Source organism: Solanum verrucosum, unplaced genomic scaffold (genome assembly GCF_900185275.1).
Source record: "Solanum verrucosum unplaced genomic scaffold, falcon-dt-bn FXZP01000210.1, whole genome shotgun sequence".
Lineage (NCBI taxonomy): Eukaryota > Viridiplantae > Streptophyta > Magnoliopsida > Solanales > Solanaceae > Solanum > Solanum verrucosum.
Window position 1 is genome coordinate 3,414,677 of NW_026020045.1, and position 288,358 is coordinate 3,703,034.

The 288,358-nt window shown below is 36.7% G+C and overlaps 1 pseudogene; it reads left to right on the plus strand.

The window, feature by feature from the left end:
- The first annotated feature begins 7,630 nt into the window (after nt 1–7,630).
- Nucleotides 7,631–11,266, plus strand: LOC125821727 (uncharacterized; annotated as a pseudogene).
- Nucleotides 11,267–288,358: the final 277,092 nt, after the last annotated feature.

Sequence of the window (288,358 nt, forward strand, 5' to 3'; positions counted from 1 at the left end):
TACCTCAGGGGAAGAACAAGGCCAATGCCTTTAGACCGGTGGAGTCTGTGAAGGTCCGAGGGAGGAAAGTGAGATGTAACACCGATGATATCAACACTATATTTGAGAGGGCTATAGACTTTTAGCATGAGTAAAAGAGTATGATCACTACAAGGACTCTGGATAACGTGAAGGTTTGGCTACATCCCTTGATTTCTGACACCACTATGAGGTGAATTGAGGTCGGAGCGCCAATAGAGAAGAAAGACCTAAACATAGAAGCTCGGTACTGGTTTAGCTTAATCAGAAACATAGTCATTCCTTCACAGAATGAGTCCATTCTCCTCCACCCAAAGGAGTCCTGCCTTGGGTTTATCATAGCTAGGAAATGGCTAAATTTGGGGTTGGTCCTTGAGCAAGAGAAGGCCATGAGGGCCAACAGAGACATACATCATTGCCAAAGAAGAAAGAAAGAAAGTCAAGAAGTTTAAGAAACCCCCCTTCAGGGATGGTTTTGAAAAAAAAGAGATGGAACCTCTACATATAAAAAAAAAAGAGAAAAGAGAAACAGAAATGAAAAAGAAGAAAGAAAAGAAAAGGACCGAAAAAGTTGTGAAATAAAGTAGTGAAAATTACAAAAGAAATAGGGAATCCAGTAGATCATATGAAGTTGAATAATGGGGTGGAATTTTGAGCATGTTTGAAATGTTAAAGAAAAGGAGGAAAGTAATGTTCAGACCATACTTCATGAAAGTAGAAGCCACTAAGCCTAAATGACCATACCTTTAGACTTAGCCCAGTTACAAGCCTTGAAAAGACCTTTGTGATCTTGAGTGAGATGAAACGAAAGTTGATTGGAAAAATAAGGGCAAACATATGGGTGGAGTCATTCATATGTTCATCTTTGTGAGTGTGAGAGTTGTATGTGATTTTGGAACTTTAAATTATTGAAGAATTTTTTGGTGGAATCATATTTGTTGTAAGGGTATTTGAGTACCTTTGTTGAGCGTGGACTTGCATTTGAAGCAAGTATTGTGAACTTGAGCATATTTGATAATGGTGAGTCACAATTTGAATCTTTGAGTGCACAACTGATCATTGTATGAGTAATTTGAACCTTGTTGTGTGCATTCAGGTTGAATCTTATGTAACACTATTTGAGACATCCTTATTGAAGTAATGATATTGAGTTTTACTAAAGGACAAACAAAAGTTTAAGTTAGGGGGTGTTGTTGAGTCCGATATTTGGACTCATTTGGGGATTTGTTTTGATAGTTTTAGTGTCCTCAAATGCCTAATTTATTCTATAACTGATGTTAAATCCTTGATTTCCAGATGTGTGGATTAAGGATCAAAGCAATGACACTAATAGGCAAAAAGGAACAAAACAAGCTGAAGAAGTGGAGAAAGGCGAGCCAGGTGATCGCCAAGACCACTTGGCGACTCGCTGAGTGGCTCTTCAGTCCACCTAAAGTTCCAGTGTGCCAGCCCTGAGGGAAGAAACCAAGTCGACCACAGGAAAGGGGTAGTCGGCGAATCGTTGATCAGTTCCACAATGACAAGATGGATCGCCCAAAGTTACAAGACTTGAGGATGTTGAGAACCAAGGAATAACGGTGATAGAAGAAAGCAAAGGGATGTTCACCGAACCACTCAGCGAACACGACTTACCGCGCCTAATGTCCTTTCGTGGCTAATTTTTTGCAACTATAAATTAAATTATGAACTATATATTGAGGAGCTTGCTACCGTTTAAAAGAGTTTTCTTTGAAGTTTTAGAGTTTCCTAGTAGACTTGAATGCTTTTTGAGACTCAATTCGAAGATTTTGCAAGTGGGTTACTAATTTTCTTAAATTTGGAACATTGTAAAGGCTTGAATACTCTTACCCAGTTGAGGGCTAATCAATTTGGTAATTGTTTCTACCTTTTTATGATGTTTGGCTGAAACCCCAATTCTTGGGGTGTGATAATTTGATTATGGGTTGAATTAGCTTATGGGTATTGTAAATTACTAGTTTAAATGCTATATTGAAGTGGGTTTAATAAGTGCTGAGGTTTAATTTATGAATTGTAGTTGCAAATGCAGTTCTAATTTTGTGTACTTAGCTTGCTCGAGAGAGAAGTTTAGGAACCAAGGTTTTTGATTAATGGTTTGTATGTATTGGGTTGATATGGGTTTAGCTCGAGAGAGTGAATCCTAAACCCAATTCTACCCATCTTGCTTGAGAAAGTGGACGAATTAAGGTGTGGGTTGTTCTTAATTCCCATGCTTGTTGATAGTCAAAAGAAATCGCTTGAAGCAGGATAGTTGTTCGAGAGAAAGCTATTTTAGTCATTGTCCAGCCTACCCACTGATATTTAGCTATATATTAGTAGTTACAACTACCTATATAGTGAAATTTGCCTATAATCGATCACATCCCAAGAATTCCTCTTCGTATTGTTAGTTCAGTTTTGTGTGACTGCTTTGTAGCTAATTATATCGAACAAAAACCCCCCATCTGACATTCGTGTCAGCCCTTTTTACTTGTTTCGTGTCTTTTTCAAAAATTTCTATTCCTATAGCTAGTTAGATCACATTTGTACTTCTCAATAGAATTTGAAAATATACCGTTCCTTGTAAGTTCTACCCCAACTCATTTGTTGGGTTTTACACTGCTTAATGATCGTTTTCACCTAGAATTGGATAAGATGTGTTTGAAATTTATAGCAACGTTTCAAAAGGGAGATTGTCCTATGGTCATGGCCAAAGTTTGTACTTTCTTTTAATCTGAACGAGAGCCTCCACTATTGCTTAAATCTATTTATTCACATCTTACTAATTTGTTTTCATTTTTTTTAATCTGACATGGCTTATTTATGATTTCAGTAAAAATAACTTAAAACCTGCCAATATCATGTCATGTCATAAGCTGAGTGAGAAAAATGAGATAGATGATGACGAGTTCGAGGAATATGATGAAGAGACCATGGTTTCGGAACACCTCGCCGAAGAATTGAAATAGTTTGAGAAACAAGGGAAGCCAAATTTAGAGGAGACTGAGACCGTGAACTTGGGAGATGAATAAAGTGTTAAAGAAACCAGGATAGTGTCCATCTCACAGAAACTCAGAAAGAAGAACTCATTAGTTTACTTAAGCAATACACCGACGTATTTGCTTTGTCCTATGATGATATGCCCGGATTGACCACATATATTGTTTCTCAGAAGTTGTCGATCAATCCAGATTCTGGTAAAACAGAAAATTCAGAAGTTCAAGCCAGATTTGAGTTTGAGAATCAAAGAAAAAGTTACCAAACAGATTCAAGCCAAAGTTGTGGAGGTTAGACAATATTGTTTCGGTGGCTAAGAAAGATGGTAAAATTAGAATCTGTGTTGATTACAGAGATCTCCCATTATCGAATATCCACATTCTCATCGACAACTGTGCTAAGAATGAAACGTAATCATTTGTTGATTTCTTTGCGGGTTATTATCTAATTTTGATGGATAAAAAAGATGTTGAAAAGACAGCTTTCATTACACCTTGGGGTGTGTATCATTACTGGGTAATGTCATGTGGTCTCAAAAATGTCGGGGCCACATACATGAGAGCCATGACGATTTTCTATGATATGATCCATAAGGAGATTGAAGTGTATGTGAATGACGTAATCATAAACTCCCGCGAGAGTTCAGATCACTTGACCCATTTGAGAAAATTCTTTGATCGGTTGCGTCAATACAAATTGAAGTTGAATCCTGCTAAATGTGCTTTTGGAGTACTAGCTGGTAAGTTACTGGGTTTCATAGTCAGTAGAAGAGGCATTTAGCTTGATCCTACCAAAGTCAAGGTGATTCAGGATTTACCACCTCCGAAGACTAAGAAAGAAGTTCTGAGTTTCCTTGAAATATTGAACTATATCAGTCTATTCATAGCTCAATCCGTAGTGGTTTGCGAGCCTATCTTTAAGTTGTTGAAAAAAGATGCACTGATGGTGTGGACCGAAGAGGGTCAAAAAGCTTTCGTTACTATCAAAGATTATTTGAAAAATCCACTAGTATAGGTACCTCCGCGAGAACGAAGTCCATTGTTGTCACACTCCTTTATTGCGCACGGCGGAAGGGTTTTTCCGATTTAAGTGATGTTATTGATTTAGGGATTATATTTATTTTTATAGAGTCACCACTTGAAATTGAGTTATGGTGTTCCAAGTCACCCTTTTTTTAATCCCTAATCAAGAGAAAATAACTCTTTATTTTGGTCTGCGAACTAGAAATTCAGGTAAGGAATTCTATTGACCGAGGGGAAGGTATAAGGCATCCGTCGAGTCCCGTGGTTCTAGTACGATCGCTTTTATTGACTTATACTTATTTTAAAATATTTTTAGATATATTATTTTAGGCCATGACTTGTTCGCATTTATATTTTTTGTTGAACTTTTATTTGGTCTCAACCTAGATGCGTAACCGCATTCTTGGTCTTGACATCTAGAGGCATAATTGTCTTTCTTCGCATCGCACGTAATCATTTTATCTATAAGTCTTATGTTATATTAATGAATAAAAATTATATTTTTTTGGATAAGGTGCGTCACCGCATCCTTGAGTTTTTTTTAAGGTCTTAAGAAAGATGTGTAACCACATTCATAATTGAAACCGACTTTTGAAACGGCTCATATATTTTACTAATTTACCTATTACTAAAAAGTTTAAGCGTATTATTAGTGATTAAACTACCTCTACTATTATATTTATAAACACTAATTACATAATAAAAGTCTAAAATCTTTAACAAATATAAAGTTATTTTATATTAAAATTCGACATATATGCATTTATATTTTTATTGTATTTACAAGTCATTACAAAAAACATCAAAAAATAAAATAAAATTGTGTAACATTTCATATCTTCATCTTTCTAGGATAAACATTTTTAATTTTAGATGAAGTTGACTAAACAAACTATTAGAATAGTTTCTGTCAAGTATTTGGTAAATTTTGGTTGGATGCAAGAGATAATTAATAATAGCATATGGTACAAGATGAAAAGAACTGAGATTAAACACACATAAAATTCGAGCAACTTCATAACATTGAAATCAAGTATTATATAATCATGAAAATCAAACTATACAATAAAAATTGAATGGTACCTCCTGCGAAAATCCAATTCACTCAAAGGACACAATCCTAATAAGAAACCACGATCTCGAAACCACAAAAGTGAACCTCGACCTCAACTTTTGTTTGTGAGTGAAAGAAAAAATATAAATAAAATGTGAGTTGTTTTTTTCCTTTTTCCGTGGGTTTGTGAGTATGTTTGCTGATTTTTTCCTTCTTTTTGGAGTGTCAGTAGGTGATGGATCTTTCTTTTTTTCTTGGATGCAGATTGTGTGCGTGTTTTCTTTTTTTTTTGGTTGTTCATCTTTTTTTTCTTTGTGTACGTGTGTTGTTTCTTTTCTTTTCTTTTTCTTCATTTATTGTCCCTTTTTCGTGTGTGTTTGTGTGGGTGTTAATATAGTAGTTTATGTGTGTATTGTGTTATAGAAAAATGGGGAGGGAAGTGGGGTTATGGTGAGTGGAGTGGGGGTAATATGGTGAAGTGGCGGTGAGGGTAATGGAGGTGGATTGGGGTAGTAGGAAGATGTGACTGAGCGTTAAGTTATTATTATTATTATTTTTTACTAATATAAGATAATATAATATTTATATATATTTCGATTCGGATTTGAAACTGGATGTTAGCAAGCTAGATTAAAGATGACCGCGCGGACTGCCGCCTGTCTTCTGAGATCCTGCAAGTTGGTATCAGAGCCTAGGAATTTCATGGTAAATATGAAATTGATGTGAATTTTCTTCTTGGATCTTGGAGAAATGAGTACTAAAAGTACTAGATTGGAAGAGGTAGATATACCTCAAAACCTTGATTTGTTAAATAAATGGACTATTCCAAAAATTGATATTATGATTACAGTTGGTTTGATAAAATTTCTCATAAACAGTTGATTAAAACTACTGAGCAATCTTTGGCGTTAAATTCGTCTGAACAGACTATTCATTTGTTAAATAAACGAGACATTGAATTATATAAATCCAGTATAACTTCTTGCATATTGGCATGGTTCAGATTGCTTTTAATCCTTTAACTCTTAAAGGGTTACCGGAGACTTTTTTAGCTGCTCTGCGTGATGCTAGATATAAATTTTAGACAATCTTTGATGGGTTCGATTGAATCTACTGTGGTATATGGTCCAGTGTATTTTAATACTCAGCCGAATTTGCAGTTATCTTTAACTGATGCTAATATTCTTGATGCTTTAAATTTAAATGTTAAAACGCATGGTTATAATTCTGCACCTGGATCTGAATTGATTTGTTTATCTTATAGAATTTATTTTAAATTATTGTCTACGTTAAATCCCAGATGTAAATTATATGATACATCTGATCAAACTATTTTAGTAGAAACTAATTTTGCTAAATCTAAGGTCACTACTAGAAGACCTATAAAACGACAAACTATTTTAGTAGAAACTAATTTTGCTAAATCTAAGGTCACTACTAGAAGACCTATAAAACGAGAAGAAATTAATTTTCCTACAACTTGGACTTTGGATTCAGTTATACCTCCTAGCCAGATGGCTCATGCGGTTACTTATTCTGAATATTCTCATATTACTCAGAATTCTAATGGTAAGATTTGTATTCAGTTTGATGATAAGAGTGTTCCTTATAATAGACATTCATTTTATGATAGAAGAGTTCTTGTTATTCAACATATTTCGCCGATTGAACCAATGTATGGTCCAGCTTGTAATCGTGTTGCTTCGTTACATACCATACCTTCTATTATATACGCTGTTTAGAATAAAAGAAAAATTGATCCTCGTTTGAATACTGTTCAAGCTCGTGGTAATTCTTCTGATATTTTTGACAAGGATATTCCTTCTGCATCCGAAATGGATTTTAACACTAACGATACTTGATGATGAATGTACACCAAATAGATTTTAGTCCAGGTTCACTAGCAAGAAAGTACATTCAAAATGAATTTCTCAGTTATAAATGGACCCAGTTTAAGACATGGGTTTTTGACTCTTATAGTGGTGATGATTTAAATAATATCTCTCAAGAGTTTTATGAAACTTGTGTTTTACATAATCAAATTATGTATTTTGTACCTTGGTTTATAACCACATATCTTCCTTTATTCATCAACGTTCTTGAACAATCTTATAAAGATGAAATTGCTAATATTATCAAGGTTGTTTATCCACCTCGGTCATCTTTTATTTTTCCAAATAATAATTGAATCACTTTTACTGCCTTTCAAAAATTTGTTGAAGAAGATGCTGCGGCAGTCAGCATCAATGAAATTAATAACTTGATTTCTCAAAATAATTATTTGGGACTTTATGTTAAAGTTTTGGGTAAACATATTGGTTCGCTCGATAAAAAAATTAGATGAATTAACTGCTTTGATAATTCAAATAAAAAATGATTTAAAGGCTTATGATAAAGCTTCGACTTCTAAACCTAATTCTGAAGCTCTTACTATGTCTACCCTTATGGAGAGGCCCCTTGAAATTAAGGATTTAAATTCAAATCCATTTATGATTTCGAAGAACTTCTTGAGAAAAAGTTTTCGTATTTTAGCGCAAAACCTATGGATTTGTCTGAAAATTTTGCAGATGAAATGGAAAACACTTTTGATTTTAAAAGTCATGTTTCTTTAGAATTTAATAAACTTCACGGTTATCCCAAGAAGAATAGTGGTAATCCTAAGGTTGCTAATAAACCTAGCATGCAAACTTATTATTATTCCAGGCAAACTCCTCAGGATGTGCTTATAGAGGAACACGACTAGTATCAAACCAATACCTCTTATAGTGGTTCTAAAATCTATGAATGAAATCTCGATGGGTTGACTGATAGACAGTTAACTATTCTCGTTCATCGAATGCTTATGTATGCAACTATCTGTAAAAATGTTAAAATCACAGATAGAAATATTTGCAAAATGACTATTGCAGGTTTTACTGGCCAACTCAGAGGTTGGTGGGATAATTATATAAACCTTGAGCAAAAGGCTCCTGTGATTAATGTTACTTCGAGTGGTGAAGGTGTTGATAACTTGGGCATTGCTCTAGTTGCAAATAGAGAAGACGTTATTTATACTCTAGTATTAACCATCCTACAACATTTTAATGGTAGATTTACCAATCACGATGAGACTGTTCATACCCTGTTAAATGGTCTACGATGTAGAACCTTGGGAGAATTTAGATGGTATAAAGATACTTATATGAGTAGGGTGATGGAACTACCCGTAAACAGTTATGAGCATTCGAAAGGTAAGTTTCTAGATGGCCTTCCCCCTTTATTTGCCAAGCGTGTTAAAAGGATTCTGAGAAATGCACTTGGAGAAATCCCGTATAAACATTATACTTATGGTAAGCTGATAGGAGTTTGTACTCAGGAAGGTATATACTTGTGCAATGAATTGAAGCTCTCTAGACAACTTAAGATTGACAAGCTCAAGGAAAGTTCTCAGATAAGAGACTTTTGTACCCAGTTCGGTTTACCTGATGCTCCGGCTAATAGCAGGAAGAAGCACAGGGATTCTAGCGATTCTAGAAATCCTGATAAACATTATAAGAAGAATAGGTCTAGATAAAGATCTAAGGAGGAGTGAGACACTAGAAGAGCCTCTCGTAAGTCTAATAGGTTTACCAAGAATAGGTCTAAACGTGAGCTCGTCAAGATTAAGTGTTATAAATTTGGTAATTTCGGGCATATAGCACCCAATTGTAAGCTTGAAAAGCTAAAGACTTTAGAATTAGATGAAGAAATTCATGATAAGCTTTATGATTTCTTATACACTTCTAGTTTTGAGTCTGCTTATGATTCTGATTCAGGTTCTGAAGAAGGGATTGATTTGCCTAATTTATCTGATAATAATCAACAGCAAGTTAATATGAATTCTTGCAATAATTGTCATGTTGGTATTTGCTCTTGTGAAAATGATGAGTTTTATAAATTATAATCTCAATTTGAAGATTTGAATTTGAATACTATTACTTTTGATAATGTGATAGAACTTTTGAAAGAAGTTACTGATAACAATCTTCATGAAAAATTTATTCAATTAGTTGTTAGTAATACTGCTAGTTCTAGCTTTGCAAAAAATTCAGAAAAACAAAAGAATGATTTTGAATTTGAATATACTGCACCTTACTTAATAAACAAACTATTTCTATGGAAGATTCTTCTTTTGATGATTTGAATAATGAAATTAAAAATTTTAAAAATGACATTAATTCTATTAAGCAAAATCAAATGATTTGAGATCATCGTCTTACTCAGATAGAAACTATTAATAACAGAGGTAAAAATGTTGCTGAAGAAAATACTCTTGCAAAACCTTTTAATCTTGATCCCAGACAAGGTATGTTTCTTGGGATGATGCAAATTGTTACTGCTCATAAATGGTATGTTAAATGCACCATATTGATTGATAATAGCTTTTCGGTAACCAATATTGCTATGATTGATAGCGTAGCTGATGTTAGTTGCATTTAGGAAGGTTTTGTACCTACGAAATATTTTGAAAAAATAATTCACATGGTTAAATCTTCTTCTAGACATATTTTAGATATAAAGTATAAATTACCTAATACTCGCATTTACCAAAATAAAGTTTGCATTCCACATTTCTTTTTCTTGGTTAAAAATCAGTCATACCCTCCTATTATACTTGGAACACCTTTTATAAATGGTATTTATCATTTTACTAGCATAAATGCTAAAGGTTTTTCTGCTACGTATGAAGACAGGAATATTAGTTATACTTTTGTCACTGACCCGATATCTCGTGATATTAATGCTTTAATTAATATGAAGCAAAAGCATTTGATTCTCTGCAGCTAGAATTGTTTAGTATGAATATATTTGATACTTTGAAATCCACCAAAGTACAAGAAAAAATTAAATTAATTTCTGAACAAATTGTTGTGGATATTTGTGCTGATCATCCCAGTGCTTTTCGGAATCACAAAAAGCATATTGTTACTCTTCCTTATGAAGATGATTTTTCTGAGAATGATATTCCTACTAAATGTCTTCCTTGTCAAATGAATGCCGAATTGGTTGAATTCTGCAAAAAGGAAATTGATAATTTACTGCAAAAGGGTTTGATAAAGCCTTCAAAGTCAACTCGGTCTTGTACTGCATTTTATGTCAACAATGCTACTGAAAGGGAATGTGGTGTCCCTAGATTGGTTATCAATTATAAACCTTTAAATAAATATTTAAAGTGGATTAGGTATCCTATTCCTAACAAAAAAGATTTGTTGTCCAGATTATATGATGCCAATATTTTTTCAAAATTTAATTTAAAATTAGGATATTGGCAGATCAAAATATTTAAAGAGCATGCGTATAGAACTGCTTTTAATGTCCCTTTTGGACAATATGAATGGAACGTTATGCCGTTCGGTTTAAAAAATGCTCCATCTGAATTTCAGAGAATTATGAATGATATTTTCAACCCATATTTCGATTTTATCATTGTTTATATTGATGCTATTTTGGTTTATTCAAAAAATCTTGAAATGCATATCAAGCATCTAGACATCTTATTTGTCAGGGAAAAGTCACCCCGATACAAAGATCAATTGACTTTGCATCAAAATTTCCTTATGTTATCACCAACAGGACTTAATTGCAACAATTTTTGGGAAGTTTAAATTAAATCTCCCCATTTTATAAAAGTTTATCTCGTGATTTGGTCCCTCTATACGACAGGCTAAAAAAGGATCATAGATCACCTTGGACTGATAGTCACACCACCTTGGTAAAAAATATTAAACTTCGTGTTCAATCTTTACCTTGTTTAACTCTTGCTAACCCTGCTTGGCAAAAGAATATTGAGACAGATGCGTCTAACATTGGTTATGGAGGGATCTTGATTCAGATTAATCCCAATGACAAAATAGAATATTTTATCAGATTTCATTATGGGAAATGGAGCGAAGCCCAGAAGAAATATGCTACGGTGGCTCATGAAATGCTAACCATCGTCAAATGCGTGCTAAAATGTCAGGACGATTTACACAATCAAAAGTTTTTAATAAAAACTGATGCTCAATCTGTGAAGTATATGTTCGATAAAGATTTTAAACATGATGCTTCTAAGTTGATATTCGCTAGATGGCAAGCCCAGCTAGCCCCTTTTGACTTTGAAATTCAATATAAAAAAGGAGTTGATAACTCATTACCGGATTTCTTATCTCGTGAATAGATTCAATAAAATGTTTTTTCAAACGTTCTTGGATGATGAAACCCTCATTACCATTCTAAGGGCTCTTCCCTTACGTAGAGTTCTGAAAGATCTTATCCTTAAAAGAATTATTGATGATATATTAAGAGAGGATTTCTCTCCTATTCTTCTAGAATATTACTCCGATGATTATGAGACTGATTATGGAGAATATCACTCGGAATAAAACAAAGTGTTTTGTTTGAAGGATGGACCCTCCTTAGGTAACCAAGGGTCGAGGCAGGGGTAATAACCCCCGAGGAAGGGGAAGATCTTCTCCAAGATGATCATCAAGGTCGTCATACGGATCCTCTTCTAACTCCCCAATTCTGCAAAGAGGAGGAATGAGTTTGATAAACGCCAAAGTCACTCAAAGTGCGGCATCATCATCAATACATCTGGACGATATTCCAGAAAATAACCCGCTATACGCACAACTACATGCATATTTGTCTGAGAAGAAAAGTGATACTTTTGCCTCTATCGCCAAAGAAAATGTTGATCATATCAAATCTTTTGAAAAGGTATCAAAGAAAGAAATGATATTTCTTTTAGAAAACTCTGAAATTCAGAGAAAAGAAGAACCCTGGAAGATATTCTAGCGATGCTTGATTAACGGATTATATTTTCCGGGTGAGTCATACAAAACTCGATGTTACTGTGAGACTATTTTGATGAATACTGGTAGTGTCGCATTTCAACACTTCTTAGGGTACAACACCAGCGAGATTGGGGTATTTCCACAATGAAGGAAAGGCAGATCAACCTAATTAATGTCCCTATGAATTTCACCTATTGGGTCTATATTAATGTTTTTGATAAAGTCCTCTACTATAACAATGAGCGGCATAAGCATACTTGGTTTATTAAAATTTGCGCAAAGATATATGCGGAATCTATCCCTAATTGGTTCTTGAACTGGTGGTCATACCACGGTCCAACAACAAAGATTCTGCCTGATCCATTTCTTCAATTATATAAAGAATGGGTTAAGGTTTCACCAGATCTTAACGAATTATACCACACAGCTAATATTTGCTATATTGAAAAAATTGAACAAATTTATTTTTTCATTGAAATCTCTATTCCATGGATTCATAAGTGGACCCCAAAAGTGGGATTCATCGAGGAGTAAATTCCTTGTTTATATAGAACCTTTCATAATAATTTTTGGGACAAATTGATGAAAAAACATCCCAAGACGAAGTCTCTATATGGACAAGAACTGTTGGATCTAATTGCAAGAAAGATCCAAGAATATTATAGTTCTCCTTACAAGGGGATCATTGCCGACAACTCAGTTAGGCATATTGCAAGAAAAATTTCCATTCAAGATGGAGATAAAGAAGAAATGATTAATAATTATTTGGACGAAGTCAGAAGGAATCTACTCCTCAATATTAATCAATACGAAAAATCGGACACTTCTATGAGAAGTGAGACGAGCGATGATAGCGCAGAAGATACTAAAGAAGCTCAGCCTTGTGAATCAGCTAAACCCATTTCAGAAGATACGCTGAAAAAGGTGAAAGATTTCCTCCGAGAACTAAAGAAAAAAGACAAGTTGTGAAACTTATCTCCAACAGTAAAACTCACTATCAACAATAAATACATTGTTACTATACATAAGGGACCCACCATTATTGTACAATATTTCTTTTCTTTCTATAAATAAGTTTAGTTTTAGTCTGACAAAGCAGGTTGAAAAACCCTCTCTCTCTTTAGCACTCTCTCTTGTGAAGCTCTCTTTTGTAAAGTTTGAAGTTCGCCGGAATACTTACCGGAGTTAATTAAGTATATAGTTCTCTTATAGGCCTTGAAGTTGGCCACCCTTTTCAAGGTACTATTTTATTTCTGTTTTAATCTTTTGGTATTATTTCTCAGATCTAACTTGTGACCATGTCCGGCTAAAACTTCATATCTATGTCGGATAACTAACTTCACCTTTATATCTACCATGAAAGATCTAGACTTTATTGAAATATATATAAATTTTTATATAATTTGATGACTGTATGGAAGGATCTTATTCCTTTTTACCCGAGCAAAGGTCCTGTCACGATTCAAATACGTATTGTTATTGACCCCATGTGTCTAGTAGTTCTAAATGGGTATAGGCGCCCTTTTTCAACTAATGAACGGGCTAAGAACCACGACTGGCTAGACAGAGTCACAAAGACAAAGCTAATAACATGTTGAATTAAATCAAACTGTACCACCATCTCAGAACCAAGTCAAGAAACCATATAAATAATAATAAAATATAATATAATATAATATAATATAATATAATATAATATAGTATGAAATAATATAATATAATATAAAGTCCTCTATTGAAATAATGATAGACATAAACATACGAGGTTTATAAAAATATGTGCAAAGATATTTGCAGTACCAATTCCTAATTGGTTTTTGAATTGGTGGTCATACCACGGCCCAACTACAAAAAAAATTCCTGATCCATTTTTTAAATTATTTAAAGAATGGGTTAAAGTCTCACTGGACCTTAATGAGTTATACCATATAGATCATATTTTTTATATAGAAAAAATAGACCAAATTAATTTTTTCATTGAATTCTCTATCCCTTGGATTCACAAATGGACCCCGGAAGTGGGATTCACCGAGGAACATATTCCTTGTTTATATAGAACTTTTTATAATAATTTTTGGGACAAATTAATGAAAAAAGATCAAAAAACAAAAACATTATATGGACAAGAACTACTGATCTTTTTCCAAAAAAGATCCAAGAATATTATATTACTCCTCAAAAAGGAATATTTGTTGATAGCTCGGTCAGGCATATTGCCAGAAAAATATCCTTTCAAGATGGAGATAAAGAAGAAATGATCAATAACTATTTGGAAGAGGTTAAGAGGAGTCGACTTCTCAATATCACTCAATATAAAAAATTGGACACTTCTATGAGAAGTGAGACAAGAAATGACGTTACAGATGATATTCAAGAAGCTCAACATTGTGAGTCAGAAAAAACTACGTCAGAAGATTCTCTGAGAAAAATGGAAGATTTCCTCTGAAAATTAAAAGAAAAGGACAAACTGTGAAGTCATCTGTATAGTAAGAGCCATCATCAACAATAGATACATTGTTGATCAACAATAGATACACTGTTAATGGAACCTATGGGACCCAATATTACTGTACAAAGATTCGGAATGTTTTTTTTTTCTTTCTATATTTAGGTTTGTTTTTCAATTTATTGGAGGTAAGTTCAGGAATCCCTCTCTCTACTTTCTCTCTCTAATTGTAAATCTCTCAACTTGTAAAGTTTTCAATTCATCGGATACTGGCAGGAGGTTAATAAAACGTGTATAGTTTGTTCACAGGCCTTGCAGTTGGCCATCTATACAAAGTATTATATTTTTCTTTTTGATTTCTTCTTTTAGTATTTCTCTGATCTAAGCTGTGACTATGTCCGGCTAAATGATTCATATCTTTGTCGGATAACTAATTTCTCTTTTATATCTACTATGAAACATCTAGACTTTATCAAACTATAAATAAATTTATTTATGGTTACTTGATTTGGTTCTAAGATGGTGGTACAGTTAGATTCAATACTATTTTTATTGGCTTTGTCTTTGTGACTTCGTCTAGCAAGTCGTGGTTCTAAGCCCGTTAAGGAGTTGAAAATGGGCATCTATATCCGGTCAGAACTACTATAGACATGAGCTCAATAAAAATACATATTAAATCTTGACAGACCCCTTGCTTGGGTAAAAGGATAGATCTTTCGATACAATCATCAAACTATATAAAAGAATTTTGTATATATTTCAATTTGAATTTATTCCTTATATTCGGATGCAAAATTAGATTGAAGTTTACCACGCGGATTACCGCCAGTCTTCAGAGATCCCGTAAATGGTATCAGAGCCTAGAAACTTTCATGGTAAATATGAGATTGATGTGAAGTATACGACATAGATATATGTTTTAACATGGATCTAGGAGAAGTAAGTACTAAAAGTACTAGATTGGAAGAGGTAGATATACCTCAGAACCTTGATTTGTTAAACAAATGGACTATTCCTAAAGTTGATATTAAAACTATTTACAATTAAGGTTGGTTTGATAGAATATCTCATAAACAGTTAATAAAAACTACTGAACAATCTTTGGCGTTAAATTCATCTGAACATACTATTCGTTTATTAAATAAACGAGATATCGAATTGTATAAAAATCAGTATAATTTCTTGCATATTGGTATAGTTCAAATTTCTCTTCAGCCATTAACTCTTAAAGGGTTATGAGAGACATTTTTACCGGCTCTTCGTGATGCTAGAAATTTAAATTTTAGACAATCTTTGATGGGTTCGATTTAGTCCACTGTGGCATATGGTCATGTATATTTTAATACTCAGTCTAATTTGGAATTATCTTTAACTGATGTTAATATTCTTGATGATTTAACTTTAAATGTTAAAATGCATGGTTATAATTATGCACCTGGATCTGAATGAATATGTTTATCATATAGAATTTATTTTAAATTGCTATCTATGTTAAACCTGAGATGCAAGTTTTATGATACATCTGATTAAACTATTTTAGTAGAAACTAATTTCATAAAATCTAAGGTCATTACTAAATGAACTATAAAATGGAAAGAAATTAATTTTCCAACAACTTGGACACTGGATTCAGTTATATCCCCTAGTCAAATAACAAATGTTGTCACTAATTATGAGTATTCTCATATTACACAAAATTCTGATGGTAGGATTTGCATTCAGTGTGATGATAAAAGTGTTAAATATAGTAGACATCCATCTTCTGATAGATGATTGTCTGCTATTCATTATATTTCCCCAATTGCATTTGTGTATGGACCAGCTCGTAATCGTGCTGCTTCTTTACATACCATACCTTCTACAGTTTCTTTTCCTATTATATCTGCTGATCAAAATAATAAACTTGTTAATAAAATAAAAATTGATCCTCGAACAAATATTGTTCATGCTAATGATAATTCTTCTGATATTTCTGATAAGGATATTCCTTTTGTATCCGAAATGGATTTCGACCCTAACAAAACTTAATGATGAATGTACACCAAAAAGATTTTAGTCTAGGTTCACTATCAACAAAGTACATTCAGAAAGAATTTTCGAGTAACAAATGGAACCAGTTTAAAACATAGTTTTTTGACACTTATATTTCTAATGATTTGAATAATATTTCTCAAAATTTTATGAAACTTGTACTCTACATAATCAAATTATGTATTTTGTACCCTAGGTTGTAACCACTTATTTACCTTTATACACAACATTCTTGAACGATCTTATAAAGATAGTTCTGTTAATATTATTAAGGTTGTCTATCCACCTCAGTCGTCTTTTATTTTACCAAATAATACAGGTATCACCTTTACTGCCTTTCAAAAATTTGTTGAAGAAGATGTTGCGGCAGTCAACATTAATGAAATAAATAATTTAGTTTCCCAAAATAATTATTTGGCTCTTTATGTTGAAGTTGTGGGTGAACATATTAGTTCTCTTGATAAAAAATTAAATGAATTAACCGCGTTGGAAATTCGAATAAAAAAATGATATAAAGATTTGTGCTACGACTTCTACTTTTAAAAGTATTTCAGTAACTCAAATTGTTTCTACCCTTGTGCAAATCCCCACTGAGATTCGGGATTTTAAATTTAAATCATTAAATGATTCAGAAGATCTTCTTGATAAAAAATTGCCAGTATTAAGTGCAAAGCCTATTGATTTATCAGACAATTTTGCGGATGAAATGGAAAGAACTTTTGATTTTAAAAATCATGTTTCTTTAGAATTTAATTAGCTTCGTGGTTATCCCAAAAAGAATAGTAATACTAAGTATGCCCATAAACCAAGCATGCATACCTATTATTATTCCAGACCAACTCCTGAAGATGTGTTAATAGAGGAACGAGACTGGAATCAGACTAATACCTCTTATAGTGGGACTGAAATTTACGAATGGAATATTGATGGTTTGACTGATAGAAAATTAACTATTCATGTTCATAGAATGCTTATGTATGCAACTATTTTTAAAAGTTTTAAAAACACAGATAGAAATGTTTGCGAAATGATTATTACAAGTTTTACTAGCCAACTCAGAGGTTGGTGGGATAATCATATGAGTATTTAGCAAAAAACAGTAGTGATAAATGATACTCCTGATAATGAAGGTGTTGATAACTTAGGCATGGCTCTAGTAAAAAATAAAGAAGACTTTGTTTATACTTTAGTCTGAACAATTTTAGAACATTTTAAGGGTAGATTTACAAATCAGTATGAGACTATTCGTACCTTATTAAATGGTCTACACTGTAGAACCTTAGATGAATTTAGGTGGTACAAAGATACTTACAGGAGTAGGGTGATGGAATTTTCTGAAAATAGTTATGAGCATTGGAAAGCGAAGTTTATAGATGGCCTTCCCCCTTTATTTGTCGAAAGAGTTAAAAAAGCTCTGACAATTAATCATGGTGAAATTCCATATAAGGATTATACTTATGGTAAGCTAATAGGAGTCTGCACACAAGAATGAATAAATTTGTGTAATGAATTAAAATTATCGAGACAACTTAAGATGGATAACCTTAAAGAAAGATCTTAGTTAGGAGACTTTTGTGCCCAGTGCGATTTACGTGATACTTCTGCTCATAGCAAGAAGAAGAAATATAGGAATTCTAAATACTCTAACCCTGATAAACCTTATAGGAAAAAGAGGTCTAGATATAGATCTAAGGAAGAGCGCGACGCTAGAAAAGCCTTTCGTAAGTCTAATAGATTTACCAAAAATAGGTCTAAGCGTGATCTCACTAAAATGAAGTGATATAAATGTTGAAATTTCGGTCAAATATTAGCAAATTGTAAGCTTGGAAAGTTAAAATCCTTAGAACTTATTGAAGGGGTTCATGATAAGATTTATAGTTTGTTACATAATTCTGGTTTTGAGTCTGATTGTGATTCTGATTCTAAAGAAGAGGTTGATTTGCTTGATATATCTGATAGTAATCAGCATGATAAAACGAATACTTGCAATACCTGTCATGGTGATATTTGTTCTTGAGTAAATGGTAAATTTTATAAATTGCAATCTCAATTTCAAGATTTAAATATAAATACTATTACATCTGATAATGTGATAGAGCTTTCGAAAGAAGACACTGATAATGATCTTCGAGAAAAAATATTCATTTAGCTGCAAATAATAATGCTAGTTCAAGTTCCTCAAAAAACTCGAAAAACTAAAAGAATAATTTTGAATTTGAATGTGCTGCACCTTATTCATTGTCTGAAATTAATAACAGAATTAATAAACAGACTACTCATACTACTAATTCTTCCTTTGATGATTTGAAAAATGAAATTGAAAATTTAAAAAATGAGATTAAATCTCTTAAACAAAATGAAATGATTTGTGATCATAGACTTACCCAAATAGAAACTATTAATAACAAAGGTAAAAATATTGTTGAAGAAAATACTCTTACAAAACCTATTAATCTTTATCCTAGACAATGTATGTTTTTAGGAATGATGCAAATAGTTACTGCTCATAAATGGTATATTAAATGCACCATCTTGATTGATATTAGTTTTTCAATAAGTGATGTTGCTATGATTGATAGTGGAGCCGATGTTAGTTGTATTCAAAAAGGTCTTGTACCTACTATATATTATGAAAAAACAACTCATTTGGTTAAATCTTCTTCTAGACATGCTTTAGATATAAAGTATAAATTACCTAATACATATATTTGCCAAAATAAAGTATGCATTCCACATTTCTTTTTCTTGGTCAAAAATCAGTTATACCCTCCAACCATACTTGGAACCCCCTTTATAAATGCTATTTATCCATTTAATAGCATAGCTGCTAAAGGATTTACTGTTACTTATCAAAATAGAAATATAAATTATACTTTTATCACTGACCCTATTCCTCGTGATATAAATTCTTTTATTAATATGGAACAAAGGCATGTTGATTCTTTACAAGTAGAATTATTTAGTATAAATATAATTAATACTTTGAAACCTACCAAAGTACAGGAAAAAATAAAATTGATCTCTGAACAAATTTCTATTGATATTTGTGATGATAATCCTAGTGCTTTTTGGAATCAGAAAAAACATATTGTTACTCTTACATAAGAAGATGAATTTTCTGAGAATGATATTCGTACTAAATCTCGTCCTTGGCAAATGACCGAATTGGTAGAATTATGCAAAAAAGAAAATGATAATTTGTTACAAAAGAGTTTAATAAAACCTTCAAAATCACCTTGGTCTTGCACATCCTTTTATGGTAAAAATGTTGTTGAAAGGGAACGAGGTGTCCCTAGATTGGTTATCAATTATAAACCTTTAAATAAATATTTAAAATGGATTAGGTATCCTATTTCCAACAAAAGAGATTTATTGTCTAGATTATATGATGCCAATATAATTTCAAAATTTGATCTAAAATCAGGATATTGGCAAATCCAAATATTTAAAGAGCATGCTTATAGAACAACTTTTAATGTTCCATTTGGACAATATGAATGGAATGTTATGCCATTGGATTTGAAAAATGCCCCATCTAAATTTCAGGAAAAAATGATATTATTTTTAACCCATATTTGGATTTTATCATTGCTTATATTGATGATATTTTAGAATTCTCAAAAACGTTTCAAAATGCATATTAGGCATCTTGATATTTTAAAGAAAATTGTTATACAAAATGGTTTGTTCATTTCTAAACAAAAATTGAGTTTGTTTCAAACTGATGTTTGATTTCTATGACATCATATTTGTCAAGGGAATGTTACCCCAATTCAAAGATCAATCGACTTTGCATCAAAATTTCCTGATGTTATCATTGATAGGACTCAATTGTAAAAGTTTCTTAGGGAGTTTATATTACATATCCTCTTTTTATAAATAAAAAAATCTCGTGATTTGGCCCCTTTATATGACAGGCTGAAAAAGGATTATAAATCACCTTAGACTGATAGTCATACCACTTAGGTAAAGGATATTAAACATCTAGTTCAATCTTTACCATGCTTAACTCTTGCTAACCCTGCTTGGCAAAAAATTATTGAGATAGATGAGTCTAATATTGGATATGGTGAGATATTAACACAAATAAATCCCAACAACAAAAATAAATATTTAATCAGATTTCATTCTGGGAAATGGAGTGAGCCCAGAAAAAATATGCTGCGGTGGCTCAACAAATGTTGGCCATTATAAAATGTTTGTTGAAATTTCAGGATGATTTATATAATCAAATGTTTTTGATAAAAACTGGTGCTCAATCTGTTAAATACATGTTTAACAAAGATTTGAAACATGATGCTTAAAAATTAATATTTGCTAGGTGGCAGGCCCAGTTAGCTCCTTTTGATTTCGAGATTCATTACAAAAAAGGAAGTGATAACTCTCTTCTGGATTTTCTGTCTAGAGAATATTTAAATTCATAATGAGTTTTTATACAACTTTTATTGAAGAAAAAACTTTAGTTACTATTCTAAAAATAATTCCTCTTAATAAATATTTGCAGGAATTAATAATATGTGAAATTATCAACGATATTATTAGAGAAGAGTTCTCTAAACATGATTATGAAGAAAGTGTTTATATCGATAAAGATAATTATTACAGGGACTATTATGATATATCCGAATAAAGCAATGTGTTATGTTTGCAAAATGGACCCTCCTTGGATTACCAAGGGCAGAGGCAGGAATGACAATACAAGGGGAAGATCATCCCCAGGATTGTCCTACGGATCCTCTTCTAAATACCAATTATACAAATGGGAAGAAGGAGTTTAATAAACTCAAAAGTCTCTCAAAGTGAGGCTTCATCTTCAGTATATCTGAATGATATTCTAGAAAATAGTCTGTTATACGCATAACTATAGGCATATTTGTCTCAAAAGCAAAGTGATACTTTTGCATCAATAGCTAAAGAAGATAATGATGATATCAAATCTTATGAAAAGTTAGTGAAAAAAGAAATGATATTTCTTTTGGAAAACTCTGAAATTTAGAGAAAGGAAGAACCCTTGAAGATATTCCAGATACCTAATCAACGGTTTATATTTCCCGGGTGAGTCATACAAAACCCGATTTTATTATGAGACCATTCTGACAAGTACTAGTAGTGTGGAATTTCAACATTTTCAGGCTACAATACCAGTGAGAATGTTTATAACCTCTCTAAAATAATAATCAAACAGATTATATCAGTTGAAGATTGGGGTATATCCACTATGAAAGAAAGGCAGATCAGCCTAAAGAAAATATCTACGAGTTTCACCTACAGGGACTATATTCAGGCTTTTGACAAAGTCCAGTAAATGGTATTAGAGCCTAGTAACTTTTATGGTAAATATGAGATTGATGTGAAATATACGACATAGATATGTGCTTTAACATGGATCTAGGAGAAGTTAGTACTAAAAGTACTATATTGGAAGAGGTACATATACCTCAGAACATTGATTTGTTAAACAAATGGACTATTCCTAAAGTTGTTATTAAAACTAATTATGATTATGGTTTGTTTGATAGAATATCTCATAAACAGTTAATAAAAACTACTGAGCAATCTTGGGCGTTAAATTCGTTTGAATAGACTATTCGTTTATTAAATAAACGAGATATTGAATTATATAAAAATCAGTACAATTTCTTACACATTAGCATGGTTCAAATTGCTTTTAAACCATTAACTCTTAAAGGGTTACCTGAGACATTTTTAGCTGCTCTTCGTGATGCTAGAAATTTAAATTTTAGTCAATCTTTGATGGGTTCGATTGAGTCCACTATGGCATATGGTCCTGTATATTTTAATACTCAGCCTAATTTGCAATTATCTTTAATTGATGTTAATATTCTTGATGCTTTAACTTTAAATGTTAAAACACATGGTTACAATTATGCACCTGGATCTGAATTAATTTCGTCATCAAATAGAATTTATTTTAAATTGCTATCTACGTTAAATTCGAGATGTAAATTATATGATACATCTGATCAGACTATTTTAGTAGAAGCTAGTTTTGTTAAATCTAAGGTCACTACTAGAAGACCTATAAAATGGAAAGAAATTAATTTCCAACAAATTGGACACTGGATTCAGTTATATCCCCTAGTCAGATAACAAATGCTTTCACTAATTCTGAGTATTCTCATAGTACACAAAATCCAGATGGTAGGATTTGCATTCAGTTTGATGATAAAAGTGTTCCATATAGTAGACATTCATTTTCTGATAGAAGATTGCCTGCTATTCATCATATTTCCCCAATTGAATCTGTGTATGGTCCAGCTCGTAATCGTGTTGCTTCTTTATATTCCATACCTTCTACAGTTTCTTTTCCTATTATAATTGTTGATCAAAATAATAAACTTGTTAATTAAATAAAAATTGATCCTCGAACAAATATTTTTCAAGCTAATGATAATTTTTCTAATAAGGATAATCCTGTTGTATTCGAAATGGATTTCGACCCTAATAAAACTTAAGATCAATATACACCAAATAGATTTTAGTCCAGGTTCACTATCAAGAAAGTACATTCAGAAAGTATTTTTGAGTAATAAATGGAACCAATTTAAAACATGGTTTTTTGACACTTATAGTGGTAATGATCTGAATAATATTTCACAAGAATTTTATGAAACTTGTGCTTTACATAATAAAATTATGTATTTTGTACCCTGATTTATAACCACTTATTTACTTTTATATATCAACGTTCTTGAACGATCTTATAAATATAATTCTGGTAATATTATTAAGGTTGTCTATCCACCTCAGTCATCTTTTATTTTACCAAATAATACATGTATCACCTTTACTGCCTTTCAAAAATTTGTTGAAGAAGATGTTGCATCAGTCAACACTAATGAAATGAATAATTTAATTTCCCAAAATAATTATTGGGGTCTTTATGTTAATGTTTTGGGTGAACATATAAGTTCTCTTGATAAAAGATTAAATGAATTAACTACTTTAGTATTTCAAATAAAAAATGATATAAAGAGTTTTGATACGACTTCTACTTCTAAAAGTCAATCAATAGGTCAAATTGTTTCGACCCATGTGCAACGGTCCTCTGAGATTCGGGATTTTAAATTTAAATCATTAAATTATTTGTAAGATCTTCTTGATGAAAAATTGTCAGGACTAAGCGCAAAGCCTATTTTGCGGATGAAATGGAAAAAATTTTGGTTTTAAAAATCATGTTTCTTTGGAATTTAATAAGCTGTGGTTATGCCAAAAATAATAGTAATACTAAGTATGCCCATAAACCTAACATGCATACCTATTATTATTCCAGACCAACTCCTCAAGATGTGCTAATAGAGGAACGAGACTAGAATCAGACTAATACCTCTTATAGTGGGTTTAAAATTTACGAATGGAATCTTGATGGTTTGACTGATAGACAATTAACTATTCTTGTTCATAGAATTCTTATATATGCAACTATTTGTAAAAGTGTTAAAAACACAGATAGAAATATTCGCAAAGCGATTATTGCAGGTTTTACTGGCCAACTCAGAGGTTGGTGGGATAATCATATGAGTATTGAGCAAAAAGCAGTAGTGATAAATGTTATTCCTGATAATGAAGGTGTTGATAACTTAGGCATGGCTCTAGTAAAAAATAAAGAAGACGTTGTTTATACTTTAGTCTGAACCATTTTAGAACATTTTAATGGTAGATTTACCAATCAGTATGAGACTGTTCGTACCTTATTAAATGGTATACACTGTAGAACCTTAGATGAATTTAGGTGGTATAAAGATACATACATGAGTAGGGTGATGGAAATGCCCGAAAATAGTTATGAGCATTGGAAAGCTAAGTTTATAGATGGCCTTCCCCCTTTATTTGCTGAAAGAGTTAGAAAAGCTCTGAGAATTAATCATGGTGAAATTCCATATAAGGACTATACTTATGGTAAGCTGATAGGAGTCTGCACTCAATAAGGAATAAATTTGTGCAATGAATTAAAATTATCTAGACAACTTAAGATGGATAACCTTAAAGAAAGATCTCAGATACGAGACTTTTGTGCCCAGTGCGGTTTACGTGATACTTTATGTTGATAGCAAGAAGAAGAAATATAGGGATTCTAAATACTCCAACCCTAATAAACATTATAGGAAAAAGAGGTCTAGATATATATCTAAGGAAGAGCGCGATGCTAGAAAAGCCTTTTGTAAGTCTAATAGATTTACCAAAAATAGGTCTAAGCGTGATCTCGCTAAAATCAAGTGCTATAAATGTGGAAATTTCGGTCACATAGCACCATATTGTAAGCTTGAAAAGTTGAAATCCAAAGAACTTGATGAAGGAGTTCATTATAAGATTTATAGTTTGTTATATACTTCTAGTTCTGAGTCTGATTATAATTCTGATTTTGAAGAAGAAGTTGATTTGCTTGATATATCTGATAGTAATCAGCATGATAAAAAGAATACTTGCAATACCTGTCATGGTGATATTTGTTCTTGTGAAAATGATGATTTTTATTAATTGCAATCTCAATTTCAAGATTTAAATATAAATACTATTAGATCTGATAATATGATAGAACTTTTGAAAGAAGTCACTGATAATGATCTTCGAGAAAAAATTATTCATTTAGCTGCAAATAATAATGCTAGTTCAAGTTCCTCAAAAAATTCAGAAAAACAAAAGAATGAGTTTGAATTTGAATATGTTGCACCGTATTCATTTTCTGAAATTAATAACAGACTTAATAAACAAACTACTCATACTACAGTTTCTTCCTTTGATGATTTGAAAAATGAAATTGAAAATTTAATATATGAGATTAAATCTCTTAAACAAAATGAAATGATTTGTGATCATAGACTACTGTTAATAACAAAGGTAAAAATATTGTTGAAGAAAATACTTTTGCAAAACCTATTAATCTTGATACTAGACAAGGTATGTTTTTAGGAATGTGCAAATAGTTAGTGCTCATAAATGGTATATTAAATGCACCATCTTGATTGATAATAGTTTTTCAATAACTGATGTTGCTATGATTGATAGTGGAGCGGATGTTAGTTGTATTCAAAAAGGTCTTGTACCTACTATATATTATGAAAAAACAACTCATTTGGTTAAATCTTCTTCTAGACATGCTTTAGATATAAAGTATAAATTACCTAATACATATATTTGCCAAAATAAAGTCTGCATTCCACATTTCTTTTTCTTGGTCAAAAATCAGTTATACCTTCCAATCATACTTGGAACCCCTTTATAAATGCTATTTATCCATTTACTAGCACAACTGCTAAAGGATTTACTACTACCTATGAAAATAGAAATATAAATTATACTTTATCACTGACTCTATTTCTCGTGATTTAAATGGTTTGATTAATATGAAACAAAGGCTTGTTGATTCTTTGCAACTAGAATTATTTAGTATAAATATATTTGATACTTTGAAATCTACCAAAGTACAGGAAAAAATGAAATTGATCTCTGAAGAAATTACTATTGATATTTGTGCTGATCAATCTAATGTTTTTTGGAATCGAAAAAACCATATTGTTACTCTTCCATATGAAATTGAATTTTCTAAGAATGATATTCCTACTAAATCTCGTCCTCGTCAGATTAACACTGAATTGGTAGAATTTTGCAAAATAGAAATTGTTAATTTCTTACAAAAGGGTTTAATAAAACCTTCAAAATCGCCTTGGTCCTGCACAACCTTTTATGATAATAATTATGTTGAAAGAGAACGAGGTGTCCCTAGATTGGTTATCAATTATAAACCTTTAAATAAATATTTAAAATGGATTAGGTATCCAATTTCCAACAAAAGAGATTTATTGTCTAGATTATATGATGCCAATATATTTTCAAAATTTGATTTAAAATCAGGATATTGACAAATCCAAATATTTAAAGAGCATGCTTATAGAACAACTTTTAATCTCTCATTTGGACAATATGAATGGAATGTTATGCCATTAGGTTTGACAAATGCCCCATCTGAATTTCAGAAAATCATGAATGATAATTTTAACAAAAAAAGGTCATATTTATCCCTGTACTCTCATAAAAGAGTTATATCTCCCACTTTTATCAATCTACATGGTGCCTGCGTGGCACACTTATACACATATTTATTTATTTATTCCACCAAACTATTCCTCCTAATTTAATTATTAAATTCACCCATTACATAAAACCCATTTCTTAATATTACTTCATGTTCACTTTTTCTAGAGAAAAATCTTTTAACAGATAAGCAAAGTTGTTCATCCATATGTTCGAGCAACAGAGAAGCTTCGAATTTGAGCGAAGAGCAACATAGATCCTTTTTTGCTCTTCTCATCTCAAAACAGTATACCACACCTTTGTTGGAACTATTGGAAAACGGTAAGAATCATAGCCACAATAAATCAGAAACCACCAAAAAAACTAAATGACCAAAAAATAATTAAAAAATGAAGAAGTATCAAATATTTTTCATCTTGAACTTTTTGAACTTAACAATGTTCAAGAGATCGTGTCTTTCTCTGGAAAAGTGACAATGAAATAATATTTGGAGTTGGGTTTTAGATAATGGATTGATTTAATAATTAAATTAGTAAGAAATTTTTGGTGGAATAAATATATATCCATGTAGATATGCCACATAGGTGCCACATAGGATGATAAAAGTAGGAGACATGACACTTAACGGTTCAAGGGCAAATATGTGCCTAAAGTTGGATGGAAGGGGCGAATATATCAAAAAAGAATGACGAAGGGCAAATATAACCGTTTTCTGAGAGTACAGGTGGTAAATATGACCCTTTTCCATATTTTTAATCCGTATTTGGATTTTATCATTGTTTATATTGATGATATTTTAGTATTCTCAAAAACGTTTGAAATGCATATTAGGCATCTTGATATCTTTAAGAAAATTGTTATACAAAATGATTTGGTAATTTCTAAACCAAAACTGAGTTTGTTCCAAACTGATGTTCGATTTCTCGGACATCAAATTTGTCAAGGGAAAGTTACCCCGATTCAAAGATCAATCGACTTTGCATCAAAATTTTCTGATCTTATCACTGATAGGACTCAATTGCAAAGGTTCTTAGGGAGTTTAAATTACATATCCCCTTTTTATAGAAAAAAAAATCTCGTAATTTGGCCCCTTTATATGACAGGCTGAAAAAGAATTATAAATCACCTTGGACTAATAGTCATACCACTTTGGTAAAGCATAATAAATTTCGAGTTCAATCTTTACCATGCTTAACTCTTGCTAACCCTGCTTGGCAAAAAATTATTGAGACAAATGCGTCTAATATTGGATATGGTGGGATATTAAAACAAATAAATCCCCACGACAAAAATGAATATTTAATCAGATTTCATTCTAGGAAATAGAGTAAGGCCCAGAAAAAATATGCTACGGTGGCTCATGAAATGTTGGTCATTGTTAAATGTGTGTTGAAATTTCATTATGATTTATCTAATCAAAAGTTTTTGATAAAAACTGATGCTCAATCTGTTAAATACATGTTGAACAAGGATTTTAAACATGATGCTTCAAAATTAATATTTGTTGGGTGGCAGTCCCAGTTAGCTCCTTTTGATTTCGAGATTCAATATAAAAAAAAGTGATAACTCTCTTCCGAATTTTCTATCTTGAGAATATTTAAATTCATAATGAATTTTTATACAACTTTTATTGATGAAAAAACTTTAGTTACTATTCAAAAAATAATTCCTCTTAATAAAGATTTGCAGGAATTAATAATATGTGAAATTATCAACGATATTATTAGAGAAGATTTCTCTATACATGATTATGAAGAAAGTGTTGATATCGATAATGATAATTATTACAGTGACTATGATGATATATTCGAATAAAGCAAGGTGTTATGTTTGCAGAATAGACCCTCCTTGGATTACCAAGGGTAGAGGCAGGAATAATAATACATGGGGAAGATCATCCCCAGTATCGTCCTACGGATCCTCTTCTAATTCCCTAGTTATATAAATGGGAAGAAGGAGTTTGATAAACTCAAAAATCTCTCAAAGAGAGGCTTCATCTTCAATACATCTGGAAGATATTCTACAAAATAGTCTGTTATACGCACAACAATAGGCATATTTATCTCAAAAGCAAAGTGATACTTTTGCATCAATAGCTAAAGAAGATAATGAGGATATCAAATCTTATGAAAAATTATAAAAAAAATGATATTTCTTTTGAAAAACTCTGAAATTCAGAGAAAGGAAGAACCCTGGAAGATATTCCAACGATACCTAATCAACAATTTATATTTCCCAGGTGAGTCATACAAAACCCGATCTTATTATGAGACCATTTTGATAAGCACTAATAGTGTTGAATTTCAACACTTTTCAGGCTACAATACCAGTGACAATGTTTATAATTTCTTTAAAATGATAATCAAACAGATTATATCTATTGAAGATTGGGATATATCCACTATGAAAGAAAGGCAGATCAACCTAAAGAAAATCTCTACGAGTTTCACGTACTGGACTATATTCAGGCTTTTGATAAAGTCCTCTCTTACAATAATGATAGCCATAAACATACATGGTTTATAAAAATATGTGCAACGATATTTGCACGACCAATTGTTAATTGGATTTTGAATTGGTGGTCATACCACGACCCAACTACAAAAATTTTGCTTGATCTATTTCTTAAATTATATAATGAATGGGTTAAAGTTTCACCGGAACTTAATGAGTTATACCATACAAATCATATCTGTTATATAGAAAAAATAAACCAAATTTATTTTTTCATTGAATTCTCTATCCCTTGGATTCACAAATGGACCTCGGAAGTGGGATTCACCTAGGAATAGATTCCTTGTTTATACAGAACTTTTTATAATAATTTTTGGGACAAATTAATAAAAAAAGATCCCAAAACAAAAACATTATATGGACAAGAACTACTGGATCTTATTGCAAAAAAGATCCAAGAATATTGTATTACTCCTCAAAAAGTAGTAGTTGTTGATAGTTCGATTAGGCATATTGCTAGAAAAATATCCATTCAAGATGGAGATAAACAAGAAATGATCAATAACTATTTGGAAGAAGTGAAGAGGAGTCTGCTTCTCAATATCACTCAATATGAAAAATCGAAGATTTCTGTGAGAGGTGAGACAAGCGAGTACTGAGTTAGAAAAAACTACGTTAGAAGATACTCTGAGAAAAGCGGAAGATTTCCTCCGAGAATTGAAAGAAAAGGACAAACTGTGAAGTCATCTCTACAGTAAGAGCCATCATCAACAGTAGATACATTGTTAATCAACAATAGATACACTTCTAAGGGAACATATGGGACCCAATATTACTTTACAAAGATTCAAAATATATTTTTTTGTTTCTAATATAAGTTTGTTTTTCAGTTTGTTAGAGGAAAGTTCAGGAATCCCTCTCTCTACTTTCTCTCTCCAATTGTAAAGCTCTCAACTTGTAAAGTTTTTAGTTCACCGGATACTAGTTGGAGGTTAATAAAACTTGTATAGTTTGTTCATAGGCCTTGCAGTTTGCCATCTGTACAAGGTATTATATTTTTTGTTTTTGATTTATTCTTTTAGTATTTCTCCGATCTAAGTCGTGACTATGTCCGGCTAAAGGATTCATATCTATGTCGGATAACTAACTTTTCTTTTATATTTACTATGAAATATCTAGACTTTATCAAAATATAAATAAATTTATATATGGTTTCTTGATTTGGTTCTAAGATGGTGGTACAGTTAGATTCGATACTATTTTTATTGGCTTTGTCTTTGTGACTTCGTCTAGCCAGCCGTGGTTCTAAGCCCGTTAAGGAATTGAAAAAGGGCGCCTATACCCGGTTAGAACTGCTAGACACATGGGCCCAATAAAAATACGTATTAAATCTTTACAGGCCCCTTGCTTGGGTAAACGAATAGATCCTTCTATACATTCATCAAACTATATAAAACAAATTTGTATATATTTTGATTGGGATTTATTCCTTAAATTCGGATGCTAAACTAGATTGAAGTTGACCGCGCGGATTACCGCCAGTCTTCAGATATCCTGTAAATGGAAATATAATATAATATAATATAATATTTTTTAAAATAACAAAAATTGAGTAGCTAAATTATTTATCAAACAAAATATAAAAACAAAACATATTTTTTTGTTATTTTTAAAATCTTTTAAAATAAACTTACTAAAATAAGATAAAAGAAAAATATCTAATTTATATATAAAAGGAATATTTCTGTACTAAAAATGGTTTAATACCTTAAGTTCAGTAAAAAATTACGTGTCTACAATTTACTCCGTTTTGACTAGAAGCACGAAGAGTTTTCAGATAAAGAAGTAGATAACGTGACAAATTTTGACCGGACTTGTATTTGAAGGAAAAATTTGTGCGACCGAGTCTTGGTTTTGGACATCCTACATTCCTGGGTTATAAGGGAATCAGGTCATGTGTAGTTCAAGGAGATGAGGTTATGAGTTGGAAGTTAAGTTAGGTTCCATCGAGGCTGTAGGTTAGGGTTCTTATCCTTACATAAAAAAAATGAAATCTAATAATCAAAAGGAAAATAAAAGTACACGCTCTTATCTATGCAGATTCTCTTGAATCTTCACTTGAGTCTTGACTTTCAGTTATCACCTTGATTTTTTGGTTAAGTATCTTGATCTTTAAACTAAATTTGAGGCTTAACTTGCCGTTGTCAAGGAGGGTTCCGCTAATTCCCATTCTGAGGAGGGTCTTGCTAGTCCCATTATATATGAGGAGGGTCCTGTTAATCTAAATCATATTGTGTAGGAAGGTCCTACTAATCTAAATCTCATTATGTAGGATGGTCCTATTAATATAAATCCCATTATATAGGAGCGTCCTGCTAATCCCATTATTTAGAAGGGTCCTGCTAATCTAATCTCATTATGTAGGACGGTCGTTCTAATCCCACTATAAGGAGGGTCTTGCTAAACTAAATCTCATTATGTAGGAGTGTCCTACTAAACTAAATTCCATTATGTAGGAGGGTCCTGCTAATCCCATTATGTAGGAAGGTCCTGCTAATCAAAATTCCATTATGTAGGAGGGTCCTGCTAAACTAAATCCCATTATGTAGGAGGGTCCTGCTAATCCCATTATTTAGGAGAGTCCTGCTAAACTAAATCCCATTATGTAAGAGGGTACTGCTAAACTAAATCCATTATGTAGGAGGTTCCTACTAATCCCATTATGTAGGAGGTTCCTGCTAATCCCATTATTTAGGAGGTTCCTGCTAAACTAAATCTCATTATATAGGAGGGTCCTGCTATTCCCATTATGAGGAGGGTCCAGATAATCCCATTATGTAAGAGGGTCGTGCTAATCGAAATCACATTATGTATGAGGGTCTTGCTAATCTAAATATCATTATGCATGAGGGTCCTGCTAGTCCCTTTATGAGAAGGGTGCTGCTAATACCATTATGTAGGAGGGTCCTACTAATTCTATTGTCAAGGAGGGTCCTGTTAGTTCCATTATAAGGAGGGTCCTGCTAATGCCATCATGGAGGAGGGTCTTACTAATCCCATTGTCCATGAGGGTCCTTCTATTCTCATTGTCCAGGAGGGTCCTACTACACTAATTCTCATTGTCTAGGAGGGTCCTACTACACTAATTTCATTACTTAGGAAGATCTCGCTTAACAGAATCGTCAAAGAAAATCCCCACAACATTTTTTTTGCCCTAGTTTGCACCAGAAAAAAATTATTTAAGCTATTATCATAAATGAGAAGTACTTATACCAAAGAAAAATGCATGACATAGATGCAATTAGGACGTTTGTTCTTTAAAAATGAAAGATGATAGGGTGTTTATTCCCTAAAATATCTCTAGGGTGTTTGTTCCCTAGTAACGAGAGTGGTTTTCTTTATTCTAACAAATAAAAATATGTCCAGTTTTTAAAATTGAGGAGCTTTGAAACTCTTTTTAATTTATCATTTTTTTTATTTTTTTATGAAAAACAAATGATCCAATTTTTTTCTTTCAACGATATAAAATATTATTTTGTGAGACCAATCCCATTGTAAGACTGCCTACGTATCTTGTATAGCAAGAATCAGGTCAAACGCTGTTCATATAAATCAAAAATTATTTTTCTTTTTCTTGATTTTGTTATTTTTTTAAAATCTTTTGGGAAAGTAATCGGTTCATGTTTGATAATGTCTTGATTTTAGTTGGTACCCATAATTAGTATTATGCATATGAATCACCTTCAACTACTTTCAGACAAATTTGAGGTCAACTTTGAGTAATTTCTATAATTTCAAATGGTGTCTCAAAAATTCTCAAGTATTAAACAAGATCAGTTTATCTTGCATAAATTAAGAGACTAGAATTATTCAGATCCTCATGTTTCAAGTGCCCTTACAACCAATAAAGTCCTTTTTCACACATTATAGAATAATTTAGATCGTATGAAATTTTTTAAAGTTACTCACACTCAGAAAGATGTTCAATGCATGAGATTGAGATACCATATGCTTGGCCGTCATGTAAATATCCACTAATGTGAGAACACCAAAAATGAGATAAAATAGGACTTGTCATTGACTTGTAATGTAGGCTTAGGGAAAGGTAGGATATTCATTTGGGATAAAGTGACTATTTCCTCCTTAAAATTTGCACAATGCTCTCAATATTTTGTTTTTCATTTTTGCATTTGAACTTTGTTTTCTTGAAATCTTCTCCTAATTTTATTTTTTCTTCTTTTTTTCATTATCTTTCCTTTCGTTAGAGGTTTTTCTAGCTTTTCTTTGTCATTTTATTTTGAACTTTCGCATATTTGGCCTTTTCACTTTGTTACCCAACTTAGGCCTTTAACACTGTGTAGATAATTGATAGTGCGCTCAAGGAGGTAAGATCAATAAATAGTGCATTTAAGTTTTATGCTCAAAATGAGAGTTATATGGATGACATGCCATTCGGTAGGCTTGAAAGGCACAATCGAATCAAAAAAAGCCTGTAATCCTTTCCCAAGTTAATTGTTGCTCAAAATTTCATTCCAACTAACATTCGGGCCAAGTTCTAGATCAACAAAGTCATGTCATTGAATTTTATATCTAACACTAACCACACAATGCACATGAAACATGAGTTCGAATTTGTTTTAGCCTTAACTTTAAGCAAAACAGTTTCTCAAGTATTACATAAATATATCAAGAGGTGCCAAAAGAAGTCTATAGGTCACAACAAAGTTGGTTTGTCTTGCCAAACAGTTTAACATTTTTCTTTTTCTTTGTGCATACTCCTAAATATGTTGGTACCAACCAAGTCAAGAATTATTATTTTTTTAGGAAAAAAAATTAATCTCTTTTTTTTTTCTAGATTTTAAAATAAGGAAGAGAAACATTTTTATGGGAAATTTGATTAATAAATAATTTTTTTGCCCCAGTTTTTGTAGTGAGGACTATCTTGATTTTTCCTTGGTTAGACCGAACCTCAAAATAAGGCTGCCTACGTATCTTGTCAAAGCAAGAATCAGGTCAAACATAGTTCAGAAAATTTTGTTATACAAAGTAAAAAAGCATTTTTTTAAGAAAGGTAAAAACCTTCTCTTTATAAAGGATAAACAAGCCTTTATTTAATTTTTTTTTATGTATAAAATATAGATCTATCTTATGTCTATCAAGAAGCATGAAGCTAGAACCAATCGACCAAAGATAGCAAAAGGAAGAGGAAGCAATCAAAGAAGTCAATAGAGATTAGTTCATTTAAAACTAATAAATTTCCTGTGCATGCAGGTTTACAAGGATATCAAGAGGTCATCATGTTAAACAAATATGGGAAAGTGGGAAGAACAAAAGCGCCCACGACTGACATTTTCTTTATGCAGGAAAAGACATTGATATTCCTGTGATAAAAATAGTTAACTAGGTATTTTGAATACCAAGGTATTGTTCATATTTCTCAACAAAATAGGAGCCACAATAAATATACAAGTGGTCAAAGTAGGTGAAAGCATCGAGAGGGTGACACTTTAAGATGTACAAATGACTATAATAGTGTCATATTACATTTTCCAGCGTCAAAGACGTCTGAAATGCACACGTAAGACACAACAAATATCAAAGAGAATTTGAAGTGTAACTTGCCAAAAATATTCATTATCATGTTAAAGTCAGAAAAGGCTAACGTTGTAAGATATTTGTAAGTCACATCGATACTAGACACAGTGATGTGCATTGCCTAAAGGACATTTCATATCATATCATCAGAGGTGGTGATTTCATTGCCGAGAGGGCAATCCATATTATTTTATCAGAGGTGATAATATCATCAGCAAGAGTGCCATCAATATTATATTACCAAAGGTAGTTATTTCCGAGAGGGTCATCCATATTATATTATCAGAGGTGATAATCATTGCCGAGAGGGCCATCAACATTATATTACCAAAGGTGGTAATATCATTGCCAAGAGGGCCATCAATATTATATTACCAAAGGTAGTAATATCATTGCTGAGAGGGTCATCAATATTAATTTATCAGAGGTGATAATATCATTGCCAAAAGGGCCATCAATATTATATTACCAAAGGTAGCAATATCATTTCCTAGAGGGTCATCCATATTATATTATCAGAGGTGATAATATCATTACCGAGAGGGCCATCAATATTATATTACCAAAGGTTGTAATATCATTACCAAGAGGGCCATCAATATTATATTACCAAAGGTAGTAATATCATTGCTGAGAGGATCATCCATTTATATTATCAGAGGTGATATTATCATTGCCGAGAGGGCCATCAACATTATATTACCAAAGGTGGTAGTATCATTGCCGAGAGGGCTATCCATTTCATATTATCAAAGATGGTAATATCATTGCCGAGAGGGCCATCCACATTATATTATCAGAGGTGATAATGTCATTGCCGGGAGAGCCATCAACATTATATTAATAAAATTTGTCATATCATTACCAAGAGGGTCATCCATATCATTTTCTGAAAGAGGTGATATCATTATCAATAGGGCCACGAAAACATAACAACATATCAAGTCATCATATATTGTTTCAATACCGGAGGAGGCTGAAGTTTGAGAGGTACATTATAAATCACATCAAATTTTGGAAAGGTGCCTCGTTTGATCTGCATCAAAATTGGAGGAGGCTGGCGTACCAACGAGTAGTTAGATAACTCATTAAGGAATCTGTATGACTTTATGGAATTTAATTCGGGCGAGTAGAACTCCCGGAATCAATCTTAGTGTAAAGGGTATTTACTGAGCATTGTGGGTTAGAGGTGTGTTGTGAAATGAGAAATTTTGGATTTCTTAAAATAACTCTCTGTCTCGAGAATGCCGCTTTGGCTGTGGGTTTTCCCATTTTGGTGGGGTCGCTGTGGCGGGGTGGTGGCCGCTGTGGCGGGCCTGATGCGAATTGAAATCGTTAATAAACCCCTAAATGACCTCATTATGCACTTTCCGACTTTTAGAACTAAGGAACGACCCCCATGCGACTCCTACTCGTTTTCACCATTCTTGAGGCTAAATGTAAGCTTTTCACTCCCCAAATACATTTTTTTATCCATAGAACGTAATAGAATGGGTGAATATTGATGGGGGAGGTTTTGTTATAGAATCTATGGTGAAAACAACCCTAATTTGGATAATTGGGATCATGGGTTTGATCTAGAGTTCATAGAATTGTTAGTAATCTAGGTAATTAATGATAGTTTATTGATTCTCGTATTATATTGGTTGTTTGTAAACCAAGAATAAGCGGAACGAATCCGGAAAGGGAAGGATCAAGTTTCTTAGGGTTTCAAGCTTGCTTCGAGGTAGGTGATAATTGTGATTCTATGATTGTGTGTTGTATGTTTGTTCTTGCTTCATTATGATACTTATATATGTATGAATGTTGCAATGTTGATCACACTTTTTGTAAATGAGATATATAATTGATGAATGCCATGAAATCATGACTTAAATGTATGATCTTGATGATATACTTGTGATTGTGATTGTGATTGTGGTGTGTGAATAGGATCGGTTACCACGTTTTGGCATAACTAACTTGGATCAGTTGCCACGTTCCAGCATAAAAATGGGATAGGTTGCCACGTTCCGGCATAAATATGGGATCGGTTGCCACGTTCCGGCATGCTAAGTGTTTATGTTTGGGTTCTATGAGAGGACCAATGAGTTCATATAAAATGTGAAGTTATTCGTTGTTCGTAAATGTTAATAATATCATATATGTTGATATATATGCATGTGATTATAATGCTTTCTTGACTTGTTTATGTTGCACTAGTGGGATAGTCGCGTGATGCTACGAGTATACTGTGGTTGTGTATTGACACTGCACTTGATCTTTCTTTGTTGAGTACAGGGCATCTTCGGGTGGCTATTGATAGCTAGTGACTTTGAGCATGACCAGATTCAAGGGTGAGCCAGTTTTTTTAGGCTGCCATGGATCTTTCTTGTTTAAGTCAACTCTTTTTAGACTCAGACTATTTGTTTAAGGTGTTTTTTAGTTTCGGGGTTGTACCTCTTGTTCTTAAACCTATCATTAGTAGAGTTTTGGTATAATGACTTTCAGGTTCTAGGTTATTCTTCTGCATTGTTAGTTATTATTGTTAGATTTTTGTTAGAGTTCATGGGAACTCTATTTTTATTTCATTAGTGTTGACTTAAATGCCTTAGTTTTTGGTTTAGGTGCTTGGTTAGGGTTGTAGTAGTGGTTTTCCCACCGGAGGGTTAGTGTGGGTGCCAATCACGACGGTCTGGGTCGTGACAAAATTGGTATCAGAGCCTAGGTTCGTTGATCTCATTATACCAAAATGAGTCTAGTAGAGTCTTGTGGAATGGTACGAAGACGTCTACACTTTTCTTGGAGAGGCTATAGGACTTTAGGAAAAACTCACTTCTTTCTACTCCTTCGTGCTATGACTTTAATCCAATTAGTATCTGGGTGATACAAATTGGTATCTTCCCTCCTTCACTCTATGGTCCGAACTAGAGCAACAAAAGTGGTTACCATTAGTTAAAGATTGAGGCGGTTTAGAATTGGGTTCGACCAAGCTCTATGATTGAAATTAACAATTTTCTGGGGCTCACTAGCTACTATTGTCTCTTGTGGTATGAGTTGAGTCAACTTGGTATCTCCCAATTCCAATTGGTATCTCAACGAAGTGAACAAGACATCGTGGTCACGACTGAGGGGCCACAAGCAAAGCAAATTGGAACTGAGAAGGTTCTAATTAGTATCTGGCCCTAGGGATGGTAAGAATGCATGGATGATCAGGAGTGGTCATCCATGGAGCGAAATAATTAATTAAGAATTTGGACTTATCTATAAATTATATTGTGGAAACTTTGAATGCCTGCTTCGTGTTATCTAAATTAACTGCGAATGTGAAGTTGTAATTGCTTGAATGGGATGATGCGATTAGCTGCACAATAAAGGGTGTCTGAACTTTGATATATGCAACATGTTGGCCTAGTTGTTGAATTATGCCAGTTGTAAATGCATGGTTATCATGAAACTCGTTGTGAAAGGAAGATCTTGACTAACGATCGTGTGAGTGTCTGGGTGTATCCAGGGATGTGTGGGTTCGGGTGCTGAATTAACAAGATTGAATTGGTTCGTGTATCATGGGATTGACTGGGTGTAGACAATGACCATCCTAGTTATGAGGACTATTCTAAATTTTATAAGTAAAGTTGGGAACCTTTGTGGAATTTAGAAAAGAAAAGAACCCCAAAAAAATTATTGGCATGGATTCGGTTTTCGTTTTGACCGCTGGGGCAGGACTTTTCCCGCCAAGGTGAGGCCGCAAGAGTGGGAAAGGGTGAGATGAAATCTTAGCCTTCTCTCCCCTATTTTCCTAGTCATAATTATGGACCCCGAATCATACCCAAACTAACCCCAACGATCTAATTTAGTGTTCAACAATCGATTATAAGTTATGAAATGTGTTAAAAATTATGGAGAACCTGGGCATATGAGGAGGAAATCAGCGAGGTCATGGAGGCCGAGGAAATGGTAATGCAGGTAGAGGGGTAGTGTAGCCATGAGAGAAGGTTGTTCGTCAAGACGACAGGGCTAAGTTATATTCTTTTTTGGGCAAGATTGAGTTTGAGGTGTGTGATGCAGTGGTCACTAGTGCTACTCTTGTATGTGCCCGAATGGCAATTATTTTGTTTGATTTGGGTTCTACTTATTCGTACGTGTTAGTTCAATTGCCTTGGGATTTGATGTCGTTTGTGATATACTTGATGCCTAGATCCATATTTCTACCCTAGTTGAAGAGTCAATCATAGTCACCCTGGTGTATCCTGTTTGTCCTATTGTGTTTAGGGATTTCCAGACTTGGGTTGATTTGGTTATGCTGGATATGACTGACTTGATATGGTGTTAGGCATGACTTGGTACCGGGCTTAATTGTAATACTAAGTCGGTAACTCTACAGATCCCCAATAGAGAAAGATTAGAGTGGGAAGGGGTGTACAAGCCTACGCTAGTTAAGATCATATCCTCCATTTGGGATAGGAAACTGGTAGGGCAGGATTATTTGACGTAATTGGCTCATATTCGGGATGTTGAGGTCGAATCCCCCTCTATTGAGTCTATTCCTGTGGTATCAGAATTGAGACAACTTAAAGCTCAAATCCAAGGGCTTCTTGATAAAGGTTTCATCTGTCCTAGTGCTTCTCCGTGGGGTGCTCCCGTCTTGTTTGTTAAGAAGAATGAAGGTTGTATGAGGACTGGTGATTTTATCTTAAGCCATAAAGGAGTGGATTGATACCAGAAAGACAAGCTTATTGATAAAGAAAGTTCCATTGAGTATACTTGGGTGAAGGAAATTGAGGATTTTAGTAAGAAAGTTCATACCAACATTAGGTTAGTCTTTTAAATTTGATGAGTATAGCTGAGTTTGAGGTTCCATGTTGATGATAAGGTTGACTTCGTAGTTATATCCAGGACTAACTGAGCTTAATGGTAATAATAGTTCGCGATGGATTGTGATGGGATGCAATTATATAATGAGATTGTTGATTAAGCGAATTTTGTATAGTAATTACGACCTGCGAGTACATAAGGTTCTGGTTTCCTAATATTTGGTGAGTAACGTGGTTGTATGGAAAGTTTTAAGAGATGGTGGGACACCACTAGAATAGAATTTCAAAGAGCTAGGGTCATGATGAAGAAAAATAGTGGGATGTAGTACAACCTTTAGAGAGAGGCGAGAGCAAGAATATTTTATTTGATTCTTAAGGCTAAAGAAGTATCTTCAGAGGAGTAGTTAATTGGGTTTAGAGACGCGTGATTTCATTCGTTTTGTTGTGGCTATGGTAATAGTGTCACAAGTCCATCATATTGGTTATAAACTATTGAAAAAGACTTGAGAAATGAGTGTATAGACACTAGCTCGAATGTAATGATAATTGCTTTTGTTTGTTTTGAGTTTTGAAATGAGTATGATTGAATTGTTAGGGAAAGATATTGCGAAATCAACAGAGATGCGATCCATGATAAGCGAAGATTCATAAATTCATAAAAATCTTTGAGGAAAAAGCTAATGTTGATAGATAAGGGGATTGTGTTAAACAGTTGAATTTACAATTCAGATTTTTCATTGTAAGTCTACATTCGTGGTGATATATTTTGTCAAGGTATGAATTTGCAAGGTGAGTAATGATCACTTGTATCAGGTATTGAGCATTTAAAAAGACTTACACTTGGTTTGAGTCGTAAAGTTTATTACTTTTGATTTAAAAGTATCTAAAAAAGGTATTCATTTTAAAAGTGTTGGTTTAGAGTAAGGTAAATGGTCGGAGTGTTCACGATGGTTGTTAGTATTGAGAGTGTAGACTTCAGTGGAATGATGTGAAGAGTATGTGGAGTCAAGTGAATGGAAATGATTGGTATCGACTCTTCAGAGGAAAACCTTTCATGTTATTTGATAAATTTTTATGTGACTATCTATTTCATTTTGTACATGGTTATGAGTATGATTCACTAGCTATGCTTTAGTGTGTTTCACTTTTGTGGGTGGATCCCTAGTGGTGGATCAGGGGTACCAAATCCTGCGATGTTCCCTTGGTTGAGTGGGAAGATTGGGAAGATTTGGTTATTTCGAATGACATAATTGGTGTTGTCTTGGAGTTGTTAAAGTATTTTAGTGGTTCTATATGTACCACCTTGCTTATGAGAATTTATAGAAGAGCTACCATGTATATTTGTGGTTGTCCGAGAATCTTAATATTCATCTTGTCATCGAGGTCATCTATCGATTACGTGTGGTTGAATGTGGGGGTCATTGGGTCTAACTCTACTGTTCTTAAGAGGTAATCTATAATTACTAAATCTAGAATTTTGATGGTGTTGTTAGAGAGTTGTATGCTTGGACATATTCCTCGATGAGTATCTAATTTCTAAAGATCAAATTGGTTATAACTTAAGCTCATGAGAATTTATATTGTGGGATGGAAATGTTGCTGAGAATTGTGATTGTTGGGTATTATGAGTGTGTGTTGGTTGGTTCAGGTTCACTCCTATTTATAGCGAGTATTGACTTGGAGCTTTATCATGCTTAAGTGCTAAAGAATTCGGTAGGATGATTGTGTTAAGGTCCTTGATAACATGTTGTAGACGTGTGTATGATCAACTTTGGTGGTAGTTGGGAATCATTTTTGTTGTTAGTTAAGTTTACATACAACAATATTTATCACTCGAGTGTTGAGATGACTTCATAGAGGCATTGTAAGGGAGGCGATGTAGGTGTTCAACTGGTTGGTTTGAGGTTGGAGATGTGAAGCCCTTAGGGGGTAATGAGATTCGGTAAGAAGGGCATACTAGACAAGTATCCCCAATAATAAGATGATTCAGATACTACTCTACCCTTACTTTAGCCAATCTTTCATAGTTGATCACTTGGGGATGAGTGATGGATAAATTTGTATCTATTGTAACAACCTGATTCCGTCGTTAGGGAAAGCCAATGGAGAGAATTTGGGTCAGAAAACTTTTTCATAGTATTTAGATTTTCCCATCCTTGTCCAGACTTGGACGAAATTGGAGTCATTGAGGTGTAAGGAAATCTGGTAACAATCAGGCGAGTCATTTATGATTTTGAGTTCATGAGTAGTTAGATAACTGGTTAAGGAATCCGTACGACTTTACGAAATTGAATATGGGTGAGTAGACTCCCGGAATCGATCTTAGCGTAAAGGGTATTTACTGAGCGTTGTGAGTTAGAGGTGTGTTGTGAAATGGGAAATTTTGGAATTCTTGAAATAACTCTCTATCTTGAGATTACCGCTTTGGCGGGGCTATTGTGGCGGGGTGGTGGCTGCTGTGGCGAGCCCGATGCGAATTAAAGTTGTTAATAAACCCCTAAACGACCTCATTATGCACTTTTCAACTTTTAGAGCTAAGGAACGACCCTAGGCGACTCCTACTCATTTTTCACCATTCTTGAGGCTAAAGCTAAGATTTTCACTCCCCGAATCCATAAAACGTAATAGAATGGGTGAATATTGATGGGGGAAGGTTTTGTTATAGATTATGTGGTGGAAACAACACTAATTTGGATAATTGGGATCATGGGTTTGATCTAGGGTTCATAGAATTGTTAGTACTCCGGGTAATTAATGATTATTTATTGATTCCCATATTATAATGATTGTTTGTAGACCAAAAACAAGCGAAACAAATCTGGAAAGGGAAGGATCAGGTTTCTTAGGGTTTCAAGCTTGTTTCCAGGTAGGTGATGGTTGTGATTCTATGATTATGTGATGTATGCTTGTTCTTGCTTCATTATGATACCTGTATATGTATGAATGTTCCAAAGTTGTTCACACTTGTTGTAAATGAGATAGATGATTGATGAATGCCATGAAATCATGACTTAAATGTATGATCTAGATCTTGTGATTGTAACTGTGGTATGTGAATGGTATCGGTTGCCACGTTCCGGTATAACTAACTTAGATCGGTTGCTACGTTCGACATAAAAATGCGATATGTTGCCACGTTCTGGCATAAATATGGGATCGGTTGCCACGTTCAGGCATGCTAACTGTTTGGGTTGGGGTTCCATGAGACGACCAATGATTTGACATAAAATGTGAAGTTGTTCGTTGTTTGTTGTTCGTAAATGTTGATAATATCGTATACGTTAATATATATGCATGTGAATATAATGTTGTCTTGACTTGTTTATGTTTCACTAGTGGGATAGCCGTGTGATCCTACCAGTACAGTGTGGTTGTGTAATGATACTGCACTTGCTCTTTCTTTGTTGAGTACATGGCATCTTCAGGTGGCTATTGATAGACCTCAGCTAGGTGACTTTGCACATGTCCGAATTCAAGGGTGAGCTAGTTCTTTTAGGATGCCATGAATCTTTCTTGTTTAAGTTCACTCTTTTCGGACTGAGACTATTTGTTTACTTTCGGGGTTGTGCCCCTTGTTCTTAGACTTGTCGTTAGTAGAGTTTTAGTACAATGACTTTCAGGTTCGAGGTTATTCTTCCGCATTGTTAGTTACTATTGTTAGAGTTTATGGGAACTCTATTTTTATTTCCTTAGTGTTGACTTAAATGCCTTAGTTTTTTGTTTAGTTTCTTGGTTAGGGTTGTAGTAGTGGTTCTCCCACCAGAGGGTTAGTGTGGATGTCAATCACGATGGTCTGGGTCGTGACAGTTGACCATGATCAACTATAAGCTTTATATTTTACTTTTTAGTCCTGTGTCATTTCAGAAAGTGTATTCATATTTAAAAAGTTACATTTAACTTCTACTAACTTTTCTTGTAATTGATATTTTCCACATTTATATGCTTATATGAAAGCTAAGTTATAACTTGCTATTGCTATTTTATTTATTTTTGTATGGTTAATTGATTTTAGTATTTCAGAAAATAATTGACTTATCTAACGGAGGATTAGTGAAGTGTCACCACGGTCCTTTAGGTTTTGAATAATAAAAATTACGTTTAAAAATGTTCATATACTAGGCACGAAAAAAATAGAGGTCTATCTATCGATTATGCTGATCATAAAATATTTGGTAAATATATGTAGTTGAAGAATCTTGATAATTAGATGTCAAATAACCAATTTAAGTAAGATGGTCAATGTAATAAATATATTTAAAGTTAAGTTGAATGATTGTCAAAATTAAGACTCTATATTCAAGAAATTTGAGTTTATCAAGTAGAAACTATTTTCAAGAGAGAAAAGTTATCTACATTTAAAATGAGGGATTCTAAAATTAATTTCTTGAAACTAATATATAAAAAAAAAAATTGAAGTCAAAGTGAATATATATATTCTCATGGGACCCATATATTATTTTTGTTTTAGACAAAATATTAGTGGGGTATATATTTTTGACAAGGTATTGTGTTCTTACAAAAACACTAAGTCTCTTCCTTTCAAGTGATGCAAGAAAATCTTGAGGTATAACTTTATTGAATTTTATGATGTAAAAATTAGAATTTTCTATTCAATCTCAATGAGGTACTCTTTTTCACTGATTTTTTTGTTGTTGTTGAGTTTTCAAAAATGAATTTGTATGTTCAATAGTTGTAAATAAATTCTCATGTAACTTGAGAAACGTACGAAACTCAATGCTAGGGTCCAACCATAATTCCTAAACATCCGTATCGAGCCTTTCTCTCAGAAAGATGAAATAGATTCGGTCAAAATTGGATTTGTCAATTTTCTTTGCCCAGGTTCCCTTTCATAGACCCTACCCAAAGAATGGGGCAGTTGTTGACACATAATTTTGACCCTATGAAATTCGAGTTAACTATCGAGCTTCTTCAATTTAAAACAATTTGAAATAATCGTCTTAAAAAAACCTAAAAAATATATATTTTAAAATCTCTTTCTAATTAGTTTTGGTTAGAGTTTTTCAGAAATAATTATATAATTATATATATTGGTTTGTATAATTTTCATCTTTTATATAATTAATTGATAAATAGCCTAAAAATAGTGTTTAGGAAAAATACATATTTATTTCCTTTAAATTAGTGAATTTTATAATTTTGTATAATTAGTTTTCTATCTTAAGTAATGAACTTGATAATTATTTCATCTTGTTTAAATTAAGAAGCTCAAATAATTAATCTATAATAATGCATCTCATTTTAACTTTGGCCAACTTTAGTTATATCTAAATCTAATAATAGCAGCTCAAGTTTCTACGTTTTAAATAAAATGGGGAATTTTCTTAACTCTTGCACATCTGCACATATATAGATATATGTTTATATATAACACCTTATGGTACACTCTATATTCCCACGCCCTCACGCGTTGGTCTCTCCTTTTCTTTTCAAACTTTCACGCGTGCTACTCTCCCCTTTCTTCTTCCCAAAATCGCAAAAGTCAAGAGAAGAACCCTAGTTCTTCATCCGCCCATCACCCCTGTGAGTTCCTCTCCTCATTTTCAAAGATTACCAACCTCGAAACAAGATTTGTTGACTTTGGCTGAGAGGGATCTCACCCAAATCTGATGCGGATCAAGAGATATCACATCGAATCCGGAATTTTGGGGGTATGTTCTCCTCTTGCTTGTTTTTCCTTCCATTTTTTTCCAACCAATCTCTCATCTTCCGCTCAAATGACTATTTGAATTCAAACCTTTATTTTTTCAATAAATACCTAGTATTGGTGCCATTTAGAGGAGGGAATTGAAGTTTGAAGGAGAATAGTATTCTTCGAAATCGAACCCACAAAAGTTTGAGCCTAAGATTTTTGATTTTTCTTTCCAATTCTTTTACATGTTTGTTGGTCAGTAGTAGTAGGAAGCTCTTCAACCCGTTTGTCTCGGTTCGCTGCCCTCGAAAAGGTAAAATTTCTTTCTAATCTTAATTTGTTTCTTAGATAATGTGTCCTTCTGGTCAGATTTAGTCTTAGATTTCTTTTCCATTAGTCTGTTTTGCCTTGTTCAATACCCTACTGATTTAAGTCATTAAATGATTGAATCATAAATCTATGATCAACTATCTATTTCGATCAAGGTGAAATGCTTAGTCATAGGCTGGAATATATTGATTATTATTAATGGATAGATAGTGATATTTGGTTTCTGAATTCATTAATAGTGTGGTTTCTTTGTTGTTGTATTTTGTTCCCAATTTTTAGTGTGTAAATGTTAGGTTCAAAAGGCCAAATTTAAGCCTAATATTAGCTCAACCATGCCATGAATATATTGTTAGCTATGTTGATCTATGATCATTCTTTCTTTTTTTTTTTAACATATCTTGCAAGCATGTCTTGTTTATTGGAAATCCCAAGTTGTCATGTTATCCCTCGTGTACTTATTTATCTTCTCTTCTCTTGCCTATGCATTTTTAGTTAAAATCTAGATTTAATAGGTCAGTAGGTTTGCATGCTCCAATATTCGATCTTGTAGCTTAAGTGAAATAATGGTCAAGGATGCCATTATTATAAAATTTGCTATGATTTCTCATATGTGTTTCCCAAACCTGCCACAACAGGATCATGACTACATAACCATCAACCTAGTTTACATTATTGTTGTGGTTATATGATGATCAAGTGTTGTTTTATTCCATCATGACATTTTCTTTTCACTATTTTGGAGTTCCCATGTGTTGGAGTTTGAGCTTGTTTGTTAGTATTATTTTGTTCTATGTTAGCAATTGAGCGTCTGTTAATCACTGCCTACTTCTTGAGGTTTTGTTATTTCTTGACTGCTCCGTTTACATTTGTTGCTACTGAAAGATGCCTATTTCAATTCAATATGTTAAAATATAGCGGTAAGTGTTAGCATGATTTAGTTAGTCTAAGCATGACTTGCGTTCTTGTGAGGGTTTAGCAGGCTTGAAACTATTAGTTTGACCCTTCTTTTGGCAGATTTGAAATATGATTAGATGACCTCATTGATAAGCCTTAGCACTGTAAAAGTTTCTTTTTTATTTGTCTTGCCTCTTTATCTTTAATTGAGCTTTATACATAGAAGTCTTAACCAAGAAATCATGTGTCCCAATTTCAACTTGCCTTGATTGTTTCCAACAAAGCATGTTAAAGCCATTGATTCGAAACATTGATGTAGTGTGAAATTTAGTCATGTTCCCTTCATACGCAATTACATTCAGTTGAGTTTGTCAGCCCGTTCATTGATGCTAATTTCTTTTCTTTTGTTTCGGTGCATATAATCCATCCAAGTCCACTTTGGACTCTCCCTTGCATATTCTTGAGTTGTTTCGAGTCTGCCTCATCAAAGGAAGTTATCGTGCAGTAAAAGGGAAGCTGAAACAAGAGAAATGGAAGCAAAAATACAGGTGGAAGAAGAAGGTATATGCTGATATACAAAAACATATACAATTGATATACACAGCAAATGGGTCAAAATCCTTAAGTTTCAAGCAAACTCAAAATTGAGAAAAAAGACCCAATTGCAGCAGTTTTGGAGGCTTAATTTGGGTTGATGCCCAAGTCATTTTGAGCAACTAGACTTGGGCCTAAGTCAATCATTTCTTTAGTTATTTGACTTATGCTTATTTTCTTATTTGTGATTTGTTTAAGTCTAACCCTTTATTTGATTTGGTTTAATTTAATTAAAATCCTCAAAAGATGAACAATATTCTTTATGTTAGTTTATTTTAATAAAAAATCATTTTTTTTATCAACTCTTCTATTTTTTATTGAACATCTTTAGGCAAAACTTTTTATATTTCAATTAATTTAAAATAGTTTTCGTGACCAAATTGGTTTAAATTATTTCTAAAATGATTCAAATAAATTCTAATTAATCTAGTTTTGTTAAAATTCTAATCACTTGTAATTTAATTGAAATGTTTCAAGTAAGGTCCCTTTTTCTCAAAAAATTAAAAATGTTCCTTGTTTGACTATTTTCTCAAAGTTAATCGAATATTGTAAATCATTTTTTATGGTAAATCATTTTCCTAAAAAATAGTCAAAGAATATTTTAGTCAAGTCGTCGGATAACCACGTGTTAGCGGCTACTTTAACTGCTAGTACCTTCTTACAGTAGAAATAAGAACCTCTTTCCCCTTTTCTCAGAATTTATAAAGACTTAATTTGTTAAGGCCTTTTTAAATTAAGTTTTCTTATTTTCTTTAAAAAAATTAAGTGCAACACTTTTCTTAGTATTTTTCTTAAATTGTTTTTATATTTAGAACATCTCAAAAAGTAATTTTTCTAAAAATAGTAAAATTACGACATAACATAGACAAAACTTTGACTTATTTTATGTAGATAATGGTGAACATGAATAATTGTGGTCCCGAAGTAATCATTGATGAAAATGAGATAGACAAAATATCTTATTTGCCCAAGGATATTCTTGATAAAAAATTCAAGGACATGTCATTTTGAGAATTGGTAAAAATGTGCGTCTCGTCGAAATATTGGGAACATTTCTAGGCTATGCATCCAATTCAAGTTCTAGATAGAGAATTCTTTAAAGATATAAGTGGTAATATAGGATTGACTGAAGATGGTTTTAGTGGTCTGATTGACAATATTCTCTTGCAACATGTTCGATCAATAGTGAAATTTTTCCTTGATTTGTCAACAAGTAAATGTGTCAAAGAACTACCCTAAAAAATCACAAACACAATCACTATATGTTACCTTTTTGCATCTTTGATTGCCCAAGTGTCACATATTTAGATGTCACCAATTTCATAGTCAAACAACCTTCTTCCAAAACATTATTCCCCAATCTCCTTAAATTGTCCTTGAAATCTATCAAATTTTGCCAGGCCAAAGAAAATTATGTCTTGAATACCCCATTACTTTCATCCTTAACGTTAATTGCTTGCAGTTTTGATCATTTGCTCACCATATCTACTCCTAGGATCGAGTTCTTGACTATTGATGATAGTCATGACATTCACGTAATTTTTTCAAATAAATTTATCATATGTTAGGGAGTTATCATTCCATGAAGAATCTTATTATGAAGAAGAGAGGTTCATTACATGGTCACTTCTTCCTTATTTGTGCTCTAACCTAACAAAGCTTGTTTTGCTTAATTATTGCATTCAGGTTAGTATAATTTTATCTAGACATATTTCAATATTTTTTATTACAAAGTTATCAATAAATTTTACTATGGTCATATATACTAAACCATTAATGCATTTTTGCCTTCTATTTTTCTTTTATCAAGCATTTGGGTGCAAAACTTTTTCCAAAAAAGATTGATCAATCAAAACCCTACCATTTGGAGCATGTAACGTTGTGTGTGACATTTCTGGATCTAAACCAAGTTTGTTATATTCTTTCCTTGATTCGACATTCACCCAACTTGTGTTCACTGGAAATAGATGTAATGTATCTCACCTTTTATAATTTAAATCGAATTTAAGTTATATATACATTGATAGTAGGTTATATTTACGTGTTGTAGTAGGTAATCTTTGTTTCCGGTAGATACCTTTTAGTGACTTGATATAGTAAAAACATTTTTATATACCGACATGTATGAGTTAAACACTTTACAGTTTTAGAGTTTAACCTATACATGTACCGACAATTTAATAAATTTTATTCTCTATCAATATCAGGTTATACAAATTAAAAAATATCTACAAGTAATATTTTATACTAATGTAATTTCTATTCCTTAAAACAGTTTTACTTGTTACAACTTGTAAAAGTTAGTAACCTTTTTTTTTCTTTGACCTTCTATAGATTTTCAATACCTTGAGAGAAAGAAACATAGGTGAAGTTACACATTATCGGGAAGATCCAAACTGTGTTCACCAACAATTTGAGAAGCTTGAATTTTTAGAACTAAGAAAGTTTGATGGGACACTATTTGAACTCATTTTTTAGAAGAAGATATTGGCATATTCCCCTTCACTTTCAAGGATGATTGTTGAAACTTTTGATGATATTGATGTAGCAAAGGTACTGGATTTGTATGAAGAACTTATGATATTCTTAAAAACATCACCAAGGGTAAAAGTCATCGTGGCACCTCATGGTCAAGCTGCGTAACTTAAGGATTTTATTCTATGAAATGTTTCGAATGATTTTAATGGCTTTTACTTTCCTTTCAAGCTTGAACTTGTGATGTTTTATAGGGATCTTACTAAATGAATGTGGAGATTATGGATGAACTATTATTTCTCTGTATTTTTTCATTTGAAGACTTGTTGTTTTTTGCAATGATGTGGGGGATTATGGTATGGTCTAACAGAAGCAAATTCTATGTCAATAATATACATACGAGAAATATGCTCGCTATACGAGGAAGCACACCTTAGTCATTAAAAAGAAAATTCTAAAGATATGAAGAATTCAGTGCAAAGTACATAATATCACTAGTGGGTATTAGACCAACTACACATGCAGACTTATTAATTATGTGATCGATGATGGGCCAAACCTTAAGGTTCAAGTAAGTTTAGGAAAATCCTACAATTGTTGAAATGATGGTTGTGAAAACCTCAATGAATACTTGTAGATAATTTTCATAGCTTGATCAAGCGTGTCAAATTAAAGACAACGTCCTTAAGGATATTTAACCCCATATAGGTGTATACCTAGGATTCAACTAGCTTTTCAAGTGTATAACTAGGAGCACAAAGTTTGAACGGATCCCCGACGTCGAAAGGAACCACCCCCTCTATACTTTCCCATACCTTCAGATGAGGCATGAGAAAACTGACATGATGTACGGGCACCCTCTTTGGATCGCCAAACTCCTCTCTCTCAATTAATTTTTCCTCCTTAGTATCTCTCACAATGGACCAAAAGGAAGCCCCTTCTTGAGATTCCCTAAACACAACTAATATGAAAGAGAAAGTTGTAACACCCCAAAATTTTCTTAGGTTGAACTAGAGCCTAAACATAGTGTCAATAAGGTATAAAATGAATTCCCCTAAGTTAGTAGACCATCTAGGTGTGCTATGGTGGTCTATGAGTTAAGGCCTAATGGAGGAGTGCCAAACAAAAGGGGCAAGCCAAGGCTGCCCCAAATTTGGAGCAACTGCCTCAAACTCCATGGCCATCACCACGGCTCGTGTTCATGACCACGGACCGTGGGAGGCTTCGTGGAGTTTCCTTGGTCGAGGGAGAGGGACCTCCAAGTGTCCCAAACACTGCCTCACCCTTCACGAGAGGGACCACGAGTCGTGGTCCACTTTACGGGTCGTGAAGGTGGGTGTGGAGTTCTCTTATCTTTTAGGGAGTTGGGGCTTGTTAGGGTAGCTACTGCCCAAGGCACCACGAGCACCACTACAGGCCGTGGTGCACTTGACTAGGGAGAGGGGTGGCTTGTCAACATCACTTGGCACCAAGGCTTGAAGGTCTTGCCTCCACAAGGCCAAGTCATGACCAAGACCATCATCACGGACCGTGGTCATGACCACGGATCGTGGGAGGCTCCGTGGTTTTGCCTTGGCCAGGTGTTGGCTTGTGCACGAAGGGGAGCCACTGCCTCCAACACCACGGGCAATACCACGACCCGTGGTGCACTTTCAAGGTCCGTGAAAGTTGGCCGTGATCCTTGATGGGGTCAATTTAAATGAGGAGTTTTGGGACTTTCCTTTTAAATCCTATTTAAGTATGGCTGTTTTGGGTATTTTTAGAGGTTAATTATATATTGGTTTTTAAGTCTAAATTCACAGGATTTGGTCATTATACACTACACCCTATTGAAATCAAAACTCTCCCACTTCTCTCTAAACTCTCTCTCTAAAAACCTTAGAAGAAGAATAATACATTGGAGCTAGGGTTTCAAGGTTCTTTGCCAAATTGCTTGGAGTTTCTCCATTGATTCTCAGGGAATCAACTAAGGTATGGTTGCTTATCACTCTTGGGATTCCTTTCCCCAAGATGTCCCTTCAAGATGAATTTCAAAATCTCCAATTTCTAGGTTTTAAATTCAAAAACGTGGGTCTTCTTTCTAAACTGAAATTGATGTTATAAACTTAATTTGATTGATGTTATATGAACAATTATGAATGAATTTATGTTGTATTTGTGGTTTCTTGAAGAATTCCCCATGACAGCCATGTTTCTCCTTCTTTTCCTAATTCTAACCCTAGTTTGTGTTGGATATTGAGTGAAGGCTATGAATCGAATGTGATGTTATGTTATTCATGTTTTTATGATGATTCTACCCTAGGTTATGTATAATTTCTATGAAATTAGGGTTGAGTCTTTGAATGAAGCCTTGAAGGCTATGAAGGGAATATGTCAATTGCTTATATTGATGTTGATTATGTATTACTTCATGAATTACCTCGTATTATGTATTATTTATGAACTGATTGGTGATTGAAGTATGAATGTCCTATGAAGGGAAAGAAGGTATGAAGGTTGGTTGTTCTTTGAACTCAAGTATGGAAGGTGAATTACTTAGATTGTAATGATGCTATACCTAATGTGTTGTTGTGGTGTTGATGACCTAAGTTCCTCATCCTTAACCCTCTACACTTGAATTAGCTATGAACTATGTAAGTATTATATGGTATGATTGCTATATGATTGAAACGTAGTTCTAATGATTATAGTGTAATGTAAAGTGAAAGGGTTACTCACTTACTAAGTGTTTCTAAAGTGAAAGGATTGTTACTCACTTATGAACACATATGAGCTATTATGGTAAGATGTTTACATAAGAGTCTAGTAAAGGCTAATGTGAACTTATGTGATGACTAAAGATGATTACAAAAAGGAATTAGATGCTTAGCACCGAAAGGGCATGTAAATGAGATGGGGGTCTCACGTTTAGTAAGTCCGGCTCCCTACATGGGTTTCCTCATGTTTAGCAAGTCTGGATTACCCGCGGTATGTGTTGTCTCAAGAGATGGAAATCCCCCACATTTAGAAAGTTAGGATTTCTAGGAGCAATGTCCTTGACCCTTAACTATGTGCCCACATACGACTTTAGCTTAGTGGATCCACCTAGATAGCTATGTACGAATGGTTACACCTTAGGCAAGTGTTAACCCTCTCTTTTCGGTGTGGGACTAGAACCCCAGTTTCTATGTAGCTCTCATGGTCTATGTCGGTTATGGAAATATCTCCCTAATGTAAAACTAAATGAAGGTATGAACTCTTACTAGGGCTTTCTTAAGTTCTACATTGTGTAAGGGAGGGTATGGGACTTCTCTTGAACATTGCACTTGTGGGATCCTAAGAGATGGTTATAGTAGTGTTCTCCTATGATTACGATGATTATGACTTATGTATGTTGATGCTATGTTATGTATGATCATTATGAATATGGTAAGTTATGATGAAGTATGATCTTTTATATGTATGCATGAAGTAGGTTGCTTTATGTGATACTTGGCTTTGAATAGAGTTATGGGATTCTATTCCTTGCATTGCACTAGTATTACTTGGGTTGTCTACGTGTTGGGATGATATTATGTTGGTTTGTACTATGATGCTTACTTTGTGTGCATATTGGATTTACTTGGTAAAAAGCATGTTTTGACTAAAATGACCTTTTATGTTTAGTTCTCAAGACACTTGGAGTTGCTTCCCCAAGTTGGTGAGTCCTCAAGTCCGGGGACAAGACCCTATGATCTAGTTGTTATGTTTAGTTCTTTGCTTATGTTGATAGACATTGTTGTACTTTTCTATTTCTAGACTTCTTATTGATGTAATTGCTATGTCCCATTTTCGATACTTCTATGTCTAGATGGTATATTGTGACAAAGATAGATTATATTTTTTCATATATGAAGTGAAGTTGAACATCCAAGTAAAAGTTTTAAATTTTCCGTGTTTTTATTCTATGATACATGCTATGATGAATGCTAAGGGCTTGTATAAGACCTCTTTGAGGTCGAATACGCCGGTAACGACTAGGGGGTGCTCTCGGGTCGTTTCAAAAGTCAACTCCCTTACAAATCTACAAATCCTCTCCATCTTGTCCAGAATAATGGAAAAAACATGCCTAGACATCTAGCCAAAATGGGGCTCATACTCTACAAAACATAAGATTTCATGTGTCAGATTCTCGAACCTCAAGCCGCTCTCCTCTCTCACTCTCCAAGGGACAAAGTGGTCATAAAAGGCACTATAAAGTATGTCCCAAATCCCTAGAGGAGATCCAACTGGCAAAGTCCCTGAATAAACTCTCCACCACTCTCTCACTGGCCTAGAAAGTTCGATACCGAACCCCATGTGACTTAGCTAACTCAATAGCCTATGTCAACTCTTGGAATATAGTCAGATACTTGATACGCTCAAATTACACCTCCCTAAAGAAGCATAAGGGATCGTTATCAAGCAAAGAACCCAACTTGTAGGTTGGTGTCAATCCCATGAGGAAAATGGTTTAGACTTTACTTTAACCAACAATTATATTCAATTAGTCAAATTACTTCCAGAAACAAGAAATAAAAGGGGGGGGGGGGGGGGGTTTGTGAAACAAATTGTAAGAATTCAATAAATAATCAGTAATCAAAAGTCAGTTTTGGTTGTTATCAAGATGAGAAAAATAACTAGGGTATACGTGTTCCCCACAAGCTCATAACACAGTAATCCTAGTAATAGCAATGCTTTCCTAGTGTACTACATGCAAAGTGATAAGTTATGTATCTCTAAATCCTTGGTCCGGCATCTAGAGAATTTCACCCCGCACCTTGGTCCGGCATCTAGAGAATTTCACCCCGCACCTTGGTCCGACTACGTGTGTATGATATACTAACCCTTACTTTTTCCTCATATTAGACATCATAATCGATATTTTGTTTAGTTATTACTTCGCACCAATCGACACTATCCTATTAGATAGTATCACACTAAATCTATGTTGATAATTCTTTTCTTATTGATTACCTCCTTGGTCCGGCAAGTAGCAACAAGGCGACTTCTAACGCGTGCACTCGTTAAAAAGACTTATAAATGAAAGAACTATCAATGCATGCAAAACACTATTCAAGAATTGTTTATTTACTATTCATACTTTGTTAATCACTCATGGTTCCCACAACCCTAGTTGTGGGGTTTAGTTACCCATAATCATATGAACATAATTCATTGTTTTAGATGAGAGAATTATGAACTTACGTAAGAAGAATAATAAACCCAGAAATTCAACTTGAAATGCAACACCAAAATCTTCAAACGAACTTAGGAAATTAAGAATTGCTAAAGTTGCAAGTAAATCTCCCAAGTCAAGAACTAGAATAAAATAATAATCTCTAACCCTCAAAAACGAGGTTTACATGCCCTATTTATAAAAAACAAGTCCTAAATTAAAAAGGTAACAAAATAAGGAAAGTTTGTTTAGGCACGCATCTTCATTCCACAAGACTGGTTCACGAACCGTCGGATCTACAGTTCGTGAGTCCATTATGTCAACCAGGACTTAGAAAATTTTTTAGCTTCCAAAAATTAGTTTCATTGAAGCAAACGACGGAGTTGCAGTACGGATCGTAGATCGATCTACGGTCCGTCAATCCCTCTTCGTAACTCCATACTTAGAATTTTTCAAACATCAGGTACTGGAACCCTCGCAATATCAATCTACAGATCAACAGTACGGTCCGTAGATCCATCTACGGACCGTCAATGGCCACCGCGGTTCCACACTTGGTCAGATTTCCCTGATTTGCCTTCCATGCCTTGCCTGCTGATCTATGACCACCATCTGCAGAGCGTCAATGGACCTACGGTCCGTAGATCACCTCCGTAGATGCCCTTTTTTGCATTTCTTTGAGCTGTCTCTTTACTTCCGCGCTTGAACATCTTTCCTACAAAATATGATAAAACCACATAAAAACCAATACAAAAAGGCCCTAGACACACACAACTTGTAGGTGAAATGTATTAGAAATACCGTAAGCTCACGGTATATCAATACTCATTAGCGTCCTTGCTCTTGCTACCCATAAATTGTGGTGGGTCCATCTTCTAGAATTTCTGATATCTACGGTGCTCATTCTCTGTCAGAACAACCAAAGGTGCACCTTGACCACCAACTACCGGTGCAAGATCATTTCCAACCATGGTATCCACCGGTAGCTTCCCCACAAGATCATGAATAAATGGAGTATGTTGCTGCTTTGGGATTTGAGACATCACTCTAGTTTAAGAGCCATGTCGTGTGTTTGTTGCATCACCACCCTGCGTAAATCTTTCAAGTACATTCAACACTCTCAATAAGGTATCCTGAAGTAAAGGTGTGGTTATGTGCTCTTGAGGAACCTGGTCCTTTCGAATAATAATCTAAGACGTTCGAGAGGCTTTCGACCCCTCGATGGTGTTGCTCTATGGGCACGACCTCTGGCTAATGCCGCATCATGGGCACAACCTCTAGCTCAGGTTGTACCCCTACCTTAAGTTGGTGCCTCAATAACCATCTCAGGGATTACCTCCCCTCTACCACTAACAACAGTGGCTCTAGTCCTTGCCATCTATCCAAAGAACACGCGACAACTTAGTACTAATGAAGGTTATCACACACGATGAGAAAAATGAACAAAAAGCAGTTCCGCAATAGTTTTTGTAGCTTTTAAAGATAAGTACAGACATCTCTGCATCATTCCTCGAGAATCTACTTACACTTGACTTTATACACATGAGATTTATGAACTTCGGGTTCTGATATCATTTGTCACGACCCAAAAATGGGTGTAATGGAATTAATTTTATCCCACCAAGGTAAGTCATCTTAAAACCAAATATAGCGATAAAATGCAGTCCAATCATCTTAAGAATGAAAGTTTAAGAGCATTTTAGTAATGCGGATAACAAAGTCAACTTAATGAAAACCTCAAAAATCTTGTTGTCATGTGTACAAGCCTCTAAATTATAACAATAAATTTGGAAGAAAATAAGTGTAACAGTCCAGTCTGCTAGTGATATTATCCGCTTCTAGTGATATTATCCGATTTGGGCCTAGGCCCGTATGACTTTAAAATGCATTTTTAATTGGTAAGACCAACTTATGTATGTACCCAACATATCTCATGTGTGTTGTTGATGTAAGACTTATAATCTTAAGTTGAGGCATCACATACACCCCCTCTATGGACTCAGTGTCCTCCCTAAGGTCTGCTTCACCGTATGAGATTTTCCTATACTGAGGTTTACCCAGTCTTACCAAGATTTTCCCAAAACTCAGTTAAGCTCTAGCCCAAATCGACAAGGCTGACTATCAAGACCTAGAACGTCGTGATTGACACCCATACTAACCCTCATATGGGAGAACCATTAGTACAACCCGTCTAAATAACTTAACGAAAACTAAAACATTTAAAGATACGAAAGTAGGTTTAAATGTCTAAAGGAAAATACAAAGTTCTCATAAACTCTGGATGTTTGAATAACCTACTAACAAAACATTTGTGGAAAACAATCCCTAGAATCTGAAAGTCAATGTACCAAAACTCTACCAAGGACAAGTCTAAGAACAAGAGGTACAACCTAGAAACTAGACAAGCGAATATCTAAAGTACTAGTCTAAGTTCGCAGAAAATGGACTATACAGAATGAGAACTCATGGCAGCCTAGAAGAACTGGCTCATCCTTGAATTCTATCTTGATCAGTAATCTCCTGAATGAGGTATGTCAGTAGCCGCCTAAAGATGCATTGTACTCAACAAAGAAAGAATAAGTGCAGTATCAGTACACCACCACAATGTACTGGTAGGATCAGACGGCTACTCCCATATGGACAATATACAATGAACAATCACAACATAGTAAGCAGACATATATATAATACATTTCAGTTATCATTCCAGAGCAACATACAATCTTCCATTATCAATGACAAGTAGATATAAGGATAACAATCACAAGTAGTTCTCTAATGGAACCCACACCCAAACTGTTAGTGAGTCGAAATGTGACACGTAATCAAATGCATTTGTCGGAACGTGAAACCCGATTCAATATATGTGTCAGAACGTGACACTCGATACAATGTATGTGTCGGAACGTGACACCCGATACAATGCACAACAACAATCACAATCACATCCATAATCAACAATACTCAAATCATACAATCAAGTAACAAAATCATTGCATGTATTGTTCACACATAATCATTTTATTAGGATCGATTTACATTTCCCTATTCACATCCTAGCATGCATACAATATAGCAATCAATCGACATATATCACACAAACAGGAAATCAAGCACTCACCTACCTCAAAACCAAGCTTAAATCCTCCTAAGATACTTGAGGCTTCCCTTTCCGGATTCTTTTTTTCTTGGTCTATAAATGACTAATTTAACGAAAGGATCAATAATTAAGGTCTAATTACCTGGATTATAATAAATTCAATAACCCAAGACCAAACCCATGATCCTAATATTCAGATAGGGATTTTTCCTCCACTAACTTAGGCCGAAAAGCTCCCCAATGTTAAATACCCATGAATCTAAGTTTTACGGATAAAAAAATGGATTAGAGGAGTAAAATCCTTACCTTTAGCACCAAAAGTCGTGGAAAACTGTCAAGAAATTGCCATGGGTTGTCTCCTAACTCTTAAGAATGAAGTTTGCAGAAAAATAAAAAAATTGGGATTTTTCCCCGACATAATTCGCGACTGGCCCGCTACAGCAGACCCTATCCCACCACAGCGGCCCGGCCCTGGAGGCTTATACGAAGACAGAACCTCAGAATTTGACTTCCAAGCTCCCATTTCACAACATACCTTCTACCTTTGACGTTCAGAAACTACCCTTTCACGCTAAGATTAGTTTCGAGAGTTCTACTCGCCCACACTTGATTCCATAAAGTCGTACGGGTTACTTATTGTCTTAGATATCTACTCATGTGATCAAATCCATAATTACATCCCATTCATTATCATATTTCCTCAGACCTCATCTGACTCAGATTTCATCCAAATCTGGACTAGGCTACAATTTTTCAAGTCACTACTCAAATGTTTTTTGGTCCATATTATTTCCCCATTGTCTTTTCTATAACGACGGGAGCAGGTCGTTACAATAGATATCAATTTACCCATCACTCGTCCCCGAGTGATAACTAGGAAAAACTGGCTAAATCAAAAGTAGAGTGGTACCTGAATCGTCGACCAACTGGGATATTTGTCTCGAATGTCCTTCTCGGTTACCCAAGTAAATTCCTCCATTGGAAGATGCTTCCATTGGAATTTCACGGACTTAATCTCATTGGTCCTTAGCTTTCGGACATCACGATCTAGAATTATAATCGGTTCCCTCTCATACCGAAGGTCCTTAAGTAACAACATTGAGTCCCACTTTATGATGTAATCTCCGCTCCTATGATAGTTCTTCCACATGGACACATGAAACACCAGATGAACTCCAGAGAGGCAAGGTAGTAAAGCCAACCTATAAGCCACTGGCCCTACACAGTCAAGAACCTCAAATGGACCAATGTATCGAGGACTAAGCTTGCCCTTATTACTGAATCTCATCGCCCCCTTTATGGGTGTCACTTTTAGAAGGAATTGCTCACCAGCCTGATATGTCATGTCCCTTACCTTACGGTCTGCATACTTTTTCTGTCGACTCTAGGCTGCCAGAAGCTTAGTTTGGATACTTCTCATCTTATCCTGAGCATCTTGAACCAAAAAAAACCCCAAACGTTTCACATCTCTAGCCTCAAACCACCCTATGGGTGATCTACATCCCCTCTCGAAAAGTGCCTCGAATGGTGCCATGTCAATGATAGAGAGGCAATTATTATTATAAGAGAACTCACACAACTGTAGGAACTTATCCCAATGCCCTCCAAAGTCAACCACACATGCCCTCAACGTGTCCTCTAACACTTGAATAGTTCTCTATGACTGCCCATCTTTCTGTGGATGGAAAGTTGTACAAAAAGTGAGTTGAGTTCCCAGCTCATAATGCAATTTCCCCCAGCACGTTACACTCTATTCTGTCTGGAATGAAATGGGATGACTTAGTAAATCTGTCAACCACTACCCAAATGGAATAAAACTTCCCCAAGGTCTTGGGGAGACCAACCACAAAATCTATAGCTATCATCTCCCACTTCCATTCTGGAATTGGCATTCGCTGAAGCAAACTTGCAGGCCTTTGCTGCTCATACTTTACCTGCTAACAGTTTTGGCACTTGGCCACAAATACATTTATGTCTTTCTTCATACCAGGCCACAAATAATGTCATTTCAAATCTTGGCACAACTTGGTCACACCCGGATGAATGGAATACCGTGAACCATGGGATTCTGTCAACATATTTCTGAATCAAGTCATCCACTTGGGGAACACAAATTCTCCCCTGAAAAAGAGCATACCACTCGCATCAAGAGTCTTATTTTGTGCCTTACCAGACAATGTCTTCTTTCTAAGCTCCTTCAAATCCTTATCCTCAAACTGTTTGGCATTAATCTCCTCAATGAACGTGAGTCTAACCCCAATTCTAGCTAACACCCCACCTTTCTCTGAGATGCCCAACTGCATGAAATTTGATTCCAATGTCTGAATCTCCTTGTCCAAAGGTCAATTGGATACACCCAAACAAGCTAGATTGCACATGCTTACTTGTTTTAGTCTTAGTGCGTCTCCTACCACATTAGCCTTACCCGAATGATATTGGATGGTGACATCATAATCCTTAAGTAACTCCATCCACCTTCGATGTCTCAAATTTAGGTCCCTTTGAGTGAATACATGTTGCTGATTACGATGATCAATAAACACCTCACACTTGACCCGATAGGGGTAATGCCGCCAGATCTTAAGGGCGAACGCTACCGCTGCCAACTCCAAATCATGCTTCGGGTAATACCTCTCATGTACTTTCAACTGCTGCGATGCATAAGCTATGACATTCTTATCGTGCATCAACACAATACCCAAATTCGAATGTGAAGTATCACAATAAATAATGAAATCTTTACCTTCCACCGATAGTGCTACAATAGGTGTAGTGGTCAAGAGAGTCTTGAGATTTTGAAAGAATTCTTCACATTTTTCAGTCCATTCGAAAGGCCCCTCATTTTTAGTCAATCTTTTTAAATGCATGGTAATAGAAGCAAAGTTTTTCACTAACCGATGATAGTAGCTAGCCAGCCCCAGGCTTCAGTCATAGAGATATGTTGGACCCAATTCTTAACCGTTTCAATCTTTTGGGGATCTACCATTACCCTTTCCCTGAAACTATATGCCCCAAAAAGGCAACTGAATCCAACCAGAACTCACACTTGGATAATTTATCATATAACTTTTCTCTCCCAAGGACACTCAAAACTATATGAAGATGGTCAGCATGTTCTTCCTTACTCCTTGAATACACCCAAATGTCATCATTTAAGACAATAACAAAAGAATCCAGGAATTGTTTAAACACACCATTCATCAAACTCATGAAGGTTGTACGCACATTGGTCAACCCAAGAAACATCACTAAAAACTAATAGTGCCCATAGCGGGTCCTGAATGCCATTTTGGGTACATTCTCAGGCCTAATATTTAACTTATGGTAACCAAACCTTAGATCAATTTTAGAGAAAACTGATGCACCTTACAATTGGTCTAAACATCATCTTTCCGAGGCAACAAATACTTATTTTGAATGGTGACCCTATTCAACTGCCGTTAATGTATGCATATTCTCATACTACCATATTTTTTCTTAACAAATAAGACAGGAGCACCTCACGGGGAAGCACTAGGATGAATGAACCTTTCATCAAGAAGTTCCTAGATTTGAGCCTTAAGTTCTCTCAATTCTACTGGAGCCATGTATAAGGAGGGATGGAAATGGGGCGAATACCCGATTCCAAATCAATGCAGAAATCTATATCTCTATCCAGAGGAATACCAGGCAAATCAGTAAGGAACACTTCGGTAAATTTAGACACTACACGATTATACTCAATAGAGGGAGACTCAACCTCAACATCCCGAATATGAGCCAAATATACCAAACAACCCTGCCCCACTAGTTTCCTAGTCTGAATTGAAGATATCACCTTAGATGGCTTAGGCTTGTACACCCCTTCCCACTCTTACTTTTCCCTACCTAGGATCTCTAGAGTCACATACTTAGTATTACAATTTAACACAACATAATAGGGGGATAGCCAAGTCATGCTTAGGATTATATCGAAGTGAGTCATATCCAAAATAACCAAATCAGCCCAAGTCTGAAAACCTATAAACAAGATAGGACAAGCACGATAAACATGGGTGACTATGACAGACTCTCCAACTAGGGTAGAAACATGGATAAGGGCATCAAGTATACCACAAACCATGTCAAATCCCAAGGTAAATTGAACTGACACATATGAATAAGTAGAACCAAGATCAAACAAGACAGTAGGCATCCGGTCACAGACAAGAATAGTACAAGTGATCATTGTATTAGACACCTCAGCCTCGGTCTTGCTCGAAAAGGCATAACACTGAGCCCTCTTATCTTGACGGGTGACCTCCTTGCCTCGCTGTATTGATCCTCTACATGCATTACCATTTCCCCAGCCTCTATGGCCTCACTGATTTACTCATCGCCAATCTTATAGATGCCCTCTACCATTATTACCACTGCCCTAGTCTGCTGCTGCACGGAATCAAACATGTGCGGGTGGGGACAATCTCTCCTCATATGCCTAGGTTCTCCATAATTATAACAAGTGCGGTCAAACGATGGCCTGATGCCCGCCGAAGGTGCGACTCTCTAGCTACCCTGAATAAAATTTTGTTGTGGAGCTCCAGAGTAACTACCTGTGGAAGCGGGCAAGGCTGACTGAATTGGCCGAGCTGTAAGTGTCGGCTTGCCTGAACCTCAAGAGTAACAACCATGGAAGTTACATGTGCTATTGGACTTCTTAGATAAAGAAAGCCTTGGCCTATCCATTGTGTCTAATTCCTTCCACTTTCTTCACAAAATCTGTCACCTCATTAAAACTTTTTCCTGCAGAGGTCATGTGAACAGATAATACCTGTAACTTGGAGTTCAGTCCCTTGAAGAATAGACGAATCATCCCCTCATCAGTAGTCACCAATTGTGTATCATATCTAGACAAATCATGGAACTTAGCCTTATAAGCAACTACTGACATACCACCCTGCTCTAAACCATGAACTCATCCTTCTTACAATCCCTCAATGTTCGGGGTATATACTTTTCCAGAAATAGAGCATAGAACTGTGTCCAAGTCAATGGGGGAAAATTGACGATCTACATTCCACATACGCCCTACATCACTACTTGGCCTCACCTTGAAGTTAAAAGGTTACGAACTCTACCCATGCTGATACATAATACCCAACTTATGAAACCTCTCATAACAATCCAAGATGAACTCATAGGAATCCTCACTCTCAGAACCATAGAACACAAGCAACTTCAATTTCAGACACTTTGTCAAGGTCTCATGCTCATTACCAGTTATCACGGGACCTAACAAAAGATGGAAAAAGACATTGATTCCTAACACTCCATTTACCATGGGAAAAGTAGCAGTAACAGGGCAGTTGATCGGAGGTTGAGCAACTTACACTACGAGAAGGACACCAGGGCCGTCCAACCGCTTCAAGAAAGACATGATATGCTGAGCTAACACTAGATTTAAGGGAGGAATGCCGGTAATCCTGGCCGATGATCCTCTTACTTTCAAACATCCCCCTCATCCTCAATCTCCACATTCTCTTCGACCTCTTCTTGCGGTGCAGGAGGGGCCTCATCCTTTGGAACATTCTCAACTGAGGCTCCACCCCTAGCATGTGCCACTTTTCCTCTGTCCCTGCCCCTTACTCTTCCCCTATCCCTGTCTTGACTGTGGCCTCTGGCTGCAGACTCTTCGACTGGCTCATTGATGGGAGCTACGGGTCTAACATCGTTGAATCTAGTGTTAACCATATGCAGATATAAGAGTGAAGGGAATTAGATACCAATTCGGATCACCAGATACCAATTGGAATTAAGTTATAGCAAGAAAGGAGACAAGAGCAAACATAGATATTTCTTAAAGTCCTTAGCCTCTCGTAGAATAGTACAGATGAATCTGTATCGTTCCATAATAATCTACTATACTCATTTTGGTACAATGAGATCAATGAACCTAGGGCTCTGATAATAACTTTATCACGACCCAGACCATCCTGATTGGCACCCATACTAACCCTCTGGTGGAAGAACCATCACTACAACCCGACTAAACAACTTAACAAAAACTAGAAGATTTAAAGATACAGAAGTAGGTTTAAGTGTCAAAAGGAAAATACGAAGTTCACATAAACTCGTGAAGTTTGAATAACTAACTAAAGTCATAGAAAACTGTCAAGAAATCGCCCTGGGTCTTCTCCTAACTCTTAAGAACAATGTTTGCAGAAAAATAATGAAATTGGGGTTTTTCCCCGACTTAATTCGTGATAGGCCTGCTACAACGAACCCCATCTCACCACAGAACGGTTGAGTTCCAAGCTCTAATTTCACAACACACCTTCAACCCTTGACGTTCAAAAACTACCTTTTCACGCTAAGATAAGTTCCAAAAGTTCTACTCGCCCGAATTCCATTCAGTAACGTCGTATGGGTTCCTTAATGACTTAGTTATCTACTCATGTGATCAAATCCATAATTAGATCTCCCATTCATTACCAAATTTCCCCAAACCTCACCTGACTCAGAATTCATCCAAATCTGGACTAGGCCACAATTTTTCAAGGCACTACTCATAAGTTTTCTGGCCCCAATTCATTCCCCATTGGCTTTTCTATAAAGACGGGAAAATGTCGTTGACTGACACATGAGTGGCTCAGATATCATTTGTAATAGCTTAGCCCTTTAGTGAAATTCTGTCGTTTTGGCCTAGGCCCGCACAACTTTAAAACATGTCACTAGTTGGTAAGGCCAGCTTACTTGTATACCGAACATCTCTCTTGTGTTTTGCCAATATGGGACTTCTAATCTTAAGTTGGTGCGTCATAACAAGTAAGTCTCAAACGACATTGTCTCATAAGTAGAAAAATAATAAATAGTAGTAAGAGGGCTCGGTGAGATGACAAACAGTTACCTCAAAAATCTCCACATGAAGCACCGAACAAGAAGAGAAGAGAGAGTATCACGAAGATTTTGGCTCGTAACCTACAAAAATATAGAAGCAGAGGTGAGTACCAAAACACACGGTACTCAACAAGCAGACTCCTAAGTCCAAGGCAAAGAGTATAGAATACAGTTACTGCTTATATTTCAACCGAACCTCCACAACTACAACTTGCATAAACTTAAACCAGCCCAACATAATATTTCACAACTTACGTAGCATATAGTACAACAACATCACTTCAACAATTATTGATCAACAACACATAAAATCAAATTCACCAATTACAAGTTCCATAGAAAAGTACTCACATGTTCACAAATGATAAATATACGCAATTCTATGAAATGCAATGCCAAATATAGTGATGCATACTTGTCCTAACAATAAACACATGTTGTATCTTAGTTCGGGACCCATATGGGACGTATCTATTCATGCATATGTCGTGGCGTGTGACATGACCCTCGAATTGTAATATCCATCAAGGCATGCGGGATGTCTCTCAAAATAGTACATCCCATTTAGTTCTTTATTCTTCCTCAGTTCACATAACACCTGTCACAAACATGTCTTAGAAACAATGCAAATAACATGTTCACACAATTAATAAGGAGATGACTATTTCCATTTAAATTCACAATCTTCATTAACACAATCGCGATACAACATCACCAATGAATCAATAAATCTTTTCAATCATTCTCAACACATCACGCATCAATATATAATCAAGTTGCCTTTTATTACCTCTTTTTCCTCATTAGGATTATTCAAAGTGAAGAAGTCAACCCATTTTAGAGTCCCATTACTGCACCAAACATACAACAAGAAAATACATGACTTTATACACTTAACAAGGAGTAGAGAAATCCATTTACCTCAAATAATCGAACAATCACTCTGGGACTTGAGTCTTTTCCTTTCATTGGGCTTCCAAATCAACGAAATATATTCAAATAAATAATCACAATATAATTTTGAAACTAACAACACCCATATTACTATATATTCCTAGCCTAGACCTAGATATTCACCCATATGTATAATCAAGTTTCTAATCTTGATGTCAATTAACAAGACAACTCTCATACTTTCCAAATTTCAAGCCTAGAGTTAATTTTTGATTTCTTCAATATTATAAATTTAATGATATTTATATAATATAATACACCTAATGTTTAAGTATCCATATCAATATATCAAAACTTGAATCATAATATGATAACAATAAGAATTTTTTCAACTTGAAATTGGATTAAGCTGTTAGTAACCTAAGGACTGTGAAATCCTATTGCATAATTGACCTATATTATACAAAAACAAATCACCACAATTTAAAGTTTCTATTGATTTTACTAATTGACCAATCATCACCCTCATATTCAATAGTTTTAATTATTACAATTTTTTTGTTTCTCACCCATTGTCTAAAGCCCACATTGGAGCTCCGACTAGTGCACCACAACCCATGTTGGTATTTCCATCATTACTTAATTGGTAATTATAATACATTTCCCACTAATTCGGACCAAAGCAATTCCAAACAACATTAACATAAATGCACTAGACTCTTCAAGTATAGAACTAGGAGCACAAAGTTCGAACGAGTCCCTGATGTCGGAAGGAACCTCCCCCTCTATATGTTCCCCTAACTCCAGATGAGGCATGAGAAAACTGACATGATGTACGATCCCTCTTGGGATCGTCAAACTCCTCTTTCACCATCAACTCTGCCTCATTCGTGGCTCTCACATTGGACCGGAAGGAAGCCCCTTTTGCGATGCCCTAAACACAACCTATATGAAAGAGAAAGTCAACCCTCTTACAAATCTACAAATCCTCTCCATCACATCTAGAATAATGAACAAAACATGCCTATACAACTGGCAAAAAAGGACCTCATACTCTACAAAGCATAAACTTTCATGTCTCAGATATTCAAACCTCTAGCGGCTTTTCTCTCTCACACTCCAAGGGAAAAAACGGCTATGAAAGGCACTAGAGGAGACCCAACTGGAAAAGACCCTAAATGAACCCTCCACCACTCTCTCGCTGGCCGACAAAGTTTGATACCGAAACATATGTGACTTAGCTAAGTAAACTGCCTCTAACAACTTTCGGCATGTAGTCAGATACTCATGAGCGTCCTCGCTCTTCCCACCCTGAAATTGTGGTGGGTCCATATTATGGAACTTATGATATCTGTGATGCTCATCCTCTGTCAAAACAACCAAAGGTGCACCTTGACTGCCAATTTTCAGTGCAAGATCATTTCCAACCATTGGACCCATTAGTGGCTTCCCCACAGGATCCTAAATAACTAGAGTATGTTGCTGCTCTGGGGTCTGATCCCCAACTCTTGTCTAAGAGCCATGTGGCGTGCTGGTCGCACCACCACCCTGAGTAAAGCTTTCAACCACACTCAACACTCTCAATAAGGTATCTTGAGGAAAAGGTGTGGCTACGTGCTCTAGAGGAATCTGGTCCTTTCGAACATTAATCTAGGTTGATGGAAAGGCCTCTCTAGCACGACCCATCACTGGTGTTGCTCCACAGGCATGACCTCTAGCTAGTGCCACTCCACGGGCACACCTTCTAGCTCAGTCTATACCCCTACCTTTAGTTGGGGCCTCAATAACTATCTCAGGGATTACCTCCCCTCTACCACCAACAATAATAGCTCTAGTCCTCACCATCTATCAAAAGAACACGCGACAACTCAGTACTGATGAAGGTTACCACAAACTATGAGAAACACTGAACAAAAAGAAGTTCCCTAACAGTTTCCATAGCCTTTTGAAGATAAGTACATATATCTCTCTATCACTCCTCGAGAATCTACTTAAACTCGACTTGTATACCCATGAGACTTATGAACCTGGGGCTCTGATATCATTTGTCACGACCCAAAAATGGATGTGATGTCCTCATTTTATCCCACCAAGACAGGTCATCTGAAAACCAAATATAATGATAAAATGCGTAAGTAAAAATAGGACTAAAAGTTTAAGAACATTTTAATAATGAGGATAACAAAGTCAACTTAATAAATACCTCAAAAATATGGTTGTCACGTGTACAAGCTTCTAATATATTACAATATATTTCAAAAAATAAGTGTAACGGTCTAGTCCACTAGTGATATTATCCCTTTGGGACTAGGCCCACACGACTTGAAAATGTGTCTCTAGTTGGTAAGGCCAGCTTACTTATATACCCTAAATCTCTCTTGTGTTTTGCCGATGTGGACTTCTAATCTTAAGTTAGGGCGTCACATACATCCCCTCTATGGACTCAGCGTCCTCGCTGAGGTTTGGCCCCACCGTATGGGATTTGCCTATACTTAGCACTGAGGTTTACCCCACCTTACCGAGATTTACCTATAATCAGTTGAACTATGGCCCGCATTGACAAGACCGACATAAGAGTTACTCTGATACAATTCGTAACGGCCCAGCTCACTAGTGATATTATCAATTTTGGGCTTTGTCCAGCACGACTTTAAAATGCGTCACTAATTGGTAAGACCAACTTACTTTTATACCCAACAACTATTATGTGTTTTGCCAATATGACTTCTAATCTTAAGATGGGGCATCAAAATAAGTAAGTCTCAAATGATATTGTCTCTAAAGTACGAAACAAATCATAAATAGTAGTAAGAGGGTTTGCTGAGATGACAAACAACTACCTGAAAAATCTCCACAGAAAGCACCGAACAAGGAGACAGGAGATAGTATCACGAAGATATGGGCTTGTAAACTACAATAATATACAAGTAGAGGTGAGTATCAAACCACACGGTACTCAGCCAACAAACTCCTAAACACAAAGCTAAGAGTATAGAATATGGTTACTCCTTATACTCCAACCGAACCTCCACAACTACAGCCAACATTAAATTAAACCAGCCCAATATAATAGTTCACAATTTATATAGAGTATAGTTTAACGACACCACTTCAACAATTATAGATCAGAAACACATAAGATCAAGTTCACCAATTATCAGTTACACAGAAAAGTACTCACATGTTCACAAATGATAAATATGTGTATTTCTATGAAATACAATGCCAAGTATAGTGATGCATGCCTTACCTAATGATAAACGCCCATTGTCTCTCAGTTCGGGACCCATGTGGGACATATCACTCGAAATAGTACATCATTTTTACTTCTTTACAGTCCTTAGTTCACCTAACACTTGTCACAACCATGTCTTAAAAATGAATCAAATAATATGTGCACACAATTAATAAGGAGATGACCATTTCGATATCAATGCACAATCTACATTAACACAATCGTTATACAACATCAACAATGAATCTATAAATTTTTTCAATCATTCTCAACACATCACACATCATTATATAATGAAGTTTCCTTTTATTACCTTTTTTTCCTCATTAGGATTATTCAATGTGAAGAAGTTAACCTATCACCAAGTCCCACTATTCCCCAACACATACAACAAGAAAATACATGATTCTTCACACTTAACAAGGGGTCGAGAATCCATTTTCCTCAAATAATCGAACAATCACTTCGGACTTGAGCCTTCCCCTTTCGTTGGGCTTCCAAATCAATGAAATCTATTCAAATAAATAATAACAATAAAATTTTGAAACTAAAAACACCCATATTACTATGTGTCTAGCCTAGACCTAGAAATTCACCCATATCTATAATCAAGTTTCTAATCTTGATTTCAATTAACATGACAACTCTCACACTTTCCAAATTTCAAGCTTTGAGTTAAGTTTCAATTTGTTCAATATTATAAATTTAATAGTATTTATATAATACAATACACCTAATAATTAACTACCTATCTTAATATATAAAAAACTTGAATCATAATATGATAACCGTAAGAAACTTTTCAACTCGGAATTGGATTAAGCCATCAGTTACCTAAGAACTATGAAATCCAAATGCATAATTGACTTATATTATGCAAAAACAAATCACCACAATCTAAAGTTTCTATTTATTTGACTAATCGGCCAATCATCACTCTCATATTCAATAATTTCCATCATTACTTGATTGATAATTACTATATGTCTATCACTAGTTCGGACCAAAACCATTCCAAACAACATTAACATAAATGCACTAGTCACTTATTAATTAATATATCAATATAGGTATAACATCCTACTATTCCATATATACATTATTAAAGGAGATTGAGACTTGGAGTGCTCTTACCTTCACAAGCACGTAGCTCAGTCTTAGCAATTCGTCATTAGTTTCCGCGTCCTTTTTTTTTCTAAAATAATAATGTACTAAATGTGACTAACCCCACTAACTTATTTTAATATATATGGGACAAGTGGTATAAGGAAACCAAATTTTATTAAGTAAATTAGTTATCTAAAAATTACCGTCAATTTATTAACTACAGGTAATTAAATAGTTCAAAATTCCCAAAAATAACCATCCTAGTAATTACAATATACCTCCTCAATTTTAGGTTCAAAAATCCTAATTTTTAACCCCTAATTGTGCACTAAATCTAAAAACGAACAATCTAATAAACGAAAGATACCAAACTTACTCCAAGATAGAATGAGCAATCCCTCCTTGAAAATGACCAAAATGGAGCTACAAAACTCGAAAAGATCTTATGATAAACTCTATGTTCAAATTGGTGATTTATTGCTTCCATGTATTAATTGGTTTTCGCGAATGTAGATCTCAACTCGAAACGTGATCAAGTCATCTGATCTAACCGATCCCAATCGAACAATATATCAGAAATGTGATTTCTCATTCAGAACTGAACGACAAATTTTATCGTTCGTGAATGCGACACAGACCTCGTGAATGCACATAAGTCCTACAATTATTCTTAACAAATGCGATCGATCCCTTGCGAGCATGGAGAAGAAAACCAATTGCTCCAACAATTCGTGAATCAACTATTTGAAATTCTCTATTTTACACATCAAACTCATCTAGAAAACCAAATATACATATAAATCATAAAATATATTACAAATTTGTTGAAACATCAAATCACAAATTTAAAGTTTTCTACCAAATGTTGACCATGATTAACTCTAAGCTTTATATTTTACTTTTAGTCCTGTATCATTTTTGATAGTGTATTCGTATTTAAAAATTATATTTAACTTCTAATCACTCTTATAGTAGTATTGCCTACATTTATATTCTTGTATGAAAACATGACTTGTTATCGCTATTTCATTTTGTTTTCATATGATTAATTGATTTTAGTATTACAAAAAAAAAATTGACTAATCTAACGGATGATTATTAAAATGTCACACATCAGAGCCTACACCCTGGACGTAATGGCACTCGAAAACCATTGCTGGTTCCCAAGCAAACCCTTGTCCTGGCTCATAACTCAGCGGAAGAGTTACTCAAGCAAAGTGAAAACTCATTATGCAAAAATAACTTTAAAAGATTAATTTAAACTCAACTCCAATAATCATTTGAAAATAATTTAACATGTATTACTTAAATGCCTCACAGACTCAAAATATTACAATAACAAAGGAAATAATTATAGACTCCTTGAACTTTAAACTATCTATGAAGCCTCTACTATTACATAAGGATTATCGAGACAAGACCCTCGACATCCTAACAAACTAAAAATAAATGTGGAACTATTCGAAAGCAAGGAGGTTCAACAAAGCTAACTGGAACTGGAAGGGGTCTCAACGGAGCACCTAAATACATGTATCTGGATCATAAAAGATGCAGGCCAAATGGTGTCAGTACATGGAATGTACGAGCATGTAAGGGGAATTTTAAAACATAAACATAAGTTTGAAGTGATAGAAAAGAAACATACTTTCCGCTTCTCAGACTCACTCAACTAAACTCAAAGTCCACTTAAGTATAGGATACTCATCTAAAGGATATATTCAATTCAAAGGTAAGATACTCAACTCGAAGATACTTGGCTCAAGATACTCCAGAATAAAGCAACAATAAAAGATATAATATGTGGAAAACTTTTAAAACAATAGATAATAACTCAATTGTATGTAAAAATTACAATAATAACTCAATTGTATGTAAAAAAAACAATTATAATTCTTATTTGGGAGATTCTCTAACCAACAACCATCACTATGAGTTATGTGATGATACAATCTCTCGCCCACGCTTGCAGAACTGTCCTATACCTTGCCAGAGTATAAGACATCCTCAACTAAGTGGATCCACTAAGCTATGCTTAAAAGCAATAAGGAATCATCTAAAAACTATGATCTTTTTTACCTATGTTGGCGTACATAGTTTATGAGGACTTTTAGTTGTCTAAACTCGTCCCCATATCGGTGCTTGATGAGTCAGCAAATTGGACTCATTTAGGGCTTTGTTTTAATGGAAATAGTGTCCTTGAATGCTTGTTTACCCCAATACCTCATTAACATACTGAATTTTCAGGTATTTGAAGTTTTAGTGGAAGCATGGACACTTAGGTGCAAAACGGAGCAAATAGGGTTGAAAAGAACAAGAAATGGAATCCCGCGGATCGCCGAGTTTAACTTGTCGAGTCAACGAAACGACATAAGCCGGCCTTCATTCCAGTATGCGAAGCCTTGAAGGTAGTGGATCAAAAGGCGAGAAAAGGAGCAGTCGGCGGGTCGCCGATCAGTTTCTTGAAGCAGTATTGTACTGCCCAATGATCCAGAATGCAAGGATGCTAAAAGCAAGACACTGAAGGCAATGAGCTGACGAAAGGGCGGATCGCCGAGTTCATCGACGATCTCGACTAATGTTGCCAAACAATCCTCCGCAACACAATCTGTGAGATTTATAAATACTATTTAGAGTTGTAGTCTTAGAAGAGATTGGAGTGTGGAACAATCATTATTATTATTTTCACTTTAGAACATATTCTAGCTAATACTTTCTCTCAAGTTTGTAAAGGGTTTTGTGGAGACTTGAAGAAAAGAGTTCTTCTTCCCCAAGTTGGAAGTGGGTCTTCTCTATTCACTTCCCTTTACTTAATTCAAGGTTTAATCTCTTATAGCCAGTTGATTTCATTATCATATTTGGTATAATTTCTTATTTCTTGATGTGTGGCACAAAACCCCATTCTTGGTGTGTGATTTAGCAAATATGGGTTAATATTCTTGTTGGGTCTTACTTGCTGATAGGTTAGATGTATGTTAATGGTTATTTCACCTAGTGGTTGTGGTTTAATCTAAAGGGTTTGTAATTGCAAATACAAAGCCACCCATGTGGTTTCGACTTGCTCGAGAGGGAGGTCGCGAAACCAAAACCAATAGACTGATGGCCTAAGGAGTGGGTCTACATGAGGTTCAGCCCGAAAGGATGAGCCCTAGTACCATATCCTAACACTTAGCTCAAGAGAGTGAGTGGGGTAAGGCGTAGGCTGGTCTTCATACGACAAATGGGTGTCTGAGAGGAACGTATTTGAAACGGGGTAAGTTGCCCGAGAGAGAACTTATTTCCATTTAAAGCTTAACCTAGTCACTATTATCTTGCAAATTTCCTATTGAAAGCATATACTCAACAATTTATCTCAACTTGTATTGCGGTAACATCCCAAGAACCTTTCCCCATACATGATTTTCTTGTTTATTTTGCTATTTTATCACTTGTTACAAAACCCCCATTTGATATTTCACACTCTCGTGTCACCTCTTTTAATTTATTATGTATTTTATCGCAAACGTCTTTAACTATGACTAACTTGATTGAAATTCTAATTGGTTATTAATTCTCAAAAATCGCTCCCTTGGGCCCTCGGTTGGATTACTATGGTATCGACGATCGTAGACACTCATATCGTAGGATAGGGTCGTTGGTTACGATAAACATCAAAATGGCGCCGCCTCCAGGGAGTGGTGTTATTTGAGAATGTTTAGTTTATGAGAATTTTTATTCTTCTTAGCAGTAGTGTACTCACCTAATTTTTAGTTTTGTTTAGTTGGTTGCGTGTTGAGGCAGGACAATGAGTATACATGATGGAGAAGGTGGACCAATGTAGTCTCTTCCACCAGAGGTGATGAGGCTCAGGGATCACATCCTAAATTTCCAGCATCTCGAAGGAGAACCCTTCCATGAGTCATGGCTGCGGTTTAAAACTCTATTTATACACTGCCCAACTCATGAAATGCCAGATTTAATCCTACTCGAATGCTTCTACAGGGGTCTAAGTTTTGGAAACAGAGAAATAATGAACCAACTCATGCCAAGTGGACGTGAGAAATACCCCTATGAGACCGCAGCTAAATTCCTTGACCTTGCAGCTAAAACCAACAAGGATGGAGAAAAGGACCAGTAATTGACCATTTTGTTGGGTCAAATGAATAGCTTGACCCAAAAGGTCGAAGAACTGGAGTTGATGTCCAAAGGAAAGAGCAAGCACCCATCATCTATGGATCAGGGAAGATGCATGGACATTGAAAACAGACGTATCAACGATATGTTGTTAACCATCTTCCAAAAGCTGAACGAGCAAGACAGAGTACTAGAGGAAATTAGAGAAAATGTCGAAACACTGAATCAGATGAGCAGCTCTTATTCTTGGTCTATTAAGCTAATCGAAACTCTCTTGAATCTTGCACTACCTCAGTTTCATCCATATGAGCAAGCGGGATCACCTAGCTATACTAGGTGTAACACCAAAAAGCCAGTTCGAGCATCGACCTGCGTCATGCCAAGACGTTAACTAAGGCGCTGTTTGGGAGGCAACCCAAAACCTGTACGAGCTTTAGTTTTATTCTAGAAATAATGGTGTATTAATTTCGCAAGAGAAAATGTGGAGAATGAATGAAAAATGTGGATTGGTAATTGATAGTCCTATTCGGCAAAGTAGTTGAACTATTCGGTGACTTCGATCTAGATCGTCGGCAGAGTCTAGATCCAAGCTACAGTCTGTAACAATTGGCGACGAGGACAAATCTCTTGGCGTAACGCTGAATCATTCAGCGATACAAAGTAATATCGTCGAATGAGCAACAACTAGACAGTTTTTAAAGACCAATAGACTCAAAGAAATGGAAAAATGTTCAATTTCCACTATCGAAAAAACCGCACCTAGTAAGTAATTTTCATTATCTCTACACTCCTAGTATTTTAGTTGTCGATTAGTGCTAAAGAGTGGAATTACATTGCTTCCTAGCATTTCAACACAGTTCAAGCAGCATAAAAGGTTGGTTTCTCCCAACTCCCGAAACTACTAAAAGTTTGTTGTCTTATTAATTTAAAGTTGGTTGGGTTTATATGTGTTAGGCCTCTCTCTAATAAACCTATCTTTTCTAAATGCCAGATTCGATTTGAGAATCATGCCTACCTGATCTCAATTTTTGAAATCCCTCTTTGCCTGTGCATGAAATGATTCGAGCATTGGGTGAATGAATGTCATGGATCTTAGTTTAATTTCATTTTTGCAACTGTTAAATTCTATTTTGGGAATTTGCGAGGTCGAATTAGAATTGAAAGGAGGCACGTTAGGTTATTTAGCGAACTGGGTCGGGTTTGTCAAACAACAAGGCGGCTCACCTAAAGTGACTTTGATTGCCCTCTGTTTGCATTCCCAAATATTCATTGAACTGTAACTTTCAGCGAACGAACCTTTGATCGCCGATAGTAATCGGTGATTCTCACTTTCTCATCACCGACTAGTGAAAGCTATTAGGGCTAAATTGGAGGCTAGCTCGACCCGACTCGCCAAAGAGATTTGGCGATTCACCGACAAGTTCAGCGCATCTGTCTGCAACTAAAGGTCTGCACCACTGATTTACTTATTTCTAACTTACTCCTTATTGACTACAGAAATGGCTATACCCAAAGTTACAAGAAGTAACAAGCCAACTCAAAGAAAGAAAAAAAGGGATAACAATCAACGATGATACAGCTGTATCTAAAAGCAAAGTTGCAAAACCTTCCAGTGCGAGCAAAAGAGGCAAGGGCAAGGACATAATCATTCAGCTATCAGATGCACGTTCTGATAGCATGGGTTTTTACACCAATGACCCAACAACATATGATAGTCAGAGTATGAGTTCAGATAAGGACGAACTCATAGAGGCACAGAGGAATGAGCAACGATCCAAACAACTTAATGACCCATCGCGGATTATAAATCCTCGATCCACTGCTCATACTCCTCCAGCTCCAGAACAAGCAATAATACGGGCACCTCCAGTACAAGCCCCCCCTCCTAGATTATCAAATAGATTTAAGTCTGATGGACTAAGAACAATCATTGAGGAAAAATGGTTGTCCATAGATGGGTTGATCGACAGGTATCCTGAGATAATCGAGTGCCTAACCATGCACAAATTTCAAGTTTTCAAAAAACCACGTGGTTGTTATATGCCATGCTGGGTCAGAGAGTTTTATAGTGCATACAATGCATTGGTACCTCAGCGGAAGACTTTAGTGTCTTTAAAAGTAGTTGACTATGTAGTGGTCAGAGGAAGGAAAGTTGCTTGTGACAGTGAGGCTATCAACATAGCCTTGGGTATGTCCACTAAGATTAATGATCACTGTCAGTACTTGATCAGAACGAAGGAGTTGGATGCGATGAAACAGTGGTTGATTTCGGTAATCTCAGATAATAATTCTCCAAAATGGCTAGCAGAAGGAATCCCAATCGAAAAGAAAGATCCGAACGTAGCTGCAAGATACTGGTTCAGATTTATCAGCTGCTCCATTATGCCATCACAGAATGAATCAATACACTGTCGAAAAAACCGTACCTACTAAATAGTTTTCATTATCTCTACACTCTTGGTATTTTAGTTGTCGATTAGTGCTAAAGCGTGGAATTACATTGCTTCCTAGCATTTCAGCATAGTTCAAGCAGCATAAAATGTTGGTTTATCCAACTCCCGAAACTACTAAAAGTTTGTTCTCTTATTAATTTAAAATAGGTTGGGTTTACATGTGCTAGGCCTCTCTCTGATAAAACTATCTTTTCTAAATGCCAGATTCGATTTGAGATTCTTGATTACTTGATCTCAATTTTTGAAATCCCTCTTTGCCTGTGCATAAAATGATTTGAGCTTTTGGTGAATGAATGTCATGGATCTTAATTTAATTTCACTTTTGCAACTGTTAAATTGTACTTTGGGAATTTGCGAGGTCGAATTCGAATTGAAGGGAGGCACGTTAGATTGTTTAGCGAACTGGGTTGGGTTTGTCAAACAACTAGGTGTCTTGTCTAAAGTAACTTCGATCGCCCTCTGTCTGCATTCCAAAATCTTCATTGCACTGTAACTTTCAGCGAATGAACCTTTGATCGCCGCTAGTAATCGGCGATTCACACTTTCTCATCACCGACTAGTGAAAGCTATTAGTGAAAAATTGGAGGCGAGCTCGACCGGACTCGCCAAAGAGATTTGGCAATTCGCCAACAAGTTCAGCGTATCTATTTGCAACTAAAGGTCTGCACCACTGATTTACTTATTTCTAAGTTACTCCTTATTGACTGCAGCTATGGCCAGACCCAACGTTACAAGAAGCAACAACCCAACTCAAAGAAAGAAAAAAGGGGATAACAATTAATGATGATACAACTGCATCCAAAAGCAATGTCGCAAAACCTTCTAGTGCAAGCAAAAGAGGCAAGGGCAAGGACAAAATCGTTGAGCTATCAGATGCAAGTTCTAATAGGATGGGTTTTTACACCAATGACCCAACAACATACAATAGTCAGAGTATAAGTTCAGATGAAGACGAACTGATAGAGGCACAGAGGAATGAGCAATGATCCAAACAACTTAGTGACCCATTGCAGATCAGAAATCCTCGATCAACTGCTCAAACTTCTCCAGCTCCAGAACAGGCAATAATACTGGAACCTCCAGTACAAGCCCCCCCGCCTAGATCATCGAATAGATTTAAGTCTGTTGTACTAAGAACAATCATTAAGGAAAAATGACTGTCCATAGATGGGTTGATCGACAAGTTTACTGAGCTAATGAAGTGCCTAAACTATCAAAAATTTCAAGTTTTCACAAAACCACGTGGTTCTTATATGCCAAGCTGGGTCAGAGAGTTTTATAGTGCATACAGTGCATTGGTACCTCAGCGAAAGAGACTAGTCCTGTCTTTCAAAGCAGTTGACTATGTAGTGGTTAGAGGAAGGAAAGTAACTTGTGACAGTGAGGCTATCAACATAACCCTGGGTATGTCCACTACGATTAATGATCACTGTCAGCACTTGATCAAAACGAAGCAGTTAGATGCAATGAAACAGTGGTTGGTTTCGCTAATCTCATATAATAATGCTCCGAAATGGCTAGCAGAAGGAATCCCAATCAAAAAGAAAGAACAATGCTCATTGACAAGATACTCGCCCCAAGAACTTAACCAACCATCATAATTCAAGAATGAAGAACAACACCTCAAGAATTTCATCAAGAACCTGAATATACTCAATCTCATGTATGAATTTGGAAGTGGAAACTCATGATTGGCGTGTGAGTGAACAAACTCAACACTATGAAAACTTATATACCTCCTAAGGATCAAATCGTTGTCAAAATCCCTCGAAGATCGCAAGAATCTTGAACGCTTGAAGATTTTCTCCTCTTGAACTTTTCTATAAAACCCTAAGCGCATTTAGGAATAACTAAAACTGATTCCAATTATTTTAGACCCCTAAAAGGTTACAAAAAAAGGGCTAGGCTAGAGGGGTAAGGAAAACACCAAAATACCCTCCATTAATTCAGGGAAATTTCCTTAACTTGACAGGTTGAGCTCAAATAGGCATATCTCCCTCATCCAAACTCGAATTTTAGCAAACTCGGCGGCGTTGAAAAAATAACTCAGAGATATTTTATTTTATATCTTATGGGTATCCTAACTCATCCACTGCAAAAAGTTATAGTTGTTTGAATTTGACCTAAAAGTTTAAAGAAGTTATGAATGACTTGAATGAATTCTCTTTAGTTCTTTTTGGAACATAAGGTGCTATATCTAGTGACTTTAACACTTCAGAAAATTTAATTTTTTCGGTAAAATATTACTCACAACAAAGAATGGCTCGAGAGTTAGCTAAAAAATATTCGGGATGTTACAATATCTCCCCCTTGGGATCAGTCGTCCTCGAATCATGGCTGGACTGGGAATGGAATGGGGTTACTATTTACCACCATATTTAACCAACATTGGGCTCATATCAAGAACCACCTAATGCACCATGCATTCCTCCACATGCTACCAGCATCACTTTCAAGCTTAGTACTATAACCACTCCATGAACTCCTACTAACCAACCCTTATAAGAATTTCTCATTCTCTCATTTAACTATTTCTCATAGTGAAACCTCATCTTCTTCTTCCTCCACATTTATAACCTTAGATGGAATTATCACACAATCACTATCACGATAAGAACATTAACCTTTTCCTTCTAGCATCACTCAACTACTAAAAGAATCAGGGAAAACATATCTCACATGCTCTTTTGAACTGATTACTATTTTATTCTCAATACTAGACTTGATTTCTCTTCTTATCACCTCCCCCTTGGGTCTAAAGCTGACACTTGAAAGCCATGGACCTTTTCCATCATCTCTAAACTTGTATACATCTCCCTTTACCTTAGAACTCAGGAAAAGTTTATCTGATAACTACCGAACTCTCCGTAAGCAGGTACTAAGGCCTCTTTCTAAGATGTTTCTTGTAACCTCTTCTCATTGGCTTCTAAGTCTTTTTAATCTAACTCCTTTAGGAATATTAACACTTGCACCAGCCTATCCCATATTGGCATATTAATTATACAATTTATTCACACATGAAAAAATCGTAACCTCAATTGGGACCTCGTCTGCCCACATACAATCTCGGGTGTACTTCTTACTACTCTGCCTTCATTTCTCTCCTCCATGGGTCATAATACCATATTTTCATTACAAGGTACCACCTTGATCTCCTCACCTATATAAGGTCGAACCTACTAGATCAGATCTCAAAATTAACACCATCACCCTTATGTTTCCATCGTTTGATCACGACACTCATCTCAAATTCAAGCTTATTGTCTAGTACTAAACACGAATATCAATATGATTTCTCACACCTTATACTACCTGCACCTACCTGAAAATTCAAGAAACACTCACCCACTAAGATCTCATGACAAGTAGGAAATCTTTAGATCTGCATCTACCTACCTACAGATTACCTTCACCTTCCATTTCACAACTTAAGTACTATTTACTCACTTGTTGTGCATTACCTCTCCAATAATTCTATCATCCTCTGAATACCATGGGGTTCTCCTTTCAAAAACACATAAACCTAGCTTGATTCTATCACCTCATGAATACTCTGCTCTGTTATTCAACACATTTATTTAGTCTTCTCAAGCACGATGGCATATCAGCATCAACTCTATTCTGGTTAAAAGTATACTCTATCTCATCCTGACTAGTAACCATTCCTCTTCCTTCTATCAAAAACTCTATACACTATTATTATTCCTCATTCTACTCATAAAGGAACTTATCACTTACAAGTGACTGGGTGTATGACTACAAGCACATAATTTACCTCATCACTATCCCCTTTCATTAGATTACTAAACCTCTACATACTTTTCTCTTAACTTAAAGGCACTACTTACTACTACTGCTCATAATCTCGTAATTCATACTATCTTTAAGGGTGAAAATATTACCCTAGATCTAAAACATATTTTCTCATAAGGGTCTCACCGGAAAAATGATTTAGAGAAGAGAGTACATCTCTATCTCAACTCAAACGGACGATTCATATAAATGTGAGTTCATTCTTTCGAACTCTATAGTTAACTTACTCTTAGGCTCCTCTCAAGCCCCTCTACAGTCTCATGACTTCCTCAAGAATTTTTCTAAGAACAACTCATCGATAAAGTACTGATTTTTCATTTCAACCACCTCTAGTATGAGGGGTATTCGAATGAATCTGAGAAACACACGAGGTTTACTAAGCTCTTTATGATATAGTTCTATTACACGATTTAGAGTACGAAAGAAGGGAAACTTTTCTTAAATGTCTGTAGTCCCTCGTTTATAGACGTGGGCCCCTCAAAACCATAAACAAGATCCGACTGACACGGCTTCATAAACACTCTAGGAAACTTGAACTCTAACTCTGATACCAACTTTGTCACACCCCGATCTTACACCTTTGATGTAACAGCCACTCGAAAACCATTGTTGGTTCCAAAGATAACCCTTGGCCTGGCTCATAACTCAGCGGAAGACTTACTCAAGCAAAGTGAAAACTCATGATGCAAAAACAACTTTAAAAGATTAATTTAAACTCAACTCCAATAATTGTTTGAAAATAATTTAACATGTATTAGTTAAATGCCTCACAGATTCAAAACACTATAACAACAAAGGAAATAGTGATAGACTCCTCGATCTTTAAACTATCTATAAAGCCTCTACTTTTACAGAAGGATTATCGGGAAAAGACGCTCGACATCCTAACAAACTGAAAATAAAAGTGGAATCCTCCGGAAGTAAGGAGATTCACCAAAGCTACCTTGAACTGCAAATTGTCTCAACGGAGCACATGTTGATTACCCTGAATACATGTATCTTCATCATAAAAGATGCAGGCCAAATGGCGTCAGTACATGGAATGGATGAGCTTGTAAGGGGAATTCTAAATCATGAACATAAATTGGAACTGATAGAAATAAACATACTTACCTCTTCTCAAACTCACTCAGCTCAACTCAAAGTCAACTCAAGGATAGGATACTCATCTCAAGGATAAGATACTCATCTCAAAGGTAAGATACTCAACTCAAAGATACTCAGCTCATGATACTCAACTCAAGATACTCAAGGATATATCAACAATAATAGATGAAATATATGGAAAACTTTTAAAAAGTAGATAATAACTCAATTTTATGTAAAAATACAATAATAACTCAGTTGTATGTAAAAATACAATAAAACACTTATTTCGGAGATTCTCTAAACGACAACCATCACTATGAGCTATGTGATGATACTACGTCTCGCCCACACTGCCAGAACTGTCCTATACCTTGCCGAAGTATAATACATCCTCAACTAAGTAGATCCACTAAGTTATGCTTAAAAGAAATAAGGAATTGTCTAAAAAGTATGACGCTTTTTACCCATGTTGGCATACACGGGTTATGAGGACTTTGAGTTGTCTGAACTCATCCCAATATTTGTTCTCAATACTATTCCCAATAATATAACTCATGCTCATATGTTTAAAAACATTTCCTCATCCTCAAACTTTTAGTTTATTACTCAAAAGGTTCTCTTAAAAGAGATAGTGCTCAAAACTCTTCATGAACTCATTTGAAAATCGAAGTTTCCTCTCATCTTAAATGTAAGAACATTTGATCTTCAAAATACTTAGTTCCCGAATATTCATTTTGAAAAATGAAACTAAACTCTCCTCATCCACATCCTCATTTTCTCAAGTCTTAAAGAGATTATAAATAATTGTAAAAGAATTCTCAAAATAGGGTTCATGCCTAATTATGGACGTGAACGACTCAATTCAAGGGTTTAAATAACCATATATAGAACTCAATACTCGAAACTCAATAACTCCAGAACTCAAGGACTCAATGATACTACTCATCTCAAGTATGCTCGACTCATAGAGTTCATGCGAAATTATGGGCATGACCCACTGTCACGACCCGAGAGTACCCCCTAGTCATAACATGGCGTATTCGACCCCGAAGGGGTCTTATACGAGCCACATAGTCATTCATTGCATTCAATAATGAAAATAGTGCGAAATAATAAAAAAAAACTTATTTACATCCACACATTTAAACTTCATTAAAACAACTTTAAAAACACACAGCGGAAGTCTAAGTCTCACATGGCCATCTTAGACACAGTCACAAAACATAAGTAGGGACACGGCCCTTTACAATCAAAAGAAGTCTATTACATGAACAAAAGAACTTAAAAGTCTTATCCTCGAATCCATGAGGACATACCAAGTCTTGGAGGAAAGCAATCCAACACTTCAAACTAGCTAGAAGGGATCACTTGCCGGAACCTACACTTATAGTAAAAATATGAAGAATATGGGTTAGTACACAAAATGTACTAAGTATGATGACCATGCAAGACATGTTTTAAAAGGGACATTTTGGTTAGAAACCATGCATTATGCCACTTTTTGAAGTACCATGAATAGTTGCATAAAAGACATACAATACAAGCATAAACATCAAGTAAGTCATAACATTACCTTTAAACAATTTCAACATGAAAACCTTTACCTTGGACCTTCACCTCAAGAAACCCTTATGCTATACCTCGTGCAATGTATGGATGGCGTCCCATACCACCATCCATACTAAGGCATCACATTAAGGTCACTTAAGGTAACTTATCATTCCTTTCTTTCACATTTGCACAATATTCATACATAAGAGGTATATCATCACTTAAGACATGACAAGGGAAAATAACTCGTAATATAACCCAAGTATAGCATGCATCTCATATTAAGCATTTGAGAGCCAACATTCTTTAATAACCTCATTTAGGCCACAATTGCATCACATACATTAGGATTTAGAGAAACTCACTATGACCCTCTCCAAGCCTACTCGTGCAATGTATAGGTAGCATCCCATACTACTACCTACACTTTGTAGAACCTATCAAGAAACCATAATGAAATCTCGCATGATGGGAAGTAAGCGTTTAACCGACATAGACCATGAGAGCTTGTCATGGAATTCGGTGTCATAAGTCCCCACACCGTAAATAGGTGGTCTACTTGCCTAAGGAAGACCGGTATATAGCTTAATGGATCCACTAGCTACCTATGCGGGCACATAGTTTATGGGATAAGGTAGACGATCATTGAAACTCATGCCTAACTATTGGGGGAGTTTCCATCTAACCAAATCCACTCGGTGCTTAGCCAACATTCCCATAGAATAGTTCGTTACCTTGACATTATCACATATGAGAGGTGCCATTGGCCTACCAACTCCAAATTACATTTATTAACACGTGAAAGGGTGCTTTAAGCCTACCGTTTCAAGGTTCATTTAGGAAAGCTCATTAACTCCTCTTGAAAGGGTGCCATGGGCCTACCGGTTCAAGTCTCATCATTAACCTTCATGGAAAGGTGCCATAGGCCTACCGATTCCAAGGTTCATTATAAGCTCGTGTGGAAGGGTGCCACTAGCCTACCGATCCGAGGATTGAACAATCAACAATATAATCATTTATACAAGAAAATGATGCATAAGCCCTACCAATTCAAAGTATACTTTATATTGAAGAATCCTTCATATTCTATCATCAACATTCATGAGTGTCAAATTGAGAAAGAATCTTTCAATAGCAACACCTTTACGTTCATAACATGATCACATTATCTTCATTGAATTCTCATTCATATAATGTCATGATAACACTCCAATTTCTCATACTATGCCTTTAAGGCCATGGTCACAATACATTCCATAATTAAACACCTCCACCATAAGTGGATCAAACCAAGCAAGAACAATTTTTATCCATAATATGAGATTAAGCCAACTTACCATCCTCCAAAGCCATAATAACCATTACTCAATTCCCAATAATTCTATCACCACAAGGTGATTCACCCATAATTTGCCCATAAGGCCACAATCCTCAATTCATCCATATACCAACAATTCATAATAAATAGATATACAAAATCATATAAATCAACAATACAATCTGATCTAAACACAATTTCATCAACATTAAATCATAGGCATTAAACCCACTTCATAAGCAAATTCGAGGCTTTTAATGAAAACATGAGTTCTTGAAGAAGATTCATATAAAATCATCTTAAAATCATAAATACAACTTCAATTCACCAATATAATGACTTTGAAAACATTTTACCCATGAACCCATACCTAGAATGGAAAATAGAAGTTTTGTTCTTTGAAGACTTTTGAAACCCTTTTTAATGGACTCCTTGAAGGAAAGATAATCAAGGATCAAGGGTCACCATACCTTTGCTATGATCTCCCACGAAATTTGATGAAGAAAGCCTTGAATCCAAAGCCCTAGCTCCCACTTCTTCTTCTTCTTAATGGAGGATTGTAGAGAGGGAAATGCTTTAGGGATGGGAATTAAACTAATGGTATCTAGGAAATAATATATGTCCTTTGGAAGAATGGTCCAACACTTAGAAAAAAAATGAGGCGGGTGAACAGTAACCACGCCTACTGGAAATTGCCTTTTCCTGCCGAACAGATTTTTACGAAAATGGGCATAACTTCTTCGTCCGAACTCCGAATGAGATGAAACGAAGTGCGTTAGGTAGCTAACTCAAAGGGCTTTCCATGGATATATTATTGGCCACCCAAATAATTTGTGTGCTAGGAGATATGACCCTCCAAAGTAGGCCCTCGAAAAAGGCTTCACTTGGAAATTTCGGATTTTGATACGGTTGCTCTAAAATTTGGGTTAGACCCATTTCCCACTCAATTTGACCCCCTAAACAAGAATATGAAGTCGGATTTTCGAAAAACGAAACGGATCTTTTTATATACAGCTAAACAAGTTTCCGGTAACTTCCGGAGCACATTTTTAAGAACTTTTTGGGTCAAATTCAAATATAATCATTTCATTAAGTTCTCGACTCCAAACTCACATGTGAGGCTCTAGTTTCACTCTATCATTTTCCGTGTCGTTACACCCACTCAACTCAAGGACCTCCATGTATAACATATGGTAATCCATAATTATGAAATATACTTTCAAAAAGAGTTAGGAACTCAATACTCAAGAACATAGAATTCAAAGATACTACTCTTCTCAAAGATACTAAATTTATGGATTTCATGTAGAATTATGGACATGAACAATTCGACTAAAGGGTCTTAATGAAAATATAGAACTCATGGGTACAACTATTCTCATTCTCGTACTTACTTCCTCAAAATACTTAGCTAAAATCGATAGTTTATATCAGGGGATTCACAATTTAACTCTAAGACTTTCATGAACTCTACTCTAAACTTTTTCTTGAATTTGAATTATGAATTCAAGAGTTGTGATTAATGATATATAGGATCTCTTGATGATTTGATGTGATTTACAATAGTAAAATCAGGAAGCGAATGAAGGTACACTTTAAAAGAAGTTAAACGGGGCGAATTATGGAAAAAGACGGGCAGGCAACCCTGGCGCACTGAGTGGCATGGGGGGCCAGCCACTAAACTTCAGAACCATTTTTCTAGCGCATTGTTGGCGCGGTGCGCCTGCCCCTACCTAGAAAATCTGACGAATTTTGTTCTTTGATTTTTGGCCCTAATCCACCTAAAATCGAATGGTTTCTTATAAACTCTCTTAGATTAGTTCACCCAAGTTAATTACATGAAATCTACTCGAAAAATCTCAAGAACAATTGTCATTAACAAGATACTCGCCTCAAGAACAAAACCAACCATCATAATTCAAGAATGAAGAACAACACCTCAAGAATTTCATCAAGAACATCATTACACTCAAGCTCATGGATGAATTTGAAAGTGGAATTTCATGATTAGCATGTGGGTGAAATAACCCAACACTATGAAAACTTACATACCTCCTAAGGATCAAATCCTCGGCGAAATCCCTCGAAGATCACAAGAATCTTGAACGGTTGAAGCTTTTCTTCCATTTTCTCCTCTTAAACTCCTCTAAAAAATCCTAAGCGTGTTTAGGAATAACAAAAAATGATTCCTATCAGTTTAGACCCCTAAAACGTTAACAAAAAAGGGTCTAGCCTAGAGGGGTAAGGAAAATATAAAAATACCCCTCATTAATTTTGGTAAATTTCCATAACTGGAAAGGCTAAACTCAAGCAGTCATATCTCCCTCATCCAAACTTGGATTTTAGCAAACTTGGTGGCGTTAGAAAGAGGACTCGGAGGTCGTTCATTTGATATTTTATGGTTCTCCTAACTCATCATGTGCTAAAAGTTATGGTTGTTTGAAGTTGACCCAAAATTTAAAAGAACTTACGAATGACTTGAATGAATTCTCTTTAGTTCTTTTTGGGACTCAAGGTGCTATATCTAGTGACCTTAACATTAAAATTTTTTAAAATTTCACGATAAAAACTTACTCACACCGAAGAATGGCTCAAGTGTTAGGCCAAAAAATTTCGAGGAGTTATAGTAAACGTGTCAAATAACTTAACCTAAAAATCTCAAACGCAAGAATTATGCATTAACTTTTTGTATATTTGATTGTCCAACTCTCACATATCTAGATGTCACAAGTTTCATAGTTAAACCACCTTCTCCCAAAGAATTATTCCCAAAATCACCTTGAGTTAACCTTGAAGTTCATCAAATTTCGCTCAGCCAAAGCAAATTATGTCTTGAATACCCCGTTACTTTCATCCTTAACGTTCATTGCTTGCAATGACATTCATTTCCTCCCCATATCTGCTCCTAGGATCCAGTTCTTAACTATTAATAATAGTCATTAAATTCACACAATTTTTTTTTTTGTAAATTTTTGAAATGTGAGGGAGTTGTTATTTGGTGAAGAATCTTATTATGAAGAAGAGAGGTTCATTACATGGTCACTTGTCCTTTATTTGTGCTCCAACCGAACAAGACTTGTTTTGAATATATCTTGCATTCAAGTTAGAATAATTTGATCAAGACATATTTCAATATTTTTAATTACAAAGTTCTCAATAAATGTTACTTTGCTCATATATACTTAACCATTAATGCATTTTTGCCTATTTTTCTTTTACAAAGAATTTGGGTGCAACATGTTTTCCCAAATGGTTTGATTAATCAAACCCCTACCATTTGGAGCATGTAATGTTGTGTGTGACATTTCTAGATCTAAACAAGGTCTGTGGTGTTCTTTCCTTGATTTGACGTTCTCCCAACTTGCGTTCATTGGAAATAGATGTAATGTATCTCACCTTTTATAATTTAAAATTGAGTTTAAGTTATATATACATTGATAGTAGGTTACGTTTACATGAAGTAGTAGGTAATCTTTGTTACCAGTAGATATTTTTTAGGGACTTGATAGAGTGAAAACAATTTACATTGCCATTGTATATATGTCAAACACTTTACAGTTTTAGAGTTTAACCTATACAAGTACCGACAATGTAATGAATTTTATGCTCTATCAATATCAGGTTATACAAATTAAAAAATATCTACAAGTAGTATTTTATAGTAATGGAATTAGTAATCCTTAATATAAGGAAGTTTTACTTGTTACAACTTGTAAAAGTTAGTAACTTTTTTTTTGTTTGAATTTCTATAGGTTTTCAATACCTTGACAGAAACAAAGATTGGTGAAGTTATATATTATAATCTGGAAGATCCAAACAGTGTTGACCAACAATTTGAGAAGCTTGAATTTTTGGAACTAAGAGAGTTTGAGGGGACAATATTTCAACTCATTTTCTTAAAGAAAATATTGGCATATTCCACTTCACTTTCAAGGATGATTGTTGAACCTTCTGATGATCTTGATGTAGCAGAGGTATTGGATTTTTATGAAGAACTTATGATGTCCTTAAAAGCATCATCAAGGGTAAAATTCATCGTGGCACCTCATAGTCAAGATGCGTAACTTGTGTTTAGAGGGAGATTCAGGATGTTATTCTATGGAATCATGACCCAAGGGGTTCTTAGTTTAATATATCCAACAATTTCAACGAATTTTACCTTTCTTTCATGCTTGAACTTGTGATATTTTATGGGGCTCTTCTTTAATGTAGTGTGCAGATTATGGATTAACTATTATATCTTTGTAATTTTTCATTTGAAGACTTGTTGAGATTTGAACAATTAGTACCCAAGATTGCATTAAGAATACTAGGTAATTTAGTAAATCAAGTTTAAACCTTGATGTAGATTTTCTTCATTAAGTGTATAATTAGTTGATGAGTACTCTCTTCATTAATTTAGTAATTCGTTCTCTTTGTTATTCTTATCGTGCATTGGTATGATCTCTTTTATAATCCATCGTTATGCACTTAAGATCATGTCTCCTCATAGTGCTTATACATGCTATTCTAATGCACATAATGCTAATGCAATTCCTCTAGTCCAGGACCATGAGGTTTTGAATGTAGAGTTTCGTAATGAGATCCAACTATTGGCTTAGAGTGTAGCCAACTAGAACAGTCAGCAGGCCCTAGTTCCTACTAAAACTAATGTTGGATCAGCTGTAACTAGAGTTTGAGATTTTGTCGGATGAATCAGCCTGAGTTTTTAGGGTCGCAAGTTGGTGAGGACCCACAAAATTTAATTGATGAGGTTGAGAACATCTTTGGAGTGATGCAAGTGTCTGGTAGTGATAGGGTGGAATCAGAATCCTACAAGTTTAAGGATGAGGCTCACATATGGTTCACTTAGTAGAAAGACAACATAGACTACTTTGTCTTTTGTAACTCCCTATATAGCATCAAATTTGATGTTAGTCCAAAAACTCTCTTAGAACCCTTCTGAGTATCTACTCTAGTCGGTGTCCCAATTATAGCTAGACGGGTATACAGAAATTGCCCTGTCATAGCCTCTTAGAAGGTCACCTCACCATATCTTGTAGAGTTAGAAATGATAGACTTTGATGTCCTTCTAGGAATGGATTGGTTACATTCCTGTTATACCTCAGTCGATTGTAGAACTAGGATTGTTCGTTTTTAGTTTCCAGACGAGCCAATCTGTCACCCCCTGAGAGCACCCTGATGAGTCCATAGATTGGACTCATTTAGGGCTATAATTTAATAGAAATTGTGTCCACAAATGCTTATTTTATCTTAATATCTGATGAAAACCCTTAAGTTTCAGGTATTTGAAAATTGAAGGAGAGCATGGACATAACCTCGCAAAAAGGAACGAAGAGGCAGAAAAGAACAAAGAAAATGAAGGCATGAGGATCGCTGAGTCCACTTGACGAGTCACCGAAGGGTCTCACTTGGCCTTTTTTTCCAGTGTGCTGAAACCTGAAGGAAAGGTTCAAGTCGGCAAAAAAAGGGAGCAGTCGACGTGTCACCCAGATGTTCCACGAGGTAGTACTCTGTCGCCTAATGACCCAGAGCACGACGATGCTGAAGGATGGTGCAAGACGGTGATGAACTACCTTATATGATCGGTGAATCACCGAGTTGATCGGTGATTCCGACTAATGTCGTCGAATGGTCCGCTGCTACACAGATTTCTTTAAAACTATAATTACTCGTAGAGAGTTTTAGCTTAGTATAAAATTTTTAGTATCAAATTTTGAGTATCATCATATTTTTAGTGTAAAACAAGTAATATAATTTTAGTACTTTTTATTTTTGCTTTGAGTTTGAGAGGGTTTTGAAAACTTGAAGAAGAAGAGGGTTTCATCTCAAAAGATTTGGACTTGGGTCTCTTGGATTCTTCATTCTTGGCCTGTAACAAGACTTAAATCTTCATACCCAATTGAATGCAAGCTCATTTAGGTATAAATTTATATCTCTTGATGTATGTCTAAAAACCCCAATTCTTGGGGTGTGATTTAGCGAATATGGGTTAAGATTGTTGTTGGGTCTTGCTTGCTGATAGGTTAGATGTATTTTAGTGTTGATTTCACCTAGTGGTTGTTGTTTAATTTAATGGGTTTGTAGTTGCAAATACAAAACCACCCATGTGTTTTCGGTTTGCTTGAGAGAGAGGTCATGAAACAAAGATCGCTAGACTGATGGCCTAAGGAGTGGGTCGACGTGAGGCTCAAGCCGAGAGGGTGAGCCCTAGCCCCATATCCTAACACTCAGCTCGAGAGAGTGAGTGGGGTAAGGCGTAGGCTGGCCTTCATGCGGCAAATGGGAGTCCGAGAGGAACCCATTTGAAATGGGATAAGTTGCTCGAGAGAGAATTTATTCCCACATATAGCTTAGCCTTGTCCCTATTACTCTACAAATTTTCTATTCAAAGCATGTACCCAATAATTTAGATTAACCCGTATTTCGATCAGATTCCAAGAATCCCCTCTCATTCATAGATTTCTTTGTTATTTCTACTATTTTTACTTACTAGTGACAACCCCCATTGTTAATTGACTATTGTGTCTCCTTTTTAATTTCCAATGTTTTTAATCGTTAATATCTTTAACTAAGACTAGTTAGAACTGAATTTTATTTTTCAATTAATTCTCGAAACCACTCATTGGAGACTCGACCCCAACCCTTGGTTGGGTTATTATAATATTGCATGATTGTAGACACTTGCATCGGAAGTTGTGTGCTTGGGTACGCAAACATCAAAATGGTGCCACTGCCGGGGAGTGGTGTTATTTTAGAATTCTTAGATTAGTAGAATATTTGTTCTTCTTAGTTGTAGTTTACTTCCCCAATCTTTAGTTTTGTTTCATTAGCTTGATTATATTCAAACAGGAGAAGCAAGCATAGCGAGCTATACTCGGAAGCCAATGGAGTTTCCTCCATTAGAGGTAATGGTTTTCCGAAATTGTATCCCCATTTTCAAGAAATTGGAAGGTGAACGGATCCACAAGTTATGGGCAAGGTTTAATGAACTGATCAATCAATGTCCGAACCATGAAATTCCCAACATCGCTCTCCTTGACTGTTTCTACAGAAGCCTTGGTCCTGGTAACAAAAGTTTGGTCGACCAACTCAATCCAGGAGGCATTGCGTAACAACCATATGTGGTAGCAGCTTAACTACTTAATCAAATGGTTGAAACGCACCAAGAATTAGAAAAAGACTTCATGATGGCCGCCCTAATTACTCAGATGGATGAGTTGGCCAAAGAGATGGTGAAGATCGAAGTCCAGTGTAAGAAGAAGGATAAACATATCCCCCCATCATGAGCGAAGATGTCTCAAGGACAATGAGGTTAAAAGCCTTGAGGGAATGCTCTCAATCATACTCAACAAAGTTACTGAGCAAGATAGAGAGCTGAAAGAAATCAATGAAGACATTGAAGGATTGGAGCAGATGATTTGGTCTCATTCTAGAGTTGTCCAACTACTCGAGAACCTCATGGGTTATGCGTCACCCGATCTGCACCCGCAAAAAAATGAGGGGTTGCCTGGTGATACCAAGGCTAACCCCAAAAATGGAGTCTGAGTGTTGACGTACATCGTGCCACGACGTTAACTAAGACGTTGTTTGGGAGGCAACCTAAATCGCTTTATAGCTTTATTGTTTTTTTAGAAATAACGTTGTGTTGAATGAATAGGTTAAAGTGTGGAGAGTGTGTGGAAATTACATTTGGTGAACTAATAATTTCATTCAGCAAATCAGCGAGTAGGTTGGCGATCCTGATGAAAAACGTCGGTCGGACCTTCATTTTGACCGAAGGTCCTGTAAACCATAGTGAGGTAAATGAGCTTTCAGCGTGTCACCGACTGGATCAGAGAGTCTGACTAATGTTACCAAATGGTTCCGAACTGGATGGTTTATAATGGCAAAAAGTTCAAAAATGTGAAGTCCCTCACTTTCCCTCGCTTTAAATCTTCACAAATTCACACCAAGGTAGTATTTTCAATATTCTTATATTCTACAAGTATTTTGGTTGAGTGATCAGTGCTTAGAGTTGGATTTCTTTTCCGCCTAGATTTTCAAATCGAATTTAATCAACATTGAAGGTTGGTCTCCTTTACCCATATTTACATTTGAAAGTTTTGTTCTTATTTGCAATAATTGTCTCTTAGTGATATGTGTTGGCCCTCTCTAATAGGATTAGAATGATTACATGCCTATTTTAATTCAAAAATCTTGCCCGTATTGTTTAATTGTCGAATGCCCGTAATTTTGTGCTTTTTAATGAATCGGGTTGTGATTGCGCATTGTTTTTATTCTTTGGGTAAAGTCGTAATAGCCCATGTTTGTGCTAATGACGAAAGTTGCTAAATGATATTATGGGTAACCACATTCTTAGGAGCAAATATCAACAAATAGCTAAACTTGGCAAAACCGGGAGAAGTCTGAGTATTCAGGAGTGATGGGTAGTATGGGTCTTGAATGAATTTCGTTAGTTCATGATTTGATTTTGCTTTCGGGATTTGCAGGATTGAATTCGAGAAGATGGATTGAAAATGGTCACGTTGGACCATTTGGCAAGATGAGTCGAGCTCGCAGTATTGTTCGGCAGTTTGCCCTATGTCTCCATCTCTCCCTTGATATTAGGTCAAATTGACCGAGATTGTAACTTTCGGCGAGAAGCCATGGGTCGCCGAACGCACTCAGCGACTCGCCGAAAGGACTGTCCTATCGCTGACTTGCTATAATTTAACGCCAAACCTTTCGGCGACCCCCCGAAAGGACTCTACTTGGCGGGCCTTTCTGCAGTACATTGTTTGTGCTTCTATTTGCTTTTTGCCATAACTCCTCCCATATCTTTTGCAGGTATGACTAAACCTAACAAAGCTGGTAGCAACAAACCACCCCGTCACAAAGAAAAAGGGATCAAAATCAATGAGGATGCAACTGCAACCAGGCACAAGGCCACCAAAATTTCCACAACTAGTGGAATGGAAGTTCCGACAGTATTGGTTTTTACACCAAAGACCCAACAACATGTGACAGTGAAAGCATGGGTTATGATGATGACGAACTGATTGTGGCATAGAGGAATGAGTTACGATCTAAACAGATGAACGACCCATCTCGGATAAAAAATCCTCGATCCATCACTCAGACACCTTCAGTTTCATAGCACGCAATAGTAATGGCACCTCCAGTACAAGGCCCCCCACCTAAATCAACGAACAGATTAAAGTCTGAGGGGCTGAGAATGATCATTGAGGAAAAATGACTCTCCATAGATGGGGTGATCGATAAGTACCCTGAGATAATAGAGTGCCTGAAACATCACAAATTTCAAATATTAACAAAACCCTGTGGCTCTTAAATACCAAGCTGGGTCCGAGAATTTTACAATGTGATACACTCAAATTACAACTCTTTTCAGAAGCATAATCTATCCTTATCACATAAAGAACCCAACCTGTAGGTTGGGGTCGATCTCACGAGAAATATGGTTTAGACTTAAGTTCAATAACAATTATATTCGTTTAACCAATGTATTTTCGAGACAAATACGTAAAAGTGGGAGGGGATTTGTGTAACAAAATTTTGAAATTATGAAAGTAATTAGTAAGCAAGATTTAAACTTTTGTTGTTATCAAATTGAGAAAGAAACTAGCGCATATGTGTTCCCCATAAGCTTATAACTCCGTAATCCTAGTAATAGCAATCCGTACCTAGTGTATTACATGCAAAGCGATAAGTTATGTATCTCTAAATCCTTGGTCCGGCTTCTAGAGAATTTCACCCCGCACCTTGGTCCGGCTACGTGTGTATAATTTACTAACCCTTACCATTACCTCATATTAGACTCCACATCGATGTACGGCTTAGTTTTCACCCTCGCACCAATCGACATTAATTCTATTAGATAGTATCACACTAAATCTATGTTGATAATTCTTTTCTTATTAACTACCTCTTTGGTCTGGCAAGTAGAAACAAAGTGAGTTCTAATGTTGTGCATCATTAAAAAGACTTCTAGTCGAAAGAATTATCAATGCATGCAAAACACTATTCGAGAATTACTTAGTTACTATTCATACTTCGTGAATCGCTCAAGGTTTCCACAACCCTAGTTGTGGATTTAGTTACCCATATTAGCAAGGAAACAATTCATAATGTTTGAAGAATAAATCATGAACTTACATGGTAGAATAGAATAATCCCAGAATTTCAACTTGAATTTTAAAGTAAAACTCACAGAAATGTGCTTAGGAAATTAAGAATTGCTAAAGTTGCAAGTTAATCTCCCAAACCAAAAACTAGCACTAAAATAATAAAGTCTAACCCTCAAATATGAGGTTTACATACCTTATTTATAGAAAACAAGTCCTAAATTAAAAGGGAAATAAAATAAGGAAAGTTTATTCAGGCACGTGTCCTTATTCCACGAGTTTGACTCGCAGACCGTCAATGGATCTATGGTCCGTGAGTCCCTTCCGTCAGCCAGGATTTAGAAAATATTCGAGCTTCCAAAAATCAGTTTCTCTAAAGCAAACAACGGAACACCAGTACGGACCGTAGATCAATCTACGGTCCGTCGATCCTTCTTCGTAGCTCTATACTTAGAATTCTCCAAAAATCAGGTATTGGAACCCTCGCAGGTACATTCTACAGTTCAGCAAATGGTCACCGTGGTTCCACACTTGGTCAGATTCCCTAATTCTCCTTCCATGTCTTGCCCTACTGATCTACGATCACCATCTACGGAGCGTCAATGGACCTACGGTCCGTAGATGCCCTTTTCTGCATTTCTTTCAGCTGTCTCTTTACTTCTGCGCCTAAACATCTTTCCTGCAAAACATGATAAAAACACATAAAAACCAATACAAAATGGCCCTAGACACACACAACTCTTAAGTGAAATGTATTAAAAATACCGTAAACTCACGGTATATCAACACCCTCAAGTTAAATTCGTTGTTTGTCCTCAAGCGACGCACTAAGAGTCTAAACCACACTTGTATAGAAGCGCGCAATTCAAGCATAGGCAATCACATGGCTATCCATCCCAACTCTTCTCGAGTGCAGATCTTTTCTCTCAGACTCAACAAGCTAACTTGTGCGGATCTAAACATGACAAAGACCGACCAACCAACACACAACATACACAGTTTTACTATCACCAAGGTACCAACTTTCCGACAATGGAACTAGTGCCTTTACATTAAAGGAAATCCCTTTTTCACGCAATAAATTTGATTTTTGAGTACAAGGATTTATTCAACAACTCACATTCAGAAGTAATTTCAACTACAGTTAGTGCTAAATACCATAGGCTTGCCCTTATTTTCACTTCTTAGACTCTCTAAACTAGGTTCTAGGATCACTATAGGACTTTCTTGGCTTGTAACGTAGGCTTACGGTCAGGTGTGGTACATTTGGGTATGTTTTAGTGACTTTTTGCCCTCTTTGACAATACATTAGGATTTCTACCTCTTTTTTCCCTATTCTGGACATCCTACCGGTTTACCTTCTTTCCATTGATTCTCTTCAACCATGGATGTGACTTTAGACTTTGTAGCTCTTTTATTTTTCCTTTTCATCTTTTTCTTGCATTTTATTCTTTTCTTTAGCTTTCAACAAGACATATCCTTTCCTCTCTCCCTCTTTCTTTTTTTCTTTTTTAACATCAAACTCTTTTCATACCCATTTTTCTTTAGGTTTCCTCTTTCATAGCCACCCTCAATTTATGGATTTTCCATTGGTTGAGGTGCACAATACCCGATGTCGGGTCATGGCCAAGATTGAGGTTACTTTTTACATTAGTCACCCTCAACATAGACTCATGGCCTAAGTTGAGGTTCACATGTCTAAGGATGGACCGGGGCCAAGATAATAGATTATGGAAAGGTGAGTTAGGAGTTTAGAAAGAAATGGTCTCAATTAGGATCAAGGCATTTGGATCAAAGGGAACATTTATTTTATTTGGTTGGATTCTTCTTTTAGGCAATTTATGGATTTATCATAACAAGGGCCTATGATCAGTTCCTAGCCTCTAGAGTAGATTATCTTAGAAGGACTAACCGAGCAGGTTCTAGATTGGCACAAAAACTGTTTGAACAATCAACTATTCTCACACACTCTTGGCACATAGTTTCATTATCAAATTACCTAGTTCAAGTTTTAGCTTAAGTCATGCCATCAAGTTAGTTCATTATCATGTCATACTCAGAGCCAACACATTCAACTCATTCTAGTTTATTTTAGCATATATCACAAATTATTTTTGGACAGGTATAAGTTCTTTCAAAAAGTTGCCATCACGCTTCATTCTTTCTCATGCTTATACACATACAATCCTAACACATGCCGGTTCAACAAAAATTAAGCAGTCTCTTGGGGGAAAAGAACACAGGCAAGAAAAACCCAAGAGAGGATTATGAGTTGAGTTACTTTGACTTCACCCTATCACTAATAATCCATTTACCCCACCCCCAACAAAAAAAATAGGTGCAATTGTCCCCAAAGCACACAAAATGCAGTAAAAGGTAATGGATTTGGGTGAAACAAAGTTGTGGCGCATAGCGCCGACGAACCATCAACAAGTGGGTGGGTTCGATTTCCCAGATCCCGCTACAACAACATTGGGGACACCCTAAATAGTGCCCACGTCAGCAATCACAGTAATCTCAGTAGTGCTATCAATCATTCTAACCGCACCATCAGTGGTGCTCACATCATGACTCTCAACAGTCGAAACCTCGATAATAGACACAGAACTCGAAGCCCCACGTGCACTCTCATGAACCTTCTGCTGGCGCTACTCCTCATCTATAATAAAGGCCTTTCTAGCTTGTTCAATCCACTGGCGCTCCCACTTCTTTGCTCGGGCCTCCTCAGTAGTGTTAGAATTTTGGCTGGAGTGGTGCCTCTTCCCACGAGCGCGGGTGGGCTCGGGCTATGCTTCTATATCCTCTTTTAATAGAGCATCAATTACGGTATCATCAGCCAATGCAGTGGGTGCATATTCTGGCTCATCTGTGGGAGCAACATGGATGGAATCAATGTCTGCCTGGAGACTTTCTAACTTAGTCCAAATGGAGGAAAAATCTGTGACCGGGGCAGGATGTGCAAGTACTCTCAACTCAAAGGCATCCAGGCGCTTATGAACGGACCAAACCTTCTGATCCATCATGGCTTCCATCCTCTTCTCCATCCTAGGCTCGGAATCTGCAATGGACTTCTACATCCAGGGCATCACATGGTGAAGCAGTGTGGCCATCTGGGCCTCCATTTTCTGAACTTGAACTAACGGAACAACAGAGGCTCCATAAGGCGGGGTGGTTCTAGGTGAGCTGGGGGCTTGACTAGCGGCCTGAGAAGAGGAGGATGGGGTATCATCAGTATGGGTTGGAGGGGCACGCTCATCACCCTGCATCACCTCCATAACATCTACTAAATTAGTACCCAATGACACATTGATCTGCGGACCTCTGCGAGGTGCTGCCAAATTTGCCTCGTCCCAAATCAGGACAATATCTAGGGTCCCCGTTGCGTGTATCAATTTGTCACAATGCCAGATCGTCACACCACAGTCCTTGCATAGTGGAAAAATTAGGCACGAAAAAGGGTAAGTAGTGGAGCTCTTGAACACCCTCTCTTGAATCTCTGCCAATAGCATGCAGGCGAAGTTTATCTCGAACCCCGGTACTAATGCTGCCACCATTACTACTCTATCCCGTGTAAGTGCATTGTCGGCCTTTGTGGGCAACACTCTGTTCCGCTCGAGCAACCAAAAAGACTTGGCCACCAAATTCAAGGTGGCCTTCCGAATACCATAATGTGGTGAGCTAACCCACTCCACATACTCTCCATCTGCAGCTATGTGCCTGGCCAACCACAGTAAGACACCCTCCCTCTGTTCGGCATTATGCATGAAGGCTCCACTTCTCAAAACATCCCATCTGTAATCAAATTCGACCGTGTTGAGTGCCCCAGTGTGATCAGGACAAGGGACATAGGGGAATTGGCTGATGGTGGTATGTGATATGTCCACTAGAAAACCACGGACCATAGAGAAGTGATAGGAACCTGGCATGTGCGCTTGAACCACTTGCCAATCGAACCTCGGAGAGTGGCAGCATATGAGGCATAGAACTCCCACACAATCTCCTTGCTATAAGTCCCAAGATCTCGAGCCATTTAGTTGAATTGTGAAGCTGAAAAAGCCAGTGAATGTCGAGAATAGTATGTAAGCTCCCCGTGATGACTATGCGCTCTTCCGTAATAAGTCGGGCCATCCTCTCTTTCACATTCAGCATTCTGGCATCCTGGTAGATTTTCCATTGCCCCTCAACACACCATCTGTTTGGATCCCCAACCACCGGATCAGGGTTGTAGCTTTATGACATTAAAACTTCTCCCGAACTAGTGGCCTCATCAGACGAGGCAGCTTTTTCATGTGATCCTGAGGCTGTGGCGGATCCAGAACCAGAGCCGAAAGCAAAGGCGGGGTCTAAGCCGGAAGTAGAACCAGCCTCAGAATCGGAAGCAGAGCCAGTCGGTGACCCGATTAGTGTGTTCTTCTCATCAGACTGGGAGACAGGGACTACGTCGGTGACCACCTGCTAGGATGTATTTTGGGTAGCTCGAGGTACATTAGGGGATGTCCTCGTGACCGGTGGAACATATGTTGGATCCTGTACTACGGTCGTGTCTTCATCAATCAACCTAAAAGTAGGCTGCACGGATTTTGACTTGCCCTTTTTGGAGTAGGTCACTTGCTTCTTAGGAGCCATGGTACTTGTGGATGTCTAATTAGTACCATAATAAACTCATGACACACTCGAAAATATTTTAGAACTAAGAACGAAAAAAAACAAAAAATAGAAAAGAATTCAAACACTGGCTTCAGTGACCACCTATGGTGGGCATATTCGCTCAGTAGGCTGACTTACGGTCCGTGGATCCATTCAGTAGATCTGAGGTACCAAAAATTTGGTCTCTGATGAGAACCAGAGATGTGCAGAATGGTCCATAGATTGATCTACGGACCGCAGTCCACTTACGTGGTTCCACACTTGGTGAAATTCTCATGTGCCACCAACCACAGGCCTAATCTACGATTCGTAGATTGACCTACAGTCCGTAGACGGAGTCTCGTGGATGGGATCTGTGCCAGGTTTCAGTCATCCTTCATGTTGACCCCAATTTGACCAATTTCAACAATATCAACTAATATAATCATGCATTTCAACAAAAATATACTAGTTCATCATTCTAAGGGTTTCGATTATTAAATTTACAGGAATTGCACAAAAATTAGGAACCCTAAGCCGAAACTTGCATTTAGACTCTCATTATATTGGTTGTATACATTATAAAGATGCACAATCACTATCTATCGTCCCAAGGGTATTTGTATTTTTAATTTAGCATGCTTTTACATACAATCAACTACCCAAGGTCGAGACCCAATTCCGGACTTTCTCTAATCAATCAATGAATCAAAATTCAAAATGAAAGGAAAGTCTATTACCTTACAGCAATGGGAATGAAGTGATTGTCTGACGACTCGAGACTTCCAACAACCTTTTGCTTGCCTTTCGCACCGAACCCAAACACGGAACTTTGAAAATGTGGAATGGGATAAAGTTGAGGAAGGAGAGAGTGCTTTGTGAAATAGGAGGATTAATATGGGGTGATTGATGGTGGATTTATGGTAATATGGCGTGATTGGAGTAGTTAGAGGGGTGTAGAAACGGTTTTGGGTTATAAATGGGGGAAGTGGGAATGATTTGAAAAAGAGGGGGTTTTATTTAAAAGATGTTCGGGTCCAGTCAGGCAGACTAGGGTTTGGACCCACGAGACCCTGTCTACCGTCCGTCGGTCCATCTACGGTCCGTAGCTGACGACCGTAGATCGCACTTGCACTTTTATAAATTTAGGAACCTTACCTGGGATCTACAGACACCATTCACGGTCCATGGACTGAACCACGGACCATAGATGGGGTCCGTAAATCTCTGCACCGGTCCTTTTTCTGTAGATTTTGCTTTTCGTCCCTGCACATGTAGCACCCATTAGTCCATTCTTTTTACATTTTCTGGACACTTTTTAGACACGGACTCTATGTTATGCTATATCTAGCCAACACTTACCAAAAAGAAAACACCTATCTAAAGGAATACAGAAAAAAACAACTAAACAATGTAAACTACTAAAACGAAAACCTATAGTTGGCTAGATTGTACATTTTGGGTTGCCTCCCAAGCAGTGCTTGAATTAACGTCGCGGCACGACACATGCTCTTGATTACTCAGACTTCATCAAGAACATAGGCCTCAACAACCTCTTGCACACTTTCCGCGTGTCCCAGATAGATCTTGATCCTTTGCCTGTTTACCATGAACCTTGTTCCTTCACTTTTCTCAAGCTCAACCACTCCATGGGGAAGCATTTTTGTGAGCAAAAATGGCCCGGTCCATTTGGACTTGAGTTTTCCCGTAAACAAGCGCAACCTAGAGTTGAATAGAAGCACAAGATCACCCACAACAAATTCTCACTTTTCAATTCTTTGATCATGATACTTCTTCATCTTTTCTTTGTACAAGGCTTAACTTTCATAAGCTTTTAGGCGAAACTCATCAAGCACATTCAAGTCATTCATTCTTTGATTAGATGTGGCGCCCCAATCCAAATTTAGCTTTTTCATCGCCCACATAGCCTTATGCTCTAGCTCTACCAGTAAATGGCAAGAGTTCCCATATACAAATTGGTAGGGAGACATACCTATGGGAGTCTTGAATGCGGTGCGACAGGCCCATAGAGCATCATCAAACTTCCTTGACCAATCCATTCTATTAGCATTCATAGTCTTTGCCAAAATCTGTTTGATCTCTCTGTTGGACACTTCAACTTTCCCACTAGTCTGCGGATGGTAATAAGTGGCTACATTATGCCAAACACCATATTTCTAAAGTAGCACCTTGAACAACTTATTACAAAAGTGGGAACCTCCCTCACTAATAATCGTCATCGGTGTACCAAATCTGGAGAAGATAGTCTTTTTCAAGAAAGCGGTGACACTTTTACCTACATTGTTGGGGAGCCCTACTGCTTCCACCCACTTCGATACACTATCAGCCGCAACAAGAATATACTTCATCCCATGTGAACTTACAAATAGACCCAGAAAATCAATGCCCCATACATCAAACAACTCAATCACCAATATCGGATTCATAGGAAGCTCTAGCATCTTTGGCAACGGTCACAAGACTTGGCGAAATCATGAGCATCTTGGTGGATGGTGGGCCAGTAGTGACCACACTGCAAAATTTTATGCATAGTCCGGACACCACTATGATGCCCACCAACAGGCGATGAATGACACGCCTCTAGTATACCCATCATCTCGACCTCTGGCACACAACGATGAATAATCCCATAGTCACAACTACGATACAAATAAGGCTCATCCCAAAAGAATTTCTTCACATCATGCATAAACTTTTTCCTTTGGTGAAAAGACAAATCAGGTGGCACCAAATCGCTTGCCAAATAATTAGCAAAGTCTGTGAACCAAGGAATCAGATCATTAGAAGCAGCTAATACCGTTCATCTGGAAAAGCATCATTAATTTTAGCCCTATCACCAAGCTTTAGCATAGCCTCTTCCTCCAATATGGACAAGTGATCGGCAACTTGATTTTCCGTCCCCTTTCTATCTTTTACCACAAAATCAAACTCTTGCAGCAATAATACCCATCTGATCAACCTCGGTTTTGCATCCTTCTTCGCCATCAAATACCTCAAAGTAGAATGGTCAGTATGCACTATGACCATAGTACCAAGCAAGTAGGATCGACATTTTTCGAATATGAAAACCAACCTCTTGTTCAGTTACCGTATAGTTATTTTGGGCAACATTTAGAGCTATGCTAGCATAGTAAATAGGATGGAGAATTTTCTCTTGCCTCTGTACCAATACCACACCAAGTGCCACTCCACTCGCATCACACATTACCTCAAACGGTAGTCCCCAATCTGGTGAAATAATGATAGGTGCAATAACTAAGTTCTACTTCAACTCTCCAAATGCTCTTAGACAAACATCATCAAAATAGAACTTACACTCCTTCTCTAGCGGTTTGCAGAAGGGATGCGCAATTTTTGAGAAATCTTTGATGAACCTCCTATAAAAACCTGCATGCCCAAGAAAACTCCTAACACCTTTTACATAAATAGGTGGAGGAAGTTTTTCTATCACCTCAACTTTCGCTTTATCTACCTCAATGCCCATCTCAGAAATTCGATGACCTACCACTATACCTTCTTTCACCACAAAATGGCATTTCTCCCAATTGAGCACTAGGTTGCAGTCTTCACACCTTTTAAGCACCTTAGCCAAATGATCCAAACATTGATCAAAAGAATCAACTACCACAGAGAAATCATCCATAAATACCTCAATAGTGTCCTCCACCATATTAGAGAATATCGACATTATACAACGCTGGAAGGTTGCTGGAGCATTGCACAACCCCAATGGCATTCGGTTGAAGGTGAAAGTCCCACAAAGGCAAGTGAAGGTGGTCTTCTTTTGGTCCTCCAGAGATATAGAGATCTTATTGTAGCCAGAAATAACTATGAAGAAAACAATACCAACCCTTACCAGTAAGTCTATCCAACATCTGATCCATGAACGGCATACAGAAATGGTCCTTTTCTGTCCAAGCACTTAGCTTTTGGTAGTCCATGCAGACTATCAATGAAGTCACGGGCCGCATCAGAACAAGCTTGTTTCTCTTATTAGTAACAACAATAATCCCACCTTTCTTGGGCACACACTGAATAGGACACCCCAAACTACTATCTGGAATGGGATAGATAACTCCAGCTGCCAACCACTTGATGATCTCCTTTTTGACTAACTCTTGCATAAGAGGATTTAATCTTTGTTGGTCCTCAATACTAGGTTTGTGATCCAGGATGAGTTGGATTTTATGAGAACAAATACCGGGAGGGATCCCAATAATATCCGCAATAGTCCACCCAATGGCTAGATTGAACCTCTCCAATATGGCAACCAAACACTCTATTTGTCGCCCATTCAAATCAGCCGCAATAATGACTGGTAAAATATCATCTTTTCCCAAAAACATGTACCTCAAATACCGTGGTAGAACCTTAAGCTCTAATTTCGGTGCCTCCTCAACAAACGGTCGTGCAGGTGGGGACTCACGATTTTTCATGTCCAACGCTAACTTATTTGGGTTTTACCAATATTCACACTTATCAAGTGCAGTGACCAGCTCATCATACTCTTCAATACCATCACTGTCGAAATTCATCATAACCGCTGCTAATTCCTCAACACCCACTCTCTCCTCAACCTGGACCTCAGAAACACTCTCAACTCTATAGGTTATTGCCGATACCAATTGGAGCTCACTACTTTGCTTCATAGACCTACAAATATTGACAGTTGCCTCTTCATTGTTTAGAATGAATTTCATCTGCCTTTTTTCCATATAAACCAAAAGCGCGCCCCGTAGCTAAAATTGGTCTCCCAAGAATGATTGGAACCTCAAAATAAACTTCGTAGTCAAGAATCACAAATTTCCTAGAAAGATGAACGACTCCACTTTCACTATTACATGATGGAGCACACCTATGGGTCTCTTCACAATTCTGTCGGCCATGAGTTATCGCTTCACAGTCATTTTTGGATCTCCCAGACCCAGCTTTTTGTAAATCGATAATGGCATCAGATTAATGCTAGCCCCAAGACTACACAATGCCTTAGCAAAATGCAACAACTCGATGGTACATAGAATAGTAAAGGCACTAGGATCCTCCTTCTTCTGCACAAGGGACCTAGTAGCAATAGCACTACAATGTTGCAATCTATCATCATCCTCGAAGCTCACGACCCTTTTCTTTGTCACCATATCCTTTATAAATTTTACAGACCCATGTATTTTCTCCAAAGCCTTTATCAACGGAACATTGATGGAAAGCTGCTTCAACATGCTAATAAACTTGCGGTATTTGCTTTCATCAGTATTTTTCACTAACCTTTGTGGGAAATGAGGTGCAGGTCTCGGTAGGGGGACAACTTTCTGAGTTACCTCTTCTTCCTTCTCTGTCGTATTCTCGGTCTCTCCAGTCACCTCAACCACATCATGATCTTTACTAGTATGAGTTTCTACCCCAGAGGGCATTGGTGGATCAATAGTCTGTTTACCTCCTCGGGTCGTGACTTTCAATGCAATGTCTATCATTTTTGGATTTTGGATAGTAATACAAAGAAGAGTGCCAGGTTGACGTGAGTTCACTGTAGTCGACAACTGAGTCATCTGTAGCTCAAGATGCTTGATTGACACTACGTGGGTGTCAACTTTTTGACCAATACCAGACAAGTCATTTCACATCTCCTTGACATTCTTATAGTCGCGTTAAACTTCCTCATCATCTTCTACATCATATCCTCAATACGTGACTTATTACCTCCCGCTTCCCTAGGAGCAGAATTTCAATTTTGAGGAGGAACAAAAGGTCAAGCCCGATGGTTTCTGTTGCCATTGTTTTTTTGGTTGTAATTGTTGTCGCGATTGTAGTTCCCATCCCAGAAAAATTGACCATCGTTGTTGTAATTGCCATAGTTCCGACTTTGGTTTTCTTGACCTTGGCACCAATTATCCGTGTTGGAACCTTGGGCGTTTGGTCGGAAACCCCCCATCTGCTCATTCACCGCATAAGCATCCTCTTAAAAATAATACTCCTCTGCCGGTGGTGGAGTTCTAGTCAAATAGTTCATAGCATTTACCTTCTCCGCTCCTCTAGTAACATGCTTTAACACCAACCTTAGTTCAGTTATCATCTGTGCCATCTCCTCGTGAATCTTATCTGCGGGCTGGTTGTTTGAAGCTTGAACGACAAATGTGCTCCTCATAGTGTCTGACTTTATAGTGCTCCAAGCTTTATTATTTTGCGATATCTACTCCATATTTTCTGTAATTTGTGCAAATGTGCATTTACCATACGAACCCCCCGCAATAGTAACGAGCACTACCTTACCATTATCATCATGTCGTCGGTAGAAGTACTCCTTCAACGACGCATCATCAATACGGTGATTCAGGACACCCCTCATGAAGGCAATGAACCTATCCCAAGAACTACTCACAGACTCTCCAGGTAATGCTACAAAGTTGTTGACTTTATCCTTCTTGTTCAACTTCTTGGACACTCGAAAGAATCTTGCTAAAAACGCCTCTATCAACTTCTTCAATGTATATATATTGAGTTGTAAGGGAGTTCATTGAACCATACAGCAGCATCTCCGATCAATGATAGGGACAACACACGCAACCCTATGACGTTCATATCCCAATCCGATCGACCTATACAACTTTTGCAGATATGATTAAGATTGGCTATGTGAGCATGTGGATCATCAGCTGGCAACCCCGCAAACAAGCCCCTCACTGTAAGCATTTGCATTAAGCTACTGGTCACCACAAATGTATTCCCCTGAGGTAGAGTCCGTAGGACAAGAGGTCCATCAGAATCGGCAATATTAAGGTTGACCTTGAAGTTTTCATGCAGACGTGGTCCTTGTGGTTCGTGTGCTCTCAGTGCATCTTCCAATCTATTCTCAACTGGAGCCTGATTATTCGCATCAATTACCCTTGGTGGTTGCAATCCCACACCGTCACCTAACTCTCCCTTAATAAGGTTAACCGGAACTCCTTGTTTATTCATTCTCCGCAAAGTTCTATTCAGTTCGGGATCGTAGGGAGTAAGTGGTTCGCCTTGGCTCCGTGTATTTGGCATACACTAGAGTAAGACCCTGAGAGAGACAAACACAAAAGAAAAAGTAAAATTAGGAAATATTTGACTAAAGTTCAATAATGCAATTAAACTTAATCTAAAAGCTTTATTCCCCGGCAATGGTGCCTAAATTTGATATGCTCAAATTACACCTCTTTTCAGAAGAATAAGCTATCCTTATCACGTAAAGAACCCAACTTGTAGGTTGGGGTCGATCCCATGAGGAATATGGTTTAGACTTAAGTTCAATAATAATTATATTCCTTTAGCCAATGTATTTCCGAGACAAATAAGTAAAAGGGGTGGGGCGGGGATTTGTGTAACAAATTTGGAAATTATGAAAGTAATTAGTAAGCAAGATTTAAACTTTTGTTGTTATCAAATTAAGAAAGAAACTAGGGGGTCTGTGTTCCCCATAAGCTCAAAACTCTGTAATCCTAGTAATAGCAATCCCATCCTTTTGAGTGTATTACATACAGTGCGATAAGTTATGTATCTCTAAATCCTTGGTCCGACATCTAGAGAATTTCAACTCGCACCTTGGTCCGGCTACGTGTTTATAATTTACTAACCCTTATCATTACCTCATATTAGATGTCAAATCAAAGTATCGCTTAGGTTTCACCATCGCACAATTCAACATTAATTCTATTAGATAGTATCACACTAAATCTATGTTGATAATTCTTTTCTGATTAACTACCTTCTTTTTCTGGCAAGTAGAAACAAGGCGAGTACTAACGTTGCTCACCGTTAAAAAGACTTCTAGACGAAAGAATTATCAATGCATGCAAAACACTATTTGGGAATTACTTAGTTACTATTCATACTTCGTTAATTGCTCAAGGATCTGATGCTTATCGTGACCAACGACACTAACCTACAGTATGAGTGTCTAGGATTGTTGATAATAAAGTAACCCAACCAAAGGTTGGGGTCGTGTCCCGAGAGAGTGGTTGTGAAAATAGTAGTTAGGCTAGAATTTTGTTTTATTTTGCTGTAGTTTGAGAAATTATCGAATAAAAACAAAGTAAATTCAAATGGGTGACACCAAAGTGTCAAATATCAATGGGGGTTTGTCACAAATATAGCTAAATCAACAAAAATAAAGAGAAAATTCAAGTATGGAAGAAAGTTCTTGGGGTATGACTGCAATACAAATTGAGATAAATCATTGGGTACATTCTTTCGATAAGAAATTTACAAGATAATAGTGACTAGGCTAAGCTTTACATGGAAATAAGTTCCCTCTCGGGCAACTTACCCCGTTTCAAATGGGTTCTTCTCGGACACACACTTGCCCCATGAAGACCAGCCTACACCTTACCCCACTCACTCTCTCGAGCTGAGTGTTAGGCTATGGGACTAGGGTTCACCCTCTTTGGATGAACCTCATGTTGACACACTCGTTAGGCCATCAGTCTAGTGGTCTTGGTTTCGCGACCACCCTCTCGGTCAAGCCGAAAACACATCGATGGTTTTGTATTTGCAACTACAAACCCATTAAATTGAACCACAACCACTAGGTTAAATCACCATTAAAATACATCTAACCTATCATCAAGCAAAACCCAACAACAATATCAATACATATTTGCTAAATCACACCCTAAGAATGGGGGTTTTTAGCCACACATCAAGAAATAACAAAATACACCTAAAATGATACTAAAATCAAATGGGTATAAGAAATTAAACCTTGATTTAAGCAAAGGAAGAAGAATGGAGAAGACCTACTTCCAACTTGGGGAAGATGAAATCCTTCTTTCTTTAAGTCTTCCACAAAAACCTTCTCCAAACTTGAGAGAAAATATCCCAAAGAGTACTATTCTATTTTGGAAATTAAAATAAATGTTCGACTCTACTAAAAATTAATAACAAGTTTAGTATTTATAGACTTCAGAACATAGTGCTGGCGGATCTTTCGGCAAGGTTAATCGAAATCGCTGATTAACTCGGCGATTCGCCCTTTTGTGTAGTTCATCGCCATCTTGCACTATCCTTCAGCATCGTCGTGTTTTGTATTATTGGGCGACATAGTACTGCTTTGTGGAACTATTCGGCGAAGCACATACTTCTCCTATCATCGCCTTTTTGATCCTACTCCTTTAGGGCTTCACGTACTGGAACAAAAGGCGAAGTGTATCCCTTTGGCAAATCGCCAAGTGTGCTTGGCGATGCTCAGGCTTCAGCTTCTTCGTTCTTTTCAGCCTTTTCGTTCCTTTTTGCGCCTAAGTGTCCATGCTTCCACTAAAACTTCAAATACATGAAACTTAAGAGTTTTCATCAGATATTGAGACAAAATAAACATTTGACGACACTATTTCTATCAAAATAAAGCCCTAAATAAGTCCAATTTGTGGACTTATCAACACTCCCAACTTAAACTTTTGCTTGTCCTCAAGTTCAGCAGTTCAAATAGGATGTCTCAAAAAGTGCTACACAATACTCAATCATCAATGCACACAAAAAGACTCAATTTACTCATGCAAGGATCAATTGTGCACTCAAAGATTCAAATTGTGACACACCATTACCAAAGATTCTCACGCTCGCAATACTTTATACTTGTGCAGGTTCAAGCTCAACAAGAAGTATCTAAATGCCCTCACATAAAGAATGATTCTGTATTCACACACAGAGGTTAATCAATTTAAGATCAGGAATCAGATGCAATGCTCAAACTCAGTAAGAGGAACACAATGCATGTTTTTCACCCATAGGTTTGCCCTTATTTTCCAATCGACTTTAGATTCGGCTTACTCTAGATCAAAAAGGTCTTTCTAAGGCTTGTAATGGGGATGAGTGCAAAGGCATGGTCATTTAGGTTCAGTGACTTCTTTTTTTTCTCATGAGATGTGGTATTCTCAAGGCATTCCCTTTATTCCTTTATCAATTCTTTTTCTAGTTCTTCTAAGTCATCTTTTTATTCACCTCCATGGATTACTTGGAAACCTGATTTCCTTTGTACTTTATTCCAAACACTTTTTTTTTCTTTTTTTTTTGAAGGGGTTCCATTTTTATGCAACACCATGTGTTAAAGGAGGACTTTTCTTGCACTTCTTGACTTCTCCTTTTCCTTTTCACCACACCCCCAACTTAGGCTTTTGGCCTAAGTTGGCTATTCGCTAAACCACAAATCAAAACGATTATAGGTTGTGGGTCAAGTAAGGTCTAATGTCCATCAAGGTTCTTCCAAAGAATGGTAAGGCTCACGGGGTGTCCAAAAGAGTTTCACACGCTCATTGGTAGGCCACAAAATAGGTATATGTCAAATTTGGCTAACACTCTTTAAAGTTGCCTAAGATCATCTCAAGAGGACACCTTTCTAAATCAATCAAACTAACGGGGAAAATTCTGGGTTTATTCATGCATGGTTCAAAGTAAGCTCATCACATGAGGCATCGATACTTAAGTCAGACAAGACTACACACTTTCGCTAGTGTGCAAGGGTCATTAAAAGAGAATCAATTTGAGAAATGACTAATCACAACGAGATGAAAAAAGTTCACATATTCTCTACGCAACTTCATTTGTTCTTGTCGTGGCCGCACATTCATGTTTGTTCGATTGAGAGCACTATTCAAGTCATCGATATTGATCGAAACCTAGACTTGAATTTGTACAAGACCAACCACTTTCAACACATGAGGTGGCGAAAATTTTCAAAAAATGAAAATTTTTCGGAAGGGTCAAAATTTTTTTTCAATTAAACTCAAAAGAGAGCCATAAGCTCAAACAATTGCAAAACAGTTTTTAAAAACACAATTAAAATCAGACAACCCAAATGTACACCAAAACACAAGTATCTAAAATAAGCAAAACAAGGTGGGCCTTACCCCGCCACAAATAAAAACATTTGTCCTCAAATGCAAATAAAAAAAATCATTTCAAATGAGTACAAAATTGCTAAAAATAAATTCGGGGTTCGGAAAACCAACCTTAGATGCCAATTAAAATACTTTTGAAATGCTAGGAGGCAATGTAATCCACTCCAAGCACTAATGATCGACTACAATACTAAAGGGAACAAATAATCTAGAAAATATTACCATGATGTGAGGTTGAGAAGTTTAAAAGGAGGGAGAGTGGGAAAATTTAAGAATGCTGAGATTTTTGGCACTTTATAACCGTTCAGTTCTTGTCCATTCGGCGTTGTTAGTCAACTCGCCGACCCACTCAACGGTCCACCGAGTGGCCATTTATCTCATTCTTTCTTCCAAATCTTCAATTTTCTGGGGGTGAGATCGGCGGTTTGCATCGAGATCGCCAAGCAGGTTGGCGATACGCCGAGTTGTTTTTCAAGTTCGCCGAGTTTCACAAGCTCTGTACAATTCTTGTATTGAGTCAAACGGCGGATCCAGTTGGGCTCGCCGACCTATTTAGCGACTCGTGGAATGGACTTTCTGGGCACCAACCTGAGATTTTCCACAGTTTCATCGATTTATCTACAACATCAACACACAATTATTAATTAAAGTAAAATCCTAAATTTACGACCTTGGGTTGCCTCCCAAAAAATGCCTTATTTAATGTCGTGGCACAAGACAACTCCTCACTCAAGTTCCATATGTGAGGTTTGCCTCATATTCATAAGGCCAGCCCTCTTTTGGCTCTAGGTAGAGGACATGCATACACAAACAATAAATAAAGAAAAACAAAACTAAAAGTAAAATTAGTAAAAACTACACTAAAAAGAACAAAAAGCTCTAATTAACTACATTTTCACGTGACACCACTCCCCGGCAGCGGCACCATTTCGACACTAACCTACAGTACGAATGTCTACGATCGTCGATAATATTGTAATCCAACCAAGGGTTGGGGTCGTGTCCCAAGGGAGTGGTAGTGAAAATAGTAGTTAGGTTAGAATTTTGTTCTAGATAGTTGTAGTTTGAGAAATTATCGAATAAAAACAAAGTAAATTGAAATGGATGACATCAAAGTGTCAAATATCAATGGGGGTTTGTCACAAGTATAGCTAAAACAACAAAACTATAGAGAAAATTCAAGTATGGGAGAAAGTTCTTGGGATGTGACCGCAATGCAAGTTGAGATAAATCATTGGGTACATCCTTTCGATTGGAAATTTACAAGATAATAGTGACTAGGCTAAGCTTTAGATGGAAATAAGTTCTCTCTCGGGAAACTTACCCTGTTTCAAATGGGTTCCCCTTGGACACCCAGTTGCCACATGAAGACCTGCCTACGCCTTACCCCACTCACTCTCTCGAGCTGAGTGTTAGGATATGGGACAAGGGTTCACCCTCTCGGGCTAAACCTAATGTCGACCCACTCCTTAGGCCATTAGTCTAGTGGTCTTGGTTTCGCGACCTCCCTCTCTGGCAAGTCGAAAACACATGGGTAGTTTTGTATTTACAACTACAAACCCATTAAATTGAACTACAACCACTAGCTGAAATCACCATTAAAATACATCTAACTTATTAGCAAGAAAGACCCAACAACAATATCAACACATATTTGCTAAATCACACCCCAAGAATGGGGTTTTTAGCCACACATCAAGAAATAATAAAATACACCTAAAATGTTACTAAAATCAAATGGGTATAATAAATTAAACCTTGATATAAGCAAAGGAAGAAGAATGAAGAAGACCCACTTCCAACTTGAGGAAAATGAAATCCTTCTCTCTGCAAGTCTCCCACAAAAACCTTCTCCAAACTTGAGAGAAAATCTCCCAAAAAGTACTATTCTATTTTGGAAATTAAAATAAATGGTCGACTATCCTAAAAATTAATAACCAGTTTAGTATTTATAGAGTTCAGAAAATAGTGATGGTGGATCATTCAGCTAGGTTATTCGGAATCACCAATTAACTCGGTGATTTGCCCTTTGGTGTAGTTCTCCGTCGTCCTGCACTATCCTTCAGCATTGTCATTTTCTGTATCATTGGGCGACATAATACTGCTTCGTCAAACTATTCGGTGAAGCACCGACTGCTTCTTTCATCACCTTTTTGATCTTACTTCTTTAGGGATTCGCGTACTGGAACAAAAGGCAAAGTGTGTCCCTTCGGTGAATCACCAAGTGTGTTTGGCGATGCTCAGGCTTCAGCTTCTTCGTTCTTTTCAGCCTTTCTGTTCCTTTTTGCGCCTAAGTGTCCCTGCGTCAACTAAAACTTCAAATACCTGAAACTTAAGAGTTTTCATGAGATATTGAGACAAAATAAACATTTGAGGACACTATTTCTATCAAAATAAAGCCCTAAATAAGTCCAATTTGTCGACTCATCAGGTTCCCACAACCCTAGTTGTGGATTTAGTTACCCATATTAGCAAGAAAATAATTCATAATGTTTGAAGAATAAATCATGAACCTACGTGGTAGAGTAGAATAATCTCAGAATTTCAAAGTAAAACCCGCCAAAATGTCCTTAGGAAATTAAGAATGCGTGCAAAGCAGAGCCAGACATCTCTCTATTTCCCAGTATTAATCATTGCATTGTGCAAAAGATCTCGGGTGCCAAGAGATCCAAAGAAGGATGTAGAATTGGTTGCCACCGCCTCTACTGATATCCGTAAGATCAAAGCTGAATATCTTAAGGACCAAGCGGAAAAGAAGCAGAAGGAAGTACTGACCACTGGAACTATACTTGCAGAGACATTTTTACCTACTCTGGTCCGTAGGCCTTCAGGTATATCTGACGCTATTACCACTTCTACTGACCCTATAGGTCCCTCTGTTGCTGCATTACCACCCATACCTAATGTTGTCGTTGCCTCCTATGAGCCGATCACTCAAGCATCCTTGATCCAGATGTGATAGCTCGCTCAATCTACTGATTTTTGGGCTGCGAACATAGAAAGCTCCATTCCAAGAATGGTTGAGGTTGCTCTCGATGATGTTGTGGAACCACTGAGCACTACGATTGATAATCTAGCAGCCAGGATAGCAGTGTGTACGCGCGACTAAGGAGCCACAAAAGAGGTGACAGGCTTAAAGGCCGCCATTGCAAAGCTGAGAAAAGATGTGGACTACCGCAACTTTGATATCATTACTCTAAATATTTCTCTAAAAAGAGATAGTACTAAAAATTTCTCATGAACTCTTCTGGAAATTGGTGTTTCCTTTCATCTTAAATGTAGAAACATTTACTCTTGGGATACTTAGTTTTATATATTATTTTGGAAAAAAATGAACTCAACTTTACTCATCCTCAAATTCAAGTACTGAAGTCTTAAAACAAGTTTAAAAAATATTGTAAAAGACTTCTTAAAGTTACTCGAAAGGACTCTCAAGAATTAACTCTTAACTTAACCTTAAATTTGAATTATGAATTCAAGGTTATGATTGATGATATGAATGATCTGTCAATGCTTAGATATTGTTCAGAGTGTAGATATTCAGTAGAAATATAGGTACGATATGAGGGAACTCACACGCAAAGGACAAAAGTGTAAGGTACCGGGCGACCCTAGCGCACTGAGTGCGCGGGGCTCTAGCCTCTGAACTACTAAAAGTGATTTGGGGCTCACAGAGTGGCGCGGTGCCCCAAGGCCCAAACTATAGAACCCATTTCCTGGCGCAGTGCGCCGCGCTAGACCCTGCCTTGAAATACGCAACAAATTTTCCTTCTCATTTTCTTACCCCAATTCGCCTAGAATCAAATGGTTTCTTCCCAACTCACTTAGATTGGAATACTCCACATAAGTACATGATAATATACTCAAAACAACACTCTAATTACTAATATTAATCTCTAGGAATCATTAAAACCCCAACAATCAAGATTAAGAATGAAATCTCAAGAAAACTCATCAAGAACTCAAATCCTTCAACCTCAAGAACAAAATTGCATTGAAAATAGCATGATTGGTGTGTGTGCGAATGAACCCAACACTATTAGAAATCACATACCTCTTATGGATCAAATCCTTGGCAAAACAATCCCCGATTCACAAGAAAACTTGATGAACTCCTTGAACCTTCTCTCTTTTTTCCTGCTTTCTCTTCTTGAACTGTCTTCCAAAACCCTAAGTGTAATTAGCATTGTGAAAACTGAATTAAATAAGTTAGAGCCCTAAAAGCTTACTAAAAATGCTTAAATCTGAAGGGGTAAGAAAAAGACCAAAATACCCCTTATAGTTTCGAGTAATTTTCTTTAACTGGATAGGCTGATTTCAAACTGGCATATCTCCCTCATCTGAACTCGAAAATTAGAAAACTCAGTGTTGTTGAAAAGAGGATTACAATAACTTTCATTTGGTATCTTATGGGCCACCTAAATCATCATGTACTGAATGTTTTGGTCCTTTGAAATTGACCAAAATTCATAACTTATCATAACTTTGCAAAATTTATAATGTAGCTATTTCCAGCGCTTTCTAAATTTAGCTCTCTCTAAGGTGGATGTTACATGTAGACCATGGTGAACTCTAAGCTTTATCTTTTACTTTCTAGTTATGTATCATTTCAGATAGTGTATTCATTTTTAATAAAAGCTACATTTAACTACTAATCACTCTTCTAGTTATCGGTATATTCATTTTAATAAAAGTTATATTTAACTTCTAATCACTCTTCTAGTAATAGGGATTTCCTAGATTTATATACTTATATGAAAGCTAAGTTATGACTTGTTATCTCTATATTATTTATTTCCGCATCATTAATATTTCAGAGAAAAAAATGACTAATCTGACGGAGGGTTAGTTAAGTGTCATCACGATCCTTCTTATTTTGGTTCATAAAAATTACGTCTAATTAAATATGTAGTTTCATATATTAAGCAATGAAAAAAAGAATCCATCCTGATCATAATGTAAATACAGAATATGTGATAATCAAATGTTAAATAACCAATTTAAGTAAGATGGTCAATATAATAAATATATTCAAAGTTAAGTTGAATGACTATAAAAATTAACACTATATATTCAAGAAGTCTAAGTTTCATTAAGTAGAAACTATCTTCAAGAGAGAAAAGTTATCTACCTTTAAAATAGGGGACTCCAAAATTAATTTCTTGAAACAAATATATAAAAAACAATTCAGAAGTCTAAGTGAAAATATATTTCTCCATGGAACCCATATATTATATTTGTTTTTGACGAAACATTGGTGTGGTATGTATTTTTGAGAATTTATTGTGTCCTTACACTCTAAAAGTATACAAAAATACTAAGGGTCTTCCCTTCAAGTGATCGAGGAAAATGTTGAGGTATAACTTTATTGAATTTCAGGATGTAAAACTTAGAATTTTCTATATAGTCTCACTAAGTTACTATTTTCACTTATTGTTTTTTCTCTTTTTTTGACTTTTCATAAATTATTTTTTATGTTCAATAGTTGTATATAAATTCTTTTGAGTGGTCTATGATGTTTTGAGTGTATCTCTGAAAAATCAAAATAAAAGGAATCCGTATTATTAATAAATATTTTAGAAATGATTTTCTATATTTAATAGTTGTATATAAATTCCATAGATTCCGCATATAACATAGTCATGCAAGTGAAATTCATTAGATCTAGCACGAGGTGAATACAATCCTTTTAATATGCACAAACATAAAAAGCTATGTTATTTCATTTTTTTAATAATTTAATTTATGATGTAAATTTTAGATCTACATTGTGATGAATAACGTTTCATACACACTTCATCCAATTCTAAGTGCAAACGATCGCTAAGCAATATAAAACCCAACAAAGGAAGCGGTACGTGCTCAAATTTAATTACGAAGTACAAATGTGATCTAGCTAGCTATAGGAATAGACACTATCGAAAAAGACATGAAACAAATTAAAAGGGTTGACAGGAATGTCAGATGTGGGATTTTTTGTTTGCAATTATCAACTACAAAGTAGTCACTAAAAACTTAAATAATAATACGGAGATGAATTCTCGGGATGTTATCGATTTTAGGAAAATTTCACTATATGGGTAATTGTAACTACTAATACATAGCTAAATATTAGTGGGTAGGCCATACTATGAGTGAAATAGCTTTCTCTCAAACGACTTTCCCACTTCGAGTGATTTCAAACATCACAAGCATAGGAATTAAGAACAACTCATACCTTAATTCATCTACTCTCTAAAGCTAGATGGGTAGGATTGGGTTTAGGATTCACTCTCTCGAGCTGAACCCATGTCAACCCAATACCTACAAACCATTAATCAAAAGCCTTAGCCCCAAACTTCTCTCTGGAGCAAGCTAAGAACACAAAATTTGAACTGCATTCGCAACTATAATTCATCAATTAAACCTCAACTAATGATTAAACCCACTTCAATATAGCATTTAAACTAGTATTTAACAATGCACATAAGCTAATTCGACCCATAATGACATTCTCACGCCTAAGAATTGTGGTTTTAACCAAACATCATAAAAAGGTAAAAACGGTTACCAAATCGATTATCCATCAACTCAGTAAGAATATTCAAGCCTTTACAATGCTCAAAATCAGAAGAAACTAGTAACCCACATGCAAAATCTCTAAATTGTGCCTCAAAAAACCTTCAAGTATACTGGAAGCTATGAAACTTTAAAATAAAACTATCCTAAATGGTAGCAAGCTCCTCATTTTATAGTTCAAAATCCTATTTATAGTCGCCAAAAATTTGCCATGAAGGGCCATTAGGCAAAGTAAATCGGGTTTGCCGAGTGGTTCGGCGAACCGCCCTTTCCTCTCTTTTATCGCCTTTATGCATTGGCTCTCACCATCCTCAAGTCATGTAACTCTAGGCGATCAATCCTTCTATCGCAAAACTGATTGGCGACTCACCGACTGCCCTTTTCCTATCGACGACTTGGTTTCTTCCTCGGGGGTGGCACACTGGAACTTTAGGTGGACTGAATAGCCACTCGGCGATTCGCCAAGTGCTCTTGACGATCATTAGGCTCGCCTTACTCCATTTCTTCAGTTTATTGCATAAATTACCTAAATATTGAGGCTTAAACACAGTTTATAGCGTAAATTAAGTATTTGAGGAGACTAAATTTATCAAAACAAATACCTAAATGAGTCCTACCTTCGTACTCATCAACACCCTCAGCTTAAACTTTTGCTTGTCCTGAAGTAAAACTCAAGATCAGCAGTTCAAAAAGGATGTCTCAAATAGTGCTGCATAAAACTCAACATGAATGTACACAACAAGGTTTAACTTACTCATGCAATGATGAGTTGTGCACTCAAAGATTCAAATTCTGACTCACCATTACCAAAGATGTTCAAGTTCACAATACTTGCTTCAAATACAAGTTCAAGCTCAACAAAGGTACTCAAATTCCCTCACAACAAAGATGATTCAATATTTACATAAAATTTCTCAACAGTTTAAAGTGGAATCACATACAACTCTCACCATCACAAAGATGAACACATGCATGACTTCACCCATAGGTTTGCAAGGCTTGTAACAGGGCTGAGTGTGACGGTATGGTCATTTAGGCTTAGTGGCTTCTACCTTCATGAAGTATGGTCTAAACACCACTTTGTTCCTTTTCTTTAACATTTCAAACATGCTTAAAATCCACCCCATGATTCAACTTCATAAGAAACACCGGATACCCTATTTCTTTCCCAATTTCCACTACTTTATTTCACAACTTTCTCAATTATTTTCTGTTCTTTCTTCTTTTTCATTTTCTTTTCTCTTTTCTCTTCTATTCTTTTTACATGAAGGTGTTCCAACTTTTTAAAAGACATCACTCAAAGGGGGATTTCTCACATTTCTTGATTTTCCTTCTCTTTTCACAATCCCCAACTTAGGCTTTTGGCTTAAGTTGGCTATTCAAACAAATCATACTTCGTGAAGGTTATGGGTTAATGGATAAAGAAATGTCGCAATTGTTCAAGTTTCTTCCAAGAAAAAGGTAAGGCTCAATAGGGTTTAAGCAAGGTTCACACATCTCACGAACTTGGCCACAAAAAAGTTATATTGTCCAATTGTTTTCACTCTTCAAAATTGTTGCCTAAGATCATTTCAAGTGCTTGAATCACTCAATCAACCGGACCAATGAGTCAAATTCTAGGTGTCATCACAAACAAAGTTCAAAGTAATCTCATCACACAAGACATTGGTACCAATATCGAACAAGACTCCACACCTTCTAGCTAGCGTGTAATACTCATCACAAAAGACTCATTCGACAATTGGCTAGTCACAACGAGATGCTAACAGTTCACACATTGTCTATGCAATTTCATTTGCCTCATTGTAGCCGCACATTCATCTCGTACAATTAAGAGAATTATTTAAGTCATCGGTATTGATCACAACCGATACTCAAATTTGCATAAGAAAAGTCACAATCACACACAAAAGAGGTGGCAAAACATTTTAAAAGTTGCTTCATAACTATTTTCATTCAAAACAATAGGCCACAAGCTAAAACATCCAAAAGATCAAGATCAAAACATATATATATATAACAAAATAAGCCCAATATTCACAAACAAGTTAAAATCACAAGAGGTAGGTATGGAAATACCTCACCTCACCCAACAAAAAAAAGAAGTTGTCCTCAAATGCAACTAAAAACCAAAACAAAGTATAACAAGATAACAAAGAGAAAGGGCAAGAATCATCCTGCCAGGCTAAGCCTGGGTGAAGTCTGCATCTTAGTCACTCCGTTTGTCGGGGCATCAGTGCCCAGTGTCTCATCAACCTTGGCTGCACTGGAGCCTGCCATAGTAGTTTCTCTCAAGGAGGCTTGGCTGGCTGTCTCGAACATGACACCTTCTAAGTCAGCCAGATCCTCATAAAAAGCCTCATCTCTTATGTTAAGATGCTCCTCATCTGTTCTGGACTCGGACTTAGTAGCAACAATATCATCCCTAGTGTCATCTTGGGTGGTAGCCGGGGGTATCTCAACACATACTGGACTATTAACACTCAAATCATCTAGGATCTCCACCGTCTGAAATAGCGAAGTAGAGTATGTGGACTTCAGATGGTCCACATTTTTCCTCAGCTCAGAAATATCGGCTTTCAAAGCCATCACCTTAGTAGTAACATCCTGTCCTCTCTCACAAACCTCTACACTCACTATGAGAGCATCAACGGAAGCCTTGAGAGGTGTCAGTACAACAGTAATAGCTTTCTCAATCATCCTGGGTACCTCGACCTATAACCGAGAAGCCCGAACATCGGAAGAATGGGCTAAGTTCCTTATCTTGATAAGCATGGATTGGGTGATCGAAGGCCTGGAGGCAGTAGTACCAGTAGTAGCTCTAGGGGGAGGGGGAGCAGTAGAAAAACTCAAGGCCTGAGAAGCAGTGGAACTAGATGTACCTGAAGGCCCGGAGGCCGGAGAAGGCAAGGCTGCCTCTGCAGGTAATGATTCGATATCAACCTCTGTGGATGTATCCACCAGAGCTACTCTTCTCCTATTATGATCGTCCCATTTGTACTCGGACTCTATATGTCGGATGTCAGTGGAAGATGTGGATGTAACCTCAACATCTCTCTTCTCACTTGCAATACTGTGATCAACTCATCTCTAGTGGTAATTGAGTCTCTTGGTAACTCAAATAACTATTTGGTGGCTTCGCCCATCAAAGAGAATGGGAACAACTTGAGATGGACTAATTCTTGTGATATGTTCTTAAATGAAAACGGACCACAAACGTACACGAAGTTCCGAATATGCTCATGGGGATCCTCATAAGCCAGCCTTCCAATTGTAGGAGGTGAAGCATTGTCCTAGTAATATGAAATATAGTGTTTCCTTTTGTTGGAGATAGACGTATTCCACCCACACCACCCAATGGAATTGGGTCATTTACATCATTAAGATTTCCAACGTCGTCTTGGTGGCCAACTTGGCTACCATTACTCCCGTTTACGTTTATCTCTTCTTATGTTCAACACAAGAAACACAAAACCAAAAACTAAAATATGTACATTCAACTACAAACAAAAAGATCACAATTTAACTTCACTAAAAGAATTTTAAACAACGCCACTCCTCGACAGCGACACCATTATGATGAATAACATTTCAAACACACTTCATCCAATTCTAAGTGCAAACAATTGTTATGCAATATAAAACCTAACAAATGAGTTGTGGTCGAACCCACAGGGAGCGGTACGTGTTAAAATTCAGTTACGAAGTACAAATGTGATATAGCTAGTTGTAGGAATAAATATTATCGAAAAAGACATGAAATAAATTAAAAGAGTTGACAGGAATGTCAGATGGGGGATATTTTGTTTGCAATTATCAACTACAAAGCACTCACACAAAATTGAAATAACAATACAAAGAGAGATGTGATCGATTATAGGCAAATTTTACTATATGGGTAATTGTAACTACTAATACATAGCTAAATATCAGTGGGAAGGCTAGACTATGAGTGAAATAGCTTTCTCTCGAACGATTATCCCGCTTCAAAAGATTTCTTTCGAACATCGACAATCATAGCAATTAAGAACATTCCACCATTAATTCATCCACTCTCTCAAGCTAGATGGGTAGGATTGGGTTTGGGATTCACTCTCTCGAGCTGAACCCATGTCAACGCAATACCTACAAACCATTGATCAAAATTCTTAGGCCTAAAATTTCTCTCTCGAGCAAGCTAAGAACACAAAATTAAAACTGCATTTGCAACTACAATTCATAAATTAAACCTAATATAATGATTAAACTCACTTCTATATGGCATTTAAACTAGTAATTTGTTACCCATAAGTTAAATCTACCCATAAGTTAATTCTACCCATAGTCACATGATTACACCCCAAGAAATTGGGTTTTAACCAAACATCATAAAAAGGTAAAATCGGTTACCAAATATATTATATATCAATTGGGTAAGAGTATTCAAGCCTTTACAATGGTCAAAATCAAAAGAAATTATTAACTCCCTTGTAAAATAACCGAATTAAGTCTTAGAAAGATTTCAAGTCTAATGGGAAACTATCAATCTTCCAAATAAAACTATTCTAAATGGTAGAAAACTCCTCAATTTATAGTTCAAAATCTTATTTATTGTCGCCAAAAATTAGCGAAGGGCCATTAGGCGAGGTAAGTGTTGTTCGCTGAGTGGTTCTGCGAACCGCCCTTTACTCTCTTCTATCGCCTTGATGTATTGGCTCTCAACATCCTCAAGTACTGTAACTTTGGGCAATCAATCTTGTCATCGCGTCACTGATCAGCGATTCACCGACTACCTCTTTCCTATCGCCGACTTGGTTTTTTCCCTCATATATAGCACACTGGAATTTTAGGCAGCTTGAAAAGTGACTCGGCGAGTTGCCGAGTGGTCTTGGCGATCACTAGGCTCTCCTTTTTCCACTTCTTCAGCTTGTTTTTGTTTCTTTTTTGTCTGTTAGTGTCCTTGCTTTTCTCCTTAATTCACATACCTGAAAATCAAGACTTAATCATCAGTTTATAGCCTAATTTAGGCATTTGAGGACACTAAAACTATCAAAACAAAGCCCTAAATGAGTCCAAATCTAGGACTCATCACATTGAAGAGGTCCCAAATTTGTGTAGATTTCCTCTATGTTTATGCAAATTTTATTTTGTTTTTAAAATCAATTATAGGTAGGTATTCACAATAAATAAATTGTGTATGTGAGAATCAGAAATTTTACTATCTAATATCATTTTTTCTTCTTAATAAAATTAGGACTACAAAGAATTTTTGAAGACCTTTAATCTATAACTTTGAAATATGTCTTCATGTTTGTTTTCTTAAAATATAGAGAAAAGTTTGACTTATTTGATGTACAGAATAGTGAACATGAATAATCATGGTGCAAAAATGATCATTGATGAAAATCTCTGATTTGCCCATGGAGATCCTCGATGAAATATTCAAGGACATGTCATTTCGATAATTGGTAAAAACGTGTGTATTGGCAAGGAAGTGGGAACATTTTTGGGTTATGCATCAAATACTTGTTCTAGATAGGGAGTTCTTTGAACAGAAAGGTGGTAATATAGGATTGATTGAAAATGGTTTTAATAATATGATTGACAATATTGTCTAGCAACATGTTGGATCCTTAGTCAAATTTTTCCTTGATTTGTCAACCATCTATTGTAATGGTAGGGACCTTTACCGTTGGTTGTTATGTGTAACTAGTAAACGTGTCAAAGAACTTACCCTAAAAAATCACAAGGACACACATTATACATTGTCTTTTTGTATATTTGATTGTCCAACTATCACATATCTAGATGTCACAAATTTCATAGTCAAACCACATTCTCCCAAAGCATACTTTCCCAAACCTCCTTGACTTGACCTTCAAGTTAATCAAACTTTGTCCAAACAAAGCAAATTATGTCTTGAGTACCCCATTAATTTCATCCTGAACGTTTATTTCTTGCAATGGCATTCGTTTCCTCACAATATCTGCCCCTAGGATCGAATTCTTGACTACTCATGATAGTCATGACATTCGTCCAAACTTTTTTGAAAATTTCTCAAATGTTAGGGAGTTGTTATTTCGTGAAGAGCTAGAAACTTATATGGCGAAAGGGAGGTTCTTTACATGGTCACTTCTTCTTTATTTGTTCTATAACCTAACAAGGCTTGTTTTGAATAATTCCTGCATTCAAGTGAGTATAATTTGATCAAGAAATATTTCAATATTCTTTATTACTATGGTTCTCATATATACTTAACCATTAATGAACTTTTGCCTTTTGTTTTTCTTTTATAAAGCATTTGGGTACAGAAATTATTCGAAAAAGTTACAATCAAAACCCTACCATTTGAAGCATGTAACATTGTGTGTGACATTTGTGAATCTAAACCAAGTTTGTGATGTTCTTTCCTTGATTAGCTGTTCTCCCAACTTAGCTTCACTGGAAATAGATGGAATGTATCTCACCTTTTATAATTTAAAATCGAGTTTAAGTTATATATACATTGATAATAGGTTACCTTTACGTGTTGTAGTAGGTAATCTATCTTAATTTTAATACCATCAGTTTAACTTGGTTACCAGTAGATACTTTTTAGTGACTTGATAGAGTAAAAACATTTTATATTGTCATTGTATATAAGTTAAACACTTTACATTTTTAGAGTTTAACCTATATACGTATCGACAATGTAATGAATTTTATGCTCGATCAATATCAAGTTATACAAATTAAAAAACATCTACAAGTAATATTTTCTAGTAACATAATTTGTAATCCTTAATGTAAGAGAGTTTTATTTGTTACAACTTGTAAAATTTACTAACCTTTTTTTGTTTGAATTTCTATATGTTTTCAATACCTCGAGTGAAAGAAAAATAGGTAACACGTGCATGAAGTTGTGGAACTAAGAGAGTTTGAGGGGAAACTATTTGAACTCATTTTTTAAAAGCTCATATTGGCATATTCCCCTTCACTTTCAAGGATTATTGTTGAACCTTCTGATGAACTTGATGTAGCTGAGGTATTGGATTTGTATGAAGAACTTACGATGTCCTTAAAAGCATCACCAAGGGTAAAATTCATCATGGAACCTCATGGTCAAGTTGTGTAAGTTATGTTCAGAGGCAGATTCAGAATTTTATTCTATGGAATATTTCAAACGATTTCAATGATTTTTACTTTCCTTTCATGCGTGAACTTGTGATATTTTGTACGGGTCTTCTTTAATGTTATGTGGAGATTATGGATGAACTATTATTTCTTTTTATTTTTCCATTTGAAGAGTTGTTGGTTTTCAATCATGTGGGAGACTATGGAAGTGTATCACATAAGCAAACTCTACGTCGATAATATACATATGAGAAAGATGCTCGCTATATGAGGAGGCACGCCTTAGTCATTAAAAAGATCATTTTAAAGCTATACAACTTAAGTGCAATGTAGATAATATCACTAGTGGGTATTCGACCCACTACGCATGCAAGCTTATTAACTAGGTGGTTGATGGTGGGCCAAACCTTAAGGTTCAAATAAGTTTAGAAAAATACCGAAATTGTTGAAATGATGGTTGAGAAAACCTCAATGAATTCTTGTATATAATTCTCATAGCATGATCAAGTGTGTCAAATTAAAGACACTCATTAAGGATATTTCACTTGATATAGGTGTATCCCTAGGATTGGACTCGCTCTTCTAGTGTAGAACTAGGAGAACACTGTTTCAAATCAAAGTGAAAATTCAGCACAAGCACCATATATTTTAGGAGGAAGAATATCTCTCTCTATGTTTTCCACACCTCTCTCAAGATTACATGAACATGATAAATATATATACATGCAAAGAAAACAAAACTGATAATGTCTCAAAGGTAAATTGTCACGCTCCGACCCTATACCCCGGACGTGGCTGGCACATGAGAACCATTGTTGGCCCCAAGAGAACCCTTGGCCTGACTTATTTACTTAGCGGAAGACTTAACTTATAAAGATAACCTCCAAACATAACTTTAAAGAGATATAAAACATAGCCAAAATGGCAACTGAAGTCGTTAAACAACATCTGAATGATAATGTAAAGACAACTTAACTACTAACTTTCTCTTTGTCTATGAAGCCTCTAAACAAATAGGGATATCAGAACAAGACCCTCGATAATCCTAACAAAAAAATACTGAAAGCAAAGTAAAAGGAGTTCTCCAGAATGCAAGGAGGCTCATCAACAAACTCTGAGTGTTGAACCTGATCAACGAGGCGCTGGATGTTGATCCTAGTTACCTGTGTCTGCATCATAATATGATGTAGGTCAACTGGCATCTGTACATTAAATATATGAGTATGCGAGTTGGAATGCTAAACATATCATAGGCTTGAAAAGATTCTGAAAGAAATACTTACCTTATCTCTTCTCAACTCATAAATAACTCAACTCATAATAAAGCAATGAAACACATGAAATATATGAAAAGCTTTATAAAACAGTAAAAGCAACTTAGTTCGTTAAAGAAAATGCAATAACAAACTCAACTTTTCTCATATAACAAAGTAATATAGTTTTTGTGGGAATTTCTCTAACAGACAACCACCACTATGAGCCTAAGTGGTGATACATCGTCTTCCCCATGCTGCCAAAACTTTCTTATACTTTGTCCTCATAAAGAACACTTAACTTAGTGGATCCACTAACTTATGCTTAAAATACTTTAAGGAGTCATCTAAAAAGTATGATCCTTTACTACCAACGATGGCTACAAGATTTATGGAGACGTGAGTTGTCTGAACTCAAGCCCGTACCCATATCGGTGCTCAATACTACTACCAAAATATACTTTAGCTCATATGTTTGTAAAATCAAAACTCTTTCTTTGGTTTGAGATAATTACTCAAAACATAGCTTAAAAGTTCTTTTGGAAATGTCAGTTTCCTCTTTTCTGAAAAACTATCTCAAAGGCTCTTTTGGAAATCAAAGTTTCCTCTTTACTTGAATAATAAACTAGCACAAAGGCTCCCTTTGAAATCTCAGTTTCCTTTCTTGTTTAAATGTGAAAACATTTAATCTTTGGGAATACATAGTCCCGATATACTCTTTTGAAGAAATGACTTCAATTTTTACTCTTTACTCAACTCAAAACTTAAGTCTTAAAACAAAGTTAAGACATTTGTAAAAGACTTTTGAAAACTTTATGAACTTCTTTGACTTGACTCTTAACTTTCCTTGAATTGAATTATGGATTCAGGGATTGTGATATGAAGGATCTCATGATGTTTAGGAATGATTTTAGATAGCTAAACGTGAGAAACGATCAAGAAATCACCGTCTTGAAAGAAGTTCATGACGCGAATATGCTTTTAAATAATTGATCGTGAAATTTAATTTTGAAACAGAGGAGTCCGCGTCGTCTCCGCAACGCGGAGAGAAAATTTTCACCTTGAAGGAACAGGTCTGCATGGAACCTGTTCCTTGTTCGACTTTTTCCTTCTTCGTTTTCCAGCCCCAATTTGCCTAAACTCTACTTTTGTTCTCAAATTTATTTTTGATTCAGGTACGCAGCATATGTACTCAAGAAACTAACTCAAAACAAATCTAAAACACAACTTATAGATCTCAGAAACTCCTTAATTCAACCCAATTCAAGAACAACATTCAAATTCAAGAATATCTATCAAGAACATCAACTTTTAAACTCTTTTAGGATGAATTTCGCTGAAATATACATGCTTGGAGTGTGGGTGAACGAACCCAACGCTATGAAAGACTCATATACCTTGTAGGATCAATTCCTTGGCGAAATCTACAACCAAAATCGATTGTTCTTGGCGAATCTTGCATTTCCTCTTCTCCTTTCTGTTATTTTCTCTTTTCTCCAAGCCCTAATATGAAACTACAGCTTTTCTAAACTGGCAAAATCTGATTTTTACCCCAATTAACTCCTAAAAACAAATTAGAATAATTAAGTAAGGAAAAGACTAAATTACCATTCCAAATCCGGATTAGGATTTCCTTATTCCAACACCCCAACATCCAAAGGGCATAACTCACTCATACGAACTAGGAATCGTGCAAACTCAGCGGTGTTGGAAAGGTTATTCCAAGATATTTCCAACCATATATGGAAATACATCTAACTCATGCTGATCTAGGAGTTATGGCCATTTGAAGTTGAACAAAACTTAACTTATTCTAACTTAACAAAATTTTCCAGATTTTCATTCTTTCCAAAAATGACTATCACCAATTATTAGCTTTTTCCTAGTTATTTCAAATTGCGAGATGTTACAATATGTCCCCCTTTGGAACATTCATCCTCGAATGAGATTACCCTTACTAGGTGAAGGGTGGTAACATCAAGTTCAAACACCCAACAAGCAAATGCAAACAAACAACATGCTCACTAATAATTTAAAGAGTACTAGAAGAGAATTAATACCTTGGTTTGCACGCTCATCGGATTCAAAGAGATGTGGACCTGGTTCCTCCAACGAACTTTGAGTGATGCTACCTGTTTTGTTCTCAACTTGCGAACTTGACGATCTAGAATCTGAACAGGAATCTCCTCATAGGACATGCTATCCTTGATCCCAAAATCTTTGGTTGGTATGATCAATGAAGGATCACCATACACTTTTCCAACATGGAGATGTGGAACACCGAATGGACTGCTCCTGACTCTTCTGGTAGCTCTAACTCACAAGCTACATTGCCAATCCTCTTGGATATTTTGTAAGGCCAATATACTGGGGACTAAGCTTCCCCTTCTTACCAAATCTCATAACACTTTTCATGGGTGAAACTTTCAAGTAAACTCAATCATCTACTCCAAACTCTAACTCCCTCCTCCTACCATTATGATAGGATTTCTGACGACTCTGCGCTGTTCTCAATCTATCTTGACTAACTTTCACTTTCTCCATAGCTTAATGAACTAGATCTGGTTCTATTAACCGTGCTTCACCAACTTCAAATAATCCAATAGGAGATCTGCATCTTCTCCTATAATGAGCTTCATAAGGAGCCATTTGGATGTTAGAGTGGTAACTATTGTTGTAGGCAACTCAATAAGAGATAGGTGATCATCGTAATTACCCTTGAAATCAATCACACAATCTACCTTGATATCTCAAAACACCATCTCCCCCTTGTTCAAATGCCATCACTTTCTACTTATGAACACTTGCCTTTAATTCAAAAAAAAATAGGACTTTGATGTTGGTTCTCTTTTACTTCTGACACTAATGATGATTAAGCCCCATTCATCACCACCACTCCTCCTTCTGTGGAATCGATTAGTCGAACTCCTAGTCGTGCAAGTCTATGCACTTCTTTGTTAACTCTTTCTTATCTCTCTCAAAATGGGTGGTACTACCCATAGACAACCTGCTCAAGGCATCAACAACAACATTAGCCTTACCTAGGTGATAAATGGGTGATAAAGAATACTCATGTCATAATTCTTGAGTAATTCTAACTACTTCCTCTGTCTGGGATTAAGCTCTTTCTGACTAAACACATACTGAAGAATCTTGTGTTGGTGAACACATCCACATGAACACTATAAAGATAATGGCGCCATATTTTCAAAGCAAAAACTATGGCAGCCAATTCCAGATCATGGGTTGGGTAGTTCCTCTCCTGAACTTCCAACTGTCTGGAGGCATAAGCTATATCTTTGCCATTCTACATTAATACACAAGCGAACCCAACTGTAGACCCATCACAATAGACAACAATGCCTTGCGTACCTTCTGGTAAAGTCAAAACTGGAGCAGTAGTCAACCTCTTTTTCAATTCCTGAAAGCTTTTCTCATAAGCTTCAGACCATTGAAACTTCGCTATTTTCTAAGTCAACTTGGTCAAAGGAGATGAAATAGATGAGAACCCCTCTACGAACCTTTTATAATAGTGACCCAGACCCAAGAAACTCCTAATATCAGTGGGAGATGTCGGTCTAGGCCAATTCTGCACTGCCTCAATTTTCTTAGTATCAACTTTAATTACCTCTCCAGAAACAATGTGGCCTAAGAATGCTAGACTCAAGCCAAAACTCACACTTAGAGAACTTAGCATACAACTCTCTATCTTTTAGAGTCTGGAGAACTATTTTCAGATGACTAGCATGATCTTCTTCATTCCTTGAATAGATTAGAATGTCATCAATGAAGACGATAACAAACATAACTAAATAAGGTTCGAAAACTCTATTCATAAGGTCCATGAATGTTGCAGGCGCAACGGTCAAACCAAAGGACATGACCAGAAACTCATAATGACCGTAACGGTTCCTGAATGCTCTCTTTGAAATATCACATTCCCTCACTCTTAACTGATGGTAACCTGATTTGAGGTCTATCTTAGAGAAACAAGTAGCACCCCGAAGCTGATCTTAAAGATTATCATTCCTTGGGAGAGGATATTTGTTCTTGATGGTAACCTTGTTCAACTGGATATAATATGTACACATTCTAAGGGAACCATCTATCTTCCTCACAAATAAGACCGGACTGCCCCAAGGTGTGACACTTGGTTGAATAAAACCTTTCTCTAAAAGATCTTTCAACTACTCTTTTAACTCTTTCAACACTTCTAGTGCCATTTTATATGGCATAATTGAGATACCACGAGTATCTGGAAGGACATCTATAACGATGTCTATCTCTCTCTCAGGAGGGACTCTGGGAAGATCATCTAGGAAAACCTCTAGAAACTCTTTTACTACTGAAACTGACTGAATATAAGGTATTTCAATACTAGAGTCATTAACTAGGACTAAGTGATAGACACACCCCTTAGAAACTAAATTCCTTGCCTTAAGGTACAAAATAAAACGACCCTTAGGCACTGCTGAATTGCTTTTCCACTCTAAGGCTGGCTCATTTGGAAATTGAAACTTGACAAGTCGAGTTCTACAATCAACTGAGCCATGACCGGCATGAATCCAGTCCATACCAAGAATGACATCAAAATCTACCATGTCTAACTCAACTAGATAAGCCATGGTACTCTTGTGATTGACGGAAATAGGACAATCACTATAGACTCGTTTTGCTAGAATAGACTCACCAACAGGTGTGTAGAAAGACTGAAAGGATCACTATGTTTCTCAAGAACAGAGTTACAAAGGAAAAACTCGCTCCTAGATCTAGAAAACCATAACCATTAAAGTTAAAGACTTGGATTATATGAGTGAAAACATCTGGCGAATCCTCTTACTCTTGGCGACTAGTGAAAGCATACAGATGGTTTCCTCCTGCTCCTACCCCTGAATTAGCTCCTCTAGATACATCTTTGTCTGGTGGAGCAACATATGAAGATTGGGCTTTATTGCCCTGATTACCATTACTCTGTCTGCTCTTAGGACACTCTCTCATAAAATGACCATTCTGGCCACACTTGAAGCAACCAGTGGAGACATTAAGACACACCCCTGAGTGGCTCCTACCTTACTTAGCACATGTAGGAGTCTTAGTATCCCCTTAAGCCTTACTACCTTGCGAATGCGCAGATCTAGCTCTGAATTTCTGAGAATTCTTACTATTGTACTTGCATTTGTTTCTTGGTGCAGGTGCAATAGCAGATGATGAAGCATGTCCTTTTTGCTTATTTTTGAAAGAAGACCGGTTCACATTACTCTTTTCCTGCCTGGATTCATTCCCTGATGTCTTAGCGCTCTTATTCTTAAACATCTTTCAACTTGTCCCATTCAACTTATTGCACATGGATCATCAACCTTGCTATATTCACGCCACCTATTAGCATGACTGCCTTACTTTCCTTACTTGACAGATGAGTTAACCCAACTACGAATAAACTCATCATGTTCCTCATGTCAGCAACCATCTATTTGCTTCTCTTAGCTCACGAGGAAAGAAATGCCTCATGAAGGCACTCTCAACCATAGGCCAGCTCAAAATCAATTACACGTAAGCACGAGTTAGAAAGAGAATTTTATAGAGATACACTATATCGCATGAAATGGGTATGAAAAGAGTGAAGGAATTCCTAAATGTTGCAGCCTCCTAATTATAGATATAGCGCGCTTCACACCGATAACTATGACTCTACAGACACAGCTTCATAGACTCCCTTGAACTCTTGAACTCTATGCTGTGATACCAAGTTTGTCACGCCCCGAGCCTACACCCTAAATGTGCTGGCACTCGAGAACCATTGTTGGCCCCTAGCGGACACTTGTCCTGGCTTACTTACTGAGCGAAAGACTTAACTTAACAATATAAACTCAAAATATAACTTTAAAGAGATATAATACTTAGCAAAACCGGCAACTGAAGTCTATAAACAACATTTGAATGATAATGTAAAGACAACTGAACTACTAACTATGTATCTGTCTATGAAGCCTCTAAAATAAAGAGGGATATTGGAACAAGACACCCAATAATCCTAACAATAAAAATACTGAAAGCAAAGTAAAAGGAGTCCTCCAAAATTCAAGGAAGCTCACCAACAGACTCTGATTGCTGAACCTGATCAACAAAGCACTGGATGTTGATCCTGGTTTCCTGTGTTTGCATCATAATATGATGCAGACCAATTAGCATTAGCATATTGAATGTACGAGTATACGAGTTAGAATGATAAACATAACATAAGCTTGAAAAGATTCTAAAAGTAACACTTACCTTGGATCTTCTCAACTCATGAATAACTCAACTCATAATAAAGCAATGAAACACATGCAATATATGAAAAGCTTTATAAAACAATAAAAGCAACTTAGTTCGTTAAAGAAAATGCAATAACAAACTCAACTTTACTCATATAACAAAGTAAAATAGTTTGTGGGAGTTTCTCTAACCGACAACCACCACTATGAGGCTAAGTGGTGATACAACGTCTTGCCCACACTGCTAGAACTGTCGTATACTTTGCCATCATATAGAACACTTAACTTAGTGGATCCACTAGCTTATGCTAAAAGAAATTTAAGGAGTCATCTAAAAAGTATGATCCTTTACAACCCATGATGGCTTCATGGTTTATGGAGACGTGAGTTATCTAAACTAATGTTTGTCCCCATATCGATGCTCCATACTAACCCCAAAATATACCTTAGCTCATATGTTTGTAAAAAGAAAACTCTTTCTTCAGTTTGAGATAACTACTCAAAACTTAGCTTAAAAACTCTTTTGGAAATCTCAGTTTCCTCTTTACTGAAAAACTAGCTCAAAGGCTCATTTGGAAATCAAAGTTTCCTCTTTACCTGAAAAAAAAACTAGCACAAAGGCTCCTTTTAAAATCTCAGTTTCCTTTCTTGTTTAAATGTGAAAACATTTAATCTTTGGGAATACATAGTCCCGATATACTCTTTTGAACAAATGACTTCAATCTTTACTCTTTACTCAACTCAAAACTTAAGTCTTACAACAAAGTTAAGACATTCGTAAAAGACTTTTGAAAACTTTATGAACTTCTCTTGACTTGACTCTTAACTTCTCTTGACTTGACTCTTAACTTCTCTTGACTTTACTCTGAACTTTCCTTGAATTGAATTATGGATTCAGGGATTGTGATTTCTGATAGGAAGGATCTCATGATGTTTAGGAATGATTTTAGATAGCTAAACATGAGAAACAATCAATAAATCACCGTCTTGGAACAAATTCGCGACGCGGAGATGCTTTTAAATAATTGATCGCGAAATTTAATTTTGAAATGGAGGAGTTCGCGTCCTCTCCAAGACGCAGAGAGAAAATTTTCACCCGAAGGAACAGGCCTGCGACGCAGACCTAGAACCTGTTCCTTGTCCGACTTTTTCCTTCTTCGTTTTCCTGCCCCAATTCGCCTAAACTCGACTATTGTTCTCAAATTCATTTTAGATTCAGATACCCAACATATGTACTCAAGAACCTATCTCAAAAAAACTCTAAAACTCAACGTAAAGATCTCAGAAACTTTTCAATTCAGCCCAATACAAGAACGACTTTCAAATTCAAGAATACCTATCAAGAACATCAACTTTCAAACTCTTTTAGGACGAATTTTGCTGAAAAAACATGCTTGGCGCGTGGGTGAACTAACCCAACACTATGAAAGACTCACATACCTTGTAGGATCAATTCCTTGGCGAAATCCACAACCAAAATCGATTGTTCTTGGCGAATCTTGCTTTTCCGCTTCTCCTTTCTCTTCTTTTCTCTTTTCTCCAAGCGCTAGCGTGAAACTTCAACTTTTCTAAAGTGGCAAAATCTGATTTTTACCCCAATGAACTCCTAAGAACGAATTAGAATAATTAGTTAAGGAAAAGACTAAATAACCCTTCCAAATCCGGATTAGGCTCTCCTTATTCAGACAAGTCAAATTTCAAAGGGCATAACTCACTCATACGAACTCAGAATTGCGCAAACTCAGCGTTCTTGGAAAGGTTATCCCAAGTGATTTCCAACCATATCTCGAAATACATCTAAATAATCCTAAGCTAGGAGTTATGGCCGTTTGAAGTTGACCAAAACTTAATTTATTCTAACTGTTCCAATTATTAGCTTCTTCCTAGTTATTTCAAATTGCAAGATTTTACATAAATAATTGAAAGTATGAGAGTGAATGTCATAACTACATTAAAGACAATTCAATATGGGCAATCGAAGGCAATTTATTTTTGTCAGAAAGAGACGTTGCAACAACCATATTTTGGAGCAACATTAATATTATTTTTTGAGATAATTAAAAAGATATGGAGACTCATTCAATAGAATGAATATAGATAATATTTCCTTTTGAGATACTAGAAATATTTTTGTAACAACTTATTGGTTGGGACTGTCTTGGTCAACATATATGTTGGATTACCATCGGTAGACACTTTATTCACATCAACAACCCCTTTAAATACATTGTCTATGACTACCATGTGACTACCTTTTGTCTCATTTGACGACGAAACAAGCTTCCATATTTGGTTCTTTTGAAGAAACTCAATCTATTCACCCATAACACAAACCCAGTGATATGCTTTTAAACTAGAAATAACTTATTTATAGTTTTTAGGCTCAAGAACATTCATGATCTCTGAAACTAATAAAACAAATTTCTCAAAATTTACATATCCAAAAGAATTTTCATCAACTATGTTTGCAAATACTTTTGGTCGGTTGATCACTCTTTTTTTGCATATTACAATGTTATAGAATTGTTGTTGCCAAGGTGTATCAGCATTATCATTTTGATTAATGTCTTGCACCTCCTCAACTTCTGAACTACTAAGCTAAGCTAGTGGAGATTCAACTTCTAGCTCTATACAGTCACTTACACCACAATTTGTTTCTACTATTGTCTTTTTTATTCTGACTGTCCAGTGAGGTAGATTTAATGGATTTCACATCCCTACTAATAATTCACCATTGAACCTTTTGATCAGTGCACCACAAACTCTAACCTTTCACTCCAGTTGCATAACGTAGAAATATGCACTTCTTTTATTTGCCTCAGCTCAAGTTTTTGCATCCCTCACATGAGCCTCATTTGCCTCTGAATTTAGTGAAGTTACGTTATTTCCATTAGTGAATTATCGCTAAAGATCGTTTTTAGTGTAGTGAGGATTCATTTCGAGTTTATGGTTGAGTTTGATTTTGATGTTCGGATTTGAGTAGAATATGATTTACTCTTCTTTAGACTTTACTACTTGTGATTCTCATATTTTTTGTTTGTTTTATTTTCTTTAGCATAATTGCGCAATTATTTTAGTTTTTGAACTGAAGCAAAATTTTGCTTTATATATGTTAACTTCTTCTTTTTTGAATTTGAAATTATGTTATATCTTTTATTCCAATTTATTTGTTATAGTGTTGTTGACTTGTTATTTCACAATGCATGACATTCAATTTTTAATTATATATTTGATAGAACTTTTGTCAAACGTTTAAATTATTTTATGACAATATATTTATATATCTTTTTGTCAAACATGTAGTCCATGATGTTTTTAAAAATATGTACTTTTAGTTTTATAATTATTTATATTAAAAAAAAAAATTTTAAAAAAATATATTAATTATTATTTATAATATTAGTAAAAATAAATAGGTTTATTAATAAACTAGTTTCGTGACACGTCTGTTGCACGTGATTACCAATTCCAAAAAAATATGTTATAGTAAATAGTATTGCTTATTTAAGGGAAGATTTGAATAATAAGCTTAGAAAAAAAAAACTATTGCAGATTTTTTTGTGAATGTTCAACGTGGATCGTCATATATATTTCAGATGTGTTTTGCATGTGTATTCCACGTTAAATTGTTTAGATGTCATATGAACATGTGAAGAGAACAACTCCATCTTATATATTCACATATTTTCACATTGGTTCTGAGTTAGTTAAAAAAAAACTCGGAACATTTTAAAATAATATATTTTGAAGTTAGAAGATCTTATTAACTTGATAATAAATATGTGACATATATAATACTTTAATTTAAATACAAATACCTACCCAAATATAAATATATAATTGCATTAATGAAAATATTTATCTCATAAAATTAACTATTAAATAAATAATAAAATTAAACTAATACAAACTTCAACTGGCGTTATTACAAGGTATATGAACTTTTCTTCGTCTAAAATACTAAAATATTAAGAAATAGTAAATAAGTAAAATAAAAGGGCAATGTTTATATAGTAACTACTATTTTGAATCAAACTTCATTAGAGTATAAATCACATAAGTAGCATTGATAAATAAAGTCATTATTTTGTCTTGAGCATCAAAAACAAATCGTGACAATTCTTTAAATTTTGGAAAAGATATTCAGTAGCATATATCTGCATCACAAGAGAAATTTGATAACAAAAACAAATGAATTTAGACTACATCATGTTAGCTTCATATATTGGAACAATACATACTAATGTATATATTAAGCAAAAAAAATATTCTTATATCATCAAAAAAAAATTCCTGAAGTACTCGAGGTTATTAAATATACCCTATTAGGATAGAACGACTTACTTCATCAGAATAGTGGTACCTTATATCCGCTAAAATTCGAACTCACTCAGCAACAATAAATAACAGAAAAAAAATTAAAATGCAAGAAGAAGAGTAGAAGATCAAAAAAATTGTTGTTTAAAAATGAGAGGAATCCCTTCTATTTATAGTCAACAAAGGGTAGTATGAATAAATGTTTTTTTGTGTCTTATCTGAAATGTCATGACCTTTTCGAGAAGTCGCAACCCTTTGGAATAGTCACAACATATTGAAAAACTCACTATTCTTTGGAAAAGTCATAACTTATTGAAAAAGTCACAACTCATCGAAAAATCACAACCCTTTGAAAAAAGTAACAACTTGTTGAAAATGTCACACCTCTTTGGAAAGTCACAATTCTTTGGAAAATTCACAACTCATTGAAAAAACACAACCCTTCGAAAAAAGTCACAACTTATCGAAAAAGTCACAACTCAGTGAAAAAATCATAACCTAAGTTTGGGATATTATATTAATTTAACATTCAAGTTAGGAGTTCATGCTTTTATGGAAATATAGATATAGATAGATAGAGATATATATATAGAAGATAGATATAGATATAGATATAGATGTATTTCAAGAGACAATATGTCTCTTAAATATCTAACTGAATATCTTTATAAAGACTCATATTTTATTCTATTATTAATTTGTAATTTTTGATTATTAATTTTATTTTAATATTTAATTTAACCATGTAATTATTCTTGAACAATCAACTAGTAATTTATAATTACATTTTGACAAATAAATAGATCATAGTAATTACCCCCTTCATTTCACAATAAGTGAATTGTTAAAACATTTTTCATAGTTAAAATTAACTTAATTGTTCAATCTTCAAGAATAACTTCAAACTTTCTTCAAATTTTACCTTTCATTTGGATTTTCGATGTGAAGAGTTCAAGAAACTCTAAGGGGTCTTTTGGTTTGAATACAAGTTATGTTGTGATAAGTTATATTGGGATTAATTATCCTGGGATTATTTCTTATTGATTGTTTGAGTTTGTTGTACTAAAATTAACATCCATTTCATACTTCCTAAAATTAAGTTGTTTGCTTACAAAAGTGCCATCTACATATATATATATATATATATATAAACCTCCACCTTGTTTAGCTTAATTATTTTTATGTATGAATTCTTACAAATTCCTATTGTGTTCAATTATGTGCTAATTTTTGAGGTGTCAATACTCCACTCTAAAAATCGACCCTAATTAAATTTTCAAGTTCAATTAAAGTGTATTATCCCGGTACTAATTATTAATTCTGGGATAAGTTATCCCACACTTGCCAACCAAACAACAAATTTAGTGACAATACTACAATTTAATTCCAGGATTATTTTGTGCTATCCTTCATATCAAAAGACCCCTAATTGCTTTGAGGTATTGTAAGTAGTTATCATAATCAATGTTCAGTCATTCTAAAGAGTAATATGACAATAATTTATAAAGTTAAAAATGAAAATTAATGTCTAATTAGTGTCTTAATATATTTTTTTTCTAAAAGGGTGTGCAATATTCCAACAATTCATTTATTTTTAAATGGAGGAAGTGTCACACTGTGTATTCCCTTTGTTCCTATTTACATGTCATCCTTACTAAAAAAATAGATGTTTCTTAATTAATATTTATAACGACCCAAAAATTGGTAGGTTAAACTAGAGCCTCATTGTGTGAGTTAGGATAACTTTAATTTGACGGCTAGGCTGTTTTTAGAACTTAAATGACTAAGGAAGAAACCTAGGGTTCAAGATAGGGTGAAAGGAACCTTGTTCTTTGATCGACCATTTGGCGATGGGGTCACTTGATCGTCCAAGTGACTTGGTGATGTGCCAAAGTGCACTTGGGATCGCCTTGTGGGTTGTCCCTTTGGTCAAAGTTCTAGAACAAAGGGTGAACTAAGTCTTAGCTCTCCAACTAGCTTGGCGAGTCGCCCATTGGCCCTCTCGATTGCCTTGTGAGCTGCCCATTTTTAGAGTTTACCGGAAATTTGGGCGAGCAAAGGGTTCACTTGGCGAGTCACCTAGTGCCCTTGGGGAGCCAAGAGGGTTCATTGGGTGAGCTAAATCGTGAAAGGGGAAAAAATTTAAGTTCAAATTTTAAGGGTCCTTAGTTCTTTTCCAAAATTGAGTCCTCATTATTTTATTCCTTTAATAGTGACTATATAACCTTTTTAGACTTAAAAAAACCTTGGAATTTAGTTACTTTTAAAAGAATTAAAAGAAGACCCATCTCTTCTCAAAATTTCTCTCTTTAGAGTTCCTCCATTGAAGAACACCAAGAACTTGAACATTAGGGCTCAAGAATCCATCTTCTCAATTCCAATTCGTGGGCAAAGCTTCAATTAAGGTATGGGAACCTTGATTCATGGAATACATTTCTCCATAAAGCCCTTCAACTGTAATTTCGAAATTTGGGATATTGTTCAAAAACTAGGGTTTTCATTCTAGCAATGGGTTCTTATTAAAAATGATTTCATTATATTATTTGTCTTATATGATGGATAATTTCACTTTAAATGGTCATTTTTATAGTAAAACTCCCCATGAACCCATGAACTACCCCATGACCCCAATTAAATGAATTGTGATGGGAGTATTGATGCAAGATGATTACTATGTATTGTGTCTTTGTTAATCTAGTTATTGAATCTTGTTTTATTCATGCTTAAAGTAGTAAATTCTAAGTGTGATTGTGAGACTTGGTTCATGACCCTTGAACGGGGTAAATTGTTCATGATTGATGAAGGATGTATGTGAACTTATGATTCACTTGAAAGGTAAAGATCCTATGACTATTGTACAAATCGAGGTATTGTTGAAAGGTCATTCTCCCATTACCCTTACACATGTTCAGAAATGACTTGTCTAGGATGATATTTATGTTGTTGCATTGATTGAAAGGCTAATTCTCATGAAAACACTATGAAAAATAATGTTAAAGGGTTACTCACATGTTATGATGATTCTAAGGATGAAAGTTAGTTCTCACCTAAATGAATTTATGAGCTATTTTATGAGTTTTATTGAATAAAGGGTAGAATACTTCTTCACACATGTAAATACAATTCCATGACTAATTATGTATAATTTGGGAGATAATGCTTAGCACCGAATGGATATGGAGAATGCGGTAAAGGCCCTTCCGCCAATCCAAGAGGTTGGGTCATCTAAAGTGAACTCATGAGATGGGAGCCCCTCCGCCAATGCAATATGGCGGATTTCTAGAAGCAATCTCCTTATCCCATAACTATGTGCCAACATAGGACTTAGCTAGTGGATCCACCTAAAAGCTAATAAATTTAGTTCTACCTTAGGCAAGTAGGAAACCTTCTTTTGGTGTGGGGTTACATGACATCCAATTCCATGTAGCTCACATGGTCTATGTCGGTTATGGCTATTCTTCCCTAAATGATAAGATAATGAATAAGACATGATCTATACTATGACTTCTTAATGAGTTTACTTAGTAGGAGTGGGGGTATAGGACTTCACTTTTACATTGCACAAGTAGACTTAGTAAGATGTTATGGTATGGTTCTTTTTGTTATGATGAGATATGAATGTTTGCATGTATGTTGAATGGATAGTTGCTATGAATGACTTTCCTTCTGTTCAAGTAATGTACATGACTATTTCTTTATTGATGATATGTATGACTAAGGTAACTTCAAGGGAGTACTGGTATGGTTGGTATTATGGGATGCCAACCATACATTGCACAATTGTTCCTTAGGGGTTGCTAAGGTGTTGATACTACTATGTTGTGATTATAAATGTGATTATGGTTTGTCTTTGACATTGAAAATGCATGTTTGTTTCCAAACTTGATAAAGTCATACTTTTCACTAAACGTCCTTTTTATCATACTTAAAGGATTTTATGCATGTTTCCAAACTTAGTACATATTTGTGCTAACCCCTTCTTATTCTACATTTTGATAAGTGTAGGTTCTGGCTAGGTAATATACACTCTCTTTCTTGAAGAAGACTTGGATTGCTTAACTTCAAGTTGTGGTGAGTCCTCAAGTTCGAGGACAGATTATCCATTTCTTAGATGTTATTGTACTTCTCATTTTGAGACTTTTATTGATATAAAGGGCTAAGTCCCAAACTTTGTATTCCTATGTTTTAGATGGTGTATGAGACAAAGTCTAGAATCTTATGATTTTCGATTATGAAAAATGAAGTTTGACTTATGTTGTAAAAGTTTTAAATTTTTCCGTATTATTTCTATGTTTTATGTTATGATGATGCTAGAAGCTTGTATGAGACCCCTTCGAGGTCAAGTACGCCATGTTACGTCTAGGGGATACTCCTAGGTTGTGACAAACTTGGTATTACAGCATAACGTTTTGGGAATAATATTTAGGTTGATGTCTCATGTACCACATCTAGTAGAGTCTTGTTAATGAGTGTGAAGTGCGCCACACTTATTAATGAGAGGCTATAAGATGTTTTGGAACTTTTACTTCTTCCATTACTCTTTAGTCATGCTTTGAAGTCCTAACTTTATGAAGTCATTTGTCCTAACCCTTCTCTTGTGATTATATGCAATGAATACAAGCAGAGGAAATGTAAGGAGGATGCAAGAGGAGAATGTGAATGAGGGAGTTCCTCCCCAAGCTCCTCAAGATCCTCAAACTCCTAATGATGAAGGGGTCATGACTAATGTGGAAGTAAGGGTTGCTTTCCAAACATTGACTCAACTCATGACATTTCAAACTCAAGCCGTCACAACTCAAGCACAAGCTATAACGACACAAGCAAATAGGGAAGTTGGGCTTCCAGTGAATCCAAATGTGAGCATCATAGCTTCAAGCTTGAGAGACTTTACTCGAATGAACTTTCCTATTTTATTGGGTTCCAAAGTGAATGAAGACCCACAAGAGTTTTTGGAGGAGGTCTACAAGATAGTGGATGTGGGAGTAACTTCTATTGATAAAGCCGAACAAGTAGGGTATCAATTGAAAGATGTGGCCCATATATGGTTTGCTCAATGGAAGCATAATAGGGCTATAAGAGCGAGTCCCATAACTTGGGAAGTGTTCAAGAAGGCATTCCTTGATAGGTTCTTTCCACGGGAAATGAGGGAAGCAAAAGTGGAGGAATTTATCAACCATTTCCAATGAAGTATGAGTGTCCAAGAATAGTCCTTGAAATTCACTAAGTTGTCCAAATATGCCCCATCTTTGGTGTCTAATCCTAGAGATGAGATGAGATGAGCCAATTCGTGACGGGTGTGTCCCATTCAATTGAGGAAGAATTTCATGCAGTTATGCTTCATGAAAATATGGACATTTCACGTCTAATGGTGTATGCTCAACAAGTTGAGTAGACAAGGCTTAGCATGAAGAATAGAGAGGTAAAAAGGGAAAGGACCGAAGATGGTAATTCTTGTAAGGGTAAGTTTGAGGGTCAAAGTGGACCAAGGTTCAAGAAGAAGTTTTCCAACCAAAGCTCCTCCAATGCTCCATGACCCAACAAAGATAGGGTGTCTAACCATAAGCCTCAAAGAGGAAATAGGGGTGGATCTTCCATGGAGAGACCTACATATGCCAAGTGTGGTAAGAAGCATCAGGGAAAATGTCTTGCCGGTATGGGTGTGTTCTATGGATGTGGCGAAAGTGGACATCAATTGAAAGATTGTCCAATTCGTGCGGTCAAGGGGAAAGAGGGTAACCAAGCTCCTCCAAGTGGTTCAAATCCCGATGCTCCCAAGAAAAATCGCTTCTATGCTCTCTAATCCCGAAGTGATCAAGAGGGGTCCCCAGATGTTGTTACCGTATGTTGCAAGCATTTTCAATTCATGTTTATGCAATATTAGACCCCGGTGCCACTTTATCTTTTATTACTCCTTTTGTGGCAATGAAATTTGAAGTACCTCCCGAAGAGTTAAAAGAACCTTTTTCCATGTCTACCCGGTAGGTGATTCGGTTATAACTAAAAGAGTTTATAGGAGTTGTCCTATATCTTTATCTCATAGAGTCACTTTGGTTGATTTGATAGACCTAGATATGCTGGACTTTGATGGTATCTTAGGGATGGATTGGCTTCATGCTTGTTTTGCTTCCATTGATTGTAGAACTAGGGTATTAAAGTTTCAATTTCCAAATGAGCCCATTTTGGAATGGAAAGGGGGGGAATTCAATCCCTAGAGGTCGATTCATTTCATGTCTAAAGGATTGTAAAATGATTTCTAAGGGTTGTATATATCATATTGTAAGAGTTAATGACATTGAGTCCGAGACTCCTCTTTTAGAGTCGGTCCCTGTAGTGAATGAATTTCAGAATGTTTTTCCAGATGACTTTCCCGGCATTCCTACCAAACGGGAAATAGACTTCGGCATTGATATTTTCCCAGATACTCAACCCATATCAATTCTCCCTTATCGGATGGCTCTGGCAGAATTAAAGAAGTTGAAGGAGCAACTCAAAGATTTGTTAGACATAGGCTTTATTCAACCTAGCATATCTCCATGGGGTACTCCGGTATTATTTGTTAGGAAAAAGGATGGGTCACTTAGAATATGTATTGATTACCGCCAATTGAATAAGTATCCATTTCCTAGAATTGACGATTTGTTTGACCAACTCCAAGGGGCAAGTTACTTTTCAAAGATTGACCTAAGGTCGGGTTATCACCAACTTAGGGTGAGAGGGGTCGACATTCCTAAAACGGCTTCCAAATAAGATATGGTCACTATGAGTTTCTAGTAATGTCTTTTGGTTTGACCAAAGACCCGGCGACTTTCATGGACCTTATGAATAGGGTGTTTAGGCAATACCTTGATTCGTTTGTGATCATTTTTATTGATGATATTTTGATCTACTCTAAGGGTGAAGGTGATCACATGAAGCATTTGAGGATAGTATTACAATTCCTTACAGACCAACAATTGTATGCTAAGTTTAGCAAGTGCGAGTTTTGGCTAAGGTCGGTTGCTTTCCTCGGTCATATAGTGTCAAGCATGGGTATTGAAGTTGATCCTAAAAAGACAGGTGCGGTTAAGAGTTGGCCTAGACTCCTAAGTCCTACCGATTTTAAAAGTTTTTGGGTTTGGCCGGTTACTATAGGAGGTTTGTTAAGCGCTTCTCATATATCGCTTCTCCGTTAACGACCTTGACCCAAAACAAATCCAAATTTGAGTGGTCGGAGGCTTGTGAGAAGAGCTTCCAAGAGTTGAAGAATAGACTCACCACCTCTCTAGTGTTGACCCTACCAGAGGGTACCGATGGGTTTGTAGTATATTGTGATGCTTCTCGAGTAGGTTTGGGATGTGTCCTTATGCAACATGGCAAAGTGATTGCCTATGCTTCAAGGCAACTCAAGGTACATGAAAAGAATTATCCAACTAATGATCTTTAACTAGCGGCGGTGGTGTTTGCCTTGAAAATATGGAGACACTATCTCTATAGAGTGCATGTAGATGTGTTTACCGACCACAAGAGCCTTCAATATGTGTTTAGCAAAAAAGATTTGAATCTCCAACAAAGAAGGTGGTTATAACTTTTGAAAGATTATGACATGAGGGTATTATACCACCCCGGCAAAGCTAATGTAGTTGTGGATCCCTTAAGTAGATTGTGCATAGGTAGTATGGCTCATGTAGAAGATGAGAAGAAAGAATTGGTTCGTGATGGGCATAGGTTGGCCTAGTTAGGTGTCCAACTAGTGGATTCCACCAAGGGTGGATTCATGGTCCATCATAGTTCCGAATCATCTTTTGTTGTCGATGTAAATTCTAAACAACATCTTGATACTATCTTAATGGAATTGAAAGAATCGATTCTCAACAAGTCCGTTGAGGCTTTCTCCCAAGGGGGAGATGGGGTGCTTAGGTACCAATGTAGATTATGTGTTACGAATGTTGATGGCTTGAGAGAGAAAATTTTAGAAGAGGCTCATGGTTCACGGTATTCAATTCATCTGGGAGCCACCAAGATGTATCGTGACCTATGGGAAGTCTATTGGTGGAATGACATGAAGAAGGATATATCAGGTTTTGTAGCTAGGTGTCCGAATTGTCAACAACTTAAGGCCGAACACTTGAGACCAGGAGGTTTACTCCAAGATATAAATATTCCCACTTTGAAGTGGAAAGAGGTGAATTTGGATTTTGTGGTGGGTTTGCCTCGTACTCGAAGGCAACATGATTATATTTGGGTCATTGTTGATAGGATGACTAATTTAGCCCACTTCATTCCCATCAAGGTTTCATATTCGGCAGAAGACTATGCCATATTTTACATCAATGAGATAGTGAAGTCGCATGGGGTTCCTCTATCTATCATTTTGGATCGGGGTACTTAATTTACTTCACATTTTTGGAAGGCATTCCAACAAGGGCTTGGTACCCATGTTAAACTTAGTACCGCTTTCCACCCTCAAACGGATTGTCAAGAGGAATGCACCATTCAAACCTTAGAGGACATGTTGAGGGCGTGTGTGATTGACTTCATGGGTAATTGGGATGACCATTTACCATTGATAGAATTTGCCTACAACAATAGTTACCACTCAAGTATTGCCATGGCTCCTTTTGAAGCACTGTATGGTAGGAGGTGTAGATCTCCAGTTGGATGGTTTGAAGTAGGTGAGTTTGCTCTAATTGGTCCCAAACTAGTCTATGAGTCCATTGAGAAGGTTCGGCTTATAAGGGAGAGGTTGAAGACTGCCCAAAGTCGGCAAAAATCTGATGCTGATTTTAGAAGGAGGGATCTTGAATTTGAGGTTGGTGATTGGTTCTACTTGAAAATATCACCTATGAAAGGTGTGATGAGGTTTGGTAAGAAGGGGAAGCTTAGTCCCCAGTATATGGGCACATACAAAATCATGAAATGTGTCGGGAAAGTTGCTTATGTATTGGACTTGCCAAATGAGTTGGCTCTGGTTCACCCGGTGTTTCATGTTTCCATGCTCAAGAAGTACATTGGTGATCAAGTATCCATCCTTCCTTTAGAAGGTTTAAGGGTTGATGAAAACCTTTCCTATCAAAAAGTTTCGGTTGAGATTTTTGATCGGCAAGTTAAGAAGTTAAGAAACAAAGAAGTAGTTTCCGTTAAGGTTCTATGGAGGAATCACTTATTTGAGGGTGGTCCCACTATCCTCATCTCTTTCCTTCTACTCCTTCCCCAACTTGAGGTAAATAGTTTCTTGAGTTTGGTGTTTTGGAAGTCATTTTTGTTCTATGAGTTTTCCTTATGATTTCCTTATGTTGTGCATGTTCTTGTGAGAATTCATGTTTAGAATATATTGAGTTTTCATGATTTATATGTTCCTCATGTTGATTTGCATTTTAGTATGATGATTTCATTTTTGACTTCATGAGGTGATATGATGAACATGCTTAATGATGTGTTGACGTGTTGGCTCCATATTGTTGTGCTAAGCTTCTATGCATTGGAGAAGGTAGTTGCTCCTATGTCAATGTGAGATCACGAGTTTCATGCATATTTGGTTGGTAGATGTAGTTCCTACTTCTTTCTATTGTATTGAGCTTATTGATGTGGAGTTGAGGTTTCCTTCGATGGTTTGTGCATTGTTTATGACGTCACATGCATGATGGGTTGCTAGTTTAGAATTGTTAATCCCTTAATATGTTTAAACTGTCATTCGAGGACAAATGTTCCTAAGGGGGAGATAATATAACGACCTAAAAATTGGTAGGTTGAACTAGAGCCTCATTGTGTGATTTAGGATAACTTTAATTTGACGGCTAGGTGGTTGTTAGAACTTAAATGAGTGAGGAAGAATCCTAGGGTTCAAGCAAGGGCCTAAGCTAGCATGATAGGGTGAATGGAGCCTTGTTCGTAGATGGACCATTTGGCGATGGGGTCACTTGATCGCCCAATTGACTTGGCGATGCGCCAAAGTGCACTTGGGGTCGCTTTGTCGGTTGTCCCTTTGGTCAAAGTTCTGGAATAAAGAGCGAACTAAGCCTTAGCTCGCCAACCAGCTTGGTGAGTCGCCCATTCGCCCTCTAGATCGCCTAGTGAGCTGCCCATATTTGGATCTTACTGCAAATTTTGGCGAGACAATGATTCACTTAGTGAGTCGCCTAGTTCCCTTGGTGAGCCAAGAGGGTTCATTGGGCGAGCTAAATCGTGAAACGGGGAAAAATTAAGTTCAAATTTTAACGGTCCTTAGTTTTTTCCAAAATTGAGTCCTCATTATTTTATTCCTTTCCTAGTGACTATATAACCTTTTTATACTTAAAAAAAACCTTGGAATTTTGTTACTTTTAAAAGAATTAAAAAAAGACCCATCTCCTCCAAAATTTCTCTCTCTAGAGTTCCTCCATTGAAGAACACCAAGGACTAGAACATTAGGGCTCAAGAATCCATCTTCTCAACTCCAATTCGTGGGCAAAGCTTCAATTAAGGTATGAGAACCTTGATTCATGGAAAACTTTTCTCCCTGAAGCCTTTCAACTCTAATTTCGAATTTTGGGATATTGTTCAAAAACTAGGGTTTTCATTCTAGCCATGGGTTATTCTTAAAAAGAATTTCATTATGTTATTTGTCTTATATTATGGATGAGTTGAGGTTAAATGGTGATTTTAATAGTAAAACTCGCCATGAACCCATGAACTATCCCATGACCCCAATTTCATGAATTGTGATGGGCGTATTGATGCAAGATGATTACTACGAATTGTGTCTGTTTTAATCTAGTTATTGAATCTTGTTTTTATTCATGCTTAAAGTAGTAAATTCTAAGTGTGAATGTGAGACTTGGTTAAAGACCCTTGAAGGGAGTAAATTATGAAGGATTGTTCATGATTGATGTAGGATGTATGTGAACTTATGATTCACTTGAAACGTAAATATCATATGACTATTGTGTAAATTGAGGTATTGTTAAAAGGTCATTTTCCCCTTACCCTTACATATGTTCATATATGACTTGTCTAGGATAATGTTGATGTTGTTATGTCGATTGAAAGGCTAATTCTCATGAAAACACTATGAGCAATAATGTGAAAGATTTACTCACATGTTAATGATGATTCTATGGATGAAAGTTAGTTCTCACCTAAATCAATCTATGAGCTATTTTATGAGTTGTATTGAATGAAGGATAGAATACTTCTTCACACATGCAAATACAATTCAATGATTAATTATGTATAATTTGGGAAATAATGTTTAGTACCGAGTGGATATGGACAATAAGGTAAAGCCCTTTCCGCCAATGCAATAGGGCGGGTCATCTACAGTGAACTCATGAGATGGGAGCCCCTCCGCCAATGCAATAGGGCGGGTTTCTAGAAGCAATCTCCCTATCCCATAACTATGTGCCAAAATAGGACTTAGCTAGTGGATCCATCTAAAAGCTAATACATTTAGTTCTACCTTAGGCAAGTAGGACACCTTCTTTTGGTGTGGAAATACACGACACCGGATTCCATGTAGCTCACATAGTCTATGTCGGTTATGGCTATTCTTCCCTAAATGATAAGATAATGAATAAGACGTTATCTATACTATGACTTCTTAATGAGTTCACTTAGTAGGAGTGAGGGTATGAGACTTCACTTTTACATTGCATAAGTAGACTTATTAGGATGTTATGGGATGGTTCTTTATGTTATTATGAGATATAAATGTATGCATGTATGTTGAATGGATAGTTGCTATGAATGACTTTCCTTATGTTCAAGTAATGTACATGACTATTTCTTTATTGATTATATGTATTATTAAGGTAGCTTCAGGGGAGTACTAGTATGAGTGGTATTACTGGATGCCAACCATACATTGCATAAGTGTTCCTTAAGGGTTGCCAATCTGTTGATACTACTATGTTATGATTATAAATGTGATTATGGTTTGTCTTTGACATTGAAAATGCATTTTGGTTTCCAAACTTGATAAATGCATACTTTTCACTAAACGTCCTTTTTATCGGACTTGAAGGATTTTATGCATGTTTCCATACTTAGTACATATTTGTGCTAACCCCTTCTTCTTCTACATTTTGATAAGTGTACGTTCTGGCTAGGTGATATACACTATCTTTATTGAAGAAGACTTGGGTTGCTTATCTCCAAGTAGTGGTGAGTCCTCATGTTCGAGGACGGATTATCCATTTCTTAGAGGCTGTTGTACTTCTCATTTTGAGACTTTTATTGATGTAAAGGGCAAAGTCTCAAATTTTGTATTCCTATGTTTTAGATGGTGTATGACACAGAGTCTAGATTCCTATGATTTTCGATTATGAAAAATTAAGTTTGACTTCTATTGTAAAAGTTTTAATTTTTTCCGCATTATTTCTATGTATTATGTTATGATGATGCTAGAGGATTGTATAAGACCCCTTTGGGGTCAAGTACACCGTGTTACGTCTAGGGGGCACTCCTGGGTCATGACAATATTTGTGAATTCACAAAATCAATACATAAATTGCACTATTCTTCCTATTTTTCCCTTGAGAGATTAGGCCTGCAAATATGATATTGACTGACAAAGAAAAATTTAATGATTAATTCATGTTTATTGGTCAATTTATTTAATCAAACTAAATTACTTCGTGTTCATTAATTGAAAACTTGACATCAAGAAAAAATGACATAAGAGTACAATAGTAAACTTTCCTAAATTCTTAAAGGGGCGTGAAATCTAAAATGTTGACAACTAAATATGAAGGAAAGGAGTAATTTGTAATAGTAATTACATGATCTTTTTCAATTAGTAGATGACTTTTCGAATAGACCCAAAATGGTATGGATATACACAGTAGGCTTCCTGTGAATGTTATTTATTTTATTCTTATGCATTTGACTTTACGTGATGTTGTTCGAACAAGCATCTTGTCGAAGAATTGTAGCTACAAGTAGCGCAATCTTTCAAAGTTGAAACTTGATCAAATAATTTATGATACAACAAAGGGAGAGAAATCACCAGCGATTCAATTTGACAACATTTTCAAGCACCTCAAGCACAATCTTTTAGGACCAATTACGAAGTTTACCCTTGATGTTATTGGCCTTGAAAGTTGAATTGTCATTCATGAGATGGAATATTTTCTCTCTATGAACGGTATTCAACATCTTGTGCTTAGACTTCTGTTGGGTTGCCGTACGAATTGCCCTATTCAGTTTTTAGTTGTTTGGAGTTGAGGTATTTGTCTATCGAAAAATTTTCATATATTTCCTGAAGTACCCAAAGGATAATTATTTATTTGGATAGAAAATTAAAAATAATGACAGAAGTTATTTTGAGTCTGATTTGCTATACCTCTTTTGCATATAGTTTGGATACAAAGGAATTAATTGTTATACTCTTAAGAAGAAAATAAAAGAAGAAAACATTTGCTTGAAAAACTCTATCTTTCATTTAGAATGTTCAAGCCTTAGCCTATATATAGGCAAATACTTAACATAACACTTCACTAAAATAGCACACATATCAGTCCACAAAGAGCATCAATTAAACTACTCCTAAAAATAGAACACATGGCTCCTAAAACAAACATAACACATTACTACTGAAACAGAAAATATGTGGACTGACTCAACTTAAATTAAACAACTCACCATATTCCTAAAGACCATGTCAAAAAGCAAACAAAAAGAAATTACTACAGTTCCCCCTTAAACTAATGTTTGGTAACAATCAATCTACATCTTTGATTGTGCATATGCCTAGCAACCTTCTAAGTTTAATGAATGACACCATCTTCAGGGCCTTGGTGAAAATATCAGCAACCTGGTCTTCGCTCTTGTAGTATATCACATCAATTACTCCATTATATCTAAGATCTTGTAAAAACTAAAATTTCACATCAATGTGCTTGCATCTTCTATGTAGCACTGGATTCTTGGATGGTTGAATTGCTAAACTGTTGTCACAAAAAATATTGGTAGCTTATGGTTGCTTGAATTTCAACTCCTCCTGAAGCCTCCTCAACCAAATAGCTGGACAGGCACAAGCAGTCATAGGAACAAACTCAGCTTCCGTGGTAGATAAAGTAACAATTGGTTGCTTCATTGCTGACCATCAAATAGCACAGGACCCAAAAATAAAAGCATAACGTGAAGTGCTTTTTCTCTTATAATAATCACCAGCATAGTCACTGTTTGTATAGCCAAGAATATTGGACATTTCACTCGTCTTATGTAATAACCCAAAGTCTCTCTTTCCTTGCAAGTAACAAAGAGTTCTCTTGGCTACAGATAAATGCATTTCTATGGGATTCTCCATGTACCTGCTGATTAAACTCACTGAATACATTATGTTAGGCCTTGTAGTAGTGAGATACATCAAACTGCCCACAAATTGTTTGTAAAGTTTGCTATCAACCTTCGTCCCAATAGGATTTTTATGTAGCTCAAACCAGGTTTAGTAGGAGTGTTCACTGAATTGCAATCCATCTGAAATTTGTCTAGAATTTCCCCTACAAATTTCTTCTAAGAAATAAATATCCCTTTCTCAGATTGGACTACCTCTAAGACAAGAAAGTAATGTATCAATCTGAGGTCAGACATTTCAAACTCATCTATCATCGACTTGTCAAATTCTTCAAATATGACACCACAATTTCTAGTAAATATAAGATCATCAACATACAAGAAAATAATGAAAATATTTCCTTGATCATAATCTTTAAAAACAATGTATGCTGATAAGGACATTTTTGAAAAACCAACTTTTAGAAAGTACCCCTCAATGCGACTTACCAAGCTCGAGGAACTTGTTTTAGACAATAGAGGGCCTTTTTCAATATATAAACCTTATACTCATTTTAAATTTCAACATAAACAGGGGATTAATCTACGAATAAATGTTCATACAAGTACCCATGTAAGAACACCGACTTGATATCTAGCTAAAAAATAGGCCAAGACTTCTGAGCTACCAATGCGATAACCAAGCTGACTGTATCAAGTCTAGCAACGAGATACATACTTCTAAATAATCTATGCCATATTATTTCTTGTATACTTTATCCACTAAACGTGCCCTGTACTTCTCTACTTCACCATTTTTTCTTCAACTTTGTTTTGAAGACCTACTTAACTCCAATGTTTGTTGTCCATATCGAAGATCTGACAGCTCCTAAGTATCATTTCGCTCAATGGCATTAATTTCATCATCCATTGCTTTTCTCCACTTTTACTCCTTCATAACACTGTCAAAAGATGTAGGACCGCAATCTAAAAATAAAGAAAAATGAGTATTTGGATCTTCAATTCTAGTTACCTTGTATTCTTTCATCCAAGCAGGACTTCCTCTAACTTGTACAACAATTTGAGCTACTTCTTCATTTGCTACAACAATTGTTGGTGGTTGTATGTCACACCCTGAACCTACACCCTAGAGTTGACTGGCACTCGAGAACCACTGATGGCCCAAAGCGAACCCTTGACCTGTCTCAACTCTCAGCGGGAGACTTACTCATCAATAGATGAACTCAAAAGTAAAGTTTAACTAAAATGTCTGAAATACTTAAATCATAATATTTAGAGATAAACATTCAACTGGCCAAATAGTCAACTCAAGTCTTAAACATTACACAATGGAAATGAAAAAACTCCTTAACTACTAATGTTTATCTATACAATTTCCAAATGACAAAGATTGATGTCGTGACAAGACCCACAGCATCCTAACAAAACTAAAAAGTAAATGGAATCCTCCAGAAACAATGAGGCTCACCAAAGCTAACTCGAATTGTTGTGGTATTAGCGAATCGCTTGTTGATGAACCTGATTTCATGTATCTGCATCATGAAATAATGCAGGCCAAATGGCATCAGTACATTAAATGTACGAGCATGTAAAAGAAATCTAAAGAATAATATAAGCTTGAACTGAAATCAAAGGAAAGGAACATACTTACCTCATTTACTCAACTCAGAAGTACTCAAGGATGCTCAAACTCAGGGACACTCAACTAAGTTCATTATAAAGAAATAATAAAGATTCATTATTGTCATGACCTGAGTGTACATCATGGACGTGGCTGGCACTCGAGAACCATTGTTGGTCTCCAAGTGAACCCTCATCCTGGCTGACTACAAGCGGAAGCTAAGACTAACTTAAGCATAAAAAAGCTTAAAAAATGAATTAAATTCAATAAACTCAACTTAAAAATAATTTGAACAATACTAAATAGATAACTCAAAGTATGAAAAAAAACAACTCAAAGAAGATATATACTAAAAACTACTGAACCTAGTCTATATATGAAGCCTCTACTATTACAAAATGATATTGGGACAATACCCACGACATAACTACTAACTGTAAGATAAAGTGAAGTCCTCCGAAAGATAAGAAGGCACACAAAAGCTAACTGGAACATCTCATGACCTCAACGAAATGCCTGTTAATGATCCTGAATACATGTATCTACATCATGAAAAGATACATGCCAAATGGCTTAATACAGGGAATGTACGAACAAGTAAGGGGAATTCTAAAGCATGAACATAAGTTTGAACCAGTGGAAAAGAAACATACTTACCTCTTCTCAACTCACTCAACTCAACTCAAAGAAACATAGTTCAACTCAACTCCATGAAACATAGCTCAAGTCAACTCAGAGAAAATACGACGCAAATCAATGACAAGATATTTAACTCAGTGAAATAAGACTCAACTCTGTAATAAGATACTCGACTCTGGGTACTGAACTTTGGATTCTTAACTCTGGATACTGAACTCAATATAAAGCAACAATACAAATGCAATATATGGGAAACTTTTCAAAATAGTAGAAAGCTACTCAATGCATTGAAAAAATCCAATAGTAACTCAGTTTGTATGCAATGATACAAGATAAACTCTACTTGTATATGAAAATACAAAGTAAACTCTGTATATGTAAGAATACAAAATATCTTTGTGGGAGTTTTTCTAACCGACAACCATCACTATGAGCTATGCGATGATACAACATCTCGCCCACGCTGCCAAAACTATCATACACTTTGCAAGGGCATACAACTCTTCAACTAAGTGGATCCACCAGTCTATGGTAAGAGCATTACGGAATCATGAAAAAAGTATGACCCTTTCTACCCATGTTGGCTACATGGTTTATGGGGGCTGTGAGTTTTCTAAACTCTCCTCCATATCAGTGCTCAATACTACTCCAAAAATATACCTAGCTCATATGTTTAAACTCATAAATTTTCCTCTGGTTTGAGAGTATTATTCAAAATATTTCTCTTAAAAGAGATAGTACTCAAAACTTATCATAACTCATTTGGAAATCTCAGTTTCTCTTTTATCAATGTAAATATTGATGCCCTTGGGAATACATAGTCCCCTTATACTTATACTTCAAAACTCTTTCTCAAAAACATCTCAAAATCATATTATAATATAATCGTTGATGACTCGGGAAGTCATACTGCATAAACATTGATGGTATATCTAGATACCATACTGCTTATACATTGATGACATACTCGATTGTCATACTAATCATGTTTTAGAAAACTCTTTTCTCAAAACTCATCTTTACTTTCTCAAAATTCAGTTTAAGAACTTAGGTGTTGGCTTTAAAAAGCTTTTCAAGAGTTATAACTAAAATCATAGGGTTCATGTGGAATTATGAACATGAACGACTCAACTCGGGGATCCTAATAGCAATAGGGAACCTTAGTACTCAAAAATCTAGACTCAATGATACTATTCATCTCAAGAATGTTCATCTCATAGGGTCATGTAGAATTATTGGCATGACCGACTCAACTTAAGGACTTAATGGGTAACATGTAGTAGTCCCATGATTAGGAAGATAATCTCAAAATAATTAAAACTCTATAACACCCCGTATTCTAGATAGACCAAAAATGCAAAATTTCAAAAGTTACAAGTGCTACTATTGATGACACCTACAGACCGTAAGTTGACCCACGAACCATACATGGGGTCTGTGGTTAGCCACCTACAACCCCCTCCAATGAACCCTGGAAAAATCTAGCTAAGGCACGACCCACGGGCGGACCCACGGACCGTAGGTTACACCACGGGCCGTAGTCCAGGTCTGTGGATTGTGGCTCGCAACTTTCTGCTTCTGAAGCCAAATGACGCCTTGCCAGGATGGATCCTCGTTCAGCCCATGGTGTGTCGGTAAGGGGTCATCGATGGGTACGACAACTTTTAAGTCAGGGTCGTTTTGGTCTTTTTCCTATGCCTTGGACACCTAAACTATGTCAGTTTTAGCCTAGTAAATTAATTATAACTTATCCTAATCAATTCATTATCCCAAAAATCGATCAAACCAAGGAAAAAGGAGAAGAAGCAGTCGACCCAACTCTCCTCAAGAAAGCAACAAGTTTCCCGCAGTTCCAGTTCCAAAATCAAAAGATTTCTGCATGGAATTTTGTCACCAGGTATATGGGATTTCACTAGTTGGTTCCTTTCACCCATTGGGTCCCTAGAATTTAGTCACATTCTTGATTACCTTCATTATGTTTAGACTTCGGGTTTTAGAACTTTAGATTATTGCTATGATTTAGCTGTTAGGATAATCCAAATAAGAATAATACGTTTTTGTAACTATGTTGCTTAATTATTGCATGAAATTCAGAACCCTAAATGTGTAGATTCGTTTAGTCCATGAATTACACTTTCTAGGTCAGTTTATACACATATACATGCATCAATTTAAAAATGTTTCATTATCAGTACTTAATGTTGCATTTTCAGTTAGCATATCAGAATTTTGAGTCATCTAGTTTATTGCAGTTATGTTGTATTTTATACATTCTAGTTGGAAGTAGGCTTAATACCGAAAGGACTACGGTCAGTCACCCTTATAGTTCTAGAACTACATGCCCTCGTAGGTTAAGTCCCCTATTTGGGCAACATATTTAGTGATCACGCCAGTCATGCCTTTATACCTAGGCAAGGTATATTGGGTCCTCTCGATGGAGTGATACATCAGATTTCACGTTAACCTTACGTTGTTTTATGTCGGTTTTTAGTAGCTCCCACAGTCAGATTCCAGTGCATTGACCAGGTTATCAGTATTCAGTTTCAACATGCTATAAACTTGGTCATTGCATTCAGTTTAGTTCGTGTTTAGTATGTCCAGTATATTCAACAAGTTAATATTATACCATTCCTCAACATGTTTTATTTCAATTATGTATTGTTGTTTAGTTTTATCCTATCATGCATGCTCAATACCTTTCAAGTACTAACGCATACTCTGCGCTACATCTTCTAGTGATGTAGGTTCAGGTCCTTAGCATTCACATCACGTATATATCGGTCGATCTCCAGTTTAGCAGTATCAGGAGTGAGTCCTCATTCTTCGAGGAAGAGTGACATGTTTTCTTTCATTTTCATTATTTTTAGTTTTAGTTTTGTTAGAGTTAGCCGGAGACAAGTGCCAGCATCTATAGTCAGTTAGTGGCTTTTATTTAGATAAAGTTAGATTAAATTTTAGTTTTGGGACTGATCTTTCAGTTGTTATTGAACTCTCTATTTTTATAAATTCATACTTAGAATAGGTGTTCCCCGCATTTCATTTTTATATCATGTTTAAGCTTCCGCTCAATATTTCTATGTTTAGTAAAATATTTAAGTATGCCTATGATATGCGAGTTTAGGTTTAGCTTGGGGTCACTCGTGATCCTAGGTCCCATGTTACGTCAAGGGGTAGCCTCGAGGCGTGATAAACATGGTATTAGAGCACTAGGATCAAGAGTCCTAGGATGTCTAAAAAGTTGCACTAAGTAGAGTCCCTTTCATGAGTGTGAAGCATGCCTCACCTATGAGAGGGAGGTTACAAATTGTTTTAGGAAAAACCTTCACTTTCTTAATATTCTTATAGTGTGTGGGTATGATCTCCTTTTCTAACTCGATGTTATGTGTTTTTAGATCATGCCTCCATGTAGATCTTACCCAATGAATGTGAATGCCCGTAATGCTAACGCAACTCCTCCAGTCCCAGATCATGAAGTTTCAAATGCAGAATTTCGAAATGCCATTCAACTCTTGGCCCAAAGTGTAGCCAACCAGAACAATCATCAGGTTCTAGTTCCTACTAATGGAAATGGTGGATCAATGGTAGCTAGGGTTTGATATTTTGTTAGGATGAATCCACCTGAATTTCAAGGATCGTAAGTTGGTGAAGATCCGTAGAACTTTATTAATGAGGTCAAGAAGATATTTGGAGTGATGTAAATACCTGGGAATCATAGAGTAGAATGGGTATCCTACCGGTTCAAGGATGTGGCTCATATATGGTTCACGCCATGAAAGGAAATTCGGGGTGAGAAAGCATCTCCTGTGACTTGGGAGTGTTTCACTGGAGCTTTTCTAGACAAGTTCTTTCCAAGAGAATTAAGAGAGGCTAAGGCTCAGGAATTCAGTAATTTGAGGCACGGTTCTATGATAGTCCAAGAGTACAGACTCAAGTTCACGCAGCTCTCCAGGTATGATCCACATATGGTTGTAGATCTCAGGGCGCAGATGAGTAAGTTCTTATTTGGAGTATCTGACTTGGTGAAGACACAATGCATAAATGCAATGTTGTTAGAAGATATGTCTATCTTTAGGCTCATAACTCATGCTCAGTAGGTTGAGGGAGTTAAGCTTAAGGAACAGGCTAAGGAAAACAAGAAGGCGAGAACAGGAAACTATGAGTACTCTGAGCAGAAATTGGGTGGTGAAAATTGCTCGCGGTTTCATTAGAAATCATCAGCCCCAACACCTTCATCAGCTAGTGTTCCATCCTCCAAGTTTTGATAAGATCAAAGGCAGGGCATTATGCTCTAAGTCTTAGGAGAGTGGTTTAGGTACAAGAACCTACCAAACTTTTCCAAATTATGGTAAGAACTATCCGGGCAAGTGTCTTGCAGGAAATGATGGATGTTTTGGCTGTGGTCAGACTGGTCACAGGTTGAAGAATTGTCCTTTTTCTAAACAAGGACTAGGAGGTAACAATAGTAGGGCTCAGTCTAAAACTTCAGCAGCGCTAGCAAGTCGGCCAACTCAGTAGGGTACTTGATCTGGTACAGGTGGCGGTCAGCGCCAAAAAAGGTTTTTGCTCTCTAGGCTCGCCAGGACCAAGGATGATTCTTCTGATGTGGTTACTGGTACGTTGCGAGCCTTTCACTTAGATGTTTATGCTTTGTTAGATCCCGGGGCTACTCTTTCCTTTATAACTCCATATATAGCAATGAACTTCGATGTCAGTGCAGAAACTCTGTCAGAACTTTTCTCAGTCTCTACTCTAGTCGGTGACCCAGTTATACCTAGACATGTATATAGAAATTACCCTATCACAGTCTGTCAGAAAGTCACCTCAGCAGATCTCGTACAATTAGAAATGGTAAACTTCGATATCATTATAGGCATGGATTGGTTATATTTATTGTTATGCCTTAGTCGATTGTAAAACTAGGATAGTTTATTTTTAGTTTCTAGATGTGCCAATTTTAGAATAGAAGGGTAGTAGCTCAGTGCCTATGGATCGATTTATCTCTTACCTAAAGGCCGGAAAGATGATCATTAAGGGGTATCTCTATCATCTTGTTTGGGTTAACGATTCAAACTCTGAAACCCCAACTTTTGAGTAAGTTTTAGTAGTAAAAGAGTTTCCAGAAGATCTTCCTGGAATTCCTCCCGAAAGGGAAATCGACTTCAGAATAGATCTCCTTCCTGATACCCAACCAATTTATGTTCCTCCCTACATGATGGCTCCAACTGAGTTTAAGAAATTGAAATAGCACTTGAAAGACCTGTTAGTTAAGGGCTTCATCATACCCAAAATTTCCCAATGGGGTACACTAGTGTTGTTCGTGAAAAAGAAAGATGGGCCAATCAGGATGTGCATTGATTGTAGGCAGTTGAACAAAGTCATAATCAAGAATAAATACCCTATCCCCAGGATTGATGACTTGTTCGACCAACTTCATAGTGCTAGTCATTTCTCGAAGCTAGACCTCAGATCCGGTTATCATCAACTCAGAGTTAGAGATAGTGACATCCCGAAAACTGCCTTCAGAACTCGATGTGGTCATTATGAATTTGTAGTTATGTTATTTGGACTAACCAATGCTCATGTAGCTTTCATGGATTTGATTAATAGGGTGTTCTACCAACATTTGGACTTGTTGGTTATCGTCTTTATTGATGATATCCTCGTTTGCTCTAGGAATGAGGAAAAACATGCGACTCATTTGAGGGTTGTCCTGCAAACTCCCAAAGATCACCAGTTATTTGCTAAGTTTAACAAATTTGACATTTAGTTACAATATGTTACTTTTCTTAAGCATATATTGTCTAGCAAGGGATCCCAGTGGATTTTCAAAATATAGAGGCACCGAAATAATGGCTCAGGCCTACCTCTCCTTCAGATATCAGAAGTTTCTTCAGTTTGGCTTATTATTATAGAAGGTTCGTTGAAAGATTTTCATCCATATCTTCTCCATTGACTAAGTTGGCTCAGAAAAAGGTTAAGTTTCAGTGGTCAAACGAATATGAGAAGAGCTTCTCAGAACTGAAAATTAGGTTGACTATAACTCATGTTTTCACTCTACAACAAGGTTCATACGATTATGTAATCTATTGGGATACGTCCAGAATCGACCTAAGTTATGTGTTGATGCAGTGAGGTAAGGTTATAGCATATGTTTCTAGATAGCTTAAGGTGCATGAGAAGAACTATCCGACTCATGACCTAGAGTTTGCAGCCGTGGTATTTTCCCTAAAGATTTGAAGAAATTACTTGTATGGTGTTCACGTAGATGTGTTACTTAGGAAACTCGACGAACGCTTTGATGCTTTCCTCTTTTCTCCTCTTTTCTCTTCTTTAACTCTCAACTGAAACCCTAAGAGTAGATTAGCATTATAAATGAACCTAATCAATTTAGACCCCTAAAACGATACCAAAAGTGAATTAAATCTGATTTGGTGAGAAAAAGACAAAAATACCCCTCACTATTTTCGGGTAAATTTCCTTAATTGGACAACCGGACTTCAAAATGGAATATCTCACTCATTGGAACTCTAAACTTATAAAATTTGGTGGCGTTGGAGAGATAATTTCAATACATTTCATTTGATATCTTATGAACCATCTAACCCATAATGTAGTGAAAGTTATGCTCGTTTGAAGTTGACCCAAAACTTAAAAGAACTTTGGAATTACTTGAATGAACTATCTTTAGTTCTTTTTGGAACACAAGGTACTACATCTAGTGACCTTAACACTCAAGAAAATTTAAATTCCTCAGTAAAATAGGATAGTTCGAGTCTTAGTTCAAAAAATTTATAGGGTGTTATAATATCTCCCCCTCGGGATCATTCGTCCTCAAATGACGGCTGGACTGGGTATGTAATGTGGTTACTGTTTACCACCACCTTTAACTAATCATTGGGATCATATCAATAACCACCTATTGTTAAAAAATACCACATTAAAGTTTAGTACTCTAGCAACTCCATTGACTCCTACTAACCAACTCCTTCAGAAGTACTCAAATTGCAAACCTAACGATCTAAAATTTGAATGGGTACCTCCTCATAAGATAGGTTGTCCTTAATACCAATATTTTCAGTAGGTATAATGAGTGAAGGATCGCCCATACACCTCTTCAAATTTAAAATGTGAAATACCGGATGGATTGATGCTAAATCTTGCGGTAGTTCCAACTCATAAACTGCATTACCAATCCTCTTGGATATCCTGTAAGGAACAACACACCGGGGACTAAGCTTCCCCTTCTTAAAAAATCTCATAACACCCTCTTTGAGTGAAACCTTTAAATAAACCCAATCAACAACCTCAAACTCTAAGTCTGTTCTCCTAACATGTGTATAGGATTTCTGACGGCTCTTTGTTGTTTTCAACCTTTCGTGAATGACCTTCACTTTCCCATACCTTCATAATCTAAGTCTAGTCCTATGAACCCCGCTTCACCAACTTCAAACAATCCAATAGGAGATCTGCATCTTCTCCCATGAAGAGCTTCATATGGATGCATCTAGATTCTAGAGTGACAACTATTGTTATACATAAACTCGACGAGAGGGAAGTGATCATCCCAATTACCCTTGAAATAAATCACACACGCCTTCAACATATCTTCTAAAGTCTAAATCGTATGCTTTGCTTGACCATCATTCTGATGATGGAAAGCAGTACTCAAATTCACTTGGGAACTCAAACCTTTCTGGAAAGACTTCCAAAATTGTGCAATAAATTGTACACCACTATCTGAAATGATGGACAGACTCCATGAAGTCTTACTACCTCTTGAATATACAACTTGGAATAATCTTCTGCTGAATTGGTAGTCTTTACCGGTAAGAAATGGATTGATTTAGATATTCGATGTAGGTTCACCCAAATCGAATCATGTTGTATGCGAGACTGCGACAACCCAATAATAAAATCCATATTGATCATTTCCCACTTCTATTCCAGAATCTCTATATTTTGTGCCATACCACCAAGCCTTTGGTTCTCTACTTTAACTTGTTAAAAATTCGGGCACCTAGCAACGAACTCTACAGTACACTTTTCATAATACTCCACCTATAGACTTCACTCAAGTCACGATACCTCTTTGTGGAACTCGGATGGATAGAATATTTGGAGCTATGAGCTTTCCCCATGATCCTCTCTTGGACTTCATCAACCTTTGGTACACACAATCTAACTGGATACCTCAATACACCATCTCCCTCTTGTTCAAAAGCCATAACTTTCTGCTTCTGAATATTTGCCTTCAAATAAAGCAACAAAAAGTCTTACTCTTGTTTCTCTTTAACTTCAGACACTAATGATGATTCAGCCCCATTCAACACCACTACTCCAACTTCATTGGAATCTAACAATCGGACTCCCCATCGTGCAAATCTGCGCACATCTTTCGCTAAATCTCTCTTGTCTTCCTCAACATGGGCGGTACTACCCATAGATAACCTGCTCAAGGCATCAATAACAACACTAGCCTTAGATGGGTGGTCTATTATACTCATGTCATAATCCTTGAGTCACTCTAACCACCTCCTCTATGTGAAATTAAGCTCTTTCTGACTGAATACGTATTGAAGACTCTTGTGATCGGTGAACACATCAACATAAACACCATAGAGATAGTGACGCCATATTTTCAAGGCAAATACTACAGCAGCCAACTCTAGATCATGGGTTGGGTAATTTTTCTCGTGAATCTTAAGTTGTCTGGAGGCATAAGCTATAACCTTGTCATTCTGCATCAATACACAACCCAATCCAACTCTAGACGTATTACAATATACAACAAAGCCCTAAGTACCCTCTGATTAGGTCAACAATAAGGCAGTAGTCAACCTAGTTTTCAATTCCTGAAGGATTTTCTCACTAGCTTCAGACCATTGAAACTTTATAGTCTTCTAAGTTAACTTATTCAAAGGGGATGAAATAGATTAGAACCCATCGACAAACCTTCTATAATATCCATCCAACACCAAGAAACTCTTAATATTAGTCGGAGATGTAGGTCTAGGCCAGTTTTGTAGTGCCTCTATTTTTTGAGTGTCAACTCGAATTCCATCACCAGAAATAATTTGGCTTAAGAATGCAAAAGACTCAAGCCAAAACTCATACTTAGAGAATTTAGCATACGACTCTCTATCCATGAGAGTTTGGAGAACTGTTGTTAGATGACTAGCATGATCTTCCTCATTCCTCGAATAGATTAGAATTTCATCAAGGAATATGATAACAAACATATCTAGATAAGGCTTAAGTACTTTGTTCATAAGGTCCATAAATATTGCAGGCGCATTAGTAAAACAAAATGACATATTCAGAAACTCATAATGACCATAGCAGGTCCTGAATGTCTTCTTAGGGATGTCAATTTTTCTTACTCTCAACGAATGATAGCCTGATCTAAGGTTTATCTTAGAAAAACAAGTGGTACCTTGAAGTTGATAAAAAAGATCATCAATCCTCGGAAGGGGATATTTATTCTTGATAGAAGCCTTATTCAACTGACGGTAATCTATACACATTCTAAGAGAACCATCTTTCTTCCTCATGAATGAAACTAGAGCACCCCAAGGTGAGACAATGGGTCGAATGAAACCTTTATCAAGAAGGTCTTTCAATTGCTCTTTTAACTCTTTCAACTCAGCTGGAGCCATGCTATATGGCGGAATAGAGATAGAACGAGTATCAAAAATAATTTCTATACCAAAGTCTATTTCTCTCTCAGGAGGGACTCTGGGAAGATCATCTGGACAGACCTCTAGAAACTCACTCACAACTGGAACTAACTGAATAGGTGGTGTCTCAATACTAGACTAATTAACTCAGACTAAGTGATAGAAAAATACCTTGGAAACTAATTTTCTCGCATTAAGGTACAAAATAAAATGGCCCTTAGGCACTGTTGAACTACTCCTCCACTCAATAACTGGCTCATTGGGAAACTGGAACTTAACTACTCGAGTTCTACATCAGCTGAGGGATAATAGTCATGAAGCCAATCCATACCTAGAATAACATCAAAATTTACCATGCCTAATTCGACTACATCAGCCATGGTTTCCTTGTGATTGACAGAAATTGCACTATCACAATAAACTTTATCAGCTAGTATAGACTCACCAACATGTGTGGAAACAGTGAAGGGATCAAGAAGTTTTCAGGAAGAACATCAAAATTCATATCAATATATGGAGTCACAAAAGACATACTCTCTCCTAGATCTAACAAAACAACAACATCACAACTAAATATTTGATCATACCACTAGCAACATCTAGCAAAATCTCTTGCTCTTTGTGTTAGTGAAAGCATATAGACAGTTTGCTCCTCTGCATGTCTCTGAAGTAGCTCCTCTAGGTGTAGCTTTGTCAGGTGGAGCTGCTGAAGAAGATTGGGCTCTATTACCCCCATTACCACTGCCCTGCCTGTTCTTAGGACACTCTTTCATTAGCTGACCATTATGATCACACTTGAAGCAACAAGTGGAGCCATCACGACACACTCATGAGTGGGTCCGACAACACCTAGAACATGCATGAGTCTCATTATATCCTTGTGCCACACTACTTTCAGACTGTGTAGGTCTAACTCTGAAATTTTGCGAACTCTAATTCTTCAACTCACCTCTGTTCCTTGGTGCATGTGCACTAGCAGATGATGGAGCAGGTCCCTCTGGCTTTTGCTTGAAGGATGACCGGTTTGCATTACTCTTCTACTGTCCAGACTCATTTCCTACCGTCTTAGCTTTCTTATTTCGCAATTATTCTCTATCTCTCAAGTTGTCATCCTCAACTTGTTGCACATGGATCACCTGCCTTGCAATGTCCATATCTCCTATGAGCATAGTTGCCTTTCCCTCCTTACGTGACAGACGAGACAACCCAGCAACAAATAGACTGATCATGCTCTTTCTGCCACCAACCATCTCTGGAGCATAATGGGATAGTTAGGTGAATGTAAGGTTGTACTCATGTACGCTCATAGATTATTGCTTAAGAGCGCGGAATTCCTTACTTTGGCCTCTTTTAGTTCACGGGGGAAAGAAACGCCGAAAGAAGGTCTCCTCAAACACAGCCCAACTCACAATTGGTGCATCCCCAACTCTACCCTTCTTCTATTGGTCAAACAACACTCTAGCAACACCCTTCAGTTGGTATGCAACTAGTTTCACTCACTCAACATCTAACAAATGTATCACCTCAAACAATTTCTGCAACTCTTCTATAAAATTCTCCAGATCTTCAGTGACACTTGAGCCGGTGAATTATGGAGGATTCATCCTTAAGAACTCAAGGATTCTGGACGTACGAGCCACATCCTGATGATTACCTCTTTGTTAACTTGGTTGGTCACTACTTGACTCAACATCCGAATAGCATACCAGAATTCAGCATTAGTGACGTCTCCTTGGGGTTGCTGTTATGATGTATTAGGTACCTCTTGATACTGAGGTTTAACATTTATCCTAGTGCGACGACCTCAAACAACTCTTCATGAAGGCATGATTTGAAAGATACGCACAAGCACCAATAAGAAGGAAACTTTTATAGAGATGAATTCTATCGCACGAAAAGAGTATGAAAGAAGTGAGATAGTTCTTAAATATCGCAGCCTCCTAATTATTCATGTGGCGTGCTTCATACCGATAACTAGGACTCTACATACACGACTTCATAGACTGCCAAGGACTCTTGAACTTTGTGCTCTAATACCAAGTTTATCATGCCCCAAGCCTACACCCTGGACACGACTGGTACTCGAGAACCATTGCTGGCCCCAAGGGAACCCTTGGCCTTGCTTAACTCTTAGCGGATGAATTACTAAACATAGAAGAAACACAAAAGTTAAACATTACACAACTATCTCAAAAGAAAACTCATAATATCTTTAAAATAAAACATTCACTAGCCAAACAGGCAACTCAAGTCTAGAATATAACAACTGAAATAAACAAGACTCATGAACTATTATCTATCTATCTATGAAACCTCTAATACTATGAGGGATGTGGGGACAAGACCCCCCATCGTCCTAACAAACTGAAATTGTGTAAAATAAAGAAGGGATCCTCAGGAAGAAAGGAGTCTCACCAACAAATCTAAAACTCGGCTCGATCAACGAAGCGCTAGTTGATGATCCAGGTTAATTATATTTGCATCACGAAAGATACAGGACAAATGGCATAAGTACATAGAATGTACAAGCATGCAAGGGGAAATATAAACATGGCATAAGCTTGAACTGGAATTGAAGAAACAATTTACCTCGTCTCAACTCAACTCAACTCAACCTCAACTGAACTCAAAGATACTCAAACTAACTCAACTCATTTCAATATAAAGCAGTAGTAAAGATGCATTATAAAGAAAGCTTTTAAAATAGTAGATAGCAACTCAATGTATTAAAAAATACAGTAATTACTCAGTTTTTATATATGTATATATAAATACAAAATAACTCTATCGGAGATTCTCTAACCGAAAACCATCACTATGATCTATGTGATGATACAACGTCTAGGCAATGCTTCCAGAACTGTCCTATACTTTGTCTTGGTATATACCTACTCACTAAGTGGATCCACTAGTCTATGCTTAAAAGAAAAAAGGAATCATCTTAAAAGTAAGACCCTTTCTATCCACGTTGGCTCCATGGTTTATGAGGACTTTGAGTTATCTGAACCTATCCCATATTGGTGCTCAATACTACTCCCAAAAACAAAACTTAGTGCATACATTTAAAAACATAACTCTTTCTCTGGTTTGAGCTTATAACTCAAAATATTTCTCTTAAAAGAGATAGTACTCAAAATCTCAAGAACTCTTTTCAAAATCGGTGTTTCCTCTAATCCTAAATGTTAAAACATTTACTCTTGGGAATACTTACTTCTCATAAATCATTTCAAAGAAAATGAAGTCAACTCTATTCATCCTCAAACTCAAGTACTCAAGTCTTATAATAAGTTTTAAAAGATTGTAAAACACTTCTCAAAATGACTTTAATGAACTCTCAAGACTTGACTCTTAACTCTACCTTGAAATTGAACTATGGATTCAAGGGTTATAATTTCATGTTATGGATCATCTCTTGATGTTTAGATGTACTTTAGAGTGTAGATATCAAATAGAAAACATAGGTACAATTCAAGGAAACTAATACGAAAAGAAGGATGGAAGAGTAGGGGACCTGGTGAACCTGGTGCACTATGTGGCGTGGGGAGCCGGCCCCCGAACTGTTGAAGGTGGGTTGGGGGGCACTGAGTGGCACGGTTCCATAAGATGCAAACTACAGAAAGCATTTTCTAGCGCACTGCTGCCGTGGCGCGCCAGCCCCCGTCCAAGAAAACCCGACGAATTTTCTTTCTCGTTTTCTGACCCTAATTCGCCTAGAATCGAATGGTTTCTTCTGCACTCACTTAGATTCGAATACCCAACATAAGTATATGATAATATACTCAAAAAATACCTCAAACTACTAACATTTATCTCAAGAATTTATCAAAATCCAACAATCAACATTACGAATGAAATTTCAAGAAACTCTTCAAGAACACAAATCCTTCAACTTCAAGAACAAAATTTGTATTTAAAATAACATGATTGGCGTGTGAGTGAACGAACCAAACACTATGAGACCTCACATACCTCTTAGGGATTAAACTCTTAGCGAAACAACCTTCGATTCGCAAGAAAACTCAATGAACGCCTTGAACTCACTACAATAAATATGATATTCAGCTACATATTATTAGCAACGACATGAAATTCGTCACTATGTGTTAACTTTTAGTGACAAAAGATATAATTTGTGCTTAAATATACGATTCACATATTTTTAATGACAAAACATAAAAATTCGTAACAAAATTTTGTCCACTAAAGTTTCCCACAAAAAAATGAATTGGCACCATTTAGTAAGCACTATTAGCCACGGATTTGAAGTTATTAGTGACACATTACTCTGTCACTAATAATGTTCCCAATAAGCAACAAACCATTTTTTGTCCCTAAGTTAGTTAAATTTTGGATACAAAGAACTTTTGTCGCAAATATATATTTATATATTAGTGACGAACATTTTTGTCCTAAAATTAGTTAAATTTTGTATACGAAAAAGATTTGTCACAAAAAATTATATCGATACATTAGTGACAAATCATTTTTTGTCTTAAAATTAGATAGTTTTTTGTACAAAATTTTGTTGTCACAAAATATATATTGATACATTAGTGACAAACCATTTTTTTTCCTCAAATTAGTTAATTTTCTTTTACGAAAAACTTTGTCGGAAAAAATATATTGATACATTAGCAACAAACTAGAGTTTTGTAGTTAATCATTGTAAACATTAGATGCAAATTTTTATTATTCAATTTTAACTTTTATTTTTGTCACTAATAGTTCGAACAATTAGTGACAATTTTATTATTGTCTCTATTTAACCTACAATTTAGTTACAATGAAATTTTGTCACAAAAACAATATATATGTTCAAATGGCTATAAACTAAATTTGGTAGTTGAATAGGGAAATTATTGGATATGGAAAAAAAAATCATACTTATAAATTATAATATTATTAATTTTAAAAACATTTTTAACAAACAAAACTCATTTTAGTGAAATATTATATATTATACACCACACAAATATAATTCTTTTTCTAAAATATTAGACGATATTGCATATAATATATAGACACCACATAATAAAAAAGATAAAATGCCTAAACACCATTAAGATTAGTTAGAATAAAAAAAATTAAACAAAGCTTCCAAAACTATTAAAAGTTTCTACAATTTTTCAAGTTTATCATAGTTTGTAGAACGCACTTCTTTAGCAACCACCACTATAATTAACATAAAGACCTCATAATCAAACCAAAATATATATATATTAACACTAAAAATGCCAACATATTATAACATCACAAGTATATCATAAAGCAATATCACTAGTCTTACAAACAGAATTCAAACAAAATATTCACTCCCAACCATTCCATCATTTATTTTAATTGCACAATCACATTGTCACAATATTTAATTCGATTATAAGAAATATAAATAATTTCACTAAGATTACTATCCACAAATAATCTTCTTATGTCTATGCATGATATGAGTTCAATAGCTATATTACTTGTGTCCCAAAGGTAAGCCTTAATGAAAATTTACATGAAATTGGGCAGGATTTCCCCTGTTTTTGGGCCTATCTAAAAAGTTTCCTTTCTCAAATTCAATAACTTATGCAACTAATATCACCAAAACAAGTCATAATATTCATATTTAATCTATTAGGATTATAATAATACTAAATTCATCTCCAAATACGAAAAAAGTCTAACACTATCACAAGTCTCTAATAACGAAAGAGTACTCATGACTCTAGTGAAATGACTAACGGAATGACTCTAAGAATTTAAAAGAAAACAGTGATAGCAAATAAATAAACTTCTTGTCGACGCAAATCAATGTCCGCTCACTTGCATTTGTCAACTCATGCACTCTAGCTAAAGAAGGCCTCATCAATGTCACCTGTAATCTCTATAAAAAAATATAGTGGGGAGTTAGTCACTACCTCAATGAGAACACTGAACCATAAACATCTTTAATGGGTAAAAGTCAAAAAACACAATAGTATAATTATTAGAAAATAACATGAAATAAATGCCCTTTTCAAAAATGATAACAATAACCAGTCTTGTCTGTTTCAAATAAATACACACTGTCATATCATTTTTAATTATTTTCTAAGGGAAAATTCATTAATTGGAACAATTCAAATATATAATATCAACATTGACGAGAACAAAAATATCGGGGGAATTTCTGAGTTCCACATCAAATCATAATTTTATGGACAATCAGAAGAGCTCAATTGCCCTTATGCTTAGATTTCTTGAAATGGGCTTCAAAGATTTAAAAATGAGAACTTTGATGATGGGTTTGAAGGGTATTTGAGAGATTTAGGAAGTGATCGTAATTGTTAAACAAACTGGGTAGCCACCATTTTTGTACCAAAAATACACAATGTTATTAGACTGTTAATGTAATAAGTGTTCACCTAAACACTATCATATCAAATCTATTATTTGGGAGGTCTCCAAGAACATATGTATCTTGGTCAATATACGGTGTGCAACTTTTGTGACTGAGTACCAAAGTTGTTTTGAGGCTATCCTATCAGCTCTCGGTAAGTGTGTTGTACTTTTTTCATGCCTTGCATATGTTCATCCACATAGAGGCAATACGACCACTCATCATAAGATTGCGGCAGATATAAAGTGGTTGTATTGCTTCTATGGGGATGAACAAATGCAGGGCATGGTGAAAGTTTAGTTGACTCACCGATGACCGATAGGATAGCCTTAAAACAACTTTGGTACGCAGTCACCGTATATCAACCAAGTGACATTTGTTCCTAGAAACCTCGGTGAGCAATATAAATGCAAATGCGACATTGATACGCACAAGGTGTTTGATGAAATGTTTTATTCCCAATCTAATGACTATTTGGCATAAGAAATTTCAGCACCTATCTACTTTTTTCCCTTTTACACCGAAGAAGTCTACCTTAGAGGATGGTTATTCCAAAGAAGGAAACAAGGAAAAATCGTAAGTAGAAGGCTCAAAGGACGTGGTTCAACAAAAGCTGATTCCTATTATAAATATCCAAGAGGAGTTGGTTCCAAAGGATTAAGAGAGTATGAGGGACAGACTTCACTTATCACCCATACAATGCTAGTTGATGAAGATGTTAGTACTATTGAGTGTTTACTTTACCCTTTCGAACAACGTATCTTGATTTTAGGGATCTCTAAGAAATTGAAAATGACTTACACATGTATTTAGTTCATAGCAAGAATTAATAGTTTATCACTTATATACTTTTAAACAACTTTGTGGATCTCCCAAACATGTTACTAGTTATTTTTGAGATACGAAAAGTTGTATTGGATTCTAGGAGCCCCCAAAACATGGTAATGGTTTAAGAAGAACGTGTAGCCAAGTCACGCTCAAGTCTTTCAAGAAGAAACAAGCAATGATGACAACATAAGTTCTTACTAACATGTCAATCCCATTGCACTGCCATGTCTTTATGGACAATTATTTTGTTGGACATAGTAGAGATGGTTGTAGCGACGTCAAATTATGGATTCGTCAAAAAAAGTTTACGATCACGAGATAGTGCATGTAGAAAAGGTGACATGTTTATTCATTTGCAGGCCTCAAACTAAAATCTACACACATTAAAATGAATTTAAACAAGGTAATGATATTAGAATAGTTAACTATGTGAGGCAAACCTGCAATTTTTGTCTTCTTTTACATCATAAAGATCCCTACACATAAAGAGAAAAACCTAAAACTGTTAGCAAGGTAGCGTGCAGGGGGAGGTGTCTCTAAAAGTAAAAAACTAATTTAAGGGAAAAAATTTCTTTTGGATACATAAAGAATAGTAAGGAATGAAAAAAAACATGGAATAAAGATAAAATAATGAAATTTAAGTTATTCCGATAAGGCCACTACTTTGATAATATTTTAACAAGATATACACAATTTAGAAGAACTATTAACAAGCAAATGAACTTACTATGATGAGGTTACATCACATGTCAATATTGTCTCCATCACATGTGCTATCAACTTCATCATCATTACTACTAGTATTACCTTCATTCTCCTCATGATCACTAACGTACTCTATCATAGTGTCATCCTCTTGGTCAGAATCATCCTCATTGTGATCAATTTCAACTTCATTTTCTGTTTGAACCTCCAATTTAATTACATTTGCATCTTAGATAATCGAATCAACATCATCTCTATGTAGTTGACTCAATGTATCCACTGTATCATTGACAATTGAATTATTTTCAAGTGAAATATCTTGATACACTTCATCATTTGTAATGTGCAACTCATCACTTTCTTGCTCCGAATTTTCCTTCTCTAGCACATCATAAAAATGTTTATCTTGAAATTTGAGCACAATTCACCAATTTCCCCATAATTTTGGATCATCAATATAAAATACTTGTTTTGCTTAAGTAGCTAGTACAAAAGAATCATGTTCATACCAAAATCTTTTAACACAAATGCTCGTAAAATTATTATCTTTTCGCATCCCTGTTTTCTTGCGAAGATCAAACCACTTGCATTTAAATAGGAGAACTCGATTTTCCTCAACATACTCTAACTCAAGAATGTCAACTATAATACCATAAATATCAATTTCCTGATTTTCATGGTAGCCTGCAACAACTATACCGCAATTTTGACTTTTACGTAATTCATCGCGTCGTTGAACATGAAACCTGACACCATTTACAATACAACCAGTATGTGTTCTTCCGCGCACATCAAGTCCTATTGCCAAAGGAAATAATTTCTTGATAGACATTTACTTTTCCTTATTATATAATTGTTGAAACTACAACAAAAAATTATAGCGTTTAATTAGTAAAGAAAAATAAAAATTTAAACACAATAACAAGATTATTATCTTAAAAGCACTTACTTTTCTCTTGAACCATAAAGGATATTGTTCTCGGTGTTTATCTTCTATATTCACAACAACTTGTTTCAACAATTCTTCTTAATGTTCTCTGCATGCAAAAAATAAATTATTTAAAAATAATTTAAAATAACAAAATATCAACTTAGATAAATAGAAAAATTACTTACTGAAGAAAAGGTTCTGCTTCTTCGCAATTACTAAGCACATACCACCGAGCCATACCAAAATCTTTCTTTGGAATGACATCATATATTCCATCTCTATATGGTCTAGAACTCTTTGTAAATATGTCCAGAAAATCTTCACCTTTGCTTCTAGATCCATCATAATTTCAATGTTCACGATTAAATCTAATCTCGATGTCAGTAAGATATATAGAGCAAAATGTTAAGCATTTATCAATAATATAGCCTTTTGCAATAGAACCTTCTGGGTGTGGCTTGTTTCGTATGTAACACTTAAGCTTGCAGAAGAACCTCTCAATTTTGTACATCAAATGATATTGTACTGGTCTCCCACACATAGCCTCTCCCGGTAAATGCACAGCCAAATGTATCATAACATCGAAAAAAGTTGGTGGAAAGATCATCTCAAGCTTACATAATATAATAATTATATCCCTTTCAAGTTGTTCTAAGTCATCTCTTGTCAATGTTTTACAGCATAATCATTGGAAAAAATGACGTAACTCAATTAATGCTAAAGAGACATATTTCTTTACAAATCCACGAAGAGCAATAGGCAACACTCTTTGTAACAAAACATGATAGTCATGACTTTTATGTCTAGATATCTTACCATCATTCACACTTACACACCCTGAAATATTTGAAGCATAACCATCAGGAAATTTAACAGATTTCAAAAATGCCCAAAACTTTTTTTTCTCTTTTTTTGACATAGCATAATAAGTTGCCGACATTCTACAACTGGAACCATGATGTTGCAACCATAGTTCTTTTCTTATGTTCTTATCCTTAAGATCTTTTCTTGCTTTATATGTGTCCTTAGATTTCCCATCTATATCCAATAATGTCCCCAAAATACTCTCACAAATATTTTTTTTCTATGTGCATAACATCTAAATTATGCCGCAACTTCAAGCTCTTCCAGTATGGTAACTCAAAAAAAATACTTCTCCTAACCCAATTCAACTGTTCAGGACGATGTTTCTTTTTATTATTGTTGGAGTGCTTACCTAGTCTACTTAGTAAATCCAATTGTCCTAAGACATCATCTCTTGAGAACTCTTTTGGTTTCAATCTTTTTTCATTCGTACCATCAAATTTCTTTCTTTTTCTCCATGAGTGACTAGGTTCAAGATACGGACGGTGACCCGTGTAAGAAATTTTATTTCTTACCTTTTGTGAAGACACATCCTTATTGCAAGTAGGACATGCCATGTATCCCTTTGTGCTCCATCCAGAAAATTACCTAATTCATAAATAAAAAATATGCTCAGTAATATTTTATAACCTTTACTATAACATAGAACATGAATAATAACATCAATAGTGTTCTGAAAAGCAATCACTCTTAACTGAACATCTACAGAGAAAGCTATTGTGGGATATCGACAGGAAGATGGATTGTCTTTGGGTTCAATGGGTACATAGCTACTATATCAAGCATGGTGATATTGCGCAAATCCAGATTCCCAAGAGTGTTTCCTGGGTAGTGAGGAAGGTCCTGATCCATGGGACAATACACCAACAACTTGGTACAACTCAACTTGGAAATAAATTTTCAATCCGTAAGATATATGTAACCTTAATGCCTGTTCATCCCAAAGTTACCTGGAAACATCTTGCCTTACATACAAAGATACATCCTAGATATAAATTCATACTATGGCAGGCTATACTACCAAACTATCCCTTTTGATAATTCATAGGTTTCTTGATTGATTTGTAATAGCTTAGTGAAAAAAAATTGGTTGTATGTAGGAGCAGCTTGTCTAGGTTGCTAATGCTATATTGTACAATGGTTTGGTTATGAATGAAAGATATACTATTTATGAAAAAGAAAGAAGAGAAAAAAAGAACATTTACGAAGAAAGCTCCCTCAATCTGATATCAAGAAGTTCCCCAGTGGGGTAACACCCTCAGTATAGTTGTAGGCAAGAGGTGCCCCAAACACATGAGAAGATTTTCATGATAAACAAGAGTCCAACAACAAATTTCAAACAATTATTATTAGCTATTATCCAGAACTATATAACATCAACTTCCCTTAGTTGGGCACAAGTCATACTAAACAAAGTATGGAGAAATTGCAACAAAAGAAAAGTGATTCAAGAACACCATCCCGTTTTGAAAGGGGAACTCATTCTCTTTGATGAACTGGTTGTTCTGGAATGTGTGAGGGGTTAACAAGAGGTAGAAACAAAAGGAATTGAAGAGCTATATGAAATATAATAAGATCAAATTAGTCAAATTTGTGGAAATAAGGGTGAAAGAACACAAAGCTATCAAAATCAAGCAGCAAATTGTGTCAGAATGGCAGATGGTCCACAACTATCAACATGCCGCCAACGGATGAGTCTGGATTATATGGGACAATAGCTGCTATAGATCAAAATAATTTCAGATGATACACAACTCATTGTTGCCACATACAAGGAAGAAATAATAGTATAGAATGTTTGCTCACAGTTATTTATGAATTCAACACTTTAGAAGAAATGAAATCTTCTATGTGATGCACTAGAACTATTAGCTCAAGGATCAACAAACCATGGCTGCTCAGTGGATCTTATGCACAGCTAATAACAAAAAGTAAACTTAAAAGGTAAAGTTCCTTTCAGAATTTTCAATGTGTAGGTCAAACATTTATCCTTTATGGATTTTGTACAGAAGAGTTGGAAAGTAAACAAAACTACATACAAAATGAAGAAGATACGAGAGAAACTGAAAGCTCTTAAAGAGCCCTTGAAAAAGTTGAACAAAATTGATTTCCTTAGTATCACATTGAAGGTTGAGCAAGCAAAAGTGGAATTGAATGTTGTCCACCAAGGATAGAACAGATGGGAAGACACCACCTAGGATTTTGATGTAAGACCTTATGGTGCTCAACCCACTTCATTGACCACTAAGGTATACCCTTGGATGCTCTTACAATATTTTATGAGTAGTCTGATATGTAAACAGTATAAATTATTAGACATTAGAAAAGTAAGTAATTTAAGAATTTACCATAAGCTGGAAAGTCATTTATGGTCCATAAAACAGCGGCATGCATCTTGAAGCCCTTCCTAATTGATGCATCAAATGTCTCGACACCATCACGCCATAAATCTTTGAGCTCATCAAATAAAGGACACAAATAAACATCAATATCCTTACCTAATGCTTGAAGACCAGGAATAAGCAATGACATTATCATAAATGGGTCCTTAAAACATCTATAAGGAGGAAGATTATAAAGAAGGAGAATGACAGGCCACATACTATACGATGTGCTCATGTTACCGAATGGGTTAAAACCATCAGTTCCAAGACCGAGTATCATATTACGGGGTTCTTGTGAAATCCAGGGATGATTCTTGTCAAATTCTTTCCACGCTTTAGAATCAGCGGGATGCTTTAACACATTTTCCTCATCAAGATGTTTTTCTTGATGCCACCTCATGTCGACACTTTTTTTTTTAGACATAAATAATCTTTGAAGTCTCGTCTTTAATGGAAAATACCACAAGACTTTATGTGGAATCTTTCTCTCCCTCCATTATCAATATTCCACCTCGAAGTACCACAATGTGGACACTCCTGCCTATCTTTATGTTCAGCCCATTACAAAACACAATATTTTTTGCAAGCATGGATCGAAATATATCCTAATCCCAAACCCTGTAGCATGTTTTTAGCATCATAATATGCTTTAGGAAGTGTCTCACCTGTAGGCAATGCCTCTTTTAGTAACTCCCGCAACATATCAAATGACTTATTACTCCATTGATTGTACACTTTCAAGTGTAGCAACTTCACAACAAACGAAAGCTTTTAGAATTTCTTACATCCTGGGTATAGTTCACATTTAGCTTCTTTCAACAATTTGTCAAACTTTTTAGCTTCTTTGTCACTCATATTATCAGAGACATTATTACCAGTTGTCTCCTCTGAAAAATCAGCAAACGATCTTTCACTGGCCTCTTCTAACATAGTGTGAATTCAATCATCAATGTCATGTTCTTCATTTTCATCCTCACTGTAAATCACTTCATTATCATCTCTCATTAGTGATTGTTCCACGTGGTAGATCCATTGCACATAACTTCCCATAATTCCTTGGATCAATAGGTGGTCATACACTACTTCTTGTGTTTGCAAATAAATATTTAAACAATCTTGACATTGTCATCGAACTTTAGAATTTAGATCAAACTGAGACCGAACAAGTTGCATAAAAAGATTGAACACCCACAACATATCTTTTAGAGAAGTTTGGTTCATGCATCTAGCCTTTATCCATGATCAACTGTACAAACATAGCAATTATCAAATAAATATTTTAGAAGCACATGCATGATTCTTTCAAATAAAATAAATATTCCATCAATGATGGAATACTAGAGAAAAGTAGCTTTTAGGGACTCCAAACAACAACTTACTCAATGTACTAAATAGTGTGATTTGTTTTTGATAACCATATTGTTGTCTATAATTTTTGATAGGTTACCCCCAACACTTGAGCTTTAGGCCTTACCATACCAATCACTATAAAAAAATTTCAAACGGTGCACTTATTGGTTGTCAAATTCCATAAATGATATGACAAAATTCAAGTATCTGCAAATTAACTCTGCTCTTTTATATTCCAACAAGTAAGCAATAAACTGCAATACGATTGGCCTAGTACCCCTGCTCTATTATGTATGTTAAATAAATAATATTGATCATGCCCCACCCCCATTTAGTTGTTCTCCTCTCCTGTTAAGGGTGTGTTCTACCCCGCCCTACCCTAATTGACATGCCTAACTGCTAGAGAAGATTTACGTGTTTAAACCAACAAGCAGAAATGGGGCTCCTTCGATAGAAAAAATGTCAATAATATAAGTAACCTCACAAGGGTGGTTTAGGGAGGGTGGTGCATATGTAGCCTTACCCCTAAAAAGGTAGAGAGGCTAAGTCACATAGACTCTCGTCTCTAGTAAAGCATATCAAAATCAAGTGTAAAAAGGAAATGCAATAGTGATGACGCCACTCTAAAAATATTGAAAAAGAAGATCAAGTAGCAGTAAGCCAATAACAAATAATATGGTACCTAAGGTAAAGATAGTCACAAGTCCACAAAAATTTGCTTGTTTATAGGAAGAAGTTTGTGCTATTTGTGTATTGAAAGTAAATAATATAATATATAACTTCAACCCATACTTGTTATCAAAAAAATAACTTAAAACCATACCTATAAGTAAAAAACATTGTGATACCAGTCGACCAAGCTTATTGTGGTCAACTCTGTAAGTCTATTCTAATTCTAATGTTAAGCTAGACTAGGACATACAGTTAGAGCATATAATATTCCACTTATCAATGTACTAAAATGGCGTGATTTGTTTTTTATAACCATATTGTTGTCTATAATTTTTGACAGATTGTCTCCAACACTTGAGCTTTAGGCCTTACCACACAAAGTGTTAGAAATTTTTTTTAACCGGTACACTTTTGGTTATCAAATTCAAGAAATGATGTGAGAAATTTCAAGTATGTGCAAAACAAATCTGCTCTTTTGTATTCCTACGATTGGCCCATTACCCCCCCCCCCCCCCCCCCCGCTCTATTATGTATTTTAAATAAATAAGATTCATCATGCCCCGCCCTATTTAGTTGTTCTCCTTCCCTATTAAGGGTGTGTTCTACCACGCCCTACCCCAATATCCATGCCTAACTACTAGAGAAAATTTACATGTTTAAACCAGCAGGCAAAAATGGGGCTCCTTCGATAGAAGAAATGTCAATAATATAAGTAATCTCACAAGTGTGGTTTAGGGAGGGTGGTGCATATTGCTACCTTACCCCTACAAAGGTAGAGAGGCTAAGTCCGATAGACTTTCATCTCAAATAAAGCATATAAAAATCAAGCGCGAAAAGGAAATGCAGCAGTGATGACGCCACTGTAAAAATAATGAAAAAAATAGGTAGCAATAAGCCAATAACAAACAATATGGTAACTAAAGCAAAGATAGTCAAGAGTCCACCAAATCTATTTGTTTTATGTGAAGTAAAAATATCATACTACAAAGGCATCAAGAAGGTGCAGGTTACAACAAGCAAACTTAGGCTTAAACTTGTGAAAGAGCCAAATGAATTCCTCGAATATTCTATTGAGCTAAAGACAGGGAGCTAACAATTCCAGAAACTTATCCAATCTGTTTACAGGGAAATAATGCACCAACTCAATTGACATTGTAAATTAACATCTAAATAGGAATTTACTTCTGTCCTGCTTACTTATGTTACCTGTTATTGAATGTGTATTGCACATAATTGCCGGTAATTATTACAAAATCTATGATTCATTTATATATTCCTTCAATTATTACAATTATTGTGATTAACACCTTAGCAACAACTTATACTTTAAAAAAAAAGACCATTTCTTTATCCTTACCGTTCTCACACCTTAACGATCAAAGAGTCATTCAGAGTAAAAGAAATCATCGACATGCTGAATTTCGACTCCTATTTTATCCTACCTACCATTTTTATCTAAAGTACAACTTCGTCTATGCGTATACGATAACAGAATGACAAGTCCTATGTTAACAAATTATTCATATTTTCTCGGTTCTCTACTTCTTACTACTATGTCTTTTATGAACTTGGTACGACAAGGCCTAATTTATTTCTTCCTTTAGACGCATTGTTTAAACCCAAAGGTAAATCCAAAAGATAGAACTCTTAACAGCTACTGATATGAGTCACCTCGAATCAATAGAGAAACCCTATTCAGTAATTAGTGTAGGAACACAAAGGCAACCAATGAATCCACATATAAATGAAACTTCAATTCATACTTATGACAAATCTATTCATAAATAAGATTATAGTATTTTGATGCGATGAATTGAACAGAGAAGAAAAAGGCCATGGAAGTACGAGGAGAGAACAAGATTGAAGTAAAAGAGGAGACTTACCAATGACCTCTCATCGACTATGTGAGAAGATGAAGAGCAAAAGTGCAGCTGCGCTGTAGAAGAGCAAAACAATAGAAGCTGATTTTCTTTAATTTCTGAATGGACCAAGGCTATACCCACTACTCTTTAATTAAGGTAAATCAAAACCCTTTTTCTCTTTTAATAGGAAGATATAAATAATTTAAAAATATATGATTTAAAGGTTAAATAAAAATTTAATTGTAATTATCAATTATTTCAGCTTGCATTTTATGGGAAAAAAGCTAACTATATTAAACTTAATTAATTGATTGATTCATTATATTGATACAAAAAAATTGAGGTATTTGTAGTTGAATTTGACATAGTTTTAATTAGAATTTTTTTTATAAATTACCTCAGATTTTTTATTTTATTTTGTTTGGGTCTTTTAGATCCTTTTCTGTCACATGAAATTTAAATTTAATTAATTCAATATACTAAATACTAAACTAAAAAGTAATTTTTTGTGAGTTGATATTTTTAAACATAAAGATTTATTTAAGCATTGTTATTCTTATTTTGGTTTTCTTATCATGGATCTTGGGTTGTACTTTATGGATTTTTTACTATAAAAAATTCAATCCCGCAAAGGATCGTTCAGGATTTCCTCTTGTATAAGTGAACTCAAACCACAAACATTAGTTTTCATACATACCCAGTCTTCCCCTTCTTCAGTGGCCAAGTTGAAGAGTTCAACGTCGGCCTACCACCTTATTTTCATGGTAAGGTTCAACTAGTGTCGGTGTGAGGCCTTCAAATAGTTATCGCTTGCACCTTCAAAAGAAAGAGAGATTGAGTCACTAAGCAGAGAATTAGATCCCAGAGCAGAAGAGATTATGAAAGTTCTCTGACGTTGCAACCCTGAAACAAGTTCTCAAATCAATCTATTCGAGCCTTTGAAAGTTGAAAAAAAATTGACAGTTGGTAGTGTAACTAAACATAGAATACACGTAAGGTTGTCGTTAACACTCCTGCAAGAAAAATGATGTGCTAAGGTGCAACGGCTTTCACGCAGGTGCTACACCCTTACTTCTTTCCCCTTTTTTCAAACTCAAGTAAAGCCTTGATCGATATGAGAAAGAAGCATGATATCGTTCTTCAAGGAGACACATGTGCATTTCCTTTGTTTGTGCTCGCTACGCTATTGTGCCTTTTTTAAGAAAAGAATATTAAATTATGTAATTTATTTTTACTTAAATATATTTAAGAGTATTTATTAAGAAACTCTTAAATTAGAAAAAAAAAGTAAAAATGTTTAAGGGAGCGTCCCTTGCTTGTTAGCAAAATATGGGACTCGAAATCACAAAACATTATCCTCCTTGAATTCGCTTTACCGTTAGGTCATATTTCTCTAATGTGTCATGCGTGTTCAAAATATATATACATATAATATTTTGTTAATAATTCTTTAATTTTGACTTTCCAAATGGAATTTTTTAAACCAAAAAAATTAAAAGACAATTTTGTTACATTTGACATATTTTGAATTTAAGACGAGAAGATTCATAAGTCTTCTGTACTTTTTTATAACTTTATATAAAATTAAAACAAAATAAACAAATTAAAATGGAAAAAATATATAATAAAATCATTCTCAAAGTATATATATATATAATATTTTTTAATAATTCTTTAATTTTGACTTTCAAATGTAAGACAATAAGATTCATAAGTCTTTTGTACTTTTTTATAACTTTATGTCAAATTAAAAATAAAATAAAATAAAAATGAAAAAAATATATAATAAAATCATTCTCAAGGATATATATATATATATATATATATATATATATATATATATATATATAAAATGTGTGTCGTACCAATCTCAAGAAAACAAAACAACAACATTGCCCAATATAGGCCCAAAAATCAAAGAGAAGTGATATTTCATTAGATGAGAATTAATTAGGAAATTAGGAAAGTTATGGAAACTCTTCAGCTCCCATCTTTTCTACCCAGCCACTTCATCTCCTTTCTTCTCCCCTAATTGTTTTATTCTGAACCTCTTCATCTCAATTCTTCTCCCCTAATTTTACTAGCTCAACTATTCTTTATTTTTGAAGTACACAAGTTGATCCATTCGAAGAGCTCGTTATCTCTGATGTAGAGCTACTACAGATTCGATTTTAGAGGGTTGAAGCTTTGCATGTTAGCTCAAAATCATCATCGATGTCTTCACTATCTCTCTTGCTATGGTTTTTTTGTTTAGCAACAGAATCGCAGCTGACTGAAGACAAAAAAATGCTCGATTATGTTGCTCTTTGTCAGATCCCTGATTTCCGAAGTGGGTTCTCTAGCAATTCAATTTTTTTAGGACTATCAACCACAAGTAGAAGGCCTAGGGTTTTGGGTTTCAGCTAAAAGAGGTACAATTGTTAGTCCAATCGACATTGATTTTATATTATTTTTTTGAGATCTTCGATATAGATGCAGTAGTTTTTCCCTTTGTTACTAATGTTATTATTCTAAGTTTTCTATTTACTTTTTCCATTCAAGTGAAGCCATTTCCTGATTTCCTTTTTAGTTCTAAGCATAAAGAATTTACTTTCAAAATTTATATTGATAAATAAAATTGTTGGATATTTATGCCTTTTTGTGTGTGCAATTTTATTTTTTCTAAAGTATGATCAACATTATGTCCTTTTGTGTGTAATTTTATTTTTATAATATTATGTGGAGGAAAAGATAAATGTTAAATCCTAAAGAAAAAGTTGACAACACACTTCTTCACTTCCTAAGTTTCTGGGTTAATAAGCTCCACTACTTCTTTCACTTCTTCATGTTCACCCACCAAATAAAGTTATAGAAAGCAGAGAAATGGAAAAAAAACTATCTTTTGGCGCTTATTTTTTTGTTTTTTTGGCTCCAAAAGAATTTCAGGATAACCACTATATATATGAGAAAATAGACGGAAAAGTTTCAGTTTCAATGTGAAGCAAAGTTTCTGAACCTGAACAAGAACAGGTATGTATAGTCTTATTTTACGTTTGAACAAAATTAGACAGATAGTTATATGTGGCAATCATATATTGAATGATTATTTATTGATTATTGTGAAACAACCATTGATCTTGCTCTATGTTTGTTTCATATAGTTAATTATAAGTTTTTGGAAAACAAACACTCTAACCTATTATGTTGATTACAGTTTCATGTGGTGTGCATATTTACAGTTTGTGTGTGAAACATACTAGTGAAGTATACACTATTCAAGACTTCTTTTGGAACAACTTTTCCTCTGGTTTGGTCATATATTGATGTTCTCCCTCAGATTTCAAAGGAAGATAGGATGGATTGTGAAACATGGTACTCAAGCCTGTCAAATTATGCTTCTTGAACTTGAGTTAGGATAGGTTGATGGAACTTTGAATTCGGATGAATTGAACCAACATCATTTGAGATGAATATTCTGTAGGACAATTAATCTTTTTGCTAAAAACAATAGGCATTTCTTCACGAGGCTCGGCATTTTTTAGATCTACAACCTCTTCTTAAGACCTTCTCTTATATAAGCTTTCGAAAAAGTTATTGTGTCTTCAAATTTGGACATATTTCCGGCATAAATATATCTTTGATATGTTATACTAGTTATTTGATCTTCTATAGATTCTTCAATATTTCGATAGACAGTAAACTCTTATATATTAATAAATGGTGTGTGCAAGATTTTCTGAACTAATGATTATGTTCTTTATAAATTTTCCTTTAGTTGTCAATGATTGGTGCTTTTATGTAACTATTTTTGTTAAACCATTGGATTTTATCTCTTATTAACATTCTAAACTTACATTTTCTGTTTTGATAGAATTCTACAAATTGATGGCACCGGATGGACGTGTTTTTAAGCAAACTACACTTACATGGGAAACAATTCAAGATACTCAATCACTAGATGAATCAAATAACGATACTCCTACTGTGAATACAAGTAATACATTTTATTATAGTGATTAGGATTAATTTATTTAGTTATTTACTAAGTTGGAATCGAAAACATTAATCCTTGAAATTTTTATTTATGTTAAACTTGTTACGAGAAATATGAATGATAGCTCAATATCTAAGTATCTGATATTGAGCTATTGTATGCAGATTTATTTTGTCCTTTCTATTATCTTCTTTAATTTAATCTCCTCTTTTACATGTACTTCCGAGTTACTCGAATGATTTTTATGATGATCTTGGCTGTTATTTTTGTAATTCAATCATCAACTCAAGATTTGTGGATTTAAATCTTGAAGTTATCTATGATATTTTAACATTTTAAAAGAAGTGTTTCATCACATCATCCATAATCTTAGGTGCATTTTTCATAACATGAAAGTCATTGGTTGTTTGTATGAGCAATCACAATTGTTTTTGCTTTATCAATATGCTATATAAGCTACACAAATTGACTCTAAGAAGTTGAAAATGCTGGCATATATTACACGTAAGCATTTATTATGATACCTTATACTATTTAGAGTTTGTCTAACTCTCCTTTGCTCTTCATGGCATAAAAATTAGGTACGTAAAGTTACCTACTCTATCAATATATGCACAATTTGAACCTTTTTCTGAATATATAGTTGTTGTAATCTACATCATTGAAATCCAAAAACATCTATGTAATATGGGTGAACATATAATCAGCAAACATGATAGAAATGATCAAAATAAATGTTAGCTCTCGTATGTTCTCTTTGTTTTATCGATCAATTTTTTAACTCAGTTGCTAATTAATATACAATAAATTAAAAAAATGCAGTTGTGTTTGTTTACATCATGTGCCTTACTGTCATATGTGTAGGTTTTTAAGATTATAGGTTGTATTTTGAACTGACTTTTTTCATCAGATGATTCCACTAGAATCAGGAACGGTCATGTCAAGACTAGAGGGAAAGGTCTTGAAAAAATGAAGAAGGCTCAAGGAAGAAAGATGAAAATCGAGATCCCAGTTGGTAAAGGAAGGGCTACTAAACCAGATCAATCAAAAAAAACTATCCAATGAGCTAGGGATAATTGCTTGGAATTTTCTTTTGCTTCCAAACTAGTATTAAGAATTCACAAGAGAGGACAAAGATGCAACACTAATTAGATGCCATGTAAGGATTCTATACCCTTGTAAATTTATTTCATGGTAGTGATTATATTGAGTTCTTTTTTTGGGTACCGCTATTTTTCATTCATCTTATTTTTTTGGAAAACTACTCGGCGATATGTATCTCCGTCGATATTTAATAGTAAGTTAACTAATGGTCTCTTTTATCTTATTTCCTGTTTTTATTAAAAACTATTAACAAGAATTTTACTACGAATAACTAACAAACTAGAAAATAAACTATCTATGCATCAGATCCACTACTTGATACCGAAAAAAACAACTAGTTGTATACAATCATTTAAGCTTCCTTCCTAAAAATTTTCTAAGGGGTCATCTAACGAAGATAACAACTGGAGGATCAATACTTCTATAGTTTGCAACTGTAGAGGTTTTGCCTTAAGCATTTGTTTGTGCCTACTCCAACTCCTTAGACCATTTTGCTGCTCGCTTCAACACTCTTTATTAGTGTAAAATCTTATTTCATATGGCTCAAGAGTACACAGAAATGAACTACATTTTCTTGATAAAGTAAGAACTGGGATAAATGGCATAAAAAAGATTCAAGTAATATAGATACACAAGTAGTGAGATTGTAAGCTCATTTAAAATTATCCTATGCTAGGACTAAAGAGTTTACAAAGTCCAAAAGATTGACATTAGAGTCTAACGGATCTTACCATAGTCTAACAATATAATGTTAAAACATAATTGATATTAAGTTATAGATTGAAGTTGATATTCCATTAAAGCGCCTTTGTTTCTCTCTTTCCGCACACACCAAAAAATTCAAGGATCAGTTTCCAAACTTTTGAATTTATCAACTTTTTAAGAGTTCTAACTAATGTAGGCATCCTTTAAATCAGCTGGCATGAATCAACTCAAACAAAAAATAGTAAAAAATAAATTTCAAAAATTAACAGTCACTGGACAATGAAGTAATAGGTGTCTGTTAGTCTTAGAAGCTTCTTGACACATGAAACATTCATTAACTGTTGTCATGCCCCTTCACCTGAGGTTGACCTGAGTGAGACTGGCCTCATGAGGGACCATTCAGATGAAATATTCAACTAGGGGCTTCGGTCTTCCAAATTAGTTTTCAAGGCAGTTATCTATTATATCATTTTGAGCACATAATGAAGATTCCTTGCTTTCATCACTGTGTATTGTCCATCTGTCTTTCTACACCATTTGATTTTACTTGGCCTGTGATTATTTTGAGGGCAACATTCCAATTTTGATAGTTATCGTAGCAACTTTCAACCATGAAAATTTGTTCTGGACAATTGCATCCATATATTTATTTTCTGTATTCTAGGAGATAATAGAGATTGGATCAGAGGCTATTGACAATAGAGTAGGGAAGTCACTTAGGAGAGTAGTGTTCTTTGATCATTTATTCTCCCAATATTTAAAGTGAATGTCATTACTTGGTTTGCAGCTGCATTGCTGATTAAATTATTCCTTAGTTTTGCCATGCTCTTCCATGTACAAAAAACATATGGAACTATGATACAACAATGGACAAGTGTGATAGTATTTCATTTTTTACAAAAAGGCATTTCTTTTCAGAAAGCACCATCTTAATTATTGAACCTCCATAGCCATTTCATTAGCAGATTCTATTATGTCCTGTCAGGTTCCTAATACTAAGCCTTCAAGGTATTTGGAATAATGATCTTGAGAAGATGAAATACATGATTTTTGTTATTTCCTTGTCATATAAAGTCTATCCTTAACTTGTCAATTCGTGACATTACCTTACTGGAAATAGAAAAGAGTGATATTATGTATGTAGTTCGGTTGTCAAGAACACTGTTTATGAGAGTAAATAAAGTTTTTGAACTGAAATATATGATTCCAAATGGTACTTAAGTTTGAAGTTAATTAGTATGTTTGTAAACGTAATGATTATTATTTAATATGAAAGGGATTTTGCTCGTTCTGTATTTTTCTATAATACTTATTTGAATTTTAGGAGAGGATTGAGATTAAATTGGATGAGCATTACGTGAAAGATAGTTGTGAGGATATTCTGAAAACAGAAGCCGACAATGGCTCTACAATTTAAACAACTATTTGAAAATGCACGCTCTGAGGAAGAAGCTCGTAAGATCGAAGTGCCAGAGTTGACCCCAGAAAATTGGAATAGGCTTTGTGACATGTGGATCAATCCAGAGCATAAGGTAATTTATATTGATATTATTCTCGTTGTTATTTAAGTTACAGTATTTTGTATTTTCTTTGTAGAAACGATGCGACATAAACAAGGCCAATTGAACTAAGCTTAAGTGTAATCATTTCATAGGGTCAAAAGCGTTTGTAGCGGCTCGTGCTGAACTTGTAAGTTATACCATTTTTATTGTTTTGACTAATGAAACTTTAATATTATTTCAATTGTTTCTTATTTCACAAGGTAAAACTAACCCTGAAGGGGTAGAACCTGACAAAATCGAGTTCTATAAGCATACTCATTACACGAGTGAGAATGGATGGTCATCTTTAGAGGCTGAGACTCACTAGGTAAGAAATTATTTTTCATTATTTATAACATTCTCATTGTATTTGTCAGATTAATGTTATTCAAAAGTTGTGCATTCTCCTTTAAATAATTTTAATATGTTTTTGTAGAACAACATGACAGATTTGAAAGATCTATATACATCGGGAGAGTCTTCCATGACTATTGGTGAAATTGTGGATACTATACTTGGTACAAAGTAGGGGTACATAAAAGGACTTGGTGATGGTCCAAAACCTAATACTACAAGATCTACACAAAGGAGAACGGCAGAGTTAGAAGACTCCCTCAGAAAGGCGAAACATGAAGCTGTTAGTGCCCAACTTGAATTACAGAATCGATTAAATGCAACTGAAACTGTGGTAGATAATTAGTAGTCTCAAATAGAAGACCAGCAATCTCAAATACAATCATTAAATTCTCAATTGAATACTATAGTGGCACGCCAAGAGGAAATGTTTAGAAAAATGCAACTTCTTTCTCGCTCTTCACCACCAAGTTTAGAAATAACTCAAACTTATATGATAAGTATTTTTTAATTTGTTTATATTAAATATATAAATATGTAGCATTTAGTATCTAACTTTCCATATTTTTCTTTATGATGCAGCAAAGATTGAGATCCATCAAAATGTCAACTTAAATTATATTTTTATTTTTATTTCTTCAACTTAAAGTCCATGTTTAACAAGTTATAGTTTATAACTATTATGTTTTATTTATACCATGATATATTAGTTAATACCTTACCTCATAAAAAAGTTAGTATGAAACATGGCCAATACTTTACACTTTAGCTGCTTCCTAAGCTTATTGGATAGAGTGTAAAAAATGCTATACTACCTTATAGAGGGGAATCATTGCCAATACCTAAGTATAGATAAAGAGAAAAATCCTTCTTATCTCAAAATTTGTAGACTTTAAAACCATGGGAGTAGGATATAAACTTGTAAATCTACAATTATTATCCTTCTCAGTGTCTTACTTCTTGCTTATGGTGCATTTAGTCATTCAGTGATGGTTTGGTCTAAATTTTCTTAATTCTTGATATCGAAGATTTGTATTATTAAGGAATTACAGTACCACATAGAAGCAACATAGTTTCTTTTCAACAAAGCTCATTTTGAAAGAGTCAAAAAGAAAAGTAAGAAACATAATTTGAATTGAATGAAATACCATTCTGATGAGGAAAAAGTTCATTGTGCTCAGAAGTTCAACCAACTTTAAACTTTTTGTCCTTTTTTTTCTCTTTTTTGCTTCTTGTTACTCCTAAAATCTATTTCAACTTTCATACTTGCTAGACAGAAGGTGTTGTTTTTTTTTCCTATTTATTTAGTAAAAGGTAAGACTCATATAACTCTTAAGCTTTCTTTAGCTGGTATGATTTACAGTAAGTGTTAGAAACATAACTTAGGAAAAGAAGAGGTGGATTTAAGGGAATGATGACGATCAGTATAGATCCACGTTGCATGAGACGAAGAATGTGTTAGGGAGAGATGTTAAAGAAGTTCAAGAAACACAGTCGTAGAATTTGGCAGATGATTGTCCGGGCTTTAAAAAGAATCAATAATGTGTTCTGCTTACTGAAATATTTCAGTAAGGTGTTATGTTTCCATAATGCTTCATTCCTAGCTTCTGATATGTGTGATATTGCAGCTGTCAGGATTGCCCATACCAATTTCCTGCTAACATTGCCTTGCACTGTTTGTGGTATCAATTTTCAACTTCCTTTATATCTATGCTCCCACATGTGAACTTCAATTGGTGCGTTATTTCTTGTATCAAACCTTTGATATCACACACTCGAAGAAGTGATTTATGATGTTGGCATTCCCACATAATGTTCAAGTTCTGTCTTTTGTTAGTCCTATCTTGTATAGCCTCTCTCTGGTTAGTAGTCTTCTATGTATAGCCATCTAGTAGATAAAGTCGTATTTTGGGATGTTGCAAGTATTTTAGATTGGTCTCCACCATGTCAGTTGTGGTCCAGTTCCTAGACTCCAATTGTACCTACTAACAGCCTTCTTCGAGTGTGTGTTCTCAAAGGCTTGTATACAAGTTATATAGGTTTTTGCTCGATCATGTTGACTCCTCTATTTTTGGAGGCAAGTAATCAGCTATGATCTTAGCCATTGACTACTAACCGCCTAGAAATTCGATTGTTCATTACAGATGTTATTAGATTAGGTATGTTGCAATGACCTGAATATGGTCATTAACAGTTGATTAGGCTCTAAAATATTTGGAGAGGAGTAGACATGACATACTGATTCAGTATCCAAATGTAAAGAATAATTTATCTTCATTAAACAGGCGAAAGAAAAAACTTAAATCAGATATTTTCATCATCAAAAGTTTGCATGCCTTGTTATTTCTGCCTGTTTAATCTTGTATCCATGTTGTACACTGCCTCAACTAACTCAGATTCACACGACGTAATACTTGAGATTAAGATGGAAATTTGGCTTTTAACTACTTGTGAATTCATGAATTGCTTAGGCTTTTGTTTTTGAACCTTCTTACTCAAAAATATACATGGAAGGTTTGTCCAAAAGTTCTAAAAAAACATTATCTAATTCCAATAGAAGCTGAATAAGATTAATTATAAAAAAAAATATTGGTGCCTCCTTGGATGTCTTGTTAGTAGCAGGAGGGTCATTACAACATCCACTACTAAAAGAACTTTCGTCCGCGAAAGAAAGGATAAGGATATACCTGAGGGCTCAAATAAGCTGGGGAACTGCTCTCGCATCTCCTGCTCGGTCTCCAAGGTAGCCTCTTTGACTGGAAGATGCCTCCAATGGGCCTTAACAACACGAATGACTCTCGACCGCAACTGCCTAACAACTCTAGCTATAATGGCAACCGACTCTTCTATAAAGGTCAGACGATCATCCAACTTAACTGAATCATACTGGAGCACATGAGAATCATCTGGAACATACTGGCGCAGCATCGAAACATGGAAAACTGGGTGGATAGTTGATAGTTTTGGAGGTAAACCTAACTCATAGGCAACCTCGCCAAATGCTCTCAAAATCTGAAAAGGGCCTATATACCTGGGGTTAAGCTTGCCTCGCCTCCCGAATCTCATCACACCTTTCGTGGGCAATACTCGGAGAAATACCCGGTCACCAACTGCAAACTTCAACGGCTGACGCTTGTGATTCGTGTAACTCTGATGTCTACTCTGAGCCATTCTGAGCCTATCCTGAATCACCCTTACCTGGGGTTAAGCTTGCCTCGCCTCCCGAATCTCATCACACCTTTCGTGGGCGATACTCGGAGAAATACCCGGTCACCAACTGCAAACTTCAACGGCTGACGCTTGTGATTCGCGTAACTCTGATGTCTACTCTGAGCCATTCTGAGCCTATCCTGAATCACCCTTACCTGATCCAAGGCCTCCTTAAGCAAATCTATACCACACGGCCTAGGCTATGTAGACTCAAACCAACCAACAAGAGAGTGAAAATGCCTACCATATAAGGCCTCGAACGGGGCCATCTAAATACTAGAGTGGTAGTTGTTGTTGTACGCAAACTCCACCAAAGGAAAGAACTGGTCCCATTGACCTCCAAAATCCACAACATAGGCCCGCAACATATCCTCAAGGACCTGAATAGTACGCTCCGACTGGCCATCCATCTGTGGGTGAAAAGTTGTTCTAAGGTGGACACGGGTGCCCAACTCCTCCTGAAAAGCCCTCTAAAAGCTGGAAGTGAACTGTGAACCCCAGTCTGTAATGATAGAAATAGGCACACACTTCATGTGGGAATGCAGTTTCTCTGGCTTGAATGGTTTCCCACATTGCCTGCAACACATATTGATAAATTAAATAATGTGCTGACATTTAAGAAAAGATACTCCCTCCAAACCACTTTACTTGTCGAATTTACTAAAAATAGATAGTCTAAAATAATTGTTATTTTATAATTGTGTATTTTCCTCATGCCTTGAATCATCCATTTCCACAACATCCAACACTATATCTGTTATTCTTACCTCAAATCTTCTTCTAGTACCAGCAATGGTCTTATTTAGGTGTATATTCCCATCAGTCAGCCCCCTTTAAACACATTGTTCATTCATTTTACTCATAAGTTATCAACTTTGTTGGCTATATTCCAGACATACTTTCCTGCTGCAGCTTCATTCCATAACACACAATCAGTGATCCCAAGTCGTCCTTTTCTTTTTCTCTTGCATACTATATCCCATGAAAGGAGAAATTATAATAAAACTACCAAATTCAAATTCTGAAAATCAATAATTTCCCATTCCTGTAATATTTCCTATTCACAATTCCATTGTAATTCTATCCCATCTTCCAGAAAATTGGGAATACCCTTATCGCCAATTCTGCTGCATATTACCCAATTTGTTTCGACCTACCTTTCAGATTTCCTCTTCCTAAATTGATAAGAATTGCTTTTCTTCAATTTCTAGTTTTTAATTTGTTTCAATGTTTGAAAATCAGTTTCTTATGGAGATTGTGGAAGGAAAACTATGGATATGATATAAATAAGTTTAACAGACCTTTTGGTTGGTGAAATTTGATTATTTGCTTGGTATCTGTTGACTTTACGGATTGCAATTTATTTTATTCTTTGAACCCCTAAGTATTGAAGGATTGGGGACTTAATGTGAGGACATTGCTTGATATTTTAGGCATAGATTGAAGAAAATTATTTGAAAGTTACTTATTGTGATCAGTTCAGCCCATGAATTTTGTTTGTTGGAGTGTATTTTTCCTACAAACAGCTTTTTATCTTTCAACACCTGTTTAGGGAGAGAGAAAATAATAGACTAGTATACATGTATATGCAGCAGCATGGTATTGACCAGTTGAAGCCTACTAGTGAAACACAGGTTCCTCGAGCCTCACATTTTCACCTTGGCTGTCATTTTTCCTACTAACACATCGCAATCTATAGCATTTAGTGTTCTAGAAGTGATGGGCACGCCCAAGTATTTAATTGGTGATTACCTCTACCGTATTCAGACAATTAACATATATCATTTACCTCTTGTTTCCCCAGGATGGAAGTATAAACATTAAACTTTGTAGAATTTGTAGTGAGCCATGTGACCTCTGAGAATGTTTTTATTCCTGATCTTATTAGCATTAACACATATGTTATTTTCCCTTTGCAAAATATGAGCATGTTTATCTGCAAAACAAAAGTATCTCAGTTTCAGCCACCCATAGCATCAATGCATTGTGAAGTACTTCATGCACACCACAAATAGCAGTGGGGATATATATTTCGTATATATGTGTAGCTTCATATTATGTATGATTGATTCATCTTTGCAGAAGCTTGGCATTACAATGTATGAAAAATGTAATGTAATGTTGCAGATTCTACTTTATATTAAATCTTATAAATATGTTTTCTTTTTTTTACACAGGTATAAATGGTGAGAATTAAATCAAGACTAATGCAAACTAAGTATCACCACATTATTGGTACTTTGATAGAAACTTCTACTTCTCAGTCTCACTTTAGGAGTAATATTTCTTCTATTTCAGTTAGATTTGCTTGTTATTGGACATATTTTATTTTAATTTAAGGAGCTTGTAATGACATATTACCTACATATATTTTAGTCGTTTTCAATTGTATGATCATGGGTGGATTTCATTATTATTTAGCATGTTTTCTTATTCAATTTTAGAGTTATGCAACTCTATAATTTCAAAAATCACATTGACATACAATAATTAAATGTTATCAATGAATGCAATTGGTGACAAAAGATTTTGTCATTAAAGGTAACTTTTAGCAAAGACTAAATCAAACTTTTTAAGAAAAATATTTTTGTCACGAAATAAATAAATTCTCCATTTAGTGACAAAAATATATTTGTCTCAATTTCCTCCTTTTTATTGAATACAAACTATTTTTTTATTTTATGACAATTGTAATTGTCACTAATCATGATAATTTATTGTGACAATACATGTTGTCGGTAAAAACATTATTTTTAGTGACAAAATGATAGATTTAACCACAAAATTATCAACCCTCTTTATAATAATAAATTTGTCCCTAATTTATACATTTAAGGATAAAATGATTTTTGGTATATAAAAAATAGTCATTAGTGACGATATTACATTTATTCAACTACTAAATACATATCACTTTAGAGACAATTGATATCCTCACTGATTAACCTAAATAATTAACGACGATATAATTTTGTCGATTGTAATAACCTTTTTAGTGACAGAACATACTAATAACTACAATTTTATTCTTTTTATCACAAATAAATTTGTCAGAAATGTTTATTCATTTGGGGACGATTTTTCTTTTTGTAGTTAATATAATACTTTTAGCGACGAAGCACTAAATCGTCTTTGTATACTTTTAGTGACACACGTTAAGTGATGATTGATTGACGAAATTTCTTTCGTCGCACAAGAGTTTTTGTGATGAAATACGATTTATAGATGACGAAATTATTCGTCCATCATAATCAAATTTGTTATAGTGACTTTTCCCTCTCTTCTCCTATTTTCTTCTTCTTGAACACCTCTCAAAATCCTAAGCGTAATTTAGGATTTGTAAAACTGATCCAAATAATATTTTACCCAAAAATAATAACAAAAACGTTTTAAGCTGAAGGGGTTAGGAAAAGACCAAAATACCCCTCATATTTTCAGGTAACTTTCCTTAATTGGACATGATGATTTCAAATGGGATTATCTTTGTCACGACCCAAGCCTAGGGCCTAGACGTGAGATGGCGAATGAGGAACCCGAAGGAACCCCAAACAAGCCTCTCAAACTTGTCATCACACTTCATCGGTCGCGGAAGTACATTCAACATTAATTAACGGGAAATAGGGACTAAGGGCAAACCATTTCAAAATGACATCATAGAACAAGAGTTAAGCTCATTTACAAAATACTTGTCCAACGCACACCTCTACATACATAGATAGGACGGGGCCATGACATACTACCGGCTCCCCTCATAGTCAAAATACAATTGCAAGCTAAAGTCTCAAAACATAGGAGTAGGAAACATAACATAGCCCTCGAATCATTGAGGACTCACCAACAACTCGGATAAGCACCGTACTAGCCACGTGAATGGAGAGAAGGATCAAGAGTAGCTCCGGTCCCTACATGGTGACATCATGTAGGCAAAATATGCGTTAGTACTTGGAATATACTAAGTATGCGGGGTGCAACACAACAATAGACAAGGACACAATCGAAATACAAGAAATAGTTTCATAGGCATTATGAATAACAATATGAGGATGCATGATCAAAGTGAAGTCAAAACATGTTTAAGTAAATCTATACTAATAGTAGATATCATATGTGTATGCATGATCCAACCAATCTATAACCCTAACTTAGGATGGGGGATGTCGTTCACACCCGGACACCCTGGTGGCAAGGTATAAACCCCTCACATGGTTGATGTTGGTCACACCCCAAGCATCCTAGGTGGTGAGATATAAACCTCTCACATGGTTGATGTTGGTCACACCCCAAGCATCCTAGGTGGTGAGATATAAACCTCTCACATGGTTGTCCGGTTCTTTTCCCCCGGACCGGGCATGGTCATGCAACACTTTATATAGGAAATTCTCATTAGGCTCTAATGCAATCTCACGTATGGAATAAACATATATACAAGCTTAGTTTGTCATCAACACATCTTTGGATTTCCATACATCTCATAGCTCAAGCTTTAAAGCATCGATTCATCAATTCTCCATAGTTGGACATTTTGTCAAACACCTTGAAGGCATGTAATGGAATCAAAGAGCATGGAAAATAGGGTAGTAATTATGCAGCCAAACCAGTGAACAACCTACAACAACACCTTTTTAACACCCACAATACCACATGAAAATCTCCACATCCATTCCAAATTTAGGTTCAAGTTCTAGAGTCACAACATGCTCAAAACAATTACTTTTCATGTTTAAAATTCAATGTGCAGGAAATTATTACAAAGAACAAGACTAATTTATGAATCTTAACTTAAACCATGAATTAGTGAGTAGAATAGAGTCTAGGCACTATGGGTGGAAGGACCCATGAGTTCAACACCACATACCTTGAGTTTTTATGAAGGTCTTGAGAGTGTCTTCAATGGAAGCTTGGAACTTGGAGCAAGAGTCTCTTCAATCTTGAGGAAGGTTTTGGATTAGGGTTCTTGAGAGAACTTGAGAGAAAATGTGTCTAAGTATGGGAGAGGTGTTTTGGGAAATGTTTTAGAGATGGGAATTGAACTAATGGTATATAGGAATTAACATATGCCCTTTGGAAAAATGGTCCAACACTTAGAAAAAAAAAATGAGGCGGGTGAACAGTAAAAACGCTCACTGGAAATTCCCTTTCCTGCTGGACAGATTTTACGAAAATGGGCATAACTTCTTCGTCCGAACTCCGAATGAGGTGAAAAGAAGTGCGTTAGGTAGCTAACTCAAAGGGCTTTCCATGGATATGTTATTGGCCACCCAATAATTTGTGTGCTAGGAGATATGACCCTCCAAAGTAAACCCTCGAAAAAGGCTTCACTTGGAAATTTCGGATTTTGATACGGTTGCTCTAAAATTTGGGTTAGACCCATTTCCCACTCAATTTGACCCCCTAAACAAGAATTTGAAGTTGGATTTTTGAAAAATGAAACGGAATTTTTTTATATATAGCTAAACAAGTTTTCGGTAACTTCCGAAGCACATTTTTAAGAACTTTTTGGGTCATTTCAATATCTCCCCCGTGGGAACATTCGTCCCCGAATGTGGAAGAGACGTACAAGGCAAGACTTAGTAAGAACATATCAGCCCCAACATGAATGCAAAATTTTTATTTAAACATCACTTCAAGATTTCAAAACTTAGTGTAAAGCATCCATAACTCATCAATTTAAACATATATGCACATTAATGATTCAGGGGCTGAAATGTAAGACTCAATGGAGTACAAAGGACTTGATTTAATACCTTAGGCCTGAGTGGAGTTGAATAGATAAGGATAACGTCTTTGCATGTCCGCTTCGGCCTCCCAAGTAGCACTCTCCACTTGTTGATTTCTCCAAAGCACCTTAACGGACGCCACTTCTTTGTTCCTCAACCTTTTAACTTGTCTATCTAAGATCTGAACCGGGACTTCTTCATACGTCAAATTATCTTCTACAACACCCACAACCTCAAGAGGTACAAAAGCGTTAGGATCACCAACACATTTCCTCAACATCGATACATGGAATACCGGATGAACTAATTCCGTCTCCTTGGGCAACCCCAACTCATAGGCTATTTTACCAACCCTTCTTATTATCTCATAAGAACCGACATACCTAGGACTTAATTTCCCCTTCTTACCAAAACGAACCACACCTTTCATTGGAGAAACTTTCAAATAAACCCAATCACCCACTTTGAATTCAAGATCCCGTCTCCTCACATCGGCATAAGACTTTTGATGACTTTGGGCTGTTTTCAACCTCTCCCTAATCATCCTTACCTTCTCAAGAGCATCCATGACCAGATCTGGACCCAACAAGGCCACCTCTCCAACTTCAAACCACCCAACCGGTGACCTACACCGTCTACCATAAAGTGCCTCAAAAGGAGCCATACCGATACTAGAATGATAACTATTGTTGTATGCAAATTCAATCAAAGGAAGATGATCATCCCAACTACCTTTCAACTCCAATACACAAGCTCTAAGCATATCCTCCAAGGTTTGAATTGTTCTTTCGGCTTGGCCATCCGTTTGAGGGTGGAAGGCCGTGCTAAGCTTTACCTTTGTACCATGACCCCTTTGGAATGACTTCCAAAAGTGAGAAGTGAATTGGGCACCACGATCCGAGATGATAGACAAAGGAATCCCATGCAACCTTACCAATTCATGAATGTACAACTTGGCATACTCTTCAGCCCCGTAAGTAGTTTTAACCGGTAGGAAATGAGCCGACTTTGTCATCCGATCAACCACCACCCAAACCGAATCAAAGCCTCTTCTAGCCTTGGGTAAGCCCACTACAAAATCCATGTTGATTTCTTCCCACTTCCAAGTTGTATCTCAATGTCTTGAGTTAGGCCACCCGGCCTTTGATGTTCGGCCTTGACTTGTTGACAACTATGGCAACCCGAAACAAATTTTGCAATGTCCTTCTTCATACCGCCCCACCAATACACATCCCTCAAGTCTCTATACATCTTTCTTGACCCCGAATGAATAGAATAAAAAAAATTATGAGCCTCATAAAGGATTCTTTCCCTCACACCATCCACACAAGGAACACATAATCTACCTTGGTACCTAAGGGCACCATCTCCCCCTTGGGAGAAAACCTCCACCTTACCACTACTCACCGAAGCCTTTAATTCTACCAAAGAAGTATCAAGATCTTGCTTGACTATCACCTCATCAACCAAGGAAGACCTTGAACCATCAACAACAACTACTCCTCCACTATCCACCCCTTCTAACCTAACTCCCAATTTGGCCAACCGATGGACCTCCTTAGCAAAATCTTTACTACCTTCCTCCACATGAGCCAAGCTACCCATGGACACTCTACTCAATGCATCCGCCACCACATTAGCTTTCCCCGGATGATAGAGAACACTCATATCATAATCCTTAAGGAATTCTAACCACCTCCTTTGTCTCAAGTTAAGATCTTTTTGCGTGAACACATATTGGAGATTCTTATGGTCGGTGAAGATATCAACATGCACCCCATACAAATAATGACGCCAAGTCTTTAAAGCAAAAACCACGGCGGCCAATTCAAGATCATGGGTTGGGTAATTTTTTTCATGAACCTTAAGTTGCCTAGAAGCATAGGCTATAACCTTACCACTTTGCATCAACACACAACCCAAACCGATACGGGAAGCATCACAATAAACAACAAAACCTTCTAACCCATCCGGAAGTGACAAAATAGGAGCGGACACAAGCCTTTCTTTCAAAGTTTGGAAGCTTTCCTCACACTCATCCGACCACACAAATTTAGCCTTATTTTGAGTCAACTTAGTCATAGGAGAAGCAAGAGAAGAAAACCCTTCCACAAATCTCCTATAATAACCCGCTAAACCCAAGAAACTCCTTATATCCGACGGGGTCAAAGGTCTAGGCCAATTCCGAATAACATCGGTCTTCTTAGGATCCACCTTAATACCATCCCCCGACACCACATGGCCTAGGAAAGCAACTTCCTTCAACCAAAACTCACACTTTTCATATTTAGCGTACAACTTCTCTTCCCTCAATCTTTGGAGTACAACCCTCAAGTGACCCTTGTGCTCTTCCTCACCCCGAGAATAGATCAAGATGTCATCTATAAACACCACCACAAAAGAATCAAGGTAGGGTTTGAAAACCCCATTCATCAAATCCATAAAAAGAGCCGGAGCATTAGTCAACCCGAAAGACATCACCACAAACTCATAGTGCCCATACCTAGTACGAAAGGCCGTCTTGAAAATATCACACTCCCTCACCTTCACTTGATGATACCCTGACCGAAGATCAACCTTAGAGAAGTGACTAGCCCCATGCAATTGGTCAAATAAATCGTCAATCCTTGGAAGAGGATACCTATTCTTGACGGTGACCCTATTATGTTGTCGATAATCAATACACATTCTAAGAGACCCATCTTTCTTCTTCACAAACAAAACCGGAGCACCCCAGGGAGAGTGACTAGGTCTAATAAACCCCTTCTCTAACAAATCTTTTAATTGCTCTTTCAACTATTTCAACTCCGCCGGGGCCATACGGTAAGGGGGGATAGAAATAGGTTGAGTATCGGGAAGGAGGTCTATACCAAGATCTATTTCCCTTTCGGGAGGGACACCGGGAAGGTCTTCTGGGAAGACATCTAGAAACTCATTAACAACCGGAATAGACTCAATAGGAGGGACTTTAGACTCCACATCATTGACTCTCACAATATGGTACAAGCACCCTTTGGAAATCAACCTATGGGCTTTAATGCAAGAAATGAATTTCCCCTTCACCACAACATCCCGGCTCTCCCACTCAAGGACGGGTTCATTAGGAAATCGGAACTTGACTTTACTAGTCCTACAATCAATAGAAGCATAATATGCATGCAGCCAATCCATCCCAAGAATAACATCAAAATCCACCATGTTCAACTCAACAAGATCGCAAGGCAACAACTTATTCAATATGCAAACCGGACAATTTCTATACACTTTTCTAGCAACAATAGAGACACCAATGGGAGTAGATACTTCATATGACTCATGCAACAATTCCGACTCGACATGAAATTTTCTAGCAACTAAGGGGGTAACAAAGGAAAGGGTGGCACCTGGATCAATCAAAGTATAAACATCAAGATCAAAGATTTGCAACATACCGGTCACCACATCCAAGGTCTCATTAACACCTTGTCTACCATGCAAAGCATAAAATCGATTGTCCCTTGGGGCACCACTTTGAGAAGCACCTCTACCCAAAGGAGTAGTGTTAGCACTTCGGACCTTGTTGCGGATCTTGGGACACTCAAACCTCTTATGACCCACTTCTCCACATTCAAAGCAAGCACCCGAACCCTTCATGCAAGGACCACCATGCTTCCTCCCACAATTAGGGCATACATCCATCGAACCCACTTCACCTCCCCCTTGAGGTCTAGGAACATTGATAGCAAATCCCCGGTTGACATGAGGGTTTTCTCGGCCTTGATGAAATCTAGCACCCTTAGGGAACCTATTCTCCAATCGGGCCCTCTTGGCCTCGTGCCCCCTTTTCTTCCTCAATTTCTCCTCCTCCATTTGCTCGGCATAAGTCATCAACCGAGACAAATCCATATCTCCAATGAGCATAGCGGACCGACACTTCTCACTAACCAAGTCGGATACACCCATCACAAATTTGTTCATCCTCGACCTAGAGTCGGCCACCAAGTGAGGTGCATACTTGGAGAGTTGGACAAATTTGAGGGCATACTCCCTCACACTCATAGCTCCTTGCTTCAAGTTCATGAACTCCACCAACTTTGCCTCCCTAAGCTCAAGAGGGAAGAACCTATTAAGGAAAGCAAGTTTAAACTCCTCCCACAACACCACATAGCCATTACCTTTCTCGCCCTTCCATTGATCAAACCAAATTTGAGCAACCCCCTTGAGTTGGTAGGCCGCTAATTCCGCCTTCTCACAAGTGCCAACTTCCATAATGGTCAAGATTTTGCATACCTCATCGATGAACTCTTGCGGGTCCTCATCCACCTTCGAACCATGGAAGACCGGAGGGTTCATCCTCATGAAATCTCTCACCCTTTCCCCCGGGGTGGTAGTTCGAGGAGCTTGGGCTCCTTGTTGCACTTGGTTAGCTACCACTTGTGCAAGCATGGTGAGTGCATCACGGAGCTCACCATTGGTGGGTGGCTCTTCCGGTGATCGGGCCCGTCTTCCCCTCATGTTTGGCATGATGATCTAGCAATCCAAAGAACAAGAGTTAGGGAGGAATCACCTTATCGCACTCTAAGCACGACATAGAACATAAAGAAGGGAAACCTTTCCTAAAACATTTTGTAGCCTCCCATTCATAGTCGTGGCGCGCTTCACAACCATGATTAGGACTCTACTCAACGCGGTGTGTTGGACTCCAAGGATTTAACAACCTAGTGCTCTGATACCAAGCTTGTCACGACCCAAGCCTAGGGCCTAGACGTGACATGGCGAATGAGGAACCCGAAGGAACCCCAAACAAGCCTCTCAAACTTGTCATCACACTTCATCGGTCGCGGAAGTACATTCAACATTAATTAACGGGAAATAGGGACTAAGGGCAAACCATTTCAAAATGACATCATAGAACAAGAGTCAAGCTCATTTACAAAATACTTGTCCAACGCACACCTCTACATACATAGATAGGACGGGGCCATGACATACTACCGGCTCCCCTCATAGTCAAAATACAATTGCAAGCTAAAGTCTCAAAACATAGGAGTAGGAAACATAACATAGCCCTCGAATCATTGAGGACTCACCAACAACTCGGATAAGCACCGTACTAGCCACGTGAATGGAGAGAAGGATCAAGTGTAGCTCCGGTCCCTACATGGTGACATCATGTAGGCAAAATATGCGTTAGTACTTGGAATGTACTAAGTATGCGGGGTGCAACACAACAATAGACAAGGACACAATCGAAATACAAGAAATAGTTTCATAGGCATTATGAATAACAATATGAGGATGCATGATCAAAGTGAAGTCAAAACATGTTTAAGTAAATCTATACTAATAGTAGATATCATATGTGTATGCATGATCCAACCAATCTATAACCCCAACTTAGGATGGGGGATGCCGTTCACACCCGGACACCCTGGTGGCAAGGTATAAACCCCTCACATGGTTGATGTTGGTCACACCCCAAGCATCCTAGGTGGTGAGATATAAACCTCTCACATGGTTGATGTTGGTCACACCCCAAACATCCTAGGTGGTGAGATATAAACCTCTCACATGGTTGTCCGATTCTTTTCCCCCGGACCGGGCATGGTCATGCAACACTTTATATAGGAAATTCCCATTAGGCTCTAATGCAATCTCACGTATGGAATGAACATATATACAAGCTTAGTTTGTCATCAACACATCTCTGGATTTCCATACATCTCATAGCCCAAGCTTTAAAGCATCGATTCATCAATTCTCCATAGTTGGACATTTTGTCAAACACCTTGAAGGCATGTAATGGAATCAAAGAGCATGGAAAATAGGGTAGTAATTATGCAGCCAAACCAGTGAACAACCTACAACAACACCTTTTTAACACCCACAATACCACATGAAAATCTCCACATCCATTCCAAATTTAGGTTCAAGTTCTAGAGTCACAACATGCTCAAAACAATCACTTTTCATGTTTAAAATTCAATGTGCAGGAAATTATTACAAAGAACAAGACTAATTTATGAATCTTAACTTAAACCATGAATTAGTGAGTAGAATAGAGTCTAGGCACTATGGGTGGAAGGACCCATGAGTTCAACACCACATACCTTGAGTTTTTATGAAGGTCTTGAGAGTGTCTTCAATGGAATCTTGGAACTTGGAGCAAGAGTCTCTTCAATCTTGAGGAAGGTTTTGGATTAGGGTTCTTGAGAGAACTTGAGAGAAAATGTGTCTAAGTATGGGAGAGGTGTTATGGGAAATGTTTTAGAGATGGGAATTGAACTAATGGTATATAGGAAATAACATATGCCCTTTGGAAAAAATGGTCCAACACTTAGAAAAAAAAAATGAGGCGGGTGAACAGTAAAAACGCTCACTGGAAATTGCCTTTCCTGCCGGACAGATTTTACGAAAATGGGCATAACTTCTTCGTCCAAACTCCGAATGTGGTGAAATGAAGTGCGTTAGGTAGCTAACTCAAAGGGATTTCCATGGATATGTTATTGGCCACCCAATAATTTGTGTGCTAGGAGATATGACCCTCCAAAGTAGACCCTCGAAAAAGGCTTCACTTGGAAATTTTGGATTTTGATACGGTTGCTCTAAAATTTGGGTTAGACCCATTTCCCACTCAATTTGACCCCCTAAACAAGAATATGAAGTTGGATTTTTGAAAAACGAAACAGATTTTTTTTATATATAGCTAAACAAGTTTCCGGTAACTTCCGAAGCACATTTTTAAGAACTTTTTGGGTCATTTCAATCTTCCTCATCCGAACTTGAAACTTAGCAAGCTTGGTTGAGTTGGAAAGAGGACTTTAAGACCTTTCATTTGATATCTTGTGGGTTACCTAAGTCACCATATACTGAAAGTTATGGTCGTTTGAAGTTGACCCAAAACTCATAACTTAGCATAACTTGTAAAATTTCAGATTTGGCTCTTTCCAAATTTATTCTTTATATATTTAGCCCTTTCTAAGATAGAATATTACACTACTATCTATATATGAAGCCTTTAAATGACAAAGATGGAAGTCAGGACAAGACCCATGACATCCTGACAAAACTGAAAAGTAAATTGAATCCTCCGGAAGCAAGGAGGCACACCATGGCTAACTCGAACTGCAAGTGGTATCAACGAAGTGCCTATTGATGAACCTATCTACCTGTATCTACATCATGAGATGATGCAGGCCAAATGGCATCAATACATTGAATGTACGACCGCAAGGGGAAATATAAAGCATAACATAAGCTTCAACTGAAATCGAAGGAAACATACTTACCTTGTCTCAAACTCACTCAACTCAAGGAATACTCAAGGTTACTCAAAGATACTCAAACATTCTCAACTCAGAAGTACTCAAGTACAAGATACTCAATTCACTAGTAAGGTATTCAACCTAATGAAACAGGCTTAACTCAACAATAAAGTTCTAAACTCTATGAAACATAGTTCAACTCAACTCAAATAAATAGGGCTCAACTCAATAATAAGGATACTCAACTCAATGAAACATAGTTCAACTCAAGATCCTCAACTTAAGGTACCCAACTTAAGATAAAGTCACAATAAATGATGCAATATATGGAAAGATTTTAAAATAGTGGATAATAACTCAATTGTATGCAAAGATACAATAATAACTCAATTGTATGTAAAAATACAATAATAAATCTTATTTGGGAGATTCTCTAACCGACAGCCATCATTATGAGCTATGTGATGATACAACATCTTGCCCACGCTGCCAGAACTGTCATATACCATATCGGGGTATAGAACTCGTCAACTAAGTGGATCTACTAAGTTATGCTTAAAAGCATTAAGGAAACATCGAAAAAGTATGACCCTTTACCTATGGTTCCAGACATGGTTTATGAGGATTTTGAGTTGTTTGAACTCATCCCCATATCGTTGTTCAATACTACTTCCAATAATATATATACTCATGTTCATATGCTTAAAAACATAACTCTTCCTCTAGTTTGAGATAATTGCTCAAACTACCCTCTTAAAAGAGGTAACTACTATGGAAATAACCTTTGAACACATAACTCATTTAGAAATCTCATTTTCTCTTTTATCAATGCAAAAATTGATGCCTCTGGAAATACATACTGCCCTTATTCTCTTACTGAACTCATACTTGAAAACTCTTTCTTAAAAACATATCAAAATAATATTATAATATGATCATTGATGACTCGTGAAGTCATACTGTATAAACATTGATGGTATATCTAGATACCCTACTGCTTAAATATTGATGGCGTCCTCGATTATCATACTAATCATGTTTTAGAAACTCTTTCTCAAAACTCATCTTTACTTCCTCAAAACTCAGTTTAAAACTCAAGTTTTGTCTTTAAAAGCTTCTCAAAATTTATAACTCAATTCATAGGGTTCACGCCGGATTATGGACATGAATGACTCAAATCAGGGATCTTAATAGCAATATGAAAACTGAATACTCGGAACTCAAGAACTCGAAACTCAACAATACTACTAATCTTATGAATACTCAATTCATAGGGTTGATGTTGAAATATAGACATGAACGAATCAACTCAAGAATCTTACTGCATAACATATAGCAATTCAATAATTACAAATAAATTTTTAAAAAGAATCCAGAACTGAAAATCAACTCATCTCAAGAATACTCAAATATAGGGATAGAATCCAATATTACTTTATTACTGATTTGAAAGTAGATGTAAGGCATCAGGACGGACTAGTACAACACTATGATAGCCTTACATACCTGGAAGAACAAGATTCTTGAAGAATCTTGAAGAAGAACTTGATGAGAAGCCTTGAAATCATAACTTGAAGGAGAAAAATCAAGAAAACCTTTATTGAGATTTCTTCAATTAGTTTCTTGAAACTCTATGGCCAAGAATTATGATTCTCATTAATGATTCATAATTGTATGAAGAAAATCAAGTTGGAAAAAATGTAATTCTTGGAAAAAGACTTACCTTGAAGAAGAATCTTGAAAAAGATTGAAAAAATCTTGAACGGAGTCTTCTACTTTGATTTTTCCCTTAGGGTTTTGTCTTAGGGTTTGATATAGAAGAGAATGGGGGAATAAGAGATGAAAATCTGATTGGTTTTGGTCTTTAATTATTCAAGAAATTTGTTTAGGATTTTCTTAGAGGGAAAAAGATAACAAAACCTTTTTTAATGTTTTCATGTTGGTTAATTCGTCACTGCACTGTATCTGGTTACTAAAATGGTCATACATATTTTACTCAAAACTCGGATTGTTGCTAAATTAGTGGCGTTGGAAAGAAGATTCAAATACCTTTAATTCGATAGGTTATGGGACACATAACTCTTTATATTCTAAGAGACATGGTCCTTTGAAGTTGACCCAAGTAGAATCTTGAATCAAAATTTAATTGGTAAGGAAATTTCAACTCAACTTTGTTCGAGGAGATTCTAGTGACCTTAATTGATATCCAAAATTATTCCCACACTAAAAAATTTACCTTAACACCAAGGAAAAATTAAGAGTCACTCAGTACGACCTTATACGCAATTCAAGAATAGTTAGGATCTTAACATAGAAATTTTTGGGGTGCTACAACTTGAATGACTCGCTGATATCATAAGCAACATATGGCAACCCTCTTATAGTGATAATGTCAAAATTTCTAACATTTATATATATTATATGGTGTATATGGAAAGAATGAAATTGAAATTCGATTGAGCAAAAATGTTTATTTTTAAATCTTATATCTTAACACGTTGGAGATAATACTAACGAAATTGATAAGGTATATACTAGGAAAATCATTAATTTCAAAGAGTCCAAGCTAATAACTTGGATGGTTATGATGCTAAATGCAAATCAACATATGGACACACATGTGGAGTATCCTCGTATAGGTGAATATCCATATTGCAACCAAAATGAAATCTTTAAGATAAATTAATGTAATTTAAAAGGAATCATAAAAAGTTGGTGATAGCAGTTAGGTTCACTACCGATAACAAAGTATATAAACATGAGAAAATGTTATCAAGTCAGGGAGCCTTCTTAAAGTCCAGGAGCAAGGGTGGCAAAGCAAGGTGTTGGGTAGCACAACACAAATTCTTTGAGTACAGAGGCGACTACGGGTTCTAACCTAGCCACCAAACGATGTACTCTACAAATAAAAAAAGTAATTATAAAAAAGGTTTATACAAGTAAGTTACTGATAAGGTGATTATAGGTATTTATGAAGAGTATTTATTCCTTTTAAGATCTGCTTTCTTGCTTGGAAGCTATACAAAGGGAAACTACCTTTTAATGAGGTGGTAGCTAGATTTTGAAATCATTCATATGCTGAATATTAATGTTGTAATGGCCTGAAACAGATTCCATTCAACAAACATTTACACAAGGGAAGGCTGCAACTCATATGTGGAATTACATTGGAACCTGCCTCCTTCGCCATTATTCATCGGTCTAGTCCTATTAGAATAATTTTCAATAATTGGTGGAGTGTTAGGACCAAAGGCAATGTTCATGATCTTGTAATGAATTATTTGGTAATCACTAACATGTTGAAAAATATAAACACCGCTAATCTAAAGCTGAAAAAGATCATATATGATACTAACAGAAGTGTTAGCAATGTCAAGGTCAACTTCACTCATTGTTATCGAGAAACTAATATGGTGGTTGATTAATTTGTGAATATGTCCTCTACTAATGAAAATAAAACATATTTCTTCTCTTGGCACTCTCTTTCTCAAGAGGTCAAATGTCTAATATAACTAGATAAGTGGCAAGTACCTTGCATGAGGAAAAAAAATATGAAAATGTAATATTTTTTTGTAGACAAAGAATTGATTTGATTTTTTTTTAGAGAAGAGATTGTATAGGCTACTCCTTCCCCACTCTTTTTCTGAAGCTTTTTATGATGTAATCAGTTGGTTAGGGGTACGTATGGTCCATGTCCCCCCAACAGCTGTAACTTTTTGAATTAATAGACATGGTTGGGGTCAAGACTAACCCCCCACACCAAAGGAATCACAACCCGATGTGATGGCTTAAAAAATGGTAATCTGTTACAAATATTATCTAACATGTCATCATAGACATTAATAGCATAAACAACCTAAAAGGAGGATTCGAATTTATAAAAGAACTTTTAAAATGTATTAAAACATATCAACATTTATTCACACTTAATACCACTTTTGAAGCATCTCAGAAATCAGACTTAGAACTTTCAGCAGAAAACAATAGAAAATGGTGAACAACGGAAGGGTTCACGAACCGTCAAAGGGACCATGGTCAGTCACCCTTATCGTGGTTCACACTCACCCTTAGGTGGTGGACCAGAGAACCTTTAATGGGCCGTGATCCCCCCTAACAAGCCGTGGGACTGCTCATTGAAGTGCGGCAGAAGCTCAACAGGCTCAGGCATCAGACCAGAGAGCCCTCTACTTGCCGTGGTCTTGATGACGAACCATGCTGACGTCCCTGATTGACCCCTTCATTGAACCAATACACTGGCCACCATACCACAACCCACTTTACGGGTCGTTGTCCTTGTGACGGTCTATCATAGAGTCCGTGGTTGGCTTCATCAGATTTTAAGTCGGGGGTCATTCGATCTTTATCCCTATGCGGGTGGCACCTAAACTATGTCGTTTAACCCCTAAACTACGTCCTTTTACTCAGTTTAAGCCTAGCAACTTAATCATAACCTAGCCTAGTTGACCATTCTTCTAAATTCATCAAAACTTAGAGAAAAAAGGAAAGAAACAAGCGATAACTTTCTCAAGAACACGCAACAAGTTTTCTTCCATTCCAACCCCGAAATCGAAAGATTTATCAGTGAAATACATCACCAGGTATGCGGGATTTCACTAGTTGATTCCTTTCGTCCACTAGGTCCTTAGAATTTAGTCAGTCTCTTGATACCCTATATCTAGTTTAGTCCTAGGGTTTCTAGAAACTTTAGATAATTGTTCAGATTTAGCTGTTATGGTGTTCCTAATATAATTATCATTTATTCATGGGATAGTTGCTTAGTTTATTACATAAAACTCAGAACCCTAGTTGTGTAGTTCTTTCTTGTTCATTAAATGCACTTGCTAGGTCAACAAACCAGATGATCATGCTTCAGTTTTCGAATGTCGAATTATCAATATATAATTGTTACATTCTCAGATTTTGCATGTCAGTATTCATCCAGGGAATTAGCTATCGCCAGGCCCTCATATTCATGCTCAAACCCTGAGGCTCTCGCAAAGACAACGTTTATGTGAGCGCTGCTACACCCAACTTCTTTTCCTCGAACCATGATAGACTTCACTGGTGTAAATGTACTGGCTTTATTCTTCCCCTGAGGAACCAGATCATCGTAACAAGAATAGAACTCATAGACCCAAGTGGGGATATACGGGCCTCGGGTCCTGGTGAAGATATCGAACCTATGCCACCTGAGTGTGTCCAATAATATAGTGTACTTGCCCTCTAAGCCCTCTATGGACAACAACTTATCTTCATGAATAATCCGCAACCCATCAGCTTTTAATCTGTTGAGTAGCTTAAGAGGAGGGACCTGGGGGGCATTATGGCCACAGTCGGTTCTGGAGCTGGCATTGCATCTGTTGTAAGGAAGGTGGTCTCTGGAGCTCTCGATGAGTCAGGGCAAGACCTAGTACTAATTTCTGCCTACCGATACTGTAGTAGCTAGTCATCCTCGGCTCAAATAATGCATCTTAGGAGTCAAAGGACTCTCCTTCGCTGCAGGAGTTGTGCTCCGCTACCTGAGATCTGCGCTTCTTGCCTTTGCCTTTTCCTCCCTTTGGAGGCTCTTTCCATCCCTTTTTAGAAGGGTTTCATGCCCCTTCATAAAAACCAACCTTTTATACAAAAATATGCTTTGAAATATTAGGCGGCAAAGAATTCCAACTCCAAACACAAGAATGACGACCAAAAAGTGGTAAAAAGTAAGAATATAGGAAATATAGAGTGCGGGTGTGATTGTATGAAGTTAAAAAGTGAGGGAATGTGAAAGATTTTGAAAATTTATACCTTTGGCCTTTTAAAAACCGTCCAGTTTGCACCCGTTTAGTGATATTAGTCGACTTCGCCGAACCCTCGGCGACACATTGAGTGGTTACTTACCTTGCCATATTTTACAGGACTCCAACCTGATATATTCCTGAGCCCAACGACGGTACAGGTCGGGCTCACCGACCTTTTCGGTGAGTCGCCAACTGGACATTTTACTCGCCAACCTACACTTTTCAAACATATTCTACACTTCAACCTGCACAATCAACACACATTATTTAAAAGTTCAAATAATGAAATAGAAACATAGGTTGCCTCCCAAGAAGCGCCTTAGTTAACATCATGGTACTATGCAAGTACCCATTCAAGCTTCATGTTTGGGGTTTGCCATAGTATCACTAGGCAACCCCCCTTGTTGTCTCGGGTTTAAATTAGAAGAAATTTGACCTATTTGGATCTCCAACTGCTTGATAGAGATGGAATGAGAGGTAACCGTTTGGTTGAGGTTCATACATCTTCCTTCATTTTCTTCAAAACCTAATGAGACCCTTCAACCTTGTTGAGAATACGAGAGAGCATATCCTCAGTCCGGCAACCCTCAAAATCTTTGGGCTTTTGACGCTCGTGGGGAGGAACACTCCTATCCTTCTACCCATCTCTTTCTTTCTAGGTGGCACTCCACTCATGCCACTCTCTATCATAGTTTCTCCAGCCCTCATCTCTATTCCAACCTTGGTTACCACTTGGCCTTGGGTAATTTGCACGATAACCTCCTCCTTGGTTGGTCACTTCAAACTTGACCTCATCGGGGTTTACACAATCCACACCCACAACATTGACACTTCTAGAACCAGCTCCCATGACATTTTTGGCCCAAATGTCAAGTTGGGTCATCATTTTTGCCATGTTTTGGTCCCTCTCTTAATCTTTCTCAAGTTGCTCCTTTGTTAATTTAAAAGTGAGATGGGAGACCTGATCTTCATGGGTGTACCATGACCAGTTAATTTTGGTCATATCATCCAAGAGTTGGGCTGCTATAATGTAAGGTTGTTGCATTAAACCTCCCGGAGAAAGTTAATCAGCCACTCCCTTGTTCACCAAATCAAGGCTTCAGTAAAAGTATTGCAGCAAAATGTTATTGGGCAGTCCATTAGTTGGGCATTGCAACACCAACTTACTAAACCTAAGCCAAATCTCATGGATTGGCTCACCCTCCAAACACTTGAAGCTTTGGATGATATCCCTAAGTTTCATAATCTTCGAAGGAGGGAAAAATCGCACTTGGAATGCGGTGACAAGCTCTTCCCACGAAGTGCTAGAATTTCTTGGCAACTTAGCCAACCAGTTACATGTTTCTCCCATTAGAGAAAATGGTAACAAACTCAACCGGACCGACTCTTGGGATATGTTCTTAAAGGAGAATGGTCTGCAAGCATCAACAAAGTTCGTTATGTGCTCATGGGGATCCTCATGAGCCACCCACCAAACAACCATTTCAAATGCAAGATCTGCAACATGGTGCCTGTAATGTGGAACACATCGTTCCCTTCAGCTGGAATCAAGCGAATGGCACCAACTCCACCCACTAGATTTGGGTCATTGACATTCGGTTCGTTGACATCATTAAAAATTTTGATGTTATCTTGGTGGCCACTTGGCTACCATTGCTTCCATTGACACTCATTTATACTGTTTCAAACAGCAACACAAAAACCAAAACTAAAAATGAGTAGATTCAACTATAACTAACAAGAACAAAATTAAACTTCAAAAAAATGAATATCAAATAACACCACTCCTCGACAGCGGCGCCATTTTGATTTATACATTTCAAACATACCACATCCAATTCTAGGTGTTGAACGATCAACTAAATGAGTTGGGGTCGAATCCCACAGGGAGCGGTACGTGTTTCAGATTCGATTGGGAAGTATGAACATGTTCAAATTTGTCATAGGAATAAAAGTTATCGAATAAAGACATCATTCAAATTAAGGGGTGACACGAACGTCAAATAGGGGATTTTGATTTTAATTATCAACTAAAAACATCGGCAAACAATATGAATTAACAATAATGATATGGGTTCTTGGGATGTGATCGATTATAGTCTAATATAGACGAATGTGTAATTGCAACTATTCGTAAATAGCTAGATATTAGTGAGTAAGCTAGGCTCTAGAGGAAGAAAATTTTCTCTCGAACAATTTACCTCGAATCAAGTTGATTTCTCTCAAACATCAACAAACATGCCAAATAAGACCACACCACACTTTAATCCACTCACTCTCTCGAGCTGAATGTGTGGAATTGGGTTTAGGATTCACTCTCTCGAGTTGAACCTAGGTCAACCCAATACCCACAAACCATCAATCAAAAAACTTAGTTCTAGAATCTCTCTCTCTCGCAAGCCAAGAACACAAAGCTAGAACTGCATTTGCAACTACATTTCTTAAATTAAACCACAATTAATGATTGAACTCACTTCTAAATAGCATTTAAACTAACAATTAGAAATACCCATAAAATAAATCAGCCCTTAATCATATAATCACACCCCAAGAATTGGGGTTTTAGCAAGACATCATAAAAAGATAAAAACAGTTACCAAATTAATTATTAATAAACTGGGTAAGTGTAGATTTGTCCTTACAATTCTCCAATATGAAGAATCTCAAAGACCCACTTTCAATTTGTCGCAAGTTAAAACTTCAATTCTTCAAAGCTTAGGAAAAACTAGAGAAAAATTATCTCACAATTCAAAACTCAGAAATAGATTAAAAATATATGATCTAAGATCCTAAACTAAATGTTTAAAATGTATTTATAGTCACCAAATATGTGCTGCGAAGAGTCACTCGCTGAAGTAAGTCGGGCTCGCCGAAACACTCAGTGTGTCGCCCTTTGGTCTATTCCATCGCCCTTTTGCATTGGTACTCAGCATCCTCCAGGTCTGTAACTTTAGGCAATCTATCTTGGGTTGTCAAAATCACCCGGCGATCCGCCGACTGCTCCTTGCCATAGCCAACTTGGTTCTTTCCTTCAGGGCTTGGCACACTGAAACTTTAGGCAGTCAAATAGCCATTCAGCCATTCGACAAGTGAACTTGGCGATCGCCAAGCTGTCTTTCTTCATCCTTTTAGCCTTCTTTGTTCCTTTTCACTTGTTAGTGTCCTTGATTTGTTCCTCAATGCATAAACGTGAAAATCGAGGGTTTTACATTAGTTACTGGCACAAATTAAGCATTTGAGGACACTAAATCTATACAAACAAATCCCTAAATGAGTCCAAATGTCGCACTCATCAGTGACACCTCAGAACCTTTCACTTTTGATACCAAAACCCTTTTAATTCAATTTGGTGGAATTATCCAACCCTATTCTTAATTGCAACAAATGAATTGATTTACAATCTAAATTTCTTGATAGAATTCTCTACACTACATCACTCTTTATGAAATTCAACCACGACTGTTAGTTGGATATATTTATTAATGATGAAAACTTATTATCTTAATGGTTTTCAACGATAATTTGAGTTTGCTATAAAAAACATTGTCATTGCCGGGGAGTGATGTCTAAGAATTCCATTTGAGAAAATAGTTTGTAAATTAGTTTAGTTGTAGTATATTGTTGCTTGGTATTGTTGTTTGTTGATTTACTGGTATAAAACATGATTGATCATGGTAGTGAAAACGATATTTACTAAAGACAAAATGACAATGTGTGTTCCTTGAATGACATGCACGTGAATTTCATTCAAACCACATGAGCCATCCTGCTACCTCCTACAACAGGGAGGGCAGTTTTCCATGCAACTAACACAATGCTACAATTTATCCAAATGAGAGGAATGTTCGGGGATTTGGCTCATAGGGATCCTCATGAACACCTTCAAAATTCTGTGGATATATGTGGGTTGTTTGTGTTGAAGAATATCTCACAAGAGTCCATAAGGATTAGATTATTTCCGTTTTCTTCAATGAGGGAAGCTACAAGATGGTTTGTGGAATTGTAAAATGATTCTATCACCTTTTGAGAGGAATCGACCGAAGCATTCTTAGAGATATTTTTTCCTCCCTCGATAATGGTCAAGATTCAGGGCATCATCGAAAAATTGAAAAGATAGGGGGTGAACCTCTACATGAGACATGGTTGTGGTTCTAGAATTTGCTCCTACATTGTCCAAAACATGGTGTTCCATACAATTTACTGTTGCATTACTTTTATTGTAGCCTTGATTCAGTCAACAGGGGCTTGGCTAATCAAGTTATCCAAGGTGGGTTGATGCGATAACCATTTGATGTAGCAATATTGTTGCTAGATGTTATGACAAAGTCAACTGAACATGTCACACTAGAGAGGATCATGTTTCTTGTCAACAATGGGGAAAAAGCAAGGAGCAAATGGAGAAGGATCATGAGCGCGATGGAAAACATGGCTAAAGTGATGACCCAACTTTACTTTCTATCCAAACATGTTATGCAAGGTGGATAAAAAATGGTCAATGCAGTTGGAACAAGAAGTGGACAGTGCTTGTAGGATGGCAAGTTTGAGGCATTATACAATGAAGAAGTACAATACTTGTAAAACAAAATAGGGGTTCTCATCCTAACTACCCAATAAAGAGTGGGAACTAGGGTTGGAAAAAATATAGGGGCAATGGATGGAGATACTAGAGAGATAGGGAAACTTAAAAAGATAGGTATGTCCCACCTCATGATCGTCCCAAACCAAGGGAGCTAGTTGGTCCAAAAGGAAACCAAATGTAATAAATGCTAACAATGATCGTCAACAAGGTTTAAGGGTAGGACAAGGGGTTGAATGATTTGAAAAATGACTTCTCTACTTTAACTCAAATGGTGACATCTCATTCATTGTTAATCAAACAACTTGAAACTAAAATATGTCAACTCCCGACTCATCTCAATCCAAGACAAAAGGGAACATTGCCTAGTGACACCATTCCAAATCCCAAAAATAATGGTTATCGAGTAAGAATTGTGTCGTGTCATAATGTTAAATAAGGCTCTATTGGGACGGTACCCAATTTTATTTTATTGCATTCAGTAACTTGTGTTGTGAGTGCATGTTGAAAAAGAGTCAAATTGTTGAGAAATGTAATTTTGGTGTTGCCAAGACTAAGTTGGTGATCCACCGAAAGAATTTTGTGGACTTCTTTATGTTTGCCTACTTGGTTGAAAAATTGGAAAACGTGTACTGTCAAATTTGGCTATCTGAGCTCTAATTGGCGATCTGCCAAAGTGCACTAAGCGGACTCCATCGAATCCGCCAAATCGACCTTCAGGTTTGGTATTCATTTAGGCCTCACTGTCTAGCTTGAGCTCGTTCGGTTATTCTCCGAATGTGTTCGGTGATATTATTCACAGTCCGTCGTATGGGTCTACATTAACTAGGCCAGAAGTCTTTTCAAGTTCTTAAAGTAAACCTTTCATGCTTTTGAGTTCCTTTTCTCCCTAAACCTCCCCATAAATTTGTTTTGGTAATTGTGTACATCTATTGTGCGATTTTAATTTCCTTAAGTGTGGTGAAGTGTTTGCATCTAGATCCTAGAACGAATCCCTCAATTATGTGCTTGAATATCATTTTTGAGGTTAGTGTTTTAGTTTTATCTTGTTATTTGTGCTAGAAATTAATGCTTTTGATTGGGTTTAGTGTTATTGTTGCTATATTGTTGTCTAATTAGTATAGGCAGTGCTTCATACATCGTATTTAATTGTGCCCATGAGTTAGGTCGTTGAATTTCTAAAATTGATTGTGGAGGTTAAAAATTGAATTGAACCCTTACTTGTGCATAGTCTTTCTTGAATTGAGTATGAATGAAGTCTAATTAGCCTAGTGTTGCCCAAAAATCTTGTATTTGCCCAATGATAGACGAGTGATGACTTTCTTAAGGGAAAATTGTCAATTTGGGCAATACTTTGTGGAATTTGGAGGAATTCTAAGTACCCATGGGTAGACGGTAAAACTAATTGGGAATTTGGTAATGTTGCGTATTCTTGTTGAAACTCTGAAAATAGGCATTTTGATGAAAATTACCTATTCGACAGGGTTGTCTTAGCTTGCCAAGGTAGTTAGGAAAATTGTTAAATGGGTCCCAGACCGAATTCTATTGTTGAATATGTGACGTGGGTACTATTTCATTCGCTGGCTTGTCTTATCCTGTTGAAATCCACTTAGCGTATTGCCAAGTGGGAATGGAAATTTCCTTTTATGCATGTGCTTTTAATTGTTGCATTGTCACTTTCGGTGGACTTATCATAGTCTACAGAAACCAATTTGGCGTGTCCCCGAGTTGGAGATGAATCCCCCTATCATGGCTATTTACATTAAATTATGCATCGTAAACTTTGACGAGCTCACCTGAGCTCGCCTAACCTGTTAGGCGAATCCCTTTCCAGTCGGCAAGCCGTAGAACCTAGTTTTTAATTGTGTTTCTTTTGTGTTTAATTTCAACTAACCTTCACTGAATCTGTGTTTGAATGATTGTGCTTTGCAGGAATTGGCTAGAACTAAGGGAAAAAGAGTCATTACATTCGGTATAGAGTGAGAAAGAGAGTCTCCTCCTCTTCCCCAATTGAAAAAAAAGACAAAAATTTCCATCAACGAGCTATCTAAGGCTCCCCACGAATAACAAACCACTCCATGTTGTTCTATCCATGTGAATGAGCAACCAAAGAAAGTGGTTGCCAAAAAAAGGATAGATATCCTGTCCAAATTAGTATAGCCTCCTCGAGCTTAGGCACATATGTCCGATGTTGTTTTGATCATCACTCTAATGGCCCTCAACAGGCTCAAAATAGCTGAAGAATGGACAATTCTTGAGGAAAGACGACTCTCCACGGACGAAGTTATGAGTGACTACCCATCCATCTAAGATATTATATAGTTTCATGCGTTTGAGGGGTCACAAAACCTCGACCTGTTTATGTCCCCACGTGGGTATAAGAGTTTTATGCGGCTAATGCACATGCCTTGACAAAGAAGAGGAAGGCTACAATTAGAAAACCCTTGAAAGAAGTGAAAGTTCGTGGCAAGATAGTATGTGCTATGCAGGTGCAATCAACACTACTTTGGGAATTAAAGAAAATCGGGCTAAGATGTTTACCAAATCGATACGGGATGATGTTGACTCTTTAAAAGGTTGGCTGGCACCTCTTATTTCAGATATCTCTCTTCCATGGATGGATGACCGAGTGAAGATTGAGAAAAAAGAAATGAATATTGTGGCCTGGTTTTAATTTTAGTCTCATCAACAACACTATCATGCCATCTCAAAATGAACTTTTCTCTATCACCTAAAGGTTGTTTTGGTGGGTGTAATTATTGAATGGGAGAATATCAATGTGGGGTCTATTGTAGTGGATGAGATACTGATGTGTGCCCGTCAAGAGAAAAATGCCCTCCCTTTCCCGGTCTTGATCACATAGTTGTGTGAGACTATAGGAGTTTCATTTTGGGAAAGGACTGATGTCATGATCACCCCTACCTCATCCAGCAACCTCCAGAGGATGTAGGCGGATTATTTGTGGGATGATAAAGCTCAGAGGAAGCCGCCACTACAAGAAACCACTTCTCATTTTGTAGACCTCACTAGTTTTGACGTCATGGCAACTCAAGCTTCTCCTTATATTGAGCCATTAGGTATACCCCAGTCTTCCTCTATACCATTTATTTCAAGTGTTGTTGTTTCTACCCCTACTCTTTTCTTTAGACCTCCCTTGACCCAGGCAATGATATATCAAATAGGTAGCCTTACCTAGTTTAGAGATGTGAGAGTGGCAAGGGCAGAGAGTAATATGGGCAAGTTTACTGAGAAGGCAATTAAGGTTCAGTTTGGTACTTAGAGAGACAAGTTGACTTAGTGCAATGTGACCCTAGTATCACATGGTGAGAGGTTAAATAATCTCACATCTAAGATGGAGGTTAGAGAGAAGATTTAGGGTAGCTCCAATGTGTTGGCTATGATGAGGGTTGATAAAGACACCCTTAGGGTTGATGTGGACAAGCTAAGGTGCAAGAAATTTCTATGTTATGGGGTGAGGTTCCCTTTCCCGATGCACAAAAGTCTGTTCCTACTTTTGTACCGAGTGTTGAGGTTTCAACTATAGTGGTTTAGCAGTCTAGAGAGGGTGATCCTATTGTAGTTGATGATGTTGATGATCATGAGAGAGTTGAGGTTCATGCTGATGTTAAGTTAGTATTGAAGACTAATTAAGAGGAGATGTAGAGAGAGGAGGATGAGCAGCAGTTTTCTAAGACATTGATAGAGCTACAAGATATTAAGGAGACACTACTGCAGGATATGATAGAGAGATCTCATGTAGAGACGTCCACAGTGGATACTAGTGGGATATCTTCAGACCCTATCATTTCTCCTTCAGATGTGACGAGCACTAATGTCCTAGTTGAGTCTGTTGCGCTGCCTCCGGTTCTTATCTTGCCTGATGCCTAGGAGGATGTTGTCCTTTCTTAGACTCTTTATTTAAGCAATCCACAAGCATAGCCTATCCACGGGAAATGATACCTCTCATCCCGTACTTATATATTTTATTTTATATTGAGCACACTATTGTTTTTTTTATATAGGGTGAGGACACTCGTGCCAATATTCCCATTTTAGTTGTATTTTGTTACTTTCTGTTTTACTTTTGGATAATTGTAGTAAATTGATAGTTTGGTTTTTATTATAGTGGTTTGACAGTTTGATTCATTTTGTCTCTCTGTATTCATTTTCCCCATGAGTTTGGAAATTTTTTAAATGCTTGTGGTTTCAATGGTTAATATTTGAGGATGTATTGTCTTCAATATCAATGTCTTGGATAGTACTTATGATGAGAAATATGTATTGTTCTAATCAATTCATGAAGAAATCGGGATGGATGCACTTTTGAATGATTGTTTTTAATCTTGTGTTGACTAGGTGTGTTTTGATGTGAGCCTTGCAATGAACATGACATGCAAGCTTTTGATCTTGTCGGGTTGTGTTAAATGATTATGTTTGAAGTGCCTTACTTGTTAGTCTGATCTATATTTTGTGAGTGCAAAAAATGATCTTAGGCACACATTTTGACAGGAAAACCATACGGTCTTACACTTTTGTGACTACCTTGTAAGGGTGGGCAATCACTTTCTCACCATTTGAATCTAAACCATTTGTTGAAAACTTTATTTGAACTTCTTGAGCCATATTGTCCGTAAATCCTCAACAATAAATCCTTTTCAAGGCATTGATTTGTTTGAATGGACAACTTAGGGAAAAATCCTAAGTTGGGGGTGTAGAAATGAAGGATGGAAGAAAGTCAAGTGGAAGAAAAAGAAAGAAAAAAGGGAAACTCAACCTTGATGTATGTTACAAAAAGAATAACCCCTCATAATAAAAAAAAAGTTTGATGAGCGAAAATTTGAAATTTTGAATTAAAAAAGAAAGTTTGATGAAATAAAAGGGGTATCAGATAAATTGTTTGACAAGTTGAAGTTTGAGTTCCCAAGTGAAAAGAATGGAAAGATTTGAGAAGAGGTGAAGATGATTGCAACAATGCTTTGAAAAGGTGAAGTAACTGAACCAAATAAACCATACTTTACCCTCACCCCCATTACAAGTCTAAAAGACCCTGGAGTTATAGCATTAAATAGGTTGTGTGATGATTGGAAAATATGGGCAAACCTATGGGATGAACTGATTAACGTTTCAAGGAAACTTCATCCAATTCTAAGTGTCAACGATCGCTAGTCAGTGTAATAATCCAACCAAATGAGTTGGGGTTGAATCCCACAGAGAGTGGTATGTGCTTAAGATAAAGGCCCCGTGGCCTAGTGAACTGCTCCAAGTCATGATACCTGAGTATGTCAAGCACCTCAGTGTGCTTACCTTCTAAACCCTCCATATATAGTAATTTTTCTTCTAGAATGGTTCGTAAAACATTGCCTTTTAATCTGTTCAACAATCTGGATGGAGGTGGAGCTACGGGGATTGTAAGGGCCACTGAAGGTGATGTTGGGGCTGACAGTAATTCAGTAGTTGTAGGAGTGGCAACTGAAGGAGTTCTGTTAGATGTGGGCTGAGTTATAGCCCTGAGTTAATTCCTTCGATTCATCAAAGGTTGCTTATCTTTTGGCTAAGAAAAATCTGGTTCAACATTTGTACCCATCCTAGCTTTGTGCTTTTTTCGTTTGCCTTTATCTCCCGGTTGGAGGTCATCCCTTTTTCTCTTTGGAGGATTTGATCATCCTTCATTTATTGTAATGCGTTAAGTCTTTTTTTATGATTGCTCAGTTAAATTGGTGCGTACCATATCTGCAAAAGATCGAGAATGGATAAGACAATCACTTAAACTCAGGTATAGCGACTCTCTTTGCAGATAGACTCACTGATCAAGTCGGCGTGTCGCTGAACCAGTTCTGCGAACTAAATCAGGTTTACCGATGGGTTGGCTAAATAATTAAGGCAAGTTGGCGAAAAGAGAGTTCTTTCAACGAGTCGAATACCTTCGGCGAGCAAGGGTCTGGCCACCGAAAGTTACAGTGCATAAGGGTCTCAAGGGTAGCATTCAAAGGGCGATCAAGAATACTTTCGGCGAGTCACCAAGTGCTTTCATCGACCCATGACTTCTCACCAAAAGTTAGCACAAATGCCGGCTACTCAGACTTCACCCAATCAATTAACCAACACACAATCACAATCCAACTCATTAAAAAGCACAAAAGCTACAGGCATTTGACAATCAAAACACTACGGGCAAGATTTTCAAATTGAAAGTGGCATGTAAACATTCTAATCCTAGCAGAGAGGCCCAACAAACATCAATAAGAGACAATTATTGCAAATGAGTACAAAACTTTCAAATGTAACTGTGGGAAAAGGAAACCAACCTTTAATGTTGATTAAATTCGATTTGAAAACATAGGCGGAAAATTATTCCAATTCCGAGCACAAGTCCCAAACTAAAATACTAGAGTAATGCTAAATTGAAGAAGGTACTACCTTAGTACGAGTTTAGGAGATTTGTGAGCGACGGAAAGTGAAGAAGTTGAAGATTTGAATCTTTTGGCCATTATAAACCGTACAGTTCGTGCTCATTTGGCGATGTTAGTTGCAATCACCGATCCACTTGGCGATATGCTGAGTGATCACTTGCCCCACCGATTTCTAAAGTTCTTTCAGTTTCTTGGGGGTTAAGACGACGATCTGCATTTAGGTCACCGACACGCCGAACTACTTCGTAAGTCCGCCGAGTTTTACAAGCTCTGACTTAACTTTGAATTGAGCCAAATGATGGGTCAAGTCGAGCTCGCTGACCTCTTCGGCTATCTGCCGACTGACCATCTCGCCAATCTATATTTTTCACCAGTTTCCTCATTTTAACCTACAAAATCAACACACCATTATTTATAAAAAGCAAACTAAGCATTTAAAACTTTGGGTTGCAACCTAAGAAGTGCCTTATTTAACATCGTGGCTCGACGTGAGCTGCCAGTCAAACATCGTCTCTGGGGTTAGACATAATGCCACAAGGTAACCCACCTTTACTGCTTGGGTAGAGATGAGGCAATGTGTGGTCCAAGATGTCTTCAATCAAATTGATTGATCTTGAGTGGGAGCCACTTATCTGATTCGGTCCCTCCACGTTTTCCCTCATCAACTCTAGCATTCTATCTTGCTCTTGAAGCTTTTGGAGAATGATTAATAGCATATCCTCGATACGTTTATTTGTGTTGCTCCTAGACCTTTCTTGCTCATAAGGAGTTATGTGCCTCCTTTGGCTCTTGCACTAGTTTTCCACATTTGATATTTTGGTGGCCAGGTCGTTCAGCTGTGTTACCAGTGCAACTAACTCGAATCCCCTCTCGACTTCTTGGCTCGACTCAACTAACTTGCCACCAGTTCCCTCAGCCATGCTCAGGGTTTATGGATACAACAACTTAGAGAAAAACAAAACTAAAAATAAAATTAGTAAAATTACAACTATTAAAACTAGAAATTGTACTAATCTAAGAATCCTCAAATAACACCATTCCTCGGCAGCGACGCCATTTTGATGTTTGTGTAATCTACCACACATCTTACAGTTCGGGTGTTTACGATCGTGCAATAGTATAATAACCCAACCAAGGGTTGGGATCGTCCCAAGGGAGTGGTGTTGAGAATTTATAGAAAAATAAAATTTCTTTCTAACTAGTCGTAGCTAAAGACATTAACGATTAAAAACATTGTAAATTAAAGGGGGACACAAAAGTGTCAACTAACAATGGGAATTTTAACACAAGTAAGTAAATATTTGCAAGATTAACGAGAAAATCTAACAATGAGAGGGGGATTCTTGGGATGTGACTGGTATACGAGTTAATCTAAAGTATTTGGTACATGCTTTCAATAGAAAATTTATAGAGTAATAGTGACTAGGCTAAGCTTTATGTGGAAATAAGTTCTCTCTCAAGGAACTTAGCCCGTTTCAAATGGGTTCCTCTCGGACACCCACTTGCCGCATGAAGACTAGCCTACGCCTTACCCCAGTCACTCTCTCGAGCTGAGTGTTAGGATATGGGACTAGGGCTCATGTCGACCCACTCCTTACGCCATTAATCTAGTGGTCTTGGTTTCACGACTTCTCTCTCAAGCAAACCGAAAACACATGAGTGAAATTGTATTTGCAAGTACAAATCCATTAGATTGAACCATAACTATTAGACTAAATCACCATTAAACTACATTAAAACTATCAGCGAGCAAGACCTAACAATTATCTTTACCCATATTCGCAAAAATCACACCCCAAGAATTGGGGTTTTTAGCCACACAACAAGAGATAGAAATTTATACCTATGTGAGCTTGCATTCAAATGGTTATGAAGATATAAGTCTTGTTATAGGCCTATAATGAAGAATCCAAGAGACCCAAGTCCAAATCCTTGGAGATGAAACCCTGTTCTTCTTCATGTTTTCCAAACCCTCTCAAACTCAAAGCAAAAATAAAAAGTACTATTCTATATGAAAGTTATCATAATTTTTTCACACTGAAAAAATCTCTTTTTAAGATGAAACTCTCAACGAGTATTTATAGTTTTCAAAAATCTGCACTGCAGTGGATCATTCGGCGACATTAGTTAGAATCGCCGATCAACTCTGCGATTCGCCCCTTGATGTAGTTCATCGCCGTCTTGCACCATCCTTCAGCATCATCGTGCTCTGGGTCATTGGGAGACATAGTACTACCTCCTGGAACATCTCGGCGATGTGCTGACTGCTCCCTTTTTCCGCCGACTTGATCCTTTCTTTCAAGGCTCAGCACATTGGAACAAAAGGCGAAGTGAGACCCTTCGACGACTCGCCAAATGGACTCGGAGATCCTCAGGTCTTCATTTTCTTCGTTCTTTTCAGCCTTTTTGTTCCTTTTTAGGAAGTAGTATCCATGCTTTCCTTTAAACTTCAAATACTTGAAACTTACGTGTTTTCATTAGATATTGATATTAAATAAGCTTTTGAGAACACAATTTCTATTAAAATAAAGCCCTAAATGAGTCCAATTTGTTGACTCATCACGGAGGTGCAAATGGTACCAATTCCATCCATTATATGAGGGTCATTGACATTAGGCTCATTGACATCGTTGAGGTTACCGATGTCATCTTAGTGGCCCACTTGGGTAACATTGCTTCTGTTCAAAACAACAACACACAAAGTAAAACTAAAAGTAAGTAGATTCAAATATGACTATTAGAACAAAATTCAACTTAACTAAATAATCTTAACCAACACCACTCCCCGGCAGCGGTGCCATTTTGATTAAAGTTTCAAGGACACTTCATCCAATTATAAGTGTCAATGATCGCTAGTCAGTATAATAACCCAACCACATAAGTTGGGGTCGAATACCACAGGGAGTGGTAAGTGTTTAAGATTCAATAGGAAAGTACGAATATGCTCAAATCAGTAATAGGAATACACATTATCGAATAAAAACATATTTTAAATCAGGGGATGACACTAATGTCAAATAACAGGGGGTTTTGGTTTTAATTATCAACTACAACAGCAATAAATAATACGAAATAACAAATAATGAGACGGGTTCTTGGGATATGATTCAATTATAGGCTAACGAAGACAAATGGGTAATTGCAACTGTTAGAAAATAGTTGTAAATCAGTGAATCAGCTAGATAATACAGGAGCTAAACTTTCTCTTGAACAATTTACCCCAAATCAAGTCGATGTCTCTCGAAAATCGACAAGCATGAAAAATAAGAATAGTCTACGCCTTAGTCAATTCACTTTCTAGAGTTGAATGTGTGGAAAAGGTGTAGGATTCACTCTATCAAGCTAACCATGAAAACCTTATACCCAAAGGCCATCAACCAATAATCTTGGTTTTAAAACCTCTCTCTCGAGCAAGCCAAAAACACGAAGGTAGAACTGCATTTGCAACTACAGTTCTTTAAATTAACTCATAACTACAGATTGAAATCACTTCTAAACAAAATTTAGACTAACAATTAGCAATACCCATAAACTAAATCAGCCCATAATAACATAATCACACCCCAAGAATTGGAGTTATAGCTAGACATCATAAAAAGATAAAAATCGTTACCAAATTGTGTTTCCATCAACTGGGTACAATTAATTTCAATTTTACAAATGTCCAAATTAAAGAATCTCAAAGACCCACTTCCAATTTCTCAAAAGTGAAAAACCTCAATTCTTCAAAGCTAAGGAAAACTTATCTCTCTACTCAGAATTCTCTCTCCAAAACATAGAACTCCATATTCAATAAGAATCTGATAATAAACTAGATATTCAAAAACATATTTATAGTGGCCAAAAATATATTGCAAAGAGACATTTGGCACAGTAAGTCGGGCTCGGTGATCCACCCTTTGTCCCAGTTCTTCGCCTTTCTGTTTTGGCCTTCAACATCCTCCAGGTATGTTACTTTGGGTGATCTAACACAGCAACGCGGAACCACTCGGTGATCCACCGACTACTCCTTTCTCTCAGTGACTTGATTTTCTCCTTCAAGGCTTGGCACACTGGAACTTTAGGGGATCAAATGGCCACTCCGCGATTCGCCAAATGGACTTGGCGATCATCGGGCTCTCTTTTCTTTCTTCTTTCAGCTCGCTTCATTCCTTTTTGCAAATTAGTGTCCTTTCTTTGTTCCTCAATCCAAATTCATGGAAATCAAGGATTTTACATCAGTTATTGGAACAAAATAAGCATTTGAGGACACTAAACCTTTATAAATAAAGCTGTGAATGAGTCCAAATCTTGGACTCATCATGAAGCTTGCATGTATTTCCCTTTCAGAGAGTGGGAGTTGCATGAAATATGGTCTGAACATCACTTTCTTCATTTTCTTGAACATTTTGATCATGCTCATAATTCACCCCATTATTCACTTTCACGTGGACTACCTGATACCCCCATTTCTTTTGCAACTTTCACTACTTTATTCCACAACTTTTTCATTCTTTTTCTTTTGTTTTCTCTTTTCTTTCTCCCTTCTTTTTTATATGGAAGAGTTCCATCTTTTTCAACAAAATTGATCAAAGGGGGGGGGGGGGTTACACTTCTTGATTTACCTTCTCTTTTCACCACACCCCCAACTTAGGCTTTTGTCCTAAGTTGGCTATTCAAACAAACCACACTTCATGAGAGTTATGGGTATGGATAAAGAGGGATCACAATTTTTCAAGTTTCTTCCAAGAAAAGGATAAGGCTCAAAGGGGTTCAAGAAAGGTTCACAGCATCTCACAAGTTTGGCCACAAAAAGGGGTATAATGTCAATTTGTTTCACTTATCACAATTGTTGCCTAAGATGATTACATGAGCTTGAATCACTTATTCAACCGAACCAACGGAGAAAATTATAGGTATCATCACACAAAATATTCAAGGTAATCTCATCGCATAAGGCATTGGCACCGATATCAAACAAGACTCATTTGAGCTAGTGTGCAATGTTCATCACAATAGACTTCATTCAATAACCGGATAGTCACAACGAGATGCAAAAGTCCACACATTGTCTATGCAACTTCATTTTGCCTCATCGTAGCCGCGCATTCATTTCGTTCAATTAAGAGAACTATTCAAGGCATCAGTATTGATCATAACTGATACTCAAATTTGCACAAGAACAACCACAATCATACTCAAAAGAGGTGGCACAATATTTTCAAAATAAGTCAAAAACCATTTACATTCAAAACAAGGAGCCACAAGCTCAAATATCCACAAGAAAAGATCAAAACTATCAAAACACAATTTTAGATCATAAAACCCAATATTCATGAAAATTCACAAACAAAATCAAAACACAAGAGATAGGTATGGAAATACCTCACCCCACCCACAAAACAAAAGCAACTGTTCTCAAATGCAACTAACAACACAAAAATCAATAAAATCAACAGAGAGGGAGGTAAATAACGATCCAGTCTACTCAGTTGCTTCGTCTGTTAGAGCGTCAATGCCTAGTGTCACACTCTGGTCTTGGGCATTAGTGCTAGAGGTAACATCAACATTGGTCTCTATCAGTGATGTCTGAAGGACTGATTATACTATCCTCTCCTCCAAATCAGGCAGGTCACCATAAATGGTCGTCTCTTTAACATCGAGCTGCTCCTCATCTGTCTCATTATCTGACTCAGTAGCACCCATATCCTCCGTAGTCTCATCTACTATGGTAGCCGGAGGCATATCAGAACTGGCAGGGACATTTGTACCTGGAACCTCAGGGACCTCTGCTCACTCAAATAGTGAAGTGAAGTCTGTGGACTTCAGATGGTCCACATCCTTTCTCAACTAACAAACCTCGACTTACAAAGTCGTAACCTTAGTAGTAATTCCCTGTCGACTCTCACAAGTCTCTACTCTTACCATGAGAGCATCATTACATGTCCAGAGGGGTATCAAAACAACTAAAATGGTTTGCTCAATCATCCAAGGCACCTCGGCCTCTAGCTGGAAAGCCTGCACATCTACATAATACGGTAGGTGGTCCATCTTGAAGAGCATGGCCTAAGTGATCGGAGTCCTCGAGGCAGTAGTACTTGAAGTAGAAGGCTGGGAGGTAGTGGTAGAACCTGGGGCCTAGAAAGGAGTGGAAGTAGTTGTCACGACCCAAGGGTACCTACTAGATGTAACATGGTGTACTTGACCCCGAAGGGGTCTCATACAAGCCCTTAGCATAATCAGAACATAAGATAATAGAAAAGTACAGAAAATTTAAAACTTCTTTTATCTCTCCAATCAAAAGCATTTTCATAAAGCAAGTGGAAGTCTTTCCTGCACTTTTGTCTCAAACCATCAAATATAAACCTTGGAACGCAGCCCATACAACGTCTAAAATATAATGAAATGATATAAAGGGAAGAAAATGGTTTTGTCCTCAAAGCTATGAAGACTCACCAGTTCTTCAACTCTTCTTGTTCTTAGAAACCTAGATTTCAAAGGGACTCAATCTCCGAAACCCTACATTTGATTAGAATGTAGGCAAAGTATGCGTTAGTATAAAATGTACAAAGTATGATAGCTAGCACAACATCATAAGAGCATCTCAAAATGGTTAGACAACATAAGACATAAATATAAGAGATAATAACATAGTTATAGCATAATCTTCATCATAAGCATCATATAATCGCAAGTCAACATAAGACATAGTCAATGCGCATAGGAGATAAGTCGTAATCATAATAAGCATAATTGACTCTTAGAAATCTTCACCATAATAGCACTATTCTCAAGTAACCTCAAAAGCATACATGTGCAAAGCATGAATAGCATCCCATAATACCTCTTAAGCCAAGTACCCCTTTTTAGTCATCTTAATCATAGTCTATATACTTTGTCAGATCTTAGGCTTTCATATCATATGAGTACGAAACTTTTAAGTAACGTCAAAGCACACTTGCGTAATGCATGAAGGGCATCCCATAATAAAATTCACACTAAGAATAACCTTGATGTTACCATATGCATACTTACCAGTCATCTGGTCTCATTCTTTAACTTACTTCATATAGACAAGGAAACTATCACCTTTAGTCAGTCATGTCATGTCAAGGAGGGCAACTAAGGCACAGTCCTATCAAAGCATACATCATGTAAGAGAAACACCTCATGAGTCACCTTAAGGAAAGCTTGTGACATGCATGAACAAGACCCCATAATCCTACCCATATCAAGCTAGACACTCTAGGTTCATAATTCATGTTCATCATTTCTTAACATCATAAAGACAAGGGTAATCACCTCTTAGTCGTGCATGAAGTGTAGAGGTATGTAGACCTACCTATCCAAACTATTCATGCTCATGTTCACAAATGCAAGGAGGAGTAACCTCAAAGCACAAATGTTTAGTTCATCATGAAAGAGAAAGGGAATCACCTCAAGCCATATATATATATATATATATATATCATGGAATCATACAAACAAGGGTAATCATCTCTTGTCACACATACTAACAAATCATAAAGACAAGGGGAGGGTCCACAAGTCACAAAAGTTAATTATTCATAGGTATTCGCATCCATGTCCATTTAAAGATGATATAGGTATTCACATTTGTATCAATTATAAGGTGATATAGGTATTCACCTCCGTATCAATTTTAATGTATAATGTAGGTATTCGCCTCCACATCAACACATAAGGATCATAGGTAATTGCCTCCATGATCAACATAAAGGCTAATGGGTAATCACTTCTTTCCTTGGGAGTCACACATATATATAAAAAGGGTAATCAACTCACACTCCCAGCATCATGACATGGGTAATCACCTCATGTTTAACTAATTAGGAGTAAGGGAACCCACCTTACATTCCTATCATGCAAAAGGTCATTTAGGGGAATCACCACAGGCCTCATCATAGTTCATAGTCTTAGGACTTAGATTCATTTTAAGTAAATGAACCTTTCAACCTAGAATCATTCTATGTGAGAGAACCTTTCATGTCATATCATACTCATATATAGCTACCATATCTATAAATCTTCTTTCGACATGTGAATCTTCATGACTCATGTGATTATATCACTTCACATATTCAATCATTTAGTAGGTAGATTAGGTGGGTAAATATGAACCACCACAACTCTATCTATTTAAGCTTGTATTCTAATTTAGACTTTACTCTACAAGCATTAGCATCAATAGTTAATCATATTAGCTTCACTCTAAATCCCTAACTATTTTGATCGCAAGCCTTACTTTCAAGCTTTCTTTCTTAAACACTTTTTTATACCTAGATTTTAAGGTATTTTGATCACCTCTTTTATTACTAAGTGATTCCGGTCACAACAGATCATAAAGGTTCAATTCCAACTTTAATAGTCAAGATTCATCATATATAATAGAGTCTAGTTCAATACATGTCTATATGATCCTAACATTTAACAATTACTATCCATGACATTGATTTAGGAAGATTACTCATGAACCTTCAATTTCACCTCTAATGGCATAAACCCACAAATATCACATTCATCAAATAGACTAGGGTTTACCATAGAAATCACATGGATTTATCATAATATCATAATTCAATGTTAATATAATCATAATTAGGTATTATCCACTAGATTGGAATCAAACCTAAGCCCTACCCAAAATGTAAGAAGAACCCTAACAAGAATTAGGTTTTTGACTTCATAATTGGTGGAATTCTAGGGGTCTCTATGGATGGAAGAACCCATAGATGAATAAGCTAAAAATACCTTAAATAAAAGCCCTACTAAGCTTGAATTAATGGAGCCTTCGTTCTTGACCCTAGCTTCGAGATTTATCTTCTTCTTTAAGTAATGGGTTTTATAGAGAGAGAAATATTTGAGAGGATGGTGTTTTGGGGTCTTGATTTGGGTATTGTGATAAATTGACTTAAATGGGTGTTTAAAAGCTTAAAATATCTTATATAGAGGTTTTAGGAAAAGGTAAAACAACCCCACCCCAAAACTCCCACGTTTGGAATTTCTCACTAACTCCCCACATGAGAGCTTACTGCCCAAGCCTTCACGAGAGGCACCACGGGTTGTGGTCTTCACCAATGACCGTGGTTCTGGTCTTGGGACCAGTAGCTAGGCCTTGTTTCTTGGCGTCCATAAAACCAAGGGATGACCAGGAGATATCCCATGATCCGTGGTCAAGACCACGAGTCGTGGCGTAGGTCGTGGTCCTTAGGTAGTATCTTGGCCTTAAGGCCTTGACCTCCAAAATTCTATGGTGACTTCACGAGGCCCTTCACAAACCGTGCTCAAGACCACTGGTCATGAAGGTGATCGTTAACAAGGGTTAGTTCTTGCCCTAAAAAGTCTTGGCTTCCCTCATCCTAAGGCATCTTCACGAGCCTTCCCACGAACCGTGGTCAAGAACACTAGTCGAGAAGTGGTTCGTGAAGGTAAGAAACTTTGAGGCAGCCCTTATGGAGCTACAGCCTTGGCCTCACAAACCACACCACGAGCTGTGGTCCACACCACTGGCCGTGGTGGTGGTCGTGGTCTTGAGGCAGTGTGCTCACCTCTTGGGGCAGCCTTCCCCTTTGGCTTAGGCTTTGCCCCTTGCCTTGGCACTTGCCCTTGCAACCCTCACTAGAACTCTGAATGGTCTTCTAAACTACGGGGTATAACACGTGCCTTGATGTTTAACCCCCAAACTCATCGTTCTAAGTAGGGGAAGTCTCATCTACGACTCTAATCCACATATATCACACTCTAGAACCCTTGCTAGAGGTTCTAGTTCGGTCTACTAGTTTCCGGGGGATTACAATATCTCCCACTTGGGAACATTTTTCCTCAAATGACATTTCTAATCACTTCTTAAGGGAAACGACTCAAGACTAGCAACCCATCATACATGCAACATATCTAATGCACATAAACAGGGAGAAAATTTAAACTCTCACTAAACATACTCAATTCAACACAAGGAAGTAGGAAATACGCCTAACAACCCATTTATGCATAAAATTCTCATAACTTTCCTCCTTGAACATGGACTACTCAACATACTCTCATGGATCTCATATGCAATTTATTCTTCAACAAGCATTCATTCAAGGAGGAATGTTTCAACTCCAAAGTAAAGCATGCTCATTAATTCATCTCATGAAGTTCATATGCAACTCTACTCACATGCACTACAACATGAGAAAACTAATGCATATAAGTCATTTCTAACAAAACCTATGCATTTTCCTGAACATGCATACTAGGTAATCATGGCAATATATAAACACACAATAACCTTATTAAATAGGCACACTATCTCCCCCATGGGAGTAATCCTACACAATCACTTCTAAACATCTTTTCATAACAAAAAGGCAACAATGAAGCATCATTCATACTAAAGGCAACATCAAAGTCTATCACTTCTAATCTATCAAGTCATAAAAGACAAGTAACACCGGAATCTTGATAAAGCATGGAAACACATATCGGAAGGGACATGACGAGATCACTCCTGATCACCTCTAGATTTGAGAGCTTAAGATCTATTTTTCTTTGGATCACTCCTTCCCAAACCAATTGGACCGGAGGAAGGGTAGGGTGGAGACCTATGACGACTATCCTTTTCATTTCTAACAACCTTCGGGCAATGACTTATCTTGTGGCCCAACTCACCACAATCAAAACAAACATTAGAACCCGCTAAGCATTTACCCTTATGCCTTCTATCACACTGACTACACCCCGGTAATAGAATCTCACTACCATCATCTTGTGACTCGGGGTTAGACACCCTCTTTTGGTTAAACTTAGGAGTACTTGAGGGACCTTACTCGGGGAACTTTTTTCTAAACCTAGGGCGACCATGTCCATCAGACTCATCACCCAAGGACTTATCACCATCCAACCTAGACCTCTTTTTCTCCTTAGATTCTTTCTCAACTTTTGACTATACCATTCATTGGGCGAAAACCGTAAGACTTGAGATATACATATCATCTATAAGCATTGCCTCACGACATTCATTTTCTACTAATTTGGATACTCCCATCATGAAATGGTTCATCTCTGCTCTTGAATTCTCCACTAAGATTGGGGTATACTTAGAGAGTTGAGTAAACTTTAGGGTATACTCTTAAACACTCACGCTACCTTGCGTAAGGTTGATAAATTCTTGCATCTTAGCCTCTCTCAACTCTAGGGGAAATAACTTATCAAGGAATGCCTCTTTAAACACCTTCCATTCTATGGGACCCGATTCTACCGGTCTACTCCATTTCCATTGACCATACCATATTTGAGCTACCCCTTTCCATTGGTAAACGACTAACTCTACTTTCTCTACCAAGGTCACCCCCATGATAACAAGAATCTTACACAACTCATCTACAAACTCCTTAGGGTCTTCCTCCACCTTGGAGCCATAAAATTCCACAGGTTTCATCTTAATAAACTCCATCACTCTTCAGGCTGCAAATTTCACATTAGGGTTCATATAGGGTCCCAATATCCCTACTAGCTTGGGCCGTCATAGCTTGAGCTTGAGTTGTCACGGCTTGAATTTGGGCTATCATGTCTTGAGTCAATGTTTGGAGAGCCGACCTTAATTCCAAATTTGTCATAGCCCCATCATCAATAGGAGCTTGAGGTACTTGACGCCCTTGGGGACCTTGGGGAGGAACCTCTTGCTCCTCATTGCATTCCTTACCTCTCCTAGCATTTTCCCTTGTATTAGCCATACCTTGAAAAACAACGAGAACAGATTAGAATAATGGCCTACTAAAGCCAAACTCTATGGCACGATTTAGAGAATGAAGAAGTGTGATTTCCTAAACATCTAATAGCCTCCTATTCCGAAATGTGGCGCGCTTCACATTTATGAATAAGACTATACTAGACGGTTTGAGACAATCCGAGAACAATTCTAAACTTGTTCTCTGATTACCAAGTTTGTCACGACCTAGGGGTACCCCCTAGACGTAACAAGGCGTACTTTACCCCAAAGGGGTATCATACAAGCACTTAGCATAATCATAACATAAGATAATAGAAAAGTACAGAAAATTTAAAAACTTCTTTTATCTATACAATTCAAAGCATTTTCATAAAGCAAGCGGAAATCTTTACTACACTTGTGTCTCAAACCAACTAATATAACTCTTAAATAAAACTCTTGGGATGCAGCCCATACAAAGTCTAAAACATAAAAGAAATGACATAAAGGGAACATAATGGTTTTGTCCTCGAAGCTATGAGGACTCACCAATTCTTCACCTCTTCTCGCTCCTTAGAAACCTGGCCTTCAAAGGTACTCAATCTCTGAAACCCTACATTTGATTAGAATGTAAGAAAGTATGTGTTAGTACAAAATGTACCAAATATGATAGCTAGCACAACATCATAAAAACATCTCAAAATGGTTAGTCAACATTAGACATAGGCATAAGTGATAATAACATAGTCATAGCATAATCTTCATCATAAGCATGATATAATCATAAGTGACCTCAAAAGCCTAATAAGCATAATTGACTGTTAGTAATTTATACCATAATAGCACAATTGTCAAGTAACCTCAAAAGCATACATGTGCAAATCATGAATAGCATCCCATAATACCACCTAAGCAAAGTTCCCCTTTTTAGTCATCTCAATCATAGTCCATATACTTAATCAAGTCTTAGGCTTTCATATCATATGAGTATTAAACTCTTAAGTAACCTCAAAGCACACTTGTGCAATGCATGAAGGGAATCCCATAATACTATTCACACTAAGCATAACCTTGACGTCACCATTTGCATACTTACAATTCATTTGGTCTCACTCTTTAACTTACTTCAAATACACAAGGGAACTATCACCTTTAGTCAATCATATCATGTGAAGGAGGGAAACTATGCTACAATCCTATCTAAGCATACATCATATAAGAGAAAAACCTCATGAGTCACCTTAAGGTAATCTTGTGGCATGCATGAACAAGACTCCATAATTCTATCCATGCTAAGCTAGATACTCTAGGTTCATCATTCACATCATTTATTAACATAATAAAGACAAGTGTAATCACCTCTTACTCATTCATGAAGTGGAGAGGTATCTAGACCTACAAATCCAAACTATTCATGCTCATGTTCACAAATATAGGTGGGGTCACCTCAAGGCACAAATGTTTAGTTCATCATTAAAGACAAGGGGAATCACCTTAAGCTAAACACACACACACATATATATCATGTAATCATATAAACAAATGTAATCACCTCTTGTCACACATACTAAAAAATCATAAAGACAAGGGGAGTCTCCACAAGTCAAACAACTTAATGAATCATAGGTATCCGCCTCCATCTCCATTTAAATGTGATATAGGTATTCGCCTCCATATCAATTCTAAGGTGATAGGTATTCTATTCCATATCATTTTTTATGTGTAATGTAAGTATTCGCCTCCACATCAACACATAAAGATCATAGGTAATTGCCTACATGATCAACATAAAGGCTAATGGGTAATCACTTTTTGCATTGGGAGTTGCACATATATATGTAAAAAGGGTAATTACCTCACACTCCCAACATCATGACATGGGTAATCACCTCATGTTTAACTAATTACAAGTAAGGGAACTCACCCCACATTCCTATCATGCAAATGTCATTTAGTGGAATCACCACAAGCCTCAACACATTTCATAATCTTAGGACTTAGATTCATTTTAGGTGAACAAAATTCATTTTAGGTGAACAAACCTTTCAACCTAGAATCATTCTATGTGAGAGAACCTTTCACGTCAAATCATATTCATACATAGCTACCATATCTAAAATTCAACTTTAGACATGTAAATCATCATGACTCAAGTGATTCTATCACTTCACATATTCAAGCATTCATTAGGTGGATTAGGTAGGTAAAGATAATCCACCACACTCTATCCATTTATGCTTCTATTCTCATTTAGACTTTACTCTCAAAGCCTTAACATCAATATATAATCATATTAGCTTCACTGTAAAGCCCTAACTATTATGATCACAAGCCTTACTTTCAAGCTTTCTTTCTTAATCTCTTCTTTATACCTAGATTTCAAGGTATTTTGATCACCTCTTTCATTACTAAGTGATTCTAGTCACAAATTATCATAAAGGTTCAATTCATCATATATAATAGACTCTAGTTAAATTAATGTCTGTATGATCCTAAATTTGAACAATTACTGTCCATGACATTAATTTAGGAAGATTACTCATGAACCTTCAATTTCACCTCTAATGGCATAAACAACGAAATATCACATTCATCAAATAGACTAGGGTTTAACGTAGAAATTACATGAATTCATCATAATATCATAATTCAATGTTAATACAATCATAATTAGGTTTTATACACTAGATTGGAATCATGCCTAAGCCCTACCCACAATGTAGGAAGAACCCTAGCTAGAATTGGGTTTTCGACTTCACAATTGGGAAGATTCTAGGGGACAATATGGGTGAAAGAACCCATAGATGATCTTACAACATTACCACTACACAATTATCAAAGTATCTTCACCTTTCAAGTGACTCACAATCTCATACATTATCCTCATAGAAAGGTACTACCCCTCATACCTTTGTCCTTTAAGGTCTTGAATCACAATCAACCCAACCATATACAGTTACTACATAATATAGGAGGAATTTCATGATTCAATTGCTTAATTAACATAAACATATTCAATTGACATATTCATAATATCAACCAACCCACAATATCAATTCATGATTTATCAATATGGGGAAACATGGGTCTATAGGGAATTTTCATTATAAAACATCAATACTATATCAATCTATTCATAATTCACCATAACCAACCATAAACAATCATAATTAAACAATAAAGACGTTTTGGAAAGGAGACCCATGTCATAGATTGAAAACCCTAGAATTGGGGGATTTGATATCTTGAAAGCATAATTTGAAGGGGCTCCTTGGGTGATAGATACCCAAGGATGAAAATAATCCATACCTCACTTAATAATCATCAAGAAATTTGTGGAAGAACGTTGGAAATCTACAAACCCTAGCTCCAATGGCTTCTTCTTCTTCTTCTTGAGTCTTAAAGAGAATTTTTGAGAGAGGATGGAGATTTTGATTTCAATTTGGGTGTTTTTGAATAATGACTAAGTCTTGTGAAATTTGACTTAAAAACAATATATATATTTCCCCTAGATATACCCAAAACACCCCCTCTTTAATTGGACTAAAAAGGAAATGACCTAAAAGAGCCTCATTAATTGAACCCCGTCCAGTGACCAGGCCACCTATACGGTCCTTCCAAGGGACCATGGCTCATGGGGGTGCTCATGGTCCCTTTGGCAATAGCCTCTTCCATGTGGTCAAGCTCCCATGAGGCCAAGGCATGACCACGAGACCTCCCACGATCTGTGGTCATAACCATGAGTCATGGTGGAGGTCGTGGTCTTGAGGAAAGGCCAAGGCTTCAAAGCCTTTCCTCCTCACACCTAAGTGACCTTGACGAGCCACCTTCATGCCTCGTCAAGGGCACCACGGCCCGTGGTCCCTTGACCAGTCTCTCCCCCAACATGTTCTAATTTTCATGAAACAAAGGCAATATCACGAGCACCTTCACGAGTCGTCAAGTGGACCATACCCCGTGGTCATGCTCGTGGAGGGTGAGGTTGTAGCTAGGATACCTCATGCCCCCAAGCCCCATGCCCAAGTCCATTCCACGAGGCCTCCAACGAGTCGTGGTCATGACCACGAGCCATGGTGGTGGCCGTGGAGTTTGAGGCAGTGTGCCTAAATTTGGGGCAGCCTTTGCCTGTGGCCTTGGCTTGCCCCTTTTGCTTGGCACTTGTCACTTAGGCCTTGACTACTAAAACCCCCATATCATGTTTTGATGGTCTACTAATCTAGGGGGAGTCATTTTTATAGATTTTAACCTTACGTTTAGGCTCTAGTTTAACCTACAATTTTCTGGGGTGTTACATTATCTCCCCCTTGGAACATTCGCCCTGGAATGGCGATTTAGACACTGTACGAAATTAAAGACTCAAGACTAGCAGCCCATCATGCACGCAACATTAAGATAATGCACAATTCATAGGAGGAAACATCAACTCCATCTTAAGACATAAACAATGCAATCGCAAAGAAGTAGGAACTACATCCACAACCCAATATGCACCAACTCATCATTTCATTTCGTTTTAGGAGGAACTACCTTCTCCAACTCAAACAGGTTCAACATAACAATTAGGAGGTAATATACCATATCATCACAAGTATAACAAGACACGTTCATCAAATCATATCAGGAAGTCACATATGCCAAAATCATACACAAATGAAATTCAACATGAGAAACATATAATTCATGAGAGCGCAATTTATACTAAACATGAATTTCATCAACAACATGCACTATATAAGGAAATCATAAAGATCACTCATAGAACAAATGACTTCAAAAGAACCAAACTCAAGAAAACTACTTACCTCAAGTTGGGATAGGAGTATAAGGAAAAAAATAAGGACAGCAAGACTTCATATCGGCCTCGGCCTCCCATGTAGCACCGTCAACTAAATGATTCCTCCATAAGACTTTAATGGAAACTACCTTTTTTTTCCTTAACCTCTTAACTTGTAGGTCTAAAATCTCCACCAGGACCTCTTCATAAGAAATGTTCTCATCAACTCCTAAACCCTCTAAAGGAAGGATGGATGTCGGATCACTAATACACTTATTAAGCATGGAAACATGAAACACCGGGTAAACCGGAGCCAACTCATTCGATAAGTCTAATTCATATGCAACTTTCCCAACACGTTTTAAAATTTGGTATGGGCCCACATATCGGGGACTAAGTTTCCCCTTCTTACCAAACCTCATCATACCTTTAATAGGTGAGATTTTCAAGTAGACCCAACCACCAATCTCAAAATCAAGATCCCTCCTTCTAACATTGGCATAAGATATTTGCCGACTTTGGGCTGTTTTCAACCTTTCTCTAATGAGTCAAACTTTTTTCGATGGCATCATAAAATAGTTCGGGACCAATTAGAGAAAGCTCACCTACTTCAAACCAACCCACCATAGATCTACACCTCATACCATATAGTGATTCAAACTGAGCCATGGCAATGCTTGAGTGGTAACTATTGTTGTAGGCAAATTCTATCAAGGGAAGATGGTCATCCTAATTACCCTTGAAATCAATCACACAAGCCCTCAACAGGTCTTCTAAGGTTTGAATGGTTCGTTCCGCTTGACCATCTATTTGAGGGTGGAAAGCGGTACTAAGTTTAACATTGGTACCAAGACCTTGTTGGAACACCTTACAAAAATGTGAAAAAAAATGATCACCACGGTCTGAAATGATAGACAAAGGAACCCCATGCAACTTTACTACCTCCTTGATGTACAACTTGGCATAGTCTTTCACCGAAAAAGTAACCTTAACGGGAATGAAGTGGGTTGATTTAGTCATCCTATCAATAATGACCCAAATAGAATCATGTTGCCTTCATGTACGAGAAAAACCCATAACGAAGTCCATATTCACATCCTCCCACTTCCAAGTTGGAATATTTATATCTTGAAACACACCTCCCGGTTTTAGGTGTTCGGCCTTGACTTGTTGGTAATTCAGACATTTAGCCACAAAAACTCGATATATCTTTTTTCATGCTATTCCACTAATAGACTTCCCGTAAATCACAGTACATCTTGGTGGTTCAGGGATAAATAGAATATCGTGAACCATGAGCCTCTTCTAGAATTTTCTCTCTTAAGCCATCAACATCCGGAACACATAATCTACCTTGGTACCTAAGCATCCCATCTCCCCCTTGGGAGAAAACCTCAACGGACTTGTTGAGAACCGATTCTTTCAACTCCATCAATATAGGATCAAGATGTTGCTAGACTTCATATCAACCACAAATGACGATTCGGAACTATGATGAACCACAACTCCAACCTTGGTGGAATCCACTAGTTGGACACCTAACCGGTCCAACCTATGCACATCACGAACCAATTCTTTGTTCTCATCCTCTACATGAGCCACAATGCCCATGGACAATCTACTTAGGGCATCCTCAACTACATTAGCTTTGTCGGGGTGGTAAAGGACACTCATGTTATAATCTTTCAAAAGTTCTAACCACCTTCTTTGTCGGAGATTCAAGTATTTTTGGCTAAACACATATTGAAGATTCTTGTGGTTGGTAAACACATCTACGTGGACCCCATATAAGTAATGTCTCCATATTTTCAAAGCAAAAATAACCGCCTCTAATTCAAGGTCATGAGTCGGATAATTCTGCTCATGGACCTTAAGTTGCCTTGAAGCATAGGCAATCGCTTTATCCCGTTGCATAAGGACACATCCCAAACCCACTCGAGAAGCTTCACAATATACCACAAACCCATTGGTACCCTTCGATAATGTCAACACCGGAGCAGCGGTGAGTCTATCCTTCAACTCTTGGAATCTCCTCTCACAAGCTTCCCGCCACACAAATTTACCTTTCTTTTCAGTCAAGGTCGTGAATGGAGAAGCAATGGAGGAAAAATCCTCAACAAATCTCCTATAGTAACTGGCCAAACCCAAAAAGCTTCTAAAATCGATAGGAGTGAGCGGTCTAGGCCAACTCTTGACCGCATCCGTCTTCTTAGGATCAACCTCAATACCCATGCCCGACACAATAGGACCAATGAAAGTAACCGACCTTAGCCAAAACTCAAACTTACTAAACTTAGCATACAATTGGTGGTCTTTAAGGATTTGTAATACTATCCTCAAATGATCCATATGTTCACCCTCACTTCTTGAATAGATCAAAATATCATCAATAAAGACGATCACAAATAAATCAAGATATTGTCTAAACACCATATTCATTAGGTCCATGAATACCGTCGGGGCATTTGTTAACCCATAAGACATAACCAAAAATTCATAGTGACCGTACCGGGTCCTAAAGGCCGTCTTGGGAATGTCACATCCCTTTACACTTAGTTGATGGCAACCCGAACGAAGATCTATTTTGGAGAAATAAGTAGCCCCTTGGAGTTGATCAAACAAATCGTCAATCCTAGGAATTCGATACTTATTCTGTATAGTTACCTTGTTCAATTAGCGGTAATAAATACACATCCTAAGGGACCCATCTTTTTTCTTTACAAACAATACCAGAGCACCCCATGGAGATAGGCTTGGTTAAATAAAACCCTTGTCTAACAAGTCCTTAAGTTGTTCCTTCATTTCCTTTAATTCGTTCGAAGCCATCCGATATGGGGGAATAGATATGGGTTGTGTATCCGGTAAAAGATCAATGCCGAAGTATATTTCCCGTTTGGGAGGAATACTGGGTAAGTCATCGGGGAAGACTTCAGGATACTCACTCACTACAGGGAGAGACTCTTAGGAAGGAGTCTCGGACTCAATGTCTATAACCCTAACAATGTGATACATGCAACCCTTAGAGGTCATTTTTCTAGCTTTTAGACATGACACAAAACAACCTCTATGGATAGAATTTCCCCCCATCCATTATAAAGTAGGCTTATTTTGAAATTGAAACTTAACCACCCAGGTTCTACCATCAATGGATGCAAAACAAGCATGCAACTAATCCATCGCCAAGATGACATCAAAGTCCAATATGTATAATTCTTCTAAATCAACCAAAGTGACTTTATGAGAAAATGAAATGGGGCAACTCCTATAAACTCTTTTATCTACAACCGAATCACCCACTGGGGTAGACACTGAAAAAGGTTCTTCTAACACATCGTGGAGCATTTCAAATTTCATAGCCACAAAAGGTGTACCAAATGATAAAGTGGCCCTGGGTCTAACAATGCGTAAACATTAATGGAAAAGACTTTCAATGTACCCGTCACAACATTCAGAGAGCTCTCTTGGTCACCTCGGGATTGAAGAGAATAGAAGCGGTTCTTCTTGGGAGCATCGGAATTTAAGCCACTTGGAGGGACTTGCTTGCCCTCTCTCCCTTAAACCTTTATCATAGGACAATCTCTCTTCATATGACTGGAATTCGCACAACTAAAGCAACAATCCGTGCCAAATAGGCACTTGCCTTCATGCTTCTTGCCACACATTGCACAATTAGGTCTTTCAACATAAGAGCTACCACTACAACCTCCTTGTGGCTTAGGGTTATACACCCTATCTTTGTTTACCCTTGGAGTGCTATATCAGCCTTGGTTGGAAAACCTTTTCTTGACATATGCTTTAGCGGCTCAAGTCACTAGGGATGCTAGAGTTCAAGTGAACCCCAATGTGAGTACAACTGCTTTAAGGATAAGGGATTTCACTAGAAGGAATCCCCCTTTGTTCTATGGCTCCAAAGAGATGAAGGACCCACAAGGCTTTATAGAAGAAGTGTTTAAGCTAGGTGATGCTATGGGGGTGTCATCTCATGAGAAGGCGGAACTAGCCGCCTACCAAATTAAAGACGTGGCTCAAGTTTGGTATGAGCAATGGAAGGATGAGAGACCCGTAGGAGCGGGCCTGATTGATTAGGGAGTGCTCAAGTGGGCCTTCCTTGGTAGGTTTTTACCCCTAGAGTTGAGGGAGAGAAAGATCTAAGAATTCATCAACATCCACCAATGAGGTATGAGTGTGCAGGAATATAGCCTTAAGTTCACCCAATTGTCTAAGTATGCTCTTTTCAAGGTTTAGAGAGTCATCCTAATCTCCACATTAGTGATAGCTCCCTCATTATTAGGAGCTTGAGGAACTTGAGGACCTTGGGGAGGAACTTCCTCATCATTAGCAATATCCTCTTCCACTCTTCTTGTAGTCATATCCTATATGCACAAGAAAAGGGTTAGGAAAAGGACTTCATAGAGTTAAAGCTCTAAGGCACGACCAAAGAGTACTCAAAGAAGTGAAAGTTCCTAAACATCTTATAGCCTCTCATTCATAAATGTGGCACGCTTCACACTAATGAACAAGACTCTACTAGACGTGGTTCATGAGACATCATCCTAGAATCATTATATAAATTTGTGCTATGATACCAAGTTTGTCATGACTCGGGGTTACCCACTAGAAGCAACATGGCGTACTTGACCCTCAAGGGGACTCATACAAGCCCTTAGCATAGTCATAACATAAGGACATATTATTATTGCAGAAAATTTAAAACTTTTACAATAGAAGTCACCTTCTTCTTCATAGATGAAAATAAGAATGTAGACTTGTCTCAATCACCATCTAGTACAATATAGAGTACAGATAAGTTCAAAGCCCTTTACATCAATAAAGTCTCAAATGTAGAAAGTACAATAGAAACTAGAAACAATAACATCTAGTCCTCGAACTTGAGGACTCACCAAGCCTAGGGAATAGTCAACCCAAGCTTCACTTGAAGAAAGTAGTATGTATCAACGGCCGGAACCTACACTCATAGAATGTAGAAAATATGGGTTACCACAAATAATGTACTAAGTATGGAAGCCATGCAGAAAATCCTTAAAACATGCATAAAAGGGACATTTAGTTGAAATCATGCCTTTATTAAGTTTAAAAGTCATTATGAACAATTATGAAGAAACATAAACCAAACAAACATATAAACAACCCAGAGCCACACTAGTGTAACGCAAAGGTAAAGTCCCATAACCCTACCAAATGCTAAGTATCACATTCAGGCTACTAACAACATACATATTTTACTTTACCGTAATCAAAGTCAACATTCATAGGTAAGGAGTCATACATGTTCATAACTTGTAACAAGTAAAGTCAACCTTAACATTCATACATATATTTCACACATAATCCATATGTCATCATAACATAAGAGAACCTCACCGTAACCCCTGTTAAAGCCTACATGTGCAATGCATAAGTGAAGTCCCATACCCCCACTCATACTAAGTAGTACCTCTTAAGAAGTCATAATTAGATTCCATGTTCTTATCATAATTCATAATCATATAATAGTTCATATTCGTATCATACAGGGAAGATCACATTAACCGACATAGACCATGTGAGCTACATGGAATCTGGTGTTCTAGCCCCACACCGAAAAGAGGTGTCTTACTTGCCTAAGGTAGAACTTTAATAATAGCTTTTAGGTGGATCCACTAGCTAAAGATCTATGTGGGCACATAGTTATGGGATATAGGGATTGGTAGTAAAAACCCGGACTACTAACGTAAAAGGTTTCCATCCCATGAGACAACATACATTGGGAAGTCGGACTTGCTAAACGTAAAAGCCTCCATCTCATTTTCTTATCCACTCGGTGCTAGGCATAATTCCCTGTAATAATCATATTAAGTCTTTACTTAAGTTTATGTTCATAAGAGAATGCACTTGGCACCCAACCAACATAATAACATAAGAGCCCATTGATTCATTAGGTGAGAATGACCTTTCAACCTTAGAATCATCAATATGTGAGTAAGCCTTTCACAACATAATCATAGGGTGTTCATGATAATAGCCTTTCGTACAACCCAACAATACCATCATAGTCATAACATATCATACATAGTCATGTGTAGGGGTGGGCGAGGATGATCTTACAGCATTACCACAACTACACAATTATCAAACTATCTTCACCTTTCAAGTGAATCACAATCTCATACATTATCCTCATATAAAGGTACTAGCCCTCACACCTTTTCCATTCAAGGGTCTTGAATCACAATCAACTCAACCATATACAATTACTACATAATATAGGAGGAATTTCATGATTCAATAGCTTAATTAACATAAGCATATTCAATTGACATATTCATAATATCAACCAACCCACAATATCAATTCATGATTTATCAATATGGGGAAACATGGGTCTATGGATGAGGTCAATATAGTAATGCATGAAATCTAGTGAACACCCGAGTACATCGTTTATATCTAAGTTGCTGCACTTCACCTTTCGGCCCCCAGTAATCACATGATCCATCAGTTTAAACGCGTTGGCCTTCTTTTTTCCCTACGTACGAGCTCTCCATATGTTGTATAGAACTCCCAGACCCAAGTGGGAATGTAAGGGCCTCAGGGTTTTGTGAATATTTCAAACTTGTGGAACTTTAAGCTGCTCCACATGTCACGACCCAAGCCTAGGGCCTAGACGTGACATGGCGAATGAGGAACCCGAAGGAACCCCAAACAAGCCTCTCAAACTTGTCATCACACTTCATCGGTCGCGGAAGTACATTCAACATTAATTAACGGGAAATAGGGACTAAGGCAAACCATTTCAAAATGACATCATAGAATAAGAGTCAAGCTCGTTTACAAAATACTTGTCCAACTCACACCTCTACATACATAGATAGGACGGGGGCCATGACATATTACCGGCTCCCCTCATAGTTAAAATACAATTGCAAGCTAAAGTCTCAAAACATAGGAGTAAGAAACATAACATAGCCCTCGAATTATTGAGGACTCACCAACAAACTCGGATAAGCGTCGTACTAGCCATGTGAATGGAGAGAAGGATCAAGAGTAGCTCCGGTCCCTACATGGTGACATCATGTAGGCAAAATATGCGTTAGTACTTGGAATGTACTAAGTATGCGGGGTGCAACACAACAATAAACAAGGACACAATCGAAATACAAGAAATAGTTTCATAGGCATTATGAATAACAATATGAGGATGCATGATCAAAGTGAAGTCAAAACATGTTTAAGTAAATCTATACTAATAGTAGATATCATATGTGTATGCATGATCCAACCAATCTATAACCCCAACTTAGGATGGGGGATGCCGTTCACACCCGGACACCCTGGTGGCAAGGTATAAACCCCTCACATGGTTGATGTTGGTCACACCCCAAGCATCCTAGGTGGTGAGATATAAACCTCTCACATGGTTGATGTTGGTCACACCCCAAACATCCTAGGTGGTGAGATATAAACCTCTCACATGGTTGATGTTGGTCACACCCCAAACATCCTAGGTGGTGAGATATAAACCTCTCACATGGTTGTCCGGTTCTTTTCCCCCGGACCGGGCATGGTTATGCAACACTTTATATAGGAAATTCTCATTAGGCTCTAATGCAATCTCACGTATGGAATGAACATATACACAAGCTTAGTTTGTCATCAACACATCTTTGAAGTTCCATACATCTCATAACTCAAGCTTTAAAACATCAATTTATCAATTCTCCATAGTTGGACATTTTGTCAAACACCTTGAAGGCATGTAATGAAATCAAAGAGCATGGAAATTAGGGTAGTAATTATGCAACCAAAACAGTGAACAACCTACAACAACACCTTTACATTCATAACATGATCACATTATCTTCATTGGATTCTCATTCATATAATGTCATGATAACACTCCAATTTCTCATACTATGCCTTTAAGGCCATAAGCCTTACATACCAATACACCAACAATACACCATAAAATAAGCATGGGTAATGACATACTTCAACAATCTAAAGACCTTTAAACAAGTTTGATTCATATACATTCATTATCTAGCAACCACTTCATAAAGGCATAAACTAGGAATAGAGAGAAATCATGGGTTCATGGAGTATTTTCATCTTAAATCGTCAATACAACAACAATATAACCATAAAGTGCCATTAGAAACCTTTTAAAACCATTTGATGGAAGAACCCATGAGATTGAGTGAAAACCTAGATTTTTCATATTTTGAAGTAACTTTGGATTTGGCTCCTTGTATGGAAAATTAGACAAGGATCAAGACCCCCATACCTTTGCTATGATCTCCCACGAAAATTGATGAAGAAAGCCTTGAATCCAAAGCCCTAGCTCCCACTTCTTCTTCTTCTTAAATGGAGGATTGTAGAGAGGGAAATGTTTTTTTTTGGGATGGGAATTGGATTATGGTATCTAGGAATTAATATAAGTCCTTTGAAAAAAAGGGTCCAACACTTAGAAAAAAAAACAGGCGGGTGAACAGTAGATGAACAGTAAAATCAGCTACTGGAATTTGGATTTTCTGCCGGACAGACTTTACGAAAATGGGCATAACTTCTTCGTCCGAACTCCGAATAAGGTGAAACGAAATGCGTTAGATATCTAACTCAAAGGGATTTCCATGGATATATTATTGGCCACCAAATAATTTGTGTGCTAGGAGATATGACCCTCCAAAGTAGACCCTCGAAAAAGGCTTCACTTGGAAATTTTGGATTTTGATACGGTTGCTCTAAAATTTGGGTTAGACCCATTTCCCACTCAATTTGACCCCCTAAACAAGAATATGAAGTCGGATTTTCGAAAAACGAAACGGATTTTGAGATATATGGAAATTACAATTATAGGTGTTTCCGAAGCACATTTTCGGGCATTTTTTGGGGTCGTTTCACCACACTTCTGGGTACCGATCTACCACACCATCGCTAGACAACCGCTTATCTTCTAGTATTGTCCTCAACCCTCATCCTTTGATCGGTTAAGTGACTGGGGTAGAGGAACATGAACTTGAGGTGGTGCCTACATTACTCTCTGAGTTGGGGCTGGAGGAGGAAGAGGGGTAAGAGGCACCGAGATCCTAGATGGATCATTCATAGACTTAGAGCGTAGCTCCACTCTCCTAGTCGGTAGGAGTTGGTCATCTTCCGGCTCAGAGATAGAGGCCGAAGAACTTTCCTCAAAGTGGCCCTCATTGTTACAGGAAGTGAGGTACGTGGTGTAGATTCCCTCACTGTCGGAGCTCCTCTCCACAGGTGTCAACTCAACATGCATCTTGCCCCTGCCCTTCCCTTTTTTGAAGGAAGTTTAGTAACCAGCGCCCGGGAGGCAGCAACCTCCTCATTGATATATATCCCTCGGGCCCGGTTTTGAGACGTTTGGTGTCTTCCTGCAACTTTGGGTCTAGCCATACCTACACAACAATGCTAAAAATATTAGATGCATTTGAGAACAAAAATCACATTGTAATAGTTGCAGGAAGACTCGTCGAACCGATCAGCAAATCCACGAATACCTTTGGTGAGCCAAGTCGGGCTCCCCAAAATTTACATAACAAAATCATTCCAAAATAAGGATAGGTCGATGATGTCCAAGGCCATTCAGTGGATCGACAACACCTTTCTGTGAAGTAGAAATAGCTTGCCGAAAGTTATAGAATAATTTCAGAAGTTACGGGCGTAGAAGGGCGATCAAAAGGAACTTTCGGCGAGTCACCGAGTGAACTCGACTAGCTCAGGCATATCGCTGAAAGTTACAGAACTCCAACCATCAAAAGAGAGAAATAAAAGGTGATATAGGGGACTTTAGGCAAATAGCGGAATCACTTGGCGAGCTCGACGAGCCAATTTTCCAACATGGCCTTCAAAAAATTACCTACAGCCCACAAAAAAAATTAAACTATTGTTCTATGCAATTGGGTTCAGACCCATACTACCCATGCTCACGGGGTACTCAGACTTCCCCCGTTTTGCTCAAAATTGGCCAATTGACGTGTTTTTCCCTTAATATTTACGTCAACCGCTCCATTATTTGGCAAAATCCAACAATTAGCACAATTCGGGGTTACTCAGACTTCACCCAAACTAGACCCACAATAATTTCAACACAACCCAACAAATTTAACATGGTCAAACTCGGGATTTCATGATTTAAGGACAATTAACACAATTAAAACTAAATACTGGAAAATATTACACCACACATTCAACAAATCAACATTTAAGAATAAAGATTAACCACACAATGATTATACATTAAATTTTACCAAAATGTAGAGTGGTGTTCGGAAAACCAGCCTTATATGCCAAAAATTTGTAAAGCTAGTCAAGCAATGAATCCAACAATCTGCCCCAAGTAATCAAACCCACACACAAAACAAGTAAGAAGAAATACGAAAGCAATAAAATGAGGTTGTGAAAGTTAGTAGGTCGAAAAGTGTTAAATGTGGAAACTTTTTGAGTTTAAAATGGTTTGGCATTAAAACTCTTTTGTTCGCGCGCCAGTTGATGCGCCGAGTGGTATTTTTGTTCACCGAGTTTTACAGAAACTCCAGTAAAATGGATGGTTAATATGGCAGTCCAAGTCGGGCTCGCCAACCTGTTCGGCGAGTCTCTGACTGGACCTTTGGCTCGCCTACTTCTCATTTTCTCACAATTTGAAATTTTCAACATATAGAATCAACACCCGTTATTCGAAAGCAATATCAAAAGCATCAAAAACTTGGGTTGCCTACCAAGAATCGCCTTATTTAACGTCGTTGCACCACTAAGCTACCCATTCAATGTTCATTCTTGGGATTTTCCATTGTGTCACTAGGCAAACCTCTTTTCGGCCTTGGATTGAAATGAGTTGAGATTTGACCCATTTGTGTCTGCAGTTGTTTAACGGAGACCGAGTGAGAGGTTACCGTCTTATTGAGAGTGGAGACGTCATCTTTCATCTCCTTCAACACTTCGTCTGACGCTTCAACTTTGTTAAGAATGTGTGATAGCATATCTTTAGTGTGGAAACTTTCTGGGTCAACCCTTTGTTCTTTTGGCTTTTGACGCTCATGGGGAGTTACATATCTTTCCTTCTCCCCAACTCTTTTTCCAATTTGCTCCATGATCACATCATTCCCTACCATAGTCACTCCAACCGTCATAACCTTCTCTATTCCAGCCTTGATTCCCGCCCAACATTGGATAGCTCGTACGGAAAACACCACCTTAATTTGCAAGGAAACTCATTTTCTCATTCTATAGAGTCTCAAAATGTGCCTCATCTGAATTCACCCCGCTAACAGCAAAAATATTCACAACTTTAGTACCACTACCCATTACATTCTTTGATAAAAGATCCAATAGGGTTATCATTTTAGCCATGTTTAGGTCCCGTTCTTCGTCTTTTTCAATTTGTTCCTTCATCATCCTAAATGTTATAGGAGATACTTGATCCTCTCTTGTATACCAAGCTCGATTGATCATGGTCATGCCATCAAGCAAAGTAGATGCAATCTCAAAAGGCTGTTGCATGATGCCTTCACGAACAAGTTTGTCAGCCACACCTTTGTTCACCGAATCTACACTCCGATAGAAATATTGTAGCAAGACGCTGTTTGGGAGTCTGTGAGTCGGACATTGGAGTAGCAATTTCTACAATCGTAGCCAAGTCTCGTGGATTGGCTCACCATCCAAGCGTTTGAAACCTTGGATGTTATCTCAGAATGACATCATCCTCGAAGGAGGAAAGAACCTTATGTAGATTGCTTCAGTCATTTCATCCCAGGTAGTAAGGGAGTCCCTAGGTAGGTCAGCTAATCACTTGATAGCCTCTCCCATTAAATAAAAAGGGAACAACTGGAGTCGAACTGACTCTTGGGATATGTTCTTACACGAGAAGGGACCACCAATGTCCACAAAATTTAAAATATGGTCATGGGATCCTCATGAGCCAAGACTCCAAATAACCCTTTCATTTGCAAGAGTTGCAACATCGTGCTTGTCATGTGGAACGCCGCATTTCTCTCAACCAGAGGCAACCAAATAGCACCTATACCCAAATCTAACTCTTTCAACAATACTTAATTCACATTGTTCAAATTGCTAATGTCGTCATTATGGCCGAACTGGCAAGCATTGCTTCCGTTGACACTCATTTCGTCATCTTCTCAAAGGCAACAAACAACACACAAAAGAGTAAATAGGTTCAACTACAACACAAGAAGATCACAAATAAATTTCAACAAGAGACTTGCATAACAACACCCTGACAACGACGCCATTTTTTATAAACGCTCAAAATACACCTCATCCAATTCTAGGCGTAGGCGATCGTAATCTAGTATAAAACCTAACAAAGAGTTGGGGTCCAACCCACAGGGAGAGGTACAGTATCAAATTAAATTAAGATGTAAAAGTTGTGATATTAATAGGTTATAGAAGTAGACATTATCAAAACCATGTAAAGTAAGTCAATGGTTTGTCACAAATGTCAGATGGAGGGCTTAAAAGTGTCAATTATCAACTACAACAGATACAAAAATGGGGGAATAGACAAGTATATAGAGATTCTAGGGGATGTGATCGATTATATGCTAATTTCGCTATATGGGTAATTGAAATTTACTAACAAATTGTTGAATCTCAGTGGGTAGGCAAGACTATATATGCAATAGCTTTTTCTCGAACAACTATTATGATTCAAGTGAGTTCTCTCAAACCATGACAAGTTTAACACTATAAATAGCCCAAAACCTTAATTTATTTACTCTCTCGAGCTAGATATGAACGACCAAATAAAGATTCACTCTCTCGAGCTGAAACCACAACAACCCCATCACTACAATCTTGAATCGATAACTTTTGTTCTAGAACCTCTCTCTCGAGCAAGCCCAAAACACTAAGATAAAATTGCATTTGCAACTACAATTTATGAGTTAATATGCAACTATCAATCAAACCCACTTTAAACAACAATTAAATCATTAAGCAAAAATACCCATAAGATAATTAAAGCAAATAATCACATGCTCACACCCCAAGAATTGGGGTTTTAGCCACACATCATAAAAAGGAAGAAATCAATACCAATACGTTCTCCTTAATTTGGATATTGTAATCCAAGTCTTTACAATAATCCAAAATGCTTAAAATCAAAAACCCAACTCTAAATCTAGTTGAAAACTCCTTCAACTAAGTAAAACAAAGTTCTACTGTGGAAATATTACTTTGGAAATGACTACAAATGAGATTGCATTCCTTTTCTGCTTTTTGAAATTCAATTTTAAGTTTCCCAAATTTTGGCTTTCAGGACAATTAGGCGAAGTAAGTCGAGCATCGCCAACAAAGTCAGCAATGCTCTAATTGCTCCATTCCATCGTAGAGTGGCTTTGGCGATTCTCAGCTTTTGCTATCTTCAGCCATCTTCATCTCTTACGCTTTTTTTTTGCCCGGTAATGTTCTTGCCTTCACTGCTGCAAATCAACACTTTAACATCAGTTTAGAGCATAAATTAGGCATCGAGGACAACAAAACTATGAAAACAAGCCCAAAATAAGTCAAAATCTAAGACACATCAGAAACCCTTAGAAATCATCTTGCTAGCTTTAACACAAAAAATAAACCGACCTTTCGGCATAGAATTTCCCTCTTTCCACTCTATAACAGGCTCATTCAGGAACTTAATTTGACTACATAAGTTCTACAATCAATAGAAGCATAACATGAGTGCAGTCAATTCATATTAAGGATGACATCAAAATCATGCATATCAAGCTCTACCAAATCAACAAGAGTAACTCTACGGGAGAAGGAGATGGGACACTTTCTGTAAACCCTGTTAGCCATAACAAAATCACTAACGGGAGTAGACACAATAGAGGGATTTGATAGCACATCATGAAACACATCAAACCTCATAGCCACATATGGCGTCACAAAGGACAAGGCTGCACCGGGATCAAGTAAAGCATAAACATCAAATTGGAAGACTTTCAACATACTGGTAACTATATATGTGGGAACCCTCTTTTTCACCACGAGTCTGAAGTGCATAAAACCTATTTTGTTTGGGAGCATTTGACCTTGAACCACTTGGACCGGATAAAGGATAGGGTTGAGCCCTAAGACGATTATATCCTTCATTCTTAGCAACTAAAGGACAATCTCTTATCTTGTGGTCCATCTTACCACAACCAAAACAAGCACTGGAACCTGCTAGAAATTTTCCCTCGTGCTTCCTTCCACACTTAGTACAAGTAGGAAATAAAGACCCACTACCATTTCCTCCTTGAGGGTTAGGGTTAGACACCGTATCTTTGTTAAACTTGGGATCATTTGAGGAACATTTCCCGAAACACTACAGTCGAAACCTTGAACGACCATGTCGACCTGACCTAGAATATGAAGAGTTACTATCATCAGTTCTTGACCTCTTTATCTCCTTAGACCTTTCCTTAAGTTTCTCATCATCAATCTCTTAGGCATGAGCCATGAGACGAGAAATATCCATGTCATCAATGAGCATGTCAGTACGACATTCTTTAACCACCAATTCAGACACACCCAAAATGAACTTGCTCATCCTTACCCTAGAGTCGGCAATAATAGAGGAAGCATATCATGAAAACTAAGTGAATCTCAAAGCATATTCTTTCACACTCATGTTCTCTTGTTGGAAGTTGATAAATTCAAGCACCTTTGCCTCCCTCATCTCAAGAGAAAAGAACCTATAAAGGAAAGCAGACTTGAACATTTCCCAATCTAGATGACCCGCAACTTCCACCATTCGTTTCTTCCATTGGTTGAACTTGGGCCCTTACGGCTTGGGCTAAAACTTGAAAAGTGGTTCTAAGCTCCGCTTTGGTTACTTGCTTGGCCAAAGGGTCGGTCGAGACCTGTGGAGCTTGAGGAGGAACCTCTTGACAAACATCTTCTCCCTCATTCCTTCTAGAATAAGCCCTTCGAGTAGTCATGTCACACCCCGAGTCTACCCTCTTAATGTAACACGGGTCCTAGGATCATGAGTAACTCCAAGCTAACCCTATGTCTAGCATATCATAAGCATACTATAAAAGTTACCTAACAAAATAAGTACAATCCATAAGATAAATAAATAGATTACTGGAAGTGGGGAATACCCAACTAGTCTAAATGTATAAAACATATTAAGAGTTTAGTGATACTGAAAAATCACTCAAAACTAAAGCTAAATCTACTACTATGTGTTAAAAGCCTCGAACTAAATTGAGTTGCTTGGACATGCCCACGAGCTAACTTGAAGCAAGCTAAAAATTGAATAAAAGACTAACTAAAACAAGCATGTCTATTTTCTTAGATGTATGAGGATTCACCACTGAAGCAGCTAAATACTGACCGAAAGTTGATCCAAGTGTGATCTGGATGCTGAGTGTCTGATCCTACATCGTGAAAGGATGCAGTGTAGAGTGTGCGTCAATACTTGAAATGTACTTAGAATGCAGGATATATATAGTAGGTGAACAAAATATATAAGTTGAACCAGCATAACTGAGTAACAAAATAAAACTAAACAGAAACATAGATACTAAAATATAACTAAAAATTGCGCTAAATGCAATGACCAAGTACTAATCGTGAATGTAACATACTGAAACTGAAAACTGAAGTATATACTCAAAACCTGGTCAAATAATTTAGAGTCTTACCATGGGAGCTACTATTAACCGATGTAAAACCACGTGAGCTAAACCTAGAGTCTAATGTATACTCCCCGTTAAAAGGACCTAATATATAAATGCATGACTATGTGATCACTAAATTTGATGCCCAACACAGGTGATTGATAAACCTACGGAGGCACGTAGTGGTAGGACTATAAGAGTATGTTGAACCCTAGTCCAACTCGGTGCTAAGTCTACTCCCAACTAAATATATATATGACTGATATGAAACTGAAATATTGAATAGCTCAAAATACTGACATGAAGTCTGAGAATGCAAAATTTAAATACTAATAATCTACCATTAGAAATTTGGAGCATGATTATCTATTTTACTGACCAATCAAGTGTAATTCACGGCCTGTAAAGGGCTCCGTGGTTAACCAAATTTTATGGTTCACTCATTTTTTTCTGCTGAAGTGTCTAAGGTAGGTTCTGAGGTGTTACAATATCTCCCCCTTGGGAACATTCATCCCCGAATGAAGTCTAAACTAGCTGAGATGTAGTGAAGGAGCTGCAATCCCTATCACTAAGTACTAGAAACTGATATCTAACTGAACTGAGTTCTAAGAACATGCAAATATGCTTAAACGCAAGAACAACTGAAGTAAAAAGATACTAAGACTGAATTTACACAATAGTAACCTGCAAAACTAGAGAGGAACTATTATTTGAAGCTGGAACGAAATCGGATGGAAAGAGATGAGGATACTTGGCCTTCATGGCTATTTTTGCTTCCCAAGTAGCTCCTTCTATTGACTAAATCATCCACAAAGCCTTCACTGAAGCGACTTCGTTCTTGCTCAACCTACTAACCTACCGGTCATTAATCTTAACTGGTACCTCTTTATAAGTGATATTATCCTTCACAGCCAAACATTCAATGGTATAATCGATGCCAGATCACCCATACACTTTTTCAAAAAGGAAATGTGAAAGATTGGATGAACCGTTGCTAGTTTTGCTACAAACTCTAAATCATAACCCACATTACCAACCCTTTTCAGGATTCTGTAAGGACCTACATATCTAGAACTGAGCTTTCCTTACTTGCCAAATCTCATCACTCCCTTCATAGGTGGCACCTTTAAGAAAACCCAACCATTGATTTCAAATTCTTAGTCCTTCCTCGTTACAGCCGCATAGGACTTTTGAGGACTCTAACCTATATTAAGTCTATCTCTGATGAGCTGAATGTTTTCCATAGCCTCATGAACCAAATATGGCCCAATCAATGCTTCTTCACCTAATTCAAACGAACCTATCGGGGACCTGTATCTACGCCTATATAGTGCCTCATAAGGGGCCATCTTAATACTAGGATGAAAACTATTATTATACACAAACTCTATAAGAGGTAAGTGATCATCCTAACTACCCTTGAAATTAATCACACAAGCTCTCAACATGTCCTCTAAGGTCTAAATGCTACGCTCTGCCTGACCATCCATCTGTGGATGAACTGTTGTATTGAGATTTACCTGAGTACCAAGACCTTTGATTTGATTTCCAGAAATGAGAGGTAAGCAGATGACCTCTATATGACATGCTATAAAAAGGAACCCCGTGCAACCTTACTATCTCATTATTGTAGAATTTAGTGTAATCCTCCATTGAATCTATAGTCTTGACAGCCAAGAAGTGAGCAGACTTAGAAACTCTATCTACTATCACCCAAATGGAGTCATGATGTATGCAAGTACAAGGTAAAACCATAATGAATTCCAAGTTTATTACTTCTCCCACTTCAATGTAAGAATGCTAATCTCTTGAGTCATACCTCGTTGTTTCTGATGTTCTATCTTAACTTGTTGACAATTAGGACACTTAGCCACAAAATCTACTATGTCCCTTTTTATATCGTTCCACCAAAAGACTCCTCGTAGACTACGGTACATCTTAGTGTCACCTGGATGAATGGAATACCTAGAATTATGGGATTCTGTAAGGATCTGCTACCTCAACTCACAAACATTAGAAACACACAAGCGACCCTGGTAACAAAGCACACCATCTCCCCCTTAAGATAAAACCTAAAATTTATGCTAATGAACTGCACCTTTCAATTAACGCAATAGAGGATCACTATCTTTTTTCCCTTAACCTCCACTACCAATGAAGATTCGAATCTATTCTAAACTATTACACCACCATCTGACATGCCCATATGATCAACTCCTAAGCGAGCAAGCCAGTGAACATCTTTTGCTAATTCCTTCCTTTCTTCCTCAACATGTGCTACAGTACCATAGATAGTGTGCTCAGAGCATCAGCAAATACATTGGCCTCACCAAGATGGTATAACACATTCATATTATAGTCCTTGATGAATTCAAGCCATCTACTCTTGCGAAGATTCAACTCCTACTGGGTGAACACATACTGGAGGCTCTTATGATCTATGAACACATCTACGTGAACGAGAATTCACATTTGCTGAACTTAGCGAATAATTGGCGATCCTTGAGAGTTTTTAGAACAACTCTAAGATAAGTCGCATGCTCCTTCTCATTTTGAGAATAAATGAGCTAATCATTAATAAAGGCAATAACGAACAAGTCCAAATACTATTTCAACACCCTGTTCATTAAGTCCATGAAAGTTGCAAGAGCATTTGTTAGTCCGAATGACATACATCAAATTTATAATGACCATACCGAGTTATGAAGTTTGTCTTTGGAATGTCACTATCTCTTACTCTGAGCTGGTGATAACCGGATCTGAGGACTATCTTTGAAAAATTACTAGCACCCTGAAGTTGGTTGAACAAGTCATCAATCATGGGGATAAGATATTTGTTCTTGATTGTGACTTTGTTCAACTACCGATAGTCAATGCACATTCGAAGAGTACCATCCTTTTATTTCACGAACAACACTAGAGAACCCCATAGAGAGATACTAGGTCTAGTGAAGCCCTTATCTAGAAGGTCTCTTTCAATTCCTTAAGCTCGGTTGGAGCAATTCTTTAAAGAGGAACCAAAATGGGTTAGGTATTTGGAAGGAGATATATTATGAAGTCAATTTCCCTTTCGGGAGGAACTCTGGGAAGATCATTTGGAAAATTATTTACTACTGGGACTGACTCAAGAGTTAGGATTTCAAAGATTGAATCTTTAACCCAAACAAGATGATAGACATACCCTTTTGAAATCATATTCCTGGCGTTAAGGTAAGAGATAAATCGACCTACACGCACTAAGTTGTTACCATTGCATTCTAAAATTGAATGAGGCATAACATGAATGAAACCAATTCATGCCTAAAATGATATCAAAGTCTACCATTTCTAACTCTACAAGATCTGTTGAGGTGAATTTCTAAGAGATTAGTACATGGCAATTTTTGTATACCCGTCCAATGATAAATGGGTCACCAACTAGGGTAGAGACTGAGAAGGTTTCTAAGCGAGTGTTTGGACTGACAACGAAGTTTACTGCTATATAGGGTGTTACAAAAGAAGGAGTAGTCCCTGGATCTAACAATGCATAAACATCTAAATGAAAGACTCATAATGTACCAGTGATCATATTAGGAGAATCTTCGTTGTGTTGGCGAGTCTAGAGAGCATACAACATGTTCCTACGCTAACTGCCACCAGTACCAAATGAAGCACCCTGCTGAGTTGGGCGACCTTCCAGTGCTGCTGGAGTAGTAGGATGAAACCTATTGTTGTTACCGCATTGCCCTTGCCTGGCAGAAGGGCAATTTTTCAACCTATGGCATGACTGACAACACCTAAAGCATCCTTCATTTCATGCAAGAAACTTGCACAGATGGTTCTTACCATACTTTGGACAAGTTGGGAACGTCTTGTTACCTGAAGTACTCCCTTGAGACTTAGAGTCGGATGCCCAACCTTTTTGATTATGTCAAAACCTGGGGATGGAGCACTAGCTGATGAAGGGTGTTGGGTTGTAGACCCTTGGTGAAACTGTGAGTGATTTCCACCACTTGATTTTTGCTGAGAGTATTCATAATTACTTATTCTAACCTTCTTGTTGTCCTTAGCAATTTCCCTAAGTTGATCTCCTTCAACCGTTGAGAATGAGCCATAAGCCTAGAGATATTCATATCCCCTAACAGCATAGCATTCCTGCACTCTGTCTTCACCAAGTCGGCACCCCGAACAAACACTTGCTCATTTGTGCCCTCGAATTAGCAATCATGTGTGGAGCATACCTGGAGAGTTGAGTTAACTTAAGTCCATACTCTTTGACAGACATTGTACCCTGCTTCAAGTTCATAACTCGTGTGCCTTCCACCAAGGAGTTGCGTTCTCACCTCTATTTTCCATCCACTGTGTGAACCAAATGTGAACCACATCCTTAAGTTGGTAGGATGCCAACTCCACCCTATCATTACGAGTTCCTTGCATGACTCCAAAAATCTTCTTGACCTCATCAATGAAGTTATATGGGTCCTCACCAACCTACGACCCTAGAAACTCAAGTCGATTCATTTGAACAAAATCTCTGACCCTAGCTGCAGCTGATCCTCTATTAGTGTTTGAAGGAACTGGAGCCTTCTGATTATTCTGGTTAGCCACACTCTGAGCCAAGAGTTGAATCACATTTCGAAATTCTGCATTCGTAACCTCATGGTTCGGTACTGGAGGAACTGTGTTAGCATTCCGTGCATTAGCATTCTGTGTGTAAGTTGTATGATGAGGCATGATCTAAAATGCATAAAGATGGATTAGAAAAGATATGTTGAATCATACCCACACATGATAAGAGTAGCACATAAAGTAAAGATTTTCATAAAACACTTTGTATCCTCCCACTCATAGATGTGGTGCACTTCACACCTATGAAAGAGACTCTACTTAGTGCGGCTTTCACACATCCTAGGACTCTTAAACGTAATGCTCTGATACCAAGTTTTTCATGCCCCAAGGCTAGCCCCTTGACGTAACACGGGACATAGGATAACGAGTGACTCCAAGCTAACCATGTGTCTGACATATCATAAAAATACTATAAATGTTATTAAATCAACAAGTACTATGTTGCCGCTAAATCAATGGATAACCAAAAGTTGGGAATATCCAACTAGTGTGAATGTATAAAACATACTAAGAGTTTAGTGATACTGAAAAATCACTCAAAACTTAAAGCTAAATCTATTACTATGTCGGAAAAAGACTCTAACCGAGTTGAGTTGTTGGGATATGCTCCCAGCTAACTCTAAACAAACTGAAAGCTGAATAAAAGACTAAGTATGAAAAGCATGTCTATTGTCCTAGAAGTATGAAGACTCACCACTGATACTGCTGAATTGGACCGAAAGTCGATCTAAGAGTGATCTGGATGCTAAGTTCGTGAACCTATATCAACAAAAGATGTAGAGCAGAGAATGCCTCAGTACTTGGAATGTACTGAGCATGAAGGATATAGATAATAGTTGAACAAAATATATAAGCTGAACAAGCATAACTGATCAATGACATAATCTAAACAGAAACATGAATACTGAAATATAACTGAAAACTGAGCTAAATGCAATGACCAAGTACTTATCATGAACGTAACATGCTGAAAGTGAAAGCTGAAGTACATACTAAAAATGTGGTCAAATGCACTAAAGTCTGACTATGGGAGCTACTATTAATCGACCTAAAACCACGTCAGCTAAATGCGGAGTCCAATGTATAACCCCCATCGAGAGGACCCATTATACCTGCTAGGGGTATAAAGGCATGACTCGCGTGATCAATAAATATGATGCCTAACAAAATGGGCTTATAACCCTACGGGGTCACGTAGTTCAGGGACTATGAGGGTACACTAAACCCTAGGCCATGCTAAGTCTACTCCCAACTGAATATATATATGACTGAAATGCAATCGAATATTGAATAGCTCGAAATACTGACATGCAATCTGAGAATGCAACATTTAAATATTAATAATGTAACATTCAAAATCTGGAGCATGATTATGTGTTTTTTAACCATAAACTTGAATCATCATCATTTTGCAGCTTCTTTTCCATTTCTGTACCAACCAGACTTTTGCCTACACATTAAACAAACCTATCAAATAGTACAAAATTTCACTTAATTCAAATGTTAGTTCATAGTTCTTAGGTGTCAAATGTGCCACGATTTCACTGCACATTAAAACCCTCAACTTAGAACCACTACTTGTCCTCAAGTGATGTGCAAAGAATCTATAATCATTACTCACATCATTTACAAACTTATGACCCTACACAACAACTATTTCAAGCACAATTTTTATCCCAAACCTCTGAATCTAACATGTAAGGATCAATACATGACATCTCATTACTTTAAGTCAATCATGCTTATACCTGCGAATCATCAACTCACACAATCTACTTCCAAATGCAACCACTGTGTCCTCTCAACAAAGAAGTCCCTCGCTCATAATGGAAGGGACTGAGTACTACGCTCACACTCTCAATGAATTTCTAACACTAACAACAAACTACCATAGGCTTGCCCTTGATTTCTACGCTTTATCTTTCAAACACCCCGAGAAGGATCACTATAGGACTTCGTCGGCTTGTAACATAGGCTCGGGGCTACGGAATGGAGATTTGGTTTTGTGAGTGACTAATCCCTCGGTTTTCCAAAATGTCATTTTCACATATTCTTTTCTAAGTGATTCCCTCGTTTTCTTATTTCAGCCTGATCCAGTAGCTATTATTATTAATTCATTTCTTTTTTTTTCTTTTTTTTTTGCAATTTTGATATGCACTTAGCTCACTGGTCGAACATTCTTTTTCCCTTATTCTTTTTGCTCGGGTTGCAATCAACCTCAACTTAGGCTTTTGGCCTGAGTTGTGATATCGTACCTTTGGAGAACCAAGGATATGTTATATGTTGGGTAAAAACAAAGACTGATTTAAGGCTCAAATTCGGTTCAAGTGATAAACTTTTCATTTGGTTCTTTTATTTTTGGCTTTTTACTGGTTTAACAAAAATGGCCTACTGATCCTTTCCTATCTGATTATTCTCAGATTCAAGCAAGACTACTTAGGCAAGTTCTAGTTTCTGCTCTTAGTGTTAGACTTTAATCAAACCTTACACATACACTACACATGATTGCATTTTGTTAGTTTCTTGGTTCACCAATTGAATTATCAGATTAGCCATGTTCAATATATCAGTATCTGAGATGTCATCTAAAGATCCTAACAGTCAAACTCAGACGCAGGTCCTTAATTTTCACAAATCAGCTACTGCACATCACAACACATAAAACAACCAAAACGATAATACACCGAAACAACCTCCATTTTTCTAACAGTTATGGCAGGTTGCTGACCACCCCCTCCCCCAAATAGAAAGGACTTTGCCCTCAAAGTCGATACAGAGCAATCAAATACACAGGCTATGAGGAGGGGTTATACATACGACATTCTAGGTGCCGATCGTCGGATCAGCATTGGCACCCTTATCAATGGGTGCACTCTCAGAAATTGGGACATGATCAGTTTGGTCCTCATTAGTCGGAGCAAGTGTGCCACCACCAGAAGCTCCAACTAAGGTTGCATCTCACTGTTGCTGTTCAATGGCTTCCTTTTCCAGAGCTTCCCTCTTTGATGCTATACGAGCTCTATTTTCTTGCCTTGTTGCCTCTCTAGCTGGGTCAGTAGGGGTCTCCTCATCAAGTTCTCCAGCTTTGTGTTTTCTCTTGCCGGATTTACTCGTGAGAGGGTGCTCCCCAAAGATCATCAAGTGATTGAGTGGAGGGTGGCTGACTTAACATTTGCATCAACGACTCTGGCATGACTGGAGTTGGCACTTGTACTGGCTTTTCAGCCAGCTTAGCAATCTGAGTGCGCATCTCGGCCAATTGGCTTCTGAACTCTTCAGTATATGTCGAACCTGCATCCTGGAAGCGATTTTGAACAAGGTTCTCCAAACCATCCATTATGTCCTTTAAGACTGATAACTCCATCATCATCTCTTTTTTAATCTCCTTTTTCGCAGTTAATACCTTTGTCGCTATCGACTGGGGCATCCAGAGCATAATCTGGTCTACAAATGTCCTGGTATGGCACTGATCTGCAACCAATTTCTCAAGAAAAAGCATAGGAATAGTGACAAAGGTACCTGGAATTTGAGAGGTTGAAGTTGGAGGCGGTGGTGCCTCTGTGGACGGCTGTGATGACTCTCTCTGTACTGGATCTCTATCTGTATGGGAGATATCAAGTGGTACATGCGGAACAACAACTAAAGTACCCACAACGGTAGATTTCGCGCCAAAGAAATGGTTCACGACATCGTTGATTTTGGAAACCTGGGTTAGTCTGAATGTTTCACCCTATCTTTCAACTAGACTTTTTGGAGGAATGTTCGCTCCTCGACATAACTTCCCTATGAAAAATGGAATAGGAAGTGTAGCTTTCTCATTTAGCGCTCTGCCTCTCATCTCAATTGCTATTATCTGTCCCGCATTGACCAGATAACCTACCATAAAACATGCGACCAACGAGGCTAGGGAAGGGGACAAAGTGTTATAATTAGCTGTCGCTCGCTATTGTGCTCGGACAACAGCCCACCAAACCTTGGTTGAAAAATACAGCGAAGCTTTAGTGATGAGTGTTGTAGTTATGGTGACCCAAACTGCATTTTCCCCATCTATGGTAATTTGCTTCGCAATCTAGCATAAAGCCCTTTCTCGAGACGTCTGATCTTCCATTGTAGCTTTACTGGTGACCTCATGATGTTTGCCCTCGAAAAGGCCCACTGAAACGGGAGCAGAGTATTCTGGGCAGTACAACATTCTGTTAATCGACGCCTCAGAAATATCTATTGATTGGCCTCTAACTATGTTTGAGTTTAATAGACCCCAGGTAATAGCCATTTCTTTCTGTCCACGCTTTGTGGTCTTTGTTTAGGTGGCTAGAGTATTCGCCAGGTGCATGGTCCATCCAGTCGAACTGATGAAACTGAAATATCCGATAGATGTCTGAGAATGCTTTGATATCAGCTACCATCACCCTAGTCTCAGGCATAATTACGCGATTCTTGAAGCCCCCAATTTTGTTCACAATACCATTGTCGAAGAACTTTTTAGACCTGTTGACAGTCCACATGGAGCGATAACAAGCAATCAGTTGTGGTCTCGATGTAGGGTTAGGTTCCTGAGAATTCACATACATCACCATGGTATCATCATCGGTGATTTCCTACTCATCCTCTCTATTAACTGGAGGTACTACAGGTAACACTATCTCTCTAGTGGCTCAAACTCCATCCAAATCTGCATTATCTTCATCATACATCATGTGCGCTGGATGCTGAGCTCTACCCCTTGGAGATATTAGTTGACGCTGGGGAGGGATCAATCCATCCACTCTTCTATTCTCATCTACCACCCTAGGTTGGTTGTTACCGCTATTCTGCTGAACACCTCTTGTAGCGGCTTCAGCTCCTAGTCCCAACCTTTGTCTTTGTTCCTCCAGTTCTTGTGCATTCACCATTTTTCGAAGAGTCTTTTCGAGTTCTGAGTCATAAGGGATCAATGGAACTCCTTTACTCCTGGTACTTGGCATACACAGTATCACTCACCTGAAAGAGACACAAACATAGAACAAAACATAAAATTAGGAAATATAACTACAAATCAAATAAAAGCTAGTAAAACACTTCTTAATTGAAATTCCCCGGCAGAGGCGCCAAAATTTGATACGTCCAAATTTACACTCTAAAAAAGAAGTGCAACCGGTCGTTGTCAATTTATAGAACTTAACTAGAGTTAAGGTTGATCCCACAGAGAATTTCTTTACAAATAAATTTTCACTGTAGCATTTACTCAACAGTCGTTACCATTTCCTAAACAAATAATACGAAAAGTAAATTGGGTTTTATTTAAATGTATTATAGTACCAACATTTGCAGTCAAAACTTAGATAAATAGTTCACAGACTATCTCGTAGTAAATTGATTCAAATAATTTAAAGAAACTAGGTTTTGTGGTCACTATGACGTCGATTATAATGTTATCCCGTAAATTGAGTGTCAGGTCAATCAATGTTTACAGAACCTTTGCGAGTTGAATTTATCTAACGCTTCTCAACCTAATTAGACAATATTCACTCTAATTCTCTCGAACTTAAAGTGTTATTGATATTTGAATTCGCTTGATTTGACATACTGTTAAAGATCTCTTCTCTCGAACTCCAGCTTTAACTCCAATTCGTTGACTTAGTTCAACTTTTTCCAAACTGATGTTTTTATCTCAAACAAACACCAGATACAGGCTTGTCTAAACAATGCACTCAATAGACTAAAATGATAATGAAAGCCATAAACTACAGAATGTAAACAAAGATTGCCTTTTACTCATTTTACGAAATTGCAACTAGAATGTCGTCATAGATCTCACACACCCAGTTTTGATATTTAGCCACTCATATTTACACGTAAAGAATCAGTACTGGATAGTAAAAACATGTTAATAAATAATTACAAAAATAATTAGTAAATCAACAATCACTTGATAATCTAATAATCGAAATCCAAACGTCAAATTGGTAAAATTAATCTGAATATAAAATCTAAAGCTCAGAATAATACTGTGTTCTTTTCCGTGAAACGTAAGATCAGATATGATAATACAAAAAAACACCTAAAGTAGTTCAAAAATAGAATTTTAAAACTGAGTTTTAATCGAACTAGGATTGAATAGTCGGGCATTTTCACAACTACTCCCACGACCTGTCAAGGGCTTCACGGTCTGTGAAGTCTTCCGTGGTCTTCCCTTGGACTTCCCAAAGTTTGGGTCTTCAATGATACCACTGGAAAAAGGACTACGAACTGCACCACGGTTCGTAGCAAGGACCATGGCCCGTGATGGTGTCCGTGGTCTTCACTTGGGATCCCAATGTTCTTCCAAATCTTCCTTGCTTTCACACTAGTTTAACTCCACGGTAGGTACCACGGTCTGTGGTAAGAGCTACGGCCCATGGAACCTTCTGTGGTTGTCACTTGGTTATTACTCCTTTTCATCTTCTCAAGGCCTGCATTGCTTCACTTTCACGAGCTCAACCACGGACCGTAATGGAGTTCACGATCTGTGAAGCTAACCGTGAACTTGAATCATTATCATTTTGCAGCTTCTTTTCTATTTCTATACCAACCAGACTTTTGCCTACACATTCAACAAACCTATCAAATAGTACAAAATTTCACTAAATTCCAATGTTAGTTCATAGTTCTTAGGCGTTAAATGTTCCACGATTTCATTGCACATCACTGACCTAGAAAGTGTAATTCATGAACTATGATAATCAACACAAAACTAGGGTTCTGATTTTCATGCAAGGAACTAATCCAGCTTTCCAAGAAAACAAGCTATTTTGATTTAGGATACTACAACAATTAAATCACAACTTTTATCTAATATTTTAGAAACCCTAGGTCTAAACAAGATATGTAGAATCAAGAATCTCACTAAATTCTAGAGACCTAGTGGATTAAAGGAACCTACTAGTGAAATTCCACATACATGGTGATGAAATTCACAGAGAAATTCTTTGGATTTTGGGGCTAAGCTTGAAGAAGATCTCATGCTTGTTGTTGAGGCACAGGTCGACTCTTTAAACTTGGCCTTTCCAGCCAAGCCCCATCCACACGGCCAGCTTCAAGGGCCATCTAGGCCTTCATGAGATGTCTGGGAGCTCGTGGGAGGAGCCCAGCCTAGAGGTGATTCTGCCTCCCCTTTCCCAATCCACCACCACGGTTAGTGTGGCTCACCATGGGCCGTCTATGGGCTCGTGGGAGGGGAACCCCATTTTGGTCAAACACTAGAAGGCACCAATAGCACCACCTAGAGTCGTGGTGCCCTTAACGGCCCGTCTGGGGCTCCGTGAAGGGTTCCATTGCTTCGTCATGGGCCGATGACCTTCCAGTTGGCTTTATTCCTAGGCTTCTAATTTCCGGGGTGTTACACAAAAAGAAAAAAAAGTAAACCTTCCATGAAAGCAATAATGGTAACTTGAAATCAAGTAATTAAGAGTAAACCCACTTGGGATTCAACATCAATTATAACATTCAAGCTTCAAATTGTAATACCCGAAAGACAAGAACAGTTTTTCCTAAGGTAAAGTATTCTCACTTCTCTCAAAACTATTTTGAACTCTCTTTTCTACTCAGTATCCAAACTCTCTAAAAATTGTAACATTTGGGTTATTTATATTTTCCCAAAATTTTGCCAAAAATCAACTTCGTAACCAACTCGGTGACATTTGTTGAGCTGGCCAAACCTAATCGAGGACTCACCCTTCACTCCTTAACTCACCTTATGATGCTCTAGACTTCAGGTGTTTGAACCTTAGTTGGGAAACTCGACAAAGTCAGCCTTTCATGTTCGGTGAATCACCGAATACCACCTTGGTTCGATGTTTGAGCATTAAATATTTGCCTTGCACACTATTGCTTTGGGAGACGTGCATCAGGACTACCGTTCTCACTCAGCACATCGCTTTTTCTACTAAAGTTCACCAACCTTCTTTGGTTGAAACAAGTGCTATGAACTGTCACTTTGGGTGAGGTCATGCTCAGTAAGCGATCTTCCCTTCATGTTAGGCGATCAACAATGTTCACTTCACACTTCTTTTTCTACTTTTTGGTCATTCTTTCAAACTTTAGGGATTGCCTTGTTCAATTGTCTTCATGGCTGCAAATCATAAATATTTCTTTTGAATAGGACAGGACAAGGTTAGGCGTTGAGGACACTAATTATTCAGCTAAATGGGCATTAAATTAGTGTAAATCTACCACTCATCAACACCCCTAACTTAAGATTTTCTTTTTCTCATGGAAATCAAGAACACAATAAGCTCAATAAGGGTGTCTACAAATGTACTCAATGAAAGCTAACATGCAAGCGCCATAACAAGATTACTTTCAATAGCATGTCACCTTAAATAAGGATCAAAAATCTTAAAATGATGACCAGCTAGTCTCAACACAAGCTCAATCTCTGTTTAGTTTCTTGTATAATGAGAGAACATGTTTCAACAAATGTATTCAAGTGCCCTCACATCAAGTTGCATGCTCTCACGAAGCAAATCAACAAAGGTAATAGGAAGCAATGCAACTCTCATTCTCACAAAAGAGAAACACATGCAAGCTTTGTCCTATAGGTTTTCCCATATTTTTCAACCATCAAACAACCTAGTTCATGTAGATCTCAAGGGTCTTTTAGTATTGTAATAGGGCTGAGGTTTAAGGTATTGTCAATTTGGATCGGTGACTTATACCTTTTTCAAAGCATTGTTGCAATAATCATTACATCTTCTCAAGTTCTTTTTCTTCTTTTTCATTTTAGAATTCAAATCTTGAATTTTCACTCAATTTATTTGGAATCCCCTTTTATTTCATTCACTTCTCTTTTTCATTCTAACTTTTCCAAATTATTTTTATCATAATGATATATATATATATATATATATATATATATATATATATATATATATATAATGAGGGGTTCCTTGTTTTTGCAAAACATTCAGATTTGAGTCTCATTTCTTCTTCCTTTTCCCTTCACTTGGCTTTCATTCATCCTTCCATTCCACACCCCCATCATAGGCTTTTGGCCTAAGTTTGTTATTCAAACAACACAGTGCTTCAAAAAGGATTTTTGGTGAGAAGGTAGGGATAATTTGGCTCAAGAGGCTTCTTTTGGTTGTCAACAAATAAGTTAGGCTCAAATGGTGCCAACATGGATTCACACCCTCATGAGGTAGTCACAAAGGCTTTATGGACAATTTGGTTCCCTCGGTGAATTTTTTCCCAAGATAATTTCTTACATTTACCAATATTTAAAAAATTGGAATAACAAGGAAAATTATAGGACTCCACATATGCTTTCAAGTAAACCCTCACGACACATGGCACTTTGGAATGCACTCATTTAGCACATCCTTAAAAGATCAAAAGCGTACATGTGATGTTCATTGCAAGGCTCACATCAAAATGTAACTAGTCATTAAAAGATTCAAATAGATAGCTAAAAGTTGTAACCACATTGATTTAATTCTTACAATATCGACGCACTAAGCCATGCTCATCATAAGTAATATTTAAGACATAGATATTGAACACGATTGATTTCTCAAATTTTTATCAATGAAAACTTCAAGAATTTCCTATTTTGAACTCATGGGGGGGATTGCAACAAAAAGGGAGATCGATATAGAACTAAAGAGACACATATTTACATATAAGATCACTCTAATATGAACAAACATCAAACTATAATGGTTCGAAATATGAAATAACAAAATACAAGCAAAAGAGGAACATTTGCACGAAGGCCCTCAACCCATAAAAAATAAAATGTAGTTTCATCAATGCAAAATAAGTAAAAGTATTGGGAGGCTAAGGGTCCCCCTGACAGGCTATTCTTCTGGAGCACTCTCATCTGGAATCCCTTGTGGAGAACCTCAAGAGGTGCATCGATCCCGATAATAAAATCATTGGAGGTGGCATGGAAGGCTTAACTAAGGAATCAGTGTCGGTCTCTGCAACAACAACTATGGAAGAGTCTGGAGTGATCCACTAGACCCAACATCTGAAGTCTCTCCAATAGATCTCTCTAGGGCAGTCTAAAGGATGACCTCCTAGGTCTCATGCAGCTCGGCCAGTGTCTTAGCAATCCCGTGCTCTTCAACTTGAAGCTCCTCCTCATCGGTCTCCTTGGCCCTCTCACTATTGTCCTCAGCGGCAGTCTCAACATCCACAGTAACCTCAGGCTCACTAGAGGAAGGCATCTCAGGCGCATCAGGAAGGGGAACCTCACACTAAAGCATGTAGAAGTCCGTCAACAGTAATTGTACCACCTCTACCCTCAAAGTAGAAATTGCATCCCTAAGGGTGTCTAAAGCACCAGAACTACCCTCGGCCTTCTTTCGAGCCTCTATTCTTAGTGTCAGATTATCCAACATCAAGGTATGACCCTCTATTGTCCCCTCACACTTGAACACCTACTCTTTCAAAGGGGTCAAGGACTTCTGAATGGCCTGGTAAATGAGCATGGGAAAGACCTTCTCAACCTGAGCAACTCTAACATCTGCCGATCGAGAAAGGCTGCCCATCTAATAGATCAATGTAATATCTCTTTCACATTCATGTCCCCACATGTATCTTCTCCTTCTCAATAATAGAACCCACTAACACAACATTTGGATGTCAGAGTATAGATTCGTATTAGGATGGCATAACGTTGATAGTGACAAACCTGGATCAGTATCTCGCCATGATGTTGAGGTTTTTTTTCTCTATCTTGGCACCTTTAGCCATCCAAGAAGGTGCAAACTCACCAAACATTAGAGGGGCCAACCACTCCTTTAGTTCATCCAACGTCTTCATCAATCGGGTCTTGTACTCATCAACCTTATTTTCTCTTTCTCGGAAACACCTTGCCATATACCCACTTTGGTACATATGGTTCTCTGGCTTTTGTGAACTGTTCCAGTTTGTGGAATCTGATAGTTGCCCATATTTCTGGATACTCACTCATGACTATGTTAATTGAGAGTCAACGCTCCTCCAAAATGGTTCATTCCCCTTCTACCTTGAACCTATTCAAATCGCTCAAAGCTATAATTGGGAGAACGTGAGAAGAAGGATTTGGAGATTATGGGGGTGACACCAACTTTGAGAGAATATTTGCATTTTCGTAGCGATGTGTTTCCTCACAATTTTACCCCCACTAGTAGGGGTCTAAAGGTTGGACTATTGTGTATGAGAAACCCTACAAAACTCATTTATTAAGAGTTCTTTCTACTTTTCTGAAGGAGGAGGAGGAGGAGGAGGGGAAGACTCTCAATCCTATTCATTATTAGAGGAATCCACCTGCTCACCTTTGGTTCTTACCATTACCTACAAAGTACACATTAAAACAATGAATTTATGAACGCTAGTTGAATTTGAATGTGAATTGAAACGCATTTCAAAAATTCTCCTGAAGCTCGCCTAATGGGAAGGCGAATTGCAAAATAGGATCGGCCAGCTCTGGTGAGCTGACCAAATTAGATAGTAGCATTTTCGTCAGGGTTCAGGCATAAATGGTGAACTCAATACCAACTCGAAAATACACTGAGTTGGTTTCAGCGGGTTAAGACAGGTCTACCGAAACTAAAAACACAGTAGGGAAGGTAACAAGCATCAACGGAAATGTCCTCTCCCACTCGGCAAATCACCAAATAGGTTCGGTGGATTAAGACAGGCCCACAGAATGGAACAATACCCAAGGCCATGCACATGACAAAAAAACGCAAGTTGGGTCTTACTCGGTGATAACTTTCTTGGCAAGCTAAGACAAGCTCACCGAACAGGAAATTTCAGCTAGTGCCTAATTTTCACAAATAAACTAATAGACACAGTAGATACTAGTTTCTCACCAACATTACCATCCACCAATATGCTTTTCTACCCATGGGTACTCAGATTTCTCCCATATATCACTAAGCATTGCACTAATTGATGATTCTCCCTTAAGAAAATAGTCACCATATCTAACATTGGGAAAAATCATGCAATTGTACCAACACTGAGCAACGCAGACATCACTCCCATTATATTAGGCATAGACCCAACAAAATTATCAATTCAATTTTGCAACTAACCAACACAATAAGGATTCACAATTTTTATAGGCATTCACAAGTAAAATTACATGGGCATAGTTCAATTTTAAAATGTGATGCCACTCATCGAAATCAGGCACCCAACATTAGTTAAAGGGCTCAAACCCACACCCTATATGCATTCTAATATCAAAAATAACAATAAAAAATCAAAAAGCAACCCTAATACCGAAAAACAATCAAGAAACTTAGGGATCTAGGCTGGGTTTACACGAACTCCAAGAAAATGAACTCTTAGCACCTTTAAGACACTCACACGAGGCTCACAAACACTCAAAATTCAGGAAGCAAGAGAAAGGAATCGAAAAGGCTCTCAAATTTCAGAGGTTTTGATTTTTAATTTAAAGAGACCTTTGGTCTTTTTATATCAGGATCGGTCAAAGATTTCGACTAACATTACCGAATGTGTTCGGTGAAGCACAAATAGGAGCTTAAGCTCACCGAACATGCCTTAACAAACACCAAACTTGAAGGTTGATTTGGCGGACCCAATTGACTCCGCTTAGTGCACTTCGGTGAATCTCCCTTTGGTGTTCTGATCTCCTATCTTAATAGTGCACTTTTCCATATTTTCAATCTCAAAAGGCGGATAAGAATTAGTCCGTAAAGTTCCTTCGGCAGATCATCGTTTGGGTTTTGCATCGCCTATGTTTCCCTTTTCAATCTTCCAACCTCTTCTCAACCTGCACCACAGTTCACGTTATTTGAAAGTAGTAAAAACAAAAATAAGGACTTGGGTTGTCTCCAATGAAGAACCTTATTTAACATTGTGGCACGTTATATTGCTCAAACTCAACAATTATTTTTGGGTTCGGGATGGTGTCACTAGGCAAAGTTCCCTTTTGCCTAGGATTTAGATGAGTAGTAAGTTGACCCGATTAGGTTTCCAACTGCTTGATAAAAACTAAGTGTGAAGTAACCGTCCGAGATAGAGTGGAAAAATCATTTTTTAAATCCTTCAATACTTTATCAGACCCATAAATCTTGTTGTAGATCCTTACAAACATGTCTTCAGTACGGCTCCCTTCTAGGCCAACAAGTTCTTTTTGGAATGGACGATTATGGGGAGGAACATATCTATCTTTTTCCATCTCCCTATCTCTCCAGTTTCCAAACTATCAGTCTTTCCAACCACTATCTCTGTCCTTGTTTCAACCTTGGTTCCCGCCTAGTCGTTGATAATTGTTGGGAGAGACCCCCACCCCCCACTTGATTTCTCAAGTATTGAACTTCCTTATCGTAAAATGCCTCGAATTTGGCATCATCCGGGCACTGCCCACTATTGGTTCCAACCATATTTACTGACCTGGTTCCACCTCCTATGACATGTTTAGATAAAAAATCAATTTGGGTCATTATTTTAGCCATATTTTCATCCCTTTCATGGTCCTTCTCGACTTGTTCTTTGATGAAACCCATTTGTAGAAGAGGCATTTGATCCTTTCAAGTATGCCATGCTTGGTTAACCTTAGTCATATCTTTTAGCAACAAAGAAACTACATTATATGGTTATCTCATCAATACACCATGGACTAATTGATCAGCCACACCTTTATTTACTGAATCAAGAGTGCAATAAAAATATTACAGTAGCAAATTATACGGAAAGCCATGTGTTGAGCATTGCAATAGCAACGTCTTGAACCTCAACCACATTTCATGCAAAGGCTCACCTCCAATATATTTGAAGTTTTCAATTTGGAGACGAAGTTTAACCATCTTCGAGGGTGGAAAGAATCTTTCCATGAATTCCTTTGTTTGCCCATCCCACGAAGTAATAGAATCATTTGGCAACTCTACCAACCAACTTGTAGACTCTCCCATTACAGAGAACAAGAATAACCTCAACCTTATGGACTTTTGGGAGATATTCTTCCACACAAAGGGTCCACATACTTCCTTAAATTCCTAAGGTGATCATGGGGATCCTCATGAGCTAGACCCCCAAAAATTTCTTTCATTTAGAGCATTTGTATCATATTTTTGGTGATTTGAAACATTGTCCTCCTAGTTGAAGAATGTATCCCGATTGCTCGTGTGGTTTGAATGACATTAATGGTCATGTGATTGAGATCACCCAAGTTGTCATTTTGACCATAGTAATTGTCATTGTCACGCCCATGTTATCTCATTTTGGGAACCTGCAAATCCGTAAACAACAACACCAAACAACAAATCTACTACAAGTACACCAAATTAAAATCTAATTTCTCAATTAGAATTCTGAACAACCATTCCCCAGCAGCGGCGCAATTTTTTATAATGCTCAAATCACCCTCCAAAATCAGTTAAAAGAGTGAGCGATCATAGTCAGTAACAACCCAATGAAGAGTTTGGGTTGAATCCCACAGTAAATGGAATATCATAGAGAATTTCTTATCAAGAAAATTAGACTTTCAATTAGCTCATTTGTAATAGTAAGAACAATTGGGTGGATGGTACCATTAACCTAATATAAATCTTTGGTTATCAATTATAGCAATTAAAGATAAATTCAAATGAAATCAAGAGTTAACAAGATATCTACGGTTCAAGGAATGAAAATCAATGTCACATAGCGGTGATTGTGCTTCTCTACAGTGATGAACATTCATGAATAGGCTGAGTAATCTACTTTGGCGGCAATCATCTTTCGATCTGAAAGCATCCATGCATAGGATATGCTTTCGGTCTCATCTATATGTCATTTCTAAAAAGCAAATACTTTACTTTATTTTCTCTTTCGAGAATAAGGCAAATAAATCAAACCCATAAGCTCTCTTTCAATCAAGCCATAGCCATCAAACCTAAATTTCTAGTATTGAACTAATTACCCACTCAAATTAATCTCTTTCAAGCATCAACCAGAGATCGAAAATAAGAATTAAGTTTTCAACCTTAACCCATAAGTTAACCCCATAGTAATTCGACCAAATTCTTGCATGACAACAACAAAATAGAGCATAGCACAATACCCACTACTTTAGATCAACACCCAACCCCATTTGAGCACTCCTATATCTTTGGGTATTAGCCTCCCATAACAGAAAGTAAAGAAAGTATGCCTTTCATGAAAGAAGCAATGGATAACTTGAAATCAAGAAATTAAGAGTCATTCCACTTTGTATTCAACTTCAATATATCAAATTCAAGCTTCAAATTGTAAAACCCAAAAAAAATAGTAAAGTGTTCTTTCAACGGTAAAGTATTCTCACTTCTCTCAAAACTATTTTGAACTTTCTTTTTTACTCCGTATCCTAATCTTTAAAAATATATCCTTTGGATAAATTATACTTTTCCAAAATTTGGCTAAAAATCAACTTAGGCACATTAGTTGGGCTCGCCGAACCTAGTTTGCGAATCGCCCTTTGCTACTCAATTTTTTTCCTGATGATGCTCTAGGTTTCAAGTGTTTGAACTCAGTTGGTGAACTCAATTTAGTCAGTCTTTCACGTTCGGCAAATCGCTGTATACCACCTTGGATTACCGTTCAAGCATTAAATTTTTTCTTTGCACATTGTTGCTTTGGATGTTATGCATCAGGATTGTCATTCTCACTCGATGCATTGTCTTGGGTAGACACTAGTGTTATGCAGCATCAGTTCGGGTGAGGTCGTGCTCAGTTGGCGATGTACCTTTAATGTTAGACGATCAATAATGTTCACTTTGCACATCTTTGTGTATTTTTGGTCATTCATTCTAACTTCAATCCTTGCCTAGTCCAATTGCCTACATAGCTGCCAATCATTAATATTCAATTAGAAAAGGGCAATGTTAGTTATTGGGCCTTAAATTATGCAAATCTACCACTCATCATATTCATTACCAAAATGCATTTTTATACATGTCGTACCATTGTATTCAAGTGAAAAGAGTCTATAACAAAAAATTGTATCAATGGCTTACAAGTAATAGTTAGTGAAGAAGAAAACATTTTACAGTGTAATTTCCTTGTTTATAATGGAAAAAATATTGTGAGATTTCATAGTTCCATTGATTATGAAACATTGAGATATTATACTGAATTCCCTTTTAAGAAAGATATTGTTGCAGAATTAATTACTACATTAAATATTGTATTTCTATTCAGAGTAATTTCCTAAAAATAGCATGTCTATACTAGAATAAAACCACATAGCCAATTAAAAGTTAGTTACGAATAGTGATTATCTTAATTATAATTACTGAATTTTATGAACCCCTAAACTATAGTCATTTTTGTATGTTCCTCATTGAAATATGCGATAAATGTATTATTCATAAATAAAATTATTTGATAATGCTCAAATCACTTCCAAAACAATTTAAAGATTAAGTGATGGCTATTTAAACAAACCACACTTTATGAGGATTATGGGTGAATGGATAAAGAGGGGTCTCGATTGCTCAAGTTTCTTCCAAGAAAAGGATAAGGCTCAAAAGGGGGTTCAAGAAAAGTTCACACATCTCACAAGGTTGGCCACAAAAAGGGTATATTGTCAAATTGTTTCACTCTTCAAAATTGTTGCCTAAGATCATTTCAAGAGCTTGCATCACTTAGTCAACCGGATCAACGGGGCAAATTCTAGGTGTCATCACATAAGGTTCACGTTAAGCTCATCACACAAGGAATTGGCACCAATATCAAACGAGACTCCATACTTTCGCTAGTGTGCAATGTTCATCACAAGAGACTCATTTAATAATTGGGTAGTAACAACGAGATGCAAAAAGTTTACGTATTATCTATACAACTTCATTTGGCCTCATCGTAGCTGCGCATTCATTTTTGTTCGATTAAGAGCACTATTCAAGTCATCGGTATTAACCATAACTGATACTCAAATTTACACAAGAACAACCACATTCAAACACAACAAGAGTGGCAAAATTTTTCAGATGTGTCAAAAACCATTTTCAATTATACTAAAGAGCCATAAGCTCAAACATCCACAAAACAATATCAACACGCAGTTCAAAACACAAAAATCCAATAGTATAAATAGGTAGGTATGGAAATACCTCACCCCACCACAAACAAAAAGGCAGTTGTCCTCAAATGCAACAAAATAATAAAAAGTCAATAAAAATGATAGAGAGAGAGGTAAAGAAGGGTCATGTATACACAGTCGCTCCATCTGTCGGGGCATCAATGCTTGGTGTCACACTAGCATCTTGGGAATCTGTGCTCGGGGTAACAACTCCACTAGAGCCTACCATGGACGTCTCTGTCATCGATGTCTGAATGACCGACTATACAATCGTCTCCTCTAAATATGGCAGGTCTCCATAGGTGGTCACCTCTTGAGAATCCAATTATTCCTCATCTGTCTCCACTTTCGACTCATCAGCTGCCATATCATCCACATATACATCTCCAGTGGTAGCCGGAGGCATCTTAAAACTGGTTGGGGCATCATGATCCTTAGCTGACTCAAATAGAGAGGTGAAGTGTGTGGACTTCTAATAGTCCACGTCCTTCCTCAAATATGCACCATCGGCTTTCAAAGTTGTCACCTCTGATGTAACCACCTGTCGACTCTCACAAGTCTCTACTCTCGCTGTGAGATCATTAATAGAAGTTTGTAGGGGTGTCAAATAGCTAAGAGAGCCCGCTCAATCATCCAAGGAACCTCGGCCTCTAGCCAGGTAGCCTGCACATCGGTCGAATGAGCTAAGTGCCCCATTTTTAGTATCATGGCCTGAGTAATCCTGGAGGAGTGGGAAGAAGTGGAAGACCTAGGAGCCTGGGAGGAAGTGCAAGTACCTAAAGGCCCAGAGGTCGAAGTAGGCAAAAATGCCTCTGTAGGTATCAAATCAACATCAACCTCTAGGGATGTATCCACCAGAGTTGTTCTCCTCCTATCAGACTCATCCCAAGTGTACTCGGCCTCTATATGCTGGATATCTGTGGAAGTTGTAGGGGTGACCTATATGTCCCTTTTCTCGTTATGAGCAACTCCAGCACGTCAACAAATCTCTATAATCAGGATCAAGAAGGGAAGGGACGTATGCCGCTGTTTAGCTCTCATGGCCATCTCCTACTCAATAATAAGTCCCAATTTGAGCCGCTTGTGTTTGATGATGGATGCTAGACAGGTCGCCTTGGGGTGGCGGAGGATGAACTCATTCTGTGAGGGCATGATGGAGATGCTTATAAATCCAAACCATTACCGTGCAGCTACATTCAAATCCTTCTTCTTGATTGGAGCTCCATCCTCAATCCACCTAAGGGTGGTATCAACCCTTCAAATCATCCAGCTTCTGTGTTATAGCTAGCCCCTTATACTCATGTTCAAATGTCGTGGCTCTGTCAAGTGCAACATTGATGGTGATTGTTGCTTCACCCTACTTCTTTCACCCGGACCACCGATCTAAAGGCAATCGCCTGCCTCTTTCCCTGGGGAACTAGCTCAACATACGCAACATAGAATTCATGCAAGTAGGAATATATAGGCCTCGGGGCCTGGTGAATATACCAAAGCGATGGTACCAGAGTGTGTCTCTCACCACATAATATCTTCGCTCTAGACCTTCTGTGGATAGTAGCTTCTCCTTGAGAATTGTCCTTAAACCCTCAGCCTTTAGCTTGTTGAGTAACCGAGAAGGAGGACCCTGAACTGGTGGCGTTGGAACCACCGTCTTTGCCGGAGTTGGCACTGTAGCAGCAGCAAAAGGGGTGGCCTCTGGGGTCCTAGACGGACCTTGACAAGATCTAGAACGAATTTCAACTCACTGGGATTGCAGAGGTTGGTCATTCTCAGGTTCAGAGAATGCAGCCTACGAATTAAAGGACTCCCCCTCGCTACCGGAGTTGTGCTCCGGTATTTCAGATGCGGGCGCTTTGCCCTTGCATTCGCCTCCCTTGGGAGGTGCTGATTTGCTCTATTTAGAAGGAGTAGTTGCTTCTTCATTTATAACAATGCCTCATGCTCTTTTGCGGGGTGGCATACCACCATTGTCCAGGTTGGTTCTAGCCATATCTGCACAAATACACCAAAATGTGTTAGAAAAATTAAAGAAATATGCAAAAATTATGTTGTAGAAAGACTTGCTGAAGCGAGTCGCCGAATCACTTTGGCAAGCCAGATCGGGCTCGCCGAAAGGACTAGCTCAAAACTTTTCCAGAAAAATGGCATGTCGGCGATGAGAAGGGACTTTTGGCGAATCACTGACATCATTCGACGAGCACATACTAGCCCGCCAAAAGTTACAGTATCTTTTAGGGGTTGGGGCCGCAATAAGGGCGATCAACCGAGACTTTTGGCGAGTCAAAATTAAGAAAAACATGAAATTAAAGGTGATCTAGGGGGATTTCCGTGAACCGCCGAGTGTTCGGCGAGCTCGACCCAGCCCGCCAAACTGCCCAACGTGTCTATTTTCATCCCCAACTCCCAAAATCAAACCCGCAGCCCTGAAAAACAAAATCAAACCACATATAAACTCAATTGAACTCAGACCCATATCACCCATGCCACCAGGGTACTCAAACTGCCCCTGGTTTGGCCAAAATTGGACATTTAATGACTTTAGCCCTTAAGAATGACATCAAACGCTTCGTCATTGGGCATAGTGCATCATTTAGCACAATTTGGGGTTGCTCATACTTCACCCGACTAGACTCAACAAAGATTTAACACAACCCACAAGATTAAGATCAATTTTAAAGCATGAAAATCAGGGAATCAACACTTTAGGCAATTAAGGCACATTATTGTAATTAAAATAGGCAAACAATAAACATTTATGATTTCATAGAGGCCCATCACACATCAACACAATCTATAACAATGCATTTCAGTTTAACCACTAATTAAGAGTTCGGAGTTTGGAAAAACCAACTGTTAATGTTGAATTATGATTTGAAATGCTAGGTGGCAAAGAATTCAACTCCGAACATGAGAATGATGAGCAAAAAGTACTAAAATGCTAAAATATTGAAAATTTAAAGTGCAAGTGTGATTATATGAAGTTAAAAGTTAGGGAATGTGAAAATGTTTGAAATTTTAAACCTTTGGCCTTTTAAAAACCGTCAAGTTCGTGCCCTTTCGACGATATTATTTTACCACACCGAACCACTCGGTGACACGCCGAGTGGTTATTTATCTCACCAAGTTTTACTGAACCTCCAATTAATTTCGGGGGTCGAAACGGTGGACAAAGTCGGGCTCGCCTACCCGTTCGGCGAGTTACTGATTTGTCCATGGGGCTGCCGAGTTTTACAGACTACATCATTGTAATTCCTTGATTTGAACGGTGGTCCAAGTCGGGCTCTCTGACCTCTTCGAGGAGTCGCCAACTGGACTCTTGGCTCGCCAACCTGCATATTTCAAATGCATTCCACACTTCAACCTGCACAATCAACATACGTTATTCCAAATCAAAACAAAAAGCAATAAAAACTTGGGTTGCCTCTCAAGAAGTGCCTTAGTTAACGTCGTTGCATGACGCAAGTACCCACTCAAGCTTCGTTCTTGGGGTTTGCCATAGTGTCACTAAGCAACCCCCCTTGTTGTCTCGATTAGAGACGAGACAACATATGACCCATTTGGGTCTTCATTAGCTGAATAGATATGGAATGAGAACCAGTCATCTAATTTAGAATTGAGACATTCTCTTTCAACACTCTATCGTGCTCTTAGACTTTATGGAGAATGAGTGAGAGTATATATTTTATATGTCCACCCTCATAATCCTTGGGTCTTTCTACACTCATGAGGAGGAATGTACCTGTCTTTCTTTTGTACTGTACTTTAAATTCTATAAGCTTTTTGGCCAAGAGATTCAGTTGCGTCAACAGTGTAGCCAAATTCTGGTCCTTCTTTGTCTCCTTGTTGGTCTTAGTCATGTGATCAAGGAGTTGGGCTACTATTTCATAGGGTTGTCATATCAGACCACTCGTTGAAAGTTGGTCAGCCACTCCTCTGTTCTCAGGACCAAGACCTCTATAAAAATAGTCCAGCAGCATCTTATCTGGGATTCCAGGAGTTGAGCATTGCATCAATAGTGTCTTAAATCTCAGCCACAACTCATGGAGAGTCTCACCCTCCAATTGTTTGAAATTGAGGATGTTATCCCTAAGAATCATAACTTTTGAAGAAGGGTGGTCCACTTGGTTACTTTTGCTACAATATATGCTCATTTCCTCTGTTTTAAACAGCAACACAAAAACCAAAACTAAAAATAAGTAGATTCAACTATGACTAAAACAAACAAGCTTCAACTGCAACAAAAGAATTTCAAACAACACCACTACTCGGTAGCAATGCCATTTTGATTAATGTTTCAATAACATTTCATCCAGTTTGAAGTTCCAACGTTCGTAAATAAATATAAACCTAACTAAATGAGTAGGGTTCGCATCCCACAGGGAGCGGTACGTGTTTAAGATTTAATTGGGAAGTATGAACATGGTAAATCACTCATTGGAATAAAAATTATTGAATAAAGACATCATTCAAATTAAGAGGTGACACAACTGTCAAATAGAGGGGGGGGGGTAAGTTTATATATCAACTACAAACAATCACATACTATACAAAATAACGATAATGAGATGGGTTATTGGGATGTGATCGATTATAGGCTAATATGGACAAATGGGTAATTGCAACTATTAGTAAATATCTAGATATTAGTGAGTAAGCTAGGTTATAGTTGTCACGACCCGAGCCTACTCCCTGGACGTGGCCGACACTTAAGAACCATTGCTAGTCCCCAAGCGAACCATCATCATGGTTGACTACTAGCGGAAGACAAACTTAAACGTTCAAAACCTTAAAACTAAATAAAATTCAATAAACTCAACTCAATGACTCAAAGATACTTCTCATATTAAAAAATTTTGACTTATTATATTCATGCGGAATTATGAGCATGAAATATTTAACTCAAGGACTCAAAGATACTTCTCAAAAAGGATTAGAAACTCAACACTTAAAGGCTTAGAACTTGAAGATACCACTTTTTTGAAAGATGCTCAACTTACGAAGTTCATGTGAATTATGGGCATGAAACAACTCGACTCGATAGTTTACATAACTATATGGAACTCATGTTTACGGCTCTTCTTATTCTCTGACTTACTTCCTCAAAACTTAGTTCAAATTGATAGTTGATCTCAAAGGATTAACAATTGAACTCAAAGGCTTTCTTGAACTCTACAGTTAACTCTCTTTTGAATGTGAATTATGAATTCAAGAGTTATGGTTCATGATAAAAAAGATTATGATGACAAGGTAGACTCATGAATACATTATTCTCACTCTCATACTCACTTGCTCGAGTCTTGACACAAGTTATTAGAATTTGTAGAAGACTCCTCAAAAAGGACTTAAAGGACTTTCTTAGAATGTTCGAAAGAATTATCAAACATTTAACTCTTAATTCTACCTTGAACTTAAATTATGGATTCAAGGTTGTGATTTGTGATAGGAAAGATCTCATGATGTTTAGGATTGATTTTAGATAGCTAAACATGAGAAAGAATAAAAAAATTCACTGCTTGGAAGTTAGTCCGCGACATGGAGACGCAATAAAATAATTGGTCACGAAAGAAATTTTGAGGCAAAGATGTCTGTGACCTCTCCGCGACGTGAGGACACATTTATGAAATGGGGAGGCAGGTCCGCGACGCGGAGCCACATGTCAGCTTTGCCCAACTTTTCTCTTCTTTGTTTTGTAACCCCAAATCGCCTAAATTCGATTCTTCTGCTCAACTTTTCTTTAGATTCAGACAACCATCACATGTACACAAGAATCTAACTCAAAACTACTATATAAATCAAAACAATAATCTCAAGAACTCCTAAATCTCAGCCCAATTCAAAAATGAAAGAAAATTCAAGAACACATATCAATAACATCAGATTTTTAACTTTTTAAAATGAACTTAACACTGAAATGTACATGATTGGTGTGTGGGTGAACAAACCCAACACTATGGAATCTTACATACCTGAAAGAAGTATCTTCTTGCAGCACTTGAAGGAAAATCTTGAGATATGAACCTAGCCTTAGTGTTTCTTGAATTTCTTGAGGGTAGAATCTTTGGAGTGAATGAGAGATTTTAGATTTAAGAAAACTGATTTTCTACACGTTTAGGGCAATTTAGATGACCTCCTAAAGGTTTTTAGGACTAAAATACCCCTAAATAAATAATTGAAACGAACTGGGAGTCGAAAAGATCTTTCACCAGGCACTGAGGTCCGTGTTGGCTCCGCGTCGCGGAGTTGCTGCCAGGTTTGCGTGACGTTAGTAAATCCATCATAACCTTTTACTCAGAGATTGGAATTGAGAAAACTCGATGGCATTTTAAAGAGGACTCTAAGGGCTTTAATTTTATATCTTGTAACTCACCTAACTCATCCTGTACTAGGAGTTATGGTCGTTTGAGGTTGACCCAAAACTTAAGAAAAACCTAGGAGTGACTTGAATGTTTTTCTCTTCAGTTCTTCTTGGAACTCAAGGTGCTACATCTAGTGACCTTATTACTCAAGAAATTTTAAATTCCTTGTAAAAATCTCACTCACTACGAAGAACGTTCGAGTCTTAGCTCAAAATATTTATGGGGTGTAACAATATCTCCCCTGTGGGATCATTCGTTCTTGAATGACGACTGGACTGGGTAGAGAATGGGGTTACTCTTACTAAGGTCTGAGTCTAATGGTATGCTCTCTCTATATTCAAGTTTAATACTCTAACAACTCCATGGACTCCTACTAATCGGCTCCTTAAGAAATTATCAACATTTGACTTGATTTCTCCTCGTATCATCTCCTCCTTAGGTCTAAAGCTAACTTGGAAATCTATGGACCTATTCCACATTAACAACTCAATTGTGGTATCTAGGCACACATGGAAAATCATAACTTTATTGTAACCTCATCCGGTAACGTACCGTCTCGGCACACCTCTTAATGCTCTTGTTACTCTTGTGACTTAGACACACTTCACTGCCCTTATCTAAACGTTAGGGTCTTTCAATTATACCCCTCATATCTATTGCAGCTAATCACCTCGACTTCTTCAAGTCTTCTAGATCAAATCTTAAGACAAACATCATCACCCTCATGTTGCCATTCCTTTTATCATGACACTCATCTCAAATTCAAGCTTAATGTTTATGACTAAACCCGAATATTAATATGATTGATCGCTTACTATACTAACTTACAATTACTAGATACAAATTCAGAAGCACAAGTCCACTAGGACCTTATGACAAATAGTCAATCGTCACCTCTTAGTCTTCATACTTACAATTACTATCACCTTCGACTTCGCAACATAAGTACTATTCACTCATTCACTATATATCAATGCCTAATTAGTTATATTACAGTTTGAATATTATGGGCTCTCCCTCAAAATCATAAGCCTAGCCTATATCTGTAACCTCATGAATATTCTTTCTCTTTTGTTCACCACTTACACTTAGTCATTTCCTACAAAATGACACTTCATCACCAACTCCTTTCTAGTTACAACACACTCTACCTCCTATGATGGAATCTTCACAACTCATCACTTCTTAGTCTTCCCATAAGGGAAAACTCCCCATTACTAACTTACTAGGTACATGACTATAGTAACATAGCTTGTCACAATACCATCTCCCTTACTTAGATTACTAAACCTCTACATACTTTCCTCTAACTCTAGGCTCTTTCACTACTACTGCTCAAGATTTCATAACTCATGTTACCCTTCAGGGTGAAAATACTACCCAAGCTCTAAACATACTTCCTCATAAGGATCTCAGCTGAAACAAGGCTTAAAAAAAAAGTACAACTCACTTCTATCTCAAACGCACTATTCAAATGAATATAGGTGCATTCCTCTAAAACTGAACACTTAACTTACTCTTGGACTTCTCTTAAGCCCCTCTAGAGTCTCATGACTTCCTCAAAACTCTTGGTACGAACAACTCATCGACAAAGAACTGACTTTGCTTTTCAACCACCTCTAGTATGATGGGTAGTCGAATGAATGAATCTGAGAAATGCAGGGGTAAGAATAAAATCTCTATGAGATAGCTCTATTGCACGATTAAGAGTATGAAAGAAAGGAAACTTTTCATAAATGTATGTAGTCCCTCATTTATAAAAGTGGGGCCCTCACAACCATAAATAAGATCCTACTTGACACGGCTTCATAGACACCCTAGACACTTAAACTCTGCGCTCTTATACCAAGTTTGTCACGACCCTTGTCTACACCCTCGACGTGGCCGGCACTTAAGAACCATTGTTGGTCCCCAAGCAAAACCTCAACCTGGTTGACTACAAGTGGAAGACTAACTTAAGCATGCAAAAGCTTAAAACTGAAGAAAATTCAATAAACTCAACTCAATGACTCAAAGATACTTCTCATACTAAGAATGTTTGACTTATAATATTCATCTGGAATTATGAGCATGAAATATTCAAATCAAGGACTCAAAGATACTTCTCAAAAGGGATTAGGAACTCAACACTTAAAGGCTTAGAACTTGAAGATACCATTTTTCTAAAAGATACTCAACTTACGAAGTTCATGCGAAATTATGGGCATGAAACAACTCGACTCGATGGTCTACATAACTATATGGAACTCATGTATACGACTCTTCTTATACTCTAACTTACTTCCTCAAAACTTAGTTCAAATCAATATTCGATCTCAAAGGATTCACAAATGAACTCAAAGGCTTTCTTGAACTCTCCTCTTAACTCTCTCTTGAATGTGAATCATGAATTCAAGAGTTACGGTTCATGAGAACAAAGATCTCATGATGACAAGTTAGACTCATGAATACATTATTCTCACTCTCATACTCACTTTCTCGAGTCTTGAAACAAGTTATTAGAATTTGTAGAAGACTCCTCAAAAAGGACTTAAAGGACTTTTTCAGAATGTTCGAAAGAATTCTCAAACACTTTCCTCTTAACTCTACCTCGAACTTGAATTATGGATTCAAGGCTGTGATTTTTGATAGGAAAGATCTCATGATTTTTAGGATTGATTTTAGATAGCAAAATATGAAACAAGATAAAAAATTCACTGCTTGGAAGTTAGACCGCAACGCGGAGACACATTAAAATAATTGGTCGCAAAATAACTTTTAAGGCAGAGAGGTCTGTGACTTCTCCACGACGTGATGATAACTTTATGAAATGGGGAGAAAGGTCCACAACGCAGAGCCACGTGCCAGATTTACCCGACTTTTCTCTTCTTCATTTTCTAACCCCAAATCACCTAAATTCGATTCTTTTGCTAAAATTTTCTTTAGATTAAGATAACCATCACATGTACGCAATAATCTAACTCAAAACTACTCTATAAATCAAAACAATAAACTCAAGAACTCCTAAATCTCAGCCCAATTCAAGAATGAAAGCAAATTCGAGAACACATATCAATAACATCAGATTTTCAACTTTCTCGAATGAACGTAACGCTGAAATTTACATGATTGGCATGTGGGTGAACAAACCCAACACTATGGAAGCTTACATACCTAAACGAACCATCTTCTTGCAGCACTTGAAGGAAAATCTTGAGAGATGAACCCAAGCCTTAGCGTTTCTTGATTTTCTTGAGCGTAGAATCTTTGGAGTGAATGAGAGGGTTTAGATTTAAGAAAACTGGTTTTCTACACGTTTAGGGCAATTTAGATGACCTCCTAAGGGCTTTTAGGACTAAAATACCCCTAAATAAATAATTAAAACGTGCTGGGTGTCGGAAAGATCTTTCACCAGGCAGTGAGGTCCGTGTCACGTAGCTATCGCGGAGCTGCTGCCAGGTTTGCACGACGTTAGTAAATCCATGATAACCTTTTACTCAGAGCTCCGAATTAAGAAAATTCGGTGGCATTGGAAAGAGGACTGGAAGGGTTATAATTTTCTATCTTAGCTCACCTAACTCATTCTGTACTAGGATTTGTGGTCATTTGAAGTTGACCCAAAACTGAAAAAAAACTTAAGAAAGACTTGAATGCTTTTCTCTACAATTCTTCTTGGAACTCAAGGTGCTACATCTAGTGACCTTAATACTCAAGAAATTTTAAATTCCTTGCAAAAATCTCACTCACTACGAATAATGGTTAGAGTATTAGCTCAAAAAAATTGTGGGGTGTTATTGGAGGTAAATTTTCTCTCGAACAATTTACCTCGAATCAAGTGATTTCTCTCGAACATCAACAAGCATGCAAAATAAGACCATCCTACACCTTAATTTGTTCACTCTCTTGAGCTAAATGTGTGGGATTGGGTTTAGGATTCACTCTCTCGAGTTGAACCCATGTCAACCCAATACCCACAAACCATCAATCAGAAACCTTAGTTCTAATACCTCTATCTCTCGCAAGCCAAGAACACAAAGCTAGAACTGCATTTGCAACTATAATTATTAAATTGAACCAGGCTGCCTTTTTTCATCCTTTCAGCCTGTTTTGTTCCGTTTTGGTTGTTAGTATCCTTGCTTTGTTTCTCAATCCATGTACCTAAAAATCTAGGGTTTCTATATAAAACAAAGTCCTAAATGACTACAAATCTCAGACTCATCACCTGAGCCTACACCCTGGGCAGGACTGGCACTTGAGAACCATTGATTTCCCCAAGCGAACCCCATTTATCTGTCTTAACTCTTAGCGGAAGACTTTACTCGACATAAATGTACTTTTAAAGTAAACTGAAATCTCAATAGATAACTTAGAATGTATAAAGAACATTCACTTGCCAAGATGGCAACTCAAGTCTCAAAAAGGAAAATACTCAAGAACTAACATCAACTAACTTTCTATGAAGCCTCTAACAACTGACATGGACGTCAGGACAAGACCCACGACATCCTAACGAACTAAAATGATAGCATAATAAAAAGGGGATCCTCCGAAAGCAAGGAGGATCACCAACAACTCTGAAGCTCAACTGGATCAACGATGCGCTGGATGTTGATCCTGGTTACCTGAATCTACATCATAAAAAGATGCAAGCCAACTGGCATTAGTACATTGAATGTATGAGCATGTGAGGGGAATTCTAAAACAAGACATAAGTTTGAAAGAAACTGAAAGAACATACCTGGGCTCAACTCAATTCAACTTAACAAATTTCAACATGAAGTAATAATATGAATGCAATATAAAGAAAGGCTTTTTAAACATTGTTAACAACTCTGTGTATTTAGAAATACAATAGTAACTCAATTTGAATCTAAAGATACAATATACACTCTGTCTGTATGTAAAAATACAAGTAATCTCTGTGTATATAAGAATACAAAATATAACTGTGGGAGTTTCTTTAACCGACAACCATCACTTATGAGCTATGTGATGGTATAACATTTTGCCTCATGTTGCCAGGTCCGTCCTTTACCTTGTCGGGGGTATAAAACCTAACTACTAAGTGGATCCACTAGTCTATCCTAAAAACCACTAAGGAATCATCTAAAAAGTATGACCCTTTTCTATCCACATTCGCTACATGGTTTATGGGGGCTGTAAGTTGTCTGAACTCTCCCCCATATTGGTTCTCAATACTACTCCCAAAAAGGTACTAGCTCATATGCTTAAAAACATAACTCTTTCTACGATTCGAGATAATTGCAAAAAAACTAGCCCAAAGGCTCTCTTGGAAATCATTGTTTCCCTTCTTTCGTAATTATGAAAGCATTTACTCTTTAATGAAAACTACCTCAAAGCTCTTTTGCATATCGATGTTTCCTTTGTTGTTTAAATGTGAAAACATTTACTATTTGGTAATACATAGTACCCATATAATATTTTTAAGAAATGAACTTCACTCTTGACTCCTTACTGAACTCAAAACTCAAGTCTTAAAACAAGTATAAAGCATTTGCAAAAGAATTTTGTAATGGACTCTAAGAACTCTAAGAACTCTATAGACTTGACTCCTAACTTTTCTTGAATTTGAATTTATGAATTCAAGGTTATGATTCATGTTTATGGATGATATCATGATGTTTAGTCGTACCTTAAAGTGTAGAAATCAACTAGAAAACATAGGTACGATTCAAGGGAACTCAAACGGAAAGAAGTGGGAAAGGGTAGAACACCTGGCGTTCCTAATGCTTTGAGTGGCGTCGGGCGCCGGAGCTCAAACATCAAAGCCTAGGTTGGGGAGATCTAAGTAGTGCAGCATCCCAGAACCCAAGCTGCAGACTAGACTAACTTGGGGCACTTTGAGTGGCGCGGCACCCCACCCTTTTCCCCAGAATTTTGACAAATTTTCTTGCTTGTTTTTCAACCCTAAATAATATAGATTCGATTGGTTAATTACCCAAACACTTAGATTCGAATGCCCAGCCAAAGTATTCAAGAATCTACTGAAAAGTAACTTCAAATCTCATGAAACTAACTCAAGAACTCCTCAATAATCAAGAACCCAATAGAAACTTCAACAAAATCCATCAAGAACTCAATTGCTCTACTTTCAAGAACGAAAATACGCTTAAATAAATCATGATTGGCTCATGGTGAACTAACCCAACACTATGTGATCTCACATACCTCGTAGGGATTAACCCTTGGTGAAATCCACAAGCTAAATTTCAAGAATGATGAACTTTGGCTTTTCTTCTCTGTTCTCCTCTCTCAAAGCGCTGGCGTAATTTTGTAAAATGTAAACTGAATCAAATCAGTTTTGACCCTAATTAATTCACTTAAAACGAATTAAACAAATTTTTTATGGAAAAGACCAAAATACCCTTTCAAAATCCGGTTAACTTTTCTTATTCACAAAGCTCAACTTCGAACGGGCATATCTCCCTCATACGAACTCCAAAATGAGAAAATTCGGTGGCATTGGAAAGATAATTCAAAGACCTTTCATATAGTATCTTTTATAACACCTAAATACTCCTGTATTGATACTTATGGTCATTTGAAGTTGACCTAAAACTCATACTTAGCATAACTTAGCCAAATTCTAGATTTTTCATTCTTTCCAAAAATGGTTCTTTCTAACTCTAGCTCTTTCAAATAGCAGGGTGTTACAATATCTCCCCCTTGGTAAAAAGTCATTCTCAAATGATATTACTCTTAGTAGGCTAAAGGTGTAACATCTAACATTCAGCTTAAACACCCAACAAGCAATATATAAATACAACATACTAACTTAAAAAAAATTCCAAGAAAAGGATTACTACCTTAATTTGGAACTTCTCCGATTTCTAAGAGATGTGGGTATCTCTTCTTCATATCCTCCTCTGTTTTCCAAGTAGCTTCCTCAGTAAACTGATTTCTTCACAGAACTTTAACTAATTCTACTTTCTTGGTCCTCAACTTGCAAACTTGATGATCTAGGATCTAAACATGAATCTCCTCGTAAGACAAGCAATCCTTAATACCAATATCTTTAGTAGGTATGATAAGTGAAGGATCTCCCATACACTTCTTCAACATAGAAATATGAAACACTGGATGAACTGTTGCTAACTCTTGTGGTAGCTCTAACTCATAAGCTACATTACCAATCCTTTTGGATATTCAAGGACCAATATATTGTGGACTAAGTTTCCCTTTCTTACCAAATCTCATAACACCCTTCATGGGTGAAACATTCAAGTATACCGAATCATCTACTTCAAACTCTAAGTCCCTTCTCCGAACATCAGTGTAGGATTTTTCATGTCTCTGCGATGTTTTCAACCTTTCTTGAATAACTCTCACCTTCTCCATAGCTTGATGAACTATATCTGGTCCTTTTAACCTAGCTTCACCAACCTAAAACCATCCAATAGGAGATCTGCGTTGCCTCCCATAAAAAAGCTCATAAGGAGCCATCTAGATGCTAGAGTGGTAACTATTGTTATAAGCAAACTATATTAGAGGTAGGTGATAATCTCAATTACCTTTGAAATCAATCACGCAAGCCATAAACGTATCTTCTAAAGTCTGAATAGTAAGCTCTGCTTGACCATCAGTGTGAGGATGAAAAGCAGTACTCAAATTCACTTTCAAACCCAAACCTTTCTTGAATGACTTCAAAAACCTTGCAGTAAATTGTGCACCTCTGTCTGAAATAGTGGAAACTGGAACTCCATAAAGTCTGACTACCTCTTGGATATATAACATGGCAAAATCCTCTTGCAGAATGGGTAATCTTTACGAGTAAGAAATGGGTTGATTTAGTCATTCGATCTACAATCAACCAAATCGAATGTATGCGAGACCATGGTAAACCTGTGATGAAATTCATATTGATCATCTCCCACTTCCACTCCGAAAGTTATATATTCTGATCCATACCACCGGGCCTTTTGGTGCTCCACTTTAACTTATTGACAATTTGGGCATTTAGCAACGAAGTCAACAATACCTTTCTTCATACTATTCCACCAATATACTTTGCTCAAATCACGATTTATCTTTGTGGAATCTAGATGGATAGAATATCTGGAGCTATGTGCTTCCTCCATGATTCTTTCTTGGAGTTCATCCACCATTGGTACACACAATCTACCTTGATACCTCAATACACCATCTCCCCCTTGTTCAAAAGCCATTACTTTTTGTTTATGAACATTTTCCTTCCATTCAAGCAAAGTAGGATCTTGGTCTTGCTTTTTTTTCACTTCCAACACTAATAATTATTCAGCCCCATTCATCAAAACTACTCCTCCCTCGGTGGAATCCAATAGTTGAACTCCTAATCGTGCAAGTTTGTGCACATCTTTAGCTAACTCTTTCTTGTCTTCCTTAAAATGGGCGTTACTACCCATAGACAATCTGCTCAAGGCATCAATAACAACGTTAGCCTTACCTGGGTGATAAAGGATACTCATGTCATAATCTTTGAGTAACTCTAACCACCTTCTCTGTCAAAGATTAAGCTCTTTCTGACTAAACACATACTGAAGACTCTTGTGATCAGTGAATACATCTCCATGAACCCCATAAAGATAATGATGCCATATTTTCAAAGAAAATACTACAACAGCCAACTCTAGATCATGGGTTGGGTAATTCTTCTCATGTACCTTAAGTTGTCTAGATGCATAAGGTATAACTTTAGCATTGTGCATTAACACACAACCCAATCCAACTCTAGATGGATCACAATACATATAAAATCCTTGCGTACCCTCTGGTTAGGTCAATACTGGGTAGTAGTCAACCTAGTTTTCAATTACTGGAACCTTTTCTAACAAGCTTCAGACCATTGAAACCACTATTTTTTGAATCAACTTAGTCAAAGGGAAAAAATAGATGAGAACCCCTGACGAACCTTCTATAATATCCAGCCAACCCCAAGAAACTCCTATTATCAGTTGGAGATGTGGGTCTAGGCCAATACTTCACTTTCTCTATTTTCTGAGTATCAACTCTTATTCCATCACCGGAAACCATATGGACTAATAAATCCATAGACTCACGCCAAAATTCACACTTAGAAAATTTAGCGTAAAAATTCTTATCCTTAAAAGTTTGGAGAACTATCCTGGGATTACTAGCATGATAGTCCTCACTCCTCGAATAGAGTAGAATGTCATCAATGAATACGATAACAAATATATCTCAATAAGGCTTAAATACTCTGATCAGAAGGTCCATGAATGCTACAGGAGCATTGGTAAAACCAAAGGACATAACTAGGAACTCATAATGACCATAACGGGTCCTGAAAGCTGTCTTTGGAATATCACATTTCATTAATCTCAACTGATGGTAGCCTGATCTGAGGTCTATCTTAGAAAACAAGTGGCATCCTAAAGTTGATCGAAGGGATCATCAATTCTTGAAAGCGGATACTTATTTTTATAGTAACCTTATTCAACTGACGGTAATATATACACATCCTAAGAGAATCATCCTTCTTTCTCACAAATAAGACCGGAGCTCCCCAAGGTGAGACACTTGGTCGAATAAAACCCTTTTCTAGTAGATCTTTCAATTTCTCTTTAAGTTCTTTTAACTCTGTTGGTGCCATCCTATATGGAGGAAAAGATATAGGACGAGTATCGGGAATAATATCTATACCAAAATCTATTTCTCTCTTAGGAGGGACTCTGGGAAGATCATTTGGAAAGAATTCTGGAAACTCTTTTACTACTGAAACTGACTGAATAGGAGTTATCTCAATACTAGAGTCATAACTCATACTAAGTGAAGGACACACCCCTTGGAAACTAACTTTCTCGCCTTAGAGTGCGAAATAAAATGACCCTTAGGCACTGCTGAACTACTCTTCCACTCTATAACTGGCTTATTAGGAAACAAGAACTTAACAACTCGAATTCTACAATCTACTAAGGCATAACAGGCATGAAGCCAATCCGTACCTAGAATAACATCAAAATCTATCATGTCTAACTCAATTAAATCAGCCATGGTGCTCTAGTGATTGATGGAAATGGTACAATCACGGTAGACTCTCTCAGCTAAAATAGACTCACCAATAGGTATATAAACACTGAAGGGTTCAAGAAGACCTTAAGGAAGAACATCAAAATTCATCGCAACATAGGGAGTCACAAAATATAGACTCGCTCCTGAATCTAGCAAAGCATAAAATTCAAAGTTAAAGACTTGGATCATACCATTTGATGAATCCTCTCGCTCTTGCCGACTAGTGAAGCATACAGACGGTTTCCTCCTCCGCGTGCCCTTGAAATAGTATCTCCTCTAGATACAGGCTCTGTGTTGTGGAGCAAGTGAAGAAGATTGATCTTTATTGCCCTCATTTTCATTTCCCTGCCTGTTCTTTAGACATTCTCTCATAAAATAACCATTATTACAATATTTAAAGCAACCAGTGGAGCCATCATGACACACCCCTGAGTGGCTCCTACCACACTTAGTACATGCAGGAGTCTTATTACCTCCTTGTGCCACACAACCCTGAGAC